Source organism: Astatotilapia calliptera, chromosome 8 (genome assembly GCF_900246225.1).
Source record: "Astatotilapia calliptera chromosome 8, fAstCal1.2, whole genome shotgun sequence".
Lineage (NCBI taxonomy): Eukaryota > Metazoa > Chordata > Actinopteri > Cichliformes > Cichlidae > Astatotilapia > Astatotilapia calliptera.
Window position 1 is genome coordinate 9,673,985 of NC_039309.1, and position 248,753 is coordinate 9,922,737.

The following is a 248,753-nucleotide window of genomic DNA, read 5'->3' on the forward strand; positions in this document are numbered from 1 at the left end:
AGCACTAGAAGAAAGGGTGTACCCTGCCTCTTTTTTCATCTTGTTTAAGTCATCACAATTAAAACGCCTTGTAGTTGAGAAAAATACTAAAAACACAGGAGTTTTAATAAAGAAAGATTTTAGGTAATATGTGAATGGCAAAATGTCTATTTTGTATTACTTATATTGAGTATACTTGATGTAATCAGTCTCTATTATTTGATAGTTTATTTATATTCTGTATATGTTTTTCCTATTTCACAATAGAGTGCTACCTAACACAACCTTTGTAGCAGTGAGTGCAAGATCGCAGCACTGTAGCGCCAAAAGAGTTCCATTTATGAGCCTATAATAAATTACGGGGAAATAAATTTCAGGCCATTTAAGATATAAAATTGCCTCTGCAACAGGCTGGTTACCTACAGAGGTGGGAAAAGTATAATCGTTCTGTACTTACGTAGCGGCACAGATACTAGTGCCAAACCCTCAGAAACACGGGGAGAATATGCAAATTCCACACAGAAAAACCCAAGGACGATGGTGGAATTGAACTCAGGTCCTTCTTACTGTAAGGCAACAATGCTAACCAACGTGCTGCTTCAAACTGCTTACTCAAAGAAAAAATTAGCCTCTGAAATATACTCAAAATCAAAAGTCAAAGCTCTTTGGAGAACATTACTAGCAGCTATTTTTGTGCAAAGCTAAGTGAACACTGTGCTGTATGTATTATATTATTAATAACAGTAAATGTGAATAAAGACTTTATTTCAGTGTAAGGTTGAGTCCTAATACATTGGGTGTACCTTGCCTGTTGTCCTATAGGTACTGGGAAAGGTTCAAGTCCCAAGTCCCCATGCAGATGTGAGTTATCAATGTATATATGGAAAATAAAACCAGAAAATGAACTGCAGAACAATTCTCTTTCCATACCAAAAGATTAGATAGATATAATGGTTACTCAATGAGAGTAACGTATTCTGAATACTTTGGATTACTTAATATATTATCATGGTGTTTACAACTACATGAATGTCACTTATTACTATTACTGAAGGTCCGCGGCTCCGAACCATAGTAAAGGGACCTCTGGCTAATACGTCGGGTCCGTGTTGGGCTTGTAGCCGAAAAATATCTTTACTTTGTTGTCTGGGTCAAATTTGCTAGCGAGAGACAGAGAGAGGCGTTGAAAGGCTGCTCCAATGGAATTTATTGTTTCGGAAGAAAACACGAACAGGGTGCACAGTCGAGTCTTAATAGCTTACTTACAACTGGGCTCGTCAGGCACTCTTCTTGGCTGCAGTGGTTATTATATTTACATGCTTCCAGCTCCCGTTTCTGCTCGATGACAACTCGTATTTTTCCACTTTCCTTTTTCTCCCTCCTTGCACTCACAGAAACATAACGGGTATGGTAGTCCATTCTCCCTGCAGCATGGACTACACTACCCATGAGGCTACATTCTTTAGGGCTATGTCTCTAGCATTCTGCCTATTAGCTTAGCACAACAAGAACAACAAGGCGCTCTGTCACCCAGGAAACAGACATTCGCAGAGAGAGCGTTGCCCTGTAACCATGGCAACCGTAACGCTGCCGCCTGGAACAACAGAACATAGCTGTCAAACAAAACCCAAACAATCCTACGACATGAAACAGAAAAATACCGTGTAATCCATTTCTTTCAACAAAGTATCTTTTCTCATAATACCACCTTTTTAAACCGTAACGGAATACAGTCACTCATACTTTGCATTTTAAATACCTAACGGTGGTACATGTATTCCGTTACTCCCCAACACTGCCTGTAGGCTGCCAACTTGTAGAACAGGGAGACTGAAGTAAGCAATAGCTGAGAACAGCTATTTCTAGTCCTGTCACAGACATCTGAGTTGTATGAATTTTGTACATATGTAATGCTCAGTTTTAAAAAGAAATTGATAATAATAATTTAGTTGTGCAATTTTTGAAATTACTATTCTATTTAATACAGGGATCTGTCTTTTGACTATGACTAAAAAGAAAGTCACATTTCCTGTCCTCCCACATACACATGCTAAGGTTTTTAAACATGGCAATCAGAATTCATCCAGTCTTGAAAGCTTGCCGAGTATCCTGTTATGTACATAGACCATTTTCTAGGTGGTTGAACTGTATGAAAGCAAGTGGTGAATTTAAAAATCACTTCTCAAACTGAAGTTACAATAAAGCAGCCTTTTTATTGCAGTAGACATTTTAAGACCAAGACATTACATGGACCCACTCCATTGTCAGAGCCCGGCCTTGGTCTGGCTGTTGGCTGGCAGTGGCTTGCCCATGTGGATCCCCACTGTGAGGCCAGACTCGTTGCTGGCATATTTCTCTTTGACCTCAGGCTTCAGCAGGAAACCCTTCTCCTTGTCAAAGTAGTCCAAGGGAGCAAAGTACACAGTGGCTTCCCCACAGAGGTTTTGCAGTCGTGTGCGCCAGCCCTCCAGCATGGAGCTGCGAGATTCAGGAGAACCAGTAGCAGGATCCCAGAAGATCTGAGGGGCAAAAACCTGGAAGCCACAGTAGTTCAGGATCCCGTTCTGCACACAGGGAGGAGCAGCTGTTACTACATGACAGATCATTTCATGCTTGGCTCTGTTTATAGTGAGACCTCACCTGCAGTGGCCACAGTGTGACATTGATGTCTCCATTGATGCCAGTGTCACTGTACACAGATTCAGGACAGTCAGTGGTGAAGGACAGCATGGCTTTCTTGTCCTGTACAGAGAGCAAGGAGTGAGCAAAGAGGGAGAGGACACAGCCTGAACACAGACATGTTGGTGGAGCTCTCACCTTGAAGATCCCCTCACTGTACCGCTTCTCCTGTGCGTAGGCACAGCCCAACACGCGATCCATCCACCCCTTCATGATGGCAGGAACAGATGACCAGTACATGGGGAACTGGGAACACAGGTTTAATGGTCATTTTGATGTGGACACCTGTTAGTTGACCACAAAGACACTTCCAGTCAGGCAGTACCTGAAAGATGACAAGGTCTGCCTCCTTGAGCTTCTCCTGCTCTTTTTTTATGTTATCTGCAATTCTGCCCTCCTCCCATGCCAATTTAATCTGATCTGCATAGCGGTCTGCTGCAGTCTTCACACCACCTGCAACAAAAATTTAGTGTTTGCATCTGAAGAGCAATCAAAGCATTGCTATACCTGCAGAATATTTGTATACCAGTGATGTCCTCAGTAGTAGCAGCAGCTTTGAACTTCATGGCGTACAGGTCAGACACCTCTACAGTGCAGCCTTGAGCAGTCAAAGCTGCCACAGCAGCATCTTTGGCAGCAGCATTGAAAGAGGCAGGGCTCTCATGGGCATACACAATCAGCACTTTCTTGGCTGCAAAGCCAAAAAAATAAAAAGAGAGTTCCAGTCAGATCACAAACATACAAATATTTCACATTGTTCAAAATAAGAGACCAAACAAGTTTCAGCAGTTACCAGGAAGAAAAAGTCTTACCCATTCTCAAAACAACAGTAAATGATGCGCGTTCTCTCTAGCTGGTATAATAAGAGGAAAAAGGTGCCCATACTGAAGAAAAACACACCTGTTGCTTTTATACACACTTCGAGCACTACTTCACACAGATGCTGTCAATCAGCAATCAGCCTCATGGGTCAGCCAGCTGCTACTGCGGGATTTTCTCTCAGGTTTCCCATTTTGTACAGAAACTTGGGCATAACTCTGAGATTAACCTAAACCTTCAGCCCAGTTCAAACACAAGATTCATTTATAAGTCATAGTCATCTTAGCTTCACTCATTCTACAGTGCCGTCATGTGGTCAAAGTGTCCTTTCAGTGTAGGAGCTATGGTACATGGTTTAAGTCACCATAACGTACCTTCTTCTAGAAAGTTGGTTCTGTTCATCTGGATGGTTTGTTTATAGTGGAAGGAACCTTTTGTCAGTCGTCCATGTGAGCTTATTGGTGAGAATCGGCTGATTTGAGGTTTTTCCAACATTAGAAACGCACCTTTGCACAATGTCTGAACGTTCCATCACTTACTTGCAACTGGCCATGAGGTCAGTCAGTACGTATGAATATGCAAATTGTCATGACCATAGACCAAGAGCATATTCGCAGCGAGATAGTATCTGCAACCACAGCACCATTCCTCGGTTCCCATTTCAGATCAGTTCAATTCAATTCAATTCAATTCAATTCAATTTTATTTATAAAGTGCAGTTTTAAATATTCTGGGAGACACAAGTCAGCCTGCAGTCTCAGAGAAAAGAGCTCTAATAGGGTGATATGGTACTAGAAAGTCACTGAGTTAAGATGGAGCCTGATTATTGAAGACCTTGTATATAAGGAGCCAGATTTTGAATTTGGTTCTGGATTTAACAGGTAGCCAGTTAAGGGAAGCCAATATAGGAGAAATATGCTCTCTCTGTCTACTCCCTGTCAGTGCTCTTGCTGCAGCATTTTGGATCAGCTGAAGGCTTTTCAGGGCGTTTTTAGGACAACTTTTCAAACTCTTCAAACTCTTCTTTTATCTCAAGAATTCTTGAGATAAAAGAAAGGTTGGAGATTGACCTGTAACTAGCTAAGTAAGAGAGTAAGAGATTACTTTTTAGGTAATAGTTTAACTACCGCTAGCTTGAAGGCCTGCGGTATAGAGCCGATTATGAGAGATGGGTTGATCATATTTAAGATTGAAGCATAAATTAATGGCAGGATTCTTGGAGCAGTCTTGTAGGAATGGGGTCAAAAAGACACATTGATGGTTTGGAGGAATTAATTACTGAAGTTAACTCAGAAAGATTAATTGGAGAAAAAGACTAAATGAATACAAATTGCACTGAAATTCGATGGATATAATATTACGTCTGTGAGATGATTAAAGTTTTGTTTGTAAAGAAATTCATGAAATCATTTCTAGTTATCATTAAAGGAATGGTTGGCTTAACAGAGCTCTGAATTTTTGTCAGTCTGGCTACAGTGCTGAATAGAAACCTTGACTCCGTGCTCAAACCAACGTTCCTCCCTGTCCAGGATGTGTACATCCTCATCACTGAAAGAGTGTCCACTGGCCTGTAGGTGTAAATAGACTGCAGAGTCCTGGCTTGACGAGGTAGCCTTCTGTGTTGTGCCATCTGCTTCGTCGGAGGTTGTTTGGTTTCTCTGATGTATAAATCCTGGCAATCCTCCTTGCACTTAACAGCGTACAGTATATTACTCTGTTTGTGTCGAGGGACCCGATCCTTGGGGTGGACCAATTTTTGGTGCAGCGTGTTTTGGGGATAAAAAGTAACCGAGACGCGGCGTTTAAGAGGAAATGTGTCTCAACTGTTCTGATACTCCTGACACATACGAGATCACTAAGGGTTTTTGCTTAGGCAGCAGTTGTCCTTCTCTCCTGGATTGGTTGGAGCTTTCTTTAGGCCCCTGGTTTGAGCGGGGAGTCAAGGAGGCCATTTACGTGAAAAGGGAAAGACCATCTCTGAATCGAGGAGGGGGCCTAAGGGTACATCTTTTGCCATCTTACAATGCTGTGATTGCAGCCATTCCCCAACTGTCTGTGAATGATACTCATGGCCATTGATCAGTGGGCTTTGATCAGTAAGCTTTTATCAGTGGTTACTGATCAATCGTCATGACAATTTGCATATTAATGATCAAGGAACTGACCTCTGTGCAAATGTACTGTTTATAAGCTGGGGAAACCTGCAGTCAGCTGAGACTGAAGAAGTCACTTGGAAGAGTGACGAAATGTTTCTCCCATTGAAAACACTACGTTCAGATGAACAGAATCAACCTTTTGGGATTTACTTACCTGGATCATTGAGCGTGCATCAAGAGATTTCTAGTTTGTTGTTTAGGAGCTGACACAGTCTCTAAGGGGATGGGGTTTGGAGGATAACAGGAAAAGAGAAGCTGCAGAGAGGCATGTAAGACTGCAACTCTGCTTCCTGGTCCCAGTGCTGGATAGTCACATTTTGGGGGTTTAATCAACTTGGCCAGATTTCTAGAAATGAGAGCTGCTACATCCAAAGTGGGATGGATGCTGTCTTTCCAAACAAGACCAGGTTTCCTCCAGAAAGTTTCCCAGTTATCTATAAAGCCCACATCATTTTTTGGACACCACTCAGACAGCCAGCAATTTAAGGAGAACATGTGGCTAAACATGTCACTGCTGGTTGGGGAGGGGAATAGAGAAAACTACATAATCCAACATCGTTTTGGCAAAGTTACACACCGATTCAGTATTGATTTTAGTGACTTCCTATTGATGTAACCGAGTATATCATTATGGGATATGGCATATATCTATAAGTTTTTAATTAAATTTTCTGACAAGCTACACAAAAACTCCACCGTATGTTGCAACAAGAACAGGAAGCTCTGCCACAAAGAGAGCACCACCCTTTCAACCTGGCACCAGCTTTTCCCTTCAATGGCCCCTCAACTCCTCTTGAAGCTGAGTCAAGCGGTTCTCTTTTTGAAGAAAGCAGACAGTAGTGCTGTCAGTAGCATTTGCCTACATGAGATTTGTTATTTTCTCAAGAAACAAGGACACGTTTTTTTTTTCCTTGAGCATTTATCTATTGGCATTGGGTAAAAAAATTAGCTTGAACACTCTGCTCCAGGTGAGGCTTGAACTCACAACCTCGGCATTGCTCTGCCCAATACTGTCATATAAGTACCGCGCGCTAACCAATTGCGCCACTGGAGCGCTGAAAAAAAAAAGCCATTCATGGACCTATAATAAATCAAAGAAAAATTAATGAACAAATGAGTACTAGGCTTGAGATAGGCTGGCAGCCTGTCTAGGGTATGTACCGCCTCTTCTTCTTTGTTGTGTATTTTTGTCATTCAAGGACCATGGACATAGAGCCACAACATTGGCTCTGATACTATCATACATGCACTGATTGGAGCACCACAAGCAAGGGTGTACCCCGCCTCATTTTAACACTTAAAGTACAAGATACTTGGTTATAACTCAGCATACAAATAGGCTGAATTATTCAACAGTCTGTTCATTTGGTATATATTGCATATTTTCCTATTTCATATATGGGTGTTAGCCAACACAACCTTTGTAGCAGTAACCTACAAGAGTTTTTCTATCATAAATGTGGAGAAGCATGAAGCCACTGCTCCAGGTGAGGCTTCAACTCAGCATTGCTCAGCCAAATACTGTCATATAAGTACCGCGCGCTAACCGATTGTGCCACTGGAGCTGCATTCAAATCTGGAGCATTCATGTACCTCTTTACAAAATTAAGGAGAAATAAGAAATTTCACACTATAGGATATAAAATGGACTGTACAACAGGCCAGTTTCCTATTTAGGATGTACCCTACCTCTTGCCCAATGGGAGTTGGGATAGGTTCCAGCCCTGAATCGGTATCAGTTGGTGGATGGAACAAAACCAGAAAATGTATTGCAGAAAAATGAAATTTTGGATGTAATTGGACCCAGTGTTTTTAGGCTGCCAGCTTCAGGACAACTATTTCTAATTCTCTCAAAGAAATCTTATGTTGGAATTTTGTACATACGAAAGTTAAAATGTTTTTAGATGTGTCATTTTTGGCCTTCTTTCGACCACTACTGAAAGGTAATGGTGGTACTGGCTGACCACACCTTCATATTTTAAAGTGCCACATTTCCCCTCTGCTCACATGCTGAAAATTACTTGGTAATCTGAGCTCCTCCCTCCCCTTGATGAAAAGCACCAACATTCCAGCAGTGGTGCTACTGGTAGAGAGACAGTACCTGTACAGGAAAGAGGCGATGAAGTAGTGTCAAGTGAACCATGAAGGTGACGACACCGTCACATTCTAGATGGTGTAGTGAGCTGGATGGATCAAGCCATCACTCAGCATGCTAATGCCACACATTGCATCAGTTCTTTGTGTACCATTGCCAGCTCACATTTCTGGTATACAGCCCCAAGTGTCAATTTGGTCAGTGTTGGAAAATGACACCAGTCTTGAAAGCCTACAGAGACAGCTTTGTGTATCCTGTTATGTATATGTACCATTTTCTAGATGGCTGAACTGTATGAAACCAAGTGGTGCATTTGAAACTCATTGCTCAAACTGAAGTTACAATAAAGCAGCCTTTTTATTGCAGCACACATTTTAAGACCAAGACATTACATGGACCCACTCCATCATCAGACCCCGGCCTTGGTCTGGCTGTTGGCTGGCAGTGGCTTGCCCATGTGGATCCCCACTGTGAGGCCACATTCTTTGCTGGCATATTTCTCTTTGACCTCAGGCTTCAGCAGGAAACCCTTCTCCTTGTCAAAGTAGTCCAGGGGAGCAAAGTACACAGTGGCTTCCCCACAGAGGTTTTGCAGTCGTGTGCGCCAGCCCTCCAGCATGGAGCTGCGAGATTCAGGAGAACCAGTAGCAGGATCCCAGAAGATCTGAGGGGCAAAAACCTGGAAGCCACAGTAGTTCAGGATCCCGTTCTGCACACAGGGAGGAGCAGCTGTTACCACATGACAGATCATTTCATGCTTGGCTCTGTTTATAGTGAGACCTCACCTGCAGTGGCCACAGTGTGACATTGATGTCTCCATTGATGCCAGTGTCACTGTACACAGATTCAGGACAGTCAGTGGTGAAGGACAGCATGGCTTTCTTGTCCTGTACAGAGGAAGGAGTGAGCAAAGAGGGAGAGGACACAGCCTGAACACAGACATGTTGGTGGAGCTCTCACCTTGAAGATCCCCTCACTGTACCGCTTCTCCTGTGCGTAGGCAAAGCCCAACACCCGATCCATCCACCCCTTCATGATTGCAGGAACAGATGACCAGTACATGGGGAACTGGGAACACAGGTTTAATGGTCATTTTGATGACGACACCTGATCACAAAGACATTCCCAGTCAAACACTACCTGAAAGATGACAAGGTCTGCCTCCTTGAGCTTCTCCTGCTCTTTTTTGAGGTCTTCTGCAAGTCTACCCTCCTCTGATGCCAGTTTGATCTCCTTTGCGTAGCAGAAGTTCTCAGCATCCTTCACTCCACCTGCAACAAAAATCTAGTGTTTGTATCTGATGAACAGAGCAAAGATGTTTTAATACCTGTAGGATACTGGTATACCAGTGATGTCCTCAGTTGTAGCAGCAGCTTTGAACTTCATGGCGTACAGGTCAGACACCTCTACAGTGCAGCCTTGAGCAGTCAGAGCTGCCACAGCAGCATCTTTGGCAGCAGCATTGAAAGAGGCAGGGCTCTCATGGGCATACACAATCAGCACTTTCTTGACTGCAAAGTCAAAGAGAATAGATAACACAAAGTGCCCATTAGAGCAGAACCAGTTCATTAAAGCACTGAAAATAAAAACAACCATCAAAAATACTTACACATTCTGACACAAGTGCTCCGCGGTGACTGCTGATGCTCACAAGTCACTAGTACTCCAATGGGGGGAAACTGCTACTGGTGTAAAGCTCAGTATCCAGGATTTATACACCCAATGGGCTCTGCTTCAACCAGGTGCAGTCAATCAGCAATCAGAGTCATCACTCTGCCAGCTGGAAGTGGGGGATTTTCTCTAAGGCCTCTCATCTTCAGATCTTTTTGTCTTTTAACTGCATGGACACCAAGCATGCGTCACTCCTACAAGATGATTAAAATTAGTTTTTCAATGTCTGTCATTTAAAAGACATGAAAATGAATCATCTTTCAGAGAAACTGATGTCGTCACCATGACATGAATGTTATCTAAGGGTTAATTAATTCTATTAGATGTTGAAACGAGGAGCTAAGCAATTAAACAGGGGAATGATCTTCATTAATCTATATACTTATGCAAAATTAGCGCCAAGATAAAAGTTTGTAGCTATTACAGATATTATGAAAGCAGCCGTGAAATATTATTACTAAATCCTTCATGCCTGTAGCTGGAAAAGCAAATTATAACATGTCAAGTTCAATCTGCTACAGATCGCATAGAAAACATCGGTTGAGAAAGCATCAAAACAATCGCAACAGTTAACTGTGGTCATTCTTCTCTAGCTGCAGGCTGTGGGGGGGAGCATAAGCTGCAGGTTAAAAACCTTTTTAAACAGAACAACGGGGGTGCAACAAAGCGTGCACATGTACACACAGTGAAGTCACTCAAAGAAAGCTGCGTGCTCCCACTAACATGATTTATATTCTGAAAACACTCCTCATTCTTCACCTCTGTGTCAAATTGCCATATTTTGTGGGGGTATATTATGGCAACCTCACGCAGGCCACAGTGCGTATGAGGCCCCATCTATCATATACAACCCACCCTCTCGAGAACAACACAAACAGACACACAGAGGCAGAGAGATGGAGTAGGCGGCTGGTAGACAAGGCAGAATGTGAGTGTATAACACCACCAAATGACTCTCTCTGACAATGGACACCATTATCTAGCACTGCGTTGTTTTTCTCTTTTATTGGTCTCAGCATATTCATAATTCAACACATGACATACAGGAAACACTAACATAAACATTCTGACTGAAAGAAGAAATCAAGTGACCCATCGGTCAGCTGAGGCTCTCACCTCAAAGACATGCGGCGGCAATGCCAGTTCTAAAACTCAGAATAAACACACCCGGATGCGCTGGCAGGCAGCTTTTTGAGGCAATTTGGCGGTACAGCAGGGGGAGAGAGGTTTGAAATCAGTAAAAATGCAAGCGTCAGCTTTAAAGAACAAAAAGCAGAGGATGTTAGCTCATAGCAAACAGCTGCTGGCAAAGCCGCATGTATTTTTATGCCTCAAAAAGTTGCCGGGACATCACAGCCTTGAGGGAAATGTGACGGATCCATGCCCTTTTCTGCTGCAAAGGAAGTGCTTTAGTACCCATGTTTGGGATAGGTAGGTAGAACTGGCCATAGAAAGAAGATGAGTTCAATTTACAGTGATGTAATGACATATACAATATATTATACAGCGGTTTATGTGGGAGGTTTATGTTGTTTGATGTAAGCTGGCTCTTAATTTCTCTGCCTCGTTATACTTCAAGCAGATTCATCATGAGTAACATAGTTTCTTAGGTAGAATTATACACGTTTTGTTGTTTTTATTGTTGTTTTTAAGAGGGCCTGTTATGCATTTTCTTATGTTATGACATATATATTTATATATATATATATAGAGAGAGAGAAATTACAAGTTTCATGTCCATATTAAAGAGGATCTGTTCTATTCATTTATAGTCCATATTTCTATTCCTGGGCACTACTAAAGTACCTTTTAATAAAAGCAGCTGAAAATAATCCTTATTTATATTTATTTGATCCTTTTTGCAGCCCTTGCTCCGTCCTCTGAGTGAAACAAGTTGTTCAACTGTGTCGCCGCTCCATGTAAGCTATCTTATTCTAATTGGATATCCCTCGTAAACAAAAGGTTTGAACAACAGGTGGGCAGGACTTCTGTTGTCACAGTAAGAGAAGGAAAAACTGTGTGAAACTGAGCATTTGGCTCACAGGCGTTACTTATTAAACTTTTAATATCAGCAACACTGATAATACAACCCCTTTAAACATGCCAAAAGTGTGTGTGTATGAAACAAAAGCTTATGCTTGAGACAGTTTTTTCCATTCTTAACTCTGAATTCCTTTTAGGATGTTCTGTTTGCAAGAAGCTGCCAATCAGTTAAAAGTTGGCTTGAACAGGAGAGGAGATAAAAATGCTTTACTTTGCTTGTGAGAATCTGCACCAAAGCCCAGCATAAGATATACAAGGCTCATTTTGAGCCTGAGTGAATGATGCAAAACCACTTCAGTATAGTCCAAGAATAGAAATATGGAGCCAGAAACAGACCCCACTTAAATATCTCATCTCTCTTCAACACTGATTCCAGCTCATTTATTTAGATTTCAAGAGGTGTGTGAATGACTGAAACTAAAACACAGTTTATAGCATTCGTGTCTTAAATGGCCAATCTCAGTATAGTGCATTTTCTTTTTTAATGTTAGCAGTGGACTCGTGTCTTGATACCCATATTAAAAGAACCCCATTCCCCCTTAAATGCAGCGCTACCCCTTCCCCACACTAATTCAAGCCCCCATGCCCCCACCCAATATAACTTTATACAAACTGATAAAACTTCACGAAAATTCACCATCAACACAAAGGTCACACAAAGTCCTGTGGTTACGTCCATCCTGTAAAAACTAAAAACAGCGGACATCAACATCCGCTCGGACCGCTCCCTCATGTGTTGGTTGATAGGGTCACATATATATAAGCACGCTCTCTACGTGCACCCAGATACAGTATATACATATACAAATGTAATCCCCAGGGGAGTAAAGACAGGCAGCACTTGCAGTCAGGTCAGGCTTATGTTTCTATTGCATTGCAGCTCATTGCATCCTTCTGTTGCCAAACAGTTAGACAGGTTGTTTAAGTGTTGTCAGGGGATACAATGGTATTTTTAGGACTAAAAGTAAAGGGGGAGTTTGAGGATTTAATGGCAGAACAGGTGGTGAGAATTCATTAGTGTGTACGCAGAAGTGCAGGTGGAGTGGAGGTCGGAGAGTCCATATCCGATCAATCGTGGATAACAATGGGGCCTCGCATTCTCAGGCTGGGGTGAGGGTGTGGAGGGGCGAGGACAAGCCCCTGCGGTGGACCCTGGGAGACCCTGCGCAGGGTGATTTGCTCACAAGGTTGCCGGCAAGCGTGCCTCAGCTGGGAGCGAGACAACATCCGTCGAGCCCGCCTAGATGGATGGAGACAACATGGGACAAGATGAGTGAAGAAAAAAAACAGGGATGCAGAGATAAACAGCATTAATAAAACTAAAAGGATGTTCCTGATCTCAGGCGTTTGGTACTTGTTTTATGCTTCCTCTCTGCCATATTTCAGGGGCTTATATTATGTTTTTCATTCAACTCCAGGTCTGAAGCAAACTTCTAAGTGCCTCAGTTCTACAAAAGACTACCAGAGACTGGCTTCATAGTTGGTTAGTCTGGTTGCCATAAACTCATGTGTTAAAATGCACAACTTTGCAGCTGAAATTAACATGTTTACACCTGGGCAGTAGTTCAACTACCGGTATGCTTGTAAGATTTTGAAATTTTTTTAATGCAGTAATCTGAAAAAATGGCATACTGTGTGGTGCAGTTTGTGCATCAGACTGGCTATGTCCATACTATATATTCATCTTTTATTTTTCCAACCTTTTCTAACAATCGACACTACTGACTTTGCAAATTCAGATTAATAATACAAAGATTTGGTAAATTTTATAGGTAAGACTTTATCGATCCCCTAGGAAATTCCCTAGCAAGCCAAGCTGCAATGTCAGCAGTTATAACCCATTAGACTACATTTTACAGAAATGGTATTATAAGTAAATTTACCTTTGGTACTTTAACTGTATTTCACTGCTTAAAAATGCAAATATCAGCAGCTAATCCAACTATTGCCTCGAGGGTCAGGGAAACAATAATCACTCAACATGAGTCGAAAATCCTTAAATAAATAAAACAAAACAACAACAAAAAATGTTTTTACTAATACTTTAGCACTGAATTGCTGTCATGTGACTGACTGATTGTACAGTAACAAGCAGATGAGTAGGTGTACTTAATAAAGTGGCTTCTGAATGTATTTCTTAGCCTGCAAATAATGCTTGTCTGAGATGATTACTCATGTTGACTGCATCAACACATAGAGCCCAAATATACAAATTATGAAACTGACTTCATGAGACAGCTGATTTATCACCGTGGGCTTGCCATACTGCGCTACTGGTTGTTAATCATCTGGTTGTTTGGTTGGAAAAAATGTAATCATCAGTCAACATCTGATTCTGGTTTTAGAATCAGTGTCTCTTAAATATGAGCAAGAAAATGGCTTCTGATTTCTCTGATCAGTGCAATTTAAGCAGAAAAGTGCAAACAGCCAGAGAACGGCGAGTTCAAGACACGAAGATGAAAAATCTCATAAAGAGAGAAAGCTGTGAAGTTTAGGGTAGTTTGAATGATTTAATATGAGCACAGTTCAGCTGGAGGGCAATACATCGCGGATCCAGGCTGTTGAGAAGGTAATTAGATACAACTAGATTCTTCTCATCTCGAGAGATTTACTATAGGAGAGTGCAGCGCGTTCCGAGCACCAGAACAAATACACGTGTCTGTTATGAAGTAATAGAGGAGAACATTTTTGCAGGATTTTCTGGCTCGTTGAGGGTTTTGTAGGTAATTTCCAGACTGCAGTGGGCTTTGCGGCGTGACAGGAAAGCACTTTTTACAACCCACAGGCACTAAAGAATTCCAGATTCTTGGGACACACTCACAAGTCTTGGACAGAGCGCTAATTGAATCCAAATGGAGACAAATGCAAGGTGCATAACCACAATGTATAGGTGATTATTCATGGTTCCCTTAGAGCAGTCTGAGACTTAATGCACAGCAAAGCTCTTTGTGCAATCTCATTTTCTTCCCCTTTCCTATTGCTGTAAATGTTGTCTCGTATTGTGAATGCAAAACACACCGGCTGCCTCCAAATCCCCGCTGCACTGCACAACTATAATGTGCCGAACCACGGGGATCTCCTACCGAGCAGATTACAGTACATTATGTGCCAGTACATCCAACAACACCAAATGTGTCTGAATGTGCATGTAAGAGTCTCCACACAAATCTCTCAAGTACAGTATACCCTGACACTGAGCACCGCATGCGTGTGCTATGGCTCAAAGTTAGAGGACACGCAGTTATAACACGGAGGGAAAACAGAACGGATTTATCTCTGCTGGTTGTCTGTTCATCTGGTTGTTGGGAGGAAGAAAGCAAACATGTAAATCTATCCTCAAACATATCAGCCTGTCTCATTTATATTCTGCTTTGCTCTGCTTCTGTATCCTAATGTTCCCCATTTCTGACGCTTTGCTATAGACAATCATTCGATATATGATATTATAACACTGTTAATACTGAGGCATTGTTAAGCACTTTAAGCACCATTTCGCTGTTTTAGCTGTGAAGCTTGTGTATCCATTTTATTTGCAGTTTGATTGCTTAGTTCAGAAGTTCGGAGCCTCTCCAAATGCAAATCCATAAAATCTGAAGGATAATGTGACAAATTTGGGGAAGAAATGAGACGTGCTCATTTTCCAGCTCCATATTTAGCGCTTTGAGTGCTCCGGAAGAGTAGAAAAGCGCAATATAAGAATCAGTCCATTTACCATTTGCCATTTATTTTTAATCGTGGATTCTACTATAGTAGCTTATCATGATTCATAGTTTAAAGTAAGCTCCTTAGTTTTAGCTTTTCTATCCTTAATCTAGTTTTCTTCTGACTGGCTGCAAAAGATTTAATCACCAGCTGGGTGGAGCTTCCTTGCCTCGGATGACCAATCTAGGGATAACCAATTTGTCTAAGACATCATGAAGACCAAAGCCCTAGCCTTTGGTTCACAAGGATTACCTTTACATACACTTATTATTTAAAACATTAGCCGTGTTAATGTAGAGCTCATTTTAGTATAACTTGGTTGTTGAGTGTTTATCCAAGTTACATTCTATGTAAATCCTAGATATGGTTGTGTGTGAAAATCTCTGTGAAACTGAAGTTTTGGAAAAATCCAGATCAGCCAATCTGGCACAAGAGCCCGACCACATTCAAAGTCACTTGAATCCCATTTCTTCCTAATTCTCATGCTCGATTTGAACTTCAGAAAGTTGTGCTGCGAGTTACTGTCATGCGACTGGCTGATTAGAGATTTACAAGCGATTAAACAGGTGTATCTACAAAAGTATTTGGTAAGGATATATGAGAGAAAATAAGGAAAACATGTTAGGTCCAATTTATAGCAATTTCTCTTTGCAAACATCTGATTTTTGTGATATCTTGGGAGTATTCGATTTCAGGAATTAAACAAGCTGCCATTCATTTACTCACCAAAATGCAATGGGGGGTTTTCCAATTAAATAAGGGGGAAAAAGTCACTGGAGTGCTATTTTTTATCAGCAATGAAAGAAATGAGGAACAGTGGTGTAATAGTTTTGTATTTACTGGTTATTTATGGACTGCTGTCACCTCAAGGGAGGAAAACATTAAAAGGTAGGAAAAGTGGGCTCTTTATACCTGGTTTATACTTTGAGTGTAAAATGCAATTTACATGCGAACAAAATATTTTAACATAGTCTTTACATGAAAGCCATGAAAGATTGCTAAAGATTATTATAGTTCCCAGAGGATGTTCTCGCTTACTTTCTTGTACTTTCTTTAAGTAGTCTTCAGGAATAGTTCTCCGGGCTACATGAAAGACATGCTTTGGATGTTGGCTGCCTTTTGTTCCATTTACAGTTGAGTTCATCCACCTCTGCCTCAACAATGTTGAGGTCCAGGCCCTGGGGGTGCCAGTCTTTGACTGATGGTGTTCCATTCTCTGTTTTTCTATCCAGGTATGTTTTTATTGCACTGGCAGTGATTTTGGATTCATTGTCCTGCTGAAAAATTAAGTAATGCCAAGTACATCCTTTCCAGATGGCATTGCACGGTGGATGAAAATCTGACGGTACTTTCTGCATCTACAATGCCATCAAGTTTGACAAGATGCCCAACACCACTGGCTGAAATGCAGCCCTAAACCATGACATAGCCTCCAGCATGTTTTACAAATAGCTGTAGACACTCCATGTTTTGCTTTTTTCCTGACCTCCTCTAGACACAATGATGGCAATTCAAATAAAAAGTCTTTCATTTGGATTGATCTCTCTGTAACACCTGCTGCCGCTGATTTTAAGTCCAGTTCTTGTGTGATTATTGTACAATATTTTAAAAAGTTTAAATTTTCCTGTCCATAGTTTCAAATTTTTTATTGCCTAACTAGTAGAATTGTTTTAATGACGCTCCACTGCGTCACCTAAAATGAAACACATTTTGTCATCTCTACTTTCATTTCTATTTATCTCTCTCCCATCTCCGAATTAGTGGGAGACATCTCCAACCCCTTGTCTATACTCTGTGTTTTCATCATACTCAGAGAAAAGGAGAAGCAAAGAAAGGGAGTTGATGAAACCTCTGATCATTTCTCATTAGCACCAACTTTTCAGGGCACATCTATTAATGCATTTTGTTCAGAAAGGCATTAATTGTCTCTACTAGGAGACAATTAAACAAAGGGTGCAGAATTCAGATCGATGCTGTCCCACTCACACGGCCATGTTGCCTTGGTGGTAACTGAGTGATTCATGCAAGTGCAGCCATGGTTAATGTGGTAATGATATTTCCACTCAGGGCACAACGGTGCCAGGCTCCATCTGCACCAGTTAGCCTCCTCTAATTTTAGCCCCAGCGGTCCGAGGGCGGCTGTGAGAGCCGAGCGCTATGGCTCATTTAGACACAGGCTTAATGGAGGAACATCTTTCTCTTGCACATGGGAACACATACGTACGTGTATGAGTCCATGCGGGAAAGTGCACGTGTACATTTAAAGAAAAAGTAAATGGATGTAAATTCAGTCACATAGAAAAAAGTATATTAATGGCTAAAGCAACGCAAAAAGAAACAGACCATGAAGGTGAATACACTTGAATGAAGAGGTTTTTTATTAAAAATGTATACGCGTATTTGTTTATAATGCAGAAAAAAAAACCAACAGCAACAAAATCAATGGCAGGCTGTTTCAGCTGAAAAGCTGGAGGATGATGAAACAGCATGTTTTGAACAGCTGTTTATGGCACAGTTAATCGCATTTATTAAATGTTTTATTAAATTACCTGAATGCACCATGAAATCTTACATTTCAGCTGGACTTTGGTTAAATCTTCAGAAAGTATACCATCTTTCACCCGTGCCTTCAAAGACATGCTTGTGCTTATGAGAGGATTCATCATAAGTGGGATATGATATTCACATTCACCCCTTGGGAACCTGAATGTCTGCACCACCTAACCCTCAGACCCACAGGGCTAATGTAGCTAAAAGGTAACTGAACTGAATCAGACAGCAATAAATAAATAACTAGAAATCTGACCAAGACAAATCCTTAAGCGCCTTGAGGCAACTATTGTTGTGACTTGGCTCTATATAAATAAAACTGAATTGAATTCACAGTGAAGCACAAGATTAATGTCTATATGGGAAAAAATGCATCCACATCCTTGACTGAATCCAAGTGTGGGACTAGTCTCAAAGGTTTGAACTGGACTTGTTGTTCTCTGCTTGTTTCTTTGCTCTCTTTACTGTTAGTTTTGATTTTCTGTGAGTCTTCAGTTCTGGATACATGTTAGCTCTAGTTTGTTTGTGTGTCTGCGTTTCACTGTTTCCAGTTAAAAACTATGTCATTTTTTAGTTATCAGGCTCTTATGTCTTCCATCTTTGCTCTTTAGCTCTACTTCCCTTCCTCATTGTCAGTGATTGTCCTCACCTTCACTTGTGTTTCATTACCACACTGTGTTCATGGGGTAATCCCCTGATTATCCCATGTGTACATAAAATAGTCCAATTCTTCTCCTTAGTCTCTGTTTGCTTACCTGCATGTTCTCTTGTGGTGTCTGAATAACATCTGTTTAATATTTGGGCTTTTATCAGTGAATATACAGCTTGTTAATTGGTCTGTTGCACTTTGGCTCTTATGCACTGCACACTCCCCACAGTCTGCAAACTTTAACAAACTGTGACAGGGGGCCAAATTTAGATATAGTGAGCCTAAAAACACAAATCAATCATGAAATTTGTACTATTTATAGATCCATTAATTTTCTTCCATGTATCTAATTCGAAGGAGGGGTTTTGAGTCTATCTCAGTGGCCATAGGGCAAGAAGCGGGGTACAGCGGGGACTTTGGACTGTGGGAGGAAGCCATAGTACCCCAAGAGAAACCACGCAGACACAGGGAGAACATCTGCACAGAAAGGACCTTCAAATCCAGGACCTTCTTGCTGTGAGGCAACAGTGCTAACTATCACACCACTGTGCTGCCCAAGCTTCTTACAGATTTAAAATCCTTTAAAGTTGTCAAAACCCCTTAAACCCCCCCCCCCCCCCAAAAAAATAGTACAATATGACATGAGTGTGTTAATCAGTTTCCAAATTTTCCATCCAGTTGGTCAAAACAGTGTTGAATGATGCGCTGATGTGTTTGCACTCTTAGGGCATTGTGTTGTATCCTTTTGAGCTGATGTGCATTGTGCATCTGTCTCAAGGTCACCATGAGACAAAAATAACTCGCTGTCCATTTCTGTCCCAGACTATTTCCTGTCATCTGCTTTCGCTCAGCTGTCAGCATCTTCCTTCAGACACACACACACACAACAAGCCTATCAGAATTCAAGAAAGGGTCACCTTTGCTTACCTGGTCTCCCGTGTGACAAGGAAGAAGCTGTCATCGGGAGCATCAATCCAATTAGGGCGCCTCTTGCGAATCATCACTCCTCCTCTGGTATTTCCACTGCTGCTGCTGCGGCCGTTATGCTGCAAGACATACATCCGAACGTTAGAGAGCAGTCGATGCAGCTGTAGAGGAAGTGTAAAGCAAATAGAAAATAAGCCTACCATGAGAGGTCCACCTGTTGTACCTGGGTTCTCTGCAAAAACAAACCCACAGCAGTGAGAGAAAGAGGCAAAGTACACATGAGGGAATCTGCCAGTTGCGAGTAGTATTGATTGGTTTTATTTCTTGTCCTAGTTACAAGTTGTGCAACAAATAACTGTGTTTCAATTTCAGTAAAAAAAAGTGAAGTTACCAATAAAAAACAAAGTGTCAAACTGAAGTTGAACCATCCAAATTATCCAAATGACCCCCATCTGCTGATTCGTTTTCATTAGAATTAGTTGTCATTCTCTCCAACGAGCTAGTTTAGATAAGAAATGGCAGAAAAGGTTATCAACTCCAGATGTATTCCTACTAATTGGATTTTTTATTAAGCATAAGGATAACAAAACATTGGATATCAACACTATTTATTCCCCAGACTTAATTCACATTACGAGTAACTTAAAAAAAAGAAAGAAGGGATGCATTTTCTTTTTTCTTTTGAATGTGGGGGGCTTTAAACAGAATGGACTTTCTGCTTTTGAGCAGGATTAAATTAAGCAAATCTGAAAATAATTACCTTTGTGGGATTAAATCAGATCTCTTTTTCTTTTTACTGATTAATAAGAGTCTGTGATGTACCTGTGCGCCTGTCTGGGTCAGCCCTGCTGTGGTGATGATAGCTGCGTTTTCCCAGCATGCCGTGAGGCCCATGTGGTAGAGAGGAGAGTAGGCGTCTAGGGGGAGGCGTCTGAAGGCCCGGGGTGCGGTGGGAGCGAGGGGCGTGGGTTGCTGGACGGGACTCTGGAAAAGACACACCGGAGGTGCATGAAGTGGCTCCTATAGACCATCTGAGTTATTTCTGCTCATGTTTTATTGGCTTAATGGGTTAGACTCCTACTGCTCAAACACTGACTGTGTGTTCATTTACCTAGAAACTGCAGGACACTAGTCAGAGTGCTCCTTTGGGCGGCTCTGGTTTTAGGTAGGCGAGTCCCCTGCCCTTCCGACACCCTTAACATGTCTAAACCAAACACACATACACAGAAATTTTTGTTAATCCCCTCTTCTCCCCGTATTTAAATTAAAAAAAAAACCTATTTATCCGTTTATCAACATGAACATCTCATGCAGATGAAAATGGCCTCTTCTCAGGTACATGATTATGGATAAAGACCACAAGATGCAGGATTTGATGCAAAGGAGCAAATGACTGAGGTATTTTGCAGCGACTTGCTCTAAGGGAGGAGAAATCTCCCCCCCTCTCACATGCGCATACAGATGTCAGCACATGCTTACATGCATGAAAACATATCGTAGACACATACATTCAATTATGAAGACGGCATGACAGCAGGCACTGGAGGTTGAGTCCATGCTGAGGAGCGGGGGAGGCGGGGGTGCCGCTGTGCTTCCTCTGAGTGTGGTGGAGTTGATGGACAGAGAACACAGACACATGAAGCACAAGGACTCGGAAAAGATGCTTTCAGGTGTGACTTTATTGCAGGTCTACTCCACATTCACACAGCAATGAAAGAAAAGAGCAAAAAAAAAAAGTAGAGGTAGAAGATGAGATGAGAATATTGCAACAGTCGTTAGAGAATGAAAGATGAGGGAGGGGAAATCGAAGGCGAGGAATGAGTCTGAGTGGCAAATCCTGTCCACAGGATATACGAGACAGGGTGGATTCATATGAATATTGCATGATTTGAAACACAGGAAATTAGCTGAGTGAATAATATGGCAAAAGGTCCATCCCCAAATGGGATCTGGACTCCTTATGATTGGGCCTGATCTACTAGGGGCGATGCAGCCAGCAGCTATACCCAAGTCTTCTCTTCACCTTCCTTCCTTCAGGGTTCCAAATCTGTCTGAAGCTCACAATCAATCCAAACAGTTCACTTTGTCTTGTACACAGATACACACATGATCAATAGGAGGGAAAAACGCATGTGCAAAAAAAAAAAAAAGAAGTTTAAATTAAAAAAATATTTAAAAATGGTGATGGCAAAGACAGTGAAGCTGAGGTTCAGTATTTACAATGAACATATGTGGCTGAGACAACTCACTCAGTCATAACAGCACAGACTGGACGCACCTTTACCAGGAGCGCCGTGCAAAATAGAGCTTTTCTTAATAAAATACATTTCCTCTACCAGCAACTTCAGCAAATATATACGGCTCAGACTAGACTTCTACTGGATGCTGTTACAATCTATTCATTATGACAGGAGCGACTTCAGTCACAGTGTGTGTGTGTGTGTGTGTGTGTGTGTGTGTGTGTGTGTGTGTGTGTATCCCTGTTTAACCACTCGAACAATGGCTTTTGGTTCAAAGTGACTCAGAAACATAACAACAGGCAAAAGAATAAAAAAAATAATAAAGAAAAAAAAACACGAATGAAAAGATGATCAAAACTCAGTTATGAGGACAGGCAGTCTTTATTGGAAACGGGGGGGAGAATACAAAAAACAAAATAACAATAATTATAATAAAACAGAAAGAGACAGACGGAGGGGGTGGGTGGGGCAGAGGCGAGCAGAGATGTCGGGGGCTGATGGTGGGGCAGTCGGGGTGAGGGGAGGTGTGTGTTGGTGTGTGTCTCTGTATGTTGTGTTCTGTCTGGAGATGTGTATGTGTATCCATGTGGCAGAAGTTAGGAGGAATTGAAAGAGCTCTTACACTCTGCCTTTATGGCCCCACAGTTAATGGGGACAAAGGGCCGGCGCGCAGCACGGCGCAGCCTGATGATGTCACGGCACATGTGCCGGGCCAGCTTGGTGAGGCGGGTGGCCTGCAGCAGGAAAGCCTGCTTGGTCTTCATGGAGGATTTGGGGCTGTTGCTGTTTCGCATCGGCACCATGTGGTTGGACTGGCGGGGAGCGTGACCCCTTGAGCGAGACTCCTGAGATCGAGGGAGGGACAGAAAGGAAGGAAAAAACAAACAAACAAAACACAAAAGAAAATTTAATCAGTTTGACATCCGGCAGAAAATGTAAAAGTCAGAGATGGTTCAACAAATCCAATGGTTTTTAAACTCTTGGGCTGGGAATGGGAACTTCAGTTGAATGGTTATATTTTTGCAGGGGGAAAAACTCATCTTCATTTAAATGCAGCCTTAGTGCATATGTGCACATCAAAGAGCTGCACTGAGCATAAAAACTCAAAAATAGACAATTTTGTTCAAAAAACCCCCAAAAGTGTATCATGTTAAAATTTCCAATAAAAAGGGATTAAAAAGGTTGAGTATATATATCATGCTGACCTTTATGTCACCAAAATTTAACTTGGATTTGGTTTTATTAACAAAGGCTATTAGTTTAAAATGTAGAATGGTGGCTTTCTTGGAGGGGGGGGGGGGGGGGGGGGGGGGTGGTCATGCCAGAAAAGGTTTGATAACCACTACACTAGCTTCTGTATTATTGGATTTTATTTTGAAAAACCATTATCAAAAGATTCACATTGGCTGGTTTGAAGGCTTTAACAAAAAATCTGAAAAACAAATTAGATTTTACTGTTATTTATTATTAAAAACATGCATGTTTAACACAAAACTGTTTTGTGGTTCAAACTGTTGTAGAGGGGAGTCTAATTCACCCTGTCGTCACTGTGGAGGCTACTGTTCGTGGTGCTGTTGAACTGTATTGTGTAATACAGTGAGGAGAATCTAATCATTTGCCCGCCCCGTTTATCCCAGCGCATAATTACAGCCTCTAAAACGGCCATAAAGTTGAATCAGCACCCTTCTGAAAACAGTTTAGATAAAAATCAAGCATTACAACCTTCCTGAGGGAAGGATTTATTGCAGGGCCGCTGCATTAGATAACTGGCAATCGAGCTTGTTTTGTGAAACAGAAGCAAAGCCACTGTTTTCAGATGAAGACTGATATTAGTAAAAGCTTCTATTATGGTTTCCATCAGCCACTTTCTTGGACTACTATTATTTTTATGTCTGGATATTTTGATATTTTGTCACTGCATCCATAAAATTTACATCAAGATGGTAAACGGGTTAAACTACTGAGTGCCTGATGGTCCCTTAAAAATATTTTTACCGCAGCACAATCAGCAACCTCTCCGGTGAGTCATCATGCAGCTAAACTCCAACTCCTTCGTCTTAGACTGCAGCTAGTAATGGTAAACCTTGTTCTGCTCTGCACCAACGAGGGGCTTAGCATAGAGCACGGCTGGGTAATTAATCTTCCCAAGAGGCCACGAGAAACTGGGATTGCTATGAAGGGCTGCACCAATAGCTTATAAAGAGATAAAAATGAATACTGAGCAGAATGGAGATCAGCTCATCGCTACAGCCCTCCACAACAGATCAAGATTCGTGTGTTCTCAGTTTCTCCTTGAGAAAACTGATTGCCCACCTCTGATACAGAGGCACATGAACCAGTTCTCCATCTGCTCCAAGCTTCTGGTTATGATAACCTTCAGCTAGCAGAGGATCACCAAAATAACCCACACTTCCATCACCAGCTGTATTCCAGTTGAAGAACATTTTTACCACAGTTTAAGATTATCTTTTTGGGATTGCCTCATCAGTGATGTGAAAGGGCCAGGAGCTAGCTGGTTTCTAGTGTCTGAACTTAAAATAAAGGCAAATTGTGGCCAAAAGAACAGCTTAAAATGTGCCACCAAATTTAAAGTGTCAGGAACGCTGCATCACACAGGAGGTACAGATTTTTACAAGTTTGTTTCAAAGGCTTTGTTTTTGTCTAACTCTAATATGAACATGTTTTAAGGACCTGCAGAAACCCTTCTCTGTACCCTCCACTGAGCTTACATTGCTTGCTGGAGTGGGTGAGGTCCTCTCCTCTGGACCCTCAGCTCTGCTTGGCATCTTCAGACCACCGTACTTCTTCCAGTACATCCAGCAGGAGACGCACAGACGACACTGCATGTTTGGAGGTCCCCATGAATACCACTGGGCTGACTGCATGGCTGTTAATGTATGGAATCCATTAACACTTGTTAGAGAGATGGCAGAAAAGACTGGTCTCAAGACACTAAGAATATTGATCTCCATCTTTTCCTGTGTGATTTTATCAATATTCATACTACACAAGACGTCACTATATGCTTGCTACTGACTTTAAGTGCTTACAAACATGAAACAGTGCACGAGGCCGTTGTACTGCAAAGTGAGCAGATATTAGGCATTTAGATTTATCATTTCCATCAAATAATTTTAGTTGTCAGCTTTTTTAAATATTCTACATTTTACAGTAGATTTTAAGGGGAATGTTAGGATGTGTTCAAGAACTAATAAGCAGAACTCAGGTTATAATTTTTACAATTCTCCCAGTTCTCAGTGCAATTGAGTCCCACCAAGGGACACAAAAATGAATATCATCATAATAAAACGTGACATCAGCAGAAGTCTGCCGCAGACAGATTTTTATGTCCAGCAGAATTATTATTACTGAAAAGTCAAATATCCAGAGAATCTTGCAACTTGTGTTATAGTGGATTGTTAAAATTCAGAAACAGTTATGTTGAAGGCATTTTATGCTACTTAGATTTTTGTTGACAAGGGGCAAAAAATGTGTATCCTCCAACAGGTTGATTTAAGGTGAAACTGGTCACAAAGAGTTAAACACTGCTGCACCAAAAGCCTTGGGGCAATGGGTTTGTTTTGGTTGCTAGCAGACTGCCACAGTTGCCTGCAGTTTGCACGCAAGATTTAGATTTACCTACAAATATATGCCAGCCCTTCCCTGAGCAGCAGCAAAACTGCATGGCACTACACAACCAGAAGCAGAGTCTGTACACCTTCACTCTGTTTGGGAAATACTTTTTTTTCCCCCTTCTTTGTGATCGGTGGTTGCAGTGGGTCATCAAAAGCTCTCTGGGCCTTTGTTCCAGGTTATTTATCAAAATCATTGCACCCATGCTTAAAAATGGCTCTCCTCGTAAGGGTGAAAGTAAAAGTAATAATAGAAGAGATAAGAAAGAAAGCAAAGTAGTTAAAATTATCTTGGTTTTGTTCTAGGAATGTGTGACTTGGGCTGTAGCTAACCACCCTGCTTGCTAATCCTCTCACAAAGTGAAATCTAATATTTTTAGGCAGCTAGAGGCACTCTGTTAACACTCTGGGTTGCATACTGTGGGACAACGATTTCCCCTTTCAGTCTGTGAAGCTGTTAATAATAAGCAAAGACTGAAAATAAAAGGAAAGCATTTCTTCTTTAAGTAAGAGAAGCGACAGCTGTCTAAGGCTTCATTTGTTTCCATTAGATTTCTAATTGACTTATGTTCACTGCCCTCACCACTTAATTTCACACTTGCCATGGCTAATCACACACTCACTCTCACACGCACACACTAACTCACTGTAGCAGCTTTCGCAGGCTCTGCCCCCCCCTGCTGCGTGGTAGGCCCCGGGGCCCGCTCCGTTCACCGTCGCCATCTTGCCATTGGTCATCGAGATCTGGTTGGGGTTGGGTTTGTTACTGTCAGAGGACAGACAAAGTGATTTAGGAAGCAGAATGACAGCAGCTATACTGCATAAAATCATCATCTGTCCACCACAAGCAGAGTAACAGACAAAAGACATCCAATGTCATCTGCAAACACTGAAATATGAAATAAAGAAACTTACTATGTGGGGATATAAACCTGCTTCAGCTTGCTTTCTGCCTCTGCTGCCTTCAGTCTCTTCTGTTCAAAGAGGGGAAAAAATGGATTTCTTCATTAATCCCAAAATAAAAAAAACTGTTGCCTTTAACAAGCATTGCTTCAAATAAAACTCAGCCCTGCATCCTGAAAGTTGGAGTGTGGAATTACAGTGGTAATAATTAAATCTGTCGATGTAATTCAAAGGAGTTGTTTTCTCCCTCTATGCTTTTTAGGGGCACGTAAACACAATTTATATCTGAGCACATGAAATCCTTGGAGAGCAAAGGCTATCCCTTTGTGCATGCTATACAGTTGGTTGCTCTTCTCAAACACAAGGACCTTTTTAACCAGATTTTTTGCTTCTTTGGTTGTAAACATGTTCTGCACCACCACCACGCCTATCTTAAGGGGAACTACCCTGTTTCTACACAGAGGGCAGTTTTATCATAAGACGTAACACTTAGTCTGTGAATAGCTATATAAAGTTTTCGATAGCTCTAGAAAAAGAAAAAGTTTAGTAGGCCGTGCAGCAAGCATTTTTCAAATTTATTAAGCAATGGAGGTCCAAGGAATGGTGCAACTGAATTAGACGTAAAAGTATCCTACAGTTTTTAAGCTGCACTCGTACAGACTGCCACTTCAGAATTAATCACTGCAAATACATTTATATCGGTATAATAAAAACATAACGAGGACCATTTTACTATGTGTGGCAGCTCAGAAAAAAAAAAATAAAGTAAAAAGAATAAAAAAAGACATTTCAAAAGTGGTCAGAGCTGTGGGTGAGAACTTTATTTCAATAGAAAGCCTGATTCTAGTCACTTCTACTTATTTTGTATCCCTAGGGATACGGTTATAATTTTAAAAACTGAACAAGCATGAAAACGTCACTTTTTGTGGGGACTAATTTTGAACTGTGTGAAACCTTTTGATTTTACAGAAAGACAGTTGGAATAGTTGTTGTGAACTGCTTTGGTTTTGTTGTGCCTTTCTAATGAATCAATGAGTTTTTGCACATTTTTAAAAGGAAACAAAATCTTGAGCTTAAGCTATTCAGCTCCTTTGAGAAGTCTTTTTTGAAGATGTTGACTGCCTGATACGCTTTTCCTTTTCTTTCTTTTTTTTTTTTAAATTCTTGCAGCTTCAAATAAACATAAAAACTGGAGTATCCTTTTCAGATTAAAGTCCCATGTAGTAGTCAATAAAAAAACAAAAATAAACAAAGCTAGGACAAAGTTGCTTTATTTATTTATGCAGGAGGAGTTTTTGCCCACTAGAAGCGCGATGCAGTTGTTAGGGATGGCATCGTTTAGTTTAATCTTGTGTAAATGTAAGAAAAACACACACTAATTACAAAAAAAGATGCATGTAGCATAGCAGCTACATGGTTTTCTCACCTGTTGCACATATCTGTCTGTAGTCTTCCACATGTAGTAATACTCTATGATACTGGTCAGAGACTTCCACGGCAGCTTCACAAGGAGAACGGTCGAGCACGGGGAGAGAAAGAAAGACAGACACAGAGCAAATTAATGATATTAATATCTCATGTTCTTGCCATCTGGGTGCGAAGCCTTCATGTATATTCATGAGCAAGAGGCATCGTGACCACAGAGGCTCAGAGTTACTGGCTTTGCTTGGTTCTGGGCCTCAGACGGAAACACAGAGAAATTCACACATTTAATAAGTATTCATGAGCACCTGGTGCCACCGCATACACCCATACCCTGGCTTTATTGTACAGTAGAGGTAGATGGTGGGAAGGAGAGTTCAAAAGAACCAAACAGTCATCCCTCACCCCCACAGGCTTGAAAGGCGAGTGCTAAAATTGGTAATTTTGTGCTTCACAGAACAGCAGCTTCAATTTATGCAGATTACAATGGATTTCCATTGTGACAGATTTTCCCTGATGAGGGAGGACGACTCTTTGGAAACTTCTCAAAGCCTCAAAGTCGAACCTCTCAACTGTCCATCGGCATGCTGTGAATACATTTCACCACATGAAGACTTTAACTGCACAGTGAGCAGTCTCTCACAGTAACGGGTAACAACCAATCAAATGCTACATAAAAACAAAATATCTTAAAAGCACCATAAATAATGTAATATTCTTTTGAATAACTTCTACGTCAACAGGATTACCAGGCAGAATGATAACAAAACACTTACAAAGTCTTGTCGGATGTCATTGAAGTCTTTTCCATATTTCTCTAATGCCTCTTCAAACATGGCAGCTTCCGAGGCGCTCCACTCCTCCATCTCATCCCTGCAAAGCACCGGGCCCCCCGCTGGGACCAGTACGCTCAGCGCACTGGACAAATCGTAATTATGGCGGTGCAATGTGTCCATCGCATGGAACTGTAATCAATGCACGCAGAAAAAAAGCTTACAAAACCATCAATTAAATCCCAGCAAGGTGCTGCAGGGTTTGACTGTGTGTGTCCCACTGACCAGTGTGATATCTCGTGAGGCTGCAGCTGCACTCATGTGTAAGCTTGGCTGTCTAACAGAGCTGCTGCAGTCCAGCGCTCGGGCAAAGGTCCCGACCGCCCTGAAAATTACCCACAGTCAGTCAATACATGATACATATATGCACAGCTTACTGCATGGTCTGACATATTAATGTGCAGGGCATGTCTGCAAAGAAAACACTAACAGCCTCACAGCTCAAAATATGCACTGGGTGGTATGGAGCAAAAATATATGGCAAACACAGATGAGTCGTTCATCAGAAACAGTAAACAGTCGTTTGTTAACCAAAAAGCGATTTAAATCTCTGCGTGATTCATTTTTAATTCATTTTCATCCTCCCTTATAAATAAAAACCCATGACAAATTCACATATTGAATGAATAAAAATGAAAATAATGAGCCAAACTTATGAGCCATGGCTCATAACAGTGTGCATTTATATTATCTCACACACTAAATATTTCAGCCAATCCTTCACAGCACCACGGGCTATTAAAGTGCTAAAACTCAGAATTATTACATCTGTGAAACTGCCTATCCAGTGCATGCGATCGAGAAGTTGTTGCTGTAGATGTGAGGGCGACCTACCGTGCCACCACTAAGAATTGGTCTATCTGTTTGTTGGTGAGTGGGCACTCTGGATCCCACAGTTTCTCTTCTAGTTTGGCCTGATCTCTCTCATCTGCCTCACCTGCAAAGCCCAGAGACAACAGCTCACACACACAGTAGGATAACAATGGATTTGCCTTCCACGCTTATTTGCTTATTAGTGATGGTTTTAATTATAAACTAATTACATTTTGTTTATGCTTTAGAAAAAGGGTTAGGAAAGAAATAAAGGTGAAATCTGCGATTCACCTTCTTGTAGCATTTCAGGTACATCTGCCTGAAAACGCGGTCCCACTCTGATCTCTCCTTTGTCAGCCAACAGGGTTTTCTGTGTTGGGTCATAAACCAGCGAATAGAAGAAGGTATCCTAAGGAAAACATCACATCCATTAATGTGGAGCTTCCCAGATTTTGGCAGGGCTGGGATTCCTGTGATCTCCAGGTGTTATAACAGATATAATTATACTTATGTGACAGACAACATGCAAAATATAATAAAGAGTTTTAGTAAAAATCTAATATAATCAGTCAACTGAGAAGAAAATATTACTCAACTATTTACTGATTATTTGTTTAGGTCATTTTTAAGCCATACATGTTTTGACCGTTTAAATAAACAATAAAAAAACTGTTAAAAAAAGAAAGTAAAAGGAACGTAGCATCAGCCACACGGACCTAGCGACGTCCACCACCCCCAGGCACCCTGTGGTTGCAGGGGGAAAATATTTATTTCCCCAACTGGTTGTTGCTAGGTGAAATTGTTGCAAACAGTGTGACGTTTTTTTTGGTGCAGCACCGTATAGCTGTGTTACTAATTTCACCTACCAACTGCCGGCAACCTCCAGCAATCACTCAGCCAGAAAGTGGGAGAATACAAACTTCCTAGCAACAAGTTGCCGACAGGTCCAGGCTTGCATTACCTCAGCTTTTTGATAATATTGTCAAGATTCTTCCCACAAATGGCAAACTTTTTTTGTGCATTCCCCAATTTTTATTCATCATTACCAATATAAATGCATCACAAGTCACTAGTTCACCTGGCCGTTCACTCCCCACCAGTCAGGCCTTACTCTAAGACAATAAAAAATTCCCGCTTTCTGTGCTAATCAAGCCTAATTCTTTGCAATGGTATTTCTGTCGTGTAACAGCTAGCTTCTAGGCCTTATCCAGTGAGCTACAGACACTGTGGATTCTTTATGTATTCCACTTTATGTCTACCCCAACAGCACCCTGTATTTTCCTGATGAACGAAATGAATCACTACGTTTTTCTCTATTGGTTAACAAACCCATTTTATATCAATGTGAACCAGCACTGCGTCTGCCTCCATGTACCAGAGGAACTTGTGCGCATGATGTCTTGATGCATACTCAATCATCCAGGTAAGTAAATCCCCAAAAGTTGATTCTGTTCATCTGGATGATTCTGTTCATCTGGATGAACAGAATCATCCAGATGAACAGAATCAACTTTTGGGGAGTTGTGCACATGATGTTACAAATGAAGAAGAGTGGGCCAAGGTGCAGGCACTAATTTGGATCTTCATAGATTTGCTCATGGTAAATGAAGCAACGGTGTACGCAGCTGCATCTAAACCCTTTAAGACACAAATTGATTATTTGTATTGAAACAGATTTCTAATGTGAGAGTCTTTTTTTAGGAGTTTAATAACTGGCAGGGACATATCTGAAAAGCCTGAATACTTCCTGAAGCAACAGAATTTAACAACAACAACAAAAAGAAGAAAAGGAAAGAAAAAGCATGTAAATTATGACCGGACTTTCTATGATGCAGCTTGAGGTAACAAAAACCAGAAAGAGACATCAATTTGTTCCCCCCTCTCAGGCTTACCTCTTTGTCAAGGTATGAAAGAACGGCTTCAGTCTCATTCAATAATGCGACACTGCACTTCCCCCTAATGGAGAGAGAGAGGGGAGGAAGCACACACCATATAAAAACACAAACAAAGGAAGTGCGCACTGTGTGATGGATGGATTCATGGCTGAATGAGTGACTATCCATGGGCACTGCCTTTAGTTGGCGAGCTGTACAGTCCATTTTCTGTATGTATTTGTATGCCTCTGTGCACTGTACCTGATGTGTGTCGCAGGTAGACTCTCATACTGCCGGGAGAGGAAGAGCTCTCTGTGGCGGAGCTGGTGTTTCTGTTTTTCTGTTAGCTCTGTCTCTGTTGGGTTCTCCTTCTCCTCCTCGAGCTCCTCTGCAAAGGAAAAGACAAAACAAATGAATCCATTTCATGAGACACTTTTGTCATCAATATATCCCAGAGACAAAAAAAAAAACAAAAAAAAAAAAACAGTGACTGATAAATGTGAAAAAAAAATAAATAAATAAATAACATCAAAACTCACAGATTCTTCAATTTATCCCTCAGACTGTAATTTCACATTTGTTAGCAGTGCTTTCTCAAATGAGGAGGCCCATGCTTTTATGACTCTGGATTTGCTGGTTGGCACATAATACTAGGCAGTATATAAACATATTAAATCACTGGTAAACAGTGCAGGCACTGCATACACTTTGAATAAATATAATTCTATAAGTGGATTTTCAATATACTAGAACTTATATAGTGTCACATTTATATGAGGGAAATGCATGCATTTGTCAGTTTCAGAGAGAAATAGAATTATTTTGTACAGTCAGTGAGGTAAGACAAAGATCTTAATTAATAGGTTTGACATTTACAGGGGAATTACTTCAGCAGCTTTCACACCATATACAGTGAAAGATCCCAAGTGATGCTGAAAGAGGAAGCAGCGAAAAGCAGCCTTCATTTGAAAGTGAAATTTTTCAACTGCCATGAACATTATTTTATTCATCTGCAATGTGCTGGGGAAACAGCAAAAATTGCTTTGCTCAATTGATTAAAACCCAGTCTGCCAATCATGCGTCAATGGCTAAACTCTGAAAACATGACAGTATTGTTTGCTGAAGACAACATGTGGGTGGAACAGCAGCAGCAGCGAAAAATACACCAACATTAGAGTCTGGAAAATGTTGGCATTTCAGTTAATGTTACATTAAGAAGTGAAACAAATGTAATATCCTGAAAAGAGTTACTGTTAAAAATGTATAAACTGCAACAGATAGCATTTGTTGCAGAAAATACTCTGCACATCATCTGCAAAGGCTCATGTTTTTGTAAAATACTATTATATATAATCCCCCTCTCACCCTGTGGGCAGTCTTTATTTGTTCTTCCAGCTCAGGTCCTCTACCAGGGGCCTGGGAGCTTGAGGGTCCTGTGCAGTATCTTAGCTGTTCCTAGGACTGCGCTCTTCTGAGCAGAGATCTCAGATGTCGTTGCTGGAATTTGCTGGAGCCACTCTCCCAGATTGGGGGGGTCGTCACTGCTCCGAGTGTTACCATGGGGACCAAAGTTGACTTTACTCTCCATCTTGTCTAGCTGCTCTCTCAGCCCTTGGTTTTTCTCCAGCTTTGTGTTTCTCCTTACTGATGTTGCCATCATTTGGTATAGCTACATCCATCACTATGGCCTTTTTCCTCTGCTTGTCCACCACTGGTTAACCATCTGTATCCCACAGGATTTTAGCACGGTCATCTTTGGAGACGTGTCCCATTGCGACCTCAAAGCCATACCTGCGTTCCTGTATACTATGCTAGGCACATTGTTATGGCGTTGCCTGTATGCCCTGCCTGTTAGCATCTTGCACACTGCTGTTATGCGCTGGATTTATTCAGGGCCTTAACCCTTATTGATCTTGTGCTACCATGATTAGTGTCTCTGTACTGTCTTTCATTCCAGCCAATGGTAGGATTTTTTTTTTAATTTAACACAGAAACATCTCATTACTAAAGTTAAGTGATGTCATAAGCTTAGTTAATGTTAAAACAGATGTGCCTGATTGCACCATATCCAGTACAGAAGAGTAGGAATGCAGTCTGCTGAGATTTTAAAGCATCTAAATGCTGTGTGTTTACAGTGGTCCACAGGCTTAATAAAATATAAAGTTTGATACACGCAGACTGTACAGTGCCTGCTGAATTGAGGCAAAAATGTACAGCTGTTATTTCTCTTTCGCTTCTTTCAATGCAACATCCCCCTTGGCTCAGTCTTAACAGCTGGAGGACACTTCATACAAACCATTACTCAACTAGACTAAACACAAAGTTTTTCTTCTATTTTGTTTGAGTTTGTTTTTGTCCTCCCACATGTTCTGCTGTCATGTTGATCAGAAGATCATTTCTACCTGCGCTCCTGACTCCTGGCTGGTTAGTAGACAGTTATACCGGCAGTTACTGAGAAATGGACATCTTAAGTTTATAAGAATCTTAGGTTGGAAGAGCATTCGAGATACTTCTAACCATCTCTTACTGTGTGATCACCGCTCTGGAGACTCAGTTCCTTCCTTTGTTGGTTATCTTTTATCTGGGGCTGCCCAAAATTGCACAGCATACCCGGCTTCACACAAAAAGACAGAGCCACACGTCTGTATCTTTCTACCTTCAACTAAAAAGTTTTCAGCTATGACTCTTACATAAACTTTCGTCCTGTAAAAATCAAATTTAGTTGCTGTTCTTTTGTTTTCCCTCTGAAATAATGTCAAACATAAATTAACTGGGTTTTTTTACGCTGCACTAGGCTGCCATAAATTTTATTGTTGTTTCTCGATTTTCTTCTGACCAGCTGGCAGACGAAGGACACCAAACACCTTGCAGAACTGGCACAGCACTTTGATCAATGCTCTGTCTCTGCATACTGCAAGTTTTATCTTTTTGTTCTTGCTTTATGTCTATAAAGTCTACCTCAATCAGGATAACTGGTTTTTACCAGCAGTTCTATGACACATACACAGGGAACAGTATTTTTCCAGTCAGTGCTGAATGACGTGAATGCAGTAAACATGTTGTTCACTGGGTCTCCTGCTGCTCTTCATTGCAATCACCCACATCTAAACTGGAAATCTGCTTTGGTGGAAAGCATGTTTTTTACTTCGAGAAACTAACTATTAATGTGTTTTATTCTGGCCATTAGCCTTCTGGAATCAGGTAGTCTGCTTCCCACACTGAATAGGTGTTGCTGTGATGACACTTTCTTTTCCTTTTCACTTCACACATCCACACTCAAATTCTGTAAAATGCAGTAACAAGCAATTGAGAAATTACTGTGAAATACAAACATGAATCCCCCAAGTTGGAGTACAAATTTAAGTTTCAACGTCTCCATCTCTGGCATTAAAAACCTCTTATTTCTAGTTAAATGTGCAATTTACAAAGTTGCCAAGAGAAATCACTATTGGAAATGTCATTCTGATTGACAGAAAGCTTAATTACATTTTTTTCTGAAAAAAGAAAATCCAAAGTGTCATGTCTCAAGTTTAAAGTCTTTAAAAATTTTCGATAATTAAGTCATCCTGATATCATCTGTCTGTTGAAATTTAGCCATCACATTACATCCTCAAAACAAGAAGGTTCTGGGTTCAAATCAAGACTTGGGCCCTTTTCTGTGGTGCTTGCTTGTTCTTTCCCATAGGGGTGGGCGATATAAACGATATACGATAGAAACAATATAAATTTGGCCAACGATAGAGATTTTGACTATACCGCTCTATCGCGATAGCGCATGTTGATGTCATCAAGCTGCGCCTGTTTTGGTCGTCTGGTCATCTGCAAATTATGCCGAGAGTCATAGCAAAGAGATGAAGCACTTTTGAAATATGGGGAAAGCCAAAAACGGTGCTTCCTCCACTTCCGTAACATTGATTCATTAATGTTGAATTCTCTCGCAGCTGTTGTATTCCCATGTTGTTGCAGTATATTAATAACTAACCTCGTATTGTGGATGAATAATCTCAGTTGTTCTCCTGACTGAAGTTTGGCCCGTGTATAGCATCCTGCTATGCGATTGCATTTGTCCCTAACCACCAGAATCCCTCACGTTAACTTTTATCAAGTGGAAAAAAAGTTGGCGTTCATCCTCCAGCTTCACTGTGCTAATGTTATGCTAACATAGCTGTGTTGCTAGCAATCACGTAGCACAACATTATATACCAGGTAGTCCAACTTCAGTAACCCTGCAAACGCCACTGCTGTTTAGTTTTCTGTCTTCATTTATGTTGGAAGTGGTAGCAGAGCTGTACGTTTTAAATAGTTTCAAAAATCTCTCAGAACATGGTATGCCATGTTTAGGTGGAAACTAGCGAGCTAACTTCCTGTTAATTTCTAACTCCATTAAATTTAATAACTTCTGTTTTCATGGATGCCTGGATGTTAAACTTAATTGTTACACCTGGTAAAGCAGCAACGCTGATGATTTTATTAAAGATGAAAGAATTTAGACCGTTTTAACTCTCAGTGTTCGTTTGACTTTGGGACCTGAGGGGACGGAGTTTTGGACCCAGATTACTCAGGACCCAGAAGCTCCTCACTACGGCAGCCGTAATGCTCTGACAATCCATCAAGCAGTGCGGCTTACCAAAGTTGTACTAAAACATTTTTTAACAGATTTCTGCACGCCAAAATCAGTTCGAGGTCAGTAAGCACAACCAGAATTCATACATAAGGCGCACTCTCGATTTTTGAGAAAATTAAAGGATTTTAAGTGTGCCTTATAGTGTGGAAAATACATTATACAGAAGAAAAGAATATATCGCGATATATCGTTACCGCACATGCTTCAAATTATATCACAATATGAATTTTAGGCCATATCGCCCAGCCCTACTTTCCCAGTACTCCAGCCTCCTCCCACCATCTAAACCATGCGTGGGCTGCGTTGATTGGTAATACTAAACTGGCCCCAAGTGTGAATGGTTTCCTGTCTCTCTGTGTCAGCTCTGTGACAGACTGATGACCAGTTCAGTCCAGGGTGTACCCTGCCTCTCAGCCTATGACAGCTGGAATCAGCTCCAGCCACTTGTGATCCTAAACTGCATAAGTGAAAGAAAATGGATGGATGGCTTAATCTTCACCACTGGTTACACTTCTGTCACATAATTGACTAGTCTAAAATATCACAACTCTCCTTAAAGGAAAAAATACAATTTAGAATACAATATTTCATAGAGTCCAAGGTGACACTGCTTGATTTGTCCAACCAACAAAGACAAGTCACTCTAAAGTTTAGCAAAACAGAAAGAACCCATCCACCCAGTTTCTTCTGCTTATCTAAATCAGGGTCACAGTTGAGCTGGAGCACATCCCCACTGCCATAAAGCAAAAGGTGAGGTCACCAGTCACCGGGCCAACACAGAAAAACAGAAACCATTCACACTTTCCCAAAAAGTTTATTCTGTTCATCTGAACATAGCGTTTTCAGTGGGAGAAACATTTCGTCACTCATCCAAGTGACTTCTTCAGTCTCCAACTTTTTGGGTTTTCCTTACCTGGATGATTGAGCATGGATCAAGACATTTACACTTACATTCCGACATAGAAGCAGTTTAGTCTCACCAATTAACCTAACCCCACTAACTGCATGTCTTTGGGCTGTGGAAGGAAGCCGGAGTACCCACATAGAACCACATGGTGAATTAGAGCACAGAACCCTCTAATGTAAATACAACAGTTTAATGTGTATTAATGCAAACACAATCTAAAGAAACTGTACTGTTTTACACAGATGATGCGTCACAACTGCTACTCACTTGCATGTTTATCTGCAAGCTGGATGAGGCTGTGGGAGATGTCTCTCCTTCTGTAGAAACAAACTACCTTGGCCTCCACGTTCCCACTGGCAGTCTAAAAGAGAGGAGAGACATCCAGGTTGACTCAAATAAGCGGCAACACCTACCTGTGCAACCCTGTAATTTCCCAAGAGACCTGGCTCCTTTGTGTACCTATCAAGCTGTGCTCAAACTCAGCCAGTATTAAATGTCGTGACTGATGACTAGATGTGGGGGTAAAAGGTTTGAAAAAGGTTTGAAGAAGAAGAAGAAGAAAAAAAGAAACAACTTATACTCCCCACCTACCTGCTTCCAAGTTTGTGTACAAAAGCAAATGTATCTATATAAAAAGGGATCTGGAGTAAATAACAGGAACAACGATGTGCATATCGATGCACTAGCTAAAGCCACAAAAATGTCCATCGTGCTTGATCAAGCACTCCATTTCACCTTTACCAACACGATAAGCTTCATACAGCTTGTATTTGCAACAGCAGAGGTTTATTAAATCGTATCATGCTGCAGGGACTTCCTGTTACTTCATCATTTATGATAATTACGATGTCTCCTGTCTTTAGATTATAACATTGAGCCTCAGTACACTCTTTCAGGATGATAATGTGATCTAGCATTATTCCACCCACACAATCCGATAATGACCTGCATTTATCTGAACATCTCAGTGCAAGCATGACACAGGAAAAGCTTTTACACACCTATTAACAATGCTTGTGAAGGATTTCGAACAAAATAAAACAGGAATTACGGTAAAATGCCGAGAGAAAAAAGAGAGAGCAACAACACTGCTGTTCAAGGTTGGTATCAGCTTATAATTAAAATAAATCTGCATCTTTAGCCCAAAGCTACATGAGCTTGTGAAATGTTGATAATAGTCACCCCGCCTACACACACACAGGTGTGTCAAGTCATACTAATGACAGTTGGTAGATCAGGGAACACCTGTCTTTTCAAGCCATATTACAAACAAGGTCACAAAATCCACACAAACAATGGGAAAGTGATAGGGTGGGGACAGGAGCACAGAGGAATTCAAGGAATTCTCTAACATATTCTCACACTCGTGAAAATGAAAAACGCACACATCAGTACCTTATTGAGTTCTTCTATCCGACGGATCAGGTAAGGGTTACTGGAGGAGTTCTCAAAGAATACATAGTCTGCAACAGGAAACACGCATATCATATATTTAAATATATAGACCACATGAACTTTTAAAAAAAAAAAAAAAAGGGGGGGGGGGGGGGGGGGCAGGGATAGCTCAGTAGGTAGAGTGGTGGCCCCATGATCGGAAGGTCAGGGGTTCGATTCCCCTGAACAGCTACCCTGAGGTACCCCTGAGCAAGGTACCGTCCCTACACATTGCTGCCCGGGCGCCCAGTGGCTGCCCACTGCTTCACTGAGTGAATGGGTTAAATGCAGAGAGGGATTTTCCCCACGGGGACCAATAAAGTACACTTTCTTCTTCTAATACATTGGCGCTACAGTAGGTCAAATCAAAGAATATGCATGTCCTTTAATCAATAAATATGTGCAAAGTTGTGACTTTCAGAAAGTGTTGCACCAGAAAAGTTAAAAGGAAAAATCTCTAGTCAACAACCACCAAGTTATGGGTGAATAAAAGTGCAAAATTATCAGTCTTTCAACCTGTTGCCATATGTTACCACACTGTTTCAGTTTGTATGAAAAAATAAATTAAAGACAATAAAAACTTCAATATGCCATTAAAAAAAAAAAAAAGATTGCCCATGCATATAAATAACATCACCAGATGCCAGTATAGCTCTCTGGGTTTGAGTAGATGGCCCATATGCCGTAAGCCTAATGCAGAAGCACTGGTTTGAATCCCCATCTTTCTTCCAGCTTATGTGTCTTCTAGACACTGCCAGTTCCCAACAAATGGGACAAATAAAATAAATGTAACAATATCTCTTTTTTTTTTTTTTTAAACTTTACACAACTTTAGGTTGTGGCAAAGGCAGCATTGACACAAAGTCTGATATATTTCATTCCACATGTTCCAGACTTTTAAACGGTGAAGCGGCATATTTGTCAGAGTTGTGCATGTCATTAAAGTCTATGTATCATCATGCTAATGTGTATGATAACCCTCAGCCTCTGGGATGGGAATGTACTGCACATCAGTGTTGGAATGCTGTAAAAAGTCAAAACCAAAACAAACCTTAAATAAATGAATAAACTACAGATCCCATCTTTTTTTTTGTTTGCAATGTAGCAGCAAAATATTGACTACATTTGTTAAGACTTGTTCCATACAGGGAGAAAAACTGTACCTGAATGTACCTGGAAGTTTGTGTGTCCTATCGACAAGTTCACGGAGTTTACAATGAGCACCTAAAAGCAGCAGAAGTTAGCCTAAAGGTGACGTGAGGGGACAATAAGCTGATGCACCTCGAAAATACCGGTTATAAAGTGCTGCAAGATATGTCATTAGACGCCTATAGTTTGCGTGGCATGTCAAGCATTAATGCAATTAGGCTACGTGGCCGTCTGTGTATGGATTTAAAGCTCAAGTATTCCTGAATAAATGTGTAAAAGCAGACGCAGCGACGCCATGCGCGGAGACAATAATTTGATGTTGAATTCCAGTAGACTGCTAAGGAGCTAGCTAGCAAATCAGCCAGCCTGCATCCCTGTTTGATAATTAATTGCCCTTGTGGTTACTGTAGGTGGTCACTTTGGCAAAACAGTTTGGCACCTGATGTTACCGAGATGGTTAAATACGATCATTAAATGCAGCAAACGAGCGCTGAGACGGCATTAATGGTAATCAGTGAAGCCATCGCTGGTGCTAACGTTAGCTAAATAAGGTCTCGTACTAATGGCTGCATGCCAGGAGTGGCAAATACAAAGGCAGCTTCAGACTGTCCGTGGTAGCATGTTAACAACCTTTGAAACACACGTCTAGTCGTGAGGTCTATCCGTGTAGAAGCCCCCTGTATCCCCTGGTCTAAGAATTCAGAAACCCGGGGAGCAGCAAACAAGTGAAAAATGTTTACATTGCCAGCTAACCATTTAGCAAGCTGGCGGCTAGCTGCTGTGGCCACGACAGACGCGAGGCCTGACCCATTTTGAATCTCAAATATACACCAACTCTCACCTTCCTGCTTCAACTTAACGCGTCCACGTTGCTGTAGCACATCCGCATCTCCACCATTAAATGCAAACAGCTCAAAATAACACAAAATAACGCCCAGAAGGTGCAAAACTGTAACGGTTTCTCTTTGATAAAAAGATCCACATTGACATACATACCTCCGACCCGGTACATGTTGGCCGCCATTTCTGCCCTCCCAGTGTGCAAACCATAAACTAAGAGAAATGGAATAAATTAATAAAAACAATAAAAGTTACTCTCTTTGAAGGGAAAAGGAGCGACAAATTAAGATGGTCGGGACTCCGGATGTGTAACCTATCGGGAGAATTATGGCAATTCAACCCCCCCTCCTCCTTCGAGTCACAGCACCCTTTATGATACAGTTAACTCACGGCAGCCAAAAGAAGTCGGATCAACCCGAAAAACCACTGCTGACGCTGGAGGGGGCCCGCGCACGCGCAGCACAACCACACGCGGCCCACACGCGCAGACACCAGCCCACCTCAGAAAACATAAGAAAGCAGTATGTACATTATTTTTTAGGACATTTTTATATCTGTAAAGCCAGAAGTTTAAACTCGAATCTAATCATTGAAACTGAGTCTCTCTAAAATTCCTAACAAATCAGAAAGGGCTCTAAAACTTAAAAGGAACTGTTTACATGAAGAAGTCTCTGTGTTGTTGTTGTTGTTGTTGTTGTTGTTGTTGTTGTTGTTGTTGTTGTTGTTGTTGTTATCTTTTACGCATCGTTACATGATCCACCTTGACCAGAGTGGACAGAATTAGAAATGAGTATGTAATTTATAATTCTAATAACTTTAGAGAAGCGAGGTTTAGATAGCTTGGAGGGATATACTGTGATATATTAGAAAAAGGATGTTAAAGATTTACCTTCCAGGCAGTAGTAAAAGTAGAAGACTTCGGAGAAGATTTATGGCTGTATTGAAGAAAGATATGCAGATGGTTGATGTAACAGTGACATAGTGAGATGAAGGCAGATGATGCTGTGGCAAAGAAGAAGAAGATTCAATATATGATTATGTTTTGTATACTTGATGTAGACATCCATCCATCCATCCATTCCCTTATCAGGCAGGCAGAGGCAGGGTACACCCTGGACAGGTCGCCAGTTTGTCGCACGGCTAAAACATTGATGTAGATATTATTATTATTATTATTTTATTTTGCTATCAAATGAGCTGGTATAGAATATTTGCATTGCTAAGTTAAAACAATTACTATTTTCTTTATGTTTGTTCAAAACAAATACATAAATAAATAAAGCTGCACATATCTGCATAAATCAAAATAATAGTAAAAAAAACATTATTTGTATAATAATAATACTAGCAATAATAACAATAATAAATTATTCATGTGTGCATATATTTCTCTTGCTATTTTTTTCTATTATACTTACCTCAACATAATGTATCTTTTGTTTCACAAGTCATATATAAGTATCTCTATCTATCTTAATCAAATGATATAAAATGGTCAAAATTTTAATAATGGTGCAAGCATATCAAATACAAGCTTCACATCTATTTTTTTGTCAGTGTAACAGGGAATATTACAGTGAGACATAACTAAGCTTTCTTAAACAAGAATTTTCCTCCCGGTTTTCATCATGTTTGACGATAATTTCTCATCTGCTTCCAGGAGAATCTAAACAGTATTTTATAGGAAGCAGCAGTCTCCACTGTGGACTTAAATCACATATTACGCTCTATACTCCTGTTGCTTATGGATTTTTCTCTGCGTGTGTCCGCGCGCGCGCTTGTGACATCACTGATGGGATTGGCTGGAGCTGACTGGGGGGATGAGTCTCTTCTTCAGGCTACAGAGGGAGACGGAGAATAGAGTCAATGACAGAGGGAAGAGTTAACAGTTAGCAGCCACGGACCTCAGCGCAGGGCCACCTTCACTCAAAGCGAACCACGCCCCGGGGCAGGGGAGACGAGTTCCCCAAGTGCCCAAACTCCTGCGATGGAAGGAAGAATGGACTGTGAAGAGTTCTTTTAGGCTTTCATGATTTAAGTTGTCAAAATGAAGTTCGGGAAGAGCATCTGCGTGCTTAACGTCGGGGGAACCCGGTACGCCTTCACCCGTGAGGTGATCAGGGATTTCCCTCTTCGACGCGTCAGCCGCCTGATTGCCTGCGCAACCGAGAAAGAGGTCCTCGAACTCTGCGATGACTACGATCGGGACCGGAATGAGTTTTTCTTCGACCGCCACGCTCAGGCTTTCGTGTTTATTATGTTGTACGTGCGCTCCGGCAAACTCCGATTTGTTCCCGGAGTGTGTGAGCTGTCTTTCTACACAGAGATGCTCTACTGGGGACTGGAGAGCGCGCACTTGGACTCCTGCTGCCAGAAACGCCTGGACGATAGGATGTCCGACATCGGACTGGACACACTCTCTGAGGGGGACATCGAGGATGAGCCCCAGAGCACAGGGGAGTCAGTGCAAGAGGCTGAGCTCACATGTCGCGCTAGGTGGCTCGAGAAAATGCGCAAGGCTTTTGAGGAGCCCAACTCTTCCCTTGTAGCGCAGCTTTTGGCTTCAGTGTCCGTGATCTTTGTTATCGTTTCTATGATCATGCTGTGCGCTAGCACCCTGCCGGATTGGGATACAGCCAAGAGAACTACTGTGGAGGAACACAGGTAGGCGATTGTCAAGGGTCAGTTAACTTGAAGGAATAGAAGCCCCCTCATGAAAATGCTGCCAAATGTTTCGGCGCAATGTGTGCGGATATCCTACAACTGAGACAGTCTTGTGTAAAAGTGAGCTGAACAGATGAAATCGTGTCAAATATTTGATTTTGTCATTACAAGTAGCATAAATAAATAAATATACCTCTTAACATTTGATCATGCATGAGTTCAAGGCAACGGCCAAAGTCATTGCGCACTAATATTAACCACGAGGTGGATGCATTGAGATGTTTTCTACCTCAGCTTTTTGAGTGTTTTCTAGGATGTTTGGTATAATAACATAAAAATAAGAATGACAGCAAAGCAAGATATTTAAAACATCCATGTATTACGTTGCCTGCAGGGGATTTGTTCTTGTGCTTTAGTGAATTGATGCCCCTGAACTCAATATGCCCGCTGACAAGTTTCAGGCAGCACATTACACCTTAGGCTCCTCACATGACAGCCGGACAGGCCCCCGAGGAAGCAAATCAATAGCCAATCCATAGCTTTCCCCTCTTATTTCTCCCACCCTCTTCACAGTTAGTCTGAATATGTTTACTGTCCTGCTTAGTTTACACTGCATTGCGCACATGAAGGGCAAACATCAGGTAATCATAGATTCATAATATTTGAGTGGGCAATGAGATAAAAGTAGAATGTGTACTGAGGGGATTATATAATAGTGCAAGCAAACAAAGAAATTAGGCCACTTACAGGAATCATCATAAGTCAGAGTTTTGTTTCTCTAACTTAAGCATGTAGGCGCGAAAACGTGTATCTCCATGTCTGCGTGATTTTGGCCTGTACTTTCCTGGAAGCCTGAGCTGCCCATTCTCTATATAAGGTTAGGTTATGCTCCCTCAGGCTGGACATAGTTTTGAGTTTTGGATCAGCTACAGTGGTTAAGTAGCCAATACAAGTGGCTTGTATACTTTGAGGGCAAAAGGATTCCAATTTAGTTTCATGTCATTAGATGATGCAGTTCTCTCAGTTGCTACATAATTTGGGTTGGTGCAACTATTCTGATAGTTGCTTTGCAGGTATTTTTGTCATTTCTGGGCTTCACTGCATTTATATCTAATGCAAGAATCATCATTCTCTAATTCATTTTGACTGGCCTTGCTCTGCTTGTCAATGGGGTAATTATGTGACCGTCTTTGACACAGTCTTTCTTTGAAGGGTTTAAACCCTCCCTCTGTGCAGTTTGCCGGAAATTTACTAGCCCATGTATCTGTCCTGCTGTCTTTGTTTACTTGTGCCAGGCCTGAACTGTGACAGCTTTGTTCCTTATTTCCCATCATTTAACTCCCCTTGCTTTGCTTCCTCCTTCCTCACATTTACTGACTGCCAGGCAGTATTTCATATTTCATGCCATCCATATCTCACTGTACCTCCTCTGTCATTTCCTGTTTACAGTGTGTGCAACTAATTTTTCTTCTATCTTCTCTGTAGGATAGTGGAGGCAGTGTGTATTGGCTGGTTCACGGCAGAGTGCATAGTGCGCTTTCTGGTGGCTAAAGACAAGTGGGACTTCCTCCGCAGGCCACTCAACATCATCGACGTGATTGCCATTACCCCTTACTATGTCACTATGGCGATGGCCCGGGCAGGGATGCCGGGTGCTGGGCTCGGGGTTGCTGGAGTCATACTCCGAGTCCTGAGGATGATGAGAGTGTTCTGGCTCATGAAGCTGGCCAGACACTTCCTGGGACTGCAGACTCTAGGGTTGACTCTCAGGCGCTGCTACCGAGAGATGGTCATGTTGATGGTGTTTGTCTGCGTTGCCATGGCTATATACAGTGCCCTGGCCCAGCTACTGGAACACGGCTTGGATCTCGAGACCCAGAACAGTGATTATGCCAGCATCCCTGCTGCTGCCTGGTGGGTTATTATTTCAATGACAACAGTGGGTTACGGGGATGTGTACCCGGTAACAATCGGAGGACGGGTGCTTGGGGGAATGTGTGTAGTGAGCGGCATTGTGCTCCTGGCGCTGCCCATCACATTCATCTACCACAGTTTTGTTCAGTGCTACCATGAACTCAAACTGCGCTCTGCCAGATATGCACGCAACCTGTCGGCAGAAATGCTGCGATGAACATGTCCTATCCTGCCTACCATCCTGCCGACAAAAAAAAGAAACTCTAATGACCAGAAGACCATCAAATGTTCGATGTGCCCTTTTTTCCTTCCAGATTTTATTTTGTCCAGTCTACATCCAGGTACAATAAATTTCCTAGAAAAACCCTTTAAACATTCATATATCAAACAGAAAAAAGAAGACTAAGAAAACATAACATTTAACAATTGTGAAATTCTGCAATATCTTCATGTGTTTCAGTTTATTTTGTTTTTGAAGTTATTTTTTATTTCCCCTAAGCATCAGGAAAACAAATTGTCATTATAAAAACAACTATCTGTGAACATTTAGTCAGTGCAAAATATATAAATGTCAGTGAAGGACATTGGTAAATGGCATCTTGTTTACCAGTAGAACAACATCAGTCAACAAGGCTGATACAGACAGCAAGGCAGATATGTTGGAGTATACCTACCAAAAAAAAAAAGGACAGAAAATAACATAAACCAGACATACAAAGATGGACTATACAAATATATTAACTTAATAGTAAAACAATAAATTAATGTTTGCTTATGTTTTCAATAATTTATTCTACTCTGAGTTGACAAAACAAGATATTTTCAAGTCAGTGAAAAAATAACACAGAGCTCATATTTAAAGGTACTAAGCTTATTTTAGTCAAACACAAAATGAAACATAAATGCTGTTGTTTTAATTCCTTAACACTATTAGAATAGCTTTGCATGAATTATTGTTCAATAGGGCCTTGTGCAACCCCTCAGTTCACCCACTGTCTGAAATAAGCTGTTATAGCTTTCTCCCTTTAAAGGCACCCTCCCTTTAATCCAACTTTCTTCTGATTCGCTGTCCCTTGCAGACAGAAGCTCTGAAAGGCTGATGGCTGGGGCTTTTGCACTCATAGACAAAGCTGTGTGCTTGAGATGATCATGTTAAGTATATCTGCTGTTTTTGGTATCTCACAGATTTAAGTGTGAGCATCAGAGCAGACTAAAGGCTACTTGTACATATACACATACATATCACTATTTTTTCAACTTTGTTTAATATGAGATTTCACCAGTGCAACATTATATATGACAGAACATAAGTAAAAGAATAAAATCTATTTTAAAACGGGTTTAGATCAAAGCTTCTAATACATGATGTAGAAGTTTAAAAAAGTGTGACTATAATCAAAATAATGCATTAAAAACACTACAAATAAAAATTATATCATGTATTTACTAAGTCACATTATGTTAGAAAAAGAAAGCGCAGCCAATTGTAAATCATAGTATGTACCATTGAGATGAAGAAGATCAGGGTTAAAGCACTTCAATAGGCTGTAAAAAGAAAAAAAAAGTGTGGAACAATGCAGAGCACCAGCACCAAAGCTTACCTTCACGAAATGATCGATGTGTGGTTGGAAGGTAAGTTCAGAGTCAACCCACACACATAAATATTTCATTTTTTCCCCCGTTTTCTGAAGAGCTCCAGCATCATTATGGGTTAAATGCAGCAAATTAGATTTAAGTTGATGTTCTGTCTCAGGCCAAAGAGCATAAAGCAGGTTTTTATTGAGCAGTAATTTGTTATCTGACAGCCAAGTTTGTAGGTTATTAAAGTCTGATCGCAGAGCCTTTTGTATGTGTAGAATAGAAGCTTTTGTTTTCATTGTCTTGAACCAACATGTTGTGCGACTCTCTTCTTAACTGCACCATACGTAACAATAGGAATACACAGATATTTATTAATTAAACGCAGACAGGTGCAGTCAATCCAGATCTGACAGCGGCTGCTGTTTACTCATATTCCCCTGGTTACAACACTGGCAGAGACGGCTGCGTCAAGTGCAACGTGTGTGTATGTTTGTGTTTGTTTGTCTGGCCATCAGCCTTTCACTTTGTCTAGGCTTTGCACACAGATGGTACAAGTTACACAAGATTGATGTGTGACCTAGATGCATCCTGTTAAACCTGTGAAATAAAGAGAAGGAGTGAACAGGGGACTGCAAAGTGGGGATGGAGGAGTTAAACAGAGGGCTTAGTTTGGGGGTCTGTGGGGGGGAGTTAAGCCGATGATAATGAAATATGGAGACAGGTCACCGAGGACTGCAAGGTGGCAGACAATAACACTGAGATAGATATGACAGAGCAGATGGAGTGTGAAAGTGAGCATAAAAGATTCTGGGCAAAAATGATGGAATGTGGTTCAAACCCGAGCACGAAGAATTCGCTTCTCTGTTTGCCAGTGAATGTAAGGCATTTTGTATTTCTGTGTCTCCAAGGCAACATCATCCTCCAGCATGTCAATCATAATTGTGGTTTGATTTGTGTGCACGCAAATAGGCTACATCCACGCACACCTCCTGGCTGGCACGCAGCTTTTTTGTCCTAGGATTATCTGGAATATCACAGCATCAGAGCGATTATTTAAAATTACCAAAAACAAACGTACAGGGGGAAAAAAATCAAGTGTAGAGGGAAAAAAAAAAAAAAGAACAATGGAGGCTGTCAATGTCATGGTTCTGACATTCATGATTCAGACATGTTTGCACGGTTTGCCAAGATGATACGATTTGTTGAAGAGACACATGATCCAAACAAACAAGTCAACACCTCTCCCACACAACAGTCTTTCTCTGCATCTCCTCTCCTCTTCCTCCTGTTGCCATCAACAATCCTCTTTTTACACACACGCATCAAAATCCTGCTCTTCTTCTTCTTGCAAAGGAAATTTAAACAATGTTCACTGTGTCTTTGTACTGATAGTAGTCTACATATGTTAAATCCTCATAATCTGTGCAGCCCTGTATGTATTTAATGTGTACTGTAGACACCTCCGTATCCTCGTAGCTGCTATTGATGTGCTTTTTAAGTAGTTGCACAATTGAATTAAACACAATCAATATTTTATTACCTACCTTCCAATGCATTATTCATGTAGCATAGCTTTTTACCAGTGAAGTTTGGCCAGGCCTGATTGAAACCATCAATCAAAACATTTTCATCAGTACACTCTGGAGTTGTAATTAATGTGATCAATGTACGAGCTTTTGTAATAAAATTACTCTTTGCAAAATGCCTCTGACTGTCTAATAGTGTATTAGAAATCAGATTGAGCCAGAAAAATAGTCTGATCTCAGTGTCATGTTCTGAAAATTATCAGTCTCAATCATCAGCTCTCACAATATTCAAACTCATGATATTCTTAATTAAATTAGCAGAACTAAAAATTGACCTCAGGACGTGATCAGTGAAGGTGCGATTTTGAAATATTCATGCAATGATCGCAATACCATTTAAACCCTTCTCCCATTACTTTGTGGAGGCAGTGGGAATGTAACATTTAACCCAAGGAACATCTGAGCCTGTTGGCAAGGTCATTTAGTGCACTCATTGGATTCACACTGGAGCGATCATTGCACTGCAGTCTGGTTCACAAAGTACTGCCATGAGGGTAAATTGGCACTAAACCAAAAAAAGCCATGCTGACGCACTGTTCTCAGCTCTCAAACCTTTTCAACATGTTGCACATCTGTCAATGAGCTCTGATAGCTGTGTTTACTCACTCAACTCTTTTAGTGTCATAAGCACCTGAGGTTTAAAAAAAAAAAAAAAAATACATGTGGGCTCAAAAAAACAAGTATCCATTTTTTAGTGGTTCTTCCGATAAATTGACCAAACTGTTGTTTTTTCTAAAAATTCAGGGTGCTATAACAGCAGCCACATGCTCATACAGTACTTTATTTATGTCACACCTGCAGCCAATTTAGAACCGACAATTAACCTAACACGCATGTGGGAGGAAGCCAGAGGACTTGGAAAAACAGGGAGAACATGCAAACTCAAAATCAATGCCCCAGTAGACCAGAGAATCTTGAAACCCTGAAATTTCTTGCCCTGAGGTGAAAGTGCCAACTAATGCACCATCACGCTGCCTGTTTTTACTGATAGAGCTGGTGTTTATTAATTGAATTGTGGCCAAAAAAATTTTCTCCTCATTTTGTTTTTATAACCCCTTATTCTTGCCGTTAACTACTGAGATCGCTGAAGCAAGCCGCTCTGTGGTGCTGTATTAAAGCACAGCTGTTCATTTTGCTAAATTCTAATTGGCACACTCTGAGAAGCTCACAAGAGTGCTGCCGATGTTTAGTAGGCGCACCTGTTCAACTGCTTGTTAAAACAAATATCTAATCAGCCAATCACATGGCAGCAACCCAGTGCATTTAGGCATGTAGATATGGTCAAGATGACCTGCTGAGGTTTAAACCGAGCATCAGAATTTAGAGGAAAGGTGTTTTAAGAGAGTTTGAATGTGGCACAGTTGTTGATGCCAGATAGGCTGGTCTGAGCGTTGCAGAAGACTGTTGATCTACTGGGATTTACAGCCATCTCTAGGATTTACAGAGAATTGTCTAAAACAAAAAGGGGGGGGGGGGGATATCCAGTGAGCAGCGGTTCTCTGAGTGTAAATTTCTTGTTGATGCCAGAGGTCAGAAGAGAATGGTTAGACTTCTTTGAGTTGACTGGAAGGCAACAGCAGTTCAGATAACTGCTTATTATTACCTGATAAATCTGTAGGAACTGTGCGATGCTATCATGTCAATATGGACCAAAATGTCTAAAGAATGTTTCCAACACTGTATTGAATCTATGCCACAAAAAATTAAGATAGTTGTGAAGGCAAAAGGTGGACTTACAATTATAAGTCACAACTGGTGCTAACAGGGTTAAAGGTCAACAGAGAATAAGACCCACATACAGACACCTGAGGCAGAGCGAATATAGCAGAAGTAAAGGTTGAAGCAGGCTAGGGTCCAAAACCAGAAAGGGCAATCCAACCAGACAAACTAAAATGGGAATTCACAGGCAGGCATCCAATGTCCAATAAACAGACAAAAGGTCAAAATGCAAGCAGGCAGAACCTGGGAACCAAGCTGCACTTGGCAGCGGTTGGCTGCTGACACTGAGAAAAAAAAGAAACTTTGAAGTGTAAAAAGACAAATTCTGCTTTCAGCCAAAGTAAGACGACAAACTCAGGAATCTTCTTCAGGGACGATTTTAATTGCAATCTCAGCAGAAACTAGCACAAATCATGAAAGGCTCGTGTTTCTTTTATTACTAATGTCGACTTGCAAACAAAAACCATAATGTTATGTGACCTTCATGCATGCAGGTGCTCTATACACCTCTGGAAACCGTTAAAGAGGGTCCGTGTGTCACTTTGTTATAATGGGCCACTTTGTTATAATGGGCCTTTCTATGTTCTAAGCTACAAAAACAGCTCCTGGAAGGACGAATTAAAAAACATGACACAGAAGACAAAGCACACACATATGAAGCCGGTGGGGTGAACATATTATGTAACTGCAAGGCTTTTAGGGAGTTACATACACATATAGCTAATGTTACAACTAGTACCACTTTTCTATAATAGTTTTGTCCTGAACAATTGCACAACCACTGATAAGAACTGCAATTCTCTTAAAAGAATGATCAACAATTAAAAAATATTCAAGACATTTTTTTAACAATTACGTAAGAAGGCTTGTTATAAATGCATCCTTATGGTGTACTTCTTTATAGCACTCCATTTGAATAATGTGTGAGCAGAAAATGTTCTATTTTAGAGTTATTTCCAACAACACTTTATGCCTTTAGACCTTGATGACACCAGAGGAAAGATTCTCAAATCGCCAAAGTTACTGAACTTCATTATGATGGCAGTGTGAGTGCTTAATAAATATAAAATGATCAGACATTTTTGAGTTAATTCACTCAAAACCACAAAAATCTTGACCTGCTGGTGGCACAGAAGAAATATTTTGCGACTCATAGATTTCATTCTCTGGGGACTATGCATGTCACTTAACATTTTCAATTTGTTTGTTGGTTTTAACACATTTTTGCTACTTGAACATTCAGAAATTGTAGATTTGTAGAAAATGTAGGGTTTTATTTTATATTTTTTAGGAGATCAATGATTCTCAGCTATTTCAAACTCAAATTAATTGAAAACTTGAATTAATCACGAGTGTAACTATCCAAAGTATATTGCCAAGGTTGCCCTAACTGTGTGACTGAAAGAGCCTTTTGATACAAGGGAGAATCCAGCTGATAGTTAGAGATTTTAAAATACATCACATATCGAGCTGCCAGTTAAAAAGTCCAAAGATCAGAGACGCCCTGCCAACAGAAATTAAAAACAAAAACATTATGACTTTAAAACTTTTAATGGCAAAGAAGAATTATCACTAAATAAAGGCACCACTATGGTGGTTGGTTGTATTTTTGTGCCTGTTAATTCCTATTTTATTTTGTAAATTCCCAGGCTCTTTACAATTTTGACTTCCTTTCCTTATTAGTTTTCCGTGTTTGTAATTATTTACCCGCCCTCATTACATTTGTTTAATCAGTCACGTGTTCAGTCAGTTAATCTCAAACCCGTCCTGTTTTTTACTTTCCACACTGAATAATTTGAACCTAAATATGAGGTATATAACCAAATCCGTGACGCTAGCAGTGTTTATGTATTGCCATTCCCATTTAACACTTTTCACTGTATTATTGTGACATTTGTCTCTATTAAATAAGATCTCTCACAAAACAAATGAACTTCAAAGAAGTTCAGTGTTTGAGTTAATACTTGACTCAGTTTAGCTTTTCACCAAACTCTTTAAATGTACGTTTATTTATGTATGTGTCTGTGTAAAGCTGTTTCGGCTGATTTTTATTCTGTCATATTATTTTAGTTTCTTTTGAAAAGCATGACAGAAGTTTAAAAAGTTTATTATCAGAAAAGGTACTTAATAATTTTATTATTCTATCTGAAGTTTGAATCAGTAAGTCGAAATAGAAATAGAAATTGAGATTGGCTTCCACCCCCCTTTCGTGTACTATTTTCATTTTTTTTTCCGTTGTTTGAACTCCTGGTGACATTTTGTTGTCCACACTTTGCATTTAACTGTACGCGTACGCTTCCGGTCGCCCTCCGTTTTGGTTCGACTTTTAAACAGGCAGTGTTGGGTCAGCTAACTGTTGCGTCACTTTCCCTCGAAGGTCCCAACAGGACGGTCCTTACCGGTGGATTTCTTTAGTACATAACACCTCGTCCCGGTCCTCCTTCAGAAGAAAAATGTACTACAAGTTCAGTGGTTTCACCCAGAAACTAACGGGCTCTGCTCCTGCAACCGCCTACAACCCTCAGGTGAGTGCCGGAAGCGGGATGGCTGTAAGAGAGCGTGTGGATAACCGCCGGGGTTGACCTTGATGTAGCACTCGACTGTAGTAACGAGGGCTTAAAGCTCAGCTGGAGAGCTTTAGAGTCGGTGAAGCCAAACATATGCCCGCTTTAAAGCCTAAACACCAGTTTCCTGTTTGATCACACGATAGTTAAACGCGTAGTCTTGATCTGGATTTCATTTTAAAGGTCTTTGAAGCTCTTTAGACAAATATCAAAAAGATTGTGGCCTTTCTTTTCCATTTCTTTGCACAATGTAATTCGCTTCCCCCGCCTCATCACGTCCTTATCACGGAACCTTTATTTAACCTTTAGCCTGAACGGTCAATTCCAATCTGTGGATCTGGCCTTGGTGTGACTCTACAGGCAATTTCGAAATTGAATGGCCTCGGTGGCAGGTGTGCTTGATGTGACCTTTATTATGGCTCCCCCGTGGGTCCCTTACACGGTGGTGGTGCTCTGATAGGGGGTTAAATTACCTCGAAGCTCCTTTGTCTCTGTTTAAAAGTCATGTCGTCGTTTGCTAGGAGAAAATTGAGCTTTAATTTAAATATGTACTTACTGAAAAGCTTGTTTACCTCCAGTCCACCGGTGTGTTATTATCCCTCTCACCGTCACATGTGCTTGTAAAACTTGGTGTAGTTTTTAATGTTCAGAAAGGAGCTTAAAATCTTAATTTACCTCCTTCACTATATCCATGAATCCTTTGTGGTCTTCCCCTCTGATAGCTTGACAGCTCCACCTTCAACATCCTTGGTCCAATACATTGTCTCTACACATCTCCAAACCACTTCAGCCTTGCCTCTCCAACTTTCTTCAGATCTGAGCATTTCTAATCCCGTCTATGATGGTCACAACCAGTGAATATCTTAGTATTTCCAGCACTGCCCCGTCTTTTTGTCAGTGCCACAGTCTCCAACCCCTACATCACAGGTCTCACTACAATCTCGTAGACCTTCCCTTTTCACTCTTGCTGCCTGTCTTTCTGTCCCGATACTCCTCTCCACCCACTCTTCCCTGCCTGCAACCTCTTCTTTAGTTCTCTTATGCACTGTCTGTTTCTTTGAATGGTTGACCCCATGTGTTTAAACTCATCTGCCACCACCTCCTCTGCTTACATGTTTACTGTTACTGGGGATTTATGCTTTAGTGGGAAGTTTACGCCCTAACCTACGTCATACTCCGACGTGCACGTCTGCTACTTTTTTCTCTTCGGGTTTTTAATTTATCAAGATAATAACAATCATTATCTCACTATAGGGAGTAATAATTATAAGAGGCTGGGATCTGATATAAAACACTGGTACAGGATCACTTGGTAATTAACACATAATTAACCGGCACAAGCTTAAAGGCTGGCAGTGACACTGACCACTCGTGTGGGCTATGTTTTACAAAGCAGAAGTCTAAATTGGGGTTACACTTGCCTCCCTCTTATCACGCACACACGTCCTCCCTATAAATTCAGCTTTTGCATCCCAGTGACTAGGGCTGCCACAAACGATTATTTTGATAGTCGACTAGTCACCGATTATTTTTGCGATTAGTCGACTAATCAGATCATCATCCATTGAACGTAAAAGTACAGCTTATTGCACCAGCAGCATCTGCTCTTATATAACTATCATTAGCTTACAGCTTTAAGTGTTTAAGGTCTGTGCTAACTAAAAATAAAGACAAGATGATAGTTAATTGAATTCTAATTAAATGTGCAGATTGTTTCGGTGGAGTTTAATAAACTCAGCCGATTTACTCAGGAACAAATAAAATACTGAAAAAAGCCAAACAATAACATTTTTAAGTTATCTAAGTGACTTGTTTAACCTGAGTAGGGCGGTGGGTTTGAAAACGATCTGCCGGGAGTCCGGTGCTCTCATGGCCCCCGGCTAGCTATCGAGCTAGTGGGTAACAGACGCCTCCGAAAACGTCGGAGCGCTTTTGAAAATATGCGGTGTCTTGATAAACTGAGCAGATATTTGAGGTTTACACAGCTACATTCTCGCCTGAAAATATGTTAAACGTTTATTTTGTGACCCAGAAAGAATAATAAGAGTAATATTAAAACTAACTAGCTGCCGCCATTGTTGACAACTGCGCTGGGCCGCGCTGTGAATTCTGGGACACAGTTTCTTCTTCTTCGGGGTTTAACGGCAGCTGGCATCCTTGTACATGCAGTGCTGCCATCTTCTGTTTCAGTCCGTTATTACACTCTTAAATCCTGCTACTTATTCCTGCTTTTGTGATCTTACAAAGCTTCAAATGACGCGTCGACTATTAAATCAGTCGTCGACGATTTTGATAGTCGACGTAATCGTGACTAGTCGACTAATCGTGGCAGCCCTACCAGTGACCATTCAAATGAATTTTAATTTAGATGATGCTTAAAAATAACCCAGCAATATAGGAAATAGTTTCAAAACAAATACCACACAGAGTTTGCTAAATTACATCAAGAAAGTACATTCACGCAAAGCTCCATTTGGCCATCCCAGCATGCCACCTATTATGTGCCAGCAAGGGCACCGAACCCTGCAGAGCGCAGGCAGCATACGAGGCGTCAGATACAACACTCGCTTTCTATGAGCTGATAATCAACAGCAGCAGGTGGTAGAGATTTTCTGATGAACTTTAATTTCATCTTTTTACAGCATAATTGTATTTGCAGACACCAAATATTACAGTGGCTTTTCCATTTTCATACAGCCAAATGTGATATTAAAAAAATATGTTTGCCAGTGTTGTTTTTACACCCAGTATTCACACGCAGGCACAGTTGTGCTGGTGATGGGTGTTTCTATTATGTCCCACCGATTTGTGAGGCTAAATAATAAAAACACATCTGTTAAATAATGCACATCGTATGCTACGTCCAAAAATGACATTACAGCTGAATCAACACCTTTCAAGCACAGAGTATTACAGCCTTCAGTCTGGAGTGTGCTCATAAAAGTGCTTTCACTTTTTATTGCATCAGTATTAATAAGCCTGTACACTTCTTGAGTTTACTTTAAATTACTTCTGTAATAAATTACTTCTGCTTTGTTCATATGGATCAAATGCACACTTACAGCTAACAGTGAAGGAGTGTCTGGGGTGCACCTGAAACGCAATTTATGGTTCAGTGTGGGTGGCACGTTCGCAGTCTGTCTGCCTGCAGCAGATTCTTGTGTGTGTGTGTGTGTGTGTGTGTGTGTGTGTGTGTGTGTGTGTGTGTGTGTGTGTGTGTGTGTGTGTGTGTGTCACTGTTGTTATCAGTCAACCAGCCGCAGAGAGGAGCAAAGTTAAAACATAAAAAAAGAGCTGAAGTGAAACGCTGTTAAAAACAATCAAGTGTCCACAGCAGCCACTGTCTTTGCTCTTTATTATGTATAAGTTAAGTCAGAACTTTTCTTTTTAGTAGTTCTCCTAGTGGCAAATAAGCAGCTCTGTGGTGCCCCTCCCCTGTGTGTACACACACTGATACAAATCAAATCAAAAGCCACATACAGCAGTACACACTGGCTTATTCTTCAAATCTGGACCAAAAGTAAATTGCCTTCACTTCTAGCAAAAGCTTAACTTCCTCTTTCACTTTTAAAATCAAATCAAAATGTTTTTTATTTAGCTAATTTGAGCCAAATTGATTTCTGTTTTCAATTACAAATGAAAGAGGTGGTTAAAACAATAAACAATCAAACAGTTCTTCGCAGAAAAACAAAAATCCATCTCATATTCTCTAGATCTGTTTTTCTTGGCTAACCTGGGAACACTTCAATAACTCCGGGATGTGCTTCGAATTAGTTCAGCAGTGATGATTAAAATTTTAAAAGGCGACGAGTCAGTTTCGCTTTCAGTCTCGTCCATTTTGTTTCTCTCAAACGACTGCAAACTGTAGTGAGCATAGGGTAAGATTATCGTTTTATCAGATAGAAAGCCTTCCTAATCCCTTATCAAACCTTTGTCAGTGTGTTGTTCAACCCGATGAAGCGAATCCACACATTTAATTGAAGGTGTTCATTCTGTTTGTCTCATTAATGGTGTTTCTAGCACCATCGTCATTTTTTTCTTCTTCTTCTTTATCCAGATACCTGTAGTGTCAGAAGATTGGTGAATACAAAATAGTTGGAGATTACTTAAAGATTTCTAAGGAGCTTATTGGTTGTTTCTTACTAAATCCAGGCGTTTTATATACTTTAATTGTACACTGGAGAAGTCACTTGTTACAGCAGCACAAGACACAGGAAGCAAAAGTAAACTCGAGATCTATTAGGGAAAAAATAAGAAAAACGGTGTTTAAAAAAACAAAAAGATGCCAAAAATGTCCTTTTTCTAGTCAAATCTTAGCCTTTACTAATGAGAAAACTCTAAACTAGAACAACTCAAACAGAAAAAGGTTTAGACTACTTAATGTTGTAATAAACAAGCCCGAAAATGTCATATAACATTTAAAGTCTTTCAGCATAGCAGTGTAAAGATTGATCGACAGCATAAAAACGTGAATTGTGGAGTACAGATCCCTCTGTTAGAGATGTGTTGACAGCAGTAAAAGTTTCCCTCCACACAAATCATAAATAAACTAAATCATGTTTAAACACAGCAACAAGTGTTCAAGAACATTTGGCCCTACTGCGTTTCCCTGCTTTTTATGTTTACGGAGTCTTAATTTCCCAGCCTCTTATGTTGGTTAGCAAATGTTAACATTTAAAATTTGAAATTCATGTGGCTTGCACAAATGCTTAGTGATATGTACTATTACTAAAACAAAACTGATGACCGTTGTACTAAGGCATTGTGATATAACCGGTATATGAAGTATATGTATTTCTGGTATAATCCATAAACATGACTTCCTGCTGTGAACACATTTAGTAATGACCTCTGTTTAAAAGTTAAAGTAAAAATAATCATCTTTCACTGCCTCTGCATTTTTATATGTCAGATTTAATTTACCCACTCCTACACCATCTGCCTCCACACACTCTTAACAAGCTAATGGGTGTCCCACTAACTTTGAACAACCAAGAGAAGCTTCTTCCAAATGAGAGGATACTGAGGTGTATTTTTTAAAATGTATATGTGCACAGCAATGTTCCTGTGGTTTATTTATTTACAGTGTGTACTGTCGGGGAAAAATAGGACAGCTTGAGGTTTGAGTCTAAGAATTTTGAGATTAGTTTTGAAAACACTCGACCTTTACACTGGTCTAAACATGCTGTTTATAGCTGGGTATCTTCTTTTTCCTGCTCTAGGTCGATGCGATGTTATTGACAGTTGATAATATAATATGGTCATGAGGTAAACGGCTCTGATTGTTTTCAGAGGGCAGCTGATTTAAAGATAAGGAGAAAAGAGTCAAACAGATTATTTTAGTTCAGGGCAGATAAACATGTGGGCTGGGGGTCAGAGCTGGACCACCAAAGTCCAAAGTGTCCCCTTTGACCCCCAGAATAGCTGGAAATTGATGACATGCACAGTATTTCTAGGTTTTGTTTTCTTTCCACTGTGATCTGTAAATTATAGCAAACATGAAAGGATAATTGAGTGACATCTCAGGTTATTCATATTCTTTTTTTGCATATTGATTGTGCTTTAAATAAGAAAGATAATTGAATAGTTACACTTTGTTTATAAAAAATGAGGTAAAAGGTGTGTTTCATCTGAGCTTCCAGGTTCAGCGTTTTTAAAATCTTGGCTAATCAGAAGTTTTTATGCATCTCGGGGTTTAGATCGAGGATGGTTTTGAAGCTACTTTCTTTTATGAGACAGTTTAGAATCTCTAGGTTCAAAATATCCATAAATGATAAGGCTGTTGTTATTTGAAGATATAACAATGAACTGTTTTATACAGAAATAAGCTTAAATGCCTTTTGTTTATAAAGCTGAACCGCTGCTGGAAATGATCTGTATTAATCTAAAGGGGCACTTAAAGCGTCTCACATGAGGAGATACAATTTGCAGAATGAAATCGATCATGCACTCATTTAATCTGCTGTATTTATGTAGGAGCACTCTGCTCAGTCAAGTGTCTACAAAAGACTGTGGACTATTTTTACTTAATATACAGAAGATCGATATGAAGAGGTGTCCTGGTTTATTGTTGTTAATATTAAAAGACATCCCAGTGTGTCATTAGTCTTGTAGCTAGCCAGTCCCCTAATATTTGAACAGTTCAGAAAACCTTCTGATTTATACTAAGTTAGTTTCTTCTACATTAAGCTGTGTTCAAATGCCATTTAACATTCATGCTAGCTGGGCCAAACCTGTAAAATAAATAACAATAAATAAGCTTTTGCAGGATGCAAAGACGCTAATGTCTTGAGACTGTAGGTTCAGAGATTTGATCGAAGAGTGCTGGACTGCATCAAACTGGAGGAAACAAGATTGTTCTCTCACATAAAAAATAAAATTGCCTCTGGTGCCTGATGATGCTGAGGTTGGCTGATTGCCTCTCATCCCTTTCTCTCCCTGGTGATTTCCTTTTAATTGATTTATTTGTCTATTTTTATTTTTATTTTACATTCTGTTCTTGGTTTTTGTTTTTTGTTTTTTTTAAGTCTGTCAAGGTCTTGTACCCTCAGGATTGGATTGGGTGGCGGGGAAGTAGAGATGGTTATGTAAGGGGTAAATGTTAAAAATGAAGTTTCTGTTTAAAATCTTAGTTGATAGATAGATAGGCAGGAGAGAGGATGTTACATTCACTCTGACACTTTCATTAGATTTTTATTTCGTGCATTATTGTGACCAGCATGTTGTTTCTCTTCATCTTTTCAGGGACTGAGATCCGGTTTGCCAGCTGAGTCTCCAACCATGATCTTTGCTACACCCACAAAGGTGGTGTCAGAAGCAGGGGCCACAGCGGAGTACATGGGAGCAAACAAGGTTCCCGACCTCCAGAAATTTTTCCAGGTAACGCAGAGCTCAGACTGAATAAGGCGCCAGTTTGACCAAGAAGCAGCGAGGGTTCACGACCTGCTAGCTTCATCAGTCGAAGCAGTGAAGGCTGATTAGTAGAAGTTAATAAGTGATATTTATTTCACAATTCTTAATGGCCCTTTGCCACTTCCAACCCCACCACCACCAGTAGCAACCACACAAGTTGCATTAATAGGAATAAGAGAGGCGAACTCTGAACAGAGCAATCACTCAAATAAGTGGAAATCACAGTATTGGCTGCTGAACGTGTTTTCTCTTTTAGTTTAATTAACGAAATTGTTTAAGAGCGACACTAGTACAAAAGAGAAGAATAAAAAAATAAATCACCTTTCAAAGGAAGCTGATTAAATATTGATTGGAACTAAAACAACCATTTTAATTACAGCTTTAAATACATTATTTTTGCAGTCAAAAGTCTTCAGCGGTGAATTTTCAAAGTTTATACAAAAATACATTCAGTTAACTTGATATTTTAAGCTAGTATCAGACTACACAGTGTGTATATATAATATATATTAGTTTGTGTCATATTAGAGTCTCAAAAGAACACGTTTCACAACAATCAAACATGAAAAATGTAATTGGGATGTAAACTCTCATTGTCTTCAGGAAAAGGATGTAAATGGCTAATGGCAAAGGAAGCAACGGATCACAGTGGCGGTCTTGTTACTTAGTTTATAAGCTCCACCTAACTACACCATCAGCATCAGGCCTTCTTTATATTTGTACATGGCTAAAATAGCTGTGCGCATTTTGATCAAATTCAGAGGCAATAAATCCAAGTCTAACAGGCTTGTCTTTCAGATGCAGCTCCATTTTTCATCAGTGGCACGCATGATAAAATCAAATGTCAGGCTGCGATGGTGGCTGTAGCTCAGGAGGAAGAGCAGGTCGATTGATATTTGATATACATCTCCTCTGTCCAAAGTGTCCTCAAATCCCAGATTGCAACTGTGTTACAGTAATGCATAGAATAAAGTGCTGTATGGATGATTGGTTTAAAGGGGCTTATAGTGTAAAGCACTTTGAGTGCTCAACAAGCATAGAAAGTGCTATTTAAATACCAGTCCATTTGCAGTTCACCATCCATTTCTGTTCCCAACCTAAAGCACCCAAACCCGATGCACTGCATTGTCCGGGCTGAACCGTGATTGAGGTCATGTGTTTGCAGTTACATGCAATCTGTTTGCGATACTGCAGTGATGAACTGCAATCAATTTCCAATCTTCTGCTGTTTGCATGCACAGACATTCACATTAAGTATTTATATTCGGAGTCCAGACCGAATCTTATAGACTTGAAACAGAAATTCCTTCACAAATGGTGTCAAGAGTCAAGTCCTCTATCGCTAATAGATGCATTAGACAAGCTGCGTTCATCAGAGCAGGCTGATTCTGACTCGTTGGCAGTCTTTATAAATTAGCAGTGTTTTTTGCAAACCTTTGCCAATCTGTCTGTAAGTAATTGCAGTCAGACTGCAACTATTTGGAGACAGGCTGCCTGTAACCAGGTGACCTGTACCTTGCAGTGGAGAGTTTCTCTGAACTACCTGAGTCATAGGGAGGTTATGTACTACTTTTACTCTGATGTAATTGAGTCATGTGACTGTAAAGATGATGACGACGCTCTGTATTTGCTGCGATTAACATCATAAATTAATTCTGATTTTCTTTTTTTCTTGCCCCTCCCTGTTTCCTCTTATTTCAGACGTCAGACGGTATCCCCGTTCATTTGAAGCGCGGTTATCCCGACAGGCTACTGTACCGCACCACTATGGCTCTCACTATAGGAGGCGTTGCCTACTGTCTGGTGGCGCTCTACATCGCAGCCCAGCCCAACAGAAAGTGACCAACACAACTGCCATCTTCCTTTCGCTGCTCCCGTTAACTACCATTCACAGCATTCATTCATCGGCCCTCGCTATACCAACTCTTGGGACTCTTCTTAGATGATCTTCATCAAGCCACTGAAAACTATTTTAATGTCTTTCTTCTTTGAAAGAAAAAAAAAGATGTCTGATTTAATAAAATTTCAGGAAGAAAGAAGTTAAAAGATGCCATACTTGAAGTCTTTTTTTTCCATTAATCCTGTATTAGCTGGTGTCTCACTGGAACGTAAAGCCATCTATAGGCTAACAGGTCCGTCTTCTCTTTCAGAGAAAAAGCAAAGCTCTTTCTCACAGCTTTCAAATGGCTTGCCGTAGTGCGGCGATGTATGTGCGAGAGCGAGTGAGCACGATGGAGACACCCTGTGTGGAGCATAGCTGCTGCTCACTTGGCTTAAGTTCTGTCTCATACAGAATTTGTATGTGTGGGCCCTGGTGTGATGTCAGATGCTCCTCGCCAGCTCATCTGACAATCATCTCAGTGTCTGCCTTTTCTCTCTTGTCTTGATGTGTAGCGTATGTCTGGTTTTCTTTTACAGATACTTTTATTCAAGTTTTCAGAATCAAAGAGAGGAAAAGGTCTGATTTTTGACAGTAATGTGACATGCCATCTTATGCACCACCTCTGTTTTATCGCAATTTCTTTCTTTACTCTGGTTATCATATGTTGATCTGACAAAAAAAACGATTTGCTGCTTGGGTACTGAAGTTATTTCCTTAGTATATCTCACATTATCAGCCTAAACAATGACCTAAGAATCTTAAAAAGAAAGGCCCCCTAACTCAAGGAATGAAACATTGTTTTGTTATAACTTGGCAAATACCCAATTTTAAATTGTCCTTAGATACTTTATTAGCAGCCTGTTGCAAAAACACATTTATTCCCATGTCTTTAGTTGAATCCAGCATAAAATGGTGTGCTTGCATCAATGAGTTAAAAGGGCTGTGAGCTGAAAAGAAATATCCGATTATATCTCAGCCTCGTGTGCAATGTGTCATTTAAAAAAAAAAACAGAAGAAGCTGAACAAGTGGAGGTCAAGACCCTTGAAAATAGAAGGAAAAAAAAATCCTGCAAAGATGTGACACAGGACCTGAGAAATGTACCTGGTCCATCTACTGTTCACTGAATCCTTGTCTGAAATGGTGTTAAGGATGAGAAATGGGGAGAAAAGGCTGAAACATGCCAAATTACACAAGAACTGAACTGAAACTCAGTGGTAGCAGCTCTTATGGAGTGATAAATCCATTTGACATTTTTGGTTCAAATTATCAGTATGAATAGAGGAGGCCAGGAAAGGGTTAAAACGGCAACTATTTCCCATTTTACTAGCAAAAACTTGAATAAAACAATGGGTGGCTCAGGACTTTTGCACGGTACTGTATTTTAAAAATATTGGTGATTTTAAAAAAAAATGTGGGGGGGGGGAAGCAGAACTAGCATGATCATCTCTGGATGCCACCATAGAAGCCCCACCCATCTGTTATTCAAACCTTGTGTTTACAAAGGACGGCCAATCAGAAGAAAGCTGCCTTAAACAGAGAGAGAGGGTTTGTTTCAGACAGGATGAACTGAAGGGCTGCATCAAGTATAAGAAAAATGAGGATTATTTTGTATTGTAACTCACGAAAAGCTATTCTACCAAAGCAGCATATTTGTTTCCTTTTAAACAATCAAACTGTGTCTACTACAGTGCTTCAGTAAATGTATTGGATTTCTGTACAGGTGTGCACACACAAGCTGGTTAATTATCCCAAACACCAGAACGAGAGGAAATGAGTTGTCACTGACGGTGCTGGTAGTGCCAGATGGTTTGAGTTTCTCTGAAACTACCAATCTCCCAGGATTTGCTGGCATGGGTTTTACTTCTTTCTTTTTTTTTTCTTCTTTTTTTTTGTTAAATGCTGTCCCTTGATGACCAATTGGAGCTGACAGAAAGTAGACGCTAACTTTGGTGAGCAGAAAAGTATCTCAAAATGAAAATTGTGTTCAGCGGCAGAAGGCCGTGCTGGGCTCCCCTCCTGTCGGCCGCAAAGACAAATGTGAGGCTGCAGTGGGCACAGGCTCACCAAAAGTGGCCAGCTGAAGACTGGGAAAATGTAGTCTGGTCCGATGAAGCTCAACTTCTGCTGAGGAACACAGATGGTGAGGCCAGAATTTTGCACTGGCTGTATGAATCCACAGACCCAACCTGCCTCATGTCAAAAGTTTAAACTAGCTGTGGTGTGGGGATAGTTTTCTTGGCACGGATTAAGCCTCTTAATATGAATCGAACTGACTATTCCTCCTTACCGTCTGCACCCCTTTTATGGCTAAAATGTTTCTAATGGCTGCTTGAAGCGTGGTAACCAAAGCATTAGCATTAGACATCTCAGAGAAATGATGTGGTAGAGTGAAGCAATATCTCCTCTTAATCCATGCCACCAAGAAGTGAAGCAGCTCGAATTGCAATGGAAGGCACGGTGTGTTCCTAATAAGGTGCTCAGTTACTGTGCATATAAGATTTTATATACAGATCCTATTTTGCTCTTGAGATGAATACAGTTTTTCCATTATATTTTTTTATAATTGAAGTTGCAGTTCAGTAGTTTTTAGGAGTGTTTGTCTGCAGCCATATCTATGTGATGGCTTTTCCCACTGGCAGGCAAAAGCAATTTAAAGTTTATCGAAACTTATTTCTCTAGCAGTCTTTGTCATTGTGAATAAAATCAAGAAATAAAATCAAGCCAAAAATCTGGGAAAAAATCCTCCATCCTTTTGGATTCCAGCAGACTTTTGCTTCTTGTTTCCGAAAACCAATATCATTTGGCATTATTAGCCTGTCTGTTTTTATATATTTTATACCAAATAAAAATTTCCATCAGAATTATATTCCTTTCCAGTCTCAATGATGTAATCCCTGATCTTGAGACATCAGAGGAAGTCTTTCTCTTCCAAGAATGTAAGTGCAGTGAAAGTGTTTAAAAACCGCAAGCCATTATCATCCGCTATAGTGCAGTAAGCTGTTATGACTTGATGTGCCTTTTCCCTCTGATTGTGTAGCAAGAGTTGGGGTTCACATTATGCTTGTGAGGCTGCACTCCCACAGCTTGTAGCCTCCTCCAGATTTTTTTTCCTCTGCTTTTAAAGAAAACGTGGCTATTTCAGCCCAGAGTGATCAAGGCCACCTGACCTCAATCTGTTCAGTTTTTGTGGTTTGTCACTGCCGAAGAGAAAAGCAGAATCAGATTGAAGTGAATATATCTGATATCCAGACCATCGCCGAAGATAACGGGATACCAAGTGTAAGCTAATGTCTGATTGCAACTAGTGATTAAAGTAGACTTAATTGGCTCATTTCCAGCTTCAAATTTTTAATTTTTGGACCCAGCAGCTTTGCATAATTTACAGCATTAAATGTGCTTTAGTGAAGGTCCTCAGTTCATGCTCTGCTCTTTTCCTTTTAACGCCACCTTCACTTTAAGCCAAATTTCTTCTGGCAGGCAGCTCCTCACAACTCACAAACAGGTTTTAACAGTTCTCGCTGACCTCATCAAGAGCCAAGGACTTAAAAAAAATATTCTGAAACAGCATTTATAACCATTGAAAGTTTGATGTTTTAGCTCCCATGCACTTGTACATGAGCTCTTTTTGTTTTTCTTTATACCTCTCCCATGTTTGATATGAGCACCCAGTATTGTAACAGTATATATATACAGGGCTTGACAAATTTATTAGACCAGCACTCAATGTAGGGTTGTGTAGTGGTCTAATATTGTGTAAATACATCATCATCATGTTCACAGGAGCATTAATTTAGTAGTAAATTTTTAAAAAAAAATTATGTTTCTTTGAGGTTTAAGTTACCAGAATGCACAAGCTCTTTAATCAGAATGCAGAATGTCAGATATAGTTATTGTTGTTTTTCATGAGTTTTAAAATTCACTGTTTGGCAAAAAAGTAGAAATAAAATAGTGAAGCATGTTATTATTTTAGTGATTAAGATGCGAAATTACAGTTATTTACTTGCAATCCTGGACAGAAAAAATTGTTATAGTGGTTGAATGTTATGCTTGATTAATTTCTGGCTTTTTGTGGAAGTCAAGTGCGCTGGCTTTAGTTTGTGTATAAAAATGTGAATTCAATTTAAAAATCCCTCCCTCCTGTTCAGAAAGGAACTCGCTAAAAAGGAAAGAATCTCTAAGACACAAAATGTTCTCACAGTGTGATCAAGTATGCCTTGTAGTCATCCACCGACACGGGTAATTACAAAATGTGCCGAAGAAGAGGCAAAAAATAAAAGCTGATCGTAACAGATGTGAGGAATCTCAAGATTTTAGGTACTAGAAACAGAAAGAAGGCCGCTGGGGATTGTCATGCAGAGATAACATGCTTCTAGATCTGTCTGAGAAGTTATCCAGAATGAAAACAAGGAGACGATCGAACGAGCAAGACTTAAAGGAAAAAAAGCTGCTAAAAAGCCCTTATTGAGGACTGCAGAAATCCTGGGAGTGCAAACACTGAACTGAAAAAAGTTCAAATGAGTCCAAGATTGAACTCTTCACTCAGCATTGTTGCGCTTATGTCAGCAGAACAGCTGGAGACCGATTTGATGCTACATCCATTACACCCACAATGCAACAAAGTGGAGATCCCATTATGGCATGGAGTTCCATTTGTGGAGATGGTGTGGGCAAGTGAAAATCAACAGTATGATGAACAGGAAGGTGTACCAGAACAATCAGGACTGACACTGACTGGTTATGTGCTCATATAACAAGTAAGTAAAATGTATTTATAGAGCATTTTTCATAGATAAAAATCACCAAGTGCTTAACAATAAAACCAGAAATATAAATAAACTAAAATTATAAAACAATGAAAAAAATAATTAAAAGCTCATTTTTATAGAAATGTCTTCAGCTGCTTTTTAAAAGAGTCAGTGTAGTCTACACAACGTAAACACAACGGAAGAGAAATCCACAGCCTTGGTGCCAGTGCCTGAAAAGCCTGATCCCCACGTGTTTTGAGCATAGTACATGGGACCAACAGTAACTTCTGACCTGAAGACCTAAGTGCTCGGGAAGAAGCCTGAGGTTTCAACAGGTCAGAGATATACTGGGGAGCTTTACCATGTAGAGCTCTAAAAGTTAAAACTAAAATGTTAAAATGAAACCAATGAAGAGAAGCCAAAACTGGAGTAATAAGTGACGTCTTGTTAGTGCCAGTTAAAAGTCTTGCCCCAGCATCCTGTACAGTATGAAGGCGATCCAAAGCTGATTTGTTGAAACAAGTAAAAAGACCATTACAATAATCCAAACCAGGAGAAATAAAAGCATGAATAATCATCTCAAGTTCTGCCTTTGACACCAGTAGTCTGAGTTTAGAAATGTTTCTTAGATGATAAAACCAGTTGGTAATGATGCCGAACATCCTTCAAAATGTGCAGAGACTCTGACCAAGAAAGAGGATTCTGGAGTACTAATGGAGTGGCCAAGTCAAAGTCCAGACTTGAATCCTATTGAACAAATTTGGCATTTAGTGGGTTTAAAGATAGATCGCACAAAAGTTTCATCCAAAGCTATTTCAAGAACTTTAACAAACAACATTTAACATTGAAAAGCAAGAATTTAAAGTCTCACAAATAACAATAAGAATATAATTTTATTCTCCTGGGTGAGATGTTCAGGGCATGCCCCACCGGCACCAAGGGCACGCCCTATAGTTATAATTTTTAGTTTTAAAGTAGTTTTTGGCAGATTTCTAAAATATTTCTGTTAACAGGTGGTCAGATAAATTTGTTAAGCACCCTGCATGTTAGAAAATAAGGAAAAGGATGATTTATCCCCCATTTAATTATACTATGCAATCTTCTGGATGGCTGGCTTCAGACTGGGTGATGTTTAACAGGAAGGCTCTCCAAAAACAGCGCTGCCTATTTTTTTGGCTTGCCACCATTTAAAGCAATTAGAGACCTGAAGTGGGTGTATGAGTAAGACTCTCAATAAAAACAAATGAGAAAAAAAGTTTTTCACTGGTTATAAATGCCAAATTTAAACAGCGAAATTAGATGAGGTCATTAGGATACATCCTCGGGGTACCAAAAAGTATCTCAAACTAAATTTCATGGAAATGCATCGAATAGCTGTTGAGATCAAATCTAAACCAAAACAGTGGACTAACCATTAAGTCAGCAGAGAGCCTAACATGGCTAACAAATCTAATAAAAAATAAATCTCCTGCTCAGGCATCCTCTTTCCGGCCACTTTCTTTTAGTCACTATCATCCCCTTGTTCCTCTAAAAGCATATTCATCATGCGGAGCTCTTTTTAAGAGAGTCATCTCACGTCTTGTTTTGATTTGTACCTGCTTTTTATCAAGGAATCCTTCAGCATCCCCTCTTGCATCATGATAGCCCACTTGAACTCTCCTCAGTAACAACAGACCCTTTGTTGTCGCCCTTGGAGTAGATAGAAGAGACACAAGAGCTCTGCAATAACATATGTGCGACACACCGCTCTAACTGTTAATGAAGAGCACACCGGAGTGTGAATAGAAGAAATTGGGGGAAAACGAGAAACAAAACGCAGGAAGAAAGTGGGACGTGAGGAGCAAGAGACTGAGTGTAAGAAGAAGGGTGTTAAATGACGCGTGGGTGTGACTCATCGGGAGAAAATTGAAATCTGAATCCCTCTTTGAAGGAGCTGTTTACATGTGGAACTTGACTATCATGTCATGCTATCTTTTTATTTTATCAGGAGTTAAGTAGGCATAAAATTCTCTGTGATTAATAAGCCTTTTTTTTCTTCTGACGGGGTATATTTCAAAACATCAATCCGCCAGCCTACTTTAAACCAAGCCATCAATCACAGCAGAGCATCCCTGCGGCTGATCCAGTCTATAACTGATCCATTATTACCTCTCAAGAGCTGCATCGCCAGGATGGATAAAATCAATTTTCTTTTAAATAAAGGTAAATAATTTCTACTGCATGAGAAAGAAAACACTAGCCTTTTTATTATTTAATTGCATTACTTGTCTTACTACCGTGTTTGTAAATTCCCGGCACATCAGGCAGTAACACTCAGCTGGTACACTTTGCCAGTACTGGGTTTGTACCCCCTTTGCCTTCAGATCTACCTTAACTCTTTGTGGCACTGATTCAACAAGGTGCTGAAAACATTCCTTGGAGGTTTTGGTCCATATTGGGATGATACTATCAAACAGACCAGGCAATATTTTTAGTCTTCTGTTGTCTAATTTTGGTGAGCCAGCGTGAATTGTTGCGTCAGTTTCCTGTTCTTAGCTAACAGAAGTGGCACCTGCCGTGGTCTCCTGCTTCTAGTTTCAATGTGTTATGCATTCAGAGATGCTTTTCTGTGTACCTTGTTTGCAACAAGTGGTTGTTATTTGAGTTACTGTGGCCTTCCTGTCAGGTTGAAGTAGTCTGGGCATTCTCCTCTGATCTCTCAATATGGCATTTTTACCCAGATACCTGTCACTCGCTGGATATTTGCTCTTTTTGGAATATTTGTGTAAAATCGTGAGATGGTTGTGTGGGAAAATCCCAGTAAACAGCCACTAACATGGCAATAACAACCATACCACATTCAAACGCTTAAATCACGTCTTGCCTAGATGCCTAAATGCAGTGAGTTTCTGCCATGCGACTAGTTTATTAAATATTTATAATAATGAGAAGTTAATACACATTCTTAAATTTGGTATAATTTATGAATCCAATATTCACTCGGCTGTGAATACTGGTGTTTGAGTGGTATCCACCATCTCCTGAGAAAAATCTCCCTTTCATTAATAAGATGTTTGACTTTCTTGCTGAAGCAGGTGAAAAAGAGACAAATTGAGGGGCACTTTAAGAGCAATCTCCTCTTTAAAGGCCAGTGGCTTACTTCACAATTTTAAACACAGTGATCCAGATCAGCACCCAAATTTAATGTATTCTTCCTTAGCCTGTTCAAGAGTCATCTCAGCTCCTAGCTTGGCAGAGAGTTATGAGACACAGCCTTACATTTAATGTGCAGGCTGTCAAACCAAGATGATCTAAAAAAAAAAAAATGTTCAAAGGCTGCACAGAACGGCATGTAGAGATGTGTTTTAATTCGGTGTGCTGTCAGCAGCATGAGGAATCTTAAAAATACTACTCTTAAAAATACTCATTCTGGCAGGCTGGATTTGGGGTAACACCAGAGAGAGAGAGCAGAGGACCCGGCTGGTTTCAGTCTGCTACTCTCTTTCAACAAAGCAGAAACATAACAGTTCTGCAAATACATGCATACCACAGCCGCCCTGGAGAAAAAGGCTGAGGAGAGAGGACGGGCAGAGAGGACAAATTACCTCTCCTCACAATGCCCCGCTACAATAGAGCTGCCTGAGAACAAATAATGAATAAATAAAGTTCTCTGAGATTGAATGTGGGGAACAATTTGTGAAGCAGCAGCTTTTGTGTGTGTGTGTGTGTGTGCGTGAATGAAGGGCCTTGTGCTTGTCTCACAGATTGAAAAGGCCACAGGTGACTGAGCACATGAACAAAGCAACTTCAACCAGATTTCAGTCCTCAGAGTAAATAGACTACACCTGCAAAATAACCCTCAAAGGACTCAAAAACATATCTAATCGTAGCTTTTTTTAAAGACTTAGCGTTTTAATACAATGCACAAGGTCAGCGTGATACCTGTTTGATCATACCTTATGCTCTTCCAAAGCCCTCCTCTCCAACTCCCCTGCTCTCCACATGTAATGACGCATCAGAAGTGAAGTGTAAAATTTAAAAAAACAGAAAAGAAAAGAAAAGCATGGAGCACAAAGGGTAATAGAGTTAACAGCATGAGGTCAGATTGAGTTTCATCAAAGAGAGAAAGGGAAAGATTGATGCTGTAAGCATATGTAGACTTTCAAAGACTTTCCTCTGCTCCATCTTTCATCTGTTTCCTTCAGGCTGTTTTTTCCCTGGCAACAAGGAAGGAGTTCAAGCACAGGGCTATTGGGCAGCTTTGCTTCTGATTTTTTTACTGAAACTTTCTAGCACAAAATGCTCAAACAGCAAAGATAACCGACAATTTCTTCCGCTTTTTTTATTTTAAATCTTGGCCATAATTACTTGTGTATACCAATCGTTCGGACAATTTGCAAGGAACATCACTCATTTACCTTTCAGTTTCACATTCCGTTCTGGAAAATGTACATTTCATTGCGGTGACTGGGTGCAAGGGAGGACTAAGAGATGTGGTGCGGCGTGAAAGGAGGGAAATTAATGTCCTCGAAATGAAAGTGAATCAATATGGTTGCCCAAGGATGTGAAAAAGGTGGAATGGGAGCTGGGGAGGCGGAGAGGGTGTTGAAATAGAGTTGGAGCGAGATTAATGGTCGTTTAAAAAGGAACAGTATTCATCAGCAGTTGGCTTCAGGTGCAGAATAGCGTCTGTGTGTGTGTGAGAGAGAGAATGGAAGCCAACTCTGCAGCAGGTTTACATTTTCTCTTTAATTTTCTAACTTCCTCTCATGACTCTCTCAACAAATGGCCATCCAACCATAATACTGATTACTTTGCATTTCACTGCAAATGAGCCTCAGTCTGTTGCTTTCATTAAAACTCTCCTCACCTTCACATAAACACACGCACACAGGTGGCGAACCAACAGCACCACCTACAGGTTTTTCAGAAACACACATACTGACGTCAAGGAGCTTTAATCGCCCAATTTCACAAGTAAATACACATTGTTAACGAAGAAAATATTTTATTACGTTTAAAAATGTTCCGTTTCAGCCATCACATGTACAAAATAATACCTCTGAGCTTTTACAAAACTGCCTCACAACCCTACAGGCTGCAAAGGGGGTGAATGCTCCCAAATAAATAATAAAAAGTGAGAGAAATTCAGCAGGATCAGGAGTCACGCCATCGTGGATACATTCGCACAAGCACAGGCATAATACACGTGTGTCTGACTATCACTTGCACTTGTATGTGAGCTGTTTGCGGTGATAATGGATCCACGCTGGAGCTGCAACCAGCCCGGTCAGGTAGCCAAACAAAGAGCCCAAACTGCAGGAAACAGGCCAGACCTACAAAAAAAGAAGTAGTAGAGAAGTGAGCATGATTGTTGACTAAAAGCTTGACACTGGTCCGATACATCAAAGAGAAGCTGAACTATTAGTCTGTCAATTTGAGTTACACCCCAATTACCTCTGCATTTTCCCTCAGTCATTTTACACAGAATTCCCTGTGCAATTATAACTTTAATGTGTTCCATTTTCCATTAAACAAAACAAAACAATCTAATTCATTATTCATTGGCTGATTACTCTGTCCAGTGCTTAGAAAAATCATCGTGGAGAATTTGGAAGTTAAGAACTTAAATCAGCTACAAAAAAATGTGTAATTTACACCAGTTTTTTTTCACTCTGACAGCTACCACACCAGCTTCATGCAGGTTAGTGCCCAGTATCATCCTGTGGCACACTTGTGTTATATCACCATAGCAACCTATCACTTCATTCATGCTTTTGAAAGACAATCTTCACTTCTGTCGCTACAGAGCATCAGCCTGATGTTGCTGCTATTAATACATGTGTATTCCAATTTTTTCCTGTTGTTTTCTCTTCCTTGTTTCCCTTCTACAACACTTTTGCTACTCACCAACTAACAAAGCAGAAAAGTACCCATTTAAGGTCATTTTAAAGGTACTTTTAATGGAATAATGAAATCACAAGGACATCCACCTCCTCCATTCATCAAAATGAAACCAGTAATTTACTTTAATTTAAGTCCGTGCAGTTAAGAGGCCTTTGTGAATCCAATAGTAATTTGAGAAAACCTCAAAAAAAAAAAATCTAAGAGAGGCTTCGCGGGTAATATGGTTTAAATGGTCGTGTTAGTTCCCTGGTCTTAAGAGCAAAAACTGCACTGTGGATAGAGAATATTTCCACATACAGTAGATTAGAGGTTTAGTCAGACTCTCTCTTCCAAAGTAAGCAATATTCATGTTATTTGCAAAAAAAAAATTAAAATTGACATTTGATTCTCCGTGCTGTAGTGGTTAACAAATTAAACCAGGGATGGAAAAGATCCCTGGTTTCAGACCAGAAGACACAAACCCAATCTCAGGGTCACAAGCTCAGATAAATGTGTAGGTTGTGACAGGAAGGGCATCTGGCACAAATTCTGTGCCAAATTAAACATTTAGATCCATCTGCTGCGTCGACACTTGGGGAAAGAAAAAGTACTGAATGTACCTTCATTGCCAACTAATTTGCTTACGAAGTGCCACAGCCAGACTACTGACTGAGCCACTTCTTGTGTTATTTTGATCTAAATGATATGAATGTGTGTAGAGGAAATATCAGGAACCCTTTTATTAAACTGTAGCATGTAATTTAATGAAAAACAAGCCTAAACATAAAAAAGTCACATGCTACAGGTCATATTTAATTGATATGGGTGCTGACTGAGGCTCCCAAGCAATGATGTCTGATTATGGCAAAATGCCTTGACTCCTTTCTCTTAGTGCCTCTTCTTTGTTTCCTACACTGATATCTCTGGTTGGAGAGACAAGAACATACAAACTGACAAAGGACCAGTGAGATATAAAATACTCTTCGGAGTAAAGGTAACAATTAAAGTCTCTCTTTTGGTATCTTTCATAAAAGTTATAAAAGCACACAAACGTGCATTTGCTATAAAATCGAAGCAGTGTTCAAGAACTACACGTCCATCAGAAGGCAATGTCAGCACAACTTTTAATTGCTGAAAAATTTTTGAACCAGGTTTAAACGTGGACTATAAGCCGACCGAGTACTCAAAGTCAAAATGTTTGCTGGGTTAGGTCACAGACTGTATAAGACCTAATGTGAGGATACAAATCCATGAGTATACGCTTTGTCCATGCATAGAATTACCTGCCAGGGCCTATCCCAGTCCAGAGGTATGGGGAATGCTCCAACCCAGGCTCCAACAAGTGTGCAGGCCACAGTGATCTGCAGGCAGGTGTCCCACACAGACATAGCTCTGGAGCCGGAGACAAAGAAAAAGCAAGAACAGTTACTATCTTCGACACAGAGACATGTGAAAAGCCAGGAGGAAAGAAAGAGAAGGAAAATGATTTCAGCCTTACCCATGGCGACTGAAGACTCGTATCCAGGCCTGGACGTTGGGGCCGAGGACACAAAGACACCTCAGCGTGGTTAACGAAGTCAGCAACACAGCAAGGGAGAATGTTTCTAAGGCAGATCTGTAAGAAATGATAGGTTCACGGTATCAACGACAACTGCAATAAGAGAGTTATTGACAGTTTTGTAGAAAAAGAATTTTTAAAACGCACATAAAAAGCAAGCAGAGACAAAGTAAAACACTTGACTTTGTATAAGTGACAGAATCCTTTCAGGGTTTGAAGATTTCTGTAGTTGCCAGCTGTTTTCATTCATTTATGTGTGATCCTTCCATGGATCCTCAGTTTATTGTGTATTACTGTCGTGATCGCTACTCTCTGCGTCTCTCTTTATCAACCTCTGTTTCACAAAACAATAACTCACTCGATCAGTGGAGCTCCGTATAAAACGACAACAGTGTGGAAGAACAGGCACGACAGGAAGAAGTACAGGCAGGAGCGAAGCAACCTCGACAGCTGCAGAAAAAAAAAAACAGCGAGAAAACAGTCAAACTTTTAAGATCCAGATATAAAAAGATCACTTCCTGGGGAAAAAAATATATTGGTTTGATGAACATGCAAGAGTCAAGTATTCACATTAATTTATATACAAATAAGTCAAGATGTTTTTCTTTTTTTTGGAAAGGCAACTTCAATTTTACTTGCCATACCCTGTCCTGATTACTGCCAGACCTGTTGAATTAAAACATCACTTGAACAGAGCCTGTTGACAAAGTGAAGTAGTCTAAGAGGAACACATTACACCACAATCCACAAACAAAGACTGGGCAATAATAGCATCCATGGAAGAGATCCGAGGACAAAACCACTGCTGGTCTCATATTTGCCAAACAGCATCTTATTCATCCCCTAAGAATTTTGGGGAAATATTCTGTGGGCTAGCAAGACAAAATTTGAATGGGGCAATTAGTGTTTCACACAGTGCCAGGTCGGTTTGGAAAGCTTTTCCCCCTTAACAAATGAAACCCTCATTTAAAAACTGCATTTATTGTACTTTTAAAAAAAATAATAAAACAGCCCATGTGGCACTGCGGGCATTAATCCATCGTTATTAAAGCGTTATCAGCACCTTGTATCCCAGCGTGTGCTTCTTGGCGGGCGGTGTGATCCCGAGCAGCCAGAACACGGCCACGCTGACCGCGGTGACCGCAGCGGACACCGAGTAGAGCCACAGCAGGTGTGTGCCGTACACCGAGAAGCCCGGTAGGAGCACAGCAGGTAGCACCGTCGCCATGAACACCGAAGCGGCGATGATAGCGTGAGTGGACGCCATGGCTCTGATTTCATGGTCCCACATTGTGAAGGCTGTACCGAACTACAGCAGGACACCGACAAATTGAACACAAAACACTTTAAACCTCAACGTAACGCTGGAATTGTAGCACAGGTAACATCCATAGATGAATCGCTTGACCTTGTTTCCGTAAACATGAAACCAAGCTCACTTCCGCTTTCACTTCAAAATAAAAGTGCAATACTTCTTCCTTGTAGATGAGGCAAGACAAAGTTCAATAAATGTAAATTATAGTTTTAACAACTTTAAATATATTACAGACAGTCATGCATTTAGTATACATTTATTGCTGCCACAGTGAAACTAGAAAGCTTTCATCCAATACCATGGCACTACATATAACAGTAAATCAACACAAGACTAATTAAAGTACAAGTGTGCAAAAATGGCAAAAAACAGTGCAACACCAGATAGAGCAGAACCATACAGAAACGAGATGGTGCAATAATGACATTGTGTTGTGCAAAAAGACTTTAGCATTGTGCAATAAGTACTTGAGGTAATGGAATGTATGAAGGTGTGTGTCTGCCAGTCTAGTCTCTGAGTTTTCAGGAGTCTGACAGCTTGGAGGAAGAAACTGTTTCGCAGTTTGGCAGTGAGGGCGTGAATGCTCTGGTGTCTCTTGCCAGAAAGTAGGTTGGTGAAGAGTGTGTGTGAGAGGTGTGTGGGGTCCTCCACAATGCTGGTAGGTTTGTGGATGCAGTAGGTTCAATAAGTGTCTGTGATGGAGGAAAGAGAGGCTCCAATGATCTTTTCTCACTTTGTGCTGTATGGTCTTGCGATCTAACACGGTGCTGTTTCCATACCAGACAGTGATGCAGCTGCTCAGGATGCTCTCGACACTCCCTCTGTAGTAGGTGGTGAGAATGGCTGGTGGGAGATGGGCTTTTCTCATCTTTCACATGTGAGACCTGGGCCAATGCAATCGGTCCAGTGTAATTCAATTCAAAGTGACAAAGTAGTCATTGAGACTTTTGTGTTTTTATATTTGTGTAGAACATTTTCTAATCCATTTTCAGATCTCTCAGCTGCTCCCTTTATGGGTCTGTGGATCATCTGCCTCCATCTCATCCTACCACTACCCTGCTCATCTGTCACACCAACCCTCTCCATATCCTCCTTTACTACATCCATAAATCACCGTTCATTTTATTATTATTGTGGATTTTGTTTTAAGCCCCTTTTACCTCAGATTTATTTTGGTTGAAAACAAATTGTATGTTTGTGGTATACTTGTTTGAACACAATCCTTTATTTAATCAGTTTCCCCATTTAATCAGAACATGTGAACACTGTCACATGTAGCTAGATGTGAACTATTATTTATCAGTGAGAGCCATTCTTTTTCTACTTTCACTGCTATAACGTTATTCTGACAGCAAATAGAAAAACGAGATTCTTCAGTGTTCTTTAAACTGTCTCTGCCTGACTGCTACAGTCGCCTACTGTTTGTAAGCTTTAAAAGTTATTTTTATTATTATTTATTGGATTTAATTATTTCACACGTATTTCACGTTATATTTCACACGTTATATTCACACGTGTGAAATAATGCAGCAGCAAACTTTTAATTTTTAAAGAAAACTTAGAGGTTTTCGTCCACTTTACAGATGAACAAGGGAAACTGCAACCAATTACAAAACGGGTTACTTGGACCCTCGCCGAAGGGCAGTACAACTAACCAATGGCATCTGAGATTTGAAATCTAGGCTTTGACCAATCAATCGCTTGCGAGCTGCACGGAAACGGAAGTAACGACCGGAAGTTTACATTAACAGAGAAAGCTAAACGCAGCTAACGCTTCAGCTTCTTTTTTAACAAACAAAAAAGGACAATGGTTTGTGAAAAGTGTAGGTATCTCGCCATTCTTCTATCATTTAATTTATTTTAGATCTTCAATTCTAATGTCTTTTTTCCCGTTAAGAGAAGCTCGATGATCCTTAGAAAGCTGGCTAACGCTATGTGATGCTAACTGTTGTTATTACTGTCCTCACTGTTGCTTTGGTTGAGGAAAACATACCTTCACCTTCTAGGCTTATTTCCTTTAAATCCACTGCGCTGTTTTTGTTACATATGCTGGGTTGCTTTTTATCTCCAGGTGAGAAGAAGCTCGGTAAGGTCATCACTCCTGACACCTGGAAGGATGGAGCCCGGAATACAACAGGTGAACAGAGTAAAATCTGGATTTGTTTCAGTTCAGTGGCATAATGTCACCAGTGTGCAAGGGCTGCTGGAAGTTTTGGAAGATTAAATAGAAAGATCACAATTAAAAACAACAGAAAATATATAGATAATACAACGGGGAGGGGGAAATTAAGCTTTTAAACCAAAATCTGAAATAGCGTTCAGTTAGTGTGTGATTTCTCTTGGTTTTTTGTACATTCTTAGGAGCATTGACTTAAAATATTAAAAATAAATCATTATATACTAAGTGACTCAAGGAAAGTAGTTTAAATACGTTCATGAACATGAATTTGGGGCTTTTAATGATTTCTTTAACCTTGTTGCTTTTATAGGGTGGAATAATTGTACAGCACAAATCTTGAATGACTTAAAACAAACAAAAGAAAAACAACAATAAGGTTTGTGGCATAATTCTGGCTGCTTATTTGATTCCATCCACTTTATGCAATCTACCAGTATCACTGGCAGCATGATGCTACCACCAGTCCTTTGCAGTATAAAAGTCACTTCACCGTGGAAATGAACAGTGGTGTTCAAAAAATTTCTAGTTCATGACCAATCTTGTGCCTTGGTGATTCCTCGTTTCCATCCTCATTCAAACCTTGGCAAAGTGCTAGCATATGTAAGTAGTTTGTATTTACATAGAGTTGTTTGAACTGACGATTTTGGAGTCCACAGTGGTTTAAAATTGCTCCAAGAAAAGTACCTAATTTGTGTAAATCTACAGTTCTGTTTCTTAGATCTTCACAGAGTTCCTTTGACTTTCCCATTGTTCTGAGTATTGATGACTCCAATGAGTGCTGTAAAACAAATTATTTTTGTGTTAGCAAAGCGAAACTACCAGTTGTAGTCAATCATGATCACTAAGGAGAAGTTAAGAGGTTTTGTCCTTGTCAGGTTAAAATACACCGTAGAACATTCAGCACCATTTATTGAAAAACTTCTGCGTGTATATTTTTGATCCTGTATGTATACTTTTGACCCGGTGTGGATTAGAGAAAATCCAAACCTGTTTTTTTGTTTTTGTTTTTTAAAGTCATTCAAGATGTGTTCTGTACAATTATACCCTTGGAAAAGGAACAGTTGAAAGAAATAATTTGAAGTCCAAACTTACTATTACTATTATTCAGAATGTACATACATTTACTTTGGGGATGATCTGATATTCTCTTTTCTTTTCTTTTAAACCGGTGATATTAACTCAAGATTATAAACCTACAATCATCTCTGACTTGCATATCTACAGGGCTTTTATCTGCAGTTTATGGAGGACATGGAGTGTAACATAACATACCAGCAGACCAAATCACAAACGTCCATACAAGATTGCCGAACAACCAAGGCATTTATTTACAATCAATTTACAGTAATAAAGTAAACAGAAAACCCCCCACTTATTTTTATTGCTAAAAAAGAAAAGAAGCACTAAGTTACATGTCAAAGCCTACGCAAAGACAAAGCCTACACTCCCTGTCTGGCCACAAAAGCTTCTGCTAACATACAGGTGAATTTAACCAAACACAACAGAACAGTGCAGGTCCCACAGGTTTGCCACAGTTCAACTCCCAAGATCACTATAAGTAATCCTGAATCAACATGCATGTCTTAGCTCGGTAACTAAATGGAAAGGGGCACTTACTGCTGGAGCTAATTACATGGAATTTTGCAAACAAGCATAATCCCGTTCAGCTCTGGCGTGAGGTGTGAGAGAACTGCAACAAAGACAGGCAAGAGCAGCTTTCTTTCATGAAGTGGCCAAACGACCGGAGGGCATAGCAGACACATAGAGAACTCCACTGATGTATCATGAGATTAGAAAGTAAATTTCTTTTAAATGGTTGAATATGTTTTAAACATTTATACACGTTATAACGTGACTTTGTGAACTTTAAAGGTTCTCATTTTGGTCCAATTTTTAGAATTTTACTTTTAAAGTTAACCTTTACTAAATTCTTACCACTAGATGACACTCTTTAACCATTAATTGTTTATGTAAGTGCTGAAGTGAGAAACAAGGAAATACCAGGTTTGCCCTGAGATTAGTGTGGTACAATGGTTAGCAGTGTCACCGTACTACAAGAAGGTTCTGGGTTCAAACTTCTTCTGGGAGCTGTGTCTTCCACAGAATGATAACATGCTTGTTAGGTTGACTATAAATCAGTTGTAGATGTGGAATTGAGAGTGAAAAACTGTCTCTCTCTGGTGGCTGTGTCTGCTGTACCGTGTCTGCCATGCTATGACAGTTGGATAAGTGGTTAGGAAAACACTGATAGATGGCCTGAGATCTGCCAGTTATGACGGGCTAATCACACAGAGCAAATGTGTTGTTATTCTAAGGTGAACTGAGCCTAAGCACTGAGGACTCGATGAAGGCTATAACTATAAGGCTATAACCTTTTGTTTTGTTTTTTTTGTAAATATTTTTATTGAAAAAAGAAAACAACACAGTATTTGCAGTTACGGAAATACAATTAACCGATACTTATATATATCTGCGAGAGGTTTGCTTAGCATAGGGGATCTAGCCTTAGGACCCTTAGGGCCCAGGCAGGAATCGAACTTGTGATCCTCTGCTCCAAAGGCGTGTAGTCTAACCACTATGCTGTCCAGCTGCTCGCTCGCTCTCTCTCTCTCTCTCTCTCTCTCTCTCTCTCTATCTATCTATCTATCTATATACATACATACATATATATATATATATATATATACACATCCATCCATCCATCCATCTTCATCCGCTTTATCCGGGGCCGGGTCGCGGGGGCAGCAGCCTAAGCAAAGAGGCCCAGACCTCCCTCTCCCCAGCCACCTCCTCCAGCTTATCCGGGGAATACCAAGGCGTTCCCAGGCCAGCCGAGAGATATAATCTCTCCAGCGTGTCCTGGGTCTGCCCCGGGGCCTCCTCCCGGTGGGACATGCCTGGAACACCTCACCCAGGAGGCGCCCAGGGGGCATCCTTGTCAGATGCCCAAACCACCTCAGCTGGCTCCTTTCGATGTGGAGCAGCAGCTGCTCTACTCTGAGCCCCTCCCGGATGGCCGAACTTCTCACCCTATCTCTAAGGGAGAGGCCAGCCACCCTTCGGAGGAAGCTCATTTCTGCCGCTTGTATCCGCGATCTCGTTCTTTCGGTCACTACCCACAGCTCGTCGGCATAGGTGAGGGTAGGGACGTAGATCGACCGGTAAATTGAGAGCTTCACTTTTACACTCAGCTCCCTCTTCACCATGACGGACCGGTGCAGCGTCTGCATTACTGCAGCTGCAGCCCCAATCCGTCTGTCAATCTCCGGCTCCCTTCTCCCATCACTCGCGAACAAGACCCCGAGATACTTGAACTCCTCCACTTGGGGCAGGAACTCATCCCCATATATACATATATATATATATATATATACATATATATATATATGTATATATATACATATATATATATATACATATATACATATATATTAGTTTTTACAGGAGTTTAACAGTATAATAAAGGGTTGCCACTTGTGGAAAAATTTGGCTGTGCAACCTCTCGACGTATATTTAATTTTTTCAAGTTTTAGGAAAAACATAACGTCTTTAAGCCACCGGGAAATTGTAGGATACTTAACAGACTTCCAACGTCTCGCTAATAGGGATGTGAAGGCTATAATATCCTTTTGTGTAGAATCAAGTGTAAGTGATTGCTCGGCTATTACCGTTAGAGGGACACACAGCTGGCGAAATAATGTTTGAGAAGATTTCAGCTCTTTTTGAGGAAAATGGTCTGGAAATGAAGCGTGTCTGTATACTTGTGACAGATGGGGCTCCATCCATGGCAGGAAAAGTGAGTGGTCAGCAAAATATTTATTTTAATTTGAAAGGAATTATCAAAATGGTGTTTTTTTTTATTATTAGTATTTCAAATGTGCAAAAAAAAAAATAGTTTAGTTATAGCTCCCTTTTTTTTAAATGGACCTTTTGGTGTGCATTTGTGAGAGGTCACCAGATTTACAGGGGAAAAAGTTTGTGTGGGTTTGAAATTGATCATGATCTGCTGCTTACTGGCTGCAAAAAAAGTATCTGGCCCAGATAAATTCCTCGGTTTGAAAATCTGGCCCAACTAACTTCTTAGTTGAATAGCCATGCATTATAAGAATACATAACTGATTTGACCTCACTTTCATGTTAAAGTTTCCAAAACCATCCAAGCCTCAAGCAGGCTGTTGTAACCCTGTTGTTGAATTCGTATTTGCCGAACCACGCGGGAATGAGGAAGACCGTACCCTCGCTATAGCCTGTTCACAAGACTCCTCATGTATTTGAATTCCAAGTCTCCTTCCCATGTACACTTAAGCTTAACGTTAGAGTGGTTACTAAAAGACAGGATAGTATCATAGAGTTTCGAAATGGTTCCTCTGTGATGAGGAATAAATGATAACGTAGTTTCCCACTGCTGTTCTGGAGGTAAAGAGGGGAAATTTGGGAAACTCTTGGCAACAAAATTTCAAATTTGAAAATGGCAAAACAAATGGGTAATAGGGAGATCGTAACGAGAAGGCAAATTGGGAAAACCATCGATAACACCATCCACATATAAATGTTTGAACTGTTTTATACCCTTGTCACACCACACTGAGAATGTTGAGTCCAAGAGTGAAGGGGGAAACAAATAGTTGTCGCTTAGAGGACCCGAGGAAGATAGCATTACAAAATTAAAGTGCCGTCTAAACTGAAACCAGATTTTGAGTGTGTTAAGAACCACCTGATTATCAGTATACAGAGAGGGTTTTACGGATAAAGAGGAATAGAGCAAGGCTGGTATAGAAGAGCCCTTACATGATGATAGCTCCAATTTACACCACGAGGAACCAGAAGATTTTAGCCAGTAGCAAAGTTTATGGATGTAAGCTGCCCAGTAGTAGGCTAGAAAATTAGGTAATGCAAATCCTCCACTAAATCTGCATCGCTGCAGTAAAGTTTTAGAAACCCTAGGTGGGTTCCCTCCCCAAATGAAAGAACCAATAATCTTGTCCAGTGAAACAAAGGCTATAACTTTTAATGTAAAGCTACTCTCAAGAACACATCTTATTAGCATCTGTTACTGGTAATTACAGAAAAAGCATGAAAGGAAAGAATAAAGATTTTTACCCACTTAGCTGATATCAATCATTGGTCTATGAGAACAGTTAACTGAGATCCAGTGCTTTCTGGTTTGTATAACCTTTCTCTTCATATTTGAAGTGGGCAATAAACTGTACATTAATCAATCAGTGTCCCTGTTGCACGGGCTAGACATTTTTTTTTTTGGCCAGACACCATGCACTATAAGTAACATTAGGCAGTTAGCACATGGCAGACATTACCAATGACCTAGCTCATCTTTCCAGTGCAAAAGCACAGAAGCACAAAGAAAAATGTCAGTTCAGCATAATTTATCCCTTTACTATAACCCTGCAGTCCTGTAAAAACTAACACCCTTACTGTAGGAATTAAGAGGGTAGGTAGCATTCAGGGACTGATAATCAAATCCATTTAGTTTTGGTTTGATCATCAGCAAGTGTGAGCATCTCTATAAAAGCATAGGTTTTAGCAGTTTGCTTGTCTGGAGCATTCAGGTGTATTTTAACATGATGCCAAGGAAGAAAGATGTCAGCAATGATCTTAGTGAAGCATTTGTTGCTGTTCATCAGTCTGTTTATAGTTTGCTCATTCTACAGTGATTAAAAATTATTATAAAATGGAAAACTTTCAATCTTCCCAGGAATGAATGTGCCTGCAAATTCACACAAGACCAGAAGAAAGCCTCTTTTCTCTAACACAAACATGACAGCACAGCTTAGGTTTGCCAAGTTGCATCTGAACAAACCAAAAGACTTTTGGAGCAAGGTTCTTTGCACAGAAGAGATCAGAATAGCCATAATGCGTAACACTGTGCATGGAGAAAATCAAACACAACTTGTCAGCACAAACACGATGGGGAAGGAGTTATGATCTGGGGTTGTTTTGCAGCCACAGGACCTGGTCACCTTGCAGTCATTGAGTTGATCATAGACTTATCTGTGAGGCCCTCTGTCCAACAGCTAAAATCTGGCTGATGCAACAGGACAATGATCCCAAGAGCAGCAGCGAATCTACAGCTGAATGTCTGAAAAGTAAAACAATCAAGGTTTTGCAATGGCCCAGTCAAAGTCCAGACCTCTACCTAATGGAAATGCCACTATGCATAAACACATGCCTGAATCATGTTGTTCACTTAGGTTTTTATACACAATTTATCCATTTCTGCTTAGTTTTTGTTCAAGGAAAAAAATCACACAGTGTAAGATGTGTTGTTGTTCATCTGATGTTGTTTTTGAAGTTTTTATTTATGTCCTGATCTGCAAAAGCTTAGAACTAATAGATGGGGCACTTTCTTTTCACAAGTGTAGGCTGAGTGGTGATACAGGACTACCGGCCTGCACAGAAGCTTTTTTTGTGGTTTTAATGTGATGTTACTTTAATGATGATGTTTGATTGGATCCTTTCTGCTTTTTCCAATCAGAGAGTGGTGGGCGCAAACTAAATGAGAATAAGATGTTGACTTCTAAGAAAGCCAGGTGAGCGCCATCAGCATCTCTATTTTCACATAGAAGACCTACATACTTTCTCGCATGAAAATCACCATTTTAACTTGCTAATTCATTACAGCCATGGCGCTAACTTTACTGCATCTGTAGTTATGTGTCTATAATTCTTTCCCATGGCAGGTTCGACCCTTACAGCAAGTCCGGCTTTGCTATCTGCAGGATCTGCAAGAGCTCAGTTCATCAGGCTGGATCACACTACTGCCAGGGCTGTGCATACAAGAAAGGTACAAAGTCGCACTGCTTACCATGCAGGAATGCTACTGTGGGTCCAAAACTTGAATGCATTTATTGCTTTCAGCAGATTCTAACAAAACTGCCTCTCTGCATGATACACAGATCAATACACAGATGTTCTTTGTAAACATTATACTTGTAGTCTTGCTTTTCTTCACAGCTTTAAGCTCTGAAAACCGTTAAGCAACTGCTTCTGACACATCTACTTATTTTTCTTTTTTTGTCTTTAAATTGAGGCAAAAATGCTCAGATTAGGATGTGGCAATAGCTGGGAATGTGAGAGGACTCTGACCTGCGGTGGGCTTTTCCCCCTCTTTAATCTATTTTATATCTACTAAAGGTCTTGGACTAGATCTTTGTTCTTGAGTCAGTCAGATCAATGAACAGTCCCTCTTCCGTAGTTCTGAAGTCAGCATTTGCCTGAGTGGTCTAAGATTTAATCTTTCAAGAAGATTAGTTTAACAGTTCAAAGGTAGCATGGCTGACAGTGCTAGCTGTTTACATTAGATAATACAAATGACATTACGTCTCAAAAGGTATAGATATGTTGATCTTCATGTTACTTACATGGTCCAGTGTGGCTACAGGTTATCAGGCCAGATAAAGAAGCAAGGGGCAAATATAATAACAAATACAAAGGATGAGTAGGGCAAAGTACAGTGCATGACAGCTTCATTCCCACGTGGTTCGGCAAATACGAATTCAACAACAGGGTTACAAAAGAACAGCCTGCTTGAGGCTTGGATGTTTTTGGAAACTTTAACATGAAAGTGAGGTCAAAACAGTTATGTATTCCTATAATGCATGGCTATTCAACTAAGAAGTTAGTTGGGCCAGATTTTCAAACCGAGGAATTTATCTGGGGCAGATACTTTTTAGCAGCCAGTAAGCAGCAGATCATGATCAATTTCAAAACCCACACAACTGTATTGAAAAACATGTAATTTTTTATTCCTTTTTCCCCTGTAAATCTGGTGACCTCTCACAAATGCACACCAAAAGGTCCATTAAAAAAAAAAAAAGGGAGCTATAACTAAACTATTTTTTTGCACATTTGAAATACTAATAATAAAAAAAAACCCATTTTGATAATTCCCTTTCAAATTAAAATAAATATTTTGCTGACCACTCACTTTTCCTGCCATGGATGGAGCCCCATCTGTCACAAGTAGGGCTGGGCGATCTGACCCAAAATTCATATCTCGATATTTTTTAGCTGGATGGCGATATAAGATATATATCTCGATATTTTTTTTAAAGCCATAAGTTAAGAACAAAAAGAGAGTTCTTAGTCACACTGTGTCCCAGATGTCACACGGGCACTTTTATTTACATACAGCGTAGATGTACATGAAGAAATTACTCAAAAATAAATTATCAGCATTTATTAAATAATCATGGTCCATAAATAAAAGAAAACAATGTTGTTTTTTTGCATAACAAAAAGCTCACAATTGTGCAGTCAAAATGTAAACTAATAGACGCTGAGCATAATAACAAAGAGACAGATTTCACAGCTGCACCACGTCTCTGAACAGGTGCCATTTGTGGTCCTTATACACACACAGTACGTATCACTCCGCGAGGCTCCTCCTCGGTAGCCGTAATCCTCCGACAATCCATCAAGCGGTGCAGCTCCATAGTTTAGCAAAGTCATATTAAAAAAAATTTTGACAGATTGCTGAGCGCTGTGTACCACATAAAATCGGTTCGCGGTCAGTAAGCACAACCAGAATTCATACATATGGTGCACTGTTGATTTTTGAGAAAATGAAAGGATTTTAGGCCGTGCAGGCCGTGCAGCCCCTCCGGGCTGCATGTCTTTAGCGCGGTTAGCTCGTTAGCGCTGTTAGCTCGCTAACACGTTGACGCCGCCCAGCCCCACGCACGGTAATTCGCTAACGGAGATTTTCCGCTGTGTTCAGTGAAGGAGAGGCGAGTCCGAGTAACGTTGCGTAGAGACAAAAGTGGACGAAAGAGAGGCAAACCTGCGGCTCCACAAGTATAATTATAACGTAACATAGACTATATCGATATAAACGATATTGTCACATCTTATATCTCGTATGAAAATATATCGATATTTTTAAAAAACTCGATATATCGCCCAGCCCTAGTCACAAGTATACAGACACGCTTCATTTCCAGACCATTTTCCTCAAAAAGAGCTGAAATCTTCTCAAACATTATTTCGCCAGCTGTGTGTCCCTCTAACGGTAATAGCCGAGCAATTTTGCATCCAAAAACCAGACATATATGCACAACTGTGCAATATCAGTTCTGTCTGTGAACCCATATCCTGCTATAGACATTACATCAGTTTTCTTCAGGTCATCTAACAGCATTTCAAACTTGTCTGACGCCAGAACTTAAACTCTACGAATATTTGAACTGTCTGACAGGGGTACGCTTTTAATAGCAGATGTCACACTTTAGTTTTTTCCTCACTTATCACCGCATCCACCACAGCCAGCATGCAGTATTTCACTGTTTCAGAATCTGTGAAAGGCCTTTTCTTCTTCGCCAAGAACCAAACACGAAGGGAAGCTGCTGCAGCTCTCTCTTGGGCTGTACAGGACCCTCACCATGGTAGTACAACTCCGGTTGTAAGATTATTAAACTCGCAATTAAACTTTGCAGCCCTCTCCTGAGATTGCTCTGGAAAGTTTGTGTAGAAAGTCTGGTGTTTGTCATTGTGGTGCCTTCGTACGTACCGCAACACACTCACTGCAAATTAAACAAATAGGTTTGGCATTTGGATTTGGCGGTAAAATGAATAAGTATTTGTCAGTCCAGGCAGGGTTAAACCGACAGTTTTCATTGTCAATTTTACACTTTTGGACTGAGAAAGACATGCTGTTGTCACATCATACGATGATAGTTTAATATGTTTACATCAGGTGTATTGTGGGTTAAATATTGCTAGGCTACTAGGAGTGTTGCATTCACAGTCTACACTACACTGTAGGAATTTTTAATTTTTTTAAATTAATTAATTAATAAATTTTTTGCGTTTTCTCTGTGTTTCTGCCAGGACCACAGGCAGGGCCACTTGCTGGTTGATTCTGGGCCGCCATTTGAATAGGCTTGTTATAATGCCTTGGAGAAGTTGTGCTTTTGACCTTCTGTTTTGGCTATCGGTCATTTCATCAGATGCCTCACATTTTCCTGGGGGAAAAAAACTTTGAGGAAATATGCACTTCTTCATCAGAATTATGCAAAATTTTAGGTCTCTACTGTCATTTCTTATTTGCCTGCCCTTTGTGCTTTTTCTGTCATTGAACAGGGAAAATTGGAGAAAAACATGCTTTCGGCAGGACATTAAGAACTCGCTAGAGAAACAATAATGCTCCCAGATTTTCCACCAGATGCCTTTTGGAGTCTGGAACCCTGAGCTGGGGCATATTGCAGATAAAAGGACCTCTGGTCTTCCTCAGGAATTGATGTGATCAAAAAGCATAGTTACAGGAGAGTTAATATTTAACTTAAACTCATCAGTTTGATAGACGGAGCTGATGCTGCTGTTTTCTGTTCACAGTTCAGTTCTGCTGCCCCAAAGAGGCCAAAAACCTCTGATAAAATAATGATGCTTGCTTAAACCATTTTTGCATTGTTCTTTTCTCTCTCTGTTGTGTCCAGGAATCTGTGCAATGTGTGGAAAGAAGGTTTTGGACACCAAGAACTACAAACAGACGTCTGTGTAACTGCATGCTGATCAGGGAGAGGCTCCACACGTGAATAACGGACTGAAAGAGAGGTGGCTTTGTTTGCTGGAGCTGTTACAGTGGCCATACGCAGGCCATCTCTAAATACACCACCCGTTATCGCTTGTTTCTGCAGTCAGCACTCTCAGACTTTTCCTGTATTTTAAATTCAGTTCTTTCCTTTTCAAGATGTTAATTTCTGTATGTAATATATGCCGTGTTGCTTTTGTTATGTGAAATAAAGCTTCCACTACGAGGACATCTGACCGGGTCGTTTTGTCTCCTTGCCTTCAGACATAAAGTGTTTAAATTTAGCCCGTGACGCACATTTGTCTCATATGCCTCAGTTTATTCTGACATAATCATATTTGGAAACGGTCAGGTGTGACCCCTCTGCCCCCCCCATCCCCTCAACTGCTTTCAGAAAAAGAGGTTAGAGTTCATAAGCTCATAAGTTGATATTTAAAGGGCTTGCTCTCCCCCAGGCCTTTAGCAACATGTGCACATTTTTTTAACGTGTCCTTATTAATTTATACTGCCGGTCAACAAGATACAAACGGCCTTAGTTTCTGGGTAATCTACAGCAGGTAACTCTCAGATATGACTGATGTAAATGAGTCAGCTGTTCATAGCTATGTTTAGCAGAGCTTTAAAATACAAAAAACATTATCAAGAGACAGTTATATCATTCTGGACAGGGGAAATGTTTTAACAAATCCATGTTATTCGTTTAACTAAACCCAGGCTAAATGTATATATTCATAAGATTAAGTTAAATAAGTCGCATACTCGTACCTGGGTGATTTGGTGTGCCACTTTGTGTCTCAGTATGGAGACACAAAGTGGCTCTAGCTTTTAAAAAGTCTGGATGCATTCGTATTTTAACCCAGAGGTGATTACCAGACAAAACAACCGCTAAAAAGGAGAATATGTGAATGAGCAAGTTTGCTGCTCCTCCTGGCACAACGTTCCCATTTATCTGGGCTTGTGACGCCCTGAGGGTGGATTTGTATCCAATCCTACTCTCAAACCAGGGAGCTTTCATGTGTAAGATGAATCCATTAACCACTACACAAAGGACCCACATACAGTACATGCTATTTACTACTGCAAAATGAAAAAACAGTGTCCTGTCCATTCCCATATTTTTTAAATATATGAACAAACTGGAACTGCCAATTACACTTTAAAAAGAGAAGATTTCCCTCGTTTTATTGTGTTCGAGGCCTTGCTGGATGTGGCTCGTTATCATTTATCATATGTTGACATTCAAAGAGAAAACAAGAGAGAATATGGAAACATACCAACTGTTGGGGACTTTAGCAGCATGGCTGTAGTGGCAGAGCATCAGTCATTGGGTCACCGTCAGAGCAGAACCGAGGACATCTGGTTCACCTCACTTTACTGTCTCAGGGAGAGTAGCACAATCACAAAGTCACTTATGTGCACCGATTCGCTTACACTAGTACATACGGTGTCCACAAAACAGAGATTATGAACTAGGATCCGCAGTCAACCTGTTAAACTCCTATTTAAAACTATACTTTAATATAATATATATCAGTCATACACCTATAAACAGGCCCAAGTTTAGAGTCTATACAATACAATCAAAGCCAAAAAGCCTGCTTTAAACTACATCAGGAACCGGCCTGGGGAATGACAATGATCACAGACAAGCCTATGAGCTATGAGTTTGAGGCAGACTGTAAGACCATATAGGTAATGAACTCTCTTCCACAGGTGCTACTGTGTATTTAAGAAAGGGACAAAGCTTCATAACACAGTAATAACTGAAGAGCGTTTATAAGTCCAAATCAGCTGAGTTGCTCACAAATATCTCTCATTCATATATTAATAAGAAAATAGGTTTATACTAGATAAGAATTTATTTAACTTTGGCAACTTATAGCACAACTAAAAATATTTTCAGTGTTTCTAGGCTACTTATTGCCATTACTTTACTTGGGAACATGCAAATAAATATGGTATATGCTGCAAATACTGCATTTAATATACACCAACCTTAAGGCCGCCTATGTTATCCTGGCAATATTCTTTCATGCTAATAAAAAACTGACTTTAACTACTAATGATGACATAGGCCATGATAATTAACACCCATCTATAATAATATTGATAAAAAATACAATAAATGTGCCGACTTTATATTCAGCTTTAGCTTAGCTTTAGCTTAGCAACAGGGTCAAATTCTGACAAGCCACCTATCTAAGGTTAAAAACCCCCCCCCAAAAAACCGATATAAGCCCTGATCAATCCTCTCTACATATTAATGAAGCAGCCAATGTTCTACCTTGTGCATAATTACGCACCCCTTTCCTATTGGTGACGCAGGCACTATCGATCCTGAAGCTGCCTATTTAACATGGGCGAGCAGCTGGAAGCATCGGACACGACCTGGGCTCCTGAAGGCTGCAGTCACCGGTGAGTCTTGCTTACTTCTTCTTATAGACAGATTTCTGGGCACTAAAAACTTTACTTTTCTTTCTCTAGTGTTTAGACCTGTGTTGGTGCAGAAACAGGGTCAAGGCTATTGTTAAGACTAAATAAGCAGTGGCGTGTCCAGCGGGGTGGCCTGGGAGGGCAGACTGGCCACCCCAGGTGCCACCACAAAGGCAAAACAATAAAATTCAATCAAGTATCAAATGTACGATTATGTTTTAACGGTGAAGCTCAGATATCCGAGTGTAAGTGAATGCAGCATCGGCTTCTGCGCTATGTGCATCACGTTAGCAAAGGTAGGAGAGCCAAGCACGAAAGTAAGGAAGCGTAGAGCTGCCACCCAGGCAAAAGAAAAATACAAGTGTATCACGTTATAACGTGATACACACAAAGCTGGATTTATTCTGTCGTGACGCTGCACAGCTGCCTCTTCTTCTCTCATTCTCTCCCCCTGCCTCTCCTGTTGCTACTTCAATCATGAAACTGATCAGTGATCAGCTGATCGGCTTTTCTCTCTTGTTTGTTTATCGCCCACTTTGCGCCAGAAAGAGGAAACCAGCAGATGTCGCGCTAAACAACAGCTGCACGTTTAAAGCTTGATCAGCTGTTGTTAGAATTTATTTAATATAAATTTCTACTATCAGCTGATGTTTGCTGGAGCCACAGCTGCAAAAAAGCTGCTGGTCATGATATGGTTTGGTTATCTGGTGAGAGGGAAACATGAAGATGAAACCAGGAGATGTCCTTACTGAATCATCAGAGCTGAACAGGTGATGGAGAAACAGGTTTACCTTTTAGTTCACATGAATGAGTTGAAGGGAAGTTATGAACTGTTTCTGAGAGACAAATAACACCAGGATCCTTTTCTAAGCAGCTGACAGCTGGTAACTGTGCAGGGGCGAGTCTAGCAAAGTGTTGCCAGGGGGCCAGGTAGGGCATTAACAGGGAGAGGGGGGCACAAAGAAATACTTTTCTTTCTTATTCTCATTTAAAATATCTCGCTTTTATTAAATAATTATCTAAATCTTACAACCAAAGTTTTTATCTGACGTAAAATGTATAGAAATCATACATATACCAACAAGACTGTACATCACTGTCACAACAGGGTTTGTTTTCAGTCAAAGTCTTTATGGCTTTAATACCTGGTGGGCCGGTCTCTAGTCAAAATGCCCGATTTTCTGTCCCAGTCCAGTCCTGCAGGTTAATACTGGCAGTGTCACCATGCCAGCTGACTGTATTTCATCATCAGCCAGTGTTGTTCTTTATACATCAATATTACCAAAGTTTACCATAAGGCAGCATATAAAGTATTTACTTGCTTTCAGGTTTTATTCAAATGTTAGTCTTTTCAGTTGTTTCCCCACTTTTTTCCTGTTTCCAAATCAAACACCAGTTTGTGAGAAGATTATCTTCTTTTTTTAACAGGCAGATAAAGTTTTACATTGGAATTGGCTAATTTGTCAATTGTTTGTTACAAATGTTCATATTTTAATATTCAAAAATGTTTTTGCCCAAAACATATGTGCACAACATGTCAGTAAAAATACTATGCAAATATTGATGTCCTTGACTGCTGAATAAACACTGACTGATTGTATCTCTTGTACTTTATCAACGCAGTATCTAAAAACTTTGCACCGTAGTGGTTAAAATCTCATTCTAATAAGAGTTAAAAGTGCATTCGGTTGTTAGGTTTATAGGGTTATTGAATTATGGTTAACGGTTGGTAGAATTTTTTTTAAACATTATCTGCCAATTACATCTGCCACCCTTCTCCAAATCTGTGCCCCTACCTGGCCCCCCCAACAAAAATTTTCTAGACGCGCCACTGTAAATAAGTACTAGCTTCTATTTTGTCCCTGAGATTTATTTCCCCAGCATAAAGTAGTGTTGGTGTTAGCAGTGGTAGCTTAGAGATGGCAAACCTACAATAAAAAGTAACATGGATTAACAACTCTGTGCACTGGGATGGTGTAGATTGTGAGCACAGAATCTCCTTACCAGGTTTCGTTTTGTTTCTGTAGTTTTCCGAGTGAGAGCCTGTGCTAAAGCTAGCTGTGCACCACTTCTTAGTTACCTCTTTTAGTTCTACAGAAATGTTTTTGTTTGTCCCATCTGCTCCAAGTAGCCCCGTTAGAGGTGCGCTTTGCCCCCTGTGGTCCGAGTCTTCCCGGTCAGCCGTTAGACTCTGTTCCTGCTACTCTTAGCGAACCTTTAGCTTCCGCTTGGTTGCTACTGCAAAGACTTACTGCTGATGTAGAAATTTAAATCTTTCATTACTAAATCACTTGACTTAGTTTTACTTCTAACTATGAAAGAATGTGAGGAGAATCCAGCTAAGGTGACACAGTGACCATTACAGATGTGTCTGAAGCCACAAGGCCCGCCCATAATGCCTAGGCTGCCGCCAATGCTGAAAATTCCCACCACAGTACCCAAATGTGCAATGAGAACAGAGACAGGGACAGTGCAGGGAAGTGCTCACATGCATTTAGCGTGTGAACGATAAATTAATTTTTTTATAATCTGACATTCTTAGCTCTCTCCCTAAACAAAAACAGTGAGTGCAACGTTAAAACTCAGTCCTATAAGTTATTATTTTATCCACAGTAACTTTAAGAATATTTGAGTATACATCTGTTAGCTGGTGCAACTCCTTCTGATTCACAGGTTTCTTATATGACTTATAAAACTGTCTTCCAAAAGTTTTACCCATTTAGTAGGAGTTTCTCTATCTGTACTACACTGCTATTTTCTTTTAGGTCTTTTAGTTTTCCTTACAATCCACAAGCCTGTTGCATAGCTTGTAGCTTTTTGGGTGAATATGACTGTATATAAAAATATCTGCAGGAAAACTAGACCCTTGAAAATAATTAAAATAACTGAAACAGTTTTGTGAACTTGGAAAAATTAAATATAGTAAAAAAAAAAATGTAGAGGAAGTTTTAGTATTTGTTAGTTTGGTAAAATTTTACCACAATTTCCCTGATGAAGTTTTGAGGGATATGTTTATTGACAATCTGGATATCTACAAGACTGTGAGACAACTGCTTTAAAAAAAGGCGTGTTTTTATTTTTATTTTTTTTAAAAAGCAATATTTTAATAAATTCTATTTCTGACATGCACCCTCCAAACTAAAAGTTAACATTTTCAAACAATAAAAACTAAATTGAAACAAAAAACCTGCTCTGCACTTAAAAAAAGCAAGACTAAATCAAAATAAAGTTATTAGTCCAATCAGTGTCAAACAATGGTCTGAGTTTTACATGAGTTCACAGTTGTGTGCACAGAGAAAAGGGCTCAACAGAGAGCTTTAGAGGACTTGAGTACTTAGAGTGAGAGTGGAGGATGTGTGCTTGCCTGGCCTGACAGGCTGTTGTTAGGCAGTTGTTAACAAAATCTAATATCCAGTGACATATGTAGTTTGACCACCACCTTATTTGGAATGATAGCGTTGTTGCTGAGCTGTAGTCAACAAAGAGCAGAGAGATATAACTCATTTGGCTTCATTTTTCCCATTTGTCTAGTGTGTTGGGTGTTTGCTTCTGAAGATTCTTGAAAGGTCTTGTGAATTGTGGGTCTTATTTCATATCATATCTTATTTGTTCCACAGTATGAACGCTCTACATACTTATAATCTTATATAATGTAAATAGAATAGTTCAAACACACAACAGTAGTTGCCCTTGAGGTTTTATTTATTTTCAACATGAACAAAATTGGACTGAAAACTTTCAGAATGCTGCTTTTGACTTGTCACAGTGGCCACTGATCAAACAAACATCTACTCAGTACTTCTATCAGCTCTACTCATTTGAATCATTTTACAGCCATAACCGTTGAATATGCATCCTAAAATACCACATAATGCATAAAAGACTTTATAAATGTATTTATAAAGGACACAAGTTTTGTTAAATTAGCAAAACCAGTGAATAACAAATGCAATAACTTTGCAAGAGCACCTGTGAATGTCCCATCAGAAAAACAATTTAAATCGTAAGTACAATATTGCACTGAAGTTGTATACTTGGCAATAATAATATACTATACTGCCAATGAAGACTGTACAATATCTTCTAAAGGCACCATCAAAATAAGTATGTTGTGTTCACAGTGATTCCAACAATAGATGATCAGCAGTAAGACTGAAATCTTCACGGTTTCAGTGTATTGAGGTTAGATTGATAGGTGAAGGTCTTGGATCTGCAGCAGTCAGGTGCAGATCCCCTGGAACTCTAGAGCTTTCCACGTGCAACTGTAGACAGTGGCTCAGGAGTGGATGGCACGTAATGTCTGTTAAGTGTGCCTTGAAAGATACAGGAACTCCTCACGGGTTTTGGGGTCCTCGAGGTAGACTCCCAGCATGGCGCTTGTCACTGTGCGGCTGTTCATCTTCTGGACACCACGCATCACCATACACATGTGCCTGCAAAACACAAGTGTGCTTATCAAACCTCTGCAGCTCCTGAGCTTACTGGCTCCTAAGCTCTGCTTAAGGCCAGTATTTTGTGTCATATAATGCTATATGAGCATCTGTGCAATATAACAGCAGCTTTAAGCTGTACAGATAATAATGTTGAAGGTAGGTAGTGTGTGTATGTTTGTACTTACGCCGCTTCAATAACCACAGCTACACCTTTTGGCTGCAGAGCCTCAGATATCCCAACGGCGATCTGCTTAGTCAGTCGCTCTTGAACTGAAACCAAAACAAAACAAAGAAATTCAGCTTATACGGTACACTAGACGATGCCAGTTGTCTAGTGCACACATTTGCCGGTTGCTTACCTTGAAGCCTACGGCTGAAGATCTCCACAATCCTGCAGAAATCAGAACACAAGCAAAGCCAAGGAGATTCATTAATAATGATTCAGTTTTTAATAAACACAGTCTGGCATCAGTCCCTGACTACCGGCCTCTTCTCCAGCCAGCAGACTGTATAACTTGTCATTTGTGAATCAGTCACATTCTGTGAATTTGTCATTCACAGTTCAACGTTAGTGAGACTGTCTCAAGTTCATCTGCAGCTACTGTAACTCTGCATCACTATATTCAGATTTAAAGAGATATTTTAGGACAGGAGGAGAAGGAGACAGGCAGAGAGGCTGTGATAATAGTCTGGGATTCCCACAGGTCCAAAAGGATTTTCTCATGGCTCGAGAGCGAGCAGAGTTTAGACTTGTGTCTGATGAGAGGCCTAGATGATAGCCAGTGTGTTTAGGCTCTAAGCCTCCAGGTCAATGCACTGGAATAACAGAAGAACACAGTCAGCTGACACTAACACGAGAAACATACAGACACAGTGGCAGCTGGAGGGTACAGTGCATGTGTGTGTGTGGGTGCGTACTCTGTTACCTTGCCAGCTTGCTCAGTCCCACCACTTTTTTGTTGGGAATATACCCGATGTGAACCTGGAGAGGGACAACAGCCAGTGAGAGCACATAATCAGAGAAATACAGGAGGTCAATATTAGCGGTTGAATGCTGAAATTAATTCACTGAACAATGCTTAATGAGTAAGAAAGCTTTTTTTCTTGTCTCACTCTTTCTTTTTTTTAAATGTAACATTTCTTTCAATCACATAGACCTACCTTGCCAAAAAAGGGCACCATGTGGTGTTCACATAGTGAAAACATGTCTATGTCTTTCACAATCACCATCTCATCGTGGTCTTCATCAAATATGGCATTGTTTAAGATGTCTGGTGATACGAAAGCAAACATATGCATTTCTTTACATTACATTTACATTTACATTTACATTTCTTTACATATGCATTATCTTTACTTCAGTTAAGGAAACATTCATCTGAAATCTTTTCAACATCCTGGAATCATAATAATAATGCTTAATACTAATAATACTTGATCTACCCGTTATTTTGTGCCTTGATCTTTTAGTTTTAACGTCTGTGAAGATTTAAAATATCATGATTTGACCAACCAAACGTTCATAAGTAAAAAGATGCTGAATACTGAGGTAAGTCATTTTGCTAACTCACTCTCTCATCCTCTCTCAACTTGTTCCCAGGTGACTCACCATCGATGGTCTCATGGTAGCCCTTGGTGAGGAACTGGATGGCTTTGGCTGCGCGCAACGGGGTGCGCAACAGTCCCTCCCGGTCGGTGTCCTCCCCAAGATGCCTGAGGATGTCGGTGTAGGCGGTCTCCAGCGCCGGTAACCGAGACGCGTCCTCCAACTCTTTGCGGGATGTCTCGTGGTGGTTGTTGACGGTTGACATCTTGTTGTCTGTGTGGAACTCCTCCACGATGTCGCCGACTTTTGTGCTCATGGTTAAGGCGCGCTTGGACTCTGCTTAGGACCGAGAAATAAACAAGGATGAAGTTCCGTTGCCCTGCGGGTCTGGCTGGCCTATTCGGTAGTTATCCTGTTTATGGGGCCTGCCTGGGATGCGCATCAGGCTCCTATTGGTCGGAGTCGTGCGTACGTCAAAAAAGGAAGCATCGTCAGAGGGGTTAAACACTGACCAACCCCGCCCCCTGCAAAGAAGAAAAAAAAGGGGAAAGAAACCTTATCTTATGTCACTTGAGACCTTGTTAACCTCGTTTTAAATCATCTGAGTTGATTTGTTCCAGTTATGTTGCTCTGATACAAAAAATAAGCTAATAATAAATAAGCTCGTGAGGCTCATGACTTCACATGCTTTTTTTTTTAAGTTTATGGAAATCAAATTGTCGTGTAATCACGAACTGTCTTGATAAGCCACAATCAAAAGCACATTATGTTTTTTTCTGCTGGGAATACACAGCCCAAAATGTCAGAGGGCTTCAAAGGTACATATCTGCATTAAAGATACTTACAACCAGTCTGTTTAACTCTATGTCTTAATTATGAAAAATGTGGATGGTTTGACATTAATTTTGTAATATTATTTTCATGAATAAAATGATTTAATACAAACAAGCCTTGTGGGATCTGATATCTGATAAGTAATAAATGTTGTTTGCATGGTGATATAGTATTTTAATCATAATAAGAATAATAATAACTTTATTTATAAAGCGCTTTCAACCAAAGTGCTGTACAGCTATTTGAACTAAAAAAAAGAATAAATAAAAGCGATAAATAAAAACAGTAAGAATTTAAAAACTAAAAGGCATAAAATTAAGACATGTAAGATAATCATCAGATAACAGTTATTACATTTATTTACTTTTTCTTGCTGTAGGTCAAAGGTCACTTTAGGTCAGTGTGCAGATTGTGATAAGTTTGTATATTTTGGGTGTGAGACAGAGAGAATGAAACAATCACCAGTGCACTGCAGCTACAAGATAATAATATTGGCATGCAAACACTCAGATATCCATAGATTTCATTTTTTGTTTGGTAGATGTGTATTCAATTTATACAGGGTTCAAAAGTCAAAAACATAAGTATAACTTTCTTTAACTTCTAAAATTATTTTAGATAAGTTTAAAAGTGTTAGTTCCAGTTAAGTTCACGCTAGAAAGGTCAGTAAGTTCAGTCTACACTTCAGGGTCTAAGTATAGAGAGCATCTGCTGTTAGGTCGATAAGGTTTTAATTCAATGGGGTTATTTTTTGGTCTTGTTTTAATTGAATTAACTGTTTCTGGGTTTACACAGGGCTCCATAATGTCGTGATTTACACATTTGCCTAGCATCAGACAGTTTCCTGGTTCAAGACCAAAATCCATACAAATCTACAAAATCAACTGTGCAGCGATATAAGCTGTGTTGACCCCTTGTAAGGTAGCAGCTGAAAGAAGCATCAGATACTCTAAATCAATAGGACAAACTACGATAAGTTTAAATGAAAGGATTGCTTCATATTCTTGGAAGAAATCCTTTGCATTAAATGACTGCCTGAAGTATAGAACCCATGGATGTGGTCATGAAGCGGTTTCTCCCCTGAGAAGCTCAGCTAAGCCTTCACTGCAGCCACTTTTGGCTGCTTCTTATTTGTGGGTCCCTCTGAAATTTGTTTCCAGTAACTGAAAAGCATCTACTGATCTATTAACTTCATGTTGAGTTTGTTTGATGAAATTCTGGCAACTCTGATCCATAAGAGGTTAATTATAATTATATGAGTATATATATTATGTTAATTGGTGTTTCTAAATTGCACATAGGTGTGCATGTGTTAGCCCAGTGATAGATTGGCGACCTGTCCAGGGTGTGCCTTTCCTCTTGCTCTATGCTAGCTGGGTTAGGCCCAGCACCACCCAGGCGACCCTGATAAGGATAAGCGGAAGAGAATGGATGGATGGATGGAAGTCGAAAATTTGGGTTATCATTTCAAAATTTCGACGTAATAACTTTTAGTTTTAATACATTTAAACGATTTCATTAGTTTTGAGTTATTTACTGAGAAATGTGAGTTAGAAAGTCGATATTATTTATGTTCCGGTGATTACTGAAGTTTTAAGTCAGGTTCGAAAATGTTTACATAACATTAGTGTTCCGAGCTACTGAAGACGTAAAAGAAGAAACGAGCGGCGTTCTTGTCATTTACATGTTTCAGCGACTTACTCGAGAGTTTAAGATCATTCAAACATCTGTTTATACGTGGTTTAGCTTTGAAATGTCTGCATTTGTGAATAAAAATGTTCCCAGTAAGCGGCCCCGGTTGCGTTCTTGTTTCTATGGGAACATCTCGTCAACGCAACTTCCTGTTTGGTTCTGCTCGGTGGCGGGAGATTCCAGGATGGCGGTGCAGCCGAAACAGAACCTGTCCATGGACAGCGCAGCCGAGCACGGCTTTCTTAACTTCATTTTCTCCATGCCGGAGAAGCCGGACACCACATTCCGGATATTTGACCGTAACGAATATTATACGGTTCACGGGAAGGACGCCATATTCGCGGCGAAGGAGGTTTTCAAAACGAACGGGGTCATCAAATATTTGGGTTCAGGTACTAGCTTAGCTGTGCACTAAGCTAACTTCAGTTGGCGCTTTTAAACAAGTAAGGGGACGAGGGGTGCCTCGGTGCCTTTACTATTAAGCTAACCTAGTTGGTGTGACCGTGTAGCCAGAGAAAGGGTTTCACAGGTTGTAGCTAAGGTGGCTGCTATTAGCTGCAGCCCTAGCAGGTCCTGTACGTTCAGAAGCATTGCCATGGCTAATTAAATGTTGGACAGAGTATGTTTTTGTGGGAAATGATGAGGGGTCCTCTTACAGTTAAGTGTTTTCATTTATTGTCTCAGGGACATTTCATTTGTTTAAATGGCGATATATCATTGAGCTACAAATTTCCTGTGAGGTCACTGACAGAAAAACATGGAGAACAAAAACTGCTTCACCCAGATATTAGATGTTTTAGTCTTTATAGCTAGCTGCAGCTCCTTTCTTCTGTGGTAGTTTTCAGCATACAACACAAAAACCTGCATGACTTGTACCTTTGTGCTGACTCTAAATTTTACACTAGGACAAATGATGGAGTTTAAATACCTTGAGTCAACCATGGAGAGCACTGGATAGTGCACAACAGAAGTGAAGAAGAGAGTACCAAGAGGGTAGTGCAGGTGGAGATGGTTTTCGGGGGTGATTTTTGACAGGAGGGTAGCAGCAAGAGTGAAAGGGAAGGTGAAACCTGTTTTGATGTATGGTTTAGAGACAGTGGCATTGAGAAAAAGACAAGAGGGAGAACTGATGATGTTAAGATTTTAATTAATTGGGAGGATGGACAGGATTAGAAACGGTTATATTAGAGGGACAGCTCAGGTTGCGCATTTTGGATACAAAGTTGGAGGGGCAAGGATTTGGACATGTACAGAGGAGGGATAGTGGATGTATTAGACAGAAGATCCTTAATTAGAACTGCCAGGCAGAAGGGAAAGAGGAAGCCCACACAGGAGGTTTTTGGACATACTGAAGGAGGACATACAAAGCAGGATGCTGGGGACAGGCTGAGATGGAGGCAGATGATCTGCTAAATAAAAAATGCCACCTGGTCACATGAGATACTTGTGTACTGAAACCACCAGCACTCTGTGCCATGAGAAGGACGCATTACAAAGATTTTGACATGTTTTTGTTGGTCAACAGGGAGTCGAAAGCTGGAGAGTGTGGTTCTGAGCAAGCTGAACTTTGAGGCCTTTGTGAAAGATTTGCTGTTGGTGAGGCAGTACAGAGTGGAGGTGTACAGGAACCACAGCAAGAGCAGCAAGGAGCACGACTGGAAGATTGAGTACAAGGTACTGTGCTGGCTATTGAGACATATCAGGGTGGTTTCTGCTTGTTTAAAAAAACAACTCTGGATCTTACCTCCTGTGTCCAAATGCAGGCCTCTCCAGGAAACTTGACTCAGCTTGAGGAGATCCTTTTTGGTGGGGAAAGCGGCTCAGAGGGCTGTGCAGGTGTCGTAGCTGTGCGGCTTGCAACTGGAGCTGATGGGCAGCGTGTTGTTGGGGTCGGGTATGTGGATGCAGCCCAGTGGACGATGGGAGTGTGCGAGTTTCCAGACAATGAGATATTCTCCAACTTGGAATCCCTGCTTGTCCAAATCAGTCCCAAAGAGTGTCTCCTAGCCCAGGGGGAAGCTAACACTGATGGGAGTAAACTGCGTGAGGTATGTGGGCACGGTAATTACTAAACTTATGTTAAAAAAATCAGTATGAACATCAGTCTTGCAAAATGGGAAGTCTTTAAACGAGTGTTCTTTTCTTTAAACCAGGCCTGACTTAAAAAAAATTAATATTAATACTCTGGCTGCATAAGCAGAGATTGTGATGCGAGTATATTGTTGTTTTTGTATGTCTGTGTAGGTGGTGCAGCGTGGCGGCATGCTAGTCTCTGATAGGAAGAGAGCTGAGTTCAACAGCAAGGACATGGTCCAGGATCTCAACAGGCTGCTGAGAGCAAAGAGAGGGGAGACTGTGGCGAGCAACACCTTACCTGAGCTGGACAAACAGGTGAACGACAGGAAAAAACAAACATTTTGACAAAAGGTGGTGGTTTGAAAAAACTTTTCTTTATTTTACAACAACATTTAGAACTAAGCATTATTGATAAAATCCCAGTCATAACAGCTCCTGCCGACTAAATGACACTCAGGCTGAAGACCGTGCATATGAACAGGTCACTATGTGGGAAGTTTGACCATAGGGTCCCTTGTGTGGTGTCATTCTCAGGTGGCAATGTCATGTTTGGCTGCAGTGGTGCGTTTCCTTGAACTGCTCTCTGATGAGTCCAACTTCAACTCCTTCAACCTGACCACTCTGGACCTGGGTCAGTACATGAGGCTGGACAACGCTGCCGTCAGGGCTCTTAATCTCTTCCAGGTAAGTGACCGGTGTCAACGCCTCAAAGTTTTCACCTTGATAAAATCACCAGAATAACAGAAGTGTTCTTTTCTTGGCTTGTCTTGGCTTATTAATGCAGTTATAATGATGCAGATTATATGGCAGCAATAAAATAATTTCTGTATCTCCACAGGCTCTTTGTGGTTGCAGGCTCTGTAGGAACTGGTTGTTGTTGTGCTAGAAAAACAAAAAGATGTGATTTAGAGAATTCAAAAACACAAATTTGGAAATGACCAGCAAGAAATTTAGAAAACCAGCAACCCGTTCAAGTTCTAGTAGCTGTGACATATTGATTTTATTGACTGAGCCTGTTTTTTCTTTTTTCTTTTTTCTGTTATGTAGCAAATACGTACGACTGTGATAAAAATATTCCCAATTTGTCCGTGCATCACTGTAATTCATCTGTTAAATTCACGACTAAGATGCAAATTGTATACTTCAGGGTTCACCTGACGACACCACCGGAGCTCACTCGTTGGCCGGTTTGTTGAATAAGTGCCGTACGCCGCAGGGTCAGCGGTTGGTCAACCAGTGGATCAAACAGCCCCTCATGGACAAAACTAAAATAGAGGAGAGGTAATACAGTGATGAGGGATGGAGGGTTTCTGTACCTTTATCAAATCCAACTTAGCAATATGCCAGGTCTGTAGGCGATAAGACCTCCTAGTCAAACATCTTTAGCTTAACAAACATTATACATTTCAAGGAGGCATTTAAGGGAATAGAAGTATGGTATTATGAATCAGCCCTCATGTTTTTATAATTTGACAGGAAAAGTCGAAATAGATGCAGAAATTTACCGATATGTCCGCATACATGGAAATTCTGAACTGAACTTTTTTAGACAAGTTTTCTTGTGATTTCTTTGAGTAGTCTTCAGGAGTATTTCTCCAGGCTTCCTCGAGGACATTCAGAGGTCTTCTTTGGATGTTGGCTGCCTTTTGTTTAGTTCTCAGTCAAAGATGATTTCGTACTGCTTCGATAACGCTGAGGTCCGGGCTCTGGGGGAGGCCATTCTACAGGACTTACAATTACTGAGGATATTTTTGTGCAGGCTTGACCTGGTGGAAAGCTTTGTGTGCGACTCTGTGCTGAGGCAGACCTGTCAGGACGATTTGCTGAGGCGGTTTCCCGATCTTCATCGACTGGCCAAGAAGTTTCACCGTCACACGGCAACGCTGCAGGACTGTTATCGTGTCTACCAGGCTGTGAGCCAAATACCGACTCTTATCACTGCTCTGGAGGGATACACGGGTAAGCTGCAGCTTATACACTGTTTACCTCACTCTACAATCTGTTTTGCAGGCTGCAGGGATGCTGTCTTGTTTGCTTCATACAGCTGATTTGACAGTTTCTTAATTGTTGTTATTTGGAGTCCAAAGATTGTTGTTGCTTCATCGTGCTGACTGTGTGTAAACAAAGGATGCTGTTTTTCATGGAACTATTTATGTATTGAATCAGATGAATTCAAAACTGAGATCTGGTCTGCTTCAAATCACTTTTAACTAAAATTTAGGCTAATACTTTGTTTGTGTTGCAGGTAGCAACAAGGTTCTGCTAAATGCAGTATTCCTCTCGCCTCTCAGAGACCTGCAGACTGACTGCACCAAGTACCAAGAGATGATTGAAACCACACTGGACATGAACCAGGTCTTTTCATTTGCTTCAAAGTATTTTGCCCTCCGTTTGCACACAGCCTGTTGTGCATTTGACTTATTTCTTGTTTCGTGTAGATTGACCACCACGAGTACCTGGTGAAGGCATCATTTGATCCGGTGCTGAGTGAGCTGAGAGAAAAGATGGATGTGCTGGAAAAACGCATGCAGACAGTGCTGAACAGTGCAGCCAGAGAACTAGGTAATTACAGTATATACATAATATAAAACAATAACCTTATTAAGAATCTGTTCTTAGAGGAATAACTTGTAAAGTACGACATGAATATAGTGATAAATAACCTAATACTAATTCTTTTCTTTTAATTGAAATTTAAATATGTGTGTGTGTGTGTGTGTGTGTGTGTGTGTGTGTGTGTGTGTGTGTGTGTGTGTGTGTGTGTGTGTGTGTCTACAAGAAAACAAAAACAGGTAGTTTCCTAAATAGGTTCTCTGGATATTTATGTTAATGAGGTGTTGAACAGGTGTACCTAATATAGTGGCTAATGACTGTGTGTCCTAACTAACCTGGTGCCGCAGCAATCCTTGTGCAAGGCAGGTGACGGCCGTCTAAAGGAAGGTTTCCACTTTGGCTTTTATGCTTAAACAGATTGGCGTAACTTTGTGTTTCAGGTCTGGAGGCGGGTAAAACCGTGAAGCTGGAGTCAAACGCCGTGCTGGGATTTTACCTGAGAGTCACATGCAAGGAGGAAAAGAGTCTGAGGAACAACAAGAAATTCACCACGCTGGATGTGCAGAAGAACGGTGTGCGCTTTACCAACAGGTGTGCCTCACCGCGCCTCTAATGTCAGCATCACAAAACGCTGCTCGTTTTTTTGCGGGTTTTTTTTTTTTGCCATCTGATGATTCACGCCGATGTATGTTCGCTTGCAGTAAGCTGAGCTCTCTGAACGAGGAGTACACCAAAAGCAGGGAGGAGTATGAGGAAGCCCAGAACGCCATCGTTAAAGAGATCATCAACATTGCCTCAGGTGAGGAATCTCATCACATGCTCCTCACTGTCTTCTCAGCAAGGCATCGATTTGAACAGCATAGGAAACGATTGTATCCGGGTTGCGTGAAAACTGGAAATGTCATAATTGCATGAAAGTTGCTTTGTGAGACCGTTTAATTGATTTCGTTCACATTTTCTGTAAAGGTCAGTAAAATTTACAGCACTTGGAATTTTTGCATAGACGTCAAAGAACTGGTGATGTTGCGGTCTTTCTTTTATCAAATACAAAATCGTTTTGGAGCCTGCACATGATGCGGTCTTCCGCCTGCGATGGTTCATTTAAGGCTCTAAATGTTTTAAACCGTCAGGTTACGTGGATCCCCTCCAGACGCTCAGCGACGTGATAGCGCAGCTGGACGCCGTGGCGAGTTTTGCCGTCACATCGGTGTCTGCTCCTGTGCCGTTCGTTCGGCCTCAATTCCAGCTCTTAGACCATGGCTGCAGGCGCGTGGAGCTGCTGCAGGCTAGACATCCCTGCATGGAGATGGATGCAGACACTGCATTCATACCTAATGACATCAGCTTTGTCCAGGAAGACAAGAGCTTCTATATCATAACAGGTGAAAAATAAGCACAGATTAAGTCAAGGGTGGATTTAAAGGCAAATTCTCCCATGTGGGCTGTCTGGCTGTCATTGATGAGGCCCATCACTGTAAAAATCAGCCCTATGTTGTAATAAGCGCAGCTTTTATTAAGTCTTGGAAGTACCTCGAAAATCATTATGCTTTCCAAACCTTTGCAGGACCAAATATGGGTGGCAAGTCCACCTTTATCCGGCAGGTGGGTGTGATCGCATTGATGGCTCAGATTGGTTGCTTTGTGCCATGCGAGAAGGCGGAGCTTAGCGTGATGGACAGCATCCTGGCAAGGGTGGGTGCAGGAGACAGCCAGGTGAAAGGAGTCTCCAGCTTTATGTCCGAGATGCTAGAGACAGCCGCCATTCTGCGGTAAGAACAGACGAGCTTTATTAATAGTTATACAAATAACCGATGAGCAGATACGGGAAGGTTTTCTCATCGTCTGTGTTGTTGTTGTTACAGTTCGGCCACAGAGAAGTCGCTCATCATAATCGACGAGCTCGGCAGAGGCACGTCCACCTACGACGGCTTCGGTCTGGCCTGGGCCATCAGCGAGCACATCGCCTCCAAAATCGGCTGCTTCTGCCTGTTCGCCACCCACTTCCACGAGCTGACGGCGCTGGCAGCTCAGCAGCCCACGGTCCACAACCTGCACGTCACAGCCCTGACGTCGCACAACACACTCACAATGCTGTACAGAGTCAAGCCAGGTCAGCACGTGGTTTCGCTCGGGGTTAACGCAGCTTTGTGCTTTTAAAAATGTTAATCTCAACAAACGATTATAATCAGCCCAGAGCGCCTTTAGAGTGATCCGTCTCTGTCTTCAGGCGTGTGTGACCAGAGTTTTGGAATCCACGTGGCCGAGTTGGCTTGCTTCCCGCCGTCAGTGCTGGCCGCTGCGAAGGAGAAGGCGGAGGAGCTGGAGGAATTCCAAGAACCTGCAGGAGATGAGTCGGAACAGGAGGAGGAGCCCAAGGCTAAGAGGCGAAAGACAGACAAGCAGGTAAGGCTCAGATTTCCACTATTATACCAACACCATAATCTAGACACAGCGGTGTCCATAGTGACATTTATTTATCATTTAATAAACACTACATTGTTGGTACAAGAGGCATAAATGTGCGTTTGTGCTGCAAACGGAGACTACTAGTCTTGCTAATAATAGCAGATTTTTATTAAAAGAAGTGTAGAGACCAAAAGTCAGGGCAGGGGGCAAAAATAAGAATACACTTGAAGCTGTCAAAGGAATGGGAGCCTGTTAGAGGGCTAATACAGAGAGTCAGACAACCATTCGCACTCACACCACTAACTGCATGTCTTTGGACTGTGGGAGGAAGCCGGAGACCCCAGAGAGAACCCCTGAGGACAAGGGGGAGAACATGTAAACTCCACAATGAAAGGCCCTGGCCAGATGGTGGAGTTGAACCCATGACCTTCTTGCTGTGAGACTAATCATCGTACCACCATTTTGCCTCATTTCTGTTGAGCTTATTCTCTGGATGCATTAAAGAAGTCTTGACCTGGATATCTACTGGCTCTGAAAGTCTGAAATACTGGCCTTCGCCCTTGAGGACAAGTCATCAGACTTCAGCCTATTGATTCCTACATAGATTAACATTATCTTTTGCACTAGTTTGCCTGACTGCAAGAAAAATGATTGCTCAGTGGCACTGAAACAATGGTAATTTCTGACAATTTAGTTACTCACAAGACTTCATGTGCAGTTCCGTTTAATCTCAGCCGTTTCACTGCAGAGCCAGATGTGATAAGAAATTTTCCTAAGCAAGATCGAGTAGCACAAACTTGAATTCCCCCGTAACAGGGGAAATATTAGTCGGATTTTAGAGTGGCAGAAGCTCGGGATCTTTTAAAAAGCTGAAGACGAAAACAGGATGGTGTCCACAGCAGGATAATGAACAACACAAGTCAAGATCCACATCAGACTTCCTCAGAAGGTGCAAGCTTAGGTGCTCAGTCCTTGCGCTGGCAAAGGTCGGCAGCCTTAACCCAACAATATTCCCACGTGTGGGATTAATAAAGGTTATCTTATCATAGTAAATAAAACCTCTATTGAAAATCTGCGGTTAGACATAAAAGTAAACTTGAGGCAAGAATCTCAGAACTAGAAATCCCTTTCTAGGAAAGTCATCACCTCAAAAGATTCCTGGCTGCTACAAACAGCTCTGATTGTTCCCAGTGTTACTAATTACTGCCAGTGAAGGATAACAGAACTGTCGCTTTGAGCCCTTTTCCTCCTTTGATATTTTCACACTGTAAAAAGATGGGTATTTTATTCTCCACGGTGAAGGAATGTCACAAGCACAAGGGGAAAAAAATACACTTGTTGCTGTGTTCTTACAGATAGAGGCAGCCAATCAGAAGAAAGTTGACTTAAAGGCAGCAAAAGCGCCTCGTTTCAGAGAGTAGAGCTGAGGTCCATTCAGAAACCAGAAGAGAGAGTTTGAATTTCTTGTAACACCCATGCCCTGCTTATTTTTCAGGTGGGGGAAAACCTGATCCACTACTTTCTGCAGAAGGTGAAGTCACTTCCACTTGCCACCATGACTGAGGAGGAAGTGAAGGCAAAGCTCAGGAAAATGAAGCAGAAGCTGGTTGCCAAAAATAACACGTACATCAGCGAGGTCCTCGCACGCTGTGTTCCTGTTAAAACTGCTTGATTTTTAAACCCCTACCCGCTGTCTGCTCTGCAAAGTTAAAGTTCATCACTGTAGCGGAGAACACTAGAGTGCTTATACTGTAGTTTTCCAATAAAGGATTTATTGCCACTCTGCAGACACGTTTGTTTGTCTTTTTTGTCCCAGTTATTTCATGAGATTGCTCTGTCGCTTAACCTCCTAGGACCTGGCGTCCACATATGTGGACATCACATTTTGGGTTATTTAGACCAGGGGTGTCAAACTCAAATACACAGTGGGCCAAAATTCAAAACTGTAACAAAGTCGCGGGCTAACATTAATATTTATTGAAATATATTTATTCCTCCAGATATAAGAATGAATCTTTTCTTATGGACTCAAACACATTTTGCTGAAAAACTGAATATGAAACACGCAAAGCTTAATACCAAACAATATATATATTAGCTGTATAATACCAGTAGGCCAGCTCTAATAATAATTTGGTATGGCTTCGGGGTGCCCAATCCCAGTCCTCGAGAGCTACCGTCCTGCAGCTTTTAGATGCATCCTTGTTCCCACACACCTGAATCAAATGAATGGCTTGTTATCAGGCCTTTGCCAAACATGATGGCATGCTGAAGAGATCAAACCATTTGATTCAGCTGTGTTGGAGTAGGGATGCATCTAAAAGCTGCAGGATAGTAGCTCTCGAGGACCGGGATTGGGCACCCCTGATTTAGACCAATACGTAATTTTACTCTACAAGCGCCTGATATCCACTTACGAGGACATTATACTGCTGCTGTTCTATCGAAATTTTAAACGAATATTCTCATGTGTGGCTCTCATTTTTCTTAGAAACAAAAATTAAAAAAAATCTGGTAATTATTTGTTTTTACATTCATCGGGTCCCAATATGCCCAAATATCAAAGAGAAATAAAAATGCATGCCGTGGAGTTCGGGTTTTAGGAGGTTAATGCAGATCCGTGACACCAGTAACTTGTGTGTCTGGTCAGGAGGTTAGATGGCTCAGCTCGGGTAATACTGTATATAATTGAGACTAATTGCTTAAAGAGCTCTGATCACTCGATGCAGTATGGATAATGAATAATAATAATGGATTGGATTTATATAGCGCTTTTCAAGGCACCCAAAGCGCTTTACAATGCCACTATTCATTCACTCTCACATTCACACACTGGTGGAGGCAAGCTACGGTTGTAGCCACAGCTGCCCTGGGGCAGACTGACAGAAGCGAGGCTGCCATATCGCGCCATCGGCCCCTCTGGCCAACACCAGTAGGCGGTAGGGTAAAGTGTCTTGCCCAAGGACACAACGACCAGGACAGAGAGCCCGGGGATCGAACCGGCGACCTTCCGGTTACAGATACGCTTATTTAACAACCTTATTGTGGACAGTGGACTCCTTTGCACTTCATAACTTATCCCGACTGACAGTGTACACTCTTCCATATGTGGGACAGTCCCTTAAGTTCAGGTACACAGGTCTTATACACCTCTGTTCCTTCAAAATAATCCTGGTGTAATTCCAGATCCAGCTTTACAGTGGTGCAAAAAGTACTCATTACTGTGGCTCAGTCACACTAGGAGGAGGCAGCCTCCTTGCGACAAGGACAAATCTGTCTACATTACATTAACTGATTGCAAGTAGCTGCAGTGACTGGGCAACCAAAGGTGGTCACCATCCACCTCTGGGTGACCAGTTTCAGGTCACCTGGTGGGAGGCGACCTGTTTCCAAATAAACCGTCTAAATTGGACTGATTGCAGTCGGTCTCAAATAGACCGCTAAAGGTTTGGAAATAATTGTTCTTCGCCAAATACTGTAAACAGTGCGAGTCAGGCTGCTAAAGAGTACCACTCACCTATGACATATCTGTGTGCCAAAGAGAATTGGTCTCAGCTGGTAGCAAACTGGCTGTGGTCTTGTTATATTCCTACATAAAAGCATTGTTACCAAGTAGCTCATATATCTTGGTTAAATTGTCTATTCTGCAGCAAATACATCACTATTTGTGGAGTTTCAGATCTGAGGCTATGACTGGACTCTAATTGTAAGTAAATATGTATTTGTATGTAAGCAGTAGCAGCAGTTTTCACTGATTTATCACGTTGAATAATCACATCGCAAACAGATATCATGCAGTTGACTACTTAACCCCATTCAGTCCCAACTGATTGCAGACTTTCTCAGTCTAGTGGTTTGCACGTTTTCCAAACAAGTGACAGCTCCCTGGTTTGATCCCAGGAGGATCCCTTTGGGGTTGTGATAGGAAGTGAATCTGGTGCAAAAAAAATCTAACAAATTAAACATGTGGAACTACCTGCTGTGGTGCCACCTCGTGAAAAAGGACTTTATCTCCATCGCTGATGTGTCAGTAGAAAAGGAGTAATACATAAGTAAAGCCAGAACTGAATATTACTCATATGTATTTTTATCATCTTTCTCATGCGGCCACAGTGAGTCTCCTTTGAAATGTTCTGCTAGATGTTTATCATCTTATATATTTCACCAGAATTCAGTCATGCTCATTAAATTTGGAGGCTTGTATGCTAAAGTAAGTAATCCTTCTCTGCTCCAATTACATTTATAGTAAAGGCTGAAAATGCTGTTAAATTGTCAGAAACCCCAAATTCTTTAAATATCTTAATCTCGTAACGTGAATACCAATGCGCCCACAATGCAAAAGCATCATAGAACAAGTACCACCTCAGCCCAGAGGGAACCCACAGCTCTTTTGTTGTGCGTTTTGTACACCAAATGATTAATGTAGCTATAATTTCGATAGCAAAATTGTTAGTTGCAAGCCTACCTGAAACGGTGAAACTGACTATATCACACTTTTGAACCGCAATCCTCAATCTTTGAACGCACGCAGCTTTTAGAGAAAACCTGATTCAGGCGTTCAGCAAAGCTCGTCTCTTTCTTCCTTCTGGCTTTGATCTGTGTACAGCTGCAATATTAAGTCCATCAGTCATTGTAGGCAAGTTCAACACGTCTCCAAACGGCCACTGGAAACAATCCAGCCATAAATCTTCCATTTACATGAATTAGACATAGCAAACAGCAATCTGAAATATCAGCAGCCAGTTCTGATGATTGACGCCGTTGCTCCATGACAATCCAAAACCCCTGACAGGCAACAGAAGACTCGGAGCGGCTGCGAGCAGTCAAATTATATCAGGGCAGTTTTTCACCATCATAACACATCTCCTCGGGTTCTCAAGTTGCATTTTGTTTTTATAAAAACGGACATTTATTGCAAGTGAATTTAAAGACAGACACCTCTGATCTAATAAAGTTTTATTTTCTTAGAAATGGCCAGTTTCCTGTTTTCTTTTTTTGTCTTTCTAAGAAAGTATACCCTTTTTGGATTCCAACTAGCATCTACATAATGGTTATTGAATACTTCACAATATATTAAGTCTAGATGTTATGGTACATGCATACGATTCAGGCTGCATGAGGAGCCACAGTCACCACGATACACAGGGCTGGGGGTGAGATAGGGGAGGATATTTTTTTTGGGGGGGGGGGGGGGGGGACGTGACTGCAGATTGTCTCTTTAGTTCCAGTTTTAGAGGAGTCTTGACACCTCCTATTGAAACCCTCTCCACAAAAAACACTGACTGCATCAATTTATAAACATATAATCACGCACACACAACTTTCACTGTACACGACACACATTTACACTCGTACTTTTTGTACAACTGTGGAGCTGCTCCACATGCCATTGAGTCTAATATACTAGAGGGTTTTCTTTTTTTCCTTTTTTTTTTTTTTTTTTTTTAGTGTTTAAACGAGTTTCTCTTTCACAGAAAGAACTTCACAACTGGAACGTCTGAGTTTCTGCAGCCTGACAGGCTGTTTGGGCAGGAGAGGGGACGCTAACCAAAGAAATAATAATTATAATAATATATAATAAAATAAAAGACATTCAAATACAGTCAGCTTTTTGCTCAAAAATACAAAACTACATGAGAAAGCATTGAAATAAAATCCACTGATCTGAACATATATTAAAAAAAACAAAAACAAAACAAAAAACAGAAAAAAAGAAAAGCTTAAGTGCTCCATCACACGCGCGCACACACCATCTTGCTTTTACCCACACACACGCACACACAACAGAGCAACATCCACCCATCCGTTGCCTAGGTACAACTGCCTGGGCAGCCAATAGAGATGGCAGCTACGAGGAAGCAGGAAGTCTTTGACAGCAGTTCTTATGATGACGACGATGGTGATGATGATGATGGTGTTGGTGAAGAGGGGTAGGAGCTGAGGTTAAAGAACTGTGAGATCGTCAATACTCGAACCTCTCTGCATAACTTTTCTCTTCCTCCCGCGTTTGTTTATAGACTGCAATAAGAAGCGCTCCAATAAGGAATCTCTTGTGGCCTTTCCGAGTCTTCCCTCAGCTCCACGGCTCCCTCTAGTGAAGTCTGCCTCCACTGCAGGCATACGAGCTGCAGGCAGCAGGAAGCCGCTTCCTCTGCAGCCTCTTTTACCTCGATCCCGTCCGAGAGCGCCGCAATCAGAGTCTCTCTGGGTCCTTATGGCTGCGAGTGGATGCGTGTGTGTAACTGTGTGCGTTTATGTGTGTATGGCCGTGTGTAATGTCATGTGTCTGTACGCTTATGGGAGAAAATAACTCCACCAGAGGCTTTCAGTTATGTTGCAGCGTGTTGGACTCGATGGGCGGCGCCGAGTCATACAGAGTGTCCGTGTCGTGTGTGGGCTCTCCCGCCAGCGTGCACGGGTTGGACAACGTCCCCGCTCCACAGTCACAGAAAAACCTGAAGACAACAGACAAGCAGGGATTTAAGCATAAACCTCAGAGACATTCAGGTACAAGAACTACTCGCTTTGCTTGAAACTGAGATGCATTTTTGTCAATATTTAATAACTGTTATTAAATATTAAAACAGTGAAAAAAGAAAAAACTAAATCCTCACCGATCGTGCCGTATAAACTCTACATCATGTCCTTGGTGGCATTTTTTGATACAGTTAACACAGATGGCATTCCTATCTGTCGTATTACAGGTGTGACATCTGGAGAGACAAAGGGGAAAATCTCAAATCAGATTAATTTTCATAACAGTAAGGTCAAATAAAGTAATCTAAAACCCCTGCACTAATTATTATTATTGTTGTTGTTTAGCGACCTGCTTATTATAAATTTCTAGCTCAACCATTTGATCTTTAAATTCAAGACAATCCTCACAGCTGGAGGATCATTTCTGCCTCAGTTTCACTGTACAATTCAATCTTTGCACCAGGCATAAAAATAAGTCAGTAACAAAATCAGCAAACATCAGTCAAATACAGGAGCACACTTTAAAGAGAAATCTGGGGACTAGAACAGCAGCTCGGGAGGAAGCCGTCTATAGTCAAACTAATCAGCTTTTAATCAACTGCCCAATCATTTCAGCTCTAAATAAAGAAGGCCTATTATACTCATTTATTCTTTGCATGATTTACATGTTCAAAGTAATCCCTCTCTCTGCTTAAAACAAGGCACTTTACAACTTTCTTCTAATTGGCTGTCCCTACCACAGGGCTAGTGTGCTCACAGCTAAATCTCTATGCCTCATATTAATGACACTTTATTTGCATCATAAAGATCCAAGAGTAGAAAAAAATGGAGTAGTTCTTTCTAAAGCCTAAGATTTTGGCTTAGTAGATTACTCGCAAATGTGCCGAGTTAAATTTTGTGCATTTCAGTAACTACAGAAAATGACAAGGTGGGTAGTGAGAGGGTCAATGAAAGGTCTGAGGAGGAATTAAAGGTATCCACACAGGCAAAGACCATCAGCGACCAGAGAGCATGAAATTACAAAGTGCCTTCAAATGGGCATGACAGGATGCCAAACACAGTACTGTCCAAAAGCCTTGAGCCACTCCTTATTTCTTTCCACTGTTATGAAAATGGGTGCAGTGATTTATTAAAGCATTGACAGAGCTAAGAAAGGTGGACAAATGTATTTTTGTGAATAAAATATAATTTAAGAGGTTCTTTGCCAACTTATCTGTTACATTTAGAGAACACTGGCTCATCCCTTTAGCTAAGTGCCCTTTTATGATTGAATGAGTCATAAGTCAGCGTTAAGTGTCTTAGCAAAAAAGACAGTAGATGGACAAGTACACATAAGGTAAACATTAACAGAAAGCTTGGCTACTTGGAAGAAAAATAAATGAGAAGCAGCTCAAAACCTCCGCAGAGTATTACACATTAGAGGGTTGCCCAAGTAACCAGGGTCTGGAATGTCAACTAGCATTCAGCCATCAGCTACAAAGCCATTTTCTTGGAGTCAGTTGTTTTGTGTGTGGATGGTTCTTAAGCCTTAAGTTAAGGATGCATAAGTTGTTGGGTCCCATTATTTGGGCATCCTCATTGTATGGGTTTGTGTATATACATGACAGAAAACATACTGGCGTTTCTCTGACGAGCTTTACCTGTAGAAGTCGTGCATGGGGTAACTGGTATAGCTGGAAATCTTATAGAGACACTGTCCTCTGCTTACCGCCTTCTCAATAGCATCCTGATTATTCAGAATTTTATTATCTGGAGGAGGAAAGGCAGGTTACTGACCAGGTCATGACCCGACTGAGCTACTCTTTAATGCACATATAGCAGCACGTTACCTTTCATGGTGACGTTGACCCCTGAGGCCAGAAAGAGGCCTCCAAAGCGATTGTTGAAAATCTGGTTGCCCTCCAGTGTCGCGGTGGCATGGTTGGTGATTTCAATACCTGGAAATGAGAAATCGGCCATGAGTAAAGGAAGGGTACAAATAAAGAGGATATCTGCGCCCATAAATCTAACCTGCTGCGAAGCCATCAAAAATGCGGTTCTTGCGTAGTACTGGATGACTGTTTGTGCTGATCAACACACCAGCCTGAGCGTTCCTGAAGATGTCGTTTTCTTCCAGCAGACCTAAAGAAGGTTAGATTTCACAATAAGCTAAATATACACACGAGCAAAATAAATAAATAAATGAATCACATAGTAACAGAGGCGATGGTTTGTTCATCAAACATAAATAGCAGCTACATAAGAAAACTGAAAAAAAAAAAAAAAAACATGTCAGAAGCTCCCCATGGCCACCCGCATCATGCTGTGTTACCTCTGCCTCCGTTAAAGATGCAGATGCCTCCATCTCTGCCATCGTGGATCTTATTTCTTCTCAGTGTGGGGTTGCTGTCTGTCTTGATCCACACTCCTGCCATGGCATTATCAAAGATCTCGTTGTCCTCAATGAAGCCCAGACCTGTTGAATTTAACAGCACGATTAGAGTAAAAAGTATTTGCACATTATTTGGCAGACCCAGTGTAATGAATGAGTGACATCCAGACCTGAGTTGTAGACTAAAATCCCTCCATTCTGGCCTCCCCAGATTTTGTTGCGCCTGATCTTTGGGTTGCTCCCCGTCCTTTAAAGATGTAATAATGATTGTAATTCATTTACCATATCAATGCAGTGGAGTGTACGGATATAAACATTAATGCCTAGTTATCCCTCCCTAGTATGAGCTATGTAACTTCCGTTTTAAGTAACAAATTTAACAGTGAGACAGATTTGCTCCCTTTCACCAAAAATGTCTTAACCTGCCAAAATTACACTGGAACCTCCATCTACAATTTCACAAATGTAACAAAAATGTGGTGTTACTGTATATTTGAATGCAAAAGTACTTAGTACTAAGAATACTATGCAACACCCACTGCAGTGAAGTTGAATCTTAATGCCTCAAATACATTTTTCGGCTTCATATAGATATGTTTGGTCAAACATTGCTCCTTTATTGGGAAATGTTGTTATAATGTTGGTCAAAGATAAGTATTAATGAGTATTTCTGCTCCTGATTAGAAAACTTTTCACTCTCAAAGTCAAATAAAAATAATTATTTAAAAAAAAAAAAAAGAAGATAAAAGGGAATATGCTTTACCGTATTTGGACACCAGAGTACATGTGATTGTAGATGTCGTTATCTTCCAACACACCGTGCCCGTTGTCGTAGAAATATACACCAACCTGAAGTAAAAGGATGAAATAAATAAAAAATAAAAAAAAAGAATAGTTACAGGTAAAAATTAACTAGATTATAAATTGGAAACAGGAGCAGAACACATCAAAAAGTGTAGTTTCGGATTACTGGCAACAACACTGCAGTCATTTGAAAACAAAGGTGAAACACAAACACCCTAGAAACTAAGGAGCAGTGGCCTTATCCCGGTAGCTTTAGGGTTAAACTTTACTTTTCTGTAATACGAAGGCAGTTCCCTTCCTAGCAGAGGTCATGTTTGAGATTAGGACTGAAAGAATAAAAACTAAAACTATGCACATCAATTATATTCCATCAAATCCTCCCATGTCATAATGACCGAGCTTTGATACTGATAAAGCTACAGCTTCGTCAGATTTTTCCCTCACTCGTACCTTTATGGTTGGTTCTTTTATAAAATTATCTCCTCTGCTGCCTGTACACCTTTTCATGCCTGTGATTGGTCAGATGGTAACAGTGGCACCCCTTCCATTTAACATGCTTGGGGCTAAATTTGGGAAACTGAGTTGACTTATCTAGCAATAACCACCTCTGTGTGCCCACTTAGCTTGATTGCTGATGTTAGGGTAAGAGAGGGCAATTAAAGAAAAGATATCCTGGGTAAGCTGAACTTGATTCATAGTACAAGGCCTAGAAGTTAATGATAATCACCATCTAGTCTCAGTTTCCATAAATAAGCCCCTTAACAAGAATATTCGTGTTCACACAAAACTCCTAAAAAGAATTTCTTCAAAATATCATCCATCAAATCATTGATAATAAAACAAAGAACAAAAATACGTTGTTTTATCTTCTCCGTTGTGATGCCTTTCTTTGTTTTACATGTTTACAAACAAATTTTTATATTCTCAATTGAGAAGGATAAGGCATCTTTGCTTTGGACGTATACAGATTGGTAGGAAAGCAGAAAATGTCAACGACTTTTCCCTGAACAGTTTAATACAAAAATGAAATGTACAGACTGACAAATACTCAGATGCTGCAAGCTTAAACAAGATCCACTTTAGTTGAGCTTTTACAATGCAGGGTTTTAATATTAAATGCACTGCTAACATTTAAATTAACACGCTTGTTGTTTTACATGCTGATATTGGCTAATATTAAAACAAATAAGCCGAGAGAGAATCAGATTATTAATGTCAGCTCTTGTTTTTACCTGTTTGCCACTGTGAATGCGGTTCTTGCGGAGGACGGGAGTGCTGCCTGTCGTCACCCACACTCCTGCAAGCGTGTTGCTATAGACCTCGTTCTCCTCAATCACCCCTTGGCCTTTCTCATGCTAAAACAAAAACAGGTTGTTACAAACTTGTGGGTGTGGATTTTAAACACTGGGGAAATAATCTCAATCAACCAGATATCACATCTACCACGTAAATGCCTCCATGCTGTCCATCATGGATCTTGTTATGCCGTACAATGGGGCAGCTGTTGGTTCGAATCTGGATCCCTGCTAAGGCGTTACCGTGGATGTCGTTACTTTCTATCAAACCCCGCCCATCTCCAAATATGTACACCCCTCCTTGGTTACCATTGAATATAGCATTTCCCCTGAAATGAATAAATCAAATTCTATTAAACAATCTTGAATTCAACAGATTCAGTATCTTCCACTGCCTTTTTCCCCAGTTTATTATCTTACCGTATCGTTGGGTCACTGTTGGACGTGATCCACACACCGGCAAAATTATTCGCATAGATTTTGTTCTCTATAAACTGGCCCCGCCCCTTCTCGTGGACATAGATGCCTCCTGTTTGGCCGTGGTGGATCTCACAACGGACCACTGTGGGGTTGGCGTAAGCTTTCACCTCAAAGCCTGCTATGCGATTTCTATGGATGTTACAGTTCTCAAAGTAGCCCTGAAAGCCAGAAAAGACAACAAGTGAGTTCATCTGTGATGTTTACACAGAAAAATGTAAGAAAACAATTTACAGTAGTTACCATGCCATGGTCAAAAGTGAACACCCCAACATCTCTTCCGTGATGGATGTGGTTACGTCTAATGATGGGATTACCGTGGTTTTTCACCCAAATTCCTGCTAGCGCATTGTTACTGATTTCATTGTCTTCATAAATGCCCTGTAACAAAAAACAGTACGTGTAAATCAGAAGCATAATCTTGCCAAACATTTGTACGTGTGTGTGTGTATTCATGGAGATTTATTTTCGTTTTACCTGTGCATGGTCTGTAATGTACAGTCCTACATTCTCACAGTCACTGATGTTGCAGTGTTTGATGGTTGGACACGCTCCCTGTCCACTCACACACACAGCTGAACCCACTAAACACAAAAAGAGGGAAAGAGAATTGTGACATGATCTTTAAAGACTGATCAGTTTTATAATCGACTGACAGTAATCAATTCAATTTTATTCATTAGAAATGCAGGAAAAGACTTGATCTTTGGAACTACACAAGTGTTTACAGCACACCAGTGCCCTGATCAGCAATAACACATGCAACTAAAATACAACTATGCAGAACCATTTCATATTGAGTTCATATGCACAACTAGTGTCCATGAACCAGTAAATAGAACAAATGCAATTTTAACCAGGATTTAAATGCTGTAGTATTACTGTTAAATTCATGACTGCTTCTTGCAGTTTGTGCAATAAAAAAAAAGTCTTTGCATTCAATCAACACAGACTGAAGTATCATGTTACTCTCACAAATACAGTAGCTGTAGTGCCTTTGGAAACCCACAAATATTTGCCCCAATAGTCAACTAGAGAAATAGAAGTACAACAGAAACTGGAACCAAGTAAGAAAAACATTTTCACAGATTTCTGAGAAGCCTGATAATTTTACTCTTATATCTCCAAGCCCTCCAATGCTAAATCTAGGCGAACCTGGAGACTGATCAGTTAAGTGAAATAAAAAAAAAAAAAAATTAAGAAAAAAAAATTAGGGATACAGCTGTGATTTCAAATCAAAGAAAACCTTGGCTCAGACCAGAACATACACAAAAACAAAAGGTTCCACAACATCATGTAAAAATAGTTCAGTCCTGCAGCAAACACCACATTTGTGAAGCTGAATATTCACATGCCAACAAGGCACACGCCGAGTCCTGCTTCACAAGGTTGTCCAGGGTCAGGAGTACGCCCCTATAACCTGTAACAAGGAGGTATAATTGCGTGAAATACCTGTACACGTGGAGCGGATAACGCAGTGGTCGATGTTGGGGCTGCAGTTCACCGTGATCTCCAGACAGTGGTGGGCGTTATGGTGCTGCGCTGACTTGTCATCAGGATTAAACTGAGGAGAGAAAAGCAGCAGAATTTAGAACGAGCCACGATTACTGACAACACATTGAGCTTCTGTCCTCCCACAACATCCACACTGGACTCCTCCTACTGGATGCAATTAGTGCAAGTAATACTTGAAGCTCATAACAGGATATTTCAAGGCACCTTAAAACATCCTGTTATGATACAATACTTGCGGTTTTTTTTTTAACGCAGAAAGGACAAAATATGTCTGCCATATTTTTCTCAAGATTTACAATTTCTTGTAGCCAATTTAGCCTTTAATACTAAATCACCAAATACACAAAGATGCTGTGCCTCAAATGACACACTTCCACTATCTCAGGTGCATAAGTCAGGGTTATAGAAACTAGAGAAGTAGAGAGGGCCTCAGGAAATCATATTGCTCTCCCACCTTTAATTAGCAGCTAATCAATGAAAAGACATCAGTCACACACACAAGGCCATAACTTTCCACAATGTAAAGCATTTCTCATGATCTCTTTCCACATTCACCAAGCTGTAGATGACTGTGAGGCCCTCATAATTATCATTACAGGGTCCATGTTGTTTGTTATTAAACCAATGTGATTTTTGCTCAAGTACATGTTCTATTTGAGCCACAGAGACTCCCATGAGTTTCAATTAAGGACGCAATTTTGTCCTTAAGTATGAATGAACAGATCAGAGACTAAGCTGTACTCTCAAACACAGAGACTACATAACCTAACAACAGAGCATTGTGATGGCACTAAAGGACAATCTTTGATACCCAATCACTCTTTAAGTGTAAAAGCTGAGACATACAGTTACCTTGATGGTCATGTATCCCACATACGCATCCTCTGAGCCCTCCATGAAGACGAACGTTGAGTCTCTTGTGTTCTCTATTATCACCTTGTCTGCTACTTTATTAGGCGCTGAGGGGAAAGCATAGAACAATGATTAACACCCTCATTCAGCCAGATCCAGTTCATGCACAGCAATGAAGTCTTTTACAGTTGCAGCATAGATTTTGAAGTTCATTTAAGCAATTACATTTTGTTTTTCTCCCCACAGCCTCAAAAGCAACTCTAACTACTACAAATAGTTGCATTATTTTTAATACTTGGAAGTGAAATCGATGGCTGCCTAAAGTCTGTAAACCAAACGTCACCAAATGTTGAAATATTTTGCCACTCCTTTCCTGCAGCCACCTTTAAATGATAGCACTGTCATTAACAGGTGAACAGGAAAGAAATTAATTAACAGGGAGGGAAGAAAGAAAGACCCCCATGGGGAAATTCCTCTCTGCATTTAACCCATTCACTCGGTGATTGGGTGCCATTGGGCATCCGGGAGCAGTGTGTAGGGATGGTGCCTTGTTCAGGGGTACCTCAGGGTAGCAGTTCAGTGGATTCGAACCACCGACCTTCCGATTATGGGGCCACCACTCTACCTACTGAGCTATCCCTGCCCCCTGAAAAGCATGCTCAGTTGAGCTGAGGTCATGTGACTGACTGACATTTAAAAACATTACATTTCTTTGCTTTACGCTGATCACGGATTCCTTTCACAGTATTGTTGGCTCACCTTATCAGTTTTACAGCACTGAGTGAACAGAAAATACTACTCTGCACACATCAGCATGCATTCTTCTATTTCTGTCAGCAGTAACATAATAAACACCAGTGACCTGGTTCTATAGGAAGTCACACAGATCAGTGCTGTAACATTGCCTTCTTAATGTTTAAAAGAAAAAATGAAATTTGCTTTGGATCATTAGCATTTCCTTTCCTTCTCCATACTTTCTCAAATTTTTGGCAAGTAAATTTTGGTTCAAAGAGTGATTTGATTCAACGACTCTTCCATAGAAACGGAACAAATAAAAAGAAAACAAAGAGATGGGTTAGGGAAGATTGAGTGAAAACATAGCACATATAGGTTCTGAAAATATCTCACTTTTGCTTGAGTTAACGGCTGTACTCCTCTGACTAGCACTCCAAGCAGCCGTATTCACACAGGTAACAAGGCAAAACTTTGCTCTGGCATTTTAGTTGGGAAAACTCCCTTTTAACAAGAAAAAAACCTCCAGCAGAACCAGCTTCAGAGAAGGGCAACCATCTGCTACACTCAGTTGGAGGTTTGAGGATAAGAGAAGAGAAATAAGATGGGACAAAACAGACTGTGATGTGTGTCTTCTGGCTTTATGGATAGACAAGGCTGTGTGTTGTTTGCACAGCAATGAAAATGTATGCTTTGCCTTCTAATATTACTGCATAAGGGTTCTGAGAACCAGGAACTCCATATTTAACTGTAATGTGTGAGAAACACTCCCCATCTATACAACCCCACCCTCCCCAAAAAAGAAACAAAAACCAAAACTCAGATGGATGCGATTCAAATCACTCTATTTCTTTAATAACAATATAATGTTTGAGTATTTGTAGCAAAATATACTGGTCAGTGGTATCTGAGGTCTAACAAGACATGCACGGAGACTCATCCGCTGTCAGAGACCACGACATCATACTTAGCTTTCACTAGCACAGTTTCTTTACTATAATGAATTCTGAAACCTGACAGAGACTGTTGTATTGCTGAGTTCAGCAGTGTAATTCTTATTTCTTTGGAGGTAATTAAAAAACAAATCAAAACAAAAAACCCAACAAGTCAGCAGTTACCAGATAACCAAATGAGTTATTAGCCATCTATATCTTTGCAATTGGACTAATGTACTTTCATCTTTATGTGAGAGCTTTCTAATCTTTGTTTAATGTCACATGGTTTCTTTGTGTTATCACTCAGATGCATCTGGCTATGATGAGTGCACAAGATGCATGTGTTTGTTTTTTTAATTCAGTCTATAGAAATGAAACTGCTAGGAATTGCAGGTTTAAAAACAAAAATAGAAAAAAAAAAGCACCTATAAGGCAAAGTCTGGCACATTTCACATGGTGCATCTGAGTGCTAATGTTAATTGATGTACATTGTTTCTTTTTAACTAAAAACCACCCCTTCTCGTGTTGTACAAACAGTGATGTCACCAGAGCCTGTCGCCATTTATACTGAGCCCTCAGACAAAACCTCCCCATCAGTGCTGGGATACAAGTAGAAGAAGTCCAAATAAAAACCAAAGTGATTGGGGAAGGGTTTTTCTTCAGAAAGTCTCATCCTTTCAAGCTGTTGCAACATCTCTCCCTGTATAATCTGAAAATCTGAGTTTCTGTGCCGATATTGAAATGGCGGAAAAAACTGACATGATAGTACATTCGTGTCTTCGACTGGCCAGCTAAGCCCAGATACAAAAATAGAAAGATAACCCGACCAGCCGAAACAACACCAAAGAGTGGCTCGCACCAGTGGATGTAATGTCACTTTTGGTGTGAGATGCTGTTTCAGAGGGTGACAGCAGTGGGTATAATGAGCTCTGTAGTCTTCTTTCTCCCCCTCACAGCAGCCTAATGATGGCTTGCTTTACTTTTACTGACACCACTTTGAAATGCACACTGCTACAAAAATGCATCAAGCAACATAATAAAAAAAAAAAGAAACAGGCTAAATCTTCCCACAAAAGTATCACTCAAATCAGTCCATTGTCTAATTTTTTTTTCAGGAAGCGAAAAAAAAAAAATTAGGTACTGTGTAAAAATGAAAAATGTTGTAAATCCTAAGTGCTTCTTTCACCCTTTGCCTCCTCTTGCAAATGAAAAATTACACAAGCAATGTAGACAATGTACACAACTGAAGTGTATCTTCTGCAGAGAGATGCTGAGTGCATGCAGCAGAGGCATCAAGATAATGTTTTAACTATCTTTCAGTGAAGGCAACTTGCTCACCTGCACCAATCATGGTGATCGGGGATTCGATGTAAATCCACTCATCGGTATAGATTCCAGAGTGAACAAAGATGAGACCATCGAAATGGGCCTCTTGTACCCCACCCAGTGCATCCTCAATGGTGTCATAATACTGCAGGAGAAAGACAAAGAATTCATTCATTCCAGGTCAGTTTGGAACCTAACCTTAAATTAGCTGTGCAACTCAGAAATATTTGTGCTGTACACTCCATCTACAGTTTTAACTTACCAGCATATTCTCTCTGCCTTTGTATCTGCCAGGGTTACTGTAGAAATGTTCAGCAAAGCCTGGTTTTACATGTGCGCCTTTGTACTGTAGCACAGAATAAGAACAAGGTCAGTACATATTGCTCTTGATCCTTGGACCTCAACATCAAACGGCAGAGCAAAAAATCATAAATTTTCTAGGTGTCAAACAATAATGGCGCTACTCAGTGTTTTCCTGACCTCTTTGGTTAGCAATCCTTGTTTAATTGTAAGAGGCATAATCATTTTATTAATAACGAGGAAAAGTGAGAGGGGATGTTTTTTTTCCTCCTTCTTGATCCCTGTTCTGTAAATCATCATGTATTAAAATTAACCTGAACACCCCATGCAACCAAAAAACCAACCACAAGAGAATGACAACATAGGCAGTGTCAAAACAAAGAGTTACTTGCAATAGATGCAACAACAAGATACTGCAGTGGTTAATGTTATAACAAGCAGCTCACTCCAAGGACTAAGACATCTGCAAAAACCTTAGCAACTATAAAAAGCAAAATAATTAAAGTCAATGTGACTTGAAAACCAAATCATACATTTGACAGGCATTTCTTCCAACAGGTAAGAATTCACTGCACAGAAGTTCTGACAGGCCGTGTATAAGCAGCGAAAAAGCTATCCGTCATTGAGTTTGACCAGTTTCCTGTTGATAAAAGGCACTAGGCAACCACTTCTCTGAAATTCTGACACTCCAGCTTGTTTCCAGAAAGTAATGACACCAGATTAAAACCTTTAACTACTCAATTTTACTTGACTTTAAAAGTAAAGACACTGCACAAAAGGCATTCAGTAGTCACAGGGCAGAGGTACATATGACAAAAATCTGATTAATTACCTTTGACCCATTTCTGTGCTTGCAAGGAACATTCGTCACAGGCTCATTATTGTTATGAGTCAAATGATATTTACGCTTCTATAGCTCCATATAAAAATGATAAAACTTCTAAAATTCAGAGATATTGATTCGATTCTTAAATTCGTTTTGCTGTGTGTGCAACATAAAGCTGCACTATTCCCACAGAGTGACACTTTTTTTTTTTTTTTTAAACTACACAAGTAGCAAAATTGTACTGCAAACCCATACACAATGTTCAAAACTCTACAGTGTTTACTTTGATGTGTAGAAAGAAAAACAAAGAAGGACAACATTCACTACTAATACTACTACTGATCACAGTGATGATGATGAATAACTCACCAGCTGCTGGAAGCTCTCCTTCCAGGGGTTTGGGTGTTCATGCTCTTCTGGGCTAACTTGATAGAACCTGCCTGGCTCAGGATGCATCATTGGACGTGTGTACTCAAACACCTCCATGTACAGGCGCTTCCTAGATAATTAAACACCACATTCAAAACATACCTTGGATGTCTCTTTGTTTAATGACTACAATATGCAAAATGGGAACAATGCACTGACCATAAGATTGGATCGTTTGCTAGCTGGCTGAATCGTTTGCAGACACAAGCTGCCTGACAAAGGTCCTGTTCCAGTAAGTAGGAGAAAATCTTCAAAACGACCTCATCTGGAAGCTTCTGCTGCAGATATTGCTCTGCTGGTGCTGCTAAAAATATACAGAAAACACACACACACACACACACAATCAAAAGGTAAGATTTATGAGAATCACTTCACTACAAGAACATTAAGTCATGCTATTTAATAGATTGGGGGAAAAAAATGAATCACTGTCCTTGCCCAGCTGCAGACATTTAACACACACCTGGCAGGTCGTGGCTCTTACCGGACACACGTGCCCGCTTGGCTCGATGGCCAAAGACCTCTGTTGATGAAGTTGAAGCTCCCTGTAAAAGGTGATGAGTAGGATATAAACTTCAATGCCAAGAAAGTACTGAGCAATCAACGGGAAATTTACTGCTGTGTCACAAAGTTATTGCTCCTTTAGTGGAGGACAACTAATCAGCCATTCTCTCCCACTCACAGTCATACACAACATTGCAGTAAATTACTCAAAAAGTGCTTCTGTCTAACCTCCATTGGGCCCTTGCTAGGGCAGGCTGAGGCGGTGGCGGCAGCGGCGGTTCTCTTGGGAAGCAGGGTCTTGCGTCGAAGCTGGTAGGGACTGTTCTGGGCACCTGGACCGGACTCCTCAATAGCCATTTCAGCTGCAGCTGCTGCAGGCGCCTCCTCATCTAAGTAGAAAAGCAGAAACATATTCTACATATACACACCACTTTCAAGAAAGGCACCTCTGTGAACAAATCTGGTTTATAAAGCAGGGTGAGTCATGTATTTAAAAAAAAAAAAAAAACTACCTTAAAAAAAAAAGATAAAAATCAACATTTTCTTATGAAGTCTCATCTTTTTCTTTTTTTAAAACCAATTTTTCACACCTATAATGTTTCCAGAAATGGCAACACTTTTATTATCCAGATCATTATCGACACAGTGGTGCACATTTAAATCCCATACTGTATGCCAACTGCGCAGGCTAACAGCCTGGGTAATAGCTGGCAAGGCAGACAAAGGTTGGTGATTGATAATGACAGATGCACCCGCTGCAGCCACATTACCAGTCTTATATGTTTAGTTATTCCCAACAGATATCAGTCGGCGTGCATTTGTCTGTAAGGCGGTCCTGTGTGTGCAGAATCAGACACATCTTTTATGGTGCTGTCAAATTAAGGGCCGCCTATGATGTCGATCAGACGTGCGGCTAATGGCTAAAAACTGAACTGCGTAGCTGGTAAATCCGCCGTGTAAACAAATCATACCACGGCTAGCAGTCACCGAGAGTAAGGAAGAGGGATAGTGCTAAAATCTGCTGCCTGCATTAGCTTCAAACTGCAGCGCAACGAGCACAAAATGGACTCGGTGAATTTATCCAATTTCCACCGTATCATCTATCACAGCTGATCTGTGTGGCCTCTTCAAGCTGCAGGGGAGGGGAGGGGGGCAGCTAGTTAGCTTTGCCCTCATTCGCTGCTAATGTTTTTGTTAACGTTACACCCCAAAAATGGCAGTCCAAAGACGCCGCAGATTTACACCCTCAGAAACTGTAGTGACAGCTGGGAATGCACCGCTCGAGCAGACGCGGAGATTGTGGTGTGAGCGACTGGAGTCGATCCCTTTGCCTCCCGCTGAGGTTACCTGAATCTGAGCTATTAATGTTGTAGCTACATACGCATTACGTTAAGCGAAGACAACCCCCCCCCCCAACCACCATCTAACCTGGTGAGCTAGCTAGCGACGTTAGCTAGCCCCAATCACTCAAGCCAAACAAAGCGAGGCCTGGCCTGAGCCATAGAACGAGAAGCCTCGGTGTTTCCTGCCGAATCCGACGCCTGTAGGAGCGCTAAACGTACCATTAGCTAAAAGGGAGGGGTTATGTAAAGGCTGTTACGCCTGACATTACTTCGTGTGAAACCTTTAGCTTGACCGTGGAGTAGCGTACCTCTGTCCCCGTTGTTCCGCTCGGGCTGCACCGGGCGCGGCCTCGACACTCGCCTGGGTCTCCTGTTGGTGGCTCTGACGGAGTTCATCTGGGGAGTTGGTTGTTGGAAAAAATACACTGCTATCCTCGACCTCCCGCTACCAAATTTAGCCCGCAACCCAAACAGCCACCCGGACAGCAGTTATTCCCGGTTACACCCAAACAATTGCGATCAAAAACCCGCTACTATTTGGGGTGTAATCGCGTTTTTTTTCCCTTCCTCCGTCGGTGTCACAGCTCCCCCCGTTTCACCGCTCGGTGCCAGCTCCGTCTCAGTCTGTAGCAGGAGGAGCCATTAACCCACACGGGAAACAATCGCGAGAAAAAAAAGAACACAAGGTCCGATGGACCAATAATATTTACCATCTCATAATCTCACCCTGCAGCGACCAATCAGAAGCGCCATATCAAACGACTTGCCAAAACCTTTCTGTTGGGGTTCGGAGTCGGTCAAGCGGCGATTTGATCATTGCAGGACACATCAAGGGGCTGTACAAGCGTCACGTAAGTGTATTTTACGGGTTAATTGTAAACCAAACACACAAAACTGGACTTAACTGCAAAAAGAAAAGCTATTAAAAAGGAATTTGTGTAAAAATAACTGATATGGGCTGATGTTCTGGTGGAAAATATGAGTCAGTTGAGAGATGTGTTTGTATTTAAATGGTAATTATGTTCAATTAGGAATTTTTCTAAATAAAAGTCGAACTTTTGGAATTCAATATTTTTTTGATTTCACCACACACACAAAAAAACATTTGTAAATTAGCTTTTTGGAAAAATTGGTTATTAATTAAAAGTTTTAAACCAATGCGCAGTTAGTTTTATTTATTTATTTATTTATTTATTTATTGTTGCATTTCTTTGGTGTAAATTGAAAGGCAGACTGATTGACTACACTTTTTTCTTTTGCATCCATAAATTCAAGTACAATTACAGTCACTTTACATTGCAGCCACATTTCTAAGCCCACTGGAATTGAGTGAATGGACACTGACAAAATTACAGATTTTGATTGGAATACAACTTTAACGCTTTAACTTGTATATTTATTATGCACGACGACCACCAGAGGGCATTGTTTATCTGCCAACGATTAGTCTTGAACTTGAAGGCTTTATACCGAGGGTGTTTTGTTATACCGTCTCCAGTGCTGTCTAGAGAAGATGTCAGAGAGCATAACGGCATGTCTTTCGGTATTGCAACACTCACTTTTTTTTAGTGCACATAAATTTGAGTGCAAATGCATTAAAATTATTTATCTTTTACTTACTAAAAATTATATGATATGATATAAAAATGAAGAAGACATACAGTGTATGTAGGGGACAGGTAACTGTCTGATGAGCATTAATCTTCATGCAGGACTTGATATAATCTTTTATGAAAATTATGTAGAAATAAAAAGTTATTTAAAAAAAAAAGCAAATTAGGAAATAATGATTGATTATTTATTTTTGTCGTAAGACAACATCGAGCAAAATTTGTAGGATCTATTGAGACTGGTGATTTTATTTGGACTTTTGTGCACACAGATGGAGGTAAACTCACCAGAAATCTAGCCCCAGTAGCATCACCTGGTGGTGAAAGTGTATAATTGCACCCTAACTTTGAATGTTGGCATGTAGGAGGCAGTGTATCCATATCAATGAGATGGTCTTGGATTCCTTCTTGCAGCTGCAGCCTTGAGAGTGTGGGTTGCTACTGTGTGTGTGTGTGTGTGTGTGTGTGTAGTGCGTGCGCGCACAGCTTATCTAGCTGCTATATCCATCCCCCCGTAATAAGCAGAAAGAGCAGCTGCGTACCTCTCCTCCTACGCCCACCCACCCACTTTGCTGCACAGAGCAGAGGTTGGGAGGGTCACTTTGTCCTTGAAAGCTTTGGATGCTCTGAAGGACAGCATTGCTAGATAAAGACAGCTCAATTATTGCACGCATATGTGTGTGTGTCTGAGAGAGAGCTTTTCTGTTTGTCACGCCTCTTCGAACGCTCACATTCATCATACAAATTCTATTCCAGCAGAGAGGATATAATAAAACACTTTATAAAATAGTGTAAAAAACAGCACATTGAAATATTCTTCAGAAAAACAGATTCAAAAGTGACACTTAATGGGATGTTTGTTTGAAAACGTAAACACAATTACATTTCAAAGATAATTACAGGTCTGTGGCTTACAAAATAGACAGAGTTGGTGGCAAATTGTAGACATTGAGAGGTTCAGTAGACTGGGTGTATGAGGAGATTGTTAATCAGCAGGGCCCTGCAGTGTTCTTCTTAATGAATATCATTCAATCACAGCACTGAATGTTGAATGAATATGTTTTTTTGCAGTGTGCATATGCTGAAATCTCAAGCATCCAACCTGCTTAAAAACCATTCTGGAGCATTTTAGTTTGTTAGATTATCTCGGGATGCCAGACGGATGGTGTTTGTTACATAGTAGATGAAGTCATTAGTTTTCTCCCCCCTCCATTCTTTTCTTCTTTTACTGCCACCCATCTGGCACGTCACTTGAGTTAAAAGGAACCCATGGGTGTCTAGAAGAGCTGTTTGACCCAGATTTAGTCCAACTACATTCACTAACTACTTTATTAGGTACATTTTGCTAGGTTGAACACCCCTTTGTCTTCACACTGTCTTAATTTTTAAAAGAAATTCAACTGGAATTGAGTGGAGGAAACATTCCTCAGATATTGTGGTTCATATTGATGTGATAGAATCACACAGGTGCTGCAAGTTTATCAGCTGCACATCTGTGATGATCAGTGTTGGGACTAACGCGTTATTAAGTAACGCGTTACAGTAACTACGTTATTATTGTGGTAACGAGCACGGTAACTAGTTATTATGCCAAAACCGGGAACGCGTTACTTGTTACTGGGATTTAGATAGGCTCGTTATTCATTACTTCGTGTGGTGGCTATCGCGGAGCTTCCACAGATTCAATAACATTAGCAAGTGGATGAAGAAAGCCAGCAAGTGGATGAAGAAAAAGGGAGGCAGGAGGAGAGACCCGAAGCGGCCGCTGGTCCGAGAGTGTCAGGTGAACTGAACTTCAGGTAAGAAGTTATAACCTGCAGTCCATCTGGGTCAGATATGAACCAAGTTTAGGTGGAGTTTATTTTCGTTATGCTGACTTTTTCGTACTGCGTGCTAGCTAGCATGACGGAGTTTCTATACAGCTGGGTGGGTGCTATGAAGTTAATGATGTTGAACTTTATTTTGTTCATAAGGTTAATTATTAGAGTTGCCAACCGTCCCGTAAAAAACGGAATCATCTCGTATTCAGAGAAAATATTACGCGTTTCGTATTGAGGTGAAAAGGAACAGTTTCTCCCAGACTTCAGCTACAATGAAAAAGACACAAAGCTGGAGTTATTCTGTGTTTACGCCGCACAGCTGCCTCTTCTTCTCTCATCCTCTCACCCTCCCTCTCCTGTTTCTACTTCAATGAAACTGATCAGTGATCAGCTGATCGGCTTTTCTCTCTTGTTTGTTTATCGCCCACTTTGCGCCAGAAAGAGGAAACCAGCAGATGTCGCGGTAAACAACAGCAGCACTTTTAAGCTTGATCAGCTGTTGTTAGAATTTATTTAATATTAATTTCTAGTATCAGCTGATGTTGGCTGGAGCCACAGCTGTAAACCTGCTGGTTATGATATTGGTTTGGTTATGTGATGAGAGGGAAACATGAAGATGAGACCAGGAGATGTCCTTACTGAATCATCAGAGCTGAACAGGTGATGGAGAAACAGGTTTACCTTTTAGTTAACATGAATGAGTTGAAGGGAAGTTATGAACTGTTTCTGAGAGACTAATAACACCAGGATCCTTTTCTAAGCAGCTGACAGCTGGTAACTGTGCAGGGGCGGGTCTAGCAAAGTGTTGCCAGGGGTCCATGTAGGGCATTAAAAGGGAAAGGGGGGCACAAAGAAATACTTTCTTATTCTCATTTAAAATGTCTCACTTTTAAAAAAAATAATTATCTGAGTCTTGCAACAAACAATTGATAGATTGATACATATATACCATCAGAACAGTGTACATCACTGTCACAACAGTGTTTATTTTCATTCAAAGGCTTTATGATTTTTCCTATAATGGTGGGCCGGTCTCTAGTCAAAATGCCCGGGACAATTTTTTTGTCCCAGTCCAGCCCTGTATGCAGCTCATCTTCAGTCTGGTGTTACCTACATCTTCCTATTCAGAAGGCAGAATTTCCGAGTTCTGAGTACAATCGAAACTGCAGTTTTCGTGTTGGATGTGAAAAGCAGGCTAGGATAGAATCAGGCGTGGGATTTCTCTTGTGGAAATGTGCACATTATTTTTTCCTTTCTATTGGTAGGTGGCACAGTGCACTTGTGGCAAGTAAGCAAGCTAGAAGACTGGCAATCTTGCTGGGTATCCAGTTACGGAAGCAACACATTAACAAGAGAATTCTGAGTAAAACCAAAGTTACTTTCCCTAGTAACTAGTTACTCTGAAAGTAACGAGTAACTTGAAGTAATTGAGTTACTTTTGATAGAAGTAACTAGTAATGTAACTAAGTTACTAATTTAAAGTAACTTACCCAACACTGGTGATGATGATCTCCCATTTGACTACATCCCAAAGGTGCTCTGCTGGAGTGAAATGTGGTGACTGTGGTGAACTCCTTTTCATTTTCAAGAAATCAGTTTTAGATGATCTGAGCTTTGTGACTCAGTTTGCTCCGTTACATCAAACTCTGAACCTACTATAAGAACGTCAGAATAGAAATCAAGAGTTATCAGACTAAGCAATGCCCAGTTTTCTTACATAACTTGCACACCTTGATTGTACAGAAGTTATTTAAGTTAATGTTGCTATCCTATCAGTTTGCAGTCCGGCCAGCAGATTGTGGCGACATGTGGGACCATCTGACTCCATAAACAATGACACTATCAAATTAACTCCAATCACCTTTTTCCCATTCTGGTGCTCATTTTGGACTTTAGCAGGTTGTCTTGATTACGTTTACATAGAGGCATGTTTAGAGGGGGAGGAGCTTGGAGTGGCATCCCCCCCCCCCCCCCTTTAGTAATCTTGCAATGGTCAACACCATTGGATGAAAGCTTGGTATCAACAATTAGAAATGTAAGTGAGTATATTTACTCCAGTAATTTACTGAAGCAGAGATTTATTGTACTTGTACTTTATTTAAATGCTTCCTTGTTATGTTACTTTCCGCTTTTGATTCCATTTTATTTTGGATACAATTGTTATAATTTCATACTACATAATACTCATTTTAAAGCTTAGCTTCTTTTTATTTTGTACATTAATTGTATTTGTTTTATAAATGAACCTATTGAACAATATATCAGGAATCAAACTCATCAACAGCTGCCTCGTTAAAGAGACGAGAAAAAAATAGCCATTCTATATAAAGAGTGTGTTTACTTTAGGCACTTTGAATACATTTTGATTATATAACTTGTGAACTATTAAGCTGTTTAAGTGTAATTACAACTTTTACTTAGGTTAAGTCTAAATACTTTTTTTCCACCACTTTTCACACAATAAACTTGTAATAAAAAACACAGGGTTGCACACCAAAAATCATACCCAATAATTTCTGTCAGTTTTCTGATCTTTTTGCAAATCAAATATTTAAATTCCCCCCTCTACTGTATTCTTGGTCTCTGCCATGCCACCACATTTAAAAAATCTTGAAAATGCCCCAGTTTATGTGTCTGAATGCACTGAGCTGCTGCCATGCAATTGGCTCATTAAGTATTTGCATTACCAAGCAGCCAAACAAGTACACCTAATAAAGTGGCCAGTGAGTGTATAATTAGTTCTTTTGTGGTCATGTTTGCATGGATTGCTGCAGTGCATAGCTCAGGTAACCAAGTTTAGACACGCCACTGAACACTGTGTCTACTTTGTGCTGAATAGTCAGCTGATACTATTATGATTGAAACATGGTGATTTATGTGTAACCTTAAAGGAGAGGTGAAAACATGGTAGGTATGCATGCTTTCTCTTGGGTCTGAACTGCTCAGATTGTGGCGACATATAAATATAATTTTATAAAAAGCTTTTTGTGACTTGTACACCTCTGGTCTCATGGCCTGGAAGTCTAATCTTGACCACTTGTACATGTACATCCCTAACAGAGATCTCAGACTTGCACAGAGACAAGCATCAACTTCTTTGTTGAACTGACCCAGATCTTTATATGGAGGATCATCACTTCTGTTGAGAGCTGGGTCTCTGGATGCTATTTATTAACCGAAGCGCAGTCTTCAGTGGAAGCCTTCACTGGCTCAAGCCCAATAAACACAGAATCAGATTAGGAGCACAAACAGAAGCAAGAGCAAGAGCATTGTTTATTTTAACAATCACTGTGTTTTGCAGACTCCTGGGTCAAATTGTCAAAAATGAGTTCTCAGCTCTTTTGCCTTTCACTTGGTTGAATTTTGTGTTTTTTCTTAGATCTTTCTGGTCTAAGAAGACAGAAAAAATTTCCCAGGTAGTAATCGAAATTCATGATCTGAGGCATCATTTTAAGGAATTAGCAGCCTGTTTGTATCGATATAATATGCAATCAAGGCAAAAAGTCCATACCTGTAAATGTGGGTAAAAGTCAGCACTCTTGTTTTCCATCTAGACTTAGCGTATTGGCCAAGGAATACAAGATAACACGGCTATTCTTTGGAGAGGTCCACGCTGGCTGCTGACACGAGGAACTCTCTGTCCGGTAAATCTGCGCTCGAGTCTTAAACAGCCCGAAGCGAGCTGCGAGGAGAAAGAAATCCCTTCTGAAGTTACGGGTGAAAAAGGCATATAAGAAGGGGTTGGAGCATGAGTTGATGGGGTAGAATAGCACCAACAGTAGCTTGGAGTCTGAGACGGTGATGAGAGGCAGCTTGAGGGCAGCTGAGATGGCGAAGAAAGAGATCGGAGCCATGCAGATGAAGTCTGTGAAGATGAGGACAGCCATGCGTTGAGCCACACGGGTGTCGGCGTGGGCTGGCGCTGATGAAGGCTTGCGAAAGGTGAGGTAGATGCTGAGGTAGCAGCCGCACACACAGAAGAACGCCAAGATGTTGAGGAGGAGAAGACAGACCACGTAGAACTGGGAGACCAGGGACTCAACATCCATGGGGAGGCAGATGCTCACCTGCATGAAGAAATAAAAACAATAAACAGTATTCGGGGGTCTTGACATAATTCAACAATATAAACTATGGACTGGCAGGCTAAATTAGCAGACACCTACAGTATTAGGAGTACCGGTAGTAGTAAAAGTAGTAGAGCAATAAAAGTAGAGTGATGGTTGGTTTAAGAAAGGAGTGAAGTACCACCTTGTAGTAATTGTATCAGCATATAGTGGTGAAATTTAACACTCACTTTGCCATAGCTGCTGATCCCAACTGTGGGCAGCAGTGCAGCCAGCAAGGAGAAGATCCAGCCTATTGTCATGATGATGCAAGCGTGTCTCAGGCGAAGTTTGCGGTCAAGTCGCAGAGCATGCGTGATGGTGTGCCAGCGCTCCACGGTGATTGCTGTTAAGGTAAACACTGACAGCTCACTGGCGAACACCTGTAAATGACACACAGACACGCTACTTTACAATTCAAACACATGCTTGAATGAGCGTTGTCACTATGTGATGTGATGTGATGAATACACACCGTGAAGAAGCCTGCAGCATTGCAGCCCAAGCCCATCTGCCAGTCTATAGCATAGTTGTAGTACCGTCCACGTGTGAGCATATCCACGGTTGCAATGACTACCAGGTAGATGCCCATGCAGAGGTCAGCAAAGGCCAGGTGGCACATGAGGAACCGAGGAACAGTCAGCTTATAGCGGCTGCCTGATCACAGATAAAGAAGACAAATAAATAAATATCAGCAATAAAATCCACTTAGCAGATCCAAAGTACCAATGAGCCATAACATTAAATATTAAATGGGTGAATAACATGGTAGCAATGGCATTAGCACCTTTAATGGGGTTGTAGGATATGTTAAGCAGAAAATGGGCAGTCACTTCTTTATTTCGCTGCTTTGGAAACGTGAAATGTGGGTAAGTAAAAGGAAGTTTCCAGACAATTTGGAGTAAACTGTCATGGCTAAACAGCTGGGTTAGAGCATTTCTGAAACTGCGTGTCCTGTGAGGTGCGCCTGAGGCTTTTCGAGGCCCATGGCAAAGGATGGCTAGTCCATGTGTCTAATCCCTCAGAATGGCTACAGTTTCCCCAAAACCTATGCTGCACATGAAAGGAAAGGTTTCAGAACCCACAGGGCATCCGAGCGTATTTCACACAGATATGTGTAACTGCAGACTGATCAGAGCAGCAGAGCCACAGCTTGGGTTCCTCCTGCCTTCGCTGCTAACAACACCCAAATTCAAAATATCTCAAAATTTAAGGCTATTGTCTCAAATATTTAAATTACGCATCTCAAGGTTTTGACTTACTAACTAAAACTTCTGAGTAAGTCAAATGTTTGAGATACCTAATTCAGAAAATGGAGTTAATAGCCAAAAATGTTAAATTATAGCCAAATAAAGTGGCAGAAACACGCTTTCATACATTTTGGTTAAGTTTCGGGGAAAAAGTCTTTGGTCAGGTTTCAGGAAATGGTCTCTGATAAAATAGATTAACTGAGAAGGTAAACAATGTATTAAAAAGTTTTCCTGGGTTTACTTTAAACCAGAAAGGCCTGAAGATCTGTCAGTTCCAGTGATGGAGCTGGAGAAATATTTATTTAGGTGTTCTAGACATAAATATCCAAATACCTTTTAATTACATAACATACCTAATAATACAAGGAGAACTACTGTGTTGCCCAGCAGGGCAAGGACAGAGATGATCCAGATGAGGATGCGTAAGGGGGCAGCAGACATTATATCTTCACAGGGGTTGAAGTCATCAGGGGCTGGGCTGCAGGTGATGGAGGTGGAGTTGGAGCAGTGTTCCCTGAAGAAGTGCAGGTTATTTTTAGCCTCGGGGTTGTCGCACAGTGAGTGCCATCCCGATCTAGTACACAACAATACACACAAAGTGGACAACACAGGAACAAAGTAAATGAGTTTTGTTTCAGCAACTGCTTGAGCTGTTGACTCAGTGGCATTTAACCAGAAATGGACAAATAGGATTTTGAAAAGACCATAAAACAAACCAACCCACACATTTGTGTACGTCCATGTAAGGGCTCATCCCAGTGTCTCCCAACATTTTCCTGGCATGCCTCACTTCAAAAGGCAAAAATGCTTCACGCCTAACAGCCCACATTATTATTTATGATCCAAAACAGCATCAAAAATCTTGTTTGTTATATTTTCGCTTACAAAAGAAAATCCAATTAAATTTAGTTTCACTTCATAGCTTTTTTCCCAGCCTTTTTGTAGTCTTTATACCCCACAGTGAGAGAGCCACTGGATTGAAGCGACTGAATGTAAGCTTCACAGACAGTTCACACTGTAGTGCCACATTTAATAAACAGTAAGAGTGGTTTCAATCCTACCAGGTAACTCTTTGCAACAAAGTGAAGAAGCAACTTCCCCCAAATCTCATACAATTTCCAAAAAAACATCTTCAGGTGTCTTTTGACTGGCAGAGCACGCGTACCTGTTTCGGTGCATGTTCAGGAAGGCGCAGCAGTGTGATGGGTATGTCAGCTTTGCCTGGCGCAGTTTGGTAAAGAGCTGAAGAGGAGGAAGTTCTTTCAGGTTGAAGGCTGACTCGGCGATCAGCCTCTTGAGGCCTCCAAGGATCGAGTCTGGCAAAGAGGCAAGGGCTGTTTCAGAGATGTCTCTGCAGAAGCAAGCGGAGAAAAAAAGTGAGTTAAAATTTTATTTCCGGAATCAATAGCATGCTTAAATGGACAGTTCACCCCCAAGAAGCAAACAGACATACTTTTCCTCTGGGCTCTAGTGGTATTTATTGAAGTAATTCTTTTGGTGTGAGCTGCTTGGTTTTGAAGACATTTCTGGTCAAAATTTCTGTCATTTTTCGAACGTAATAGAGTCTTTCTTTGAGGTAGTTAAATTGTCTACAAACAAACTTTTAAAAACTCAACAAACCTTGTTTTCTTTCTACTCTACTCAAAGACCACATCTCAAAAACCAGAGCTCAACTGATGAACATAGAAAATAGTGACTGCCCCCCCAAGAGTTCAAAGGTTGGTGGTGGAGGAGATGGATAAAATGCCCTAGATAACCTACGCAAGGTTGACATGGCCTGAAAGGGAAATTAACATATCACAAGGACTTTAAAGAGTAGGTCCTGGCAGAGATAACCAAGAAGAAATAAGACATAACATAAGAGAGTGGACCTTCTTTGGGGAACTTACATAAAGGCCTTATCACCTGGTGGAAGATGGGATTTCCCTGTAATGAGGGGCATGTTCACATTATAAGACATAATGATAAACCTTAATGGCCTCCATTCACGATTGAGCTGTAATGGAAGCAGCAGAAAGCAAACAGTTCCTCCTGCTCACAGGAAGCTTTGTCAATATGTTTTTGTTGTTGAGTAACCTGGCCATGTTTTGGGAAAGAGACATTTTTTCTTGGTATTTTTAAGCCTTTTTCTGCCTTTATTGGACACCAAAGCTAGGAGAGAGAGTAGGAGAAAACATGCGACAAAGGGCCTTGAGTTGAATTTTAACTTGTGCCACTGCATTTACGATTTCGTCTCCTGGTGTCTTAAAATTTTTACAGAGTGGTCTTCAGCAACAAGTTTCCAGGCTTTCAGAAGGACTTTCAGTCTTTCTTTGGACATTGGCTGCTTTTTCACTCAGTTTCAGTCCGATCCTCGAAACTTACCATTTTCACAAGGAAACTTGGGTTGTTTTGTTCAACTACTGAACACTCAGCTATGAATCATTCAAGCATAAAAATAGCACCTAACTCAAGTGATTAACTAGTGCCGTGTCTATACATAACAAAAATCTCAGCGAAGAACCAGTTCTAAATTGTATCTTTAGGCACTTTGTTACAAGCAGCCTGTCACAGAAACACATCATTTGTTCCAATTTCTTCAACTGAATATACCAGAAATACTAAAATAATACCGCAGTTTGACAGGCATAAAATACATTTTTTTTTAGCCAAGGTGATTCCCTAAGAGCTGTTAGCCAAAAGCTTGGCAAATCATGTTATTGTGTTCAATGTGTTGAAAAATGAGGGAAACTGGACAAGTGGAGGAGAAAAGAAGAAGTAGCAGCCCCTAAAACTATCGACAGCAGATGAACAACAACATTTGAACTTCCTGTCCATAAGAAATGGGAGGAAAAAAATCCAGCAAAGACGTGACACAGGGCCTGAGAGACGCATCAGGCCCTTCAGCTTATCCATCTGCTGTTCACTGAAGGCTCATGAGAAATGCTCTCAGTGAAAGGATGGCTGTCAAGAAGCCCTTCTTAAGGAAGCAAAACAGGAAGAAAAGGCTGAGGCATGCCAGATTACACAAGAACTGGACTGAAAATCAGTGTGGATGGGTCTTATGGAGTGATGAATCTGAAGGTGAAATTTCTGGTGCAAATCGTTATCACAGTGTGCGGGTTAGGTCAGGACAAACTCTCTCTCACTTGCGTTCTACACTGTTTTAAAGAATCGCTGCATCCATTTACAATTTTCACTCTAAAATATAAGATTTCTGCACAGTACTATAATATTTTTTATGGTTTAAGCACCGCAAGGCAAGTGTCTTTCAGTTCTGTCACATGTAAGTGAAGGCAAACAGTTCTACAGCTAATATCTCCAAAGCTGGGAAACCCACACCAAAACAATCTAGATGGATAAATGTCACCACAGCCCAGAGGAAAAATGCATTAATTTAATTTAGGGGTGAACTGCCTTTTTAACAGATTCTTCTCTTCCCCTTAGTGTGCTGTCTGTAATAGAGATTTGATCAGTTCATAAAATATAAATTTTCATGAAATGCACTTGGATTTAAGAGAAGTGCCAGCTGAATAAAAAAAAAGAAAAGAAAGAAGCTGAAGAGAAGGTACTGTTTGATTGCCAAGTGACTGCCAGGGAGTGAAGGAAAAAAAACATCACAGTGATGATGGTCCAAAAGAATAACAAATAATTTTTCTGATTCTTACTTCAGTAGACATGTCTCTTTGTTAGGGGAATAAACAGAAATCTCTATTTCCAGGTAGAGTCCATCATGTTCACCTGACCCTAAACTATTTTTAATCATAGATCTGTAAAGATTTTCCAAGTCTGTGCAGATATCATCTCCCACCCCCTGCTTTCTCCAACATTCTGACTTTAATAAGGTATGATGAGCAGGGTGAATCATTTAGGCATGAGTTACTGTTGAATGTCATGCTTACAGTACCACCAACTCACTGGAACCCACAAAGGCACTGGGACTGATGTGAGTAAGCTGTCGGTTGCCTCTTAGGAACCTGAGAGCAAGGGAGAAAGAGAGAGTGGAGTTAAATGTGTATGTTTTTTTTTTAAATCTTCTGTTTGTAATTGTGTCTCTGCCTGTGACTCACAATCTGTGCATCTTTGTTCCGTTGAAGGCGTCACTTGCCACCTCCTTGATGCCATTTCTGGTGAGCCGTCTGTCATTAGAAAGGGAAGCCAAATTACAGTCATGTGGCTCCAACACAGAACATTTCCAACTGTAAACTTACTTAGCTATCAATGCCAATTTTAGTGTTTGCACTTCTTTTGTTCTCAGTGAGTAAAGCTGTACAAATACAAAGAGTTTTAGTGCAACACTGAGTAAAGCGTTGATATGATTGTGTCGCCTTCTACTGCCTCTTCTGCTTCCTACTTTTCTTCTGTATTTAACAGTATGGATCTCAGACGCTGCCATCAAAATGTTTTGTTGGAAGGATCCTGCATTTATGGAAAAAAAATCCAGCTTCTTCTTGCTGAGTGCTGATTGCATCCTTTTATCCATCTCTATTAATTTACAGCCAGCAGCCTTCTGGATTACTATAGCACAAAGTCTGGTAGGAAAAAAAGATAATAATAACAACTAGCCCGGCACTGCTGACTGAATTGGAGAACATCGAGTTCTGTAGATAAAAGCTGCACAAACAAAGATGGTTTTGTTCGCTTTTTTACCGCGCAGTCACAGAATAATAAACTTGCTTTGAAGTCTGGGTGCAGAGAGTCACAGCCTACCAATGATGGCCCTGAAGCTTTGAATTTGAACGAATATTTATTTATCAGACACAGAATTTAAAGTAGACTTTTTGCTCTTCATAAGCTGAAGACTATGCAGTTTGATTCCCAGTTATCAGAGTTCATAAGAGGTAACTGGGACTGCAGAGTGCATTTATTCCTGTAGGAATGATGAGTGAGTGGCATTTAGTGATACATACTTACATATTTTACATGTAAAAGCAAATTTGACATTTATTTCCTTCAACTGGTACCACCCTTTCTGAATTAGCTTAGTACAAAGCCTGGAAGGAAATAATAATAATGATAACTAGCCTGGCACAATTCAAAGGTTTAAAAAATCCACCTACTCCCTCCTGTAAGACTCATTAGTTAACACATTATATTGTTTTTTTGAAAGTGTAAAAAAAAACAACCCCAAATCAAAACAGTTTTACACGAGGTTATGTGCCAGACTATTTGTTGGATAGGTAGAGTAACTTCCTGACTGCCCGATAAGCTACTTAAAGCCAAGAAATAGTCAGACATATCATCCCTGTAAAACCACAAGAGCTGAACAAATACAATTTTTATTAGTAGATAAATTATAAATTAAGTTATACAGTAAATTATACAGAAATGTGGCTCCACTGCTGTCTCCTATGTTAAGCTAACTTTTAAGCTAACCTATTGCTGGCTAAAGCTCCTGGTGATTTAGGCACATTAAACAAACAGCTAAACTACTGCTACAAGTAAAAGTGCTGTCAGCAAAGGTTTTTAAAATCAAAAAGGTCACACTGGCTTCAGTAATACGGGATTGATATCAATAATTCATTAGCAATTAAGCTGCATCTTCACTACTGGAACCTGTCATGGTTGAACTAATGCTAACTCAAATTTTCGATCTGTACCTACCAAATGACTGCTAACAAAGTTTTCGTAGGACTCTCTGAAGTCCTGTTAAAAATTAAACACTAAAACTAAACTCCCCAGAATTTGGTGGCTTGTAGAATCACCTTGAGTAGCATAACTTTGGTAAGTTGTTTCTGTATGACTTTATCGGTCTCTTACATCATTGTGGAGAACCTTTGGCTCACTCTTCTGTACAACATTGCTCTATTAGTATGTGGGTTGATTTAAAATCTTAATTTTTAAACTAGCAGCAGTTTTTTTTACAGATGAAAATGATTGAGTGAAAGCATCAAGAAGCCTTAAATAGAGGTAATTAATTACTGCTATCTCAAAATTACACTAATGCTTTCATTTTTTTTTTCAAAGAAAACAATCTGTGACATATGCAAAAAAGCAAAAAAATGTAATTTTATGTTAGATTAATGATCTGCAGCTGAAAAGGAAAGCACAAAAATTTATAAAAGGCAATAAAAGTATGAGTATGAAACATAGAAAAAAGGAGAAACTCAGTGAAGAGGGCAAAGAGCATTTCGTGGAACATTCATCACTGTGCATGTAATGCCCACTTGGATCTTTGAGGGTGATGTGTTTCTAAAAAAGAAAGATGAATCGCTTACATCTCTGCAATGGTTTGAGTGCAGAGGCCTCTGAAGGCATTGGCAGGGACTCTCTTTATGTGGCTGTTGTCCTGAAGATCCCTAAGCAGTACAAAGAACAAAAACTTTAAGATAAATGACCACTATTGCTAAGTAAGTGGTAGAAATACATTTTTTAGTGGAAAACCCCCCCAAAACAGCAGAAGGTGTAAAACATTAGGAAGCCTTCAGCAGTGCCTGTCTAATCCACTGTCTTTTTGAAGATGACAGATGTCAGTTGGGAGACAATTTGAATATGGATTTTTAAAGGATGACGGCTAGGGACAGATGGTGCGTGTTCCTGATAGTCTGTTTGGTAAGAACTGCTGAATTCTTACTGCAGTAATATATGATTAGTGGTGTGATTTCTTATGGGAGTATTTAATTCTGTATGCATATAATAGCCTATAAATTCACATGTGGAGGCGTGTATATGAGATCGTTTTTTGTAATTGTACTGAGACCTACAGCAGAAAGCAGGCGGTGGAATGGATCTTGGAGAAGTCTGGAAAAATCCTGAGCCCGGTGTTGGAGATAGTCCTGTGATGTAAAAGTAAAGGTTTAACCAGAACATGTTACTAAATTGTAACCTCTGAAAAGCAGACACTAAGCAGGGAGTAGCAGTGATAAAATCACATACACTGTCTCATCCATTGTAATAAATTAGATTAAAAAATAACAAAGACATACTGATGTCTGATGTGTCTGCCATCCTAACATAACTTAAAGACGATTCTCGGGAATCTCATTGTTGGTGCAAAAATGCCATTTTATGTTCGTTGCTCTGTGTGCTATCATTGGCATTTTTAAAAAATTCAGTAATAAAAATGGGGACAAATTATGTGTTTTTGTGGCAGCTAGTAACAAATTGCCTAAAAATACAACTCTAGTTTCTCCCCCAAGTTAGGTGAATTTTTCATGCTTATGATTCATATTTTAGCATTACGTGACTTACAAAACAAGCAAACAAAAAAAACAAAACAAAAACCCATTCCTCTGAAAATGGTCAGGTGGAATAAAAATGACTAAAAAAAGCAAACAGTGTCTAAAGAAAAACTTCAGAAAGCCTGGAGAACTTTTGCTCAAGATAACTTTAAAGAATTACAATAAAGTCTTGCTCCTTGAAAGAGACATGTATACTAATGGAGAAACTTTCTACTAATAACAAAAGTGTAACGTATCCATTGCTTCCTCCCACATTTTCACTGCAGAAACTCTGATATAATTGTGACACTTCACATCAGTCTGTCATGAAAACATTTGCTCCTCTCAGGGGGCGCTGAGCTACAACTGCTGAGTAGCCTGGCTTATTAACCAGCCAGGTAGCTAATTATACTAAATATATCTCTGAGTCACTCCATGTTGATAAGTGATTTTAAGTCTGAACCAGCTAATTGGATGTCAACATTATGAAGACCCTTTAAAGTTTGAGAACTCCTGGATTAAAGGTTAGGGTTCGGGCTACAATGAATCACAGATTTGTGCATGAAATATTCATATTCATGGTTTATGCACAGATTGGTGCATAGGCACCGTTTACCAATGAGGTCCAACGTGTTTTTGTAATGTAGGCCATTTGTTGTGTTTCGGTCCCTGCTATATTTGTGGGTTATATTATGTTTCTTTGTGCATGTAGTTTCTCCTGCTTTCTGTGTTCTCCTGTTGCTCCTATCACGTTTAGTCGTAGCCCTCATGTCTAATTGTCTCTTGTTTACATCCTGTTTTATGTTTGGTTTTACTTCCTACGTTTACCTCTTTTTGTGATTGTTTGCCATTCGGCCATCAGACTGTCTGATTGTTTTCATCTGTTTAATAACCAACTGGAAACCAGCTGTTACCCCTATCTGTGTGTGTGTATGTATATGTAGTGTTTCCTTGGTCTTTGTCTTTGATTGTCAGTCAGTGACTTCTGATTTGATTTCTCGTGTTTCCTTTAGTGGATCAGGAAACAGGATCAGCCATTTAAAATATTCTAAATCAGGTGTAGGCGCCTATACAGCCAATTTAAAATCTTTTAAAATCACCCATTAACCGGTGTACAATTTCAATCCCAGGACGTTCTTGCTGTGAGGCAAGAATTACTTTCATATAGTCAAGTAATACCTGTGAGCCAAAAGCTCAGGCTTCAGGCTGCTCCGACAGTTTTTTTTCTACTTTTGGCTCTGTGTGATGTTAAAGAGGGCCAGAATTCCTATTATGATCCTCTTACACAGGTCTGGCTCTAAGTCTAAAGAAGGGGTCCCCAATCCCAGTCCATGAGGGCCGGTGTCCCTGCAGGTTTTAGATCTCACCCTGGGTCAACACACCTGAATCACATGATTAGTTCATTACCAGGCCTCTGAAGAACTTCAAGACATGCTGAGGAGGTAATTTATCCATTTAAATCAGCTGTGATGGATCAAGGACACATCTAAAACCTGCAGGGACACCGGCCCTCGTGGACTGGGATTGGGGACCCCTGGTCTAGAGCCTCACCCACCTGCTCATAGAAGATGAAATGGATTATTTCCATGGGCTGCATAAAGGCCCAGCATAAGATGAATAAGGAGTATTTTGAACTGCAAATTTTGCAAAGCTATATTAACAATATGGAGCCGTAAACAAGCATAATAACACCCCCACGACCCCCAAGGAAAATATTTGAAAACAAACTAAACTTGCACTAAGGTGGCCCTCTTTAAAAAAGCAATCGCTTTATTTTTTTCCATCGCAGATTTCTGTTTATGTGTCCCAGTTTTCACAAATTGGGACAAACAGTAACAGTTAAGAATGTCTGTAAGGGATTTGAGCGCTGCAGTGTTCTTTATAAACTGCTACTTTGAGATTGTTTCAAAAGACATAAAATAAGACTTTTTTTTTGTTTGCAACAAATTAAAGTAGCAGTCATGAAATGGCCTTTAAGTCATTTTGTGGAAAAAAAGACTTTCCCCCCCCCCATGTTGGGGATGAAGGGTGACACCGGGGAGCCAAGCTCATTAAAAAATAATGTCTTTGATCATTTGCGGGCCATCAGAAGTAGAGCTGTCACCCGTGACCTATTTTGGACTCACAATCAGTTTTGAGAGACAAACTGTGGTAGAAATGTGAACTCTCACTGAGTACTCACAAGAACCGTAGTCTTGCCATGTTCCTGAATGCATCGGGGTGGATGGAACTCAGGTGTTTTGACTTTGTTATGATTCTGAAAGAAACATATTTCAGTCAGATTCTCATTAATATAAATGACTGGTTTGCAATTATGGGGTTTCACAGGTGCTATTATCCTGCCAGTTATACTTACATCTCACTGAGTTCAGGGAGGTCGGAGAAAGCAAAAGCCCCGATATTCCTCAGAGCAGCATTTTTAGATATTAAACTGAGGGAAACACACGAATATGAAATATATTTTAAAAAATCATGTGGTCTATTATTCATTCACACTCATTCTTTGGAGTCTTTTTTTGTCTCCGCCACCCCTCGGATGCTTAACTTCTCAACTATTTGGGTGATCTTCCTCAGAGGCCGGAGCTCTTCATGTTCCATTACAAAGACTAAACACAAACATGTAGGATAAAATCTGCTTTATGCAGTCAGCGGCTTTTAGTAATCAGTATACTCACATTTTGGTGAGCTGAGGGAGGCCAGAAAAGGCAAAAGCACCGATACTCTCCAGCATGTCGTTCTCGGATATGGTCCTGTAGTTGGCAGTAATGACGAGTAAAAGAAAAAGTAAAGAATATAAAAGTTATTATAGGAGGGTTTTTTTTGTAATCGATGTCTCAAATCAGACAGAATCCTCGGATTTTTCCTGTAAAGTTATTAAAAAATAAAAACAAACTTTGGGTGTAGGACACACCCAGGTTAAATATATGTGCAAAACACAGTTTCTATTTGCAATTCCTATGGTTTTAAAATCAATAAGTCTCTTAAATAAACTCTGCAGATGAATCATGAAAATCACAACAGAGGCAACTAAAAAGTTCAATCTATTATCAAACATTTTTTAACTTGTGATTGCTTTCTTTTACACTTTAACATGTAAGAGTCAGCACCTGCAACTATTTTCACTTTTGAAGCTGAACAACTGATCCTTGCTTGATCAATATTTTAATCACTACTAATTAAAATGATTCATAGCAGCAGAAAAAAAGAACAATTTAATTTGAAATCACTGTTTGCTAATTATAAAAGTTTATTGTAGAAATATATTTATGTAGAAAGCAAAGTGATAACGTAATTGGCACCGTGTACAAATTGTCACATGAGTACAAAATCAATATCTATAACTCCAGCTCTTGTTAAATATGAATGTGGACCAAAGTGATTTTATTCATTCAATAAAAAAAAATTGATCCCCAATATGGAGATCAATTGTTTTATTGAATGAATACAGTGGCATTCCTGGCTGTGTTACCAGGAATGCAACTGAATTATTCCCCGTCTGTTTGGATGATCCATATCTCGTGTGTTTTGACCTCCTCAGCACATTATGCTCCGCATCGAAGAACAAACATAATCGACAGGCGCACACTTACAGTTCCATTAGGTGCTGGAGGCTGGAGAAGGCGCCCTGCTGAATCTCTCTGATCTGCGTCTGCTTAACTTCCCTGTTGATGCAGAAACAGCCACTCACATCAGGTTTCAGCACTTCACACTGATCACAAGGCTCGCAGGGGCTTTGTGTGCACACTGACCACTGAAGAAGGTCAGTTACTCAGTCACGATGAGATTTTTTTTCTTTTCATGTGTGAAACAAAATATATGTGAAGAAAGTCTACACGAGTTCCCAAGCTCTTTGCATGTGGTCTTGCATACTTGCAGCATACTTACTGCATACTTGCAAATATCCCCACTGTTCCCGAGCCTTGACCTTCGAGCAAAATATAGAGCAGAAGAGAACACACGCATGGCCTCCTGGGAGATCGCAGCGCATCTCTAGGGATGTTTGCTTCTTCTGCCACAAGTGTGTCCTTGTCTTGAGTGTGTGTCAGCTGTATTTACTCATAGGCTATGTTTTTTTGTTCTGTTTTTTTGGAAAGATAGATTGTGTAAGGAGAAACTGCTTGTGTGTACGTTTCGATAGAAGTTTGAATAAATGCTTAGGGTGATTCTAATCTTCACCTCACCCTGTCTCTTTCTCTGGAAGGCCTTGAGATTCTTTGCAAATGTTTAAGCAGCCAAAGCAAAAGGTCACTGTTTACTATGAGTGGCATCACCCTCAGATCTGCATGAGACACCTAAATCAATCATGTCACCTTTAATCAAGCACTACAGGTTAAAGTGACACTATGAAAGTAGGAATAACTTTACCTAGGGCTGTTTGATATAACGATATATATCGGATGACAATATAAAAACGTCTAAGTTTCATTTTACGCTATCGTTTGTTTCGTGGTGTTGTAAAATAAACTGTTTACGGCAATATTTTTTCATCGTTTTGATGGTCACTGTAGTGGCTATATTAATTTCTTAAAGTTCTCTCTTTCTCTTATATTTTATATAACCACAGGGACGGACAAGCGCCTGTTTTTATTTGTTGTGGTTAGCAACAACGACTGTAACAGCATCGCGTGTCCGCTTGTTTATGTTCCACATAAACCTTTCACAATAAAGCTCAAGATCCTGTTGAGACTTTTCAAAATAAACTGAATCACGTGAAAGAGCAGATTATTTACAGATGAGAATTAAAAAAGAGCTGCCAGGTCCTAAAAAATAAACCTTAGACTCAAACATTAGAACAGGCTTTTCCCCGCAATACTCACAAAGAAAACTGTGGCCTTTACAACTTATGTCTAAAAATGTATAGTTTCATGCATCGGTTAAAACACTCGACTCCAGCTACATGACGCACAGCTGGAACACTTCCCGCAAGTCGAGCTGCCCGAGATTCACAGAATTTACAGAAAATGTTACATTTTTGTGATTTATATCGTTATCGGACGATAGAATTCTTATATCGGGATATGAGATTTTGGTCATATCGCACAGCCCTAACTTTACCTGAGGCTTGGATTTCTCTACACTAAAGATGGGAACTTTGCTCATTTTCCTGGTACCAAAATCATGAATGAATGTCTTGATTGCTTAATCTGTATTAAAAAAAATGTACAAACAGGACTTTATCATAACTGGGCAACAGCTAAGGCAATCATCGTGTTATAGTGCAGACAACACAATGCGCAATCCTTCGACAGTTTCATCCTGTATTCTGCTGATTGATAACAGTAACACACAAAGTAGCATAAGAAAAAGAAAAAGACTGCAAGCTCATAACCCAGACTGTCCTGGTGGGAAGCTCTGACTTTTAAACCCTTCATTTTGTTTGTTTACAAGAAAACTCAGCGGGGGGTCTTTAACCTGTGGCTACCTGCTCAGTGGCCAACAATAGTAAGTAGCTGCTGCTGCGCTACAAGGTGCCGAGGATGAGCAGAAAAACTTTGCATGCATTTCCCCGAATCACTAAATGTTTAATGAAACCAACCGAGTCAAGTTGAGAGCAAAACTGAACCACTCGTCCAGGCAGATGAGCGAGGATTAGACAGGAACGTCCGGATGATTATGCACGTTAACGGATGAGATTCAAATTTGTAAACATTTCATAGCTACTGTATAGCTTTAATATGGTGAATGGGTGGTGGGATTTATAGACACATTTGCTGCTCCACTCGCATGTCAGTTTGAGGGATGTCGCCAATTATACAAATTAAAGTTGCTCCACATAAGGAAATCAGCTCAGACTACAAAACAGCAGAAGCTATAATTTATGTACTTTGTGGTTGTTCAGGTTTAAAGTTTCAGGCTTTCTTGAAAGCAAACTTTCAAGCTACAGAAAGAAAAAAAACTCGAATTACATCACTGGGTCTATTTTAAACTTAATGTGTGGAGCGTGAGAGATGCGGGTACTCAAAAAGGAATGAAAAACTTTTAAGCTGCATTATTGAATATCTGGGATCATGTATTTAGTAAAGCTTGGTAAAGACAGAAAGGTATCTTTTTGGCTCTGCTGGTTTGGACTTGACTATTCCTTAGTTTTTCTAGCTCTTGTGAGTCTCAAAGAAAGAAAAGTGTAAGCATGCTATCAAATACTGCCTGCAAACAATTACCAGAAAAGAATGGTGATCAGGTGATAGGTAGACTTCATTTAGAGGGGAGGGGGAATAATGTAATCCGAGGAAAACTGGTACATACATCTCCTTAAAAACAGTAAACAGAATGGGGAATAAAATCTATTAACATGTGTGACACTCCATTGAAGGCTTTCTATGGGCTTTTCTAATTTTCAGGGGATTTATATGAATTTTTCACCACTCTAGCAGTGTTACACTTTAAATATTACATCACATTAATTTAATTCATTTAAATGAATAGTGTGCTTCTTTAAAATCAGGATGAAACACAAAGAAAAATAACAAACAGCTGACAGTATCATACAGTAAAGTTTCATTCCGCACAGCGCTGTATTATAATGTTACATTGATGATGATTAGGCATGGTAGCTTAATATAATCTAACAATGATGGCAAAAAAAGTAAACATCTGGATCCACAACCAGTGGATCCTTTTGTGTGTGAGTCTCTGTGTGCTTGTGTGTTTGTGTGTACTCACAGGCACTGGGCGCTGGAGATGTTGGAGGGAAACGCCGTGACTCCAAACATGACCTGGCAAGACGGGCACGAGGTTTGTTTGGCCAAACTGGGATGAAATCCAGGTCTAATGTCCATTTCAGAGCCGCGCGCCGAGGCTGCTGCCGTCTTTATCGTAACGATCAGCAGCATCATTAGTGTCATTACCAACATCACTTCAGTCTGCCAGGGTCCACAGAGTGGTTTCACTTTTCTAGTTTGTCTTCTTTTTGTGTCTTTTACTCTGATATTGTCTCTGGTCCACGCTCCACATTTGATATGAACGCTTTTACCTGTCTGTCCGCTCGGGGGTTCAGCGCCAGGTCAGTTAGAGAGAAATGTGAGGTGTTTTGGTGTTTTCTGTCATGCAGTAGTGAATGCTGGGGGCGTGTGAAAAGCTCATGGGAGTATGAGGATGTAGGAGGTCTCAGCTGGGTGGAGTTATGTGTGTTTTTCTACTGTGTAACAACTTCCAGAACAGAGCATACGTCTTGATAAGATATAAATGACTGGTGTTCTATGAGCTGAGACTGCAAGAGAAGAATAAGTGTAGTGATGCGCTGTGAAAAACTGTGCAGTCCTCTTCCTTCTGTGAATGTGTATTTTCTTTTTCCTGTCCTATTATGTCAAATGTAGGTAAAGAACCCTTTAATAAGATCAAAAAAATAATATTTAACCTCATTGTTGGCTGTCGTGCATCTGCAAGCTTCTGTGCAACCCAACTCCACACCACTTCATTGTATATTTTCTGCATCTGACTTATCATCCCTGTTTCCCTGAGTGCCTGCGCTCATCTGTGTTGAGGTTTTGTTGCTCCTCTTGCCACCCCTGGCTTTTCATGTATACGCATGGAAAAGCGTTCAGGTTCCTGAACAGAAGAGTGCCACAAATATTAATGACTGCAGATGGAAATTTCAGTTTTCCTTTGAGTCATCTGGTCCTGCCTAAAAAGCTTCAGTGCACGTTACGACAGCTTTTCTTAAAAACACTCTTGCTGCCAAATATGCAGTACCTTATACACTCGTCAGACACTCACTTGTTATTATATAGTGCAGTAAAGAGGCGACAGTAAAGTAGGGAGAAATAGAAAGAGTGGCAAAAGACATGTAGCAAAGAGCCTTCGGTCGGAGTCTAATCTCAGGTTACTCGATTTTGCCTTTCGGCATTTGGTCATAAGTGGCCACTTTATTATGTATACCTGCTTGAGAGTTTGTGTAAAGCAGATATGTAATCATGCAATCACATAGAAGTTACTCCAGTACCTTGATGAATCTATGCAACAAAGAATTGAGGCAGTACCAGCCAGTTGTATCTAATAAAGTGTCTGTTAGTGTATAGATGAATATCCTTACATCATTACTGGTTACAAGTAGGCTTACAAAAAGCTTCTTTAGTTTAGTTTCAGCTGCACAGTCCTCTTGGTTGTTCTTCTTCTTCTTATTTCAGCTGCCCCCTTTAGGGGTTGCCACAACAGGTCATCTGCCTCCATCTCATCCTATTCCTAGCATCCTCCTCTGTCACACCAACTCTCTGCATTTCTTCCTTCACTACATGAATGAATCTTCTCCATGGTCTTCTTCATCTCCTCCGTACTGGCAGGTGCCAACACCAAAAAACAAAGCAGGACAGTCAGCTGATATGAAAGGCAAAGCTTGTAGCTGATGCTTGGAGTTTAACCTAAAACCAGAATATTCAGTTAATTAGTTTAACGACTCTGTTATATTAGAATGTTCCAGGTCTCTGTGGTATCTAGATATCTACATATGCCTTTATATTTTGTTTTTGCCTTTAGTTTCACATCCAAGTAAGGAACTGTTTCAGACCTACATGTACTTATCTTTTGTTTTTGTTTTTTTAAAGCATTTAAGCATTAAGTCGTGCCAGAAAACTAACAGTAAAAATTAGAACAGGCACCAGGTGTGAATCTGTTTTGTCTCTTGTCTCATATTTGTTGTAAATGATGAGCACATTTCGATAATAGTGGACATAATATTCTTTTCTACCACACTCTCCTCACACGTCAGCAGGACACGCAGCCAGCTTGCAAGGACATTCAGGATTCAGGTACACACACACACACACACACACACACACACACACACACACACACACACACACACACACACACACACACACACACACACACACAGTAATTAAAAAAGAAATACCATATACAGTTTCTTTTCCCTTTGACATTTTCTTCTTTTTAATGTTCGGCTTTTGCTCTCCATTCATGTTGTCATCTTTTGTATTTATACATTTTTTGTGTGTGTGTGTGTGTGTGCATACAGGCGCGCGCGCGTGTGTGCTTGTGTGGACTGTGGGAATTTGATGTGGTTGAGGAAAAGAGCTCCTTGTAATTTATTCCAAAGCAGGAAGAAAAATGCAGCCTTGAGCTCCTGACACGACCACGCACACTCTGTCACACACAAGGATACACTCTCCCACAGTGGCTTGCTTATACACAAGGCAAAAAAAGGAAAGAGAAGGAAAAAGAAAGGATAGGCAGAGTCTAACAAGCACAGCTGGAGGGAGTAGAGATGAAGGACTAAGCAGGGAGAAGCTGTACAGCACCTGTGTGCATGTGTGCGCTCCAGCTGAATTTGTGGATCAATCTGCTGCTGATTGCTCGACACCTTTGTGAGGGAGGTGGAAAATATTAGGGAGTTCCTGCTCTTTTTCTTGTGTGTGTTTTCAATTAAAAATTCTTTTTTTGAGACACATATTTTGCACTCCATTTAGGCAATCTCATTTCTGCGGTCTGCTACAGATTCAGTGGGACAGCAAGCCACTGTAATTGTGTCCATGTCCTCTTTTGATTGTGACTGTGAGAAGCCAAAATGAAAAGGTAGACTAATGATGATGCTGAACAAACAGCTTTAGAAAAGAGCCTTTCTTAACAGTGTGTCTGAAAAATCAATCAGTGCCTCCCACCAGACACCCTCAGAATCAGATGGTTTTCTTTGTACAACAACTGTAACTGTGAAAGGTTTCTTTAAAAATATATATTTTTTCTTTTTTTCCCTTCTTTTTACATTTTCATACCAGGCCAATCTTCTAACTGGGATTCTTTCTCTGTCAAAATCATTTTGTAATATAGTCATATTGATGAAACACTTTTATATCCTGAAGATTTTTTTCAACATCCTTGCAATTCCAGTGTATTGCACACCGTGCATCTCTAAGGGTTCCCTTTCATATGCTGTCGCTAGTTTTTGTCCTACATGGTTACATGAACCATGAAATCTAACACAAATTGCACTTTTTAAGCATTTTTTACACATGTATAGATTGGTGAAGATGACCTCCTGTAGTTCAAACAGAGCACCAGAATTGCAAAGAAAGTTTGTTTTTGAACGTAACGTGGTTGTTGGTGCCAAACAAGCTGGTCTGAGTATTTCTGATCTACTTGGATTTTCCCCACACAACCTCTGTAGAGTTTACAGAGAATGGTTCAAAAGAGAAAATATCCAGTGAGCAGCAGTTTTCTGAGTTAAAGGCCTCAGGAAAATGGTCTTAGCTGATAGGAGGACAGCAGTATCTCAAACAACCACTTGTTAAATCCAAGGTATGCAGAAGAGCACCTCTGAATGCACAGAATGTCAAAACTAGAACTAAAAACTGAGGCTAAAATTTTTACAGGGTCATCAGGGTCACCCTCTCCTCCTCCTCCTCTCCCTTAGCTTCCCTGCTTAGCCTCTTATGTCCTTGTCTAGTCTTGTGTTTTTTGTATTACTTTTCCCTGGAACACTCTCTCACAGTCTGTTCTCTAAAACCTAGGGTTGGCTGGAAGACTGTTTACTTAGCCTAGCAGGGCGAAGGACACTGTCTCAGCTGAACTCTGGACACGCACACATACATATACACTGATATGCGCACACTCATCCACCTTCCCTTTCCAAACGCCTTCGATGCTTATTCCCTTCCGATGCTGACGGTGGATCAAGGAGACCAGCGCACAGGCTGCAGGCCCGGATGTACTGTCTAAATCTGCTGTCCCTCACCCTTTACCCTCCCCTGTTGCTTGTCATGTGTTTCTTTGGTGTATTAAGAGTTTTTTCATGTGCTATGTGCAGAGGTTTTTTTTTTCTGTTCTCAAACTGATCTCCTTGTTGGAGCTCAGTCTGGGGGGAGTTATTTGTTTCTCCTTATCTTTCCTCATGTGGTGCATTTTTCCATTGTTATACCTCTCTGACCTGTCTTCCCCATGTGATGTTTTGTGTAATGTATGTATGGTCGGAGGGTAAGATGGCGCCGCCATTGCGTGCAATAGGTCGGCAGCCTTATGAAATGAAATTTCCCCTTGTGGGACTAATAAAGGTATATCAAATCAAATCAAAATTCAACTATATAAGACTGAAAAACTGATTAATCTCAATCTCTTCAGCAATATTCAGACACTAGGGTCAGAATTTGGTGTAAACAACATAAAAGCCTAGATTTATGCTCCCTTGATGGCGGTGATGTAATGCTGTGGGGGTTTTCTTTGCACTTTGGAGCCCTTAGTATCAACTGAGCATCATTTAAGTGCCACAGTCTGTCTAAGTATCGTTGCTATCATATCTACGCTACAGTGAACTTTCTGATGACTTCTTCCAGGAGGATGAAAGACCAAGTCACAAAGCTTAAATCATCTTAAGCCAGTTTCTTGGACATGACAATGGCCTCCACAGTAACCAATCTCAATTCGGAAGAGCATCTTTGGGATGTCACGGATATCATGGATGTGCAGCCGACAAATGTACAGTCATCATGTCAATGTTTCCAACACTTTTTTAGAAGAATGAAGTTCCTGAAGGGGTCCAACACAGTACCGTAGTAGTGTGTACAAGTTCAAGTGAATACTAATGAAAAGTGTCCAGATTGCTGCAGCTTTGTTATTAAAACTGTCATCATATTCCATCATACTGATGCTCAAAGATTGTTACTCAAAAAAATAATGTGCTTAACAAAAACAGGATTCTGGGTTTTTGGCAGTTGGAGTGTGTAAAATGGATTTGGTTGCAGCTAAAATGAATTTGGCTCTAAAAATTTCATGCGTCCATCTCTTGTAGATATGAGGGCTCAAATGTGCTTTGAAATGATAAATTAAAAAGCACACCTTAGGTACTTTGATTGCCTGTAACTTGTATAATTCCACAGAATGAGTGCAAAAGTCATACTAAGGATAACTCTGAGGGTATCTGAATTGGATTATCTTCGGGTTTTGTTAACCTAATAGAGAATGTATATATCAGTGTGTTGCAGCAAATAAAATCCCCTGTTGTCCCACAAAGAATTTTCCCCATAGACCACAATCATAAACCGGACAGCTCTGATGTTGTTACCTCTGTCTGCAAACAAGGCCTTACCACTGTTTTTGTAATGACATGTGTCATGGTCTGGCTCCAAGGCCACAACAAAAGTAGAAGGGACACATCAGTGGGCGGTGAATTTGAACAGTTATTATGATGAAGCAAACAAGAAGAGAATTTTAAATCTGCAATATGTTTATCAGATAAGTCAGTCATATAAATGTGGGTGTATGAGGATGGTGAGGTGGAGGATATTGTGGAGCACGAGCTGAACAATACCAACACAGGTGTGTGCAGACATTGATGAGGATGAGCTAGGATGAAAGCAAGAGAAAAAAACTAAGCTGGAATGGCATTTTCCCTTCTGATTCCACAGACTACATGTGACATTGCCTAACATTATCCTGTTATATTCAGGGGCATCTAGGAAAACAGAGATATTAGCTACATTTCATCACAAACTCTATGCTTTAAGTACTGTGCAAAAAGTCTGTGACCACCTTTGTTCTTCAACAGAGTCCGAAATCCCTTAGGTATTTCTTTAAGTAAAATAAAGTGTTGGTGTGTCTGTTTTCCTCCCTTCATGTCAGGTTTTCAGGTATCTTATGTTCATGTCTCATAGTTTTGTTTTTCCCAGTTTAGGTTATAGTTTTCGCCCCGGTTCACTGTGCCTTTTTTCGTATTCTTGTTCTTGTTTCTTGTTCAGCCAAATAAATGGCTTGCCTAGTTTTAGTCTCTTCCATATCAGCTTTTGGGTCGGCACCACAAACACACCAGCCCGCCTTTTTGTGACAAATGGTTCTTTTCGGCACTCATAATTCTATCAATTTTAACAAGACCTCCAACCCCACTGGGTGAAATGCAGCCCCAAACAGTGGCAGAGCCTTCACAATGTTTTACAGATGACTGTAGACATTAAATGCTGTATGTCTCTCTTGACCTCCTCCATACATACTGATAACAAGTTGATTCATCACTCCATGATCCCTGTTACCACTGATTTTTAGTCCATTTCTTGTGTAGTTAAGCAACCACCTTTCCACTGAGACCATTTCTGATGAGGTTTTGATGCCATAGATGGATCAGCTGAAGCGCCAGATGCATCTCTCTCAGGTCTGTCATATTTCTTAATGACATGAATGTTCGTCTGCTGTAGATAGTTTTATAGGCCTGCAACTACTTCTTTAGTCCTCCACTTGTCCAGCTCCTTCACATTTTTAAGGACCCACTTGCACAACTGAGATATACTGAGACAAACTGCTGAGATATAAGTTTTCAAGTTTTCAACCAGTAGATCTTTGGGAATCACGTTAGATAATCACTTTCTTGGTGCAAAAATCCTGTTTTATGCCTGTCAAACTGTACGCTATCTTTGGCATTTTTCACAGATTCAGCTAAAAACTGGGAACATGTGTTTGTGACAGGCTGCTAGTAGCAAAGTGCTTAAAATTGATTTTTTTTGCTAAGTTGTCTGTTATGTGTAGACACAACACTGGTTCATACCTTGAATCAAGTGTCCTTTTCTATGCTTGAATGATTCATAGGTCAGTGTGAAGTGGCTTAACAAACACAAAACATTCCTCTGAAAATAGCCAGGTGCAAGGACTGGACTGAAAATGAATGAAAACACTGTCAATGTCCCCCCAAAATTATTTGAAATACCCACGGAAAACCTGAAGAACTTGAACAGACCACTTCAAAATACAAGAATGTCTGGCTCTTGGAAAAAATATAAAGAAATGAGAGGTGAAAATACTTAAATACACAATACTGTATAGGTACAACTTACTTCAAACATACAAACACAGACATTTTATTAAAAAAATGTGTTAAGGAAGCAAACTTCTGATCCTTTTTTGCAAATAAGACTTAAATGGCACATAATTATATACTTGAGTATATACAATCATATACTCATTTCTCATGTTTTTATTTTTTCCATATAACACGTCCCTAGATTCGCACATTTAGAAAAATATTCAGCAAAAACAATACACATCAAAAATATTTAGCTGGAGTCACATAAATAAAATGTAACCTTAAATAAATAAATGCAAATTTTTCCTAGTGAAGTAGTGAGTATTTTTTTTACACTGTATTGTTTTTACTTTTATTTACAGGGTTGCACTACTGCAAGATTGCCTGTTTTTTTTTATTTATTTATTTTTTATTTGCTTAAATGTAAAACTTGTCATTAACTGTGCTTCTTATTCACACTGAAGCTGGAAAAAAAACTTGGATTCTAACATTGTCATAATAATAAACTACAAACAATGCAAAGCTACATTTTCCTGTTTCACTGCAACATTTGTTAAAAGGTTATATTTATGAATCTCCAATCACTCTGCACATGCTTTTTTGCATTTCTGAACATGTACAATCTATCTGTGTGTCATCTTACTTGAAAAACAGATCTCAATCTCAGTGACACAACCTGTTTAAAGAATTCAGATTATCTGCTGCTAATACTAATAATCTGATTGTGTGTTGTACAATCAGATTATTGTACACTGTCGAGAAACAGCGTTATTTTGTATTCACTCCATAAATATTGCAGGGCTCTGTCTTTATCTTTGTCCTAGCTGTCTGTGGCCAAGGACAGCAAAGCAGCAGATGGCTACAACCTAACACAAGCCTTTTGTTGAGCACAGACTGTTCTGCAAAGACAAAAAGAAAGCAAGACAAACAGCGAGAGAACAAGATAATGCAACTGGGGAGGTGTTTATTGAAATAGCAGCTCTTTGTATGTTTCACCTGAGGATGCAAGTTCAGCTCTGCAGTCTCAGGGATCTTTCATCCGGCAAACAGCAACTCTGCAGAGACTTTGCGTTTACAGCACAGAGTTGTGCTTCAAAGCCCTGTTTAGTATGTGCAGTGGGGTATATTTGTGCATTTGCCATCCCAGTAAAATGGTGTGGGACCTAGAAAGGAAGAGCTGCTTTCTTTTCTTAATTTGATGAAACAAAAGTTGAAAGGATAAAACAGAATGTGGATAGATGTGCAATTTATGGTCTCTGAATTTACAGAAATGCCCTTAATTTCTGTACTTGTTACATGAGAGACTGATGACAGTCTCTTATGTCCATTAAATAAGGTTTGCTGGAACTAAAAGACATGCCTGACATCAATCTTCTTTTTATTGGGAACTATTCCTCTAAGATCTGCCCTCTGATTCCCTGCTACCTTTTGACTTGTGTTAATTAGACAGTCATCCGATATCATCATAGCTGAGGGGGGTGCGATAATAGGCGCTTTAATGATGTCCGCAGGCAGATGGGAAGTGAAAAACAAACACGCAAAAAGCTCACTTGGGTAATATTTTATTTACTCATTAATCTTCAAAACTATTTTTCATAATAAATTTCCACTTTATGTTCATCAAAGAACCGTAACAATAAAAATAAAAGTAAATACTGTAGAAAAATTGTACATATAGAAAATAAACATGGTTAATGAACACCTAGATGTAGAATAATCCCACTTGTTGAGACGCCTCCTATGTTTTCAGATGGCAACACAACAGAGATAGAGGTAAAGGAAAGCAACAGACATGGAGGAGAGGGAGATGTAGTAAACGAGAGGGAAACACGAAAGAGGCAGGTCAAAAAGGCCAGTTAAGGATGGCGAGAATAAGGGGAGATGTTAAGTTAATTTTGACATTTATACTTTGAAATCTCACACACAGTCTGTTTCATGTCCTTCCTTGCCCTGGTCTGTTTTGCATGCATCCGACTGGTTAGTTACATTGCTTGGAAGAACTGTAGGGGCTTGTTCATGTCATGGCACTGTTTGTATCTTGTGGGGCTACACTTATTGAGCTGCAGAGGGCTCAGACACTGCAAAAAGTCCATAAACAGATAATTCGCCATTGCCCATGGGAAACCCATCCGTCTGTCCCGTATTGGGACATGTCACGAGTATTGATTCATCTGTCAACCAACAGCAATGAATACATGAGGACGCAAAGAGAAAGAGAGAAAAGGGAGAGCCAATGAAATCAAAGCAACTCAAGTTGTCGTATAGCCAATGGCATCAAGAACTGGACTTTTCTATCTATTAGCAACACATGGTAACATTTACTTTGTTATGTTTTTCTTTTCCTCAGCTGGTTTTTGCTATAAAAGGTGGTTGGTTAGCGTAGGTATAGTGGGCGTGACCTGTAAGACATCAGGCTAGGAAACAGGATGTGGCCTGTCGTGGGGCGCACGTGTCCGACGGCAACCCACAACATCCCCCTCCTCCTTTCCCACCTGCAGACAAACCTACCACCTTTGGACTTAGTGGGACACGCCACCACTCCACAGCACAGCTCGGGCATGCAGCACACTCGAGATGGTCACGCTTTGCCGATGAAGATTTGATCTGAGAGTCGATTTGGCGACTGAAATCATTGTTGTATCCCACAGACTGAAAAACCATTTGAAGTGCGTACTCAGAAATACTTCAAGCCGAGGTGGTGAGTTTATGATGGTGGTGCGTCACGATGTAACCTCTGGAGTTTCAACGCGGTATAAATCACACGGAGTAAGATAATTCACGTGCAATAAGATCCCCCCCCTCCCTTCCCCAGAGTCTATACTGCCCAAATGTTCCTCATATTCATCATTATCGTTGCCATAACAGTTATCATTATGAGCGTTGTCTTTTTCACCAATGTCTTCTTGTATAGTCTTCAGTGTCAGTTATGAAGATATGCTGCGCTTTTAGCATTGCAGGTAAGTGTATGTCTGCATGTGTAGATCCTTTTTAATTTTACCATGTGTGTGTTTGTATGTAGTCTATGTACGTATGTGTGTGTGTGCAAGACACCACAGTGCAAGACTGGTGCCTGTAGGTAGCATCTGAAGTCTCCTGTCCAGGAAAACATCTTTCAGTTTTTCACTGATTACACTGTTTTGTGATTTTCAGGGTGCCATAAAACAGCAGCGCTGCAGCGTAACAACCACAGCCCATCCGTTATATTAATGGTGCACCAGCCCTGCCGCTGCCTATCCACTCGCAACTCACTGTCTCTCTTTGGCTACACCCTGAATTCCTGCCGTGCTGTCTGGGGGTAGACTTGGACCATTGGTGTGCTTGTTTCCTCAGCATCCTCATTGCTTCTTCTAGCCCCATCTGCTAACAGGGAGAAAGGCCAAGAAGCTTGGAAGAGAGACACTTGGTGCTTGTCTTGGTGCTTTTACATCTTTGTTCTGGTGCTCTGCCTCTCACGCAAACACTCTGTCTGCCATGTGCTTCACTTAAAGTCTTCCTTGACCTCTCTTAGTCCAACTGAAGAGGTCCAACTGTGGCAGGGGAGTCTCTTTTTTTTTTCTTATCAGGCTGACCCAAAATGGTTCTTAACTGGGAGTTGAACTGGTGCTTTCTAAATCATTTGGAATGGTGTTAATGTTCATAAAAGAAGCCTCTCACAGAGGCTCTGCTCATTGGTAAATACTGTACAGTAAGGGCTCATGCCCTCAGGCCAGTCTGTGTGTGTATGTTTGTGCTTGAGTGTGTGTGTGCCTGGGCTCGTTTGTGTGCATGTTTGTGCTTGCCAGCATGTGTGCAGGTGTGATTATTGGGGAGTAAACATTAAGATCAGCATGTCTATGTCATGTGTGTTTGTGTGTATTTTTTTTCTTTTTGAGAATATATCTATTTATGTACATATACCGTTATATATATAAAGGTGTATGCGTATATGTCTGTGTTTAAGAAGTCATCCGCCTCAGACATAGTACTCCTTGTCTTTGTTCTTCTTGTTTTTAGAGATCTTGGCGATGCCCAGCGGCTTGTCCTTAGCGCTGCCATTGGGCTGTGTGGCTGAGTTGCTGATGTAGTTGCGGCTCTCGTCCACGTGGTAGGAGCCTTCGTCGCGGTTGCGATACTTGTACATGGCGTAGAGAAGGATGAGGATGCAGAGGGCAGCAGCTGCTACAATGCCCACCACCATGCCCGTAGTGCTGCTGCTCTCCCGCACCACCTCAGACGGACCCGGGAACATCTTCACCTCTGGCAGGGGAGGGCGGGCTGTGAGGGGAGAGAGGAGGAAATTGATGTTATATGATGGTTTAGTTTATACATTATTAATTTGGATTGCCTGCGATGATGGTGGGAGGAGAACTGGAAGACACAATGCATCATGGTGATGAATTATTTGACAAGCGTTTTGCATAATGCTACACGCTGGTAAGGGAAAGCTACAGCTTAGAGCCAAAGCTGTTTACATATCATCACATAATGTGTAATTAGATTACAGTACACATCGCTTAGAGGAGGATCCAGAGCACAGGTGCACGTTATATCAGGTTTTATTACATACTTCTGACACTTTACAACAGCCAGAGAGAGCTGCAGTACGGTGAGACTTCACACCATATTAAATGATTTATAAGGAAGAATTTAAATATCAAATTTTATGGCTGTCCAGAGATAAGGGGATGGAAAAGAAAAAGGTGAAGGAGGGAGGAGGTAAATAAAATGGGATATATAAAAATGAAATTTTAATGACAAAGAGCAGGATACAGATGGGAAGATAGGAAGAGATGGAGAGTGTTAGGTAATGCCCGAGGGTGGAAACCTGAGCGCAAATAAAAAATTAACTGGAGAGCATAAAAATGGGTAGCAGTGCGAGTGGAGGATGTAAAACAGGTAGGAAGCATTGTTTTTTTCTCTCCAAGGGCCACATACTGAGCATGTATATTGATAACTAATCTTTTTTTTTAACTTATTGGATGTTGGCGGCCAGACTTAGAGGGCCCGGGGGATGTATTTTGCCCACGAGTGACATAAAAGCTGCGTAAAGGCAGTTTCACATGTATATTAGTTAATGTTTCTCACCTGAACTGGGGTCACATGGGTCAATGTCTTCATCATCGCTTGGGCACTCAGCTGATGCCACCAGCAGGTCGTCTGTCGACTGAGAAGAGAAGATGGAGAAAAATTGGCAAACGTGTCACACACACACACACACACACACACACACACACACACACACACACACACACACACACACACACACACACACACACACATTCATATACATACAAACTCATGATCGTCATCATTTCTAAGACAGAAACCATCAGTTCCCCACACCCCTTCTGTTTATTTCCTGTATGTGTGAGCACACAGCACCAATCTTTCGCCCACCCGTTTTCAGTTGACCATAAACACTTCTGCCTGTTACAGCCCCCAGCAATAGCAGGCGGCCAAAACCTGAGTGCCAAGGAGAGAAGAAGAAAGAAGAAGGAGAAGAGAAACACTGAATCCCTTTAAAACCACAAGGAGACTGCTTAGTTATTATCTAGTACTGTCTCAACCCTCCCCATCCTTTGTTCTCTTCTGGCCTTTCTATCTGCATTCTGCCATCTCCATCTGATACTGGCAAATGCTCATACGTGAGGCTGAGGACAAAAATAAAACCAGCCTTCATTAGATATCTGTTAAGCGTTTGATAGTTTATTTAAATCTCTTTTATTCAAAACCTCTCCACGAGCACCATGTTGATTTTCTACTTATAGCCCACCTCTAACCTACACCAATCCACTAATACACTCAACGACCGATCCTTTTCCATGCTTTGCTCCCTCTCAATGGAAAAGGCGCCCTTTTTCCTCTCAGTCCCTGCTCCTCTTGTTGCCATGGCAACTCTAAGTTCAGGCTGTTAGAAATGATGGGGAATAAAAAAAGAGGAAAAAAAAGGGAGTGTGCACCCTCAGCGGGGACCTGTGCGTTGATTTGCAGTTCCAGCCAGAGTGCGAGGAGAAAGGAGAGAAAAGAGGGAGGGAGTTAAAGATAGATGGATGGATAAAAGGAATTTCAGGTGGAGGCTATTGGGGAGAAAGAAAGAGAAAAGAAGACAGGAGAGGAGGAGGAGCACTTCAAAGTGCTGCGGTCTTTACTTAACACGGTGCTAATGTGCTCCGCATATTCATGAACTACTGTTAAACATCGCCCGCCTTGACGCTTCGGCATGAGAGATATTAAATGTGTGAGCGTGTGTGTGCATGCGTGTGTGTGCTTTAACCACACTGGGTGCTCAGTGCCAGCATTAAATTAAAATTGGATTGTGATGCATTGCAGTGGATGTTAGTAACCCACGGAATAAAAGAGAGGCGAGAGAGCAGCGGAGCTAAAAAAGAGAGAAGAGCAACAGAGGTGGAAACTAAAGTGGAGGAGAAATCTAAACCAAATCAAAGCGCTGAGATGTCTAAGTTAGGACAAGAATAGCAAACGGAAACTCATTAAACTGCCATTAAACCTCGCAGTCTCTTCTTCCTGTAGGAGCACAGTTGGTGTGAGTAGCGGAGATGTGAAACCTCTGAAAAAGCCTGCACTGGCCTTACAAGTCTGCTGTAGTCCAGTTTGGCCTAAAAGTTACATTCGGTTACTGATGCTTGACTCGTACTCTTTCCTCAGCTGCCTTTCCAATCAGTTCTGCCCACTGGACTGTCAAATGCTGCTAGGGCGAGCTTAGCCTCTGGAATTCAGCCAGTCAATAAACCCTCTGTGCCTTTGCCAAGAAATAGCACATGAACCAATCAGGCCGCAGGAAACACACCACCCCTGACACCTGTCGGCGATCAATTTTGAGCCACGGTGCTTGATGATTGATTCAAAGACACCTATGTGCCCTCCGCAGACACCTGATTTGAATCCTGACTTCAGCTAAAACAAAAGCCGAGGAGCACATTTTTACAATGTCCCTCCTCTGATCTGTGACATCACCTTGTCAGCTGACCACCCCATCCAAAGGGAGGGTGTCAATTGGAGTATTGATCCACTTATCGCAAGGGAGGCAGTGAACACAAGAGAAAAATGGGGACATGCCAAACACAACTTAAATCGCATTGATTACCCACAGAAGTTCAGAGAAAATCTGCCAAAGCAAGTGTATGCCCGAGGATCCTCCGCCCCTCTGCCTCACCCTCCTTCTTTGTTCCCATCTTTTCACGGTCTATCAATAGAGCATGCTGACATAATAATGGACACAGATGAACACTGATAGGGAGGAAAAAATAGATACAGGTGGACAAAGCGAGCGTGACAAGAAGAATATCTGCATGCTTAAAGAGTAAAATCTCTACCTGAGCCGCCGAACAGTGCCAACGACCATCCATGCCTCCCTGACTGCCTAGTTCACACATAGTAGCTGCACTCAGTCCTCACACTCTCTTGCAGAAGATTCAACAGATTGTCTGCTACTTTCACAACTGGAAATCACACACACATGTACTCACACAAACTCTATGACAGCCAAACATGCTCCATTGGTCTAGTTCTATTTAAACACATCTACACAGACACGCGAGCATACACCAGATCAGGCTGAAGTTGGCAGGCTGATGAAGAGATCCTGACGAGAGAGGAGAGGAGCTAGCTCCACTACTGCAGATGGTGAGATAGACTCATACACCGCCTGCATTAACAGCCTATCACTGGAGCTCAACCACAGACAGGGAGGGAGGGGGAGGGAGAAGAGGAGGGGGGGGGGGGGGGTGACGAGTAAATATGGAAAGATATGAAGGGAGAGAAAGAGCAAAGGGAAAGCGAAAATAACCGAGGGAAGAGGGAGAAAGTATCACCAGAAGATCGATAACAAGTAGAAGAAAGGCAAGATGGAGACGAAGATGTGAAAGATGTATAGATAGCGATGCAGGCAGAGAGAAAAAAAAAACAGACGGAGAAAGAGGAGAGGAGAGGAGCGAGCGAGGCATGAGACGTGGAAGTGCCTGGGTCAGCTGATTCCTGTAGCCAATTGGGCAGAGCTCCGAGCCTCGAGTTTCTTCCATCAGTCTTCCCATCAAACACAGGTACACACAAACACATGAATGCGCGCAAACACACATCCACCGACAGACAGGGAACATCAAAACCAAACTCGAGCTCTGTGACTCAGCGCAGCCTCTAGCATAAACACTCACACAAACTCTCCCTCTCTTCTCCTCGCTGGTGCTCAGCTGTCATGCATTATTAATCCCTTCCACTTTTCAACACGCAAAAAAACCCCACGAAAAAAGCCTCGACACAGTGTGGACGTCAGGAGGAAGCACATAACATATTCTTACTGCACAAAGCACTGACGGCAGGAGCAAACCCATGGGGTAACTTAGGCAGATCCACTGAGAGACACACGCAAACTTGAGGCGTGTGCGAGAAACCGGCAAAGTGCTCGGACCCATTGCACCTTTGTAAGACATCTCTCACTGCCCCTCCTCTGATGCAACGTGCTGCAATACAACTTATTGTTCCCGATCCACCTGAGTGTATGCGCGCGCGCGTGTGTGGATTCAATGTTTTATGTGTGTCTTGATTAAGGCCAGATTGGTTGCCAGGCAACACTAGGCAGCCTCAATAGGGAAGCTGTAGATTCTTCTTAAACAAGACAAACACACATACTCACAAAAATAGAGTTTGGGGGGCAACTGGAGTGATTTGACTTGCACAGACGAGCAAACGCCCGTGCTGCGGTATATCGAGCATATAGTGGGTCTGACCCACTTCTCATGCTGACTGCACTGCATAGCTCCACATCCCAGATTCAGCATTCACATCAGTAAATCACAGGCGCAGGAACAGTTCGCTTAAATCGCATACACATTGAGAAATTGAGCAGTGAAGAGTGTGAAAAGAAAGGCCCTGTGACAGCACTGTCACTCTGCAGCACTATCCCTCCAGCTCTCATATCCATTATTGATGCCTGAGGCTTAGCTCACAGCTCTCTGCGTTCTATTATTTATGTCTGAAACAGCTGGCGGTTTATACACAGAGGAGCTAGTCTCTGTGGGAGACTGGCTGGGAGAGAAAGAAAGCAAGCAGCGGGTAGTGGGGCTCACTATCTCCATGGCAACTTGTATCACTTAGAAAAAAAAAATAAATCTTTTTTTTCAGTGCTGCTGGCGCACAGTTTTATAACACAGGAGAACTGCAGCACACAGACGCCCACTAAGAGCCTGATAACATCTCTGTAGTGATCTGAACAATAGAGGCGTCTGCGGTGTACCTGCTCACAATGTATCCTCTGACATTAGCATCGACTCTTCAGCTGCTGCCGCTATAAAAATGCCACAATAACAATTTTGTGTTTCTATTGTACCATTTGCATCAGTTTACATATTATGGGAAAGCTATTACATCCTCCACTGGCACAAACAATTCTCCTGCAGTAATTTAGAAGGGAGGGACCACTTAGCGGTAAATTTGCCATCTAGTCTATTTCTGTGATTGTGCTGGAGCAAAAAGTGAGCCTTCTGTCCATTAAAGACAAACAAACAGTGCTGCAGGGCAAATAAAAACCTATTAATCACCCAATATAATTAGGAAAAGTGCCTATGGTATTTCCTGGAGCAAAAGCTATGTTTTTTTTAAAGATATTGGACTTTTTAGTTTTGTGGCATTATTTCCTCTATTTGCGGATATATAACTCTAAATAAATCTTGTATATATCCCATGAGCCGCAATCATAGACCCCATACAAAGATGAATTTGCAGTTTACAACATAAATTTGATGAATTTATGTTATTTATGAATTTATTTATGAATTTATATTCAAATTGTTTCTGCACGAGGTCTCTCCCTGTTGAAAGGGAGTTCTTCCTTCCTGCTATTGCCAAGTGCTGCTCATAGGGTTCGACTGGGTTTTGGCGTTTTATGTCTAATCTACCTTGCAATTGTTGCTGTTAAATAGCACTACAGAATACCATATCTTGCAGTGCCAAGGATAGCCAACACGCTCAAATCAAAGTTTAAAAATGGGAAACTCCAGGGTGATATCACAGTGGCTATGTCCAACTTTTATATACAGTCTGTGGCTGCAGCAGACTTATAGATGATAAGACTTGTTCAGACTTTGAGTCCCTTTAAAGTCAGGTGAAAGACTTTGATGCTGGAGTATCCTAATGCCCAAGGGGCCTAAGGAGCTGACGCTGTAATTATTATATTTACCATCTGAGTTTTATCTGGAAACTTTTTTGTGCTATACACCCTGTCAGATTACTGCTATGCATGAGAAAAAAACTATTTTTTTCAGTTCTCATCTGCCTTTGAGTAGCCCCTGAGGAGTCATCATTGTCCACCTTGTGCTTCTAGTTAATTTTAATTTTAATCTACGATGGGTAATGCACGCCCTAACAGGACAATATATAGCAGGCAGAAGGGAAGTAATGAAGCACAAATACTTTAATATTTTCAGGTATTTATACTTTACTAGTCTATTTTTTTTTAAAATAGGCTCATTACTTTTTATTTAACACATTTGAAAGAAGATATCACCTCACATCAGAGCACACCTTCAAACACCAAAATGATATGAGTCACAATGGAGGGAATAACTCAAAAAAGATAACCCTATGGGTGTATCCATCATCAGGGCTTATTGCATACAAATAGATGAAATTTATAGTAATTTATGCATCATTTATAGTCTATACTCAGGGATTTAAATAGCTAGAATGATCTGAAACAGCATTCTTGGTGAGACTAATCTGGTAAGACTAGTCTGTAAGTTGTGATTGCAGTACTTCTAGCTAGCACTACGGAAACAGAGGATAAAGGAAGTAAATTTGTTTTTTGTTTTTTTTAAGTGGCAATTTATTTCAAACGCAACATTTCTATCAGCTCAACAAATATCAGCCAACGCACAAAATGTTTGTGTGCAGTTTGTCACACAGCGTGTCTGCTAGCTAACAGTACAGCTACTGTATTTCACTCAGAGATGGAGAAAGATGTGAGAAAGACAGGATGGGAGAGAAAGAAAAGAGGTTATATTTGAAGGTAAGGACAGATCAGTGATATCTGACAACCTGAAAGGCTTCAAGCTCCAACATTCTGCAAAACAAACTGACGTATTTCTAACTTTGTATTATTCAAAGTTATATGAAAATACTCAGCTGTTTAGTGTAGGATAAAAAGTTTAGCTTACTGTAATGTGGTGAATGTAAAGCACTGTGCTGGACTGGAGCACAGTGGCTTGGTGTTCTTGGTCAGTGTTAGCTTACATAAAGGGTAGCAGAGATTAATTTGAATTTTAGCTGATGATGCTTAGAATTATTCACTTAAGTTCAATCTCCATCTAACTGTATATTGTCTTGTATAAAGACAGCACAAACAGTATGCTGTCAGTGTAGGGGATGGAAATCAGTCAAGATAGCTTGTTGAATATATCTGCTTACATCATGTTGAATTCATTTGTGAAAACCCACAAAGAGCAGTCAACCTCAGCAGCAGCACAGGTCAGCTGATGACAGCTTGTACATTAAGAAAGACTCCTGGAGCTCCAGTTTAAACCCTGACGGCACACATTTTTCTGTTTGGGTATGGAGGCAAAGTGAAAAAAGTCTGCATTCCCATGTACTAATATTATTTTATTATTATATTAATATAGCACTTAGCTTTGCACAAAAATAGCTTGTAGAAACGTTGTCCAAAGAGCTACTTTTCAGAGGCTCTACCTTTTACAGACATTAAAGAACGTCTGTATTTTTGCCATCTCTGATAATAGCATGCTAAATATGGAACTGAAAGGCAGGAGGAAAAGAAGATGACCACAGAGAAGATTAATAGATGTAGTGAGGAGGAGGACATACTGAGGGTTGGTGTGAAAGGGGATGATGCTAGGGATAGGGTGAAATGAACTGAGCAGTCAAAAGTAGAAGAAATCTGACGTATTATCCAGTGCTTCTTATTATTATGTGAAACACTGCATATGAAACGTGGTCCATGAGTAAAGTGAGCGGAGCTCTGAGCGGAGTATAAAACAATTCCACTTTTCCTGTTATATCTTTCCATCCTTGATTAGTGGGCTGCGGCATGCTAATCCTCTTACTGAGTGCTAAAAGAAAGTTATCAAAGCAAATTACCACTTTTTAATTACCTATTGCCACACGAAAGGAAGATATCTGAGGAATTACATTGGAACAGCAGATCTTTATGTGACCACACAGATTGGATTTAATAGGTTTTCCTCGCATGAGATGACAAAGAAAAGCTTGATGGTGCTCTGACCTGCGGTGTTCCACCCTGCTTCCTGTTAGTGGCTGTGGTGGTTGTGATGTCACTGATGGACGGGGCGGAGTCTGAACGGTTGCCTCCGGCCGAAGCGCTGGACTGCGGGGTGATCGAGGAGGATGGCATATCGCCGACAAGACGCGCGCTCCCCTCCACTTTGATGTGGGGGTGCCCCTCAGCGGCCATGTTGAGGATGCGGAGGCCGTTATAGTAAAGGCCAGCCAGCTGTCCCTGGAACATGGCTGCACCTCGCTCGCCTCCACCAACGCGCACTGTTGTCTGGCTGTTGAAGATGGTCAACTGGCGGCCTACGCAGACACACACAAACACCCGCAACCAAACACACATAGAAAAAAGGTGGACAGGCGCACGCAAATACAGCCACACGCACACACACACACATTCCAGTGGTCACATACGTGCGTACATACACACAAAGTAAGTGTTACACAATCCACCACCCCAAAGCCATGGTGAGAGGATGGGATAGATTATGCATGGCAGAGCAAAATCGAAGCCGTGGAGAACCGTGGAGAAGGCTGAGGCTGAGAGAGATAAGAGTGAGAACGGAGAACCAGAGAAGGAGAAGGGGGTGAAGAGACTGAGAAGTTGACGAGGAGGATGAAGAGGCAAAGAACAGGAGGAGGAGGAAGAGTGAGCAGATGAGAGGAGTCAGAGGGCCCCGAGAAGACGGGGCTGACAGATGGTTGCTATGGTGATGGCTGTGCGGCACGACATTGTATTTGAAGGAGCGACAGACAGGCAGACAGAGAGACAGAGATCTAGAGAACTGTTGTCACAGCCCTATGAAGCATGCACAGGTTATAAGCTCTAGCACTGCTCACTGTTAAAGGGACTAGAGTCTAATTTAAGGAGCTCTGCTGAAGTTTAGGAGGAAAACTTTTACATTTTTTCAAAAAGAATTGCTCTATTAGTCATTTCAAATTTACATAATTCTTACATGGCACAATACTTTGCATGTACTTTAATTTGATTACAAATTTTTTTTCAACATATAGTCTTTAGTAAAATGCTTTATCGTTTACAATTTGATAGGAAGCAAAATTATTTAATAAAGCATCTTTTATCAGTACTTCTTTTCTATTTTCTGATTTATTCACATTTAAATCTCTCCATCGTCCCTTTAACCTGATATTATCAGATACACACTAACAAGATACGTTCACAGGCACTACAGTTTACACAGTATTACACACTACAGCTGCCCAACTTTTAAATACTTAGTTATGGATTTAGATTTTTAGATGTTAGTTGATGGTGCACAATAAGTCAACTGTCTTCAAATTGTATTTTTTAAGCTGAAAGTTTTAAGGAATTTTAATCAGGGTTTTTACCTTTGTCGAGTAGCCAATCGTCAACTACTCGACCGAGCCGATAGGGGATTCGCTGTCTGGCGATGGCCAGGCGCTCGTTATCAATGTTGCCTTTAATTTAGAGATGAAAACACAGTAGTAATTACGCACATCCAAACTTGGTACAGGAGCTGGATACAAAAAGAACAGCAATGAAAAGAAAGTAATGGTCTGCTCATTGTTGGCATGTCACTGTGTTAAGGTCAGCTTGAAGAGAAGAAGAGCTGAATTCACTACGTTTCCACTGAGCGGACTCTTACTCTCTGTTCATTGGGTTTAATTTAAAGAGACATTTCAGGGGTTAACATCTGCAAGAGCACAGGGAAATAATGTTACAGCTGTCACATACTGCCTATATGACTGACTGAGTTTAGTGTTACATACTCACACACACCTCACAACAACTAGCATTTAGCATTTTGGCTATGAGCTACCTAAAGCCTCATTGTGTTAAAGACTACTAACTAAGATTACCACTTTAAATATAAAACCCAACAAATATAAAAACAAATACTATACTCAACAAAATACACTTTTTTCTTTTTCTTATTTTTTACTCTAGTTAAACATTTATCTCCAAATATGACATGTTTTTAAATTATTATTTGACCAAAAATGCACCAGCTGTTATTATTTTCTTTTATGGTGAGAAAAAACAACTGTATTGAATATTTTCATAAATTACCTTTAACACTATTTAACAGGCCTAACATAACATAGCTGGCTAGTATACAAGCTATTGTAAAAACGACCTCATTTTATGGTTTAAAAAGTCATGTTTCATGTCAGATCACACATATTTCATTTCAAACACAATAACATAAAACAAAGCTGCAATTATATGTCTCAACCTCAGTGTTTGAATATAAACATTGAAAGAAAACACTGATTAGAAAGTGAGTTGAATTGGAATAAAGTATAGCTGGCGCTGCCCCCAGGACAGGCAGTGGTGTGATGAGTCAGAGGGTTGGGCCTATACGTGCGGGGCAGGGCCTACCTGAGGGATAACGCTCTATGACCGGCAGGTCGTCCAGCTGGAGGGTCGCATTGCCACCACTGCGGGTGAACCGAATTACGTGGTACTTCCCGTCGTTGACAAACTTGGAGCTCTCCTCGATGTTGATATCGTCAGTGCCGACATTAAACACTACTCTAATGTTGCCTTTGTCCTGAGGAGGAGGAGAGGTATGACAACATTTTATCAGATGTGTAAAGGTCAGGATATTACCAGTTTCATGTCTTTTGGGTATGCACAGCAGAGTGTGTGTGACCACGTATTTGTGTATTAAATGGTGTAAAAGGACCTGATAAGTTTCACCAAAAACCAAAAGTTGAAAGCAGACAAACAAAGGGGTGGACAATGAAAACCAACGCTGTCTTAAGTATGGTGAATTTAAGTACTTGGCCCATGCCTGCTTAACCAGCAGCTGCAACTGATTCAAATAACTTCAATTGTTTACTCAGAATGATAAAACTATTTAATCAATGCTGAGATAGAGCTGGGCTTTGGGTAGATGACCTTTGAACCTGGATCAAAATCTGCTCAGGTTAGTGACAAGTTATGCTGTTTTCCAACTTCATCTTGGATCAGTAAAGGAATCAGTCTTTCGCATTCCAGTCATAGTCTAGACAGAATTGTCACACATAATGGCCAGGGAAAAACTCCAATCCGGCCCAGTGAACAGTTTTGGAGGAGGATATACATTTTGGACTTTTAACTGTATTTTCATAAGTTTCACACTTTTTCCTAATGATTAAGACCACGGACATTTATACTATAGTAACAGATTGACAATTAAATGACAGAAAATTTCCTGTTTTTTTAACTATTGACTACAATAATTTATGTTTTGTTTTTTTGTTTGTTTTTACAATGAGTCAGGAGTTAAAAAAGATAACTTTTTTGTAAATTAACGAAACCTTTCCAACTTTCCACATCCTTCCATTTACTACAGCTGAATTTCTTTATCCTGTAGAAAGATTGAGACATACTGTTGCACCTCTTTTTTTTTATATTAAGATACCTCAGGGCTTAAATGTGTAATTAAAGTTATTTACACTAACATAAAGCCTAGTTAAAATCGACATGAGCCATATGTGGTCCTCAATGTTAAAATAACTTTGAGATCCTTGGTCTCGAGGATGACATCAGTTTCCTGCCAAAATAAGGTTGTTTTATATTGTAAACTATACCAATGATGACATAAAATAACAGCTATAGCAATCGTTGATGGCTTATTTTAATGATCGTAACAGTGCTATTTTCATAGTCCTATTTGAGCAAACAAATGCTTCAAACTGAAACTGCTCTGTGATATTTCACGATTTTCTGATATTTTACCGTGCAACAAATAAAAGCTCGATTATGAGGATGTGAAATCTTGTGAAGGTGTTATCAACCATTGTAGAGATAAATGTGAGAATTTATTTTAGGAGGTATTGCTCACCACTTGTCAAGTACCCAATGCTGGGATGTTTAATAATGTCCATGTGTCTGTTATGACTGTACAAGTGAAAGTTTATGAGAGCTTGCTGGGACAAGGTTGATCACTGAGGGCACCAAGACCCTCAGTAAAATACACAGCTGAATGCAGTTTTGTTGGCCTTAATTTATACTTAATTATCATTTTAAGAGAACATGTTGTGCTTTGTCTTATTTTCTGTCCTATACATACTGCTACAATAGTTCACGGTCATAAACATGGCTTAAGTTTCAAATAATGAAGTCAGGCTATGAACAAGGAATCCTCATGATCCCAAAGCTAAAGCTTCATACTGCTCAGCTAAAGACAGTTGTTTCTACTTTTATGGGGGATATCCCTGATATAGTCATCTCGGACAGGTGGCTCTCCAAACCTTCTGTTTGTGAGAGAGCCAATCAGAAGAAAGTTGACTTAAAGAGAGAACATTACCAGATTGTTGGCTGAACTGAGGTACTTCATAGAAACCTTCTATAATATAAATAAGGAGCTGGAAATTAGTATATTAGGTCCATTTTATGCATGATCACTAATTTTTACACTAAAAATCAATTAATGTAATTATGCAGCCCGGAATCAATAAACAAATAGCTTCTGTTACTGGAAGGGAGGAATAAACGTGTTCAACTCTTTCATAGTGCGATATAATTTCCTTATGAGAATTCATAACAAGTCTTTTTGGTTTAAACAAGGAAAATACACAATCTGTAAAGGTTTTGCCATAATTACATGTGTCATTTGGAGTGGTGGACCATCGTATTATGATGAAGAGTGAATACTGTTAATAGATATTGAATGCACACAGTTCTAATTACAAGTGTTGTTACTGTAGCAATAGCTGACTAAATGAATACAAACAAGAAATACTACATGAGAATGATAAATCACATAAACCTTGACAAATTGTTGTACTTACTATCTGCAGCTGAAGGTAGTCTCCCAGGCCGGATGCGCTGTCCACCCGAAGCAGAATGGCATGTTTCTGTTGAGTGCTGAACCCGAGGGCAAGCCGGTCAGCCCTGGTGCTGGGACGCTCATTAGGGGGCCATGTGTAAATCACCAAGCCTCCATCACGGGCAAAGATATAAGTGGTTCCAGCTGGTCGACACAGATAAAAAAAAATGTAATTACAGGTAAATCTGTGTGTTGTGATGGTGTTATCTGCCATCACAGTTCGACCACTCCAGCTGGTAAATCTATGTTTTGGTAAATCTTTTAAACACAAGGAGCATATTGGAAAATAATAACAAAAAACTTAAAATGTCACAGCTGACTGGCCTTTTCTATTCTGACAAGTCCTTCTCCAGGCTGTTTCCCAAATTACTTATCACCATTACTGCAGGAGGCTGACTGTGTAAGTGACTCAACCAAATAACAAATCATATAATTGTTTGACTCATAGGGTGACTTAAAACCAACATATATCTCTCTTCTAAGGTTCTGGAGGATGAATTAATGTTTAAAGCTAGAGAGCATGGAGACATTTTTAATCTAATGTTACACATAGACACGCTATAGAACAGCCAGTTGAGGGATTGGTATTTTTTTACAATATCAAAATCAACAGTTGACAGTGCCCTCCTGTGGAGGCTGAGAAAAAAGGCACAAGATGATGCTGTGATTTGGTGTTTCAAAGCAAATCATTCGACTGCAGCATTTTCACATCTGCAGTTCTGCACCACAGTGAAGATTTGATTAGGTTTATTTCTTGCAGTTTAGAGAGTCAGCCGCTGTGATTCACCTAACTCGGTTAAATCAGATAACAAACCTGCTAACAAAAGGCAAATGCATGATGAAACCAGCATGATCCAAATGCTGGTAGATAACGTTTTTCAAGTTGGTATCTACTTTGAATACAGCAGATAACAAACTCTACACTTGAGCTGTCTGCACCACAAAAAAAACTGTAATCCCCCCTGGGCCTGGGAAAGACCATAAAAGCAAAGACTCACCATCGTTGCACAGTGGCCCGGCGTATGAAGTCATGCTGCAGTCACAGGTGAAGCCCTCCCACTGCTGCAAACAAACTCCCTGATTTGAGCAGGAGTCTTCTTGGCAGGTAGTGCTGGGTCCTGCAGTGACAGATGTGGTTGGGTGGAAGGGTGCAAAAGTTAGGGAAATAGAAAAAGACACATGGATTTGGTTTTGTGTGGAGCCCAATGTGTTTACAACATTATTAGAGTACAGTGTGGTTATTTTTAAACTGCATTTCCTTGAAAAACTTTGCAGTTTCAAATGGTTGAATAGGCTTTTTGTGCTGTAATGACGTTATTATTAGTAGTATTAGTCAGACTAGGATGTTGTGGAAAGGCTCCCATTCTTTAGCTTTACACTAACAGGATCCAGTATAAACACGAATGAACCTAAAGTGTGTTATTCAGTGAAAAGAGCCAAATGTGGAGAGCATGCAGGTGGTGAGGTTAAATGAATGGGGCGAGGACAGGAGGGGAAATTAAACATAAGAGAGCAGAGTTATGTTTAAAGGCCTTCATCTCAATACTCTTCCTTGAGCAGTCGGTCACCATTCTCTCCCTGCTTCATGCTAAACGACTCAGGAGGAGGAGAATGTCAAAGTGCTAAACTTAGCTCTCCTTCGTTGCCCTCAACACAAGGCAAGGAGGAAAGAGTGTGAAATGATTCACAAATGGAGTATTGAAGTTGAGGTTAGGAGTCAGTAGGAGAGAGGTTAGAGAGCATGCTGCAAGGTGGTGGAGCTGTGGTCAACTCAAGTCAAGCAGTGGTAATGTTGCTACTGTGATGAAATCACTACGGTGGCTAGGAGAGGATAGGTCTCCTCTGACCTTTGACTCTGGATCACTGGGATCCACACAACACTGGACACCACTGGGTAGTTTTAAACACACGCACACACACACACACACACACACTCACACACACGCGCACACACATTTCCTCAGCATCACACACACACAAGTGTCTCTTACATGCTCGCACAAAGCGATATACCTTGCAAGTCAGCTTTCATCAATGTAACTTTTGTCAGCCAAACAAAAAAGCAAACAAGCAAATTAAGTTAGATGGTTAGTCAATGCACACAGATGCCTGTGAACTACTGAAAGAGTGGATCAGAGAGAGAAAACACAATGTGCAGAAAGACTGAGGAGGAGATGAAAAGAAAGAGAGTAAAGTTTACATCTAACAGGCCAGGAGCTGGGTTAGTGGGTTATGCTAATAACAGAGAGCATGATTTAAATGAAAACTGAAAGAAAAAGCAGTTGGGACACGGGGCTGGAGCAGATCTGCCGTTTTGTCTGCACCTCACCTTCACAGCCCCTCTCCACTTGTCCCATGGTTGCCAAGGCATCAGCCAAAAGGTCCGGGAGCCGTCCGTTTAGATCGACTGTTGCTAAGCAACCCTGAAATCCCTCACGGGAGTGGACAAGCTTAGGCAGGTCTCGGTACATCTCTTTGGAAACGCCCCCGATGTACAGATCACCTGTCGAGGAGCAATATAGTGAATGGCAGCTTCACAAAGCAAACATGAACTGTCTAGTTTTGCATGACTGTATCAATAATTTAATTGCAATAAATTATAAATTACTTTATCAACTAATTGATCTAATCACATGGCAGTGTTGTCACAAGTTCAGTGAGCTCAGCCAAATATTTTCAGTTAGTCAGTTAGTTATATATAGTACCAATTTAATTTAGCTTGATAAATTACACTAGGTTAATTGTTTTTGCATGTTTTTACCCTTTAATTTTTTTTTTATAAAACTGTTTAATTGCTTTCTTAATTAGAGTTAGAATAATAAAAGACACTACTCTCATATCTGTATGGTAATAAGTAGCTACCTCCAGAAGCTGGTTCGGGCAGACTACTGGATCTGCGCTGCCTCATGTACACGAAACATAACTCTCCTCACATCATATACCAAACACACCCTCCCAATTTGGTAGTCTATTTAAGCTACAAAATTTCTTACCTTTCCCTCTGACATGTCAGTGCCACTACTGCCCTACATCACTGTCTGCTGTTTGCAATCCCTTCACCATCCCAGCATCTACCTGTAGACTCCGGGGGGATGTTTACTCATCACTTCCCAATTTTATATTTAACATATTCAATGGAGTGATGAGCTCAGAGAGTGTCTGCCAAGCTGCATGCTGCTGCTGTAACAAATCAGTTTAAACGTGAGCTGTCTGACTGAACTTTGTTTACTACAAAGGCTGGAAACAGGGAGATACGGCTAGTCTCGTTCTGCTCAAGGTAACAACACCTCCAACTTCATTGACTCAGAAGTAGTCTGGCACACAACCTCCACAAAAAACAGCTAGTTTGTGTTTAAAACAAAAAGAGGTGCGCGTATTACAGTATACGGTCTCATTAATAATGCAGATAATTAAGATTTATCTCGTGTCAGCTTCTGTATCTAACTTTGAATGCCTTTATTTTTGCGTACCCTTTAGGTCAAGGTTCTTGGCACCCATGGTGGTCTGTGTGGTGACTTTGGTGTCAATCTTGACTGTGTGGAGATTGTTAGTGTCTCTGGATATGTGCACGTTGTGCCAGTGGTTGTCATTAAGAGGACTGTTAGAGTTGCCCTTAATGAGGTGTGCTCCGTTTCCCAAGTCAGAGATGTAGTGAAGGTAGCTAGAGAAGGAAAAAGAAAAAGAGAGGGGAGGGGATTAAATAACTGAGAAGTGAAAAGGGAAATTAATCGTACTTGTGATGAAGAACAACACAGGGTCATCCGCTCCGGGGCATTATTATCTGTCTTTTAGAAGCTTAATTACAAGAATAAAAAAAGAGCTGCGTGACTTGTGCATTTTTCATATCGTACACTTAACAGCCCATTTCAACCTTAAAGTCAAGAAATTTTTATTTTTTTGTTCATCGAGGATGATCTTAATAGTAAATTATAAATTTCTGCAGGACAAACATTAACATGAACAAGTAAAACTGCCTTTTATGAGTAATATTTTATATTTTATTTGACGATGACTGACTTAAGGTAAATCACACACAACTTATTGTCCAGCTCACCCTTTAACCAGCTCTACCACTATGAAGTCATTGCCGTCTCCTCTGTTGAAGAGGATAAGACCGTCTGGGGACGTCGTCTTGAACTGCATGAAGAGATGCATGGAGTAATAGGCCTGCAGCGTGGGCAGGGTGACAAAACTGGAGCGGGATCGGAAGGTGACGGGGTCGGCCACAATGCTCTTATAACCGATAACAGCATTGAGCTCGCAGTAGTCAATGTCGCCGTTCTTGCACAGGTCAATGTAGGGCATGCCGTTCAGCGTCAGGCCCTGAAGGTGGCCGATGAAATTGGAGGGCACGGCAGGCATGAAGCGTTTCTCGGTCACAATGCCCGTCTCCACATTATGGAACTCCAGCTGGGTGTGGTCACCCGCCATCTGACCTGGTGGCGGGGTAAACTTAAGAGGTGAGGGCTTTGGAAAGGTGGGTTTCAGGTGGAACTGTTCAACACTAAAACTAAAAATATTATTTATTCAACATCCTCACTATGAATAAAAGACAGACTAATACTAAAGTAGACACTATCATGACCACAATCACAATTCAGTATGATTGCTTTCAGGCACAGATGCTCTCTAAAAAAGAAATAAACCGCTTAATGTTCAACACAGAATTCAAGTGGATGTCTACACTCCAACTTAAGACCTGGAGAAAACAAAAAATAAGTCAGGCTGCTGTGGTTACCTTCAGCAGGCTGCAGGTCGTCCACGGTGAGTTTGAGGCTCTTGCCACGCCGGACTACCCTCACCGTGTGCCACTCATTATCATTGAGGTTTGACCCAGCAAAGATGGTCTCTGGGCCTTTACCTACACATAGCCCAGAGCACCATTAACATATTGCATAAAGATGAGGAGAGAGACAGAAAGAGAAACAGATACAGAGAAAGAACCAGAAGAAGGAGAAGAAGAGAGCCAGATAGTTTGAGTAAAAAATTAAGGACAGAAACTGAGAAAATGGAAGCTAATAGTAGCAGGGGAAGGAGCCATTCATACCCTGGGGAGACAAACACCTCAGTGTTAACGCACTCTTTCCAGACAAACAGACATATAGACAGACAGGCTTCTTTGCAGATTTACAAGAGAGACAGATGACGTGACACAGACAGACAGAAGGATTAACATAAATGGATGTTGGGGGTGTCTAAGACTGGAGACTGTGAGTCACAACAGGCCCACGCTGAGACAATCCATCTGTGGACAGATCGCACCGCCATGACGTTCTCCTACAACCCACACATGCACAGACAGCAAATTCAGACCCCCTTGACCACCCAACAGCCCTCTCGCCTCCACACTTATACTTGTTCAGGTGCCTGAATGTAGGAGATTTGCTTATGCAATGCTGCAGTCAGCCTCATGGTGGCACTAGACACACAGTGGAACATCAGCGTGCTCTCCAAGGTGCTGATGTGCTGCAGAATGAAAGAAGCTGAGCTGTCCTCTCGTGATGTCTCTCTCTCTCTTTGCTCATCTACCAGCTCATATCTTCACATAGTTGACTGCACACATTTGACAGGCTGACTGTTCCCCAATCCTCAGTGTCCCCTTGCTTCTACTCTTTACAAGCACCCCACCAACCTTGAGCGCAACTCCCACTACCTCCCAACACACACAGGCATACACTTACACATACTCCCCTTCCCTCTACTTGCTTTGAGAGTCTGCTTACAGTGACCTATAGGCGGTAATGACGGGGGAGGTGAGAAGCAAACTGACCCGAACGAATTCTGCTGCAGAAAATGTCAAGCATGCCGACATCAATCACGGAGGCACACACATACGGTCCCACACAGTCACACACACATATGAACACAGGTAGAGAGGTAAAGAAATGTAGATGTACAGGCTGCCGACACGTAATCATAATTAAGTCAATCAAAATGGATGTGGTGTGAAATGTGTGTGTGTGCAATTGTGAAGCTAAAAGAGTGTGTTGGTGGACTCGGAGAGCACAGAGGGTTCCCCTGAGGAGACTCAGCTGTGCTCTGGGCATGAGCATCTCATCCTGTTACCATGGATCATTGCCTTGCACTGAGTGAGGGAAAGAGTATGTGCATGTATGTGCGAGTTTATCATGTGTGTATGCGTGGACTTTTTTGAGTAGTAACTGAATACTCAAAAAACAAGCAGACTGATGTGACAGTGAAGCAGTGATCTGTGTTAACCTGGGAGGGAGAGACAAATGCACCCACACACACACACACACACACACCTATTCTGGGTCAGCGTTAAAAAGCCATTCAGTGAGTTACTAGTGAAGGCTGTGGCGGTCAGCAAACAGCCTGTGAGGTTAAAGCAAAAGATGAGAAATGACTCAAACAAAAAAAACACAAGGGAGGCTGATTGTTGCTTGGAAAACATAATTCAAGCCAAATGACATGCGAGACATTATAAAAGCAGGACAATGAAAACAAAACAAAAAAAAGTGTTTCATATTTCAATAGCTCCAAATAACAAATGGCTTTTCTGAAGGATACGCCTCAAATCTCTCCCATGCCGAGGCTTTTATTTGACTGCTGAGTGGACTATTTCACTGGCGCCTGCCTGTTAAATACATTTCCCCCCTTCCCCCTTGAATATCATATGTATAATTTATTGTATGCACACGGTGTGCCAGAAAAGTGGCTGCCTACTGAAATGTTCATTGAGACAACTGGTCTAAAATTGGCCAGCAGACATGCGGAATAGCAACAGTGCTGTGTGGCTAGTAGGGTTTCTATGGCAACAGCAGTCGTCCATTTCACCACCTCTTTGCCGTCACAGAGCATCCGCTTCTTTCGCTCTCTCTCACTCTCCTGCTTTCTCTGTGGTCGTGACAGAGAGAAACTCCACGTGAGGGAATTAAACTTCATCAGGGATTCAGCTCCACTCACAGCAGCATGAACAGGAACACACACTAAAGAAAACACACACACACACACAGACACACAGATGGGCAATGAAAAGACTACAGAATGCAAAGGCACTCACACAAGCACACACGCCAAAACCCACTAAATGAAACACTACCCAAAAATCCCTCATGTACAGTTTAGAAAGAAACAACAAGCAAACAAAGAAAACAACCCGACAGACGTCGGGATGAAGGTGCGACAGAGAGAAACAGAGGGATAACACGTCTTTTGTCTCCGGCATGAAGGAGAAGTAATTACCCTGAAGCTCTAAGTTGTATTCATCCACCAGCTTCCACTCTCTACTTCCGTACCTCTTATTTATCAGCACACCTAATTTTACTTAAACACCTCATGCCCGGGTTTCTTCTTCTCCTTTTTCTTTTATTTTCTCCTTCCTTCAACCCCCACCATCCTCTCTCATTCTCTCTCTCTGCCATCGATCCCTCTTTGCTAAAATGGCCGACCTGGAAAACCCTGGCCCTCAGCAAAAATCGCACCTCTCCTGCAGTGTAGCTGAACATCGCACGCATATGTGCACCTCCCCCGTCAAACACATACACACATGCACACACACACACACACACACATACATATCTGCACATAGACAAATGGTACAAAAATATGTTGAAAGAAGATTAAATGAACTGACATGATACACAGAGTGAAAAACAGCCACACACATTTATAAAAGCACATACACACAACGGCGCACACACGTTCTGAGGAGGTAGAGGAAAGGGGGGGGGGGAGTTAGGTGAGATGGAGGATCACTTACTGGCTGTACAGTTTATCCTGATACAGTCTGGAGGGAGAGCAGAGCAGAGGGTTAATGCTGCACACATACACATACTCTCCACGCCCTGGGGATGCACACATCGACACACCCTGCATACATATACAAACACGCACACAATGCTGAGAAAACACACGCCCCTCGTTTGTCACAGGACCACAAGCTGGACCTGGACAATGTGCAGCAAATGCAGTTTCTTCGATTTTTATTTTGTAGCCAATAAAAGGAAAAATCTGAATAAAGACTGATGGATTTTTACCTTGAGCACAATAAAGAGAGCGGTGTGTCACAGCATGACTGGTGTGGTCATTGGCTGCTCTGGCCTGAGCGACAGCTTCAGTCACCAATAAAAAGCGTGGGTAGACTGTGATGGGTTATGTGTGTCAGTTTTGTCTAACGACTCTGAACACATCCCATAATTTTTGTCGCCTATCCAGAGCGCGAATCTCCGTAAATGGTTGGAAGATTCAGCCCCTGTACCTTTTTTTTTAAAAAAAACCCCATGATGCCTTGGTGTGTCGAGTGGCGTCAACCACAGAAAAGACGTGGCTGCAGACAACCAGAGACCAACACATGCACCCCTCTGTAAGGATGTGTGTGTTAGCATGTAAATGAATTCACGTGAAAGTGTGTGGCTGTGGAAAAAATGGCTGCGAAATGTGCAAAGTATTCATGTGTGTGTGCGTTTGTGTTGTTTGTTGAAGGTGTTGGGGATGCACAGGTCTGCTGGGAGTGAGCAGAGAATGCAGCTTGAGGCTTGACCCTCTGTTCAACACAAAACCAATAACCTTTAGCTGTTTATATTTGCATGTGTGCATGTAATCTGTGCAACATATCTGCTGAAGCAGTGAAATCCATCTCTTGTGCATACTTGCAGCAAAATTAGCTGAAATATTTATTGGAATTACTGAGAATTCTAATTTAAAAGGGACATCTCATGCTCATTTCCAGCTATATATTTTTAGCCTCGGACTCTGGTGCTCTACTTTTCCATTACTCTAGGTAGTGAATGAGTTCTGCATGATTCATATTTCAAATTTGTGTTCCTTTATCTAATACTCAACTTTTGCACAGTCCCCGGTTTACCCATTTCCCAAAACAATTCATTTTAACTCTCTTCTCCTTCTCTTCAAAAAAACTTTCTTTTGATTGGCTGCCCCTCACAAACAAAAGCAGTCAGGTAGGGCTTCTGTGCTCACACTAGAGTAACGGTGAGCACTAAATTTTGGCCATTGCAACAGTATATATGTATATATGACAGAAAATAAGAAAAGCATAATAGGGCTCCTTTGAGTTTACCGGGACAAAAAGTTATTAATCAACAGTTAATGACATTTCTATGCAAGAAATTACCAAGAGGCCAGTATCAGCTGCATTCCCATGACAGGTAATTAAAGTAATGCTTGAGATTCTATGTGTTTGTGAGCATCTGTGTACCTAGGTTGACAGTAAGTCGGACACGGGCCCCATCCAGCTCCAAACGAAGGGTATCTGCGGAATTACGGGAAGTGGTTGCCATGAGAACGCCATAGGCCCGCTGGGAGCGAAAGCGCAGCGAGACGTCCTCCGCCTCGGTGTGCATCACCACAGGCAACTGCACCTTCATAAACTTACTGCCGTCGTACGACAGGATAGTTGCATCTGCACATGATCCACAGAGAGAGAAAGAAAAAGAGATATGGAGAAGGAAGAGAGAGATGACGACAGAGGAGGGTGAGGTGGGTAGAAAGAGAAAAAAGGAGGATGATTGACAAGGAAAAGACACATAAGGTGGGTGGAGGGAAAGGCAATCTGATGCTGAATGAATCAGATTTAAACATGACAAAGTATGTTACTGCGTGGTTATACTTTTGCTGGTTCCCCCGCCAATACATGTTGAAAACCTTTCTACAAAATGATCCCATCGCTTTCCACTCTTAATTCATCATCACTCCCTCCGCCTTTGAGAGGAGTATGTAAAAATAGCCGCAGCTGGTTGGCTGGCCCTATTATCCGGTTCAATCAGAATGCATGGTGTTGAATGTGTTAGCCATCGTCACTGACATCTCAGACCCTGGAGTCATAATGTAACAAGCTCAGGTGAACCTGCTTTAATGTCTTTTGCATACTCATTTGCATATTCATAATCTTCTCTCCCTGCTTCCTGCTGGGGCCAATCCCCGACTGCTAAACTGTTTACCTCTGAGGACCCTATTTTTTATTGGCCAATTACATACACAGCTAAACACACTCTCCATGCCTCTGTGTCTTTATCTCTCCTCCTTCTTCCCTTCTTCTTATATCTCTCCACTCCATTCCTCCTTTGCCTTCTCTCCCCTTTTCACTCTCCCTGTTTCTGTGGGAGACGGTTTGAGCCAAGGCAAAAACAAGAGAACAGGAAGAGAGGAAGGCGTCATGAATACTGATGAGCCGAGAAGGAGGGAAAGAGAGAGACAGTGTGCGTGTGTGTGCGTGCATGTCAGAATAAGTGAGTGAATTTAAGTGTGAACAGAGAGGGGTTTAGTAAAGTGAGAGTGGGGCTGGGGGGGGGGGGGGGGGGGGGGGGGGCAAGAAAGAGGGAAAGGAGGATGGGGAAAGGGAGAGAAGCTCCTGGCTAAAATGCAAATGAACCCTCATTAACTTGAGGAAAAAAAGAAGGTGGTTGGCCTGTTATATCACACATAACATAACTAACAGCCACACATACACCCGCCCCTGCGCATGCACACACATGAACACGTTTCTGATAAGGGAGACAGCTGACTAAATTTTCCTCATCACAGCACCTGACTCACTACCAGGCAAACAGGGGATAGAGGGTTGGTGAGAAGAAAAGTATGGAAGCCCGTTCATGCTGGGGAAAGAAAAAGACTGACGATACAATGCACGCTGGCTGTGTCACATACTGTTGCATCATTTGACGCCTGTAGCACACACCAGATGGACCATACAAACAGAATAAGTAAAGGATAAGACCAGTCACATTCTGCATTTTTTCTTCTCATGTCATCGATCCCCCGAAAATCCCAAAATCAGATCCCGGCTCATCTCTCAATGCCTTCTAACTTTCTTAACCTCATTTCCAAATTGATTTGTTCTTGCAAAGTTGTTAAGTAAAAAACATGTCAGGCTACTTTAAGTCACTTTGTCGACACATCCAACACAAGGTATTGGGATCAGGATATCTACATCACTGGGATTCAAGCACTTGTACTCTAATACTAATATGAACGAAACTATCTGCAACTGACCCCCCCCCCAAAAAAACATTTCAATAAATAAAAACCAGGCTAAACATCTGCTAACATTTGCACAGTGGTCACAATGTAACAATAAAAATATAATAGCCACTATTTGACACAGGGTTCACACACACTCACGCACACCGCCCTAGCAGCAGGGTGATGTGAGTATCAACCCCTGTTGACATTTAAAAAAAGCACAATTTATCCTAGAAAATCTTGACATGTCATCTTTTTGACTGAAAAGTAATAATTCTTAGCCATAAATTCAAATTCGTCATTTTACTACTCCCATTATACTCGCCATTAAAATGTGTCATTAAAAAATAAAAGCAATCTCGGAGCCAGAGCGTGGCGAGCATCTTTGTTCATTAATGAAGAGAGAGGGGGAACAAAGGAGTGAGAGAGAGAGAGAGAGAGAACGAGGGAGGGGAAAAAAGGGAGGGAGACACCGCAGGTAGAAGGCATAAACATGGCCAATCACTCTCTCCATCTGCTTCTCCATCTGGGCTTCCTTTAATCCACTGAACCACCAGTTAGTGACCCCTCAGTGCACACAGAGTGGGATGAAGTAAGATATACACAGAGCTAAGGAAAAGAGAGCGATAGATGCTGCATTGCTATGATAAACATACACACTGTGGATGTTTGTCCTATGAAATAAAACATTTTCATATCAACTCCTTTCAGAAAGCCTGTGTGTGAGTCTGCATGGGCATATCTCCTGCTAGATGATAGTACAATCATCACTTGAGACGCATCAGCGGTTATGGCGCAAACAACATTTCTTCTCTTCTTCTTGTCTGACGCCCATCTCGCTTCTTCAAACAGGCCTGTATCAGTCCCTCTGCCAATCTTTCCTGCTTTCCATTTCTCCCCCGCCCTGGTCTCATACCATTTCTCATAACTCTCTCTCTCTCTGTCAGATTTTCTTCTCCCATCTCCCATTCCTCCTCATCTCCTCACCCGCTGTCATATGGCGGTTCCAGCCCGGTGAGTCCACCTTCCTCTGTCACAGCTCCTGCTCCCTGCTTTCTGCACACTTCCTCTCCCATCGATTCCCAGTCACTGCATCCATAGCACTCCAATAGTCCTGTCTGCAGCCCTGCTTCTTCCCACCTCTTCTCCTCGACCTCTGTTCCCTCTCTCCTTTCCCACTATTCTTTCTTTGGTACAGAAAATACAGCCAAAGATAGAAAACCTGCACCGTTATTATTTTTGTTGGTGAGCTAGTAGACTAATTTTTTTCATTTTTTATCTTCACCCATCCATACAGTATCTACTCCTCTTTTTATTTTCAGCTTCCTACACTCCATCACCAGGGATTTAGTGCAAAGTAAACACATCAGGACATCTGATTTCAGCATTAAAAAAATGAAATAATGCTTTAGTCACATTTTTATTTACCGTTTTATTTTACAAGTGCACCTTTTTTAATGCACCTATCACGCTAATTCAACCTGCTATGAGTGAAAAAGCATAATTCAAAGTCACAAATAACCAAAATTTTTTACAACCAAGTGATCACAACATATTTTCAGCAGCTGATTTATTTTTGATCTTAAGACTTCTGTGCTTCCACCCCACATCATCTGTCACTCATGCCTTTGGCATTACTCAGTGTTCTCAGGCAAAAAAGCAAATGACAAAGCTGTCATGATGACTACAATTTGCATCATGACATATTATTAAATTTTCACCCAATGTGGCTGTGCATTGACTTTAATTAACTCTCTTACTCATCTCCATTGTGAAAAGGAGACATTAGCATTTCTCTTGCTCTTCGTCCCCAGTCTCCTACCCTGTTATTCTCACCTCTCTCACAGGAGCGTCCCAGGTAGCCCGTCCCAGAGCAGTCACACACATAGCGATTCCAGCCCTCCCTGCAGATACCGTTGTGCTGGCAGGGGTTGGACAGGCACTGTTTGGGCGGCTCTCTGGAGCATGAGGGCTTCACTCCCACCGCCCTCTGGGCCTCAGCCAGCCGCCGGATGTCTTTGCTCTGCCCGTCCACAAATAGATCTCTGATGCAGCCTACGTACCCGTAGTTCAACAGCGCCGTCCACACCTGAAGAAGAGGATGCCAGTGTTGAGTCATGACTACTGGATATTTGTCCAAACTCTTGCAGTGTGTGTTGCAAAACTAAATACAAACAAATAATGTTTGTATCATCACTGTACAGCTTTTATTTATTTCATCATGATGTATTTTTATTTCTTACACACTTTGCATAAAACAGGTATTGGGGTAATCTTTTTTTTTATTAATCTAAAAACAAAAAATTAGTTTAAACTTGGTTGTTTCATCTATAATTACTAAAACCTTTTGCTGAAAATCATTCTCTAAACACTGGTTGCACATCTGTGCTCCAAGACTGCAAAATGCATAAGCTGCATTTTTTTAAAAGTTAGTTTAATAATTTTTTATATACCTATTAATATTGTTAACATAAAAATTTCCCCAAATATAATTTTTTAAAATCAATTTCAATTATAGGCCCGCCAGTTATTTTCTCAATTAACTGATAAAACATCAGGAAAAACAAATGAAAATTCCATGTCCATGCCAAAAGGAGAAAGAAGTATAAACAACAAAAACAAGAACATAATAATAAAATAATCTGTATATTTGGGAATATGTTTTAAATGGTAATTATACCAGCCCAATTCACCCATTCATGCAGCTCTTTAGTCTATGCCTTACGTTTTTCTAACTTTCACATATACTCTGGTGGGTGCAATTTGGAGTTCAGTGTCTTTGGTAAATACTCTACGGCATGTGGGCAGGAAGAGCTAGGGACTGCCGACCTTTCGATTAGCAGACACAAGTGCTCAGTAAGTTGTTGCTCAGTAAATTCACTCAGTAAGTTGTGGTCAGTAAATTAAATCACTATTGATTAAGTACTGGAGACTTACGGTCAGTTTTACCCTGGAGGTAAAATACTACCAAATTGCTAACAATAAGAGGTGAAAGACAGCAAAAGAAATAAAAAAGGATATGTTAAGTCACTCTGTGCTTGACAAGGCTAGATGTTGCCAAGAACAGAGAGCACATGCTGCAAGCTAAAGAAATTTCTCCAATTGTGTTAATATATTTGAATGCCAGGAGAATTGAAGACATGCTGATTGCCATGGCAAATTATTCCGTAATCTGCTGGAGGAAATCAAAAATGACCTGAAACCTTGAACTATAAGAAAGCATTCAATGCAGGTGGAACCAAAATGTTTCTTTCAAACTTTTATTTTTCGCCCTCTGGTTCTTGATTTAAAATTCCAAAGATTTATTTTTCATAAATCCTTTTAAGGCTATGTGGCACCCAAAAATCAGCTTCATGACATTCAAACTCCCTGCTGTTTTTTCACAGTTCAGGACCATGGACAGCACACAGTTTTCTCCCCCAGATCACTGCCAACCATACAAGCACTATAAACAATGACTTCTTTTTAGTGTACCTCTTTAGGTCATAGCATCTATTTTAAACTTCCTCTCTGTATGGCACTTTTTTACTGTGCCCACAATGGTGTTAAAGTTGCTTCTTTGTAAGAAGTGGGACCTTGCTGTTTTGATGTATTTTAATGAACTTGTGAAACACCTCCTCCAACGCCTCCCATTCTACCGCAGAAAACTTCCACTGCTTCTTGTTGGTCTGTGATGTCATGCTGTTTCCTGGGAGAAACACGCGTAAAACCTACACGTTTGTCAGATTACAAGTAACAGGCTGCACACGAGTTGTTAACAGCTCTCTCGCACATTCTCCTCCAGCTTTGGAATGCTGGACTTTATTGAAATTAACTTGGTCAATGTTACAAAAAAGAAGAAAAAAATCTGTATATTGTAAGTAGATTGCCGGCAGAATCAGACATTCTGTTAATGTAGGTAAAAAATTTTAATATGGAGAGTTTAGGTTATTCATTATTGTCTGCAACTGCCACACTTTACTAGAGCTGAAGTTGACATCATCTGCCAGTCCTAAACACCCACACTGACTATATTAAAACACAGGAAAAAGTGAGGAATGTTTGATGTTTGCTGGAAATTTTCTTTTAATTATTTGAGCTAGAATGCTTATCATAGCACATGATATCTACACACAAACCTCTGTTGGGAAGATGAGTCCAGCACGATCCTCAGGTAAACCTCCGAGGTACAAGGTGTCATCCAGGTCCAGGATTTCACTGTCTCCCGGGGCCGTGTATGCTGTTCTTACACTGTTCACCGAAATAGTTCCTGAACACGTCGCCAGACATCAAAACAATATCAGTAATTGTTATGACCTTCAGCGTGAACATCCTCATCACAATCACCACTGTCATCACCAGCACCATCACCACCAGCACCACTATTATGAGTGCCATCATTATCATCTTTATCATCATCATCCTTGCGCCTCTCTTTGTACTCCTCCTCCTCATCACCACCACCACCACCACAAATCACAGCTACAATCAGAAGTAATTGAAATTCTACACAGTCCTCAGGTAGTCCCTGTGAGTTAAAAAATGCCACATTTAACATTTTTTTTGCTAATAATATATTTCCTTTTGGAACAGTAACGCGCGGTTGGAGCAAACAAATAGGATTCCCACTGAGAGGAAAGGCAGCTTCTACAGACCTCTGTAATTAACACAGAGTTTCAAGCAATAACTATATGCTCATAACAGGCTGACATGTGTAAAACATCCCCATCTGTAATAGAACTGTACAGTACTGTGCAAAAGTATAAAGTCACCCCTCATTTCTTTATATTTTGCTAGGAAAATGTAAAAATAGGAGCACCAGTTCATTGAAACACCTGCAAAAATGCATGGAAATAGAGTATGTGTAAGGCAAAAACAGAACTTGTACAATTCTAATGAGTTTAAAAGTAAATGTTTGACATGACAACCTTTATTCTTCAACACAGCCTTAACTCAATGGCAAGCTTTCTTTTAATTTCTTTAAGCAGTCTTCAGGAATAGTTCTCCGGGCTTCTTAAAGGCCACTTCAAACCTCTTCCTTGGATGTCTGCTGCCTTTTGCAATGTTCTCAGTCAAGATGATCCCACACTGCTTCAATAAAGTTGAGGTACAGGCACTGGGGAGTGCAATCAATGACTGATGGTGTTTCATTGTGTGTTTTTAATCCAGGTATGCTTTCACTGCATTGGTAGTTTGTTTTTGTGATCATTGTCATGCTGAAAAATGAAGCCATTGGCAATCAGGTGCTTTCCAGATGGTATTGCATGGTAGATCAAAATCTGATGGTACTTTTCAGTGTTTTAATAATTCCATAATTCCATCAATTTTAACAAAATTCCCAACATCACTGGATGAAATGCAGTCACTAACCATGACAGAGCCTCCATCAATTACAGACACTCACTAGTGTAACTCTCTCTTGTCAGATTACAAGTAAGAAGAGTAGGAAAGTAGATGGATCTGGCAGAAAGGCCAGATCTCACAGGTCCTGTATCTGGATTTGTTTCCTTTTCTTATGACATAACTGTCAGATGCTGTTCAGATGCTGTAGATAGTTTTTTTCCACCTCTTCTTTTGTCCTACACTTTTTACAACACAGTACGCACCATACGGAAAGTTTTTGGCTCTTTTGGGAATCACCTTGTTGGTGCAAAAATACTATTTTATGCCTCCCAAATTGTATTATCTTTGGTATTTTGAGTTGATTAAATTTAAAAACATTTGGAACAAATTATGTATTTTTGCAACAGGCAGCTAATAACCCTAAAGATCCCTAAAGATACAATTTAAAATGGGTTCTTTGCTAATTTTTCTGTTATGCATAGACACAACAAATCTAGTGATTCATAGGCCAGTCTTAAATTGCTTAACAAAAAAAAACAATTCATCTGACAGTGGTCAAGTACAAGTACAAGTACAAGAACTGGACTAAAAATAAATTAACAAGCAATGAATGTCCAATGATAAACTTAAGAAAGCCTGGGGAAGTGTTGTTCAAGACTTTGCACAGCACTCGATAGACTTACCAGAGAATCTGGGTCCTTAGCAGCAAAGTATAAAGAAATGATGGGCGGCTCAAGACTTTTGCACATAACTGTAACTGCAAAATGATTTTAAGACATTGTGCAAGTATGTTTTACATACCGACTGACAGTAATTGTGACAGAAAGGAAAGGTTTAGAGCAAATGTGATTATGATGTCAAGTAGCATTAATGGGTCTACCAGTTGGATACGAAACAGGCCACCAAAAGCTTTAATTTTAGTCTGAGTGTTATTATACCAGCACATGAACAATAAACTTGACAGACCTGCTGTATATGAATTGGGTTAAAATAGTCAAAATAAAACCCCTTAAAGTCAGATTCAATAGAAACAGGTGAATTAAATACATACAGAATGCAGATGGTTGCAAAAATGGTCATGTTAATCTGCTGCTTGCTTCAAAATGTGCACAGCTACTGTCAGTTCAACTTTTGCTATTAGCTTCAGAATTAAAAGAGCTGCGATTGTACCTGAGCGTCCGTCTCTCTGGAAGTCAACATGGTACCATTCTCCATCATTGACCTTTCTGTCGATGGCCTTGGTCTTGGTGGTTCCTGAGCCCATGTCCAGCAGTAAGTACAGGTGTCCATCAAGCATCTCAATAGCAAAAAAGTCCACCTGTAGATGAACCGGAGACAGGTGTAAAAAAAACCAAACAGGAACATTTGTGCAAGCTGTGAAAATGCAAATTATAGTTGCAGGTGTGACATGAGTGCAATTTGTTCAATTTACTTCTTTTTGAATTCTCATTAATGAACTATTCATCTTGAATTTGTAGAAGTGGGGACTTTCGTTTGTTTAAAATCTCAATTCTGCAGCTAAAGCTCAGAATATCAGTCACGATTATAAAGTCACTGCCCTGTTAGAGAGGATGATTAAAGGTAGCCGTTTTAATGAACTGAATTTTCAGATGCAAAATCTTTGTACACATTAATAAGCGACAGGTGCGTTGGAGGAATAAACTTCATTAAAACAGCTCAATTGAACTCCCGCACGCTGTTCCACTTACTGTTCGTATACTTACTAGTGGACCATTCCACCTTCTTCATAAGTAACATCCCTTCATATCTATCTAGATAATCATTCCAACATCCAGCAGACTAAAAAGATTAATGAGATGAATTTAGCCACCTTGCAGTATGTGAGTGGTCAGCCAATAATATTCTACAAAAAATATTCTAAATGAATTTCTGTTCTTCATAAATGGATTTTGTACTATTTCATCAGAATTTTGAAAAATGTATACTTTGATAATACCTAATACTTTGTTTATTTGGCTACACCCCTTCAAAACTAAAGTAACTCATATGAACTTCTGCACTTTGTACTATAGTGACCCAAAATATAGCTGCTAAACATCAACACTGTCATTAAAATTTATTTCAACATTATACATTATACATTATACAGTTAGCCTAGAATGTTTTTTTTACCTTGACGGTTGGAGGTGTGCGCGGATCCTTGCGCTGCTGCTGCCGGGGTTTGCCGTGGCTGAAAAGCATCAGCCCATTGGGCTCTGTCGTCCTGAAGTCAAATGAGATGGATCCCGCCTTCTTCGCTGTCCACTTGCTCAGTGCCACGTAAGACTCTGGGGTGTCAAAGGTCACGGGGTCTAGCGTTGCTACACTCTCACACTTAAAGGACACCACCCCACTTACCTGGTACAGAAAACAGTTGAGTTGTTAAATTGCTGTAGTGACTATCTGGACCAGTATGGTTCCTTTGTAGTCTGAGACCGAAATAAAGCCAGATTCCAGCTGTGAAGTGGCTAAAAGATAAAAGCTTGTGGCTACCTCTCAAATATATAATCCCATTTACATCGCTACAGTGTGAGTCTCACAGGGCGAGACATGAGGTGTTTGAGGGGATCCAGCATTGTCTGGCTTGTTGGGACGTGTTGATTAAAGCACATACCTTCATCTTGGGGTCTCCCTGTTTAGCCAGTCTAGACAGCTCCAACCGTACATCGTTGTTCTTGTACACCACCTTGAGGGGAGGGGATTGAAAGAAAATAATGATATCTGAATGCTGCTTCACTTTTAACCAACACACATAACATTTCTGATAGAGAAATTATTAAAGTAATGCTAAATTCTTATTAGTAAGCTGGAGGAATGTATCTCTCTCGCTGCGTCTCTGTCTCACTATCCCTCTATCTGCTTTCTGCTATCCAAACATTATGTACTAGCACACACAATGATGCTAGACTGTTTCCCTGTAAGGGAACACACACGTGACAGTTCCCAGGATAACGTTGGGGGAAAATGTATGAAAAGGTTCAGCAACAGTAAGATTGATTGACTTTTGAGCGCACATCGATTAATGTTTAACCTATTCAAACACATTTTCTATTCAAATGTTCTGATGGGTTTTTTATATGAAAGCAAGAACCTAAAGACCAGCATCCACTCCGGCTTCATCTTTTCAAACTCCCATTTGTCCCTGCCACCTGCATGATTGCTTTTACATCTTCTATTTTCTTTGCTTTACTGTTTCTCTCTTTGCTTTCCCTGACACAGTCCGCTCTCTGACTCAGTGTATAGAGTGTGCTTGTGCTGAGCATTCTGATGTTGAGAGATGAGCACACAGGCTCTGCTTTATTAATCCAGACCTCCTTCTATAACCTGTGAGCAACCAAATACTCCTCTGCATTGGCTCTGCGTTTTAATTTTCTGCATGTCAGGTGCTATTGTGTGTGTGTGTTTAAGGCAAGGGGGTGGCTCTTGAACACAATAAGTGCTTCAAACGGTCTTACGGTGTGGGTGTTTATGGGGAGGATTGTGCCTGTGCTGCATCCAATGCACAAAACTGTTACAGCCGTGATTGCTCATGCATATGATGATTCGCAGCATACATCTTAATTTGCTCACATGGATTATCATATCATCGTATTAAATATGTAAATGTGCCAGTGGAGGGTTCACTTTGACAGCGGCAGCCTCATTTAAACATCATCACTCTTAATGAAGCAACACAGAGTGCATTCACTACTGATACAGATAGCTCTCTGTTTGGCACATCATCTGTTGGCTTGTTTGGTTGTTTGTTTATGCCTCTGTGTGAATCTGCGTGAATGAAAGGGAGACTCAGGCAGGGTGTGTATCCGATGGGCGTGAGGATGTCTTTGGGAGTTTCGTTGTATCAAGCTCTGGGTATCCATACGTATGTTTATTTGCGTGCAGCAACTGTTTCAGCGGAAATATTTGGGCATATAATATTACACTACGACTGTGTTTTCTGTGCATGCATGCATGTGTGCATTGTGAGTTTTTGTTTCTGTGGTGCTGTGGCCCATTTCAAGCACAGTGGATGGATGGAGCATCTCTGTGGCGTACCTAATTAGCATGTTAGTGCTTAGTTCTGTATCTACTCTCTCAACTACACTCATCACTGATTCTCTCTGATGCTGGGGAGGGTGTGTGCGTGTGCGTCTGGGACTACTTGTGTGAGTCTGCCAAATGGAAGCATGTCGGTGTATGTGTGCTTTATAAGATATTGTGTGTAAAAATGTTTGTGTGATGCGTGGCAGAAGAAAGAAAAGAAGATTTATTTTAGTTTAAATGAATATTTCTTAAACCTTAGGTCAAAGCGGACAGCATTAAGCACTTGGAAAGACATTTTACACATGCAAAGTTTTATCCTATGCCAATAATTAGTTTTTTTTTTTTTTTACCTATCAAGCATGTGCCCCACCTCTTTCAGACATCCCATGAAATTATTGCTGACTGGAGAACCAGGCAGGTCAGCGGTGCTGGGGCTTCCTCCCACGTAGAAGAAGTCATCAGAGCCTAGCATGGTGTAGTCCTCCTGTGTGTAGCCCGTGGTGGTCAGGATGCCGTCCACAGAGATGGTCACCTACACAACAAAGCACAGGGAAAGGACACGCTATATACTCACACCAAAGGCAGCGCTAAGCGCTAGCTAGGCGCTGACCAGCCAAATTAGCCCCCGTTGCTCTGGTAACCAATCTATATGCATTCTGGCAGGGAAAAGGCCTGATTGGTTTTGGGAATTGGCCACTTTGATTCGCAGCAGTTGGATCAGTGCTGGCTGTGTGGTGTAACTGAGTAGTGTCGCCTCTTGGCTTTGCTGATGTAACCGGCTTCAGAAATATGTAACTATGCACTGCTAAATACCGCTCACTCCTGCAGGTAGTGGTAAACTCTCATTTTTCTTTTGTGCGCTCTGAGAATTAAAACGGCATAATCTTCTATCTTCGGCCTATCAAGAGCAAAAAGTCTATTGTAAATTCTCTATGCGATTAATAAAGTTTTGCTGAAACCCAAAGCTTCAGGGCCACAATTCTCTCGGTACCCAGACTTCAAAGGCAGTTTATTATTCTGTGACTGCATGGTAAAAAATAGACTAAACCATAGTGATTTTGCTAAAAGGTTAGCCTTGTTTATTAAAGGAAAAGCCAACTTAACCCATATCAGTGAAATTTTCCAACTTATGTTTATGGTTCGTACGCTTAAGCTGCTTTACGGTCTAGGCAGAAGACGCAATTTGATTTATTTCCTAATATGCTAACAAGATTTTTCCTAAATGCTTTGCCTAAAGTGACACTGGTGCTCTTATAATTTAATCAGCTCATTTTGGAGTGTAATAGCCTGTACAGAGGCTTTTAGGTGTCACTGATATCCAATCTTGTCACACTCAAGTCACCGTTAGTGGTACATTATCACTCTCTGATATTCTACAGTACATTACTGACCATGTCTGGCTGCCCATAAAGGTTGTGAGCTCTTTATTTCCCCACTACAATAAGTTCCCTCTGACTGCTGGTGCTCATCATTGCCAGGCAAACTTGCCCAGCCAGTCAGGTGTTAGTAAGTCTCCGCAGGCATCTTCGTGCTATGCAGTAAGGTGTTAGTACTATTTACTTGTTAGTAGTTGTTAGTTGTTGCACTGTTGGCAGCCACAGAAGTGTTACTTGTGTCAGGCCAAGCTGTGTTGGGTTACTGAGGTCAGGGTTCATGATTTCAATGCTGTTAGTCATTGTGATGATGTTATGTTATTGTGTTGTTAGGGTGAATTGTGATGATGGTGTTAGTTGGTTAGTTAGTGGTCTGGGGGGGGTTTGTTAGATCAGCGAATCAGGATGACAAACACACAGATTTAATGCACACACGCACAGGTGTTAGATGGGTTACGCCTCATTCCACACACATAAATATACAAACATGCAGTCTGTTCCTCTCTCTGCATGCAAGCACTGGCAAAGAGGACACAATAGATAATAAAATACAAAAAAACCCCAACAACATACGACAGGATGAGTTAGAGGCACCATGGAGAACATGCAGTGGAGGATTGGTGAAAAATAAAAGAAAAAAAAAATTTAAAAAAAGAAGGGAAGGAACCTCTCTATCCACTTTACGGACCAATTAGAGAGGGGAAGGGTTTTTGAGTCACGCCATGCAGGATGGGGGAAGGGGAGGGCTCGTCATTTGCGTGCAGGTGAGGGATGAGCCAATCAGCGTGGGCCTACATGTCAGTCACAAAGTGATGGGGTGAAAATAAAAACAGTAGAAGTAAGGGAGGGAAAGGATTTATAGAAAAAAAGTGGTTGGCAAGGAAGGTGGATGTGGGCTTTTTAAGCGTAAAAGATTACCAACCGCATTTATCCTGTTATTGGTTTAGTTTTGATGTCTATGGTTCAAAAGGAAATAGACACGGGGCAAACCCAAACTAAGAAACAATTAGAATGATATCTACCGAACAATGGAGTTTGTTTACCATAGCGTGTCCAATGCCTGAGTGCTTTGTAGGAGAGGGGGAGAAAGGAAAGCAAAAAACTGTGAACAGAACAACCTCGGGAACAAAAAAAGGAAAGCTAGAAGGCCTCTGGTGAGGTTAGTAGGTTGGTTGGAGTGGTTTCGCTAGGAGAAGGGCACAGGTTAGGTTAGTAGAATGAATCATTCCATGGATGGTGGTTAGTTTCACTAGCAGGTTAGTAAAGTTAGTAGTCAAGTTAGTAGTACAGACAGGCAAACGGTAGAGGCAGGGCACAGGTAGGTTACAAGCACCTGGGTGCTAGTGACCCTGTATGTTCTCTAGTCCACTCCCTCGCTCTTTCACTCTCTCAGTCATTCACTCACTCAAACACACAATTGAAAATGCACTCACCTAGAGCTGAGAGCAGTGCAGGTCTGCTGGTAAAGCCACTGTAAACTAAGACCAAAACCTCAGGTATTTTCTTACTACCATAGCATCACTGCAATTGGACAACAGACCACTGACCATGGTTTCTACACTGTTTAGCTTCCCTCTGCTGACTACAGTCTTTTCAGCCCCGTGTGGCCCTGGAACACCTGCACTGTGGTTCATCAAAGTCAAATACAGAGCGAATCTATTTAACAAGGAGTCAGAATTAATTCTGCAACTAATAAACATCTTCATTTGGTTAATGAGTCAATTATTTCTCAGGCAAACGAAATTATTGTTTTGGCGTAGCCTTTTAGTATGCACGTTTTTTTTGTTTTTTTTTAATCATTGCTTCTTCTGGCTTCTCTGCATCTCGTCAGAGAATCAGTGCCACGAGATATGAGGAGTGCTGGGTTGCCCGCACCTATAGCCTGAATACAATCCTGTACAATAAGAGACATTAAATGCAAAGTTTCTGAAAACCCCAGCTGAGGTCTAAACTTCACAAACAAGCTAATGAAGTAAAAAAACAAAAAAAATCACAATGTTGTCACATTTGAGAAGCTGGAACAAGTATTTTTTTTATCTTGACATCTTAAAATATTTTCAAATTGTGCTTTACTTCACTCTGCCATTTACCAAGCATTTTATCAGTAAAACTTCCATTCATCCTTGTTATCTTTATGTCCCTCTCTACATGACTGAAAATGTTTCTTCCCAAAAGCCTTATCAGTAACATAAATTGTCTCCTCTCCTCTCTGTTTCGCTTACTCCTCCATCTCCTGTTGTTTGGTTACCTGTCTCAGGTTGCGGGTGACCTTGACGTCATGCCAAGCGTTGTCGTTGAACTTTCCGTTGACGGGCTCCACCAAAGCCTCAAAGGCCCCAGAGCCGAGGTTGATGACAAGTGACACTGCCCCATTCTTGAGCGCCAGGTTGACGTAGTCAGCTGACTTGCCGGTGTGCAGCATGAGGCCATTGCGCTGCAGTGTCTTGAAGGAGAGCGTTATTTCATCACTGCTAGACTGGATGGGGTTGGGCGACAAGTCGTAGCAAAAGTACTCTGAGCCCTTGAAGGTGGCGACGTACTCCTCGCGAGCTGAGAGGCAAAGGGAGAGGAGGAAGAGGGAGAAGAGGAGGAAACAGAAGCATGGAACCATTACGTTGTTGCCAAAGCATTATCATAATGAGTGGTACATTTTCCAAGCTATGTTGCTTCTTCCCACACTGCTCTTCACAAAATGCTCAAAGATGATAAAATGGTGGGTGTTCATCAGAGCCAGCTGAGTAAAACAAAGCTCAGCTGGGCCTGGTTAAATTTGATTCAGATATGCAGTACAAAACATATTGTTTAAGATGCTGAAAATGCTGTTATTGTCAAGCAAAGCCTCACTGATGCCAGCACTTGGAAGAAACACTTCCTTCCATACCTCTAATTGTACCACAGAGTGGTGTGTAAACAAGCTTTGATCATTCATGTGGGTTAGAGATTAAACAGTGTGGATGTGCGGGAGACAGTCGTGAGTCTGTAGCATTCCAAACTCGTTACGAAACCTGTCTCTCTTTTGAGAGAACAGCTGTGTTGGCAGTCTAAAGTGAGGTGCTCTTGTTTGACAACATGGCTCCTTTCATGATGTTTGTTAAATGCCAGAAATGTGTAAGTGTCTGCGTATGTGTGTGTGGCGGCAGCAAAGGTTAGGGAAGTTTTAAAAGTGAATGGCAAAAACCGACGATGAAGATGGAGAAGAGCAGCCTGCAAGCATAATGGCAGCCAAAGCAGGTAGGAGTGGCCAATTAGAATTCAGTAACAGGCAGACAGCCAGTAGCAACTTACCTTGCACACCCTTAGTGACCCACAAGGACACTAGACCAAGGTTTTACAATCCATCATACTTAAGCTCGCATTCACTTATCTGCTCTCACACCTACACACACTACTCTATACGCAAGCCAGCAGCAGAACAAATATGCACACCTACGCACACATCCGCAAAAATGATCATACTATCGTGCTGCCATAGACAAGTAGAGGCGACATTATCTGTCTCTTCACCTCCCCCCACCTTCAAAAACATCACCCTTCCTCTGCATCTGCTCCAGCGTTCTCCTCACCACCATCCCTATAGCTCTCACACCTCCCTCCTGGCCTCATGCCACCATTCCTCTCCTCACATCTCACTGGCCTCTTTTTCTTTGCTCTGTGGAGCCTCTGGCATAACCACCATCTTGTAGTTCACAATGACGAGGGGAACAGAGGAGGATTTAGCACACGCTAGGTGAAGCTGGAGCAGGAGAGACACTTGGTGAGGAACCGCTGGAGAGGAGAAGAGGGGGGGAAAGATGCCATATAATGAATAGACTGAAGTGTAATAGGTTATTAAAGTAGTGAGAGGCAGAGAGAGGGATGTTGAAATGGAATCGGCCGCACTTGAGTGAATATAACACAGAGAGAATAATGAGAAGGAAAAAGTGAGAATATATCACAATTCAAAGGCCAATTGTGGCAAATTGTCTTTCTTTGCTTTAGTTGCATGAAAAAAAAATCCAAAGTGTGAATGCCAATATATGAGTGAGAAACAACACATTGTGTTGTGTGATTCCTTCCCTCCCAGCATGTTAATTAAGAGTATGTGTCTGCATGCCTCAAAGAGAAAAAGAAAAACTGCGTGCGAGTTCGCGTTCAAGCGTTTGAAAGTGTAGACAACTATATGCTTTTTATGTGTGCATGAAATGTGCGGGGGTGTGGGTGGGTGCTGGTCTCTGTAAATATTGGTGTATTGCTGTCAGAAAAGCTATTACCAACTCAGGGCCTTGGGCTAGTCTTTACTGAGAGGAGCGAAGAAAAAGGAGACCCCCACACACAAACGTACACAGAAAGACCAGCCACAAATGTTAACACAATCACACATACTCACTCACTCTCTCACACACACACGCAAACGGAGCCAAATGTAGATGAGGTGGCAGAGCGAGAAGGGGTGGGTGTGTGTTGTTCACAATGGGAACACACGCAGCCGTCCAGCAGCATTGTAGCGGTAATTTACAGAGGTGCCATTAGGTTTCAGTGTAGTGCTCCACCATTCTGTTGCTAATTTACAGACACATCATTAGAGCAGACAGGAGCACATAAAGCATCTCTGCATCGATCTGGAAGCTCTGGCCCGCAAACGCTCACTCCTCGTTCTATTACATCACATGCACAACAGACGTGCACGCACACATTCAGACAGGAAAATGCATATTGGGTGACACAAACACAAGGAAGACGTGCGTGCATGTGTTCACTGTGAAGACACACCTAAAACACACAGAGACGCACACGCTCTCAAGTGGGCAGGTTGGAGTGGATCTTCTGTAGCTCAGATTAATGGAGTGAGTCAGTATTAGCTCAGAGTAAACAGTGAGACAGACACTGACATACACACCACATGTCACACTTCATCCTGTGGAAAGCACTGTCGATCAAAACAAGCGAGTCGGAGAACGGAGGAATACAGTGAACGAGGGAGAAATGAAGGGGAAAGAAAAGGAGAGCCTAAGAATGAGAATTATAAAAATGTTCCTGTGGAGAATTTTTAGTACTTTATATTTATTAATGTACTGTAGAAGTTTGGTATAGGGCTGGGCCATACACCCTAAATCTTTGATTATATCTGAAAATACTATCGTTATTCTGATATCATTGCTATAGCAACATAACACAAACTAGCCCAGGCACATCAGAGCACAACAGCACCATGTCATAATTTAGCATCTAAAAGAGTAGCTGTTTTAATAACCTTCGATCATGAGCAGTGCTTTGCAGAATATGCAAGAAAATGTTTCCCCCAAAAGGTGAAAACGACTCGTTTCACCCCTGGATGCAAAAACAAACTGTTGAGTATAACCAGGCTACAAGTAGGAGATTCCAGCATTTGGTGATTGGACGTCAACCCAGATATAGGCGCATGACTCCACTTGTGTTGTTGGTGCGCTGACTAGTTGTGCTGGGTATTTGCACTCGCTAGTTCATAGCTAGCTGCACTCCACATGACAGGAAGGTCACATGGAGTGGATGGAAATTTTAAGCAGCTGGTTTAAAAGCTTGACCCAAGACACAACCCATCAAAGGTAGAAAATATTTTCCAGTTTTATTATCTGATAATATTTGTGCGGCTTTTGAAAAGTTACAAGGTCAAGTTACTTTAGTTACCGTTCAATAAAAGTGTTAAGATACCTGCTTAACATAAAATTACTTAAATTTCCAGGGAAAACACTAGCAAAGCAGCTTGATTTATGTGGTGTCACTTAATGTACTGCTGGGTCACCACTGTTGCACTATGGCTGCTGCTACTGCTGGCTCTTTGGTTCAGTAGACTCAATTGAAAAAAGGATGGAAAAATACTCGTCATTAACTTGCACTTAAATGCAGGCTGCTAGCATCAGTAAAATGTTCAGGAGTTTTTTCTATTTTGTCAAAAATACTAGAAGTTTTCTTGAAATGTTGTGATATCATTTTGTGTCTATATCACCCACCCCTACTGTGGGAATTGTTTCTCGTGGGCTGCGTGTTTGGACAGCTAAGCTAAGCTTTACTTTATCTCTGAGGTCACTTTTTGCAATAACGGTCCTAAATTATACCTGATTAAAGCGAGTGAATAGAAGAAGGGAAAAGAAAACTCTTTAAAGTTAATTAGCTTTGGGTAACTTTAAAGCTAATTAAAGGATATTTCTGAAGAAAACTGTAAAAATTGTTTTTATATCCATTCTTCTTGTGTTTTTTTAGTCGAAAAAAATTAATTGGCCGTTCATTGTCACCAAATACCAAACATTTGCTGGCCTAAACTTCTAAAATGTTCTATTCTTTGGGTCATATAAATACGTTGGGATTTTACACCACTGAATTTACAAAGTTATTAATAAGGAGATTTCTTTTCTTGGATACTGGGAAGCTGTTAAATGTATTTATTTACTATTTTATTTACCACTTTATAAAATAAGTGGTTGTATCAACAATTTTTTTTAGCTAAAAACAAAGCAGGCTCTCTTTTGAATTCCTCCAGCTGTGAGCACTGGAGAGACACAGAGCTGTGAAACTTCTCGTGTGTAAGTAATTCACACAAGCCGACTGTTGGTAGACAGATCCAACAATTATTTTTAATTTCATCTTTTAACCCTCAATGATCAATAAAATAAAAAACACCAAGGATGCGGCACTGCTGGGGTTTGTAACGTGTTGAAATATGCAGCAACTGAACAGCAAACTATTGAAAAAATATGCTCTAATGAAGGTCAGTAGGGTAAAACACTTACTGAAATGTCTTTTTACCAGGAAAAATACAACTAAATCAAAAACAGCTTCCTCCACTGCACCTCGGTGACTAATCAAATCTTCTCTTGGCTGCTCCCTTTAGGGGTCACTATAGCAAACGATCTATTTCCCTTCCTTCACACCCTATCTGTTACATTGTCTCCTGTCACACTAAAGCTCCAGATATTGTAGTACCTACATTTTAAGTCCGTAGTCTCACCTCTACACTCCCAGTTTTCCTTCTGTCTCCAAACACACCTTCTCACTATCTTCCTCCTCAGTAGCAAAGTTTTCATTGGTAACCTAGTAACTAGTGGTTGTTGTTAGCCTGGCCCTCGTCTGCTCTGGTTTGGAAATCTTATTTTTCATTCACTTGTTTAATTTCAACAAAGATTATACACTGGGTGCCCTTCCTGATGCAATCCTCCCTGTTAATCCAGACTTGGACAGGACGCTAGGAATAATCTGGTTTATGGGCCCTGTGGTTGGCTCAAATACTTTGAAAAAAATAAACCAAGAAAATGTTCTGCAGCTTACCAAAATATGAGACCACTGCAATTACATAAAGACTCTATGCACCTTAAAACAAATTTACACAAGGCATAAAGCTTCACTAAAAAAATCACCATACAATTGCCACTGTTATGCAAAAGCCTATCAGCTGAGATTCTCCCATCATCTGTCAGCACTGACAATTAGAAGAGGAAGACAGGCTTTTGTATTGCATTTTCAATTACTTCACTTTCATACACAGAGAAAGAAAGAACAAAAAACGAGTGACGGTTTGGAAAAAACCGAGCGACTTCCTGGTAAGCTGTGAAAATATGTCACTATTAATTGATTCCAGCTATCAGTTGAACCTTTAAAGTAAGCCTTTCTACAGCTGGCTGTCAGGGGTGAATATATGTGGGTTGCAAAATGGTCCAAAACACACTCCAGCGACTGCATTTGCAGAAGGAGAGGTCTGTCTAGGAACAGGATAATATGAAAGGAACTTGTACAAAATTAATGAAGTGAACTTTGAAGGCTATGCAAGGATTGAGAATAAGCATAAATGTAAAGATGGAAGGTGATTGGCATTAGTTCTTGAAGACTATCGTTAAGCTACTGCTGTAATGAATAAAGCAGTCCGTGGGGAGGCGAGGGGGGAGAGAGGGAGCGAGAATAACTGATCTGATGGTTGCTGCTTCAGAGACCAGCTGCAGCTGTACCACCCTTCCAATGATCAAACACACATCAGTTGGATGTTTCTGTCTGTTTGCGCTCTCATGGCGAGTGTGTGTTGCATTTTTCTGCTCATGTGCGTCCTCAGCGTTTCGCACACTAATTTGTCATTTCCATGGCAACCCACTGTTACAGGGGCTACACCAAATATGAATGTGTTTGTGCATGCATGTGTTTCAGAGACAGAAACAGAGAGAGGGGGGAGAGACAGGAAGAGAGATGGAGAAGGAGGTCGAGAGAGAGAAAGAGTGATTGAGTGAACAGTACATTATCATGGACAGCTGTACTGAATCAAAATGGCGGATGGAGGCTGGGAGCACGTCGGGGGAGCCTACATTATACAGCACCTGATAGAGGGAGCAGGATGGAAAGAAGCAGGGAAAGAGGAAGATGCATTGGAGAATTTGAAAGGAGAAGGAATAAAAAAAGAGGGAGCAGGAGACTCATTGAGATGGGCAATGCAGAATGGAAGAGAAGAGAGAATAAGGTAGAAGGAAAGAAAGACGAGACAAGGAAAGGGAGTGGCAGAGAAGGAGGGATGGATGGCTAGAGAGAGGTAAAGACAGAAAAATGCTGGTGTATCTAAATCCTAGTGTAGCAAGCCTCAATCATGGCAGCCCTGTCATTCTGAAGATAGCACGCTGCAGTTCCCTTGCACCTCGTTTTTAGCCCACCATGCAGTTCTGCTATCAGCTCCTCTCAGACTGTCCACACATGCAAATACACATGCACACACACACGCAGCATAAACTCAAGCATCCTGCACGAAGGCATCCCTTCTTAATAACAGACAGGTGGATTAACTATACACTCGTACACTATACAGATAGATGACCAGCATTGGAAATGTATGTAAATGTATGCTAACATATGCATAGTTTCCATATTAAGTTAAAGTGTGAGAATTCATACAGTCGAGTTCACTAAAGGCTGCAAATGCCGTTTCCATCTCTATTCGGTGATATACAGCATCTGGCTTTGAAAGCGATTGGGCTATCACATCACAGCCAAGGGAGCAATACTGTAGAGGAGGATATTACTGTCAGGACACAAGTGACAGATTGCTCGTCTGCAATGTTGATGTCTTATTTCTTTTTTGTTGTTGTTGTTCAATTGAAAGCATTTATTCCCAGTATGAAATATGCACTTTAAAAAATGCTACACCAGCACAGAAAAATACAATACTGACCTAAAAGTGAAGAATAGTGCAGAAACTGTGATTGAGTTGAAAAATCACCAACAATATAGACACCTGTCTGAATGGTTTCTTCTAAATGTTTGTCATTTTTTGCAAATCGTTGATGATAGGAAGGTTTTATATAATTTCTGCAATAGCAGGAATGTAAGACTCACAGGACTGCTAATTAATCTAGTAATGTTGTGATCATTTTTTATGTTATGTCATGTTTACACTTTTTGTTCTTCTGGATATGCAGGGTGGTTTCAAGTGCTTATGTAGCAATAGACCACCATAGCAGAGACTCCCAGTCAATGTGATGTCAGTAAAACAAGTCTTTCTGGAAACATTGTGGTATATGGTACACAAACTGAAACTTGCCGCTTAACAAATAATGGTCATATATTTTCATGCAAGTGCTCTGGGTGCATGATATAACTAAAGATTAAAAATATCTCCTTTACCTTCGTACACTATATTAAGTTGGAAGTGGCTCCATAGTGTAGTGGTTTACACTTTTGCCTAACAAGTGATTGGCATTAGACCATTTCATTAAGATCCTGCTCCAATGAATAAAACAGGCTGTGGCCTGTTGTGAATAAGGGAGTTAATACTGCATTAAGTTGGCTTTTTAAAAAAAAAAAAACCTTACAAGATGGCACAATTCACTTGTTTCAGGTTGAATTTTCACACTACTTTAAGTAAAGCCAACTTTTTGTTTTTGCAGTGATTCATTGACTTGAAAGAATCAGATGCAACTGAAACCAGGTGTTATCTACATAATCATGATCATCAGTCATAAGAATTTTTATATACGTTCTAACAGTGAACAGCAGCATTTTATAACTTTTGAAAAGAAAGAAACTTTTGCATTCTTTCGTTGCTGGCGTGGATTGAAGACACAAATGTGTGATAATGTTGGTGCTACAATTTCAATGACAGGTCAATGCAGAAGCCTGGAGATTTATAGATTATACGGATGTGGATGTTGCAAAAACTTAAAAAGACGTTTTGGAGAACGCTTTGAAAAAAATGCCACAATTCCTTTACTGAGAATTTTGACTTCTTGTCCTATAGCAGCACTGATCAGTGGTTTTGAGTGGCGGCACCAATCTTTCAGAATACTCCAGCAAGTCCGGCACACCTTTACTGTTAATCATAATCAGTGACAGGGCTGTAGGGACGAACTTGCCTTTGGTTGATGTTGTTTTATGTTCTAGTTTCTGTGAAGCACTTTGTGATTTTATCTTGAAAGGTGCAATATAAATACATTTTTACTTTACTTACAACACAACTATTGAGGTCAAAGGTCAAAATTTAAGGTTTAGCCAATCCTGTTAATCGGTCATTGGATACTAGTGCAAAGCTAATAAAAAGTCAAAATGTCTTCATAAAATAAATTATGGTTTTGAGAATGGATTATAATAAATCCAATAACTCTTGGACTTATCTCTAAGCTACCAAAGCCTGCTTAACTATGATTGGTTAAGAAAACCCAAGCTTAATCTGGACCTTAATCTAACAAATCCCAAAATCTTCCCCACCATCAGTTTATGTAAATTCGCATTCAGGTGTATGTCTATAGAGATTATCGTTTACGATACTGGATTATTCATTAATTGATTCCCTGGATGAATGATGGCTTTCTGTTGATTAAGCACTCCATTAATTAGCTCTGATCGAATAATTGAAAAGAAGAGCAGCACATTAAACAGCACTGAAAAGAATCATTATGAGCAGTCCTTTTGTCAACAAAGAATTATATCTGTAAGAAGATATGAGTCTCCTTGAGTCCCATGTAGTGTATTTAAAACTTATTTAGAATATTAAAAACAAAGGACTGCTTGATTGCCTTTGCTTAATAAACAGCAAATCATCCACGCACCATCCATTAGCGATGAATGGATGGTTTGCTGTTTATCAAACAGAACCGTTATACTAGCGTTTTAATCAGTCAATGTGGTGGAGTGAGCCTATTAAAAGGTCTGAACCCACGGCTGGCGCCACTGAGGAGCCAGACATTTTTTATAGGGGTGGCCAGTGTCAAACCAAACGCCGGGGTGGCACAGAAATGGATGACTCGGTTTTATTGCTATGTGTTAAATTAATGTAGCCTAAATAGTCTTTTTTTTTCTTTTCTTTTTCAGGCATCACTTCAATGAAGAAATGCACTATAGGAGCTTGTGTAAGATATTTATCTTGTTGATAAAGATAAGGCTCATAAGATAATTGCCATTTAAATGTGTCAGAGAAACACGTAGATGGTCAGTAGGTATTAAATGTATTAACAGTTCTACATGTAGCCCCCTCCCCCCCATCAGGCTTTGTCATTAGTTGTGCAAGGTGGTCCGAGGGCTAGCCATGGCTTCCCCAGACAACCTCTTGGACAAACAACAACAAGGTCCATCTCAGGACTATTGCAAATCATATTAAATTTAGCAATGTTTTTGAGAAGATACAATCATTTAAGTGAATTTCTTTGAGATAGAAATAGAAGAAGTAGAGCATAACAAAAATAATACCGTACATCAGAAATCCTTTTCAATTTCCATGTTAAGAAAAAAACTATGAACAGCACACTTTTTGCCATTGTGTTCAATCCTTTATATCTTGTCCCTTTTTGTTCCTTTTATCTGTGTTCATATCTCTCTGTCTCTCTCTCTCTCTCTCTCTCTGTCTTGCTCAAATTTGGCCTTCTCTCTGGTACCCAGGGAAACTGGCTTGTTTCCATGACAATGTCTTCAGGCAGAACAGTGTATTTGTCTTAAGCTGGATAAGATCAGAGTCAGTTTCATCCCTTTTAGACACACTCACACCGGCATGCAGACAAACACATACAGTACATACAACATGGCACATATGCACAGTAAAGTAGAAGAGCACCAGAATTAGAAAAATGTGTAAAAAGCAGACAATTGGCAGCATTTAGATCCACACACATGCTTTAACATCTCTCACACACACGCACCTAATGAAACCCTCTTGTGGCATGTTGTTAACAAATAACAAGCACATAAAGAGCTCTTTTCATAAAGGTAATGTGATGGGTTTTTAATGAACACTTTGGCTATTTTAATTGTCATAGTTACGCCAGACAAGTGCCACAAGTAAATGAGTGTTTGTGTATGCATGCACGATTCCTTTGAGTGTGCGTATGCTCGTTCATGTGTCGTTTTGGCAAAAAGCGAAGAAATGAACTTCAAATGCCAGATGGGGTAGTGAAGTGAATCGCCAATTGGGCCGCTACTCTCGGTTCCCACCCAGGCACAATGGAAATTGCTAAGACAAGTAAGAAACAATTGGAGCACCAAGTACCCTGTTTCTTTCTCTTTCTTTCTAAAAATGGAGTGTGTGTGTCTGAGTGTGCGTGTTCGATGAGGTACGTGCATCACTGATGAATACCATGCCGGCTGATGCGAGGCTCTGTCAAGTCGGGGAGCCCAAGGAGAGATGCAGCACTCCTGCTGAGAAACGCTGCAGTCTTATCTCCCTTCCTGTCTCCCCGTGCGTCGCCGACCTTCTCTTTCCACCTTTCTTTTCCCACTTTCTGAATTCGCTCCTATCTTTCGTCACCATCACTTTTCTGCACTCTTTTACCCTACCCCATCCACCCGTCCTCCCACCCTCCCTTACATACTCATTGCCAGCCTCCGCTCTATCTTTCCCCTTCATCCTCTGCAAATGGAGAGTCCGTTTGATGTCTTTATTTTTAGGCCATTATAGGGTGCTTTGGCTTTGGGTGTTCCCTATTAGCGTTGCAGTGAATGCTAAAAAATGTAAATGTGTACGCTTGCTAATGAGCTGGTAATTGCATATAATTACCAGTAAAAGTATACATTTAGTAGTGGGATTGCAGCACATTTCCCATGTTGAATTCAGTAACTGCATCTCCCTGATAATGTGGGGGCTGAGCACTGTATGTGGTGCTGTGACTTTCATTACAAGAACTGCATGGGTGTTAAGCATTAATGAGTGTTGTAGTACAGTGGCGTAATGGGTGTTAGTAGTGGAGAGTAGAGGCAGAATTAGTCCCATTAGTGGAGAGTTTATATCTGGGATAATTGTCAATTTTCCAATAAAAACTTTGCTGCAATTGCTTTACCATTGCTGATTGCTAGAGGGCGCACAGTTTCTTTTTTCACAGCTCAAGATGAGGCCATCAGGAAACAAAATCATGCCAGTCAGTAAGGCAGGCAGCCAATCATCAGATTCTTGCCTTCTAACACTAAGCATCTCTCTCTCTCACCTCGAGTTGGAGGCTGCTCACTTGCCCGTCTTGTTAATTATGTAAGCTTTACAACATCAGCGGCTAATGTGCGTCTGATGAGTATCTTTCATTCATTGTACTTTGCTAGGATTAGCCGGAGGAACAGAAATCAGGCCAACGCAAACAATAACTGAGTGAATTTACATTTTTGAGTTGATACTTGTTCACTGTACCTAAAAGCATAAACGCAGGGCCTGTTCTTTCACTGCTTCCTGACAGCGCTGACACTAACTAAAATTTTTGGAGATGATTAATTTGCTGATTAATCATTTTAAAATGTCATAATATGGTGGAAAATACTCACCATGGGAGTAAAATGTCAACAATGGATCAACCAGCCTAAACCAAAACATATTGTGTTTAACTAGGCTAATTAATCTGAAATTAATGCCCAATCTTGGTAATGTTTTTGTTTGATTATACTACTAGTAATGCCATGGAGTTTGTATCTACTTCGCTTTGTCATACATGTGAATAAACTTAATATTTTGAAGTTTTTCACTGTTGGTCAGACAAATCCAAGACATCAACTTGGGCTGTAAAACATTTCTATTTATTTCATTTAATGTAACGGGTAAAAAAAGAAAATAGATAAAAATAGAAGCCCCACCAATTGGTCGAGGTAAATGGCTACACTACACATTCTTTCTATAATATACCCTTAGGTGGCTTTTGCTGAGATTTGGCAAAAAGATTTGGCATGATATAAATAAAAGTGCACTGCACCAGAATCTGTTGATCAAAAAACTAACTTGCCAATTAATCAATAAGTAATCATTATCTGTAGACCTAAATTATTTAAAACTAAAAAGGAAGGCATTTTGCTAAGAGCAACACATCATTTATCAATAATTTACACTGCTGCTGATTAATCTTCTGATGAGGGGCGAAGCATTTCAACAGTACCACCTAAAATAACAGAGTAAGATGAGAGTGTGCTGAGAAATTATACAAGTGTAATTAGACTAACAAAAATATGTATTTAAATTTTGTTTCAGCAGGCCTGTAGTTTATTAAAAAATAAACAGCTCTTGTATGATTTATTATTAGGGCTGTTGGTGGTGATGAGTAAGAGGTAGGAGACATGCTGTACTTTGCTGGTACCGACTGGTTCCTCTTGTCTTGGCGTCTGCTACCACTCCCAACCCCACATATGGTGGAGTCAGCACGGAGCTCGTCCACTGCGTATGTGTATGTGTGTGTACATGTGTGCTTTTTTTTCGTTCTTCCGAAAAAGCGCATTTATCCATGAAAGAACAAAAGGGGGTGGAGAGGCGGGGGGGGGAAACGCACAAAAGAGACAATTCAAAAAGAAATCCAAAGACTGTGATATTGGGCATGTGTGTGCACAGCCAGGAGTGTGCGTCCATCTGCGTGTTTTTACCATAAGACAATGTGTTAAAATGAGCCGCTTTGATTGCCGACGCTTTATGAGTCACAACTGATGACTCACAATCCACCTCCCCTGAACATGCACCCATGCACTCACACAAGACACACACTGACATACAGGCAAACACACCTCGCTCTCCACTGCCTTCATCCACTGACCGTGAAGAATATGTGCAGGCAGCCTTACTCATGCATATTTACACTGAACACATACTCACTCACCTACTCAGCGGGCACTCTCTAAAGGTTATTGTGTGTGAGTTTGCGTCTGTTTGTCCGTCCGTTCACGTACACGCATTTTTAAAGGTCACTTCAAGCGAGGCTGACCACTTGTCTGTGTAGCGTATAGATTGTTGGATTGATATCGAGAACACTTGGACATGCAGACAAACAACCATTATTAACTAGGCAGCCCGCTTCAGAGCTCGAAGAACACAAATATCATAAACAAGCATAGCTGCCAATTATGACCAAGAGCCACTCGTCAATCCTATTCAGAATCTACAATCATTCATTCACCCAGAACCCTTCACGGTCTATTCTTGGAGAGACAGAGAGAAAAGAAAAGGGCAAAATCTGCTACTTGGCTTTAAGCACATTTTCCATCCAGATTATTGCTGCTCAATACTTTTCATGAAAAAATCCATTTCCCCCCTCTTCCTTTGGCTGCTCGATACTTATGAAAATCCAATTTGGCTCCCTCCTTTCTTTCTTCCCTCCATAATTCGTGCATTTTCACCCACTCAAAGTGATTAGTGATCTGTGGGTATCATTTCCAGGGAGAATGATAACTGTGTTTTATGGAGGAGGGGAAAGGTCCAGCGCTCCCCATCAGGGCTGATCTCCCTTGGTGAATGACTGGGCTGGGAGGGCAGACAGGAGCACCGCTGTCCCTTTGCAGATACAGGCAGTTGCTCTACATCACAGGAGAAAAGACGACTCACTTTATCTCTCCCTCGCTTCCTATTTCCCTCTCTGCTCCCTCTATCATTCATTCCTTTAGCTGTTCTCTCACAGGCACGGTCTCTTTTTCTCAATTTCTCCTGCCCACACACACAAACGCACACGCACACACACACATATGCTATATATCTTTCTAAGACACCCCTCCCCACACCAATCCACCCCCTCAAAGAAACTCATTTCAGCTTTGCAGGCTCCTCAAAAAGCCTCTTTACGCTGAGCTAACCTAAGCTAGGCTTCGTCTGCACCATTTGACAGCCTTTACATCTCAGTATGCAGAGCAAAAACACACTCGCGCAAACACACACGCAGCCTTTTCATGTGTACAGTGTCTGAAAGAGGCTTCAAAGGTTTAAAAAATAAATAAGAGAAACAGTTTTACTTTTTAGCCTATCACAATCCAAACATCCGTAATAGCGAGGGCATCCACTATACACAAATACACTGAATACATTGTGTAATAATGCTGGAAACATATGTTAATACATGTCTGTCCTTAAGTAGGTGATTTAAAATGCTGAGCATAAGCCAGATGAAGCCATTAAATTTTCACTGCCACCTGGATGATTCACGGCAGACATTTTAAGGCAGAAACTTCAGCAATGTGAGTTTACTTAGCAATCAAAACACAGAAAAAAAAGCCCAGATAGAAATATACTTGTCATAATAGAGATGTCTTACATGATAGATGTTTAGAGACATCATTTGTTCTCTTCAAGATATTTCTATCTGCTAGCTAGGATGAACATTTCATTAAATGGCACATTTCAGCGAATGCACGGCAGCCCTGTCACAATGGGAGACAGCCGTCATCACATCGTCTCTCTCATCCAATCAAAGAGCACAATAGACGCAGATCAGCCTGTCACGATCAAGCCTGTCTTCATGTGGGCCAATCAGTGTATTCATCAGCGTCATGCAGAGCCGACCGATCGAGCAGCACCTACCTTCCCGATTTTCAAAAGCACGGTAGGCTCGAGCTTCTATTCAGTCGCACGCATGCAGGCAAAAGTAACAGCACGCTCACGCACGCATATGCACACACACTCATACGTCAACACCTTACCTTACCAAAAATGAAACATTCCAATTTAACAGCAATTGCACATAAGAATTTGAAGCTGAACAGCTCTAAGTCTGAAATTACCATACATTCAAGAGCCTGTCAATACATTCAACTTCAAAACCATCCAGAATAGCTCATTAGCCATAGATACATAAAAAAGTATGGGAGGTACCTCTGAGCTTTCCTAAAATCACAAAGGGTGGTGTCCCACACAGAGTGTAAGAGGGCAGGAACAAAGAAGGAGAAGGAGAAGGGGGTGGGGCAAGAAGAAAAGAGGTGTGGCAGTGTGAGTTTTTTGGCCATCAGTGAACAGTTTTCAAGCAGACCAGTGGCACTTGTTTTTGGGGATGTCTTCAAAAACACTGGGCAACTTGTGTTTTGAGGTGTAGCAGCAATGCTTTCATATGCTGCAGGAACATCTGTTCAGAATCACATGCGCTCGCCAACGTATTAACGGGAGCCCATGTGAGCACCGGCAACGGCAGAGCGAGACATGCTGGAAGCAGATGAAAAGCCATGGAGGAGTGCGGATGTGCGTTTCTCTGAAAGCTTCCAGTCACTGATTCAAACCCTGTTGTAAGAGCACACATGCACATGTATGGCTACATCGTGCACACACACACTCAGCACTCACATCCCTCTCAGTCAAACTCTTACACACAGATGAGAGAAAATGAAATGAGGTGAATAGTAAAGACCAAATCAAACCATCCATGTTGTCAGTCGGTCAGTCGGCCCATAGATCCATCTCCATGACCTGGAGCCCTGCCAAGTCTAATCCAACCAAGCGCTGAAGCAGCAGCCATCTACACCCTCCCGTTACTCCAGCCTTGACTACTGAATATATATCTTAGAAGAAGTTTCTCTCAGATTCATCACTTAACACCTAAAATAATCTTCAAAGGCATGGTTCAGGTCTAACTGTTTCAGCAAATTGCATTCGTTTCAGCTTAAATTAAAACTCTGGACTGTTTAACGTCTTAATCACGGAGAAAAAACTGACCTTCGTTCAGTGCCTAGAGAGACAACTTTCTTCGGCTCCAGGTGGCGATGAGGTGGGGGAGGGATACAAGGAGTGTTGGAGGAGTGTAGGGGGAGTTAAGAGGTAAGGGGGAGGGAAGGGTGATGGTATAGCAGAGGACAACAGGAAGTGAGGTAAGAGGAGGCCATACCTTGGTCGCCAATCATCAGGTGTGCCAGACCTTAAAGGAAGACAAGAGCACAGTCAGCACAGTAAAGGATCATGGGGTCTGTGTGTGCGCATGTATGTGATTTTGTGATACAGGAGTTTGTCAATGGCATGCTGATGAAGGCTAAATTTCTCTGTGCCGGTGTGTGTATCTGTGAGTGCATGAGTCATCTAAATTATACAAAATCTCTAAAAAAAACCCAAAACAACCCTCGCTTTGAAGACACTTACTTATCCTAGGCACCGATCCTACGCACAAACAGGTATGAACACAGACGTTTGCACATAGCCATAAACTAGGTCGTACACTTTACAGTATTTGCGCGTCTACATAACCTCGAGGCAAGAGCCACTTCAGATGATTGCGCATGAGATGTAGTACTTACCAGATATCAGCATCCAACCCCTACATACCCACACAGACCAACATACATCTAGGCTGGTTACCTTTTTTTAACCTGGCTATCTATTACTAATGTATTTCCATAACAGAAAATGTGCTGAGTGAGAGATGAAGGTAATACTGACATGGAAAAGATGTGAAAGCGAGAAGAGGAATGATGAAAAAGAAAAGATGATCATGATTACGAGTTAACTGAAGAGCAAGAAAGGTGTCGATTAGAAAAAAGAAGCGAGAAGAATGAGGAAAAGTTTGAACTAAGAGATAGATAGATAGATAGATAGATAGATAGATAGATAGATAGATAGATAGATAGATAGATAGATAGATAGATAGATAGATAGATAGATAGATAGATAGATAGATAGATAGATAGATAGATAGATAGATAGATAGATAGATAGATAGATAGTACAACCTACCTGGAGTGTAGCTGTGCTCTGGAAAGGTGTTGCGGCCGGCCGAGGAGAGAGAGAGACAGACATTCATTAACATGCATGCTCAGCCCTTGGGTTACCATGGCTACTTACTGTACATGCACACCTGTCCGGGGTTACCGCGGCAACACACATGCAAAAGTCCACGCACGGACACAATGGATACCATGCTGCACTGGTAGCCAAAACTGAGATTTATCTATACATACAGATGAACAGTCTCTCTACGACTCCACGCGGGTACAAAAACACATATCTAAGAGCGTAAACAAACACACGCCCACCCACACTTGTAGGGTACACAGGGGTGGAGGTAGGGGTATTCAGGTAGAGGGGTGGGGAGGGGGTGTTGGTGTAAATATACAGTCCTACCTGTAGGTTTGGATTCAAGAGCCATTTACCCCATAACTTACCTTGTAGCCGCTTCCTCTCCCCGGAGCCCCCCGACATATAGCATGCAACACACACTTTCAATCTCGCAATCTCTCCCACATCCTCTTTACCTCTCTCCCCTCCTTCTCTCTCTCTCGCTTTCTCTCTCTCTCTCTCTCTCTCTCACACACACACACACACACACACGCACACACACTCACACCAACGTCGACTATGGCAGTAATAATGATGTGAAATAGCAGGGTAAACATGTAGGGATGGATTAGCAGTGCAGGAAGACAAGGGGCATGCATGGTCCAATACTGGGACAGAGTGTGTGTGTCTGTGTGCTTGTGTGTACATGAAACTTTGGGCGCCTGTGTGTGGATGTGTGAGTCTTGAGCTTTGTGTTCATGTGAGTGTTTCCTTCCCTCTGCCCTTGTGCCGGTGGCATGGCAGAAACAGGTGGAACCATTAGCATGCTAACAGTGATTTGCCCTCAAGGACAATGCAAGCCAGGCCAGGCCTAACAAGCCAGGTTCACTCTGCCTTCACTGGAGGGCAAAATAACTTAGACAGTAATTACATTTATGCACGGGCTCTGCTCAAACTGTCTTCACTTACTACATCTATATTCTGAGTATCTCAAATCATTTTATTTCACCAAAGTGACATATTGATGTGCTCCGGAACAAAACCCTCATAAATAGTTCCTTCATTGCACTGGTATTAAATATGTAATATACTGCAGTTTTTTCAGGGCTGAGAATGCCTACAGTAAATAACAACATTACGCTTTGCAAATACTTCTAGGCTTGACACAAATCTGCAAAAATATGAGCAGGAATAAAAGTGGATCATTTGGGAGCCTTGAAGATACTGTGTAATTGTAAACGTGTACGGAAACTAAGACTGCCACAGCTAAATTGCTTATTTCTAGCATAGTCCTAAGGATTCATATTTTCCTCTAGCAGAGCATGTTCATTCTGTATTAAAGATTCATAACTGAATTTTTTTCTAATTTTTAGAGGGTTATAATTTTATCTCAAAGCTTTATTGTGCAGCTACACCGAGGCTGCTGGGTTCAAAATAACACAGTAATTTCAAGGTACCATATAAAAGATAAACCTTTATGCCCGGCTTTGCCTGACTCTACACAAAACAACTACACAGTGTCGGCTCATATACTCGCAAATAATGATCATCCCAGTTTTGAAAGCGACAACTCTTTCACAACCTACAATCAACATATTTGCAACCTTAGATGCTATTAACATGTTTTTGCTTCAGTCAAAGAGACCTGGGTCTCTAGTCCCCTTCTTTTTTAGCCATCCACTTAATTTTAAACACAAACTGAGAATTATCTCCTCTAAAGTGTGTCAGTGCATCTAGAATGAGAATTTCCTTTGAAAAACTATAAATCCGTAAGAGTAACTCACTGCTAGTGTTGCTGATGCATATATATTGGTTCAGCCTGCGGTTCCTGGGGTTTGAGATATCCCACAGTGCCGGTATCTTGTCACACCAAAATGAACAACAGCGCATGAGGCCAGCTTTTTTAAAAATAAATATTATAGATCCAGAACACACAAAATAGCCCTCCAGAAAATGTGGGCTATCCAAAGAAAACACATCATCTGCTCAGTTTTTCCTCACCAACTTCTTTATATCTCTGAACCAAGAATGATTCTGAGAATTTAAAGATGGCGTTGCACTCTTCTGTCCAAGGTCTGTGTGTTGGTTAGCTGGCTAAGAAAGACTGCACTTTCAGTAGAAAAGCTCAGTCCATTAAATCTGTTTCCAGAACTAATGTCTGTGAGTTTTTTTAATACTACTACCAGTAAGTAACTAAAAAAGATTTCAATTAACCTTCAAGAGCTGACTGTTAAGCTTCTTTAGGCTTTTTAAAAAAAAATTATTGTGCCTAATGTGCACTGATGAAATTGACAGATGAAAAAACTGCTGCTGATATGCTTGACACAGCTGAACCCACCTTCTCATTTTTCTTTAATTGCTGAGTTGCCCTTTTGGTTAACTGCAGTTTCCTCCACATAACAAACTGATGCATTTTCCTCCCTCACAGAATTTGTTATTGTCCTTCCTATCAATCAAGGCATTTGATTCCCCCCCTTCTAGCAACTGCACAAATCAACTAGTTTTCCTTTGACTGATTGCTTTAGAATTTAGGGTATAGAATTTGCCTCTTCTTTTCTTTTTTTTTGCCCATAAAGAATTTTATATATTAAATCCAAAAGCAATTAATAATTGTGACGCTATACGTGAAAAGCTGGCCAAATATAGAAACCAAAAATGCAGCTGCACACAAAAACAGCTATGCTATTTCCAGTGTTTGTTATCTGAAATTCACTGTCTGCAAATGCCTCTCAAAACTATGTCCCCAAAACGTAGCGTATCAACCCATTTCTGATGCATAAACTGCAAATAAAAGGCATGCTATTTTGCACTATATCCTTATCTGCCAAACCTCATGGCTATGAGGGGAAAGCCTGGCTCAGCTAAGCTACAAATGCCTTGGGGTGCAACCCGGTCAGACAGCCAGTGAAATTTTTAACTCTTTTTGGGGGGGCCATTTTAACCCAGAAGTTTTGCAATTTTATGCAAATTAATAATTAAAATAATGAAAACATTGAAAAATGTTGTGTTACAATTGCACATCATTTTCATTCAACATTTATGCCTAAACTCTGAAATCTTAATCTACAAAAATAAAAAGAGAAGAGTCTGAACTGATTTGCTTACACCAAAACTTAATGCTAAGCTACAATACCAAGTCTCAGAGCAAATTTCAGCTCTAAAGTAAAACACAATAATATGTTTTCTCTGAAGCTGCAATTTAGTTTGAAAAGAGAATTTCCACATTATTTTAACCATGTAATGCTACAAAGCTTCTTACTTAAGACATTGAAGCACATCCGTCTAAGCAGACCTCCAAACTCGAGACTACAATTTATGTGACTACAATTACTAACAGCAGCCACTGGTGCCAAGAGAAAAAACATGACTCTGGCGCATGTTTTCCAAAACAATTGGCTTCACTCACAAATGAAATGTGAGTCCAACACTAGGAATATAAAACACCCCCTTAAAAGGAATAAGTGGCCTCTTGTTGAGCGACGAGTGCCAGAGAAAAGTAGATATTGTATCTGGTGTGAGCTTTTCCATAAAATGTCTTCACCTCTTATTTAGCCTGTAAAGCTACACCGCTGTTAGGAACCTCAGTGGTATTGTGACTAATGCTGGTGCTGGAGCCAGTGCACTGTGTGAATGTGTTTCTCTGTGTGATTGTATATTTTGTGTTGCACGTGTTTGTGCAGGTATGCGTGTGCCACTGCTGTCTGTCTCCCACTGTGCCCTAAGCAGCAACAGCAGAACAGCAGACTGGATTAGACTGGCTTGGATCATACCTAATTCTCAGTGCAGCACTGAGTTTCTGCACAGAGCTGATCATAGCTTCACCTTTCACTTCCTGAACACACGTGCAGCACAAAAGCCCAACAACTGCTATTTATTTTAGCACTAATGATTTAGTCTGCAAAATGCCAAAACTACTAAATAATACTAAAAATTGTCTGGCGTTAAGTACCGGGGCACAAGATGATGCTTTTAAACTCTTATTTTTTCTGACCAGCAGCCCAAAACATAAATATATTAAATGTAAAATGATACAAATGACAAAAAAGACAGCATCTCTCACTTTTTAGAAACTAGATCAAGGGAATATTTGGCATTTCTACTTTAGAAGTGGCTTAAACGCATTTTCATGATTACTTAATCAGCAGATGACTCACCCAATTAATTGCTTTTTGCTCATAAAATATTGGAAAATAGTTAAATAATAGTCAAGGTAAGATACTCTGCTTGTTTTATTAGTCGGTACAAAAACCAATAAATATTCAGTTTACTTTCATATATGACAAAGAAAAACATCAAATGCTTACATTCGGGGACATTCTTTGTATTTTCTTCCTAATTAATTCATTTTTAATCATCAAAACAGCTGCTAATTAATTTTCTTCTTATTTCTCTCTCATATAGACTAATTATTTCCTCACAAATGAACATAAACGTACCTACTTTAATACCGTTTTTATCTCCGTGGCATGTTAGGAGTGGTGGTCAAGACTTTCATTATTGCCTTTGACGACCCTCTCCGTGCTGCGTCTGATTTTTAATTGCACTAACTTTTGCTTCCTCGCATCCCCTCTCCTCCGATGACCCGGAAAACTCCACATGTAGCAGTTTATTTTTACAGTGCTTGCTTTGTAGTGTCATTTACAGGATTGACAGAAAGCACATACTGAGGCGCAATGCACTGTTGTGCTGTGCCGTCAAGCAAAGCCCCAATTTGTTTTTTCATTTACAATCGAAAACATTTTTATGAAGCCACGTGGCGCATTTTAGTGCAAATAATAATGTAACAATTCAGAACAAACAGCACTGTTCTATACATGAATTAGAGGATTTAAAATGTTCATTTAATTACTATTATAGCTGCAGCTAATTCAATGTATTAAACAACTTTCATATTTCATGAATTTATAAACAAGAGATTTTCATATCCATCTGTCTTTAAAAGGTAAAATTTTAAATTGTTCCTTATAGAAGATTCTAGGAAATCTTTATGAATCAGTTAGACAGGGCGTCCAACTGTGAAGCCTGTTATAAGTAACCAGCAGCTCTTAAGGCTGGCACTATGGATCCATGGATTTGTATAATGGAAGCTTCGGCACCGCTGTCCTTGCATCTCGTCCTTGCATCTTCACCTTATATCCTCACTGGGAGGAGCTAAGATGCGAGAAAGAGATGTGAGGGGAGGAAGCAAAAAAGTATATTGAAAAGAAGCCCATATGTTGCCTTTTGTAGTGGTTAATAAGGTCATTTCAAAGTCATTAAATTCTAAATCAATAAATAGACTATGTCACTGATTCTTGTCTTAAAACATTTAGATATCACCTTGTTTTTACCAGTGGCTGGTAGGAGGTAACACAGCCTTTCTGTGTGGAGTCTGCATATTCTGCCTGTGCCGATACTGTGCAAAAATATGCATGTTAAGGTATTAACTGATTCTAATTTGGACATTGGTGTGACTGTAAGTGTGAATGGTTGTCTGTCTCCCTGTTGTTAGCCTAGTGATGAACTGGTGCCTGTCCAGTGTGACCTATGATAGCTGGGATAGTCTCCAGCCCTCCAACATGACTCTCATTTGAATAAGCAATTAAGAAAATAGATGGACAGATGTTAATGACCATCGCCAGACCACTACACCATGTGAGACATGGGGAAATCAAATGTTTCTGTGAGTCCACAAAATGCAACAGCTGTTAAAGTTCTGAAGAAAAACAACTGAAAACAAGGTCCAATGCAAAATCTGTAAAGACACCATTGAAACTGATAAGTACTGAATAATATTTTTGCTTAAAATGCCCATCTGCACCTGCTATGGAATGTGTGTGGCTATTTTCTTTCCAGGTACTAGAGGTGGACAACACAGGCAACCCTGGCAACACCTGAAGCCAGTGTGTTGACTTTACAACTAAACCTGTCATTGTTAGTTTAGGTTCACTTCTTATGCTTCCTATTTTTTTTAATTAACTGTTTGTTAATTGCCTCGTTTGTGTGCATCTCCCTTGTTTGTTGTAGGACAGGTGGCCCGATTTGTGAACATGCCTCCTAGATTAAACACGCAGTAATCTCCACTCACTGCCACATGCGTGTAAACAGAGTGGAAAGACTGCGTGGCAGATATGATGCCTGAAGTCATTTGGAGCTGCAGGTACAAACGAGTGCAGAAGGGGGGAGGCTGGAGCTGAGGCGTGGAAGCAGGAGGGTTAGGAACGCATCTTTCATCGTGTCTTCTTATTAGTCCTGTTTCCATGGTAACCTAAGCCAGCCTACTGTCCACTAAATGCTAGGGTGTGATATGACGGGTGGCTAAAGGGGATGTGTGATGTTGAAATTGGTGCTGGGTGGGGTTTAAGGTTAGCCATGATGGAAGGCCACTCGGCTGTTTTTTGGCTGATACATTTGTGTCATTTAAAAAAAAGAAGAGGAAAAAGAAGAAAAATCAATTGCTGGGGGGGGGGGCGGCCTGATTGGTATCGCTGGTGCTGAAAACAAAAAAGCACAGACTCGTTTTAGAGAGCTATCGATTAAGAATGCAAATTATCTCTGAATGAACTGAAGCAAATCTGAAGACACACACAACTTAGAAGGGGGAAATTAACGAATTTGCAATGATAACCATAACCTGGTAGCTGAGTTCATTAAGCAGCTGTTTCATTTTTGTAACAGCCATCAGTACGCTGCCCAATGTATTGGCACTTGTAGTGACCAAAGGCACTACTGGAAGTATTAAGAGAAGGTCTTCTAGCAGTTATAAAACGATCTGCGGCATACTTACAAGCGTTTATAGTCTGACTTTTTCATCTTTATAAACACAACACTGTCTCCTTTTTTATTATGCATAAAAGCACTGACACAAAATCATTACACACAATCACACAGACGCAAACAGAGCATCTTAACAGGCTGCAAGCTGTTCAAATTAATGGCAGGCGATAGATTGTACACACATCATTCAGCACCCTATGTATGGTACCTCTGAAGGCCATTTAGAATCAATGCAAATCCATTAACACAGGCAGGCAGGTGTCGGCCATATAACAACCACTGATTTCCAGCATCTAAGCCCTGCTCCAATTAGAGTTTCTCAACATGAGCCAACAGCCATGTCCACAACTGATCTATATAGTTATTGTGTTTTGCCAAATGCACCTACTGAGCTCCTCAAAACCTGCAGCCAGCCATTTTAGTGACTTTCAAGAATTTGTTTCAAATTGTTTTCAAGCTCTCTTCTCCAGCTTCACTACACTGACTTCTCTTCCTGGGAGTGGGCTTAATTTTGGGTTCTGGAGGAGCTCACTTAAACTGGGAGCCACCGGCAGGTGTAAGAAATCAATCTCAAACATAATCAGTATGCATGTCTTGCACTGTTTGTGAAGGCTCCTGGTCCATACACACAAATTGAAGGTAAATGTGAAGGTGTGAATGAGAAATAGATATCTTTGTTGAAGGACTTGGTGTTTGTAAAGAGAGGTATACATATATGTCCACATATGTAAGCGTATGTGCATGTGTCTTTTGAGGTGTACATGTGTATGTGTAAAGGATGGGATGTATATGATGGGTCAGCATGATTTTGGGCCTTACCTTCGCTGCAGTCATTGCCTTGGTAGCCGGTGTCGGAGCAGTCGCAGACAGCCTGGTCGTTGACCACATTGCACACCCCTCCGTTCTGGCACTGATGGTCTGGGCCACAGCCAGCTGTTACTGTGACGCCCTCTGAGCCGTCTAGTGTCACCAGTGAGCCATTGATGCTCACTGCCGTGATCCAGCCACGGAAGGCAGGGTGTTCCCGCACTGAAGGAGAGGTGAGGCGGAGGGGCGAAGAATGTAGCTCTGGGCTCACCCCGCCCATGTAGGTATGACTGAATACTGTCATGTCTCTTCTCTTACTCTTCACTTCTGCCCATCCTTCCAATCGCCCATCCACCTCCAACGAGGTGTTCCTCCAATCCCGCTTGACACGCACTGCGTGCCACCGCCCATCACTCACCGCCACACCTGACTGCAGCTCAGCCGGCTCAGCACAGAAGATGGAGAAACGCAGCCGAAGGTGACCGTGGAGAAGCAGCAGCTCCAGAAAGTCGCAGAATCCCTCGTCATCCAGGTAGAGCAGCAGGCCCTCCTGGCTGTGAGTCCGCAGGCTGAAGCTCAGCACACTCTCGCAGCAAGCGTTCCATACTGGGAACCGCCCCCACTGGCTGGAAACGCCTCCAAACTCCAGGACCTCACCTTGGGCCTGGCCCCCCACGCTGCACAGGCAGAGCCCCAGGAAGAGCAGTGGGGCTGCCGCCCAAACACAAACCGCCATTACACTCATACACACACTCACGCTCACACTCACACACACACACGGGAGGAGATAGTGGCTAGAGCTGGGGTGTTCCCTCTAGCCTACAGCTCATGGTGACAACTGTAGGGGCTTGTGAAGAACTCTTTATGGGTTTCTCAGGTGACCCTTCTATCTTGCAAGTGCTCCTTTCAAAGGTTGGCTCCTATAGGATTCAGCTCCAGGAAAGGGAGGGGGTCAAACAGCGGCTCCCGCCATCCTTTCAGTATGCTTTGGACATCTTTTTTTCCCTTGGCCTCTTGTTTGTGTCGTCTCTGAGATGCTCAGTGTCTCCTCTCCATTCAGTCTTTATTCTTATCTTCTGACATATGAGATTCCAGGTGTGTGTGTTTGTGTGAACGTCTGTGTGAGTGTTAGATATGTGACAAATTGTATGTGAACTCCATCTTTGTGCCCTAGATAGGGCCTTATCCCCCATGCAGGCAATTCCCCACGGAGTACAAGTGCAAGTGTGTGTGTGTGTGTGTGTGTCTCACACACTGGTAATAGAGAGAAATGACACCGTCATAGCAGTATTTTCTCCCCCTCCTCCCTTTCTTAGTAGGGCAAGACTTAAAGTGTGTGTGGGCAAAAAAAAATATGTGTGTGTTTGTGTGTGTTCGAATGTATGTGTGTGTGCAAGTGAGGTATGTGTGTCTCTCACTGCCGCGTCATCACTCTCTCCAGCGACCTACAGAGAGAACAGAGACGGCACAATCAACCAGGGTCACACACACACTCACGCATACATATATACAATACACAAACTCTCGCGCACACATACACAACCTGATCCCGCTGTTGTTCTCAGATTACTCTTTCTCGTGCATTTCTGCGCGCATACACACAAAGACATCATATTGTCACACTACACAAGGAGCAGGCCCACATAAGTCTTTATAAACATACAGATTAACACGTAGAATTTTTACTTCCACGCAGCCCACACGGCAGTGGTTTAAGCCAAGCACATACAGTATATAGGCACGCGCATACATACATACATACACAAACAGCACCTCCTTCAGCAGAGCTCCCATCATGCCGCAGGAGATTTTTATAAGGTGGCATACCTGCGGCGGCCTTAATGTCCAAAAAGAACAGCTGGACCCACTCTGACACTGGCGGTATTCTTACAGATTTTAATCAACACCTTTCGTGTTTCAGTTTATTTTGTAAATGGGTTTAACGAGGCTACCTCGCGGCACCGTCAAACACCGTGTTAGGTTCATCACAAAGAGCGGGAGCAGCACCGCGCGCTGCGGCGGATGACTCAAACCGCCTCGCTTTTATCGAATTAACGGCTTCAGAGCCCATTTCAAACAGTTGAACACATTCACACGCGCACACACGGCACAACCCCACAGTGGCAGCAAATGCACACGCACAGTGGACTACACGTAGCGTCTTCTCGGAGTCTTTGAGAGGCGAAAAGCGGCGACATCACAGTTATTGATAGACGGGGTGAATGAATGCGGTTGAAATATCGATTCTCGATTTGCGGCTATATTTTCTCTCCATTTTTTTCTCCCTCTCGACTACACCGGGGGTTCGGTCTCATCACCTGAGCCCTTAGCGCCTGACGTTAACTACAGCTTAGCTCACCGGTTACATGTTAATTACTTATTTTTTTTCTTTATACGGTTAACCTGCTGTTTTAATTGGAATTACACCTGTAATAGTGTCGTGGCAGCCTCGCCCCGGTAAATAAAAGGCAAACCGACCGCGGTGTTCCCTCAGCTCAGGCACATATTACACTAGAAAACCGACCTACCTCACGCGCATCCTGTGGTTCCGTGGCAACAGTGCCGCGCGCGGCTCATCGATTTCCCTTCCATTTGAGGAGAATCTCCCCCGAATTCGCGAGAGAGGAGAGAGCAGGCGCGCGCCTGGTGGCAGACTGAGTCGGTCTACCGGACAGGGACGAAACTATCATAGGATCGCCTCCAGGCGACAAGGTGCTATTGCTCTCTCTCTCATACACACTCTCTCTAGCTTCCCTTTCCTCTCTCGCGCTCAATCTCTCTCTCTCTCGCTCGCTCGCTCTCTCTCTCTCTGTGACTCAATGCCGCTCTCCCCCTCTCCTTCTCTCCGTTCTCCTGAGGAGGAAAAGGTGCAGTCTGATGCTCTCCGCGAGACTCGACAGAGGGAACGTCACGTGGTCGCAGGAGAACGATGGAGTGTGAATGTGTATTTGTGTGTATGTGTGTGTGTGTGTGTGTGTGTGTGTAAGAGAGAGAGAGAGTGAGAGGAGAGGATGGGCGGGGCCGCGCGCCGCTGCAGCACCTTGGACAGGGCGCACTCACCGCCCGTACGAAGCTGAAACGCTATTACCGGAGGCAGAAAATGAGGCGAGAGCCTGGGTAGATCCGAATGATTAAATCCGCGAGTGACAGTGAGGATGGCCTTTACTTCACTGGCGCCACAGGAGCGAGAGTAAAGACAGCGATTCAGTGAACTGTGGGGGAAAGGACGGATTGAAGATGCCGTGTCAGTTTACAGATCTCTCTCAATCTGTTTCTCTTCTCACACAGAGAAAACATAATCCATCTGAAAATAGATTACATACGGTGTTCAGACACCACACGGACATATTACTGTTCACACCCTCCTTAGTTCCAGTTAAGAGAAACCTTCAGGGTGGATAAGGCCCTTGAACACTCTGACCTCAGCCCCTTCCAACACCTTTGGGATGAGCTAGTGCCATTTCTGTGTCAGGCCTTAAAGCCCACCAGTGTCTTACTAACTGTGCCAGGAGTGTTAATCTCACGCTCTAGTGACTGAACTGGAACAAATCCACAACCATATAGTGTCAGCACATTAGACTGAGATGTTCAACAATAATTTATGGCTGCCATATCTTAGATAAGAATCTGAGCATTATTATTATTTTTATTTTATTTTCAGTTTCTGATTTTAATTGATTTTAGTTATTGTTCCCACAGTGGAATTTATTGTTTCAATTGTCTTTTTAAGTGTTTTAAAACACTTTGTTTTTGCTGTCTTTTCATTAGCTTCAGTTTTAGTTTTAGTCTTTTTATTTGTCATAATGAGGGTATTTGTCAGGGTCAAGATTTAAGAACCTTACAAAAGGTATTCCAAACAAACACAGTTGAATCACACTCATCTTGAAATCCTGGGTCTAGGTAAAGAGATGCACCCACACCTCAATGGGCAGGTTGTTGTCAAATGCAACAAGCTGAAAAAGAAATACATTTCCTTTCCAGTTTTATGAGCACAATGTTTTGTTTTAGTGGATTTTAGTATTTCTTTCTTAGTTTTTGCATATTTGTCTGACTTGCATGTTTCAGATCATCAGACAAATTTTAATATTAGACAAAGATAACCCTAGCAAACACAAAATGCAGTTTTAAAAAGATTATTGAATTTATTAAGAGAATAAAGCTCTCCAGACCTACTTGGCCCTATATGTGACAGATTAACTGCCTCCCGGTTTTAAATTATTAATTAACTTTATTGTTAATTATCCAAATTTTGGGGGAAAGTTGAGTTCACTTTCACTAGCCTCACCGAGGCCTGATTGCCGCCAGATCCGTTGACTCAAGAAATTGCTTAAATAGAAACTGTCTGACGAAGTGAAGATCTCAAAAGCAACACATCATGCCACGATCTAAAGGAACAAGAACAGATGAGATACAAAGTCATTTATCAATCTGGAAAGGGTTGCAAAGCCACTTTTAGCTTTGGGACCCCAGTAAACCACTGTAAGAACCATTATCTACAAATGGAGTAAATTTGGAACAGCGGTGAACTTTCCCCGAAGCGGCCAGGCTATTAAAATATCTCAAAGAGCACATCAACGACCCATCCAGGAGAGTTCCAAGTAGAAAACCACTGGTGACCAAAGGGAACACAAAGACTTGTCTCACATTTGCCAAATAACATCTTGATGATCCCTGGGAATTTTGGGAAAAATATTCTGTGGCCTGTGGCATAATGTTTTCAGGGAAGTTTTGAGTCCTGCTACATCTAGCATAAAATTAACACAGCATTTCATAAGAAGAACATCATGCCAACAGTCAAACATGGTGGTGGTTGTGTGATGGTCTGGGGTTACTTTACTACTTCAGCACCTGTAGAATTTGTTGTAATTGATGGAAACATAGATTCTGCTCTATATAAGAAAGAGAATGTCCAGCCTGAAGCTCAAGTTCACTTAGTTTATGTGGCAGGACAATGGTCCAAAACACACCAGCAAGTCCACCTCTGAATGTTAAACAAGTGAAAATGAACAAAAAGAGGTTTTGGAGTGGCCTATTTAAACTTCTGACTTAAATCAGGTTGAAATGCTTTGGCATTATCTTAAACAGGTTGTTCATGCTAGACAAAAAAAAAATCTTCATTTAAAAGCTGCACCATGTATTTCCTCAGGTCTAATATTAAAATTAGTTTGATGCTCTGAAACAAGGGTGACAAACATGCAAAAAATGAATAAATCAGGAGGAGAGCAAATACGTTTTTACAGCATTGTCACGGTCCTGGGTCGGTTCGACCCAGCATTTTGAGTTTCTTATGTTTTAGTTTATTTTTGCATTATGGATCATTTCTTATTCTCTGGTGATACTGTTTTGATTATAATTATGTTCTGTTCCTTTAGCTATCCGATGATGATGATGATTATTTCTGGTTTAGGTCTTGCTATCTTGCCCTCATTTTTAGTTTAGGTTGCCTGTGCTTAGTCTTCTCTGCCCGTATGTCCCTCTGTCTGTCCAGGGTGTCTTGTCTGGTCCTCTGTGTCTGTTAGTTTCCTGTTTTATTCTGAAGGTCCTTGTCTTATGTGAGTGTTTTCAGGTTACGTTTCCCCTGCCTCGTCAGTTGTGATTTTCCCCAGGTGTGTTCCCCAGGTGTGTAATCGCTTGATTACTGCCTCAGTGTATTTAAACCCAGTGTGTCTTTGTGTCAGTGTCGCGTCGTTAACGTCTGTTCATCCTCTTACCCCACCCCCCGTGTGTTCTGTTTGCCGTCCTGCTAGTTTATTTGCATTCCAGTCTAGCGAGTTCTTTGTTCAGTCTGCTTTTCCTCAATAAAGCTGAGGGTTTTGAGTTCACCTATGTCTCCGTGAGTCCTGCTCTTGGGTCCACCTTTTTGCCTGCCTTCACACAGCCGAAACATGACAAGCACTCTGTGTAACTTTTTTTTCCACAACTAGTTTTAGTTTCAACTTTTGTTTCAGTTAGCAACCTCGGTGTGCATATATTTCAGAACAGTGTTTGAAATCCCCCTGACTCATGATTTGTGTGTGTTATGCAGTGGGTCTCAAATGGTATGCCCATGCACGCCAGTGTGCCGTGAGGTAAGTTCAGGTGCGCCAACCATACATTATTAAAGCACTAAAGTTATGATGGAATTGGTAATTTACTGTGCCAGGACTTTGTATGCATTCATTTCTTATACAGAGGAAAATTCCTACAAATGACTTTTGCTAAAATCCATTCGCACCATTGTCAGATTGTGGGGAATATTGCAGCCAGACACAGAGAAGCATGCGGTGTTAAGTCCCTGATCTGTTGGGAAAAGTTGGACAATGCTAATACAATTTCAAGTATTCATAGATAGTATAAAAGATGGATTGGGTTCCTGCTCTGAAGAATGAAGTTTGAACCTGCATTCTTTCTAACAGCCATAATGGAGGTCTTCTTAGGTTGCAAAAAGGCTACAAGGTTTTAAAACAAAGGCGATGGGAAAGATTCCTCAGCACCCTTTCTCTATGACCTGGGTAAAGGAGGAAGATCCAGGGGATGTGGCATGCACTGTCCTTGTTTTTTTTTAGTCAGAACCATTTCTCTGATGTCATGTCAGGTTTAAAAAAACACCAATATGTAGATGATCAAAAAGCTCAGCACAAGGCTTTCTAACAGGACTTCTCTAAACATTGTGTGAGCTCACAGAGGCTATGTCCATACATTTCATGCAAGGAAGGTAAAATGGGTCTAATCCAGTGTCAGCAAGGCTGTTCACTGGTCTGAGTAAAAGCACTGAATCACAGAAACCTTAGACGAAAGTGGCAAAACTCACAAAAGTTGCACTTCCAGATGCCAAAACAGGCAACAAAAAGTGCTTTTGCTTTACATTTCCACCAAAAAATGGAAATATTTTTATGTTTGTAAGATAACTGAGGCTTAAAAAAACCCTGAAATATAAAAATGAGTGTAATTTGTAGTTTTAATTCATCACTATGTATAACTGTGTAATGCACAGACATGCACTAGCATCCACTTTTGAAATTCGCAAAAGTTGAGGCTTCCACATACTTGGGGCATGTGGTGTAAACTAGATGTACAGATTGGGATCCCATCCAAGCTCCTCAGCAAACACACATGCAGAGCAAACACTTTTTTCCAGCCCATCCCCGGGAGGGAGGGGATTCCAGCTGTGTTGAGCCCAGCTCAAAGGTGCTCTCTCTGGGCTCCCTGGGCCAGCTGCTGCTGCTGCTCTTCTTCTCTCTCTTCTACTGGATCTATATACAAGCCCAGCTCAAGAACAAAATGACTAAAATGAAAACATCTGAAATTGACTTCCATACACCTATAGGTAATTATTGTCATTCACAATGTGCAAATAGTTCAAACTTCATGTATGTCAAGAACAAATGCATGTCTTTGTGTGAAGTGTTAGTGTTTATTGTAAGCAAATATCCAAAGCCAAAGATGATTTTCTTTGTTCTAATCAGGCATGATGGTGATGTGAATGCTGTTTGTTTTTGAGGTTCATATCTCATATCTATGTTATGACTCTATTTGAAAACCACACTCATATTAACATGGAACAAAGAATCCTCAATAGAAATTTATGGTACAGTTCTGGATGGCGGTTGTCCTCGCTCTGCCCCCAAGGAGCCAATCAACAGCTGAACTGGAAAACATATGAGCCAATCATCTAGTTGTGCACTATTAAGGGATTAGAGCCCTTTCAACTGTGCAGTAGCATGCACATCTTCTTGTTATATACTAAACATGAAGTCCAGTGTATTTTTAAAAAAATCTTGGCCTACTGTATCTGCCTGCTGTTAATATGGGTATAGTATAATTTTGATAGAAGCCTCAAAATAAAGGGAGTTAATAAGATGACTGCTGTGTCACTAAATGTCCTCTAGAAGGACTGTGGTTACATATAACTTGACATAGGCATTATTAAATTTCAACTGAGAGTACAAGCCATACTTTGGCCATACTACTACTTTGTCATACCGACACCTTCATCAGGTGCTGGAAGGAGAATGAGTTATAGAACTAGGAAACTGGCAGCTGAAGGTTGGCGCCTCCTGTAAAAAGAACAGCCCTGACCTTACTGGAGGAGCTGATTCAAGATGCACTTTAAAGAAACACTGAATGGAGTCCTTACACTGATGTTCAGCTGTTAAATGCACTCCATCTTTAATCCTGTCTTTGTACGCTAGCTACCATCTTTAGCTGTGTTTGTTTGGAGAAGATTGCACAATCTGACTGCTGTTTGAGATATTTGCTTATGTACACATTTGCTCCACCAAGGCAGACGACTGTTAAGAAGGCAGCTTTATGGTAAATAAATATGACCACACAAAGGCTCAAATTGATTTGAGCAACAGATATCAAAGCAAAACCGCAGAAAGCCCACGATGAGGTAAAGATGGGAGGTCTGAGCGAGCAGTTGTGCACTTGTTTCAGTGGGTGTTCTTATGTGTGACGGGAGTGTTGGCGAGAGAAGAGGAGCGAACCAGACAGGGAGGAGGAGGAGTTACTATGGAAACTATCCCAACATCAGCACCTGGTTTCCCATTGGACTGACCACCAACACCACTCCACCATAACTGCCTCATACTACTCGTTTTTCCTCCTCCTTCTTCTCGCTCTCTCCTCCCATCCTCGTGACCTTTTGGACCAAATGGCATTATCAAATAATAACGTTCCTCCCTGTGTTCCCCTGTGAAATAAAGAAACACCACAGAAGATGTGGTAAGCGTTTCTAGTGCAGAGTGTGACATGCATAAACAAATTCATTCACATGCAGTCACTGAATGAAGTATTGATGAAGCAGTTTCTGTTTACAGTGTGTTCCTGACTGCTTTTTTTCTCACTAGAATTAATAAAAATTGTTCCTGATTCTAGAAGATGCTTGAAATTAGAAACACTTTCAGACTTTTTTTTGGATGGATATATGGATATTTTTTCCAGCAAAGATTTCGGATTCAAAGTTTAATGATGGGTACCCTCATATAATTACATGTGATAATTCTAAAAGGCTGGGCAGCAAACTTCACGCGACTTCTGTTTTATTTAATGGATGAACCCGGGATGAAACTCCTTCTCAGCTGATTAAGATAGAAATGAGCAAAATGGAAAGGCACAGAGGAGGCTCAATTCAGCATGCTGCAGAGCAGGTTATCTGTTTCTACAAGAGCCATCAAGACGCGATGTGATGCATCATCAGTCTGTAAGAGGCACAGGGAAATGCATTATACCATGAGCATTTTAAATTGCTGCGACTCTATCAGCCGGCATTAAGCGTGACAGATATGGGCCGCCTCTGATTGCATTAGTCTTTATTGAATGATGAGGTTCTGTACATATCTCCATCCACATCCCTTCTTCCTCTCTTTCCTCCTTCTAACTTCCCCTCTCTCTTCCTCCCTCTGACAGGCTGACAGCAGGCAGTGACCCCTGACTCTTTGCCTACTCAGCAAAGAGAAGGTCACTGTATATGTGTGTGGGTGTGTATACATATTTCCTTTATGTATGTGTGCGTGTGTGCGGCAGCACTTGTGCGCGGGTAATATGTGTCTGGGCTGCCAGCAGAGAAAATATACAGCCAAAAATAAAAACTCATCTGTCAGCATCTAGCGTGAGTGCGTGTGTTTGTGTGCCCATATTTTTGTGCTTGCATTTATGTCAGTTTGCGCCGCTGTGTTTGGAGCTCTGAGCTTCAGATGACGAGGTTTACCTAGCTGATGCCATGAATGGTGACAAACAGCGTGTTGAAATCGCAGGTTTTTAGCGGTGATGCGATATAAAAGTGGGATTATACGCATGCAGGGGAGTTTTCCCCGTCATTTAAAACACTTAATTCCACAGTAGTGTGAGAATATGATTATTATGGTAAGATTTTCTGAGTCAGGCCCACTGCTGTCATGGAGAGAGGGTGATCTTTGTGTATGTGAAAGTGTGTATCTGTGCGTGCGCATAAGTGAGTTAGTGTGTGTATGTGTGAGTGTGTTTGACAGGCAACCACCCTTTTCTAAATGAGATTAAATGGGAGGTTTGTCTCTAATCGTGTTGTAATGAGTTTCTGTGTAGCTCATACATTTACTAATTCCACTTGCCAATAGTGCAAACAGCCACGTGTGTGCATGGGCGTATATGTGTGTGTATGGGTGTGTCTCTGCGTGGGAGGTAGCAGAGGTCACCTCCCTGCAATCTTACTCTCATTTATAACAATAGCGCTGACCTGTCCTCATCAAAGGATTGCAATTTCGAAACACAAATAACATTAGCTCGTGTGCACAAACATGCACACATGGATGCCCCTGGTGGACACGCACACAAACACACACGCACTCACACACATCGAGCACAAGTCCATCTGTGTATGGATCTGTGTGTCATTAGAACTCTCAGCAGGCATTAGCATTGATCATCTGACCAGCAGATGGAGAGTGACCGACAAGTACCAAACAAAGCCTGTCTGATTGTGTGTCTGTGTGTCTGTGTGTGCGCTTGCAGAGAAGTGGGTGAAGAGGTTGAAAGACAGGAGAGAGTGAGTGTCTGTGAGGCTATGTATTGCATGGCCAAAAAAAAAAGGAGAAAAGAAGAAAAATCAAGATCCACTGTAAATTTGGTTTGCATCACCGATTTCACATTTGTAAATGTGGATATGCGCAGAGCTTTTTGTGTGTCTGCAAAAATCAAAATGACCATAACTCTTGACCTCAGAGCAGCGACTGGTTGTCATGCAGCTCAGCACAGCCTGCGGCACTCCATGGCCTACAGTTAGAGGTCAAGGCTCAGAGCAGTTCTGAGCAGTGGACTGGATTTTCAGAGTTAATAATAAAAGAGAAAACCAGTAACGAGGAACACACCGCCACCTTGTACATCTGAACTTTTACCTTTTGCTCTGTGGCCTCTGAAATACCACGCACTGAGAACACTGCAGCACCCAAGTACCTGAACATGCATGCACTTTACATGTAAATTACACCTTCAGCACACACACACACACACACACACATACACACACACACACACCACAATGGGATCTCATACACTGTATAAGCAGTTGCCGAGCTTTTTCATCTTACACACCACCACAACCCAGTCAACTCAAGAACCTCTTCATCAGCAACACCGCTCATGTTCAAATATGTTAATTTGAACCCATTTCAAACTGAATGTGGAATAATTTCAGTTTAGCATCTACAGTTAATGACTGCATCAGCTTAATCACCGTTTAGGCAGCTTTCATAATGTTTAGCAGCCAGTTTTAACTGTTTATCCATTAAGTTTATCTTATTGTTTCTCCAGTCTTACCGTTATTTGTTAGCATTTCTTTCAGATTGTTTAAGCTAATATTTCCATGGACCCCTAGTTATCATGAGATACAGGAATCATTGCACAAAATGACAAATAAACTATACAGACACCCCCAAACTATTTCTCTCATTTAAAAAGACCAGTAGGACTAGGGCACATTTTAAAAATAATAACTGCCTTAGTTTGTGGATTCAGGTTTCTTTCTTTCTTTCTTTCTTTCTTTCTTTCTTTCTTTCTTTCTTTCTTTCTTTCTTTCTTTCTTTCTTTCTTTCTTTCTTTCTTTCTTTTTTACTGTCACACTTTCTTGAGTTAGGTAGGCTACTGGGACACTTAATGAGGAAGAAGCATCATTAATAGGTCCAGAAAAAGCTGTGTAGCATGGGTAATTCCTGAGGATTTTATAACAGCCAAAGCCAAATGTACCTTGATTTAGGTTATAGTGGCAGGCACGTTTGGCTTTGTACAAAAAAAGTACAAAAATCTAGAGTCTTTCTTCCAAAGAGCCAGATGTTCTTGTAAACCTTTGAGCAATATTGCTTTAGCCTTAGGTCTTTCAAACTTTTTCTTCGGACACTTTTTCTTTAGAGTCCTTGTACTTGACAATTTTCAGAAAAATATTTTATTCTTGTTAGTTTGTTAGTTTGTTGAACTACTTAGCACTCACCTATGAATCAATCAAGCATACGATGGCCCTCAACTCAAAAGAGGACCAGTGTTGTGTCTGCACATAATAGTAACTCAGCAAGTTCAAATTGTTTCTTTAGATACTTCGTAACTGTTGCATAAACATAAAATTTGTTCCCATTTATTTAGTTCTACAATGTCAACGATGCCACAGTTTGACATGTTTTGTGTTTTAAGTGCTCAATAAACTTTACAACGAGAATCCTAAAGAGCCCTTAGTCAAAAAATTTTCATATCTTGTGTCTTTAAAATATTTGAAGAAACTGGACAAATGGAGGAAAAAAGAAAAAGTGGCAGACCTAAAAAACTATCTACAGCAAAGGAACAGTGGCAGAGAATAATATTTGTTAAGAAATGGGGGGCAAAATCCAGCAACAATCTGACAGAGGACCTGAGAGATGGATCTGGTCCTTCAGCTGGTCCAGCTACTGTTCACTGAAGCGTCATCAGAAATTGTCTCAGAGGAAAGGTGGCTGTCAAGAAGCCTTTATTAAGAAAGGGAAACAGGGAGAAAAGGCTAATATATGACAAATTATACAAGAACTGGTCTGCTGGAGTGATGAATCCAAATTTGAAATGTCTGCTTTAAATCATCATCAATATGTACAGGGGAGAAGCAGAATAATTAATGTCTACCGGCATCTGTACAGCACGGTGGAGTGGTCATGGTTTGTGGTTGCATTTAAGCCAGTGCTGTTGGAAGTCTCACCAAAATGATGAAATTATGAACTCATAAAAATACAGTCAGATTTTCATCTATCATGCAATTCTGTATTGAAGGATCTGACTAGACCCAGCTTCATTTTCCAGCAAGACAGTGATCCCCAAACCCCAGCCAATGCAGTAAAAACAGATAGATAGAAAAACACAGAATTGAACACTCTCAGTCATGCACTGGCATCCCCAGAGCCCAGAACTCAGGAGTATTGAAGCAGTGTGAGATCGTCTTGACATAGAATGAAACAAAAGGCAGCCAACATCCAAGGAAGAGCTTTGAATGTCCTCCAAGAATCCTGGAGAACTGGTCCTGAAGTCTATTTAAAGAAATGGCATGAAAACTTGCCTAAGAGAAATTGGGCTGTGCTGAAGAATAAAGGTGGGCTTAGCAGATATTGACTTTTAAGTTAGTTAGAATTGAAGAAACTCTGTTTTTGCCTTATATACTGTATTCACATATGTGTTTTTTGCACATTTCAATAAAATGCTGTGCCTGTTTCCCCCTTTTTCTTGCAAATATAAACGTGAATGGTGGCTCAAGACTTTTGAATAGTACTGTAAGAAGAATTTGCGCACGATTTTAAGAACTGGTTGATGGGATTTGCCCTGATTCAGCCAAAGGAGGGGAATCAGGGTCGAGTATGGATGTTGGTTGACGTGGTCTGACTCACTGTTTGTTGCAAAGGTTACAGATGGGGTTGAGGTGAAGGCTTTGTGCAGGCCAGTCACGTTGACCAGACCGTGCTTTGTATATGATTGCTTGAGAGGAACTTTGCAATTGTCTCATCATTCAAGATCATCGTGTGGTGTAGCATTAACATTTCCTGTAATGAAAAACCACCCCAGACCAGAAGCACACAAAATGTAGTTTGTATTGATTACACACATGAAGTGCCCCATTTATGTGCTCTGTATGTGTGTGTGTGTGTGTGTGTGTGTGTGTGTGTGTGTGTGTGTGTGTGTGTGTGTGTGTGTGTGTGTGTGCAAGCATGCAGGTGCAAGTGTGAACACTCAGGCCATGTTAGAGAGGGGCATGAATTAGGAAGTGTGAGCAGAGAGAGGAGGGTTACTATGACAACAGGGGAGAAGTTCCAGGTGACACGGAGATCGTTGAGATGCTAATTGTCCATTTTCAATCCTCCATAAACTTTAACAGCCACTCTGCCTCCACATGTTATTCTAACTCATTCGCAGAGTATACCTCTGGGATGTACAGCTATTCCACTCTCCCTCTCTCTTTTCATTTATAATGACACCCCCATCCTCCCTTCACACTCTTTCATCTCCTTCCTGCTTTCTTCTGCCATCACAGGCAGAGAGAGGGAGACTATGTAAATATCACAGAGGATCTGGAGCATATGTGTGCATCTCTCATGAGGCCAACCAACACCTGATCATCAGACTCTCGTTTCATTTGCCTCGTCCTTGCTCTCTTCCCCCCTCTCCTCAATTTCCTCCTGTCCAAATTCATCTCCTTCCAAGTTCCCCACTCCATTTTTTCTCCCTCCTCCCTCTCACCGCTCCTGCTGTTTATCTCCACCACCGCTCCCTCCCCATGCACTGCGTTTAACCACTTTGTTCCCCTTTAAGATAAAGATAATTAAATCAGCAACTAAATGAGAGAGACTGCGCTGCTGGCGTCACCACTTTGATGTTCTATTTCAGCACTATATTATCAACATCAACTCATCAGTCCCAAACTACTGTTGCTCACGCACAGTCACACACATATGCACAATTCTTGCATCCACACAACACATTCCACTAACTCCATCCCACCTCCTCCTCCTTCTATTCTTACTGTACACACAAAGAAGGATTTGACACGCTAAGCGCTACTGTCTTAGGTTTTAATTCTTGTCATCCAACCACAGTGTTCTTTACTGTTGATCTCACCCACTTCTCTTCCTTCTTTCTCTCCAGACTGCTCCATCTCCCTCATTTCTAATCTTATGCTGCTCTCACTTTTCTCTCTCTCCCTCTCTCGCTCCCCTCCGCCTCCTTCCTCCCGATCAGCAGGTTGCTAGGCAACTGTGCTCCATTGATCTAGGGGAGCGCGATGACAAGCTCCCATAACTGCCATGAAAACACACACTCAGGCACACACATAAATGCACACATAGTTATTAGAGATGGCTAGTAGCACCTTTAGCAAGAAGGTGTCCGCTTATCTGATAAGGACAAGGATCGGGATAAAAAAGGAGGAGGGACACGCTGATACAAATGACAGAAGAAGAGGAAGAGGAGGAGGGAATGGCTCTTTATCTTGCTTACCTACTCATACCCTCCCTTTACTGTTCCCATTCTCATTCCACATTTCCTCCTTTTCCTTTTCCCATTTAACCCTTGCCATCCATGGAAAACAATTACCTTCCCTGGCAGCCAGGCCAAATTTCCAATCTGACCCATAACACAGTCATAGGCACCTCATCATCGCGAGGTAGAAACTGGCTCTGTTCCATTTGTGCCTCCACTTATTACTTGCGCTCACACAATGAAATGAAACAAAGGAGAAGATGGTGGTCTGAGGGATAGAGGCATCAAATATTATAAATACCAAAAGGTCTGAGATTGTGGCGTAATGTGGAAGTGAATTTTTATTAACACATACAAATGCCATCATGTAGCTTAATACTTTTGATGTTACCATATCAAATATTTGTCTAAAAAGACTGCTTGAAACTTCTAGTTGGAATATTTTGAGCGTGATCATAATAAGATAAGCAAAAAGGATTTCCTGGCATTTGCATGATTACACTGATTTTTCTGTTATTCATTAAAAACAAACAACAAACAAGGAATATGATCAAACATCTGGATGTGTGTTTTCTTCATGAGCAATGCTATTCCTGTGAAGCAATTTACATTTTTTTATGCTTTCATATTTGTAGAGATTAAACAAACAAGATCTTATATAGTAATTTCTGAGCTGTAGAGGTGGTACAGCCGACTTTCTGTCAAACATACAGACTGTGGAAGAGAATCAACCTCTTAAAGGGTCCAAATCTGGTTGAAAGGAAAAGTGAAAATTACAGCAAGTCTGCTTGAGATTCAAGTATGTACTGCTTTTAATACCTGTGTTTCTCCTTTAATTTTTATATAATTCTATAAATTCCATCCATCCATCCATCCATCCATCCCTCCATCCGTCCGTCCGTCCATTTTCTGCTTTCTGCAAACCTCACCTAGTAGGTGTGCAGGAGGGAGGTATCCCGGTCAGGTGTTCATATGGACTCAGCTGGTTCCTTTTGATGTAGAGGAAGCAGATGAAGCAGCTCTACTCTGAGATCTTCTTGAATGACTGACTTCCTCTCCATTGCTACCTTGTCATTGTGGAGGGGCTTTGTGTCCCAGTAATCCAAGGAACTATGTTAATGTTCTGGTCCTGGTAGGGTCATCCAAGGAAAACTGATCTTTCATGAGGGGCCAGAGTAAGTGTGATTCAAGAGAGCCTTGTAAAGATGACAACTAGTATTCCAGAAACGCCTTGGGGAGGGGTTCATTTGAGTTCCTGATGGCCAGGCCTTTCCATGGAGACTGAGTGGTCAAAGCCCAAGTGAGTTACATAGGTTCGTCCTCCTTAAGGCCCACCAACTGTCCAGGAAGCTGTAGGGACCTGTTGCTTTGGGGAGTGGTCCTTTAAATTTCACATTCTTTTTATTCTTGTGTCTTTTATTTAATTGTGCACAGACAGGGCGAAGTGTTTTGCCAGTAGTACACATTTGCACTTCAGTTTTTATTCAGATTTTGCAAATGATATAATGACAATCAATAGCATTGCATAAGTATTTTTTATGGGAAATAAATCAAAATTTCATTTTGGGCAGCAGTGCCCCCACAAAAACCTTTGGCCACAACTTACTTTCCTTTAATTCTAGTATTATCTGCTGTGTCCTGGGTTTTTCTTGTGATTTTGTCTTCTGCTCTTTGAAAAAGGACTTCATAAATAAATGCTGCTTTTTTACTTAAGATTATATCCCACCTTGAAAGCTGTAAATGTCATCTGAGCCCGAGGTGTGAATCATCATTAGCTTTAAAGCCTTTTCTGCTGGCAAAGTCATTAACCATGACCCACCATACCACACTGAAGGACGGTGGTTAAGCCAAGGAACTGCACACGTCTAACATTTCGATTTATTTGCAAAAGACTGATGACATAGAGAAGATTAGTGAAATTACACTCATTTTTCTTGAAACATAGTGTTCATTAATTGATGAAAGATCAATAAAATACCAAACATTTGATACACAGAATCTTTTAAGAAGAAACTTTTAAATTTACCTGGGTGCAGAATTTGAATCTTCACATGTAAACAGTGGTCTGACTTGTAAGGCATCACAACATGTAACAACAGAGGGCAGGAAAATCACCCAATCTATGCCCTGCTAGGACTAACATCATTGCCAAATTAATGTCATGTACTGTAATGCTGGCACACATATATTTTAAATGGCCTGTGCTTGCTTCTTTCTGGCACCCTTGAAGCATGGCCACAGTACAAAATATATCAAACATAGCATTAGTTCACGAAGACCATTAGGTCAAGCTCAGCCTCCAGTCCTGGCACAACAGGAGCCCACATCAGCTGATGGTTTAGCCTTCCTTGCTCCCAATTTGAAATCTTTCAAAAGCCACACATCTGCAAGCTGCTTTGTAACCCGCCTCTGCCCCAGCTTCTCCTCTCATGTCAAATCTAAGTAAGTATCATATTTACTGTCATTGCAACATGAGACGCCATCACAACATGTAATGACAGCAAATATGAGACAGAACAGAAGCTTGTTCTGACCTGTGCTGAGGACTGCTGTTGTTGCTCTTTCAACCTTAAGCTTTCCTCATAATGCGTGTGAAAGGAATAAGAGGTCCCAGAACAAAGCCAAACTGCCACATATTAAAAAGACAATAATCTTCTTTTGATTATATTGGTGCTGACTGAAATGGAGGAACAAGCAGAACTGTTTTTAATTTGCTTTGCTTGGCTCTTAAGACCCCGGCAAAACCTGTATGTTGCCATGGCTATGCATCAGTGTTGAGTTGAAATGACATTAGATTCCGGTGGATAAGATTGTTAGGGAAAAAATGAACCATGCTCTCCATGGAAAGTGGTTGAAGATGAAAATGAAGTTTCAAGTGGGCATTTCTGTCTGGTCTCAGGCTAATTTTAAGTAGCTAATGGAAAGCATTTATATAGCATACACAGTCACGTTCGCCCATTCGCATTCACATCCCTGTTGTATACTAGAAATTGCTTTTCGTATCATACACTGATTACCATTTCTGCATTTTTCCCAAGGACACTTTGATGGGGGAATAAAGGAGCGATGATCAAATTACTGATTTTCTATTTTCCGTCTACCTTCTGAGCAAGAGTCAGCACTGCAGCTCAGAAGGCACTGAAGTACAGGTTTCATTTTAATGACAGCTATGAATTACAAATATTACATTATAGTAAAGCACTGCTACCAAAGGAAGTTGTCATAATGCATTTTCAGAAGGTCTTGTAACTGTATGATACCTATACAGAGCACACTGTACCGAGCTCTTTCATGCTTTGCACTGATCAGTCAGTCCTACAGAGTGAACACTGAAAGAAACAGTCTTGAATGCAGCTGCTTGGAATGAGGCAGGGAGAAAAGAATGGTTTATTGAGATAGAGACCTTGAGATGCATCAGTAAAAATTCTAAAAGCAGATTCTGAGATGAAAATGACTTCATTGCTATGAAATAAAATAAAGTAAGAAATAAATATGTTTAAAAGACTATCAGTAAAGCGCTTTAGACATTCACCTCAGCAAGGCCACCAAGGTGAAAAATGAAGATGGTGTAAGATGTGAATGGAAATTGTATAGTTTGATGCACATGGCTTGAAAAGAAGTAGTTGTGGATCACTGAAGTCATTAGGATTTATCCTCTGGAGACTTGCAATGTCTGTACAAAACTCCAATCTTTTCGACAGACTATAGGGCAGCGCGGTGATTTATTCCTTAGCAGTTTTGCCTCAGCAATAATTTTCTGGGAATTTTCTAACCGTTTGTTGGCCAACTGAGGCCTTTCTGTATGGTGTTTGAATGTTGTCCCCGTGCCTGCAGATGATCTGGTTTCCTCTCACAGTGTAAAAGCCTGCCTGTTAGCTTAATTGGTGATTCTAAATTGGCAGTAGGTGTGGATCAGTTGTTATCTGTCTCTGTGTGTTAGCCCTGTGATGGACTGATGAACTGTCCAGAGTGTATCCCGCCTTTCACCCAGTGTCAGCTGAGATAGGCTCCAGTTCTGTGTAATTAAAGAGTGAGTTAAACAGGACACAAACCATATGCCTCCAGGTTTATAATCCTGATTTATATCACCGCCACACCTCTTGCCAACTTGGGTATTCCAACCATCCTCTGCTGCTTATCCAGGTCCAGGTCGCAGGGGGAGCAGTCTGTGCAGAGATACCCAGACATCCCCCTCCTGAGCCACCTCAGTTCCTCTGGGAGTACACTGAGACATTCCCAAGCCAGATGAGTAAATAATCCTTCCCGTGTATCCTGGATTTGCCCTGGGTTCTCCTCCCAGTTGGATATGCCCAGTAAAGGGGGAGACGTCCAGGAGGCTGATACCACTTCAGCTTGCACCTTATGAGCGCTTTAAAACAAACTTTAACGACATCAATTTCCGACTTTCAGTTATTTAACTTTAATAATTATCATTTTATGGTTTGTTAAAGGGAACTAACTATTGGTTTAATTAATTATCAACCAACAAACTGTTTTATCTACATATAATTTCTTTGCTGCGATTCATTTTTTAATTTAGAGAAGGCAGCATAGACTATCTTGCCAACAGAGAAGTTCAAAAAAAGGCCTGTTATGATTTCATGCTTTGAAATGGTTGCTTCATTTATGGTCAGCGTAACAACTGTAGATGACAATATTTATAGCAAACGTTCTTTTCTGTGGCCACCAGCCGTCGGTTTGTCAAGCGTCCAGAGCAAAATGTTCCGAGTCCAGCCAGAGTGACAGTCTCTCTTTCATCATATCAAGTTAGTCCTCTTTATCTGCCAAGCTCAAGGAATTCATTGACAGAGCGATTTTTCTGCATCAGCTTCACACTGTCGTGTGCTTCTAAAATAAACACAGTTAACGATCGGAAAGGAATAAAATAGTGAGGGAAAAAAGCCTTTATGAATCCCCAGTCTCTAACACCTCTTCATCTCGCTTCTCCTCCCCCTCTCCAGCTCTTTCTCTGACTTCACTACAGACTCCAGTAGCTTTATGCTGGCTCGTCTCCAGCAATTATCTGGTTGGTTCCACTCTGACGCAATTCAGACTCCACTCATCCTCTTCTTCGTCATCAACTCCTGCTTCCTCAGTAAAAGCGAGACTCCCTCACTGACATAAACTCCCACTCATCACCAGAATGGGCATCAGCTCTATCTCTGCTCAAATTTTTCTTTGGCACTGACTAAATCTCATCTCCATCTCCTCTGTGGATCCTCAACCAGATTGACAGCACTGTGCTGCGGCTGCGCTCAAATATGGCCATAACTCCACTTTGGCCCTGACTCCATGCCAGCTGTCCACCAGCTTTGGCTTTGACTCATCTCTGCTCTTAAACCTCAAGCACAAGCGTTTCCGCTTTCCAATCAAAAAGTTGACAGTACAGTATTAAGGCTCTCTTCTCCCACCCAAAGTTCTGCCTGAATAATTAACAATGGGATGGGTGAAAATCTTGGATTGTTATTTGTCCAGTCCACCACTTTAATACAGACTCAAATAACAAAATTAACAGTAGGACACCCATGAACTATTTTATAATCAGGAACTTTCATATAATGAATTCTACCACGAAAAGGCCAAAGTTTTACAAATAAGCTAATGTCTGGGGCCTGGATCTCCTCCATGCCTGCTTCATGCCCTGGGGGACGGGGCTATGGCTCTCTACATCCTCTTGCAGACCATTACATGTGGAAACCATTTGAATACAAGCACGCTGATCCACACAGGTGTGCACACGCGTGTTCACTGTTCGTAGACTTAAACTACACCTTTCTTGGCTGCTACTTCAAAGCACATTGTGCGCTGTCTGTCCTGCGTTCTGCACAACAACATTGAATATTTAGTATTTACTGCTGTTTACACTTAGCTAGATTAATGCGATGGTGTTGTGTTTAGTATGTTGCTTTGTTTTTTTTTTTGCTTGTTTTCTATTCTTTCTCCCTCAACAGGTGATCCAGGAGATTTTATTTAATTTAATTTACTTTTTTCCCCTTTCTTACTTTCCCTCTCCCCTTCTGTTTTTCTTTTCCTTCCTCTTTCTTTCTCCCTTTCCTATCCCTCACTCATGTCTGTCCCGTCTGTAACAACTGAAAATAAAATAAAATAAAAAATAAAAACCAAGGTCAAATGGACCAATACGGCAATGCCACGATGATCCATTTGACAGAATAAATCCATTGGGTATCCTTGTTGGTCTTCAGACAACAATTCTGACGGCTAAAGAACCAAATGGGACAGGCAAAGAAAAAAACAAAAAAAAAACAAAAAACAAATAAGCTAAGAAAGAAAATATTTAATGTTGAAGCTACAAGTTGAAAGTAGTACTGTAAAGTCACTCGTTGATTAAAAACTTTGATTTCTGGCCATTAAAACCCTTTTTGTTTTTTATTTGGAGCAAGAAGTGGCCATATTTACCTAGAGGACGGTATGCTAATTTACCATCTGTAAGATGTATCGAATTGTATGGATGCCTTGCACAGGCACGGATACATGCTAATTAATGCTAAATGACAAATATTTTTTTTATAATTTATTATTGTTATTTGTTAGATTAATTAATAGTTCCAAAACCCGAAAGGCATCAAAGACACAAAAACAAATCAAGAGGTTGAGTTCAGTGGTTAAATTAGAGGAGGACAAACCTAAGCATGAAGCTAGTTGCTACAATTAGCATTTACCTTTAATGTCTGTGCGTCAACAAATTTTCGTAACTGTGGAGATGTGTCTGCATCTACAAAAAAGTATACTTAACTTGGACATTATACTCTTTTGTAAGCACAGACACAGCTGGACACGCCACGGCAGAATAGTCATTCCTGTTAGACCTTGATTTTTCTCTATTGTGAAAAATGGACACAACAAGAAATGCTGCAATATTGATAATAACAATAGTAATATTAATAATAACTTTATATCATAAGGTGAAATAAAGAAGATTGGATGAGCTTTGAGATGTTAAAATCAAAATTCCATTGTTGATGAAAATGTTACCAAGGTTTTAGCAGATGATTTGATGGAACTATAGAATAACAATAAAGATGTTAATATCAAATATTCCCCTTTCAAGATAGTTAGAATTGTACAAATTCCATTTTACATTAAGTAATACTCTGTTTCCATTTATGTTTGAACATTTTCTATTTCCCAGAAAATTATAAAGAAAGAAAGGGTGACTCAACACTTTTGCACAGTAATGTACACACAAGGGCACAGAGCTCCTGGAATGGAGGTATTTGTTCTACTCAGAGTTCAGTGTGAATAGTCAACAGCAAGGCTGACCCTTGGGTCAAATTTTATCTGCATTTATCCAGCGCTTTACTACAATAGCACTAATTCTGTGTGAGAGAATACTTTTCATTTCTGCTTGAGGATCACTCCAAAAACACGAACCTGAGTGTCAGTGGTTTGGAAACAAGGGCCTTGGTGCTTACTCTTATTTTCAGAGTAGGGAAAAAAGAAAACAAAATGTTGAATGGTGTCTCTAACTCCATCACGATGAGGTCACAAAAACATTTTTTAACAGCTTGTAAAGCTATCATATCCCTCTATCTTTTAATATTCTCATTCAATCAAGTGGCTCTTCATCTATTTTAAAATGTTGGCAATGTATAGTGAGTGCTTTTTACATTTTGGATTACTTCAAAAACGTGCTCTGAATGGTTGCATTTTTTTTTCAATTTAAATCACGACATCTGAGTAATTCACACCATTTTAGATTCTGTATGTGTTACTTTTTTAGACAAAGCCATATTTTTTGTAGTTTCACCTCTTTGCACCTCCACAGTGGCTCTTAAAACAGTCATTATGTGATCAAAGCGCAGACTTTTAGCTTTAATTCAAGAGGTTTAATAAAAGAAAAAGTTAGGAAATGCTGAGAACTATAACCATTTACATACACAGTCATCTGCTTTTATAGGCTCAAAACTTATTGGACAAAACAATATAATATTAAATATAATGGCAGTTTTTAATACTTGTATAAAAGGCTGATGTCTACAACCCAGGGTCATCAAATGCTCTCTTTCCTCGGCTCCTGCTTATTTGTGGGCCTCTCTGCATTCAGTTTTCTATTTAATAACTGGAAAGCATGCTCTGTTCGGTTGAGATCAGGTGACTGACTTTGCCACTGAAGAACATCCCATTTCTTTACCTTGAGAAACTCTTGGGTCGTTTTCCATTTGGACTATAAAAAGCCATCATGCTTTTTCTATCAGCAGTCACATCGGCAGTAAATACCAGTGGCCACAGGTTCCCCTGGCTGAGATACATCCCCTTGCCATTACATATGAAGATCACTCTTGTATACCTTGTCAATGATACACCAACCTCATTGAGAGTGTTCTCGACTTGGCTGTCAGTGCGCCCCAGGGTGGCTGTGGCTACAATGCAGCTTGCCATCACCAGTGTGTGAATGGGTGGATGTATAAAGCGCTTTGGGGTCCTTAGGGACTAGTAAAGCGCTATACAAATACAGGCCATAGTGTTAATGTAGCCACACCTAAAGCTTTTGTTACCTCCTTGATATGTTTAATTTTCAGTCTAATGATGGATTCCCTCACTTGCCCCTCTCTATTGGCCTCATATTATAATGTACAGTGAAACGCTACGAAAAGCAAATTCAACACTTTGAAACAACTTCAGATCTTATGTCTGCTTCATTTATTAAATAACAAGTGAACAGGCCTCAGCTGGCCATGAAACCACTTGTCAGACAGTTCTCCAATTAACTGTGAGCCTCTGACAAAAGGGGACTGTGTATGAAATCAACTGTATAATAAATAAATAATTTTATCCAGCCCCAAAAAACAAAGGTTTTCCGCACTGTGGCACGGCACAGGTCTCACTCGAACTTAGAGATTAAGCTATAGCTTTGAGTGCAACTCAAGGTACTTTAAGAATATCACTAGACTGACTGGACTGAATCTCCAAAACATGATTCTGTTCATCTGGACGTAGCGTTTTGTGGGAGAAACGTTTCGTCACTCATCCAAGTGACTCCTTCGGTCTTCAGTCACTTGGATGAGTGACGAAACGTTTCTCCCACAAAACGCTACGTCCAGATGAACAGAATCAACTTTTGGAGATTTACTTTCCTGGATGATTGAGAATGCATCAAGATGACTGGACTGAAGTTTTATTTACATCATCTTTGGCAGAAAACATCTTGGATCTGTTCAGCAACGTCATTTACATGTATCGGATATGCTTCTTTGTAGTGTGAAGGAAATTCCTTGTTAATAAAAAGAGAAACGAATCAGCTCAAAATAGCTTAGTTCATCCGTATCTTACTCCTTCACATAATTTGCTTTAGAACACTTTGCTCCCTTTCCCATCATCCTAGCCCAGACATGTAAATAGATTTCCGAGCCAGCTGTTTCTGACTGGAACATCCTGTTTTCCACGAAACCACTGGCCATGCAACATTAACAGATTGTTTAATATCACGTCACCTGCCAAGAGATCTAATGCCTGCCAAGACTTTGCAACATCGGCGCAGAACATTTCTTACAGATGTCCCCTATCAAAAAATATCTTTAGACAATAAACACAATCTAATAAAAAGTCAACACAAGCATGATGAACACTAAGATGTTGTTAAAACAAACAATTTGTGTATGACAGTAGTCCATCATCATATGCAGGGAGTATAAAAACACAAATGGGATGAGTGCAGAGCTGTTTTTTGTTGCTACTTGCTACAAATGTGCACAGTTTAAAATGTAAATGAAGAAAATGTTTAACTGTGCTGCTGTATTATGTGTTACCATCAGTCAAGGAGAAAAAGTAGGCTGTGTATTATCATTTTAAAATGCTCTTAGAATCAGTGTTAACCCTTAACCCAGAAGGGTTTTCAGTGTCATGGTAAATGCTCGGAAGTTATAGCAAAATCTGTAATATTTTTTTTGCACTAAATCAAAAGTAGACTCAATGGCCACTTCTTTAGGTACATCTATTGTGAGATCATTATATTATCTTATGCCATGTTAGCCCTTAATTAAAGATTGTGAAATCATTATGTAGTTTTAGTTTGCATTATTCTCCTGAATTAGAAGAAGGTGATAACTATTACATTTGTTAAATTGATTTGTATTGAATTAGACTGCTGATTTATTGTGAATGAATGATATTGTTTTATGATGAATTATACTGCTGAGGTATAAGAAATACTGTTTTCAGAGAGTCATCACCTTACTTGTCTGATTAGAAAAGAACAGAACATACTGCACAGGAAGCCAAGGTCACAACTTAGGCGCCGTAAGAGAGAAAGAATGTGAATGTTTAGGTTTTTACGACTAGGTGGGGGCCAACAGAGGCTATAAGAGGTTGAGTAACCCGCCACCATTTTTGAGATTTGCTGTGACCCTCTTCATGCATGTCTCCCCATCTGGATGGTTTATGCTCATAAAGTGTTGAATTGTATGGAATAAAAGATTGTTGATTGAGCATTTATACACCGAGTATTGTCCTTCCTTCAGCCCAAAGATTAAAAGAATTGGGAGGATTTAACACTATTCAACCACTTGTTAAGGCAAATATTTAATCAGCCAAACTGCAACATGGCACCAACTGGTAAGATGTTCCAGAATGGAGAAGAACTTTGATTTGAATGACTGAAGGTGACATGGTTGTCAGTGCCAGATGGGCTGGTCTATTTCATAAACTGAAGACTTGCTGGGAATTTCCCCACACAAAAAGGGTAAAATATCCATTGAGGAACCTTTCTCTGGAAGAAAATGTCAGAAGCCAGAGATGAGAGGACAAACTGCTTGGAGCAGATAGTGTCATGGCACTAGGCCCGTGAACATGTGAACAAGTGTTTTGTATTTTTGTCCTGAGGTATTGGGTTTCATGTTTCAGGTTTTCATGTTCCATGGATCTAGTGTTTAGTTTTTCCTAGTTTAGTAATGTTAATTTAATCTTAGTCTCCCTTTGCCTTTTGTTTGCACTCTTCACTTCCCATCGTCTGCTACCACAGACCTGACATACAGAAAGGCAACAGTAACTCAAATAATCTTTATTCACAACCAAAGTATGTAGAAGAGCATCTCTCAACACACACGACACTGATTCTTACAGCAGTCCACTCCTGTCAGTTATGAAGAGCAAACTGAAGCTACAGTTCACATGATTTCACCAAAATTAGACAATACAAGACTGAAGAAAAGTCGCCTGGTCTGGTGAGTCTCGAATTCTGCCGTGATATTTGGACGGTAGGGTCAGAATCTGGTGTAAAAAACATGAAAGTATGGCTCCGTCCTGGTTGCGGTATTGTTGCGGACCATGTCCATCCATCCTAGTAATTTTTTTTAACATAATGACACAACCTTTGCTGACACTGATATAGAGGTAAGGTGATATCACCTCTGCTTCTCTCTTTTCATGATCAGCATTTAGGTTTTTTTTTCTCTTAATAGAACTACTCGGAGTTGGAAAGAACTTTACATTAATTTTTTGAGAACATGTGTTAACAGGCGCCTCTATCATCACATGGACCCCAAATACTTGCCTTTTGTTACTGATAAGACAAAGGAGAAAACAGCGCTCATCACCCATAAAACTTTTTCTTTATAGGCCTATAATCGTTTCTATTATTACATCTACAACGTTTGAAGACAGAGGGAGAATATCAGTAATGCCAATGCGAACATGATTCTCTCATTCTGTTGCTTTAATTAATCAATGCTTGTGCTGGTCCAACACTTTCATAAATTAGGTCTTTGCAGTCTCAGTGCAAAAAGTGAGTCAAAATAGATAATATTGACTCGGTAATAATGACTTCCTTATCTAACAGTCCTTCATATCATCATTATTAGCTGTTATACCCAGAATAGATTCACATTCTCGGGCAAGAACAACAGCTGTGATAGATGTGGCTGCATTCATTTCAGCATGAGCGTGTGAGAGAACTCTGACGAGTCATATGAGCAGTTCAGGATCAAACTGTCTCGAGATCTCGGAGCCCAAAACGGCCCATTCAACTCTGCTCTCTACATATAGTGGACTTTTCATGGCTCAGCAAGCCAATTCTTCACTTTGGCTGCTGAGATGGAGTCAGGGGTTCAAGAGCTTTTTTTGTGTGTGGAAAACCACTGATGCCAGAGTGAGTCAATATGGAGGAGACCTTTTGGATGCGTTTTGTAGACCTCAATCGCTGCAGGAGAGCAACTAAATATTGCAGGTTAGTTAGATGATCCTGCAGGTGGATGGTAGGAAGAAAAGGTTCAACTATCTGAAGAAATCTCTTTTCAAATCTCAACAAGCGAGAAAACGACACTTTAAAAAAAGCAACAGTGGTAGTGCATGTCTGCTCATTATGAGCAATAAAAGAAATAGTCTCTGTAGATAGGAAATTCAGAAGGGATCTTTTCTGGCTGATTGTTTGAGTTGGAAACAGCAATTTAAGTTGAGCTGCTCAATTATTCTGTCTTCTCCAGGATTTGAGGGAAAAATGGGTCTAAAACAGTGAAACAGCTAGCAGACACATTGCTTTTATCATATACCTGTGTATAACATGGATGTTTGCACTAAATACTCGCATGACAAAATTATACTTTAGTGTCCAGAGGTTGTCATCAATATTGTCCCCGTAAGTTCATTTAAATGTCAAGCTATGTGTGCTTGGAATATATCCAAAGGGTTTTATATAAATGTGGAAACTTAAGACTGGGCAAATATTTTTTTTTTTTTTGGACTGGGGGAAAGAAGGGGAGAAAGAAAGAGGGAAAGAGAAACAGCTGAGAAGAGGGACGGGGGAGAAGGGCAAAAAACAAAAACCAACGGAACGGGCAGAAAAAAAAAGACAAAGAAATACATATATCAATCACCTGGATCACCTGCTGAGAAAGAAAAAAGAAAGCAAGCAGAAGAGAACAAGAGTAATAGAGTAAACAACATCACAATGATATATGGGAATATGACAGTAAATACTAAATATTAAACATTATTGTGCAGCACATAAGAGCAACAGAACACAGTGTGCTTTGAGGTAGGAGCCAAAAAGGGTGTAGTTTGTGGGTGTGATCACCCGTGTGTACACCTGTGAGCATGGACGCGCTTGTTTTTTTTTTTGTTTTGTTTTTTTAAAAGGCTCCTTCATGTAATGATCTGCTAGAGGGTGTGGGGGGGCCACAGCCCCGTCCTCCAGGGCATGAAGCAGGTATGGAGGAGATCAAAACTCCAGACATCCAGAGGCCCCCAGAACACAGCCTGATGGTAATTTGGATTCCGTGTATCGTGCCCACCCCCAAGATTATGTATGTGTAATGAGAGTGTGAGTAATGTGAATGTCTAAGTTGTGGGATAAAATTGAGGCAGAGGCAGCCAGAAGGGGACGGGGGGGGGGGGGGGTAGCCTCCTCTGCACCCTGGTGACATACCCCTACTCCAAGGTCCTGCATGTGTGGGTGGTTGCGGTGGAGCGGGAAGGGGGAGGCAGCTGGAGATGGGGAGGGAAGGAAGGGAGGGGCAAGTGACCCCTCCCTGGGGCCAGCTCCCCCGCTGACCCCAGTAGGCACCCCCATACTCCGCGACCCGCCAGGGAAAGGGGGCCCAGGCCCATCCAGACCGGGGCCCAGTGCAGCAGCGCCTCCCGGCCCCACAGAGCCCGGGACAGTCCACCCAACCCCACCACAGAGAAAACTGCACCCACCCCACCATCCAAATATTGCTAAGAGCTAACAGAAAGACTCTTTTTAGATCTGGGAATGATATTTGACTAGCATGAAAGATGTAAATTTTGGCTTTCCTTGAAAGAAGCTTGTAAACACAGTAAGGATATAACTTACTTGGTTTGCCTTCTATCTGACAGCCAATGAAGGCAGTAGAACATTTTTGTAGTACAGTTTCTCTTTGCTTTCATTTTATTCCTTTTCTTTGTCAGGGCCCATTC

At 40.8% G+C, this 248,753-nt stretch overlaps 12 protein-coding genes, 1 long non-coding RNA gene and 1 other non-coding gene across 36 annotated transcripts; 5 read left to right on the top strand and 9 right to left on the bottom strand.

Moving 5' to 3' along the window:
* Nucleotides 1-2,167: 2,167 nt before the first annotated feature.
* LOC113028255 (NAD(P)H dehydrogenase [quinone] 1-like) lies at nucleotides 2,168-3,552 on the bottom strand. The gene is made up of 6 exons (XM_026178369.1): nucleotides 3,471-3,552; nucleotides 3,185-3,349; nucleotides 2,984-3,111; nucleotides 2,797-2,904; nucleotides 2,620-2,721; nucleotides 2,168-2,543 (listed from the first exon to the last, which is right to left on the bottom strand). The coding sequence occupies exons 1-6, from the start codon at nucleotides 3,472-3,474 to the stop codon at nucleotides 2,244-2,246; spliced, it is 807 nt and encodes a 268-aa protein (XP_026034154.1). The 5' UTR covers nucleotides 3,475-3,552; the 3' UTR covers nucleotides 2,168-2,243.
* A 3,041-nt stretch (nucleotides 3,553-6,593) lies between these two features.
* On the bottom strand, nucleotides 6,594-6,687 carry trnai-uau (transfer RNA isoleucine (anticodon UAU)). The gene is made up of 2 exons: nucleotides 6,650-6,687; nucleotides 6,594-6,629 (listed from the first exon to the last, which is right to left on the bottom strand). It is a non-coding gene; the product is annotated as a tRNA-Ile (tRNA).
* A 1,374-nt stretch (nucleotides 6,688-8,061) lies between these two features.
* On the bottom strand, nucleotides 8,062-9,423 carry LOC113028254 (NAD(P)H dehydrogenase [quinone] 1-like). The gene is made up of 6 exons (XM_026178368.1): nucleotides 9,338-9,423; nucleotides 9,075-9,239; nucleotides 8,869-8,999; nucleotides 8,689-8,796; nucleotides 8,514-8,615; nucleotides 8,062-8,437 (listed from the first exon to the last, which is right to left on the bottom strand). The coding sequence occupies exons 1-6, from the start codon at nucleotides 9,339-9,341 to the stop codon at nucleotides 8,138-8,140; spliced, it is 810 nt and encodes a 269-aa protein (XP_026034153.1). The 5' UTR covers nucleotides 9,342-9,423; the 3' UTR covers nucleotides 8,062-8,137.
* Nucleotides 9,424-10,385: 962 nt separating this feature from the next.
* On the bottom strand, nucleotides 10,386-40,389 carry mta3 (metastasis associated 1 family, member 3). 3 transcript variants are annotated; one of them, XM_026178365.1, is made up of 20 exons: nucleotides 40,332-40,389; nucleotides 40,098-40,154; nucleotides 37,914-37,981; nucleotides 36,786-36,879; nucleotides 31,249-31,375; nucleotides 31,006-31,069; nucleotides 29,405-29,522; nucleotides 29,135-29,237; nucleotides 28,526-28,625; nucleotides 28,244-28,432; nucleotides 27,472-27,546; nucleotides 26,058-26,116; nucleotides 25,790-25,908; nucleotides 24,240-24,397; nucleotides 22,133-22,355; nucleotides 20,382-20,474; nucleotides 20,093-20,254; nucleotides 19,471-19,502; nucleotides 19,271-19,389; nucleotides 10,386-12,682 (listed from the first exon to the last, which is right to left on the bottom strand). In XM_026178365.1, the coding sequence occupies exons 2-20, from the start codon at nucleotides 40,123-40,125 to the stop codon at nucleotides 12,511-12,513; spliced, it is 2,103 nt and encodes a 700-aa protein (XP_026034150.1). In that variant the 5' UTR covers nucleotides 40,126-40,154; nucleotides 40,332-40,389; the 3' UTR covers nucleotides 10,386-12,510. The 3 variants fall into 3 exon arrangements, 2 of the variants coding, with proteins under 2 accessions (XP_026034150.1, XP_026034149.1); XM_026178364.1 differs by lacking the exon at nucleotides 40,332-40,389 and having other exon boundaries at nucleotides 40,098-40,265; XR_003273216.1 differs by lacking the exons at nucleotides 10,386-12,682; nucleotides 19,271-19,389; nucleotides 40,332-40,389 and adding an exon at nucleotides 19,662-19,769 and having other exon boundaries at nucleotides 19,488-19,502; nucleotides 40,098-40,265.
* Nucleotides 40,390-41,663: 1,274 nt separating this feature from the next.
* On the top strand, nucleotides 41,664-47,643 carry kcng3 (potassium voltage-gated channel, subfamily G, member 3). The gene is made up of 2 exons (XM_026178366.1): nucleotides 41,664-42,605; nucleotides 44,091-47,643. The coding sequence occupies exons 1-2, from the start codon at nucleotides 41,989-41,991 to the stop codon at nucleotides 44,734-44,736; spliced, it is 1,263 nt and encodes a 420-aa protein (XP_026034151.1). The 5' UTR covers nucleotides 41,664-41,988; the 3' UTR covers nucleotides 44,737-47,643.
* Nucleotides 47,644-51,735: 4,092 nt separating this feature from the next.
* cox7a2l (cytochrome c oxidase subunit 7A2 like) lies at nucleotides 51,736-60,932 on the top strand. The gene is made up of 3 exons (XM_026178373.1): nucleotides 51,736-51,930; nucleotides 58,714-58,848; nucleotides 60,583-60,932. Exons 1-3 carry the CDS (start codon nucleotides 51,859-51,861, stop codon nucleotides 60,721-60,723), a joined length of 348 nt encoding a protein of 115 aa, XP_026034158.1. The 5' UTR covers nucleotides 51,736-51,858; the 3' UTR covers nucleotides 60,724-60,932.
* A 9,498-nt stretch (nucleotides 60,933-70,430) lies between these two features.
* pigf (phosphatidylinositol glycan anchor biosynthesis, class F) lies at nucleotides 70,431-76,323 on the bottom strand. Of its 2 annotated transcripts, XM_026178374.1 has the most exons (7): nucleotides 76,241-76,323; nucleotides 74,981-75,131; nucleotides 73,996-74,241; nucleotides 73,291-73,382; nucleotides 72,873-72,989; nucleotides 72,658-72,766; nucleotides 70,431-70,824 (listed from the first exon to the last, which is right to left on the bottom strand). In XM_026178374.1, exons 2-7 carry the CDS (start codon nucleotides 75,113-75,115, stop codon nucleotides 70,711-70,713), a joined length of 813 nt encoding a protein of 270 aa, XP_026034159.1. In that variant the 5' UTR covers nucleotides 75,116-75,131; nucleotides 76,241-76,323; the 3' UTR covers nucleotides 70,431-70,710. The 2 variants fall into 2 exon arrangements, with proteins under 2 accessions (XP_026034159.1, XP_026034160.1); XM_026178375.1 differs by lacking the exon at nucleotides 74,981-75,131 and having other exon boundaries at nucleotides 76,241-76,320.
* Nucleotides 75,938-87,208, top strand: cript (cysteine-rich PDZ-binding protein). The gene is made up of 5 exons (XM_026178376.1): nucleotides 75,938-76,070; nucleotides 76,319-76,384; nucleotides 82,920-82,974; nucleotides 83,125-83,228; nucleotides 86,878-87,208. The coding sequence occupies exons 1-5, from the start codon at nucleotides 76,055-76,057 to the stop codon at nucleotides 86,940-86,942; spliced, it is 306 nt and encodes a 101-aa protein (XP_026034161.1). The 5' UTR covers nucleotides 75,938-76,054; the 3' UTR covers nucleotides 86,943-87,208.
* A 2,113-nt stretch (nucleotides 87,209-89,321) lies between these two features.
* On the top strand, nucleotides 89,322-96,329 carry LOC113028262 (uncharacterized). Its single transcript, XR_003273217.1, has 2 exons — nucleotides 89,322-89,387; nucleotides 95,439-96,329. It is a non-coding gene; the product is annotated as an uncharacterized LOC113028262 (long non-coding RNA).
* On the bottom strand, nucleotides 93,087-95,717 carry gch2 (GTP cyclohydrolase 2). Its single transcript, XM_026178377.1, has 6 exons — nucleotides 95,448-95,717; nucleotides 95,000-95,109; nucleotides 94,765-94,820; nucleotides 94,198-94,229; nucleotides 94,024-94,108; nucleotides 93,087-93,838 (listed from the first exon to the last, which is right to left on the bottom strand). Exons 1-6 carry the CDS (start codon nucleotides 95,698-95,700, stop codon nucleotides 93,709-93,711), a joined length of 666 nt encoding a protein of 221 aa, XP_026034162.1. The 5' UTR covers nucleotides 95,701-95,717; the 3' UTR covers nucleotides 93,087-93,708.
* A 1,676-nt stretch (nucleotides 96,330-98,005) lies between the features above and the next one.
* msh2 (mutS homolog 2 (E. coli)) lies at nucleotides 98,006-106,736 on the top strand. The gene is made up of 16 exons (XM_026178379.1): nucleotides 98,006-98,302; nucleotides 99,436-99,584; nucleotides 99,674-99,958; nucleotides 100,155-100,301; nucleotides 100,521-100,670; nucleotides 101,134-101,267; nucleotides 101,746-101,945; nucleotides 102,232-102,341; nucleotides 102,425-102,548; nucleotides 102,980-103,130; nucleotides 103,241-103,338; nucleotides 103,670-103,921; nucleotides 104,104-104,308; nucleotides 104,402-104,649; nucleotides 104,767-104,942; nucleotides 106,441-106,736. The coding sequence occupies exons 1-16, from the start codon at nucleotides 98,095-98,097 to the stop codon at nucleotides 106,615-106,617; spliced, it is 2,814 nt and encodes a 937-aa protein (XP_026034164.1). The 5' UTR covers nucleotides 98,006-98,094; the 3' UTR covers nucleotides 106,618-106,736.
* Nucleotides 106,737-110,678: 3,942 nt separating this feature from the next.
* Nucleotides 110,679-125,804, bottom strand: fbxo11b (F-box protein 11b). Of its 4 annotated transcripts, none has more exons than XM_026178383.1 (22): nucleotides 125,440-125,804; nucleotides 124,017-124,177; nucleotides 123,769-123,829; nucleotides 123,444-123,585; nucleotides 123,225-123,354; nucleotides 121,992-122,075; nucleotides 121,742-121,874; nucleotides 118,737-118,843; nucleotides 117,822-117,933; nucleotides 116,847-116,953; nucleotides 116,613-116,750; nucleotides 116,313-116,530; nucleotides 116,041-116,221; nucleotides 115,830-115,952; nucleotides 114,557-114,642; nucleotides 113,964-114,040; nucleotides 113,734-113,877; nucleotides 113,433-113,543; nucleotides 113,252-113,359; nucleotides 113,063-113,171; nucleotides 111,560-111,658; nucleotides 110,679-111,400 (listed from the first exon to the last, which is right to left on the bottom strand). In XM_026178383.1, exons 1-22 carry the CDS (start codon nucleotides 125,525-125,527, stop codon nucleotides 111,271-111,273), a joined length of 2,649 nt encoding a protein of 882 aa, XP_026034168.1. In that variant the 5' UTR covers nucleotides 125,528-125,804; the 3' UTR covers nucleotides 110,679-111,270. The 4 variants fall into 4 exon arrangements, with proteins under 4 accessions (XP_026034168.1, XP_026034167.1, XP_026034166.1 ...); XM_026178382.1 differs by having other exon boundaries at nucleotides 123,444-123,588; XM_026178381.1 differs by having other exon boundaries at nucleotides 123,748-123,829.
* Nucleotides 125,805-131,816: 6,012 nt separating this feature from the next.
* Nucleotides 131,817-148,129, bottom strand: fshr (follicle stimulating hormone receptor). Of its 3 annotated transcripts, XM_026178386.1 has the most exons (15): nucleotides 147,717-148,129; nucleotides 144,647-144,718; nucleotides 143,732-143,806; nucleotides 143,413-143,487; nucleotides 143,239-143,313; nucleotides 140,601-140,672; nucleotides 140,115-140,195; nucleotides 137,967-138,035; nucleotides 137,799-137,873; nucleotides 135,083-135,268; nucleotides 134,271-134,491; nucleotides 133,143-133,324; nucleotides 132,859-133,050; nucleotides 132,339-132,628; nucleotides 132,150-132,243 (listed from the first exon to the last, which is right to left on the bottom strand). In XM_026178386.1, exons 1-15 carry the CDS (start codon nucleotides 147,905-147,907, stop codon nucleotides 132,225-132,227), a joined length of 1,875 nt encoding a protein of 624 aa, XP_026034171.1. In that variant the 5' UTR covers nucleotides 147,908-148,129; the 3' UTR covers nucleotides 132,150-132,224. The 3 variants fall into 3 exon arrangements, with proteins under 3 accessions (XP_026034170.1, XP_026034169.1, XP_026034171.1); XM_026178385.1 differs by having other exon boundaries at nucleotides 131,817-132,628; nucleotides 134,271-134,431; XM_026178384.1 differs by having other exon boundaries at nucleotides 131,817-132,628; nucleotides 147,717-148,128.
* Nucleotides 148,130-156,330: 8,201 nt separating this feature from the next.
* On the bottom strand, nucleotides 156,331-222,843 carry nrxn1a (neurexin 1a). 15 transcript variants are annotated; one of them, XM_026178387.1, is made up of 26 exons: nucleotides 222,458-222,843; nucleotides 219,942-221,374; nucleotides 212,325-212,342; nucleotides 211,486-211,515; nucleotides 195,732-196,033; nucleotides 194,527-194,550; nucleotides 192,481-192,642; nucleotides 190,702-190,773; nucleotides 190,221-190,445; nucleotides 189,258-189,405; nucleotides 186,884-187,014; nucleotides 184,602-184,854; nucleotides 181,003-181,206; nucleotides 179,548-179,574; nucleotides 176,563-176,685; nucleotides 175,879-176,260; nucleotides 175,295-175,485; nucleotides 174,154-174,327; nucleotides 173,838-173,864; nucleotides 172,823-172,942; nucleotides 171,787-171,968; nucleotides 169,388-169,559; nucleotides 168,373-168,462; nucleotides 167,015-167,325; nucleotides 159,850-159,928; nucleotides 156,331-159,039 (listed from the first exon to the last, which is right to left on the bottom strand). In XM_026178387.1, the coding sequence occupies exons 2-26, from the start codon at nucleotides 220,672-220,674 to the stop codon at nucleotides 158,738-158,740; spliced, it is 4,482 nt and encodes a 1,493-aa protein (XP_026034172.1). In that variant the 5' UTR covers nucleotides 220,675-221,374; nucleotides 222,458-222,843; the 3' UTR covers nucleotides 156,331-158,737. The 15 variants fall into 15 exon arrangements, with proteins under 15 accessions (XP_026034172.1, XP_026034173.1, XP_026034176.1 ...); XM_026178388.1 differs by lacking the exon at nucleotides 194,527-194,550; XM_026178391.1 differs by lacking the exon at nucleotides 179,548-179,574.
* Between the last annotated feature and the right edge of the window lie 25,910 nt (nucleotides 222,844-248,753).

Coding starts and splice junctions, on each gene's coding strand:
- kcng3 (XM_026178366.1), top strand. CDS start 41,989: ATGAAGTTCGGGAAGAGCATCTGCGTGCTTAACGTCGGGGGAACCCGG. Junction 42,606..44,090: donor ACTACTGTGGAGGAACACAG/GTAGGCGATTGT, acceptor TCTTCTCTGTAG/GATAGTGGAGGCAGTGTGTA.
- cript (XM_026178376.1), top strand. Junction 76,385..82,919: donor TGGAGCCCGGAATACAACAG/GTGAACAGAGTA, acceptor TTTTCCAATCAG/AGAGTGGTGGGCGCAAACTA. Junction 83,229..86,877: donor GGGCTGTGCATACAAGAAAG/GTACAAAGTCGC, acceptor TGTTGTGTCCAG/GAATCTGTGCAATGTGTGGA.
- cox7a2l (XM_026178373.1), top strand. CDS start 51,859: ATGTACTACAAGTTCAGTGGTTTCACCCAGAAACTAACGGGCTCTGCT. Junction 51,931..58,713: donor CAACCGCCTACAACCCTCAG/GTGAGTGCCGGA, acceptor TCATCTTTTCAG/GGACTGAGATCCGGTTTGCC. Junction 58,849..60,582: donor ACCTCCAGAAATTTTTCCAG/GTAACGCAGAGC, acceptor CTCTTATTTCAG/ACGTCAGACGGTATCCCCGT.
- LOC113028255 (XM_026178369.1), bottom strand. Junction 3,112..3,184: donor TACTACTGAGGACATCACTG/GTATACAAATAT, acceptor TTTTTGTTGCAG/GTGGTGTGAAGACTGCAGCA. Junction 2,544..2,619: donor TCACACTGTGGCCACTGCAG/GTGAGGTCTCAC, acceptor CCCTGTGTGCAG/AACGGGATCCTGAACTACTG.
- pigf (XM_026178374.1), bottom strand. CDS start 75,115: ATGAGAAAAGCCCATCTCCCACCAGCCATTCTCACCACCTACTACAGA. Junction 74,242..74,980: donor GCAAGACCATACAGCACAAA/GTGAGAAAAGAT, acceptor GTCCTGCTGTAG/TTCGGTACAGCCTTCACAAT. Junction 72,767..72,872: donor CGAGTCTTCAGTCGCCATGG/GTAAGGCTGAAA, acceptor CTCCGGCTCCAG/AGCTATGTCTGTGTGGGACA.
- nrxn1a (XM_026178387.1), bottom strand. CDS start 220,674: ATGAGTGTAATGGCGGTTTGTGTTTGGGCGGCAGCCCCACTGCTCTTC. Junction 190,774..192,480: donor TCATGGGATGTCTGAAAGAG/GTGGGGCACATG, acceptor CCTCCCCTCAAG/GTGGTGTACAAGAACAACGA. Junction 187,015..189,257: donor CCAGAGAGACGGACGCTCAG/GTACAATCGCAG, acceptor CGACGTGTTCAG/GAACTATTTCGGTGAACAGT.
- fbxo11b (XM_026178380.1), bottom strand. CDS start 125,527: ATGAACTCCGTCAGAGCCACCAACAGGAGACCCAGGCGAGTGTCGAGG. Junction 123,355..123,443: donor GCAAACGATCCAATCTTATG/GTCAGTGCATTG, acceptor TTAATTATCTAG/GAAGCGCCTGTACATGGAGG. Junction 114,041..114,556: donor TACTCTGGTGTCCAAATACG/GTAAAGCATATT, acceptor ACATCTTTAAAG/GACGGGGAGCAACCCAAAGA.
- gch2 (XM_026178377.1), bottom strand. CDS start 95,700: ATGAGCACAAAAGTCGGCGACATCGTGGAGGAGTTCCACACAGACAAC. Junction 94,821..94,999: donor TGGTGCCCTTTTTTGGCAAG/GTAGGTCTATGT, acceptor GTCCCTCTCCAG/GTTCACATCGGGTATATTCC. Junction 93,839..94,023: donor GCTGTGGTTATTGAAGCGGC/GTAAGTACAAAC, acceptor TGTGTTTTGCAG/GCACATGTGTATGGTGATGC.
- fshr (XM_026178384.1), bottom strand. CDS start 147,907: ATGTTGGTAATGACACTAATGATGCTGCTGATCGTTACGATAAAGACG. Junction 140,673..143,238: donor ATGGCAAGACTACGGTTCTT/GTGAGTACTCAG, acceptor TTTACATCACAG/GACTATCTCCAACACCGGGC. Junction 140,196..140,600: donor TCCACCGCCTGCTTTCTGCT/GTAGGTCTCAGT, acceptor TGTACTGCTTAG/GGATCTTCAGGACAACAGCC.
- LOC113028254 (XM_026178368.1), bottom strand. Junction 9,000..9,074: donor TACAACTGAGGACATCACTG/GTATACCAGTAT, acceptor TTTTTGTTGCAG/GTGGAGTGAAGGATGCTGAG. Junction 8,797..8,868: donor CAGACCTTGTCATCTTTCAG/GTAGTGTTTGAC, acceptor CTGTGTTCCCAG/TTCCCCATGTACTGGTCATC.
- mta3 (XM_026178365.1), bottom strand. CDS start 40,125: ATGGCGGCCAACATGTACCGGGTCGGAG. Junction 36,880..37,913: donor GGATAGAAGAACTCAATAAG/GTACTGATGTGT, acceptor CCTCTCTTTTAG/ACTGCCAGTGGGAACGTGGA. Junction 20,475..22,132: donor TGGGGCCATAAAGGCAGAGT/GTAAGAGCTCTT, acceptor TGTTTGGTTTAG/ACATGTTAAGGGTGTCGGAA.
- msh2 (XM_026178379.1), top strand. CDS start 98,095: ATGGCGGTGCAGCCGAAACAGAACCTGTCCATGGACAGCGCAGCCGAG. Junction 103,922..104,103: donor GAGCTTCTATATCATAACAG/GTGAAAAATAAG, acceptor AAACCTTTGCAG/GACCAAATATGGGTGGCAAG. Junction 104,309..104,401: donor GAGACAGCCGCCATTCTGCG/GTAAGAACAGAC, acceptor TTGTTGTTACAG/TTCGGCCACAGAGAAGTCGC.